The sequence below is a fragment of the Labrus bergylta genome, chromosome 3 (assembly GCF_963930695.1).
Source record: "Labrus bergylta chromosome 3, fLabBer1.1, whole genome shotgun sequence".
Taxonomy (NCBI): Eukaryota; Metazoa; Chordata; class Actinopteri; order Labriformes; family Labridae; genus Labrus; species Labrus bergylta.
In genome coordinates this window covers 17,696,149-17,950,274 of record NC_089197.1, presented here as the reverse complement: position 1 = coordinate 17,950,274, position 254,126 = coordinate 17,696,149, and the positions used below count along the sequence as shown (strand labels likewise).

At 39.7% G+C, this 254,126-nt stretch overlaps 23 protein-coding genes across 37 annotated transcripts in view; 10 read left to right on the top strand and 13 right to left on the bottom strand.

Annotated features, from left to right (window-relative positions):
- gpc5a (glypican 5a) overlaps positions 1 to 12,506 on the bottom strand; it is a 117,567-nt gene extending 105,061 nt beyond the window's left edge. The window contains exons 1-2 of the mRNA XM_020635921.3: positions 12,089 to 12,506; positions 7,132 to 7,293 (exon numbers count right to left, since the gene is read on the bottom strand). Coding sequence (XP_020491577.1) covers positions 7,132 to 7,293; positions 12,089 to 12,239 — 313 coding nt within the window. The 5' untranslated portion in view covers positions 12,240 to 12,506. The remainder of the gene's footprint in view (positions 1 to 7,131; positions 7,294 to 12,088) is intronic.
- An 8,887-nt stretch (positions 12,507 to 21,393) lies between these two features.
- On the bottom strand, positions 21,394 to 30,505 carry LOC109985535 (ephrin-B2a-like). Its single transcript, XM_020635903.3, has 5 exons — positions 30,165 to 30,505; positions 29,082 to 29,365; positions 27,738 to 27,830; positions 24,495 to 24,611; positions 21,394 to 23,810 (listed from the first exon to the last, which is right to left on the bottom strand). The coding sequence occupies exons 1-5, from the start codon at positions 30,311 to 30,313 to the stop codon at positions 23,431 to 23,433; spliced, it is 1,023 nt and encodes a 340-aa protein (XP_020491559.2). The 5' UTR covers positions 30,314 to 30,505; the 3' UTR covers positions 21,394 to 23,430.
- Positions 30,506 to 40,317: 9,812 nt separating this feature from the next.
- On the top strand, positions 40,318 to 44,577 carry LOC109985555 (prostaglandin D2 receptor 2). The gene is made up of 3 exons (XM_020635925.3): positions 40,318 to 40,466; positions 41,347 to 41,501; positions 42,354 to 44,577. Exons 2-3 carry the CDS (start codon positions 41,373 to 41,375, stop codon positions 43,308 to 43,310), a joined length of 1,086 nt encoding a protein of 361 aa, XP_020491581.1. The 5' UTR covers positions 40,318 to 40,466; positions 41,347 to 41,372; the 3' UTR covers positions 43,311 to 44,577.
- Positions 44,067 to 50,378, bottom strand: cenpq (centromere protein Q). Its single transcript, XM_020635926.3, has 9 exons — positions 50,315 to 50,378; positions 49,794 to 49,879; positions 49,623 to 49,677; positions 49,395 to 49,494; positions 48,641 to 48,709; positions 48,061 to 48,190; positions 47,356 to 47,475; positions 45,883 to 45,957; positions 44,067 to 45,480 (listed from the first exon to the last, which is right to left on the bottom strand). The coding sequence occupies exons 1-9, from the start codon at positions 50,361 to 50,363 to the stop codon at positions 45,427 to 45,429; spliced, it is 738 nt and encodes a 245-aa protein (XP_020491582.3). The 5' UTR covers positions 50,364 to 50,378; the 3' UTR covers positions 44,067 to 45,426.
- Positions 50,379 to 51,142: 764 nt separating this feature from the next.
- mrpl16 (mitochondrial ribosomal protein L16) lies at positions 51,143 to 54,239 on the bottom strand. Its single transcript, XM_020635906.3, has 5 exons — positions 54,014 to 54,239; positions 53,208 to 53,279; positions 52,900 to 53,048; positions 52,166 to 52,459; positions 51,143 to 51,691 (listed from the first exon to the last, which is right to left on the bottom strand). The coding sequence occupies exons 1-5, from the start codon at positions 54,078 to 54,080 to the stop codon at positions 51,500 to 51,502; spliced, it is 774 nt and encodes a 257-aa protein (XP_020491562.1). The 5' UTR covers positions 54,081 to 54,239; the 3' UTR covers positions 51,143 to 51,499.
- A 566-nt stretch (positions 54,240 to 54,805) lies between these two features.
- On the bottom strand, positions 54,806 to 57,392 carry txnl4b (thioredoxin-like 4B). The gene is made up of 3 exons (XM_020635912.3): positions 57,130 to 57,392; positions 56,884 to 57,035; positions 54,806 to 55,918 (listed from the first exon to the last, which is right to left on the bottom strand). Exons 1-3 carry the CDS (start codon positions 57,259 to 57,261, stop codon positions 55,753 to 55,755), a joined length of 450 nt encoding a protein of 149 aa, XP_020491568.1. The 5' UTR covers positions 57,262 to 57,392; the 3' UTR covers positions 54,806 to 55,752.
- A 165-nt stretch (positions 57,393 to 57,557) lies between these two features.
- Positions 57,558 to 59,333, top strand: trmt10c (tRNA methyltransferase 10C, mitochondrial RNase P subunit). The gene has a single exon (XM_020635871.3). It carries the CDS (start codon positions 57,715 to 57,717, stop codon positions 59,182 to 59,184), a length of 1,470 nt encoding a protein of 489 aa, XP_020491527.1. The 5' UTR covers positions 57,558 to 57,714; the 3' UTR covers positions 59,185 to 59,333.
- A 2-nt stretch (positions 59,334 to 59,335) lies between these two features.
- blzf1 (basic leucine zipper nuclear factor 1) lies at positions 59,336 to 63,588 on the bottom strand. The gene is made up of 7 exons (XM_020635872.3): positions 63,457 to 63,588; positions 63,044 to 63,119; positions 61,980 to 62,440; positions 61,449 to 61,648; positions 61,136 to 61,264; positions 60,798 to 61,029; positions 59,336 to 60,698 (listed from the first exon to the last, which is right to left on the bottom strand). The coding sequence occupies exons 2-7, from the start codon at positions 63,060 to 63,062 to the stop codon at positions 60,513 to 60,515; spliced, it is 1,227 nt and encodes a 408-aa protein (XP_020491528.1). The 5' UTR covers positions 63,063 to 63,119; positions 63,457 to 63,588; the 3' UTR covers positions 59,336 to 60,512.
- Positions 63,589 to 64,005: 417 nt separating this feature from the next.
- On the top strand, positions 64,006 to 72,573 carry ercc5 (excision repair cross-complementation group 5). The gene is made up of 15 exons (XM_065952855.1): positions 64,006 to 64,253; positions 64,369 to 64,544; positions 64,661 to 64,776; positions 64,897 to 64,998; positions 65,312 to 65,378; positions 65,708 to 65,851; positions 66,005 to 66,215; positions 66,401 to 67,315; positions 67,407 to 67,711; positions 68,505 to 68,624; positions 69,181 to 69,394; positions 69,772 to 69,916; positions 70,927 to 71,127; positions 71,219 to 71,303; positions 71,833 to 72,573. The coding sequence occupies exons 1-15, from the start codon at positions 64,166 to 64,168 to the stop codon at positions 72,391 to 72,393; spliced, it is 3,450 nt and encodes a 1,149-aa protein (XP_065808927.1). The 5' UTR covers positions 64,006 to 64,165; the 3' UTR covers positions 72,394 to 72,573.
- A 135-nt stretch (positions 72,574 to 72,708) lies between these two features.
- On the top strand, positions 72,709 to 76,162 carry mettl21e (methyltransferase like 21e). The gene is made up of 5 exons (XM_029277750.2): positions 72,709 to 73,136; positions 74,866 to 75,023; positions 75,131 to 75,248; positions 75,382 to 75,479; positions 75,630 to 76,162. The coding sequence occupies exons 1-5, from the start codon at positions 73,091 to 73,093 to the stop codon at positions 75,921 to 75,923; spliced, it is 714 nt and encodes a 237-aa protein (XP_029133583.2). The 5' UTR covers positions 72,709 to 73,090; the 3' UTR covers positions 75,924 to 76,162.
- Positions 76,163 to 79,584: 3,422 nt separating this feature from the next.
- Positions 79,585 to 85,281, top strand: LOC109985532 (uncharacterized). The gene is made up of 7 exons (XM_065952853.1): positions 79,585 to 79,713; positions 80,199 to 80,576; positions 80,762 to 80,879; positions 81,226 to 81,957; positions 83,409 to 83,569; positions 83,691 to 83,808; positions 84,620 to 85,281. Exons 1-7 carry the CDS (start codon positions 79,600 to 79,602, stop codon positions 85,003 to 85,005), a joined length of 2,007 nt encoding a protein of 668 aa, XP_065808925.1. The 5' UTR covers positions 79,585 to 79,599; the 3' UTR covers positions 85,006 to 85,281.
- A 710-nt stretch (positions 85,282 to 85,991) lies between these two features.
- On the bottom strand, positions 85,992 to 99,056 carry tgfbrap1 (transforming growth factor, beta receptor associated protein 1). 3 transcript variants are annotated; one of them, XM_065952851.1, is made up of 14 exons: positions 98,895 to 99,056; positions 97,048 to 97,758; positions 96,289 to 96,483; positions 94,467 to 94,621; positions 94,288 to 94,370; positions 93,245 to 93,425; positions 92,982 to 93,142; positions 92,052 to 92,109; positions 91,806 to 91,949; positions 91,234 to 91,377; positions 90,488 to 90,647; positions 89,771 to 90,222; positions 88,745 to 88,879; positions 85,992 to 86,609 (listed from the first exon to the last, which is right to left on the bottom strand). In XM_065952851.1, exons 2-14 carry the CDS (start codon positions 97,742 to 97,744, stop codon positions 86,550 to 86,552), a joined length of 2,625 nt encoding a protein of 874 aa, XP_065808923.1. In that variant the 5' UTR covers positions 97,745 to 97,758; positions 98,895 to 99,056; the 3' UTR covers positions 85,992 to 86,549. The 3 variants fall into 3 exon arrangements, with proteins under 3 accessions (XP_065808923.1, XP_065808922.1, XP_020491531.1); XM_065952850.1 differs by having other exon boundaries at positions 97,048 to 97,763; positions 98,895 to 99,055; XM_020635875.3 differs by lacking the exon at positions 85,992 to 86,609 and having other exon boundaries at positions 87,630 to 88,879; positions 97,048 to 97,763; positions 98,895 to 99,053.
- A 2,485-nt stretch (positions 99,057 to 101,541) lies between these two features.
- Positions 101,542 to 111,201, top strand: cul4a (cullin 4A). The gene is made up of 20 exons (XM_065952852.1): positions 101,542 to 102,249; positions 103,353 to 103,468; positions 103,812 to 103,916; positions 104,494 to 104,562; positions 104,665 to 104,738; positions 104,815 to 104,977; positions 105,069 to 105,158; positions 105,257 to 105,339; positions 105,883 to 105,950; positions 106,066 to 106,184; positions 106,309 to 106,501; positions 107,391 to 107,495; positions 107,612 to 107,722; positions 108,318 to 108,403; positions 108,516 to 108,623; positions 109,183 to 109,296; positions 109,381 to 109,486; positions 109,572 to 109,744; positions 110,001 to 110,153; positions 110,249 to 111,201. The coding sequence occupies exons 1-20, from the start codon at positions 102,108 to 102,110 to the stop codon at positions 110,342 to 110,344; spliced, it is 2,274 nt and encodes a 757-aa protein (XP_065808924.1). The 5' UTR covers positions 101,542 to 102,107; the 3' UTR covers positions 110,345 to 111,201.
- Positions 111,202 to 112,884: 1,683 nt separating this feature from the next.
- On the top strand, positions 112,885 to 119,595 carry lamp1a (lysosomal associated membrane protein 1a). The gene is made up of 9 exons (XM_020635885.3): positions 112,885 to 113,243; positions 115,966 to 116,072; positions 116,183 to 116,402; positions 116,644 to 116,805; positions 116,910 to 117,115; positions 117,215 to 117,340; positions 117,433 to 117,499; positions 117,589 to 117,756; positions 118,492 to 119,595. Exons 1-9 carry the CDS (start codon positions 113,189 to 113,191, stop codon positions 118,629 to 118,631), a joined length of 1,251 nt encoding a protein of 416 aa, XP_020491541.1. The 5' UTR covers positions 112,885 to 113,188; the 3' UTR covers positions 118,632 to 119,595.
- Positions 119,500 to 128,920, bottom strand: grtp1a (growth hormone regulated TBC protein 1a). Of its 2 annotated transcripts, none has more exons than XM_020635886.3 (8): positions 128,244 to 128,920; positions 126,356 to 126,507; positions 126,059 to 126,217; positions 124,633 to 124,757; positions 123,786 to 123,882; positions 123,307 to 123,479; positions 122,182 to 122,367; positions 119,500 to 120,411 (listed from the first exon to the last, which is right to left on the bottom strand). In XM_020635886.3, exons 1-8 carry the CDS (start codon positions 128,321 to 128,323, stop codon positions 120,319 to 120,321), a joined length of 1,065 nt encoding a protein of 354 aa, XP_020491542.2. In that variant the 5' UTR covers positions 128,324 to 128,920; the 3' UTR covers positions 119,500 to 120,318. The 2 variants fall into 2 exon arrangements, with proteins under 2 accessions (XP_020491542.2, XP_065808926.1); XM_065952854.1 differs by having other exon boundaries at positions 128,592 to 128,920.
- Positions 128,921 to 133,997: 5,077 nt separating this feature from the next.
- adprhl1 (ADP-ribosylhydrolase like 1) lies at positions 133,998 to 138,058 on the bottom strand. The gene is made up of 7 exons (XM_020635923.3): positions 137,322 to 138,058; positions 136,011 to 136,175; positions 135,801 to 135,926; positions 135,486 to 135,626; positions 135,217 to 135,344; positions 134,965 to 135,097; positions 133,998 to 134,873 (listed from the first exon to the last, which is right to left on the bottom strand). Exons 1-7 carry the CDS (start codon positions 137,533 to 137,535, stop codon positions 134,704 to 134,706), a joined length of 1,077 nt encoding a protein of 358 aa, XP_020491579.1. The 5' UTR covers positions 137,536 to 138,058; the 3' UTR covers positions 133,998 to 134,703.
- A 957-nt stretch (positions 138,059 to 139,015) lies between these two features.
- dcun1d2b (DCN1, defective in cullin neddylation 1, domain containing 2b) lies at positions 139,016 to 146,069 on the bottom strand. 5 transcript variants are annotated; one of them, XM_020635866.3, is made up of 7 exons: positions 145,686 to 146,069; positions 143,489 to 143,705; positions 143,230 to 143,398; positions 142,856 to 142,986; positions 142,638 to 142,720; positions 142,315 to 142,411; positions 139,016 to 141,729 (listed from the first exon to the last, which is right to left on the bottom strand). In XM_020635866.3, the coding sequence occupies exons 1-7, from the start codon at positions 146,052 to 146,054 to the stop codon at positions 141,650 to 141,652; spliced, it is 1,146 nt and encodes a 381-aa protein (XP_020491522.3). In that variant the 5' UTR covers positions 146,055 to 146,069; the 3' UTR covers positions 139,016 to 141,649. The 5 variants fall into 5 exon arrangements, with proteins under 5 accessions (XP_020491522.3, XP_020491521.1, XP_020491520.1 ...); XM_020635865.3 differs by having other exon boundaries at positions 145,682 to 145,822; XM_020635864.3 differs by lacking the exon at positions 145,686 to 146,069 and adding an exon at positions 144,843 to 144,921.
- Positions 144,586 to 155,377, top strand: tmco3 (transmembrane and coiled-coil domains 3). Of its 6 annotated transcripts, XM_065952848.1 has the most exons (17): positions 144,586 to 144,609; positions 145,674 to 145,785; positions 145,905 to 145,965; positions 146,804 to 146,871; positions 148,678 to 148,992; positions 149,596 to 149,763; positions 150,089 to 150,268; positions 150,357 to 150,554; positions 150,649 to 150,777; positions 150,881 to 150,973; positions 151,432 to 151,615; positions 152,213 to 152,330; positions 152,424 to 152,619; positions 152,709 to 152,859; positions 152,989 to 153,068; positions 153,166 to 153,315; positions 153,561 to 155,377. In XM_065952848.1, the coding sequence occupies exons 5-17, from the start codon at positions 148,735 to 148,737 to the stop codon at positions 153,672 to 153,674; spliced, it is 2,019 nt and encodes a 672-aa protein (XP_065808920.1). In that variant the 5' UTR covers positions 144,586 to 144,609; positions 145,674 to 145,785; positions 145,905 to 145,965; positions 146,804 to 146,871; positions 148,678 to 148,734; the 3' UTR covers positions 153,675 to 155,377. The 6 variants fall into 6 exon arrangements, with proteins under 6 accessions (XP_065808920.1, XP_029133579.2, XP_029133582.2 ...); XM_029277746.2 differs by lacking the exons at positions 144,586 to 144,609; positions 146,804 to 146,871 and having other exon boundaries at positions 145,672 to 145,785; XM_029277748.2 differs by lacking the exons at positions 144,586 to 144,609; positions 145,674 to 145,785 and having other exon boundaries at positions 145,832 to 145,965; positions 146,804 to 146,855.
- Positions 155,378 to 157,846: 2,469 nt separating this feature from the next.
- Positions 157,847 to 163,648, top strand: grk1a (G protein-coupled receptor kinase 1 a). The gene is made up of 7 exons (XM_020635913.3): positions 157,847 to 158,731; positions 159,510 to 159,637; positions 160,076 to 160,233; positions 160,701 to 160,784; positions 161,757 to 161,881; positions 162,392 to 162,593; positions 162,913 to 163,648. Exons 1-7 carry the CDS (start codon positions 158,030 to 158,032, stop codon positions 163,203 to 163,205), a joined length of 1,692 nt encoding a protein of 563 aa, XP_020491569.1. The 5' UTR covers positions 157,847 to 158,029; the 3' UTR covers positions 163,206 to 163,648.
- A 30-nt stretch (positions 163,649 to 163,678) lies between these two features.
- LOC109985554 (transmembrane protein 255B) lies at positions 163,679 to 181,227 on the top strand. 3 transcript variants are annotated; one of them, XM_065952846.1, is made up of 9 exons: positions 163,679 to 164,419; positions 164,914 to 165,056; positions 165,199 to 165,261; positions 174,071 to 174,160; positions 175,169 to 175,249; positions 176,275 to 176,360; positions 176,983 to 177,139; positions 177,808 to 177,954; positions 179,505 to 181,227. In XM_065952846.1, the coding sequence occupies exons 1-9, from the start codon at positions 164,356 to 164,358 to the stop codon at positions 179,739 to 179,741; spliced, it is 1,068 nt and encodes a 355-aa protein (XP_065808918.1). In that variant the 5' UTR covers positions 163,679 to 164,355; the 3' UTR covers positions 179,742 to 181,227. The 3 variants fall into 3 exon arrangements, with proteins under 3 accessions (XP_065808918.1, XP_029133577.2, XP_065808917.1); XM_029277744.2 differs by having other exon boundaries at positions 163,680 to 164,419; positions 176,980 to 177,139; positions 177,811 to 177,954; positions 179,505 to 181,225; XM_065952845.1 differs by having other exon boundaries at positions 163,681 to 164,419; positions 176,980 to 177,139; positions 179,505 to 181,120.
- An 8-nt stretch (positions 181,228 to 181,235) lies between these two features.
- Positions 181,236 to 195,832, bottom strand: gas6 (growth arrest-specific 6). The gene is made up of 15 exons (XM_020635896.3): positions 195,270 to 195,832; positions 194,857 to 195,017; positions 192,545 to 192,569; positions 192,371 to 192,433; positions 189,522 to 189,644; positions 188,401 to 188,520; positions 187,356 to 187,478; positions 186,184 to 186,305; positions 185,887 to 186,005; positions 185,087 to 185,276; positions 184,816 to 184,980; positions 184,566 to 184,734; positions 184,241 to 184,380; positions 183,965 to 184,166; positions 181,236 to 183,320 (listed from the first exon to the last, which is right to left on the bottom strand). Exons 1-15 carry the CDS (start codon positions 195,346 to 195,348, stop codon positions 183,169 to 183,171), a joined length of 1,953 nt encoding a protein of 650 aa, XP_020491552.2. The 5' UTR covers positions 195,349 to 195,832; the 3' UTR covers positions 181,236 to 183,168.
- Positions 195,833 to 197,463: 1,631 nt separating this feature from the next.
- On the bottom strand, positions 197,464 to 205,220 carry pros1 (protein S). Its single transcript, XM_020635922.3, has 14 exons — positions 205,000 to 205,220; positions 204,261 to 204,418; positions 204,050 to 204,074; positions 203,887 to 203,970; positions 203,613 to 203,735; positions 203,257 to 203,382; positions 202,257 to 202,385; positions 201,913 to 202,153; positions 200,895 to 201,081; positions 200,552 to 200,716; positions 200,214 to 200,382; positions 199,637 to 199,773; positions 199,312 to 199,540; positions 197,464 to 198,578 (listed from the first exon to the last, which is right to left on the bottom strand). Exons 1-14 carry the CDS (start codon positions 205,076 to 205,078, stop codon positions 198,391 to 198,393), a joined length of 2,040 nt encoding a protein of 679 aa, XP_020491578.1. The 5' UTR covers positions 205,079 to 205,220; the 3' UTR covers positions 197,464 to 198,390.
- A 2,376-nt stretch (positions 205,221 to 207,596) lies between these two features.
- On the bottom strand, positions 207,597 to 246,860 carry rasa3 (RAS p21 protein activator 3). The gene is made up of 24 exons (XM_020635895.3): positions 246,475 to 246,860; positions 232,332 to 232,449; positions 231,609 to 231,712; positions 230,512 to 230,606; positions 228,434 to 228,510; positions 223,919 to 223,999; positions 223,745 to 223,817; positions 221,997 to 222,070; positions 221,799 to 221,903; positions 220,216 to 220,372; positions 219,962 to 220,110; positions 218,796 to 218,910; positions 218,567 to 218,641; positions 218,357 to 218,480; positions 217,757 to 217,863; positions 216,875 to 216,952; positions 216,626 to 216,703; positions 216,280 to 216,353; positions 213,173 to 213,279; positions 212,027 to 212,109; positions 211,698 to 211,906; positions 211,509 to 211,612; positions 211,216 to 211,399; positions 207,597 to 210,837 (listed from the first exon to the last, which is right to left on the bottom strand). Exons 1-24 carry the CDS (start codon positions 246,527 to 246,529, stop codon positions 210,762 to 210,764), a joined length of 2,502 nt encoding a protein of 833 aa, XP_020491551.1. The 5' UTR covers positions 246,530 to 246,860; the 3' UTR covers positions 207,597 to 210,761.
- Between the last annotated feature and the right edge of the window lie 7,266 nt (positions 246,861 to 254,126).

Genomic DNA, 254,126 nt, shown 5'->3' with positions numbered 1-254,126 from the left:
TATATGGGGGGAGCTAGAAAACAAGGCAAAGTTGGCTGAAACATTTTTGTTCGTGTCCTTACTGAAATCAAGTTTTTGATTTAATGCGCAAATTGTAGTTTGAAATTCCCTTGATAGCCTACAGTGATTTGTAATTAACTATTCATAGTTTTCTAGTTTGTGTGAATATTGGTTTCTGTTTCCAATAGCCAACTAAACTAAATGGGAGAACATTCATTTAACAGCCTGATTATTCAAAGCTTAGTAAGAGATCCTTTGCCTCATGGGGAATGAACATTGAAACAGCTAAGAAAACCTGATATTTGAAGGAATATTAGTGTGTGCACCAGAGTGTAGGGTGAGACATAATGTTGTTCATTGCAAAGAAAATTCTCAAACCAAAATCGGGTTGATTAAATACTTATGTTAAAGCAACCCATTTAATAAACCTTCAAGTTCAAATGTGAATAGTGCCAGGCTGTTTTCTGAGCTTGTGAAAAGTTAACTATGTGTTCGAACGTAGTGTGACTCTATGTTGTGGTATAGGATGTTGTGGTTACAGGGATTGGGTGTTAGCTAACAAACTTTATGGTTGAATCTCTGTACTGCAATATAAACTTTGCTTTAAAAAGGTTAATCATGTAATTACTAGAAATCAAAACAGCTTTGCTTCTCCCTACTCAGACCTCCTTGTTTGGCACAGATTGTGCTGTCCTAATTTGACGGCTGATTACGGTCTCCACTGAATCAAGCTGTGGGGCCGCTGCCATTCAACTATGTTCCGTTTTCAATTCAAAGAGTCAAAGATGGGCAGTGGATCCTTCAAAAGCTGGTCAACAGAAACACAATTAGCATTTATGAGGGCAAATAGCAAATCCAGAGAACAACAGGCTAGCTTTCCACTTTAACGACAAGCAGCACTCAGTCCTGTCCGTTTGATCTTACATTCACCACAACCACTTGAGCTGCACACAAAGCAGAAGCTCACAATTAGAAGCAGTGCAAATAAAAACAGCAAAGACTGACTGACTATGTCTGCTGGATTCCTGTGTGTAATGTTAACAAGAACTTATTTTTCTTCCCAGGTTAGTCAACAAATAAGACATTGGCTGGAAGAAAGCCCAGAACCACAGAGGGTGAAGGACCACAACAGCTTCATGCTAAGAACATTCTGGTTACAGTAGCATTAAGTTTAATTAACAGCCGGATATGCCAATCAAGTGGTCAGTCAGTATTACTGAAGGCTTTAAGATAAAGTACGAGACATTTTGAAAATGTAAAAAAGGTACCTCCAAGGCATATCTCTCATTTTTGTTTGTTTTCCAAATGTATTCACTTTTTCTGATGAAAAACCAACCTGACCGTTCGCCTTTACGTTACCAAGACAGCATCATTGTGGACCTCAGCCATTGAAACCAGTGCTTTCAGACACCTGAAAAAGTTTCACAGCTGAAGAGCAAACCTATCTCTGCTTATCCGTCCTGCGAATAAATGCTGAGTGATGGAAAACACACCTGTAACTCTGTCTGCTTGTGGTTTTACTGGGAATGGTACAACCCAAAACCAGGTAGTGATAACACATATACAAGGACATTCAGAATGTAGAAATCAAGATTTTTGCTTCAAAAATAAAGACATAACAGATCCACAACTGATGATTAGATGAGATGATACTATCATTTTTCAGGCCAGCTGTATCTTTGTGTTTTCTATAAGCTAAAGGATAATCAGCTTCAGGATGTGACTCAATACTTCACAGACAATCTTTCCATTCTCTTTTTCACCAAAGTCTTTTTCAGAAAATATGACGATTCCTTTGAGTTTTAGATCTGCCAGTTGTTGATATTCTTACCCTTGTTTCCAGTCTTTATGCTAAGCTAAACTAATTGGCAACAGCCTTACACTTTCATAAGCCCATATTCACTAGGATTGTCAGAAACCAAAATCATCAAATATGCTTATTAGGGGGTGAACGATTATCGGCCTAGCTGATTATCAGGGGCCGATATTATCTGTATCGGCAATAAAATGATTTAATTTAACAGTGCGCTTCTATGGCTCTGCTGCAGGTGTGTCGATGATGATGTATCCCTCTGGGTCTGTTTTCACTAACCCCTCTGTCTCACCGCCAACAAGACTATCTAGCTAGATGTCACATGACTATTAGTTCATCCTGTATTAGCTTTGCCTGAAAGATTTTCCTTTTTACAGTAAAGGCATATCGATTCCAAATATGGGTTATCGGTCTCATGAACTACTAATAATCGGTATCACTAGCTTCCCTAAAAATCAATATCAGCCGTCCCCTAATGCTAATCCCTGTTCAGTTACTCCTGTGATGTAGCTGCTCATGCAAAAGCAAAGTTATTTACATTTTATCCCTACTTTATGTGTGCTAGAGCATGTTTTGTCTTTGAATTCAGTTTCAAAGTTTGGCAAGAAGATGGCAAGCTCTAAACAAATCCTCACTTCTTACTTCACATAATGAGAGGCAGATTTGATACTTCACATAAGCTTAAGTATATTGTTCAGTTTTGCAGTCAGTACAAGGTAATACACCGCTTTCCAAACACGTCTTTGAATCAAAGTTTGTACCATAGAAGGGCATTCCTTTGATCCTGTGATCTCAGACCTTTATGCAGTGATTTGAGCACTTCTCCCCAGACACTCTCTCAGGCATCTGAACAGCTGATTCAAAGTGGGCTCTGTTTCTCAGTTTTATTTGAGGTCTGCCCCACAGGGCGCACAGGTTGGTTGCCATGGATGTAAGACAAAACTGTGCAGGAGGAAAAAAAAAAAAATCTCCCCTGAAGCCCTGCTCAGCAGGCAGCATATTTGTGCATTGTGTGCACAATGCGCAGGAACCTCACAACCGGTGAATGAAAACATGCAATCCTGAGAGACTTACTGACAGACCGAGAGCAGGAGGGGAGAAAAGAAGATATGTGCTGTAGAGCTCAAAGGCCGTCTGCTTGACATTATGCCATCAACATAATCTTTATTCTCTCTATTTTTTCCCTACCTCAGTTGCCCAGTTATCTTTTTTTTCTGCTGTTAAATATTTGTAAAGCCAGTGGTTGGGTTCATTTAAGGTCCAGATACTGAAATAATGGAGCACAGTTATCTGACAAAATAAAAACAAATGTAGTAAACCATTACGACAGGAGAAGCCCTGTTTTGATGTTCTAATTATTATTAACACCTCAAGAATCTGTGTTGCTCATTATGTGAACGCATTGAGCTTTTTTTCTACACAAAACATGGCCGTGAAGATGTGTGAAGACCCATAACAAGCACAAAAACACAAGCATAAATTCCCCAGAGAATAACATTTTAGATCACATTTTATCCGTCGTTATTATTCTCAGTGTCTCCTGAGTGTTTCAGATTGTAATCCATCTACATTCCTCTAATTTCTCCATGCCCCCCTCTCCCTTCAGCTGCATCATATAAAGATACCTAATTGAAGGTTCTTTTGCGCAAAACAAATGACCACATCAGCTGGCCCCCTTTTAACTCATCCTTCTTCCTGTCTGTTTGCAATGCATTATACACTCAGCTTGTTCTCTGCTGTCTCTCAAATTACAGTGCAGGCTGTCAATCAGTCAGAGACTTGAAACAAATTGACTTGTTTTGGTGTAAAACTCGAACCCGCCAACCTCCTCTCTATTTTCCTGTTTATGATGAAGTAGACCAAAGTGCAGCCAGTGGATATATTTAATTTTCAACATGAGTCGTAAAGTTGTCAGCGCTCTTCACTTCCATTATCATCTGAATACACCCAAAACAAAACTCACAGTCTCACAAGACGAATAACAAACAATTCAGTCAAATTAATTCAGCGTCATTGAACGCTCCCTACATAGGAGGACGGATTAAATGCTCGACTTTGTGTTTCTTTTATGTCCGCACATGGACAGAAAAATCTCTCTCTTTTACACTCTTGTTAAGATCTGAGAAGCTGCCAGACATTTCTGTTACTCCGTGCTTCCCATACATATGGTGCCACAGAGTTTTTCTTCCATGTGACAAAGGCTCTTAAAACCTCTACAGCCGAATAGAACAATGCCACGTGGGTGGCTCTTGTGTGTGTGTGTGTGTGTGTGTGTGTGTGTGTGTGCGTGTCTGTGTGTTGATGTGTGTCTAAGTGTGCGTGCCAGTGGTTGTAAACAGATATCTCAGACTGTGAGTCAAAAAGTCTGCATCAACATTTGAACAAGTATTAGCGTGTGATCAGCACAGATTTACTTAACAGAAAGACAAACAATTTAAAGCAGATGCGGAGGAACCGTTTGGTTTTGTAGGCGGCTGCACTTTTTTTTTTCATGTGTGATTTAAAGATGCAAATTGGACTTTTGTCATGATGATAAAAGATTTGATCCCACCAATTACTCACAGATAAAGATATGTTTGAATTGCTGCTTAAACGATTAGTGAACAAGGATGGGAGCCACTCGTCCTTGGGTTAAAACAGAAAAAAACATATTGCAAACGTTAAAAAGGTTCAACAAAAATGTGTTAGACACATCATTTTGTTTTAGTGTTTATTGGGTTTTAATATTCTATTTTAAAAGGTGTCCTCCTTGGTACTTCAATGATTTTGGTTGAGAACTTGTTGCATATATTTCTACCTCGAAACATTACAGATCTTTATACTGCACCTGATCCAGGCTGGTATTGATCTTAGCGACACAAAGTAGTCTCCCTGGTATTATGTTTAACTCTCCATAAAATCTTTGTGAGTGCTTCCTTTAGTGTGCTGTGGACTATAAAAGATATTCTCCAGAAGCTTATTTACTCATCCTCTTGTGTGAGATTATATTTAACCACTAAAATGAACCCATGGAAAGAAAGTTTGGGGTAAAGAAGTTTCACTGAAAGGAAAAGAAAGAGGAGTTGAACGTTGACCTGTTCTGATAGAATGAATATAAGAAGTGAGCGTACACACACCATGGGATTTGGTGACACTTGTTAATATGAATTTATTTTGCCAGGAAATATCCACAGTGCCCCTTTGATTGTCTTTCAAAACAAGTAATTGGTCAAATTTGGCAAGAAAATGCCCCAAAAAAATGGTATTTAGATCTTGTTCCAATTTCTTCAATGTTGTTGTCAGGGGAGTTATGTGTACGGTTTGTTGGACTGCACAAGTAATCTGAATATGTCATCTTGAGCTTTGGGACATCGTGACGCACAACATTTATTCAATAATTAATTATCACATTAATCAATAATGCAATAATAGTAAGATGCAGCTTTAGCTTTGACTGCAAATACATGCATCACACAATCACCTCAGGAACACGACGTAATGACTTAAGAAATGTAATATTCAGAGCAGTTATGCGGCCGCTGTGACTCCAATATGAGACGTAAATTGCTGAGCGTCTGTTGCCACTTGAATTACGCAGACTGGAAGTTGGAAGCAGCCGCCGCCAGTGTTTGTTGACTGATGTGAGCCGATGTTGACAGGGAACTCTGTTTGGTTTGGCAGGAGCGCACACAGGCTGCCATTCCTTAGATGAAACCATGTGAGCGCCGTTCATTTTGTGCTGCCGCTTTTTTGACTGTCCCTGTGTGAACAAAACCAGCCAGCCCTCAAAGAAAACTCTGAGGAGAAGGAAGATAAATAAACCTTCAGAAATGTAAAGGGGGGGGGGCTGAATAAATATCAAATAGACACGGTTGGAAATGTCATTTTCTTCAGTCAGAAAAATAATTACAATTATTAGACCAAAATCAACAAATTATGAACGCTTCAAACACGTGTTGTCTGTGTAGCCAACTCCAGATTGAGCTTCCATGCTTTAGACAGCCACATAAGTGTTCCACTTTATTTCATTCTCTGGCATGTTTCTACATTTGAATCAAATCCACATTATCCTTCCAACTATTGTCAACACTCTCTAGAGCACTATATGTAAATTATTCCACAGTTAAATCTATGTCACAACAAATACGATATCAAATAGATTTGATCTTTTTACAAAGCTTCTACAAACACTTTTAGGTAGAAAAAATATATTTGTGACCAATTTAAAGACTTACCACTTTAGTATGGGGCTAAATTCCACAGACGATGAAAGGACAGTATTTAAATATACACACAAAAACATCTCATCCTTCAAAAAGAAACCCTGAACGCCAACATTTTTCATAAAGCTGTTTTCAACTTTGTTATAAGTTAACCATATCTAAGTGGTAACATAAACATTACAAACTTTATTTTAAAAGGCAGAATGTTAGTTCACCTTCAGACACGTCACACATTGAATGACTTCAACCAGGCACTGCCCCTGCAAACCTCCACTAAATCACTGTGATCATGCAAGTGTCTCCCTATAAATCATTTGCGTTTGGGTGGAGGATAACAGCACGTCTTAAAAACTGAGAGACATCATTAAAGTGAATTGGTTTAATGATACGTCTGCACATTCAAGTCATAAGCTTCTGTATTTGTAGCCCACTCATTTCAGACGTCATATGACAGCTATCAGCTAAAGTAGGAGAAACATCCCACACCAGGCAGGGAGTGAGCGCAGACTGAGGCAAGTTGTTGCCTGTGAGTCGACTGTCAGTCATTGCCGGGGTGAGAGGATGGAGAGGTATGGAAAACAGAACGAGACAGAGGTTGAGAAAAAAGTGGGGAAAGGAGGCTGTCGGTGAATAATGAGTCAATGATGGGTTAAATGCGTTCCTGAAAACTAGAAAAAAAGAGGATTTGATTTTCTCATTAGGGCATACAGAGGAGCATGACAGGAAGGGAAGTGATTAGAAAAAGCCTCTGTTTGTATACCTGACAGATATTCACCTTTACAGACAGCCTCCAGAAAATCTATCTAATCCCAAAAGTTTTGTGGAGCTGCAGATCTGGAGGGAGGAAAGACCCTGCTCTGTCTGCTCTGAAGTGGAGGCACGCTGCATACACACACACACAAAACACACAATCTGACTCATCCAGTGTTTTTCACAGCACCCACACAGACCCAAACTCCTAAATGCATACCCTGACTGCCTGGGAAATACACACAAACATCTACACACATGTAATTATCCGTGTAAACATTTGCGGTCTCAACTCAGCACAAAGTTGATGAAGATAAACCTTTACAACAGTGAAGACTAAACACACCAAGCCGTTCGGACTCTTACCTTGAAAAGTGGCGACATTACGTGAGATAAGGAACTTGAGGCTGGAGCTGGACGTCTGGAGGAGGTTCTGGATGTCTCTCCGGGCCGCCACTTGGTACTTCTCCTCCATCTTCTTGGTGCAGCAGCTCAGGTTCTTGGACATGCACACCTGAAGGTCTGAACCTAAGAGTCATCGAGATTGCAGTCATTATTACACAACATGAGATTGTAACAGCGTTGCAGTTCTAGAGTCTCTTTCAGTCCTTATCCATTTCTGTAAATGATTTCTTCCTCTGCCATCACTAATACATTAGAATTCCCATCAATTTATGAAACCCAGAAGGACTTCTAGATGAATTTGTCCATCTTGTTTCAATCAAGCAGACATCATAATAGACCATCAAGAATCACACTGGTTTTGAATCTTGGGAAATGGGTTGAATACTTTTTTTTTTTTTTTTTTAATGTGAGCAAAATTAAATATTTCTCACTATGATATAAAGTCTTTTGGGTTATGGTAAAGCCCATGTTGCAGGATGCTGAAGTGGGTTTTCCTTTTACCAACATCACTAAGTGTTTATTTTTCAGAGACAGGAATGCTTACCCCTGTGACTTGAGTGAAATGCTTCTACATGACAGGCATAAACTGGGGCAGAGGATTTGCTCGTTCTCTTCAGGCTGCTCCACTTTTCTTTACACATTCCAAAGATATCCAAGTCAGGTGGATCTGACACCCAAAACTCCCTGGAGGTATGAACAAGTGAGCGTCTCTAACTATCCTCTATATCATCTGTATGACAAACAGGGAACTGTCCAGAAATGACAAGCAGCTTTCCTTCCTGTAGCAGCATTCATCAGAGAGGGAACATGCTAGTTATGTCAGACTGGATGAGGCACGGCAATGATTTGAGCCTTACACTACCAACACACTCATTACATTGTTATCATGCGAATGTAAAGCAGGTTTATTAGTTCACGTTTACTAACTTAGTATCACAACAGCACTTAAGTGTTAGCAAACACAAGTTAACATGTAAAAAATTGAATTGAAAAACTCAATTTGTCAGTAAAAATCTGACCTACAGCAGAGGCACTGGATTAAAGTGCTTTGGGCCTAATGCTAACAAAAGCATGCTAACACACTCATGAGATCTGGGCAATATGTGACCCTAAATACTCAGGAAGATGTTCTAGGGTGGATTGATAAACAGCATTCATTTCTATTAGGCAAGTTCAGTGTCCGTCGAAAAGGTAAAACTCTGAAGTCAGGACTTCTGAGCACTTTTACACTGAAAGGTGCGCAGAGTAGACAGTGTCATGACATTTTAAATTTGAGGTAATTTATATATTTTGTATTTTGATTTCTTATTGTTGCTTAATGCCATATTTCTTTATGTCTTTTGGAGCTTCATTTTTTGCATATCTTTATATTTAACCTTCTCTGATTTAAATGTTTTCTTATAAACGTCTCTGTTCCCCTTAAGTCTAAATAAACTTGATATCATGTAAACATGGTTGTTATAATTGTGAGCATGTAAATCATCTTAGTCTAGTATGTTGCCATACCAATTTCTAGTTATCAAATAAGTAAGTTATATTAAAGGTGCACTGTGTAGTTTTGGGAGAGAAATGTGAAAGTTGGAGAAATGTACAGATTTTGTGTTATATGTTCATAACTCTATACACAAACTATCCTCAAGAGGAAAATGTGGTCCCTGGGACACTGAAGATAAAATGATTCACAAGAAGTTATGGTAGGTGGTCCGCAAAGGTGAAACCGTAACTCTCCTGGTAGCTTTTTAGCTCCAGGGATCCATTTTTTTTTTCTTTGAGTAAAGTTTGTGTATTAAGTTCAGAAAATAGAGCACAGAATTGTTTCACTTGTCCAACTTTCAAATTTCACTACCAAATCTACATAATGCACCTTTAAAGCTAATGTGAAAGTCAGCATTTTGTTAACAAAGGTTCAACCGTAAAATACAAGTACAAGATCAATACGATTCACCATCAGAGGAACATGAAAGTGAGCAACGAATTTCGCAGCAATCCACCTTGTAGTGTAGAGAAATGAACACACACACACACACAAAAACACAAAAGCCAACTTGTTGGGAAGGGGAAAGAGGGGGTAAGAAAATCAGCACAGTTGGTTTGAAGGCCATGTTATTACAATGACGTATTTGGACACAGTGGTGGACTGATTAATCTCTAGTTACAGATTATGTGTATAAGTGACACACGGCATATAAAGAACAGTCTGTGTGGAGAGCAAAAGGGGCTGAACAAATCCGGACTACTGCTTCCCTGAACACATCAATCATTTAAAAACAATTCAGCTTCTATTCATTTCTCTAGATCTTTCAACTCCATTCTCACTTCTCTAGACAGACTGAAAATAAGGACAACATATGGAAAAGGTGGTCTTGGCCTGAAGTCCTTTATGGCTTACAACTGGCTAATACGGATGCCCTAAAAAAGTTGAGGTTTAGCCAGAGGGTTCCCAGATTGTGGAGTAGCTAATGCCAGGATCAAACTTTCCAACCTAGAGACACACATCTTGCATAAGTACACCTCGGATGAGGGGCTAGAGGAGCACACGATGGCACATGAATGAGTAATAAACCTATTTTATAAAATATGTACTTTGATCATGAAATCCTCATATCTGTATAATATACTGGCAGTCTATTCTTGCTATCACTGCTATCTAGCAGTGCAAAAGTTAGAGGGCTTTACTTGAGCAAGAAAAAAACAAAACTACTTGGACCTGATAGAAGATCTGCGTCAAAGCATTATCACTTCATCAGGTCACGTCTCAGGTTTGCCTCTGTGAACAAATGGAAGCAATCTGCACACATACGGGACAATCAAAACATCTTAAAAGCGACCCAAAACTCTACAGCAGCGTCTCCGACATGCCTAGGCAGAGCTCACAGATGTTGCCAGAGACGCTATCAGCACCCTGCGAGGTTCAGGAACGAGGAGGTAACAGAGGGGGCAGCATGGCACATGTGGAGGAATTCAAACTCTCCAAGATAAGACAACTTGAAAGTACCCCAGGTCCTGCTTTTTTTAAAATGCTTACAAGAACTATTTCCACTTTGAACACAGCTGAAAACAGCTTAGATTGGCTGAGGTGATGAACTTCTAGAAGTTCTGACCTAAACTAAGGGATGTGTGGCACTTTTAGAGAGTCACATGGAGACAGCTTGCTCCCGATGATTCCTGGGAATTTCTGGAGGTAATGTCTTCTCTCCAAACACAGGATCAACTAAAGATAACATCAAAAATCGTAAGATCAACTATATCACACATTATCTCCTGTTTCCCTATCTGATGTATTTTCAGTGCATTCATCTGAATCCATCAAGGAAACAATATGTCCAATGCCAAGATGCATTGTGGTCCTGGAGGATGTTTGTACTATGTAAGGCCACCGGGGATGCAGAAATAAAACTGTAGCTACTGAAAAAAGAAGCTTTAAGGGGAAGAAAGAGACACTATGTTCAGGTTTCAGAAGAGCTACAGTTATTCATGGATTAATTTTCATTTATTGAAATTAATAAATGAATAAGTCATCGATAAACAAGACTGAGTATGTTTTAAAAACAAGTCACTGACTGTTTTCTTGTTTCTTGACTTTTAATGATCAAATCTAATCTCTTATGGTTGTAGACTTAAAATGACATTTTAAGACATCATTTCGGTTTTAGAAAACACTTCTCCTCATCTACCTCCAAACTTGTTGGTAGGTTTAACATTTCCAAGACATTAATCTACAATGAAAATGAGGTTTACTTGGACAAAAATGCAACTCAGTAAAATAAGCGCCACAGCACTTTAAATCCATACAGCCACATGGGTGCAATTTATGGGGCAGGAGTGTTGATGGCATTAAACAGGTTATTTAGAGGTTTAGGGGGCGTTTGAGGGTTTTCTGTCAATTGCGTTGGTTTCCTCTCAGCAGCAGAGGAAAGGGTTGGTGAAGTTTATGGGGAGCAGTTTGTGGCAGGATGGCAGTCAACACCATTAAGATTTACTTCTCTGAGAAAGCACAGAGAGCAGCAGCAAGAAGTCAAGTCAGTGACAGCCAAAATGAAAGATTGTGACTGGTAATTGTTGAGTTACACTGTGTACATAACTTTACACAAAATAATTCCTGTTTATCCCTGAAAGCCACTTAACCGCCTTGGACGGCCCAAAGGAGCAGAATTTGGTTTATTTGGTTTCTGTCACGACCAAAAAGTAATCTCAGCAGCTTTAGTTTCCTTGTTTCATGGGATTATCACAGCACATGTTATATTAGCTCATGCACTGCTAATCATACTGAGAGGTAAACAAAAAGTGACAGCTTTGACTGGCTGTTTGGTTGTACAAACACAAATCTCCAAACAAAATCCTGAAATAGATGGAATCAACACTTGTTTTGTATTTGTATAGTTCAACTCCAATTATTACTCTTAAACAGTGCTGAAATACATCACAGGAGGTTATGTGTTCAACAACTGTAGCCACAGAGAGATGGACTTCTGTAAACCCAGATTTTGCAGTAATTTGAGACTCTTAAAAACTTGTTTTAAAAAGTCACACAAAAGATGCCATTTAGCTGAAAGCTCTGCTGTGTGCCTGCCTGTGTATATCATTATCATAACTGCACACACGCCTCTCAAATGGGTTTTAAAAGGTGTGTTTTGTAACTGTAGACTTCTAGAAAGAAGCAAATGACAGGTTAAAAGCTGGGTTTACGAGTTCTACAGGGAGGTCATGTTGGATTGGATAACTTCTGGAGTGCATCATTTTCATTCATTGGTATTTTGATGCTCAGGTTGCCATGTAAGTAGAAATGAAGAAAATGTAAAAAATGTTGACTAAGAAATGTGACATAGCCTATCTGCATTGCTGGCTGAATAATTTATGAAAAGGAAGCTGGGAAAAATCTACAATAATGTCTTAATCTATAAGATGAACTCCAACATACCTGGTCGAGGACTTTGAGGCAATAATTGACTCGGTCCAATTTGCAGGAGTTGGAAAACTTTTCGCACTTCGTCGCATTTGTTGGTGCTTCCAAACACTAATCCAAAACAACACGCCGGGAAGAAGATGTAGCTCATCCACAGCACACCCATTTTTGATCCAATCCTGTGATAAATACCCCGCAAGAAAACAAGCCTGTCTGAAAGTTGTATTTCCTCTATAAACCTGCAGTCCCCTCAGGTGAGTCCCGTCCACATGTCAAGGTTCAGGATTCAGCGTCGACCATGAGGAGTCCGGGTTCGTCCCGTACTGACGCTCCGGACAATCATTGAAAAACTCCTCACAGGGAAAGTTACTGAGGGTAGACTGCCCTGTTTGAAGGCGGCATGTTGTCCGACTTGGTTGGACCGACAGTAGAGGCGGAACCATAACGTTACCTGCACTCCGCCACTGGATGTGCAGCTGACCTGTGGCCCGAGAGCGCCACCAAGTGGACATGCGTCAAATTAAATTGATTCACGATTCATATTTATGGCCAGCTTAAAAAAAAAAAAAAAGAAAAAAAACGCAGGCTACAGAGCTGAAGTTAATTTGAAAAGGCCACAGTAAACAGTATTTCTTATTTCATGTTTTTTTCAATAAAAAGTGTTTTGAATTAATAACCCCATGCCCCTGTAAACACACTCTCCAAATCGCACAAAATGTATAGATGTTTATGCGGTTATGAGTTTTCAAGAAGGACTTTCGAGTAATTTTTAAGATTCTTTGCATCGGGGAATAACATTTATTTCTAACACAAATACAATGCATCAGGCTCCGTGCTTAATATCGACAGGTGATATAACGACAAAGGCCGCCTTTTTAGCATCTCATTGATTATGCATTTCCAAATCAAAATAAATGTAGGCCTACATATGTACTACTTTATTGTTTTACCCCTCAACTATGGCTTCTGTTTAATTCAGAAATAACACTTTGTGATGTGATGCAATTTTGGTAGCTCTTTGATTCATGGTAGGCACAACACTGCTGGAGAGGGTTCATGGTGCCACGTGACTAGCTGATTGACCTCATTTAATGCATCACATTATCGGCAATCAAAAATATTTGACAGCTTAATTTCACTATAAATGCACCCATTAACTTAGAAATCGAAGGTCAACTCTGACAGTAACAAATAATTTTCTGCAGCTAAAGCATGTAGAAAGAGTCTTAACAAAAGCATCCAACAAAATATTCAGAGAAAAATGTTTCAAATTTGTTTTATTTATTTCAAGCAACATTACAGTTAAGCAGTGTATACTCATCCACATCATGAATTAAATGCATTTTCAAAACTGACCAATCTGGTCAAAACATCACAAGGACACTGCTTGGTTCACAACTTTTCTTGGGTGATTATTCGGGACAGGGCTCCATCTCCTCAATCCCACACAGGCCGGGACAAGTGCAATACCTCAAATTACACAGCATTGCTACCAATCCCCACCTGCACAGGACGGGACGTCTGCATGTTTAGTATGTGCACATGACAAAGAGGTAAATCAATATTGTTGTGAAGCATTTCCACTCGTTGGAACATAGTTCATCAACCTAGTCAGTTTTGCATGGATTTGCACAGCAAACACGAGTTAAAGCTGAATGCAAACCAGCAAAACTGACCAAGTGACGATCAACACATGAGCGAGAATTTCTTAACGAGATCTTCAGCAAGATGCGGTTAGTTAGAAGTACTTTAAGTGCTCACATTGCAGTAGATAGGAGAAAACACTACCTGCACTATAAGCACTTTAGTACTGCTGAAACTGTGTCGCTGGGTGTGAACCGAAAATGTCCTCGTTTTTTTTTTTTTAAACACAATATTGCATGTGTACAATTCAAGCAGATTGAGTTTGATGTGTCACCCCCACAACCAAAATCTGAACAAAAACAGGTGGAGAGCAAGCAGGCCACCATCAGTTTTGCATAGATTTGCACAACTCATCTATTCTTGTAGTGCAACTATGCAAAACTAGCAGAGAACTGCGAGATATTGAGCCCAATCAGAAATTAAGAATGGTCTGGTGGCGCATATCACAGCCCCTTATGCCAGAAGGAGCACTTAGGGCAGTAGGTGCTAGTCTATTTCACTATCTGCACTAGATGCACCTTAGCACAAAGACAGTACTTCAACATGACATTCAACAGCACAGAACATGCACAACAGTGTCTGGGTATTGCTGTAAGTGCCTCCACTGCAGTAGGTATTACATAGAACTACCTGCACTGTAAGCACTTTGACAATACACAGACTTAACAGCCTGACTGCCCTCCCAGTACCATGGGAGAGATGGGCAAACGGCTTCATGGTGAACATAGTTTGGAGTCCTTCACGTCACAGTGGATCTGTAAATAAAAAATAAAAAATATTAAAGCTTATTAAGAATAGTAAAGCACGTGTAAGCTACTTCAGTTGAGCTCCCATTCCCTTGATAAATGTTTATAGTCCCTGATTAGTCGATAATTACATAGGTTTGTTGTGGCATGTTATGATTTATCACAGCAGCACGAGGTCACTGAAAACATGAATGAGTAGCAAGAGCCTGCGGCCCGCGTTCCCTGCGCCACTGAGGCGCATGCGCAAAGAACCATGTTGATCACCCCTCCCCCACCGTCTTTTAACATGGCGCCTCGAAGTGCGCCAACCTTAGCTGAAATGGCTTTTAAAATCCACCAACAAGAGTACGATAAAAAGAGTATAACACGCTGAAATTGATGGCTGCGTTGTTGTTTTGTTATTTGACAGGAGAGGTTGTAGTGTAGTTTGCCAAAACGGACTTCCATGAAACAAAAAGAAAGGTGATGGCCAGGTGTAGGAACAGAGACCAGCAGCAAGGTAGCTTAGCCGCTGCAAGCTGGTGTTAGCTCTATGAAAACATCGATATAAACGATATAACAAGAAGCCTAGAAACCGCCACAAGAGCAGCCAGTGGGGTGGGGGGGTTACAGTAAAAGCAGCTAGCTCATGTCTACAAATAGCCCGCACGATAATAAAATAGTAATTGAGTTTGACGATGCATGTTTAGCTACAAACAACAAAACGAGCACACCAACATGCAGACGGAACACCACATCACGTCGTGTTGGTGTAGTCAGCTTATATTGTCTGCATATTAATTTGAGTGAGCACGTTTATAATGCATTGCTTGTTGTGTTTTTCTTGTTGTTTTTTTAACCCCATAACACGGCTGTATAATATAAGTTTATCCAGCTAGGCTAGGCTAGCTGAGCTACAAAAAAAAAAAAACCCGCGCGGCCTACAGCTGCCCCCATGTGCTGCTGCTTTGTTCTGGGGGGCACTTTAACTCACACACCACTGCACTGCAAGAACAAGCCAAGAATCAAGTCAAAATAACATCAACTTACTTCGTCAAACATCGGGATTGTGAGTGTTTTAAAAAAAATAACGAGGAGGGAGGTTTAACACGAGGCGAGGTGATTTTTTTTTTTTTTTTTTTATTCCAACTAGTTGCGAAAAGCGCAGCATGGAGAAAAAAAAAAAAAGCTCCGGACAAGCTTTTTCAAATCTCCCTCATTCCCTCAAATGGTGGAGCAAAGAGGGGGCTGCCATGCGCCCTCACGTTACACTGTTTTCATCGCCCCCCAACATAGCATTTTTATGTGTTACCACCAACCACCACATAATATTTAGAAAGCGAGCATAAAGCATCACCTTAAGGATAGAGGGGGGAGGTTGTTCACTCAATACAGAGATTTAAAAATAATAATAATAATAACCCAAAAACCCGACTTCCTTGCCGATAAACATGCGCTCGGTAGACACTCACCCAGCCGAAATCCACCATCTTCGCTCACTTGCTTGGGGCTCGCCGTGTTAGTCTCTCGCCGACAAAAGAGAGACATAAATACGTAACTGATCCGAAAACTTTTCTACCGGTGAACAAGAGCGAAGTCTGGAGTGTGATCCGAGTCAATCTGGAGGCAATTTATAGCCCAGATACGCTGTTTTAAAAATGATTGCTTGGTTAGGAAAGTGGCGCGAAGGCGACCAGTTGGTAACCATGTGGGTGAATGAAGGGCGGCTCCCACTGAACGTAAATATCTAGCTACAACCCCCAACTCTCCCCCATTAGCATACATAAACTACGGTACTTCCGACCCCACATCTCCAACCAAACAGCCTCCACCTCTCCAAGGGGAGGCGAGGGGGGAAAGAAGACAGGGAATCACTGCGGCTTTTTCTACCACCTTTTATGTATTAACATTGTAACGCATGCATAGCGGGGGGAAAACAGCCGGCTGAGTCATGGAGTTAAAAGCACATCTAAGTTTGCGGTAAAACAAGGAGTAGGCTTGCAGAATTACCCGAAACCTCGACTATAATAAACAATAAGTAAAACTACATACATTTAAATCCGTGGATTATTTCGATCTATTGTCCTGTATGTTCGTTTATCAAAAATATAAAACGACTAATTAACCTGTTGCTGCTCCACAATATATGATTTTTTTTAATTTTTTTTTTGCATGTAGGTTTATTGATGTTTATGCTCATTTGAATTGATTCGTTAAATTTATTCTCTCCTCGATTAAAGACAAAAAAAAAGTTGACCTTCGAAAACACATGTTATGTTTAGCAAAAAACAGTGAAACACTATGAGTAAGCCTTGTCATTTTAAACTTTGAATTTGCTGCAGAAATGTGTGTGATAGACAGTGTGATACTTAAAAAAACAATTATTTCAACAGTTACTTTTTAACTATCCTTAATAAAGTCAGCTATGAAAAGTAGAAAAACTAAACTTCTAAAAAATATATATTAAAGGTTTTCTATTCTTCAGTCTGGAGTAAGTTGGTCTTCGTGTTTAAAATCATTATATCCTTAAAACCAGTGACTTCCAGTTGGGAATCTGGTATTGAAATGTTTTTCTTTTTTTTATCCAATAGTGGTTTATCTTAATTAGCCTATCAGTTCCATCTGGACAGTTTATTTTTTTTAAAAACAACATTTTATTTTTGATTATTACTCTGACAAAAAGTCTACAAACATTTGAAATAGCCTATAAATGTTGAAATGATTTTCCAAAAATAATCAAAACCAACAAAGTCAAGATAACCCTTTTTTCATTTAATAAAAATGACAAGGACACTATCAGTGAAAAACAAAGATGAAACAGATCAGAAGTTTTTATAGCTAACTAAACAATTATTAAGAATATTTTAGAGTAAGTGAATACACTTTAATAATTAGAATTTAGTCAGATTAGGGGTGGGTTTTTTTTGTTTGAACTGTGAATATGGTTACAAAAAATACTTCTAACATTTCAAGAGAGCTCACAGTATGCCCCTGATTCTCTGGTTTAGCTTTCTTCTCAGATAAAACAAAACAGCTCAACCAAAAACAATCTCCATCAAACCAAAGCAGCAAAATATGAGTTCTGCAGTTTAATGCAGGGGCCCCCCGACAGGATGTAGGGCCCAGAATCAAAACTCCAAACGTTTTCTGCATCTAATAAAGAGTTAAACTCTCAGAGCTTTTTTCCGACACAATCTTTTTTTGCTGTGTGACATCAAAGAATTATAAACATTTAATCTATCAAATAAAACATACCGCCTTCAAATGTATGAAGGAGATTTGTCTGCACAACAAAGGACTGTTTTTATTGACATGACAATGGCTTGTGCACGGTGACAACTTTGTTGAATATGCTGAAATAATTGTATCAAACCTCTGTTTCATTGTTTTCTACAAATTTGCATTTCGATAGAAAAAAAAAAATCATGTGCATCATTTTTAAAGTTGACATGATTTGGGTGCATTTACTTAAGAATGATTTATGCCACATTTCTCACAATTACACGTATCCTCTTGTGTTACTTTAAACTTCGACTTGTCTTCATTAAAAAGGGAAATGTTTCACTTTTTTAAACTATCTCACAGCTGTTTACCTTGAGACAAAGTTCTCCGTTGCACTAAAGAATAATTTCCCCCTTTGAATGTCTTACAAGGTTTCATAGATTATTGTTTTACTTTAACGAACAAAAAAGTTGTATCAGTAATTTAACTTAAATAAGAGTTTTATGTCTTGGCTGCGACTCTCACATATTAACGTTTCTGGTAGTAGTTCCCTCTACTGCTTTTAAAAACGTAAAAAACATTAACTGTGAGGTTTCTTTTCACAACATAAAGATTTGGGAACAGTTGAATAAAGTACTCTCACTCTCAGTACTTTTTTTATTGGAGTTGAACAACAAAGAGAAAAGGATGATCAACATATTACCACCATTCTGCACATTCATTTTAAATCTTTATGAGCGTTTGATGAAATTCAGAAATGGCTGCTCACCTTTTAATAAACAGTACTGTAGAAAAAAGACTAGTAATAAGTTGAGACACAAAACAACTTTGAGTCGCTCAAAGCCAAATGATATCCATAAAATGTATTGTTTTCTCCAGATGAAATGTGTTCAATCCTGTACATTTTCACCAACAGATGAGTGTGGTACAGTATGGTAGCTGGCCAGCAGAGGGAACTAGCTAACTGTATACTGTAAATCCATAAAGATGCGATTACTGTTCAACTGTAAGAGGAAGCACAGACCACAACTTCCCCATCACTGGAGTTTCTGTTGTTTAAAAAAAAAAAATCAGCTTTATGTAACAAAGGGAGTTTCAGAGAGGAATAAAACTATGTTCTCCTGCTGCTGATCAAAAGTTTTATTCATCTCAATTATTTAAAACTGTAAAAAAAAACATCTCTCTTTTCTTCATGTTGATATTGTAAAATGTATCTGAACCGTCCTCAGAAAGAGATGGTCTTTCCAAAACGTCTATCTGACTTGATCTTTTTAATTCTCCATCCAACCATTGATAAAAAAAAAAAAACTTTTCAAACCTAAAAGCACATTATCTGTTTGTCTCCACTTCTCTGAGCACACTGTGGGAGTGGGAGCGCTCAGTCATGACCCCCAACCCCCAACACAAAACCAGCGGTGGGGCTAGTTCCTCTGCATATGGAAGTGAAGTGGGGGGGGGGGGTGGGGGGTGGGTGGGAGGTTGTCGACTTCACATCGTCTCATGGGGTCAGATAAAAGCTTACGGCTCTCCTTGTTGGACCCCCTGCCCCATCCCCTCTTTCCTCTTCAAGCTCTGTGTCTCTGCACAAATGATAGTTTAAGATCATGATATCAGAGCAGGTGTCAGCTGCAAAAAAAAAATAATAATCACATTTATTTGGTTGCATTTTCCCAAATGATAAGTTATTTGGATGAAGATAAAGAAAGAGAAGTTTGTAAACAACATGTGCAGGTTTAAAATCCCTGAAAAGGTGAGCAGATCACAGATTGATCAGATAAAATGTGCAGCTGAAACAATGTGCACTTCTAACATTTAAACCTGTACTTACGATCAACAATGTCCCCCCCCCCCCCATATATGCAGCATCCCATCTCCTCTTTCTCTATAAAATGGCCTACCATATCTAAGACCCTCCCACCACAAGAGGCCAGGAGCCTGGGGGTCTCTGTGTTGTTCTTCCTATAAAAGCCCGGCCACCATTGTCTCCGGGTGACCCCAAGGTCAACTGAACTCACCTCGCCTGACCACAGCCCATTCAGCTGTGAAGCCTCACATAGGACAAAACATCTCACCAGAGCAGGGATAACTTCAAGCGAGGGGTTGGGAAAACACACACACACACACACACACAAAGATACTGAATGCTCTTTGCTGTCTCAGAGTCATACACTCATTTAAGATATTGTTTTTTCACAATGTTGAAATACACTATTCATGTTCAAAGTGATCAGAAATCACATTTCTGTGAATGAAATGATGTGAGGTTTATCCGACTGTAGCTCACTGCATGGTCAGGATAGTAGAGGTTTAAATGACTGAGACAAGTTGGTCTATTACAGAAATCATTTTTGGAAAGTGGCAGCAAAGTTATCTGTTAGTAATTATCGAATTCATCCTCTATTATAGCTTTTTCTTTGCAATGGGGACAATCCCACATCATTTTCACTACTGTATTGAAAAAGTAGTTCAGTGTGGAAAATACAAGTTATTCATTACAATGTTTTGAAATGCCATCAGTTTTACCTTCTTTTGTATATAGCACCTTAATCATTTTCCCTGCTTGTTGCACACATGGAGCACATGTCCTGAAAATCCTCCAGTCTGCCCCCCCCCCGCTCTCAGACGCTGCCGTGTCCCTGGTGGAGAAGAAGCTCATGGAGGCTGACAGGTTGAAAATGTGCGGCATGATGTGGCTGAAGGAGCATGAAACATGTTCACCCATGGATGCCATGCACAGTGCCCACAGGAGAGAATGGTGAGACAGTTAAATGTTGAGTATTTTCATTATTGTCTCTACAGATGTCAAACGTGTTTTCTCGTTGTTTGATACCTTTGCAGAGGATTTGATGGCGCAAAGGCCGGTTATGCAAACGTGATGACCTGCAAGAATGACACTGTAGATGAACAACATGTTCTTTAATGAGCGGTGCAGAGAAATTTGTATATTTGAGATTTTAAAGAAGGGCTTTATGCATCTGTTGTCCTATTGGGTACACGATTATGGCTGTAAATACTCTTATATGGGCAGGTTCCAAAATATAATCCAGAGTTTTCCACAAATTCAAACAGCATTTATGCGTTATAAAAATATTTTTTTGTGCTTTTGACCTAACATGACATGGTGAAAACTCATCATGGTGCTGTTCACTGCAGACTGACAGACACTCTCCCATGAGCATCATTAAGTAATGAGGAGACATGCTCCTCTGAGCAGTGGCTCATTGAAGCATCTACCCATCCAAAATCACTGAGGATATATTTTGTATTTTTGAAGATGGTTTCAAATCCACCACAGCTTTAATCGAAACTAACAAAAACTTCTTAAAGTCCTGTAATCACTGGTTATAATCACTGCTGAAGGCCATGTTAGTCTTAAAGATTAAAGTCTCTGGTATTTATAAACCTGCGCCCTTTCTGCATATTTTAGGGTCTTAACGACTTTAAGTAACAAAACATTTTTCCCTTCCTTAGTCTCAGGCAGATGGCCTCAACCAGCAGACAATAAGCAAGCTGATTTGGCTGCAAGTAAACTTCAGATACTGTTAATGCTTGATTTTTCAAATCAATATAGAAAGATGTAACATATTCACACTTGCTGTTCATCAACACAAGAAACTTCTGCTCAAAGCTCTAACTCACATCTTCCTGCATCACCTCACCCTTCACTGCGAGATCTCAGAGAGACACTTCATCTGAGAGTTTATATCCTTTATAAAAATGTCTATCTCTGTAAGTATCCCTTCCACATTATTGTTAGACACTTAGACAATCAACCCAACCCTGTAGGTAGAAAAAGATAGAAACTTAAGGGGCTAACCTACATTGGGTGCAGTTTCCCTGAATTACATTGCAGCCATTTCAGCCTGATTCTTGGCTGCTGGTTGAGACGTTCTGCATGAAACATTTTGTACAAACGAAAAGTCAGATTGAAAATACCTTTAACAAAGCTGTATGTAAATAGTGATGCAGCTTACTGTTGTTTGAAGTCATCATGCATTGCTGAGTCATTTTGTAAGTCATCTGAAAGCTGAGAGAGGGTGCTGTGATTTCTCTCTCTAACTTTCATTTCTTTATTTTCTTCTTTTTTTCATGCTCTCTCTGTGTCTTTACCTTTCACAGTGGTTGTAGTTAGTTTTGGTGAAGAGCGGAAAACAGACAAGACAACAATGCTGACACATTAAAAACAATAGCAACAACCTCTCCATGATGAAGTAATGACATTTCTTGAAGCTCGACGTCCTGGTCGAATACTGAGGAATATTTAGAAATAATCTTTAAGAGAGCAACAATTTAAAATGTTTAAATATGGCTGCCATGGTCAGAGAGAAAGAGTGTCAAAATCTCTTCAAATTGTTTAGCTTTAATAAAAGTTAAAAAAAATTGTGATTTTCATTTCTCTTAACATTATTTCAGACAAAGCGTACACAATTAGGTTTTGAAAAAAAAAACATCCCAATGTAATATGTAGAAGTACACAGTCAATGTTTGGAGATTTATCAATAAATTAAATACACAAGTACTTCAATAATAAATAAAGCTGCAGTGATAAATGTAGTTTTTCTGGAAAACAACAACATGAACAAATAAGCATTTGATTTGATTGTTTCCTTCAGTTAAAGTCTTGCAAAAGTTCTTCATTACAACAAAGTCCTGCTTTCACAATGTTTTGAGTGATAGTATGTAAGCATATAAAGTATGAAAATAAATCATTGAAGGAGCTCAAAGTTGAGCGGGACAAGAGTGAACATGAGTGTTTTTATTATGGATTAATCGGCTAGTTTAATGTCAACTTCGAGCCATTTATTGTTGTCTTTGTTTGATAGAAAACCTCAGGGGATGCATTGAAATTACCCGGAGCTATAAGTGACATATAACTCAAATGTCGTTTTTTTTTTACTACTAGGCAACAATTGTAATTAAATAAATCAAAGAGTATTTTAGTTTGATATTTAAAGTTGGTCAAATCTAAACTACTTCCATCAAGGAGGTTGTGTTTGCATTACTTTCTTGTTGCCTGTGTGTCAGCAGGATTACGGAAACACTGACTGCCCATTCATTTGAATGAAACGTATTAAGCATGCGCTAAAGGAACACCTATTGAATCCTGGACCAGAGCAGGATCGTACCTACGTATTTCTTTACTGTTGGCATACCGTTTTTGTTTGTGATAATGGTTGGTGTTGTTTTCTGTTTTGTTTTGTTAAACGGTATTATTTATTACAACACTTTTTCCACTGTCGTATTAAATTAAAAATGCAATAGTAAGATGAAGATGCTGCAGATGAGCACAATAATGTTTTTAAATACTTGTTGCATTTGCTTGATAGTTCCAAACATAAGAAGTAGTTGCAGATTTTCATAGAGGACAGGACGGCGGGCCTTCTCAGAGTTCTGCGCTCTGAAACAGTCCTTCTACTCTGTAAAGTCACTTGTAATGATGAATGATGCAAAGTAAAAAGTGTCATGTATGAAATTGCTTAAATAATGTACAGATAGCTCTAAACTGTAGTCAAGTGTAGAACATGAAAAAGAAAAAGTTTCTCGTGAACACAAGGAGGCGTTAAGACGTTAACTTCCTGTCTGATTGTCTTTTCAATATGTTAGCAAAACAAAATGTGTACGTCCTCATGGGACAGCGTCACACAAAGATTAGATTCATTCTGTCTTTTTCTTCATGCCTTCCATAACAACTCTGTGTCACTGACAGCAGCTTCAGTGTGTTGTTGATAGTTTCTCAGCAGAAGTTTGGCTCCAGAGCAGCAGCCATTAGACTTTGTAGTAGATGTTGGTGGGAGTCTGCGGCGTTATCTCCTGAACTATGTACACAGGAGGCCCGTAGTCAGAGCTTACACGTTCGTAATGACGACAGATCATACTGTCGGAAGCCCGGAGAGGAAAAACAACATCGCTGCGGTCCGAGCCATTGTTGTCGCTGCTGATGCTGTCCCGCTTCGGCACGGCCAGAGTGTTGAGGGACACTGCATCGGACTGCTGGCTGACTGGGACGCCCTGATGGCGACGGTACCGCCACAGAACCACCACCACAATTATGATAACCACCAGGAGGATCACACCGCCACACACAATCCACATGAACAGTCCTGGCTCAAAGAAAGGGACGCCATGTGGGGTTGTCTGTCCTTTTTCTAAAGATGGAGGAGTAAATGAGGACAGATTAAGAGGAGTATGTGTTAACATGAACAGCTGGACATGCGAGACAAAGCTCTAATCTTTAGGATCCTACAAGTCAAAAGTCCGGAGCCCTTCTGTACTGAAAGGGTTTCAGAAGTGATTATCAGGGAAGATTAAAGTAGAAGTCCCGCAACCTAATACATACCGTACTTGTATTTGATGAGGTAGAATAGCAATTTAGTCTTTTAACATTTAGTTAACAAAGAACCTACTGGAAATTAAAAGTAAGGGAAACATAAATGGTCGCTCAACCATCAACTTCTAAAGCTTCTGCCAAAAGTACATATTATCCTAAAGTTTTTAGTTTGTTGGTTGTTAGTTGATTATGGTTTATTTGGTGCTGTCTCACTATTATTGGCATGCAGTCTGAATGTTTCTGTCATTTGCTCCCCTTTATCCATATGAGCTGCAATATGGGAGACTTGTGTCTGATTTTTTTTTGTCTCTTCCATTGTGAACACATTTTTCCTGAAACTCACTTAACATCTTAGCCTTCAGTATTGATCATTTCTGAATTGTTCAAATGTAGATTTGTGAGCATGCTATCAAAAATATAATATAAGTCCCCAAATGAAACAGTAATTGTCAAATCTGCAAATTGTATTCTCATTGTAACATTTTTAGCCATGTTATCATACCAGTTGTGCTTTTTGTATCCTCTTCTTTCACGGAGGGATCTTTGGCCTTGGACTTGGGCTTTGTTGGTGGGAATCTGGTGGGGGACTCCTGGAGCGTTGTAGGTGGATCTGAAGAGCCTGAAAGAAAAGGATAACTTACGTTAAGTCACAACATACACCACACATCTCCTTATTTGAACTGTATGGAGGTGCTTTGGGTTATGTCATGTCAAAGTATCCCCATAGCTGCTATAATGTCTGAATCATTTTCAGTCAGTCATTCAGGTAAAAATGCATCACTAGGAGTAAAAGAAGAGAAACATAAATTAGACCACAAAAAGTCCTGTTCTGCGTTGTGATTGGGACTCTCTCTTTCGCTGTTCTCAGAAAACTCTGTATTGATGCTTTCGCTTTCTCTACATTTACCTTCATAACTCAATGAAGCCGATGTTACTTCTTACCTATAACTGAAAATATGAGCAGGTCGCTCTTGTGGAAGATAAATTATTTCAGGACAAGTCATGGGTTAATAAAAGTTCAATCAAAAATGACAAACAGAAACCCTTCATTGAAGAGATTGTGGAGTTTGAGTGTATGCCATTACAGGGGTTAGATATTCCTTTCTGCGAGAGGCTCTTCTCAACAGTAAGTGGGCATGTCTGAAAGCATACTGCATTTGACTCTAAATGCAGTATTAAAAAACAGACATCCTGCTGCATAGGAGAAGGCTTACACATGAATACATTGAGCATAAGTGTTTCCTGAGATAATAAATCAGTTGACAGGCAGAGTCATTTTCTCATCAGCTTCCATAGAGCAAACTTCTGAAGCAGCCAGTGGAGATGCCCCCTGCTGGCCACTAGAAAGAATGCAGTTTTAAGGCTCCTACAAATTGGCCTTACTTTTTTGACCGGTTAGCAATTTGCACCTTTTTTTTTGACACGGTCAGTGGCATGCACATAACTACATCAACTTATTTGCTTATGGTTTATTGCATAGGGAAAGATAAATGCACAGTTTTCGCAACCATATCTTAAAATTATTTTAATAAAACAAGAGCTATAGTATATGGTTATCTATTTCTTGAGGAGGTTATGTCAGGATTCTTTAACCTCTGTGATTGTTTGTCTTTATCTGTTGACCTCAAACACTGGGACAGAAAAGTAACTTTGACAGGTTCGTTTCCACATTCAGATTCATCATAGAGAAAAACATGACAGACGAATGACACATTTTGAAAGAGTAAATCTACAGCCTCCACCCTTTTTTTCGCCTGTGATCCATAGTAACAAAAAACAAAAACAAATCTATGTCTTAGTCAGATTAAAGATCTCAGAGGTGTTGACCTACAACCAAAGCCACATTTCCCCTCCGAGCACCTCGCATGGTTTCACTAGAAGAACTGTTCAAGGCTCAAAGATATTTGGAATTTTTTTTTTTTTATCTTTGCTTTCCCATGAAGTCTCTTTGATCTTTCTAATTTATCTAATGACACTTTGGAGGGGACAGACCCTAAAGATGAAACCACAAGACTAAACTACAATTGAACACACTGAACAGTTTAAACTAGATTGAAATGGACCAGCTACACGTTTAGTATTCTGTTTTCACATTTCAGACAGTCTGCTAAAAAGATTTATCTCCTAAACCAGATATTTAATGCAAAACTTATAATAAAATATTTCCTAAAAGTGTTGATATTATTGATATTATTATCATATGGTTATTTTTGATCAGATCATTATCATTCCACTGCTTGTTGAGTTCCTCACACAGCAATCGGCTTTATGAAAGACAAATAAAGAGATGCAATTATTAAAGAATAACTGCAACAATTCATCAAATCAAGTAAATGTACCTCATTGAACTTATAGGCCTTTGTGTAAACAATTAACAAATATATGTCACAGAGTTTTCATGAAGTCATTTCATGTGTTGCTTTATGAGACATCACATACTAATAATGATATGTAACAGGGAATGCTGGCCAGTCTACTGGAATTAACGTCTTTTCTGTTTTAGTTTTGACTCAGTGTATTAGCATCAGTCACCACATGAAGCATGAATGTACAAAAGTAACTTTGACAAGATTTCCAGTTTTAAAGGCATAATCCATAAAAAACAAATCTAAACGGGGGGGGGGGGGGGGGGGGGCTGACAAACTGCAATTTAATGTAAAATATGTGGAGTTTAATGAGAGACTACAACTAAATTTGAATTATTCATGTTTCCTGTTGCTGTTAAAAGGTTTGTTTACATCAGCAGTGTTTGTAAACACGGCAGGATAAACAGCTCCATATTTTCACTTCTGATCAGTTGACAAACACACACGATGCAGTTTTTTTTTCTAACCCTAACCCTTCGCTTACTCAAACTGTTGAATAATTCAGATGAATAATACTTCACATTTTGTGGGCAATAAATTACATATCTGGGGCTTCAGATGATTTCACTTTAGAAGTTAAAAATAAACACAACATGTGTTTCATTTCCATGAGTCTGTGCAGCTCAGGAGCACAACGGAGAGCCCACTGCTTAGTTATTGTTTCGTCAAGGTAACCTACCTAATTACAAGACAAATAACACAGATATGATATTATTAATAGTTGAAAGAATTCAATTTAAAAGAGCCAATATGTCTTTGCAAGAACACTGTATAATACAGTCATTCATCCTCAGGAAATGTAAAGAAACGGTGTTGAATACGCTCAGAATGTGCTTTATTAAACTTTAATGCACACAATGAGCGCTCAGAATGGAAGAAAAAAAAAGGAACCATTGGCTATTCTGATGATAATACAGTAAAAGATTATTGACTGCTGTTGCCAGTCCCAATGATCGCATGCAGGATAATACTGACAGCATTAAGCTGCCAGCGGTTTGGATTCAGGATTTGAGATAATTCATGAGGCAAGCTCTCTTCAAGAGAAAGAACAGATGATCAGGATTATCTGACCACTTAGCATTTCCAGTCTGGAGGTGATATTATTGCATTATAGTGACCAGGAGGAGACACAGTAGTTCTTCCAAGTATTTGATGCCACTCTCCCCTTCAATCACAAACACAGAATACTTACAGCAATTCAATATTCAACGATGTATAGATCAACTTTTTCAGACAGGAGAAGCGTTTCTGTTTAGTTTAGTTTTGGTCTGTCTATTTGTTTCTTTGGTTTGTTGGTCAATTCAGCTTTTTGTACAAAATGTTTTTATATGATGGTGCTAAAATCTGAATAAAAATACCATAGCAGATCGTATACTCACTTTGGCCAACTCTCAGCACCAGCTTCATGGATTTGGTTTTACACACCCCTCCGTTAGTGTTGTCCAGACCTTGCAGGGAGCCTGAAGAGGTGGCTGACACACACACAGAGAGAGAGAGAGAAGAGCAACATGACAGTTGACCTTTTTTTTTTTTTTTAAGGTTTATGTATTTCTTTTATATTCATTATAATACAGGGTGGTCGAGCGATGCATCTTTCCATTATGAGTTCTTTGCAGGCTGTTTAAATGGTTGCTGAATATTGCATCACAAAGGCAAGAAAATACAGTAATAAACAAGACAAAATGTAATGTTTCATAGAGTATGTGGATAAGCAAACACTTACGATCATCAAAAAAACCAATAAGGTCGCTTTCAGGTTCTTGCACTAAATAAGATGTTGTAAATCAGTGAGGGGGAAAAAGCCCCTGGGCTACAAGAACACATATTGTGATCTCTGTGTTGCTTGTTTTATCTCAGACAAAAATCCAGAGATATTTGATTTCTGTCACATAAATACTGCAAATCTTCATAATTAAGAAGCTTAAACCAGATAGATGTTTTAAAAATCTGTATGAAAAACAACCTAAAGTATTTATAGAGTCATCATTCCAGCTTTGGCGGCAAAATAAGTAGTGAGGAAATTTTTAAAACAAGTTTATATATTTAACTATCACAGCAATTACTTAAACACACCCATATATCTACACAAACACACACACTGAGGAGGAACTATGGTTCAACCCTGTGCCGACACACACACACACACACACACACACACACACACACACACACGCACACACACATCACTACCATTACCACCACCACATACACACACACAGACTTGTTAGCAGCATTTAGGTCAGATAACAACATCTCACAGGCCACAAGCCACGTTGCCATGAAAGCTCCTTTCAAATCTGCCTGATGCTGTAAAAGCCTTGTGTGATTTGGGGCATGTAAGCCCTTGGAATCACAGTGGCCTGCCAGAGAGAAGTGTGCTGTCAGAGCGCGGCGAGGTGGATGAGGCTACATGGTCAGACTTGCTCTCCATCTCATGCATCACTTGCCACTAAGATGCCGGTTCAACCGACAGCGGCCCGATAACGAGGCCACATTTTTGTGATTCTCACGCAAACTGACAAATTGAGAGGGAGGCGAGGACGCTGAAGTCCTCAGAGGAGGAAAAGGGAACAGAATTGATTCAAACGATGCTCCACCTGTAGGAACCTTCAGCTCCTTCCTCTGGCTTTTTTTTTTTTTTTTTTACTGATTTGTGTTGAACATCATACAGCACTTATGGACACATAGGTTTCATTTCTAGGAGGTTATACACAGTGACTCACAGGTGATGTAATAGTCCCTCCCCTTGAGGAACTCCAGACCCCACAGGTTAGGGCTGAACTCCTGGAACTTGAAGGTGAACTTTACATCCTGGTTGGGTTTGTCACAGTTCAGCAGAGGTGTGTCGGTCTTGTGGATGGTGCAGCTCTCCATCTGACTGCGGGAGACCAGGTACACCCGATAGACCTCCTCCTTCACCCCTGGGGAGGCAGCAGCTCGGGGACACACAATGTCCATCTTGTCCCCAATCTGGGGATACAGGACGAGACCCTTACCTGGACTAAACCTGAGAGATAGAGGCATGAAATATAATAAATAGTAATACAATTATTTAGGTTCACTGGGAAGGGAATTTGCAAACTAATGAATAAATATGCTGTTTAGCCAACAGGATTTTTTTTTGTCCTCAGTAAGGTCTATGAGCTATACAAAAAAAAACAAAGCAAAGAAAGAAACACAAAAACAAATCGGTATGTAGTTTAAAGACAGGCCACACAGAAACCAGACAAACTGTGAAAAAGGCCATTCACATCAAAATGAACAGTTTTGTTAAAGGAGCGGGTCAAAACCTGAAGATATTCAATATTGAAGCTGAAACATTAGATTCATTGATTTTTTTTTCTGTCAGAAAATAATCTGCATCAATTAAGACTTCTCTAGTAATTAAAAAGAAAGACAAATTCCAATCCATTTCATTCAATATTCTCGAGTTTTTTTCTGCTTCTTTTTGTCTTTTTTCCATTTTGAACATTTAATGTTCACATGTAATTTGTGACAAAATAACAGATTGATAAGAAAAGAGTAAGCAGATTTACCAATAATGAATTCATTATTTGTTGTTTGTATTTAGTAGGCTATATAATGACACAAACCTCCTGTACAAGCTGGAACCAGGGGGCATTATGTTCACCAAACGACTTAAAAACTATGAATCAATAATTACTGTCGATTTGTTAAATAGTTGTTCTAGCAGCTATGAGCTATGCAACTTGTGGTGCCATTCTCTTTCTTAAATATTCTCAATTTAACTCAGCTAATGAGTAAAAGGACATAGCAGCAGCGTGAAAAGTGGTCCATGCACTCACTTTGTGTTGGAGCTGCTCCAGTGGATGGACTCCAGAGTGATGGCACGACATGAGCTAATGATGGCCAGGAGGATCACGGCACCGCAGCTCCATGTGATTCTCCCCATCACAGGAATAAATGTCAGGTTTCGGCGGCGGCTCGGTATCATAAACCAGAGTGAAAAGAGGCAGAAACGTGTCGGCCCTGCATGTCTCCAGCGGCGCCAGGTGCGCGCACAGGACGCATCCCTCCTGAGTGAAATCCCAACAAGTTACGAGTCTCCCCCCTGCAGTTGTTCAGTGAAATTCTCCACATTGTGAGTAATTGGCTAGAAAATCATTCGTGTGACGAAATACGTGTATTGAGGACAGAGACTGTGTGGGGTATTTGAGTGATCAGCTGACTGGCCGGTCCGCCCATACACAGGCTCATGCGTAGAGGGGAGAGAGGGGCTGGTTGGCACATTTGTATCCCTCCCTCATGAAAATGTCTTCCCATTGAGATACTGAGATCGAAATCAAGACCAGTGCTGGAAATGGTAGAGGTTGCTCCCCCCGCCCCACAACACTTTAAAACACAGCTATTAGAAAAGGGGAAAACTCAACTCAATTCACCCAAATGCACACAAATGTACTAAATCAACATCAATGAGCTGTTAGTCACCATATCATCATAAAGTGTCTTTCTAAAATGATGGGGAGTTCCTCCTCATGATTAGGGAAAGTTTGTAGGGAAAGTCACATCAATGATTGGGATTTAAAGAGAAAGGATTTAATTTGCCTAACAGCTTATAAATGTTCACTTAGCAGATTCTTTCATCCAAAGGGACGCACATCAGAGAGGAAGTACAACACAGGCAAGGATCTAGAAAGGAGGAAACAACGTCTTTTGTTTTTTTAGGGAAGTGGGCATAGATTTCACCTTTAAAGACATGGGTGAAAGCTGAATGTCAGTGATCCCTTTAAATAAACTTGCTCTGCACAGTAAACAGGGCCTTTACAGGTATGTTAAAAATATCCCGCTCTACTAAACATTGATGTGTTGAGAAATCTTTGAATAGGCCTATATGATATGGATGTGTTAGCTGTTTGATTTTAAATGTTGACATCAATCAGCATTGGAAACCAGCACTGGACAAATGGGTGGATTTTCTTTAAACTCCTGTATATTCTGCATTTAAGGAGCCTAGACTGTAATCGGCTCATTTTCAGGGAATCTGAACTAATGACAAAGTGGTTTAAAAGATTACACAGGGGCTTCTGTCACAAGACTAAAGCAGCACAAAGTGACAGTAGAGATGTCTGGGCTGTTTGTGTTCAAAGTGTGGGAAACATATTTTCATAATTTATTAATCATTAAAACCTCAAGTTTGGAGACATCAACTTCACAGAGAGAGAGAGAGAGAGAGAGAGAGAGAGGGAGGGAGAGAGGGAGAGAGAGAGAGAGGGAGAGAGATAGGGGAGAGAGAGAGAGAGAGAGGGGGAGAGAGGGGGAGAGAGAGAGAGGGGAGAGAGAGAGAAAGGGAGAGAGAGAGAGGGAGAGAGAGGGGAGAGAGAGAGAGAGAGAGGGGGGAGAGAGAGAGAGGGGAGAGAGAGAGAAAGGGAGAGAGAGAGGGAGAGATAGGGGAGAGAGAGAGAGAGGGGGGGAGAGAGAGAGAGGGGAGAGAGAGAGAAAGGGAGAGAGAGAGGGAGAGAGAGGGGAGAGAGAGAGAGAGAGGAGAGAGAGAGAGAGAGAGAGAGGGGGAGAGAGAGAAAAAAAAGAGAGAGAGAGAGAAAAAAGAGAGCGAGAAAGAGAGAGAGAGAGAGAGAGAGAGAGAGAGTGAAAAAGAGCTATGTAGAGAAAATCAAGCCCACATTATAGAAGTCTGACTTTTGGTTTTTGCTGGAGAAAACTTCATATATCCAATAATCTGATTTTTATAATTGATTTTCTTGTCAGCTGCCAGAGGACATTTTAAACTCAAATTCATGTTTCAGTGGAATAATATGAATCATGCTTTTGACTGAAATGTTCTTTATGACCACGTAACCAAACACAGTGACACATGAGTACAGATAATCATATACATAATATAAAACTAAGTGGCTTTAACCATGAACACATCTCTGCATGTTCTTGGTATAATAATAAAATTCCTGGTTTGTCTGATGGTGAACTGGCCGGAAGATTTTTCAATACTGGGATTCAGATTTTGTTGTTTTCTATAAGTTTGTTTCCTTCTGGCCATCTGTGTCTGTCTCTGCTGCAACGTCACAAAAAGAATTATAATATTATGACTTGTTCTCATAAAAATCCTTTCTAAATCAAAATGCAATACATGTTCAATATAAACAAACCAGGGGAGTTCTCCACTTTAGTTTTTCATTAATTAATTTATTTAATTGATTTGAACAGAGCCTGTGAATTAACATATACAAATACACAAGATTAAAATGCTGAACTTAACAAGAATGCTTATTCACATATTTAGTCACTAAATTATAACAAAGCACAACAACTGACAATATACTGAAATAATTCAACACATTAAAGAAACATTACATTGTGCAACATTGATCACAAAGTGATCACAGTTCAGATTTGTATTAAGACATTCTTCAAGATGAATGCTGAATTATCTGTGTGACAATGAATGTATTTCCATGTGATTGTCAATGGATTATTCATCCTATGAAGTGTGAGAAATTTTCTGTCACTCAATTTTTCAGTGTTTCTAAAATGTTCAAAAATCACCAACGGCAACTGAAATTCTCTCTCCCTTTATGGATAATCTGCAAACATGATCTCAACAAAATACCTTAGGCCTACTTTTTTATTTTATAACCAGAGTGATCCTTTGAATATGTGATACATATAATTAATTTTCAAAGTCAGATAGCTGTTTGTTCATACTGGGTGATGTTCAGCAGAGCTCTGCTGAACGCCTAGATCATTAAAGAAGAGGTCTAATAGACAAACTGATTTAATTATATGTGGGTCACATTATAAATCATGTTGTCTTTAACATGGGTTGTCAAAGGTTCAAACTTAAACACATGTTCTCCCAAAAAAGAATGAAACAAATACTAAGAAGTAGAAATGGTATGCAGCAGGATGATGTCTCACAGCAGTGACACGGTGTTAGTCCATTTTTACCTTTGCGTCTGATTATGCCTCGTATTCCTGCCGGTGCATGAGGACTTCAGTGTTGGACGAATCCCTCGTGGCCTTGTTCAGATCATTTTTGTGAGATTCCCCAAAGTGAAACTAATGCTAACATGTTAGGCGTCTTATATTTGACAACCCCTATCACGATTAGCATTAACCTCATCATGGGGCTGGACAGAAAGGCTCATCCGCCACATGCTCACCTTACTTCTGCTGTTCAGACTCTGAAGGCAACCTGCAGAGGTCGACAGAGATCAAGCATACATTTGAATAGTAGTGTTTCTATTAACAAGCAATCACTTCAAAAGCAGAGAAATGAAACTTGTTGTAACTCTGTGGTGACCTAGATGAAAATATTTGACAGCAAAGATTTCTGAGAATTTATGACAAGAAAATTTAACTCATTAATTCCTAAAGTTTGTCAGTTTGCAAAAAAAAAAAAAAAGCAAATCTGCCATGATTAGGCTGTATTTATGAATGCCATAACTATGTAAAATCGTATCTAGGTAACACAATTGCCTTATTCAGAAAGAATAATGCTCTACACACACTTAAACTCATGTTTATATTTGACAATAAGTGTAGCTCTTATGCTTTCACACTATCCCCTGTAATGAAACCTGATGCTTCACATAGCTATTCGTTAGAAACCTCAAATACATTTCTGTGGGCTAGAGGCATGTTTGAGGTCCTCTAAAGCGTCTTCAGGATGAGCTCAGGTGTTTAACTGACTGAAAAAGTCCAGCTGGAGTTTGACAGTAAAGCTCTGTGTCTATTACCTCTACCCAGAAACAGGATGTAACAGGTGCTGCCACAAGTCTACTCAAGACGCTAAACTAATCTGAAATGTTGCCAGGAAGTAAGTGTGTGTTTGTTTTGGTGGTAGTTAGGTAGTTACTGACCTGGCTTTTTTGAAGAGCAGCAACACTTCCTCTTTAAGTAACTGGTCTCTCTTTCGCTCTCTCCCGTCTGTCTTCTCCTCGAACCTCTGCATGCGTTTCACACTCACTCCACATTGAACAGTAAAATAAGCTACGGGTTAACATGTCTTTTATACCCTTGCATGAGTCATGTGAAATCCCCTTCCTAACAGAATGACTATTAAATAGAAAAAGAAAATCATTGCAACAAATTTGCAGTAAGATGCCTTTTTATCTGGTATGTAAATGCAGCCTACAGAAGAGATCATATTCATATCTGGAATTTAAAAAAAAAATGTTTTTGCCAGTTGTGTCAAACTGTGATGGTTGATATGAGGACGAGGGCACTTGGAGACCATGAATTTGAATTTGGCGATATGTTAAAATATGTCAAAAGAATGTGTCAGAGATTTCACAGGAAAATAGATTAAATATAGGTCTGTCTCTGAGCAGCAGGTGCAAGATCAGAGCCCTCTCCTCTTCAAACACATATTAAAGGACTTTTAATGTGATATTCAGAGGGATTTATTAAAGCAGAAGATCACAAAAGACAAAAATGGATATTAGCCACAGCCATTGTACTTAGTGAATAAGGGGAATTTTTATGATAACTCTAAATTTGATACCTTTTGATGGCTTGGTATGACGTCTTTCACAGCTTTCCTTTTATTTTATGAATAATGAAAAGGTGACCTCAACACACTTTCCTCACTTTACCTTTACAAGATTGAAGCAGTGTCCTCAGTCCATATAAGGCCACCTTCCTACTCCTATACATCATATACATACTTATCATCACAATGCATTGTTTAAGTATTAAATCAAAAATGATCTATAGGAAATAACATGACAACTGTCATGCAGAAACTTTTTAAGGCTTTTTATTAGAGACAGGGCAGTTGATAAAATCAGAAACCAGGAGAGAGAGCGTGGGGAATGACAGGTCGGATTCAAACCTGGGCCGCCCGCTTGGAGGACCCATGCCTCCGTTCACTGGAGCCCCCATACAGCAGCTTTTGAGTATATCTGTATGATAATCTTCACAAATATGATTGACATTCCCAAAGTTCAATATTTATCTCCTTTTTAAAATATCTTTTATGAACTATCGCCACTAACAACCATCTATTTTAGCTTTTATCAGCCCCTCTGTTTCATTTATACATTGTGGGAAAATGGTATCCATCAGCAGATGATCCCAAAATGTTAAAGTTCAGCCCACATACTATCTGGCTTGAGAATTCGTTACCCATTCACTTCTACTGCATCTAGTGTGAATTTGGTGGTGTTTCATAAAAGTCAAAATCATGTTTGCAGCTCTTTGAGGCTAAACTTAAAACTCACAGCTGTTTGAGCTAATTGCTAACAGCAGTGTGCACATATGCTGATGTTTAACAGGGGGAAGGCTTGTCATTTTCTCTGTTTTAATTTTGCTCTTAGCATGCTAACATAAGCACTGATCACAAAATTGAACTACGAATAGATGGGGACATAGTTGTTTTAATTAAACTCCAACAAGAGAAAGCATCATCTTTGTTTTATACAGTATATATAAGACTTATAAGACATGTTGGATGGTATTCCTTTGTGCACTGATTACATCATCATTACATTACAGCCTGATAAGGTAAATTGCCTGTGATCTTGGAAAAAGACATTTTGACTCGACCCACAATGATGAACCCCAAGTGTACATTTTCAGAACATTCCTAAAGTTGGGATTCATCGTTGTGGACAAAGCACATGTGTGCATACCAAATTTACCGAAAATCTATGACAGAAAAAGATGTCAACCATAATCAGTTTTTTTTGTTTTTGGAGCAGATACAATTTGTCTTTGGATCAGGCTTTTACCACAAAGTGTTGAGACCTTTGACATACATTTTATTGGAGTTTACTGTATATCTCTGATAATTAAAATGAAGTCACCTTGTTGTTGAAAGTATATACTTTTTAATTTTCCTTTTGATAACTTTACTCTTTTTTTTTTACATCAAGCCACCTGTGAAACCACTGAGCAGTATGACTGTGCAGGGTTATGAAATGAATGGATTTCTGTTTGACAGTTAAGGGAGTGTCACCTGTGGGGATTTTACAACAGACCCCTTTCCCCTAAATGACTGAGATCCAGAAATCTATCCCCGTTAGCCTGGCCTAGAATGTTGCTGCACGCGATGTGTGCTTGTGGTGAGGCGATAGCTAAGTCATAGTCATTTGTTTCTGAGAAGACAAGGTGCCTCCCCATTCATTCTCATTGCCTTTCCCAATACCCCCTCCCTCCTCCCCCTTGACTCTTTACTCCGTCACTGAGGATGGCACTGTCAAAGCACACTGGCTCTGCCAAACCCTTTTCTAATACACATTCAGTGTACCGGTGCTAAGTACATTGCATTCTTGTAAATGTGTTCAAGAAGAAACTCATTGAAACAAGTCTGTAGTTAAAGGGAAAAGGTTGAAAGTACATGAGGAGGCGGGGGAAGAAGCAGAGACGCAGCAGGGACCTCCCCCCCCCCCCCCCCCTGCTCTCATGAACTGGAAATCCACAATGTGTGACATGCCAGCTGAAAGACAAACCTCCCTTCAGTCTGTCTGTCTTACTGCCTGTCGCAGATTACTCATTGAGTAAGCTGCTCTCAAAAGTTTCCCTTTCTCATTTTACAACAGAAAAAGAAAAACTTAACATCATGTGAAAATATTTGTGTCTAATGAGAGGGAAAGTGTGTGGCTGTAACCCCAGAAAGAAACTGACCTCATATTTCAGTGTTAAGAGGAAACCAAATCATTATCTTTTTCAACTGGAGAGATGAAATATAAAGAATTGGTTGAGAAGAGCTTTACCATTATCACCTCCGCTCATAACATCACTACTTTCATTTCTTTTATGACCGACTGCCAGGGAGAAAACCAGAAATGCCAGCCAGTCTGAAAGTTTGTTCATGAGAACAAAATGATCCTATGAGTTGTATTTGTCCTGCAAAAGAGAAAACAAACATACTTTCTTTTTCTGTCTGTCTGTTTGCACTGCACAGAGATCTGTTACAATGTTTCCATGTGGGCAACCTGCTGTCACACTTCCTGTCATATGTGGGGTATGCATGAGAGGCCCGACAGATAAACAGCTGATATCATCTGAAGACATTTCCACCAACCTGTCACCCTGAGGTCTCTGAGTTCTCACAGTGTGGAACACATAGTATTTTAACTCTTTATAAGACATATAGATTATTTGCATGCCATCACCAATTCATTACCATTACTGCTTATGGTTATTTCTTTACATAGGCAAGTGTTGTTTGATCAAAAATAAGTATTATATAATCTGTAAGTAGATCTAAAAAGGAGTTCACAAAAGGGCAAAAAAAGCCAAAAAGTTGTGGTTCATTCCAGCTCTTTGACATATGAGAGGTTGATTTCCCCGATCAAAACCTCTGCATCTAAAATTAGCAGCTTTAAAAGGAAGTGTGGGTGAGCATCAGAGGTGGAAAGACCAACACTGGTTATGATTCAATTCCAAAAACTACTTTGAATAGATGCACGCCTCTCAATAAAGCTTTTCTAGTCCATCCATAAAAAGTCATGTTATTGACGTTAGATTTATATGAACTCAATTTCCCCCACTGTCTCTCAAAAGGAAACTCAAAAGGAGTCTTTGTTTCTATTTTAATTTTGTCTTTGTTGAATGTAGGTTTGAAATCACACAAAACTCTCCCAAACACCTCAATCTGAGAAGATCTGTCTCCAGAAAGAATTCACAAAGCTCTACAAACAATAATAACATTTTAAATACCCTCAATATTAAGGACAAATGATTGATAGGTCAATCAAAATATGAATAGGTTAAAAAAGTAGATAAATAATGTAAGTCTTTAAATTATCATGGCACTAAGTTTGACTCTTTGTTGACTCATAATAATCATGTGGTTCATCAAAATAGATTTTTGGCAGTTTATTTTACTGTCCAAGAGCTTTTAAGTTTTGCTTTTTTATTTCTAAAAGCCCAGTTTTAATTGGTTACATTGACAGGGTGCTCTTCATCCATTCAACTGATGTAGAATGATTATTAGACAAATAAAAGTTCATTTGAAGTGACAATCGACATTAAAATGTTAAGAATTTTATTTTATTTTGTTTTAACATAAGATTATTTAAAGAATATTAATATTAATAAAGAAATTGTGGTGAAGTAGTCCTATATTTTTTGCTGCTCTTTTGTAAACAAAGAGTAAGGTCTTTTACCTGCTTTTTGTAAACTGTCTTGAGATAACATGTGAATTGCTGCTATACAAGATTGAGATTGATATATGTCGTGATAATGATCCCATTTGTATTTATATCAAGTTTTTATTTATTTGTAAAAATGGAATCCCCTGAGTTCACTTAAGCAATAAATCCTTCAAAGCTGCTCATGTTTGAAATCACATTAAGTAAATAAATAACAAATTAGATTTCATCCTTCTCACCAAATGAGCAGCACTGCACTCTACTGGTGGTGATTAGATATTACATCATCAGGTCGTCATTATTAAAAAGCCTATGAATGGAGAGGCTCTAAATCATTACACAAGAGTCAGCTGTCATAAAAGCAAACTCTGCAACTTAAGTTTACGTTTTATTAATTGTTTCAATGTTGCAGAATGAATCTGATGCTTTCAAGTCATTTCTAATACCACAGAAATGTGATCATCTGCTCATTGTTGAGGCCACATATGTTTATTCCTCTGTATACACAGCTTGCCCTTGTTATCAAACACTAATAATGCATCATTAAGGCTCATTGTTACACTGGGTGACACGTTCCTTCATTCAAAAAAACATGGACACTGTAGTTTATTTAAAGTCAGTACCAAATCAACAAACTAAATCTTAAAAACTTAATAGCTTGTAATTTTTCTTCTTTCAGCCAATGAAATATTTTCTCTGTTTTGTGTCTCAGCTGTTGAAAACTTAAGAGCAATGAAAATATTCATTGTGACCAGTATATATTTGGGCAACTGTGGAACAGCGGGTTGTCTGTCAATCATAGGTTCAAAGGTTGGCAGTTTGATCAAAGTGTCCTTGGGCAAGAAACTGAACTCCAAGCTCCTGAAGGCATAGCCATCAGTGTCAATGTTTGTACAGAGGCACTTTGCATGGCATCCTCTGCCATAAGTGTCTGAATATTTGTGTGAAAGGATGAATGTGACATGTGGTGTTACAGAGCTTTGAATGGTTAGAAGACAAGAAAAGTGCTATATAAGTACACATATACTATTCATCTCTTAAAAGTACTGTGAGGAGTTCATGCTGCCACCAGGACAAAAGACAAAGATCCTGCGGACCGGAGATGCCTGTTTCCTGAGTTACAGTAAGTGAAGAGTTTAATAGTTAAAGGAAGTTGGAGGACATTTTTTGTATCACATATAGAGGACAGGATCAGGAAAGAGAGAGAGGACCCCAGAGTCCACAGGGCTTGCAAATTTCAAAGCAAACTGAAAGTTTCTCATAGGAGCAGTTGAGATGAAGGGGCCACTGAGAGATGGACACTTGTGGTCATAATTTAATGTATTTTGAGGGTTTAATGTATGTACTGTATGTATGTATGTAAGTATGTATGCATGTATGTAAGTATGTATGTATATATGTATGCATGTACTGTATATATGTATGTATGTATGCATGTATATATGTATGTATGCATGTACTGTATATATGTATGTATGTATGTATGCATGTACTGTATATATGTATGTATATATGTATGCATGTACTGTATATATGTATGTATGTATGCATGTATATATGTATGCATGTACTGTATATATGTATGTATATATGTATGCATGTACTGTATATATGTATGCAAGTATGTATGCATGTATATATATATGTATGCATGTACTGTATATATGTATGTATGTATATATGTATGTATGTACTGTATATATGTATGTATGTACTGTATATATGTATGTATGTATGTATGTATGTGTCAGATAAGGGAACATCTTTATCACTTTGATCTCACTATATTAACTCATACAGTGAAATCAATAAAAGCTATTTGATATCAGAGGAAATGGCATCTCATTGGTTGAAATATGATTGAACTTCAAACTTTGTCTCTGTGGTTCATAGATAGGCTTATAAAAAGGAGTGTCGAAATCTAACACAGGAAAGAGAGCGAGAGAGAGAGAGAGAGTCTTATAACAGCCAGTAGGCACTCCTTTAAGCTTCATCTCCTGCTCCCAATTTCTCCCACACACAAGGCATATCAAGGTGAGAAACTCTTCTAAATTAGCATCTAAATCAGCATTAAGTATTTTTTTAAACTAGCTTTTTAGAAACAGATTCAGAACCTGTTACTTCTAAGTAACTATATTGAGATTAGAGGTCTGTACTAAATGTGCTTTTTTATCATTAAACTACACGTGCTATCAGTAACTTTGCCAGAGGTTAGCGCTGCTACTGTGTGGAGACCAAATGAGGTGTGTTCATTAACACAGATGTCCTTGCATGCATGCTGTTCTCATTCCAGCTGCACACTAACAGGCCCGGTCTGCAAGTTCTTTCAGGCCCTTAGGCAGCAGTGGATGTAGGAAAATAGATCAGATTCCTTTCTATGTAATCATCACTGCTAATAACACAATAATTATGTGTGTGTGTGTGTGTGTGTATCATTTAGTTGAGATAAGACAAAAACAATTGTAACATTGTGGGGACTTAACTGACATTTTAGGTCAAGAAGCATATTTTTGTTTTTTGTTTCTTTTGTTGGGGGGGGAGTATCAAGGAAGTAACTGTTAGTCAATTCATTGTCTTCCTTATTGGTGAGGAGTTGAGGTGAGATGACACTGCAGTGCTAAACTTGACTTAGATGTAGAAAATAATAAATATTTCCCTTTTCAAAACCTAACAAATGTAAAAAAAAAAGGAAGTAGCCTATGTGTTGTCAAGTTGGGGTATGATGTGGACATCTGTTTTTCTGAGTTTTAAGAAACTGATGTAAAATCCATATTCATATGCAACCATGCATGCATATTGCACATATTTCAACTTTGTCCATTGCAAAACTAATTCCTCTTTTGTGGCCTTTTTCTATAAATCCAGCAACATCATCCACAAAATGTACACACCCGTTGTAATCCCCATGTTACAGGTCACAATTGGTTGGATGTCTTCTCAATGGCTGAAATCAATGGAACACAGCTGGCTGTCCATTCAGGAAACCGGCCGATGACTGGCACCAACAGCTCTTGGCAAGATGAGGCAGTGAGGGGGATACAAATAACAGCTACTCTGATCATCTTCCTGGTGAGAATTCCTCAAGATATCATACACTACCATTGCAAATAAGAGTACAAAACAATTATCAAGAGGCTGCATCTTGAGGAGTTGGGGTCATCTGCTAATTATGTGGTTGTGGGACAACAAACAGGACACACTACTTAAGTAACTTTATATTTAGAAATGTTTTAGAAAGGTATGTTCTTAACAATTGTAGAAGGGATTTTCACACATTTTAAATAGAATTCATATTTTTTAGGTAAGTGTTAGAAGAGAAGATTAATACCACTCTCTTGTCTGTATGGAAATATTTAAGTAGAGCCTGCAGATGATTAGCTTAACTATGCATAAAGACTTAACACACAGCCTCTTCTCTATGTTCTCTTCACTATCACTAACCAACAAGGTCTCTTTTCTTTTTATCATAAAGTGCTGTTAAGATTTTAAATCCAAGTTTTTCATGGCTCTCTGTCCTGACACGATCAATATAATGTTTTTCCGATTGTTTTCTCTGCATTTCCACTTGAATCTCTGTAAATACTCAATTAAAACTTCAAATCGGAAATAGTCCCCCTTAAAAAAAATGTAATCTCAATGTTATACTTTGGCTTCAGTATTTAAAAAAAAAGATAACATAGGCTATTAATAAATCACTTTTACCGGTTACATTTGGGCAGATGCTCTTGCCTTTATGCTAAGCTAAGCTAATAAGCGGCTATCTAAAACTTGGAAGGTTTTCAGTAGACATATAAGTGGTAGCCGTCTCCACATTTAACTTCCTGCATTAAAGCAAAGGAACACATTTCACCAAATATCAGACTGGATCTTTAAAAGTTCTTCATACTGCACATAATTGACTTGTCCCCCTGGTTCCTTCAGGTGGGCGTGCCTCTGAATGGGCTAGTGGTTTGGGTCCTTGGACTGCGTAGTCGTCGCCACCTGCTCCGCAGAGGCAGCAATGAGGAGACTCGAGCTGCCAGCAGTTTCCGACTTTACGTGATTAACCTGGCCCTTGCTGACCTTGTGCTACTGCTGCGTACCCCGCTCATGGTGGGCTTTTTGGCCAACAACAACAGCTGGCCTTTCAATCGTGGTTTCTGCCAACTGATCATATTCCTGCGAGGCCTGGGGTTATACGCCTCCGCTTTCCTCCTCTGTGCTGTGGCCATGGAACGATGCCTGTGTCTGCTGAGGCCTGTGTGGGCTCGACTGCGTCGCCCTTACTGGGCTGTTCCTCTGGCATGTGCCATCTTGTGGGCGATAGCCACAGTCTTGTCTGCCCCTTACTTCTACAGTGCCAACTTGCGGGAAATCAACGGGACATATCTATGCGTGGAGAGTTTAAAATTTGATATGGGGCTGTTTGTCGTAGAAACAGTAGCCGGTTTCATCTTGCCCTTTTTGGTGTTCTTGGGAAGTAACCTGGCGGTTTTAGTCACAGTTCGCCAGACAATGCCATCAACACCCACTTCTTCACACCCCTCAACAGCCCGCAGGATGACCAGGATGTACCATATTATGTTCATCACTATGCTCCTCTTCATCACCTGCTGGGTGCCCTATTTTGTTTGTCGGTTCCTGAAGGCTTTGGCCAAGGGACATTCTGACCGACTTGTGCTGTACGAAAAAGCAAATTTTGGCACATACATATCTCTGTACCTGGTGTACCTCAAGAGTGCTCTTAACCCCGTGCTGTATGTGTTCGCTGCCCGAGGCTTAGGCAGTGCCATCAAAGCTTCGCTTATTTCCACTATTGAACGACTTTTCAACGACGACTCCATGGAGTCCATACGACGAAAGTCCTTGAAGAACTCACTTAAGAATTCACAGATGTAGGCAAGAGGTTGGCAGGGTTTCAATGTTGAAATGTTTTTGATCTTTTTAAATGTGACCGAGAATATTTCAACCTTTATCTCATGAGAAAGTTGCTTGGGAGATAAAAAGGTGAAAGAAAAACCCCCACATACTATCTTACTTGCTCTAATATATTCAGTGGCAACAGTCTATTCTGAAGCTTCAGGAGTCGGTTTTGATGATAGTCCAGCACTGAATTGTTGCAAATATATCCATTGGACTGTGTTAAATTTGTTTTATGTTTTTAAAACGTGTCAAACATTTGTTTCCATTTTTGCAATTTCTTGCTCTGTGAATTTCATATACAGCAGTTTCTATATGTGGTGATGCAATCTGTGTTTGATTTGAACTTAAAAGTCATAGCAGTTTAATTTTAGGAAAAACTTTTGTAATTTCCCCCCTGAAACAAAAACATTTTGCCAGGAGAAAAATATTTGTTGGCTTAAAAGGTTTTTTTTTTAAGAGAAGAATTTAAGGAGCTAGAAACATTTGTTTGAGCGCATCAGGGAATGACAAGTGAATACCCAGAATAAATCAGGCAAACCAAAACAGCCTAGCAGTGACAATAGAAACAAACTAATCAAACATTGATGCAGCTGTGGTTTCTCTACAGTCAGCCAAGAACAAGATACGTGGACACAAGTGTCATCAGTGAAAGTAGATGACTGTAGATTCCAAATATGCTGATACTGTTCCGGCACGTTAAAGGCCTGGTCATAAAAAAAAAAAAATCATGAATCATCTCGTCTGTTTATTAGAGGGCGTGAGGAAACACCATTATGATTAAAAAAAATAAAAAAACAAGCCAAAGTCAACAACACGGCATCATTTCATTACCACGACTTCCTGACCTGCAAGTGCGGTCTCAGTAAGGTACAATGTGCTAATGAGATCAAACTATCAATATCCACAGTGGCTCAAATGCATGCCTTTGTTTAACTCGTGAGATGTCCCCACTTCAACATGTATTGACTTACAGATCTGGTACTAGATGTGCTCATAAATCTTTTGAATGTAAGTGTGCCTGGAGGCTCTCAGAGGACTGAAGCAGCAACATGCTGAACAGGAAATATGTTGCAAGATCATTATATAGTACTGGATGTGTGATAAGCTAGCTTTAATATTGTTTGTTGTTCATAATAGCAAACCCCATTCTGTCATTGTTGACCTAAGGAATGTAACTGTAACCAATTGTTGCACATTAAAACTTATTTTCTGTATTAAAAAGTACAATAAATAATAAGAACCATTCTGTAAATGGGGTCTGTAAACTGCATGTGACCAAACATCAACTGCTATCAGTCGTCTAAAACTGAACTCAATACACCTGGAAAGAAGCAGCAGTTAGTGTTTTGTTTGCAGGTTTCCAGGTCTTCTTCTGGTGTGCACTCTGACTGACCAGTTGGAAATCTGAAACATTTTTTTTTCCTCCTTTCAGCCACATGTTCTTATTATATCATATTTCTTGCAGAAAACTGCGATAGGTTCCAACTCGGGAGTCAAACTATGAATGTGCATAGCACATCACCACAATGTCTGTAGTTAGATTCTGCATGCAGACTTGCTTAATGCCATGCCAGTCCCCTGTCCCAATTCCTGTAGTCCCCGTTTCCATCTATACCAAAAATGATCTTTCAAAAAGGACAACAAAATGGAAGAACGTACAAATCCAATGTTACACAAACTTCATGGTTTAAGCTTTTGCAATATTTGCGGCTCAGAGTTCTGCCTGTTTTCGTTTTGTTTTGATCTGTCTGTCGAAATATTCTTTCTTATGCAATAAATAGTGGCTTCTCTTTTGTGTTTACCAGAAAAAAGGAAGACTAGCGGTTATGCATTAAACACGAAAGTGGAACTCAAGTATACTGACAAATATATTCCCATATACCAAAACCCCAAACTGTGTGTAAACACCTCTTACATATGTAGATTTTATTTTTTTAAATCTATATGAGGAGTGATTTGGCAAGGCTCCAGTCCAAACCAGGTATAGTAATATTTCAACAGCCTGATCAACTGATCAGCTTGTTTGTGTGTCTGTAGCTGCAGAACCTCGGCATCCTGGATGGCGGTTGATTTCTGAAGGATTTTCTCAAAGTTACTGTTCAGTGGTCTCAGGCTCGCCCTCTGGGATCATTTTTCTCCTCCAAGCCTGAGGAAAAACAAAAATATTAAGAACTGCTGTGTGTTTTTATGGGCTTCCAATAAATGGGAGGTGTTGTGACTGTTTTTTTACAATGTTCAGCGAGAGAGAGAGAAAAACATTAAACAAAGATAATCCTGTAGCTGTTAAGATCGGCTCTACAGCACAGCACCACACAACCTTTCATAAGAGGACAGATTTTGTCACAATCTTTCAAAGAGTTGCATGTTTTTACTTTTCCTGTTTCATCGTGCAGGAAATGTCAACTCAGGCTTTTCGCCCACATCTTATTCACAAGAAAAAAAGTGACGTAACAAAGTGAACCTTTAATGGTGGCATATTGTGCAAAAGGGAAGAAGTCAAGCACAGACAAGATGTTGTGAAGGTGCTTTGTGCAACCCTCATTCTTACCTCGACTGCTTTTTCCTCTTTCTGCATGGGAAGACGGGGGAGGTTGAGAACTGTTTGTTCAGTTATCTGTAAAATCTATGAAGAAGGGTTTGAACATAAGAGTGTTAGTGTATCTTTATACCTTCAACTAAGTTGCGGTTCAGTAATAAAGAAAAAAATCTTAATCTACAAATCTCTGCATTGATAATGTGAAGTGTATTATTCTGAGTTAAGACTGACATTTCCTGTACCTACTGATAAGCCGTTTCTTGAAGAAACCAACATCCTCTATGTAAGAAAAGAACGTTTTTGCTGTCCAACTTCATCAACCAGAAGCGTGCAAATTCATTTAATGTCAAACAGGTTGAGACATGTGTGAAGAACTGCTGTCTACCTCGGTTCTGGTGTCCACTCTGATGAAACAACCTTTTTGTTGTGTTATAGTTTAAAAAACACTTTTTGTCAAAGTTAATTCTGGAACTTAGAATTATATGAAATTATATAATTTCATTCTAAGCCTTATGACAATTAAAATGTCTACCAGATTGTTTGGCAACTGTTACACTATGTAAATAATTTACTCATAGGGGCTGCATTATGTTTTCTGTTTGACAGTATGTTGTTCTCCACTCTTTTGTTGATGTTGTCATTCCGTTGAACTAACACTGATACGTAACATTGATATAAAGGCAAATATTGTCATCATAGTATCGTAAAGAGGACCCTGTTGCTTCCCCCCCGTCTGACAGGGATAGTCTCCCGCTGTGAGGTGCATATGTGAACAGCCAGGTCAGGAGAATGTCCTGAGCAGTCCTCCTGAAATTATCTAGATATTTTCAGGAGTGTATATGGCAAAACGGCTTCAGATAGATAATGGGGTTTTTTTTGGTGATAATTTCACTTGATAACAAATTCAAAACCATACAAAGTTAAACATGATTGAGAGATTTTGTTGTCTAAAAAGGGATGTCATTTGCAAATCTTATATCTTACATAGTTATCTGTTCATGTTTTGTGGTAGCTGTGTGATGGATACATGCAGAATACCAGGAAAAAAAAAACTGAAAGTACTTCTACATCAGTTACTATGAAGCAGTTTGCAAGCCAGCAGGCTTAAGTCAGTAAATCTGACATACTATACTACTATAGGGACATACTGAATCCTTATCTAGTACGCTAAATAGTATGTATTTATATTTACTGGAACATAGCCCTTCATAGGATGACTGAAAACGGATATAGAAACTAGTCAACCAAATCTAAATGTTTAAGACTGACCATGTGGCAAAAAAAAGGTCAAAAGTATCTTTAATGTCGCCACAGGGAAATAAGTTTGCTGCCAGAAAAATACAAAACATAAACAACACCAATAGACATTTACTACATAAATACATGAGATCATCCAGCATTCAGTGAGAAGTGCACTAGATGCCGGACGATCCATCACCTCATATTTGACTTAAATAGCATGTGATAGTGTCAGTGGTTTATCACCTCTTTTGCTTTCTCCTCCTCCTCCTCCACCTGGTCTCTCAGCATGCTGCATGTGTGCTCTAAAGAGACTGTCTGCTCTTCTTTCCTCTCCAGAGCGCTGACCACAGCCTTCAAGTCTTCCTACAAGAAAGAGTCAACACAACCTGTTATGTAGCATAGTGTGAACGATAAAATACAAACAATAGAGGAGTGCCAGATTAGCTCAGTGGCTAGTGCGCCAACCCCATATACAGAAGCTGTAGTTCTCGTCGCAGAGGCCGAGGGTTCAATTCCAATACCTCAGCCTTTTGCAGCATGCAGCAAGAATAAAGGCTAAATGTGCCGAACAGGACTTAACAATATATATATATATATAAACTTTTTGAAATTAAACATGATAGAAACATGCTCTTCATAATAGGAATATACACACACACACACACACACACACACACACACACACACACACACACACACACACTTAGGGCTGCAGCTAGAGATCATTTTTACTGAAATTAATAAATCTTTTACTCCTTTATTGTCAACATCATGACAAATGCCCACTGCATGCTCCAATTTAATAAAACCTACTTTTTTTGTTTTACATAAGACTTGAATGATAAATGGGTTGTCAAGAGAGGTTGCAAGTTTGTCATCAACATATTCATTGGTTCATAATGTAATTGCTTCATACTTGCAGTCATCTAAGAAAAATAAGTTTCACACCTCCAGGCTGCTTAGAGTCTGCTTTCCAACCACAGACTTCTTTGACTCCTCCTGGTGTCGATGATATGGACGCTCAAAACCTTTTTGTTTGTTCACTGGAACTTTGAGCTGTGCACACTGTGCAAGGAACCTAAAACAATTTTGCAGCGAAGAAGAGGATTTAGTCTTAAACATTACAATATTGATCTCAAATCGTTGTATATTTTAGTTTTAATCCTCATTCATTTCATTTGTGGTTTTTTTCCATGTTGTTGAACATGCACTGTGGTATTTCTGTTTGTTGTGACTATGGGCAGTGGGGAAAATGTGTTCATATCAACAGGGTGGATAATGGACAAATATCAGAGTTTCTTAGTTTGATATTTGAAAGGTAGAGTCTCACAATCCATCCATTACTACATTAAAAACTTGTTCTTGTAGAAGTATGCAAGAATACTCGACACAAAAAAAACACACCTGCTTTGCCGTGCAACATCCATAACTTGCACTTATTTGTTAAATGATACACTGCCCATATCTAGTAATTACTAGGCAGGTTCATGACATTTCTTTACGTCCACATTAATATGTTACTGCTCACCTGCTTTTCATCGTGTTCAGATGTTCCTGGCTCTCTGTCTTTTCCGTCCTCTTCAAGGCAAGCGTTGCGCTGTAAAAAAGAAAAGAAAAGGAGTGTCCTCACATAGTTGATTTTGACCGTTCTTAAATTATATCAAGTGCCTCTATTGTAACAATGGGATTGCATTGTGTGCCGATGATGGATTACTGTTTGGTCTTAAAATATAACAAAGAGTAAGGTCTTTAACATGCTCTTTTGTTAAGTGTCTTCAGGTAACATTTGTCATGAATTGGCGCTATACAAATACAGATTGATTGATATTGTACTGGACAGTAGCCAGAGAGTTTTTTTTTTAGAAAGACTCTTTAATATTGCTTCAAAGTGGCGGCCCGAGCCTTTTGGGGCCCCTCTTCCAACTCAATGCAGCTCAGGAGTCAATTAAAAAAGATTAATAAACTGTAAACTTGAAGAAAAGATGACAAAAGCTGCCATAAAGTATTACAACCTGAGTTGCTAAAACAAAACCAAGCACAAAGACCAAATGCATTAGAACAGGAAAATTGAAATGCTCTACAATGCTCTTAAATTTGTGGTATATGATTTGTTCTTTGCAAGAACCTACTAGATATAATTGGCTCTGAAACCTTTTTTATGAACCATCACTAAAAACACACTTAATACTTAAAAAGCAACCAAAGTTGCATTAAAGAGTAACAACAAGAGCAGATCAAGAGTTGAAATGAAAGTGTTGAGCAGTAAATCAGGTCAAACTTACAGGATTGATAAATCCAACATGTTCTCCAGAGTAGAGATGGAGGACCCTGTCATCAGCTTCCACTTGTCCTGACCTTTGTATCTGTTTAGAGGCTGTTCAACTAACGTAGAAATAAAAATAAAAACACGAAACGACAACAATGCAGTTGGTTAGCTTTGTTATGTAGTGCATCATTATGCCTGCGTGATCAAATATTTAATAATCCACAATTTAGGAGAGCGTGCAAACCTTTCCTCGTCTTTGCCTGCTTTGGGTTAACCCTCTTTCCAAAGGGCTCTGGGTCCTGCAAGTAAAACTCAAGCACGTAAACGTCAGCTAGGTAACGACTTTACCTGACTATTTCAGGCTATTTTAAATAAGACATTATGAGTCAACATTAGCTAGAAAGTATCTTCTTACCTGGCGCTCGGTTGCTTGTTTCGTCTTGTTTTTTATGTTACGTGTTTTTGATACAGCTCGAGTAGAGCCTCGTACGGGCTTCATGTCTGTAAAAAAAGTAATATCCAGTAATATTCAAATGTATCGCGAATGAGACGCGGTGTAATAACGTTTTGGTTAGGCGACCGTAAATAAACCAGCACGTGTAATATTAAACATGAAATTGCTGATTAAAACCATGGTACGATTTGTCAAATGTTTCTTCTCTTGGTTGTTTTTCAGAGTGGAGAAGCTTTTCGCGCGGCTGATTTCGAACACAGAGTACAACACGCATGCGCTGATATTGTTAAATTTATCCCAGCGATTTGCTTTCCAGGCAGCATTTCTATCAGGCTAAAAAAAATACAATGTTAAAACAAACACCCGATACAGGGACAACGGAAGTATACAAAGCAAATGGATGGAGTAAGTTACATTTTGGAATTCATCGCTGATTTAAACAGAAGCAAAAACAAACCCCATAATTTCGACGAGAACCCTACCTGAGAGATTAAACCCAGGGTAAGAACGACTCTCAGCAGTCAGAGTCATGAGTCCTAAAACCCGGAAGTAAATAGCATTTGAGCGCCATGGGGTCTAACGTGTAAAAGTCAATGGGGATTTTGAATGGGTTTGTGGTTAACACAAGCTTAAGAGATGTTGGCGTTTTGTTAGACCACATAAACTACATTAGATAATACCCCTACTTGTGAATTTTGAAGTTTTTACGCGTCTCTAAAACGGCGGTTGCTAACAAGTGGCTAAATGTGACTACAGTGTTTGTCGGGGACATTAAACGTCATCACGCCGCACAGGCCGGGAACTCTCTCACAAGTCCGATATGTCTCATGTTATGGTCTCATGTAGGTTTAATCTTTAGGTTAAGGCAAATATTATGTTAGTAAAACATTTATTTAAGATTAACCTGCTGGACAAAAAACACCTACGCTTCAGAAAAGTTCCTTTTTTTGTCCAGAGAAACATTTCCCCCGATGTTTTCATCACATATATTGTATTCATTTAATTGCTATAAATTCTATTTATGCATGCACTAGTAAGATTACGAACTACCAAATGGCATTTCTTTCTAAAACTATAATTAAGTCAAAAAAGTGTTATTTCCATTCAACCTATTATACAACTTGCAATAAAAAGGATTTTGCAAAATCTTCACCTCTAAAAAAAAAATTAGATTATTTTCTTTTTTTTTCAATAAAAAATGTAAATTACAAAATGGAATTGCCAAAGTATGATATCGTTGTGGTTTTCAATCACAATTTATACACAGAATACAATCTTAACTTCACAAAAGCCAACTTTTATAGTATACATGGTGTGCAATTGTAAAACTTTATTTTATTTTTGTGGAGCATATTTGTGTTTAACCTGTTCTCAGCTAAATGAAAACTGTTGAACTTGTAAAGTCACAATTCTTATGCCATGAAATCAACGATGAAAACACAATATATATTGAGTAGTTTTTTTTAAGCAGAAAGAGAAAAATCTTCCCTTTAACATATTTCAAATTTACTCATGTTTTATGTGAAAAAAAAAAAAAACAAACAAACATGGAAAACATTTCCAATTATGGCTGAGAGTTAGAACCAGATTATGGTGGTTTATTTAACAGTGTGGCCTGGATGGTGTCACAGTATGACATGGAAATTGTTTCAGTCCGTTCCGCATGGTTACACCCTCCCCGGGAGGTGAAATTTGCCTGTGAAGCGTCCATGATTGCGCAGGTCAAAGGGGCTGAGCACCTTTCTACTACCCAGCATGTTGCCTTGCACTATCTGCTTGAAGGTCCACGGGTTCTGGTTGTTGTGCTCCATATCAGCCTGCTTCTTGTGCATCACTTCTAGGCTCTCTCTGCTCATGACCTGAAATAAATCAAATATGATTATTTGAATTGATACATGTTTGTTAGCAAAGGATACTTTTATTTCTATTATATTTATCATGTCATTTAAATTGTGTTACCTGCTTTTGTGTATACAATTAGGTGAACTATTTACTGAGTTGCATACTTTTTGCCCAGAGGCTCAATCAGAGCTTTCTATGAGAAGTCATCAAATTGTCCCACATGGCTCTGTCCCCGGTCAGCTATCTTTAGTTTGTATACATTATCAGCTTTTAGATTATGGGGAAGACCCAGCTAATAAAACAACCATTTAAACAATCGCGCCATCACAAAGGTTAAACATTTTTGATGAAAGTGTTGTAGAGATGCAAAAGTGGGAACAAAAATTTACCAAAAAGGGCCATTCAATAGTCATCACTTCAGAAATAAGACTTTTGGTAACAAACCCTCTCAGAATATAAATTAAAAACATGTACTGAATCAATGCTCTCACCTTGGCAGGGAAAGGAAGCTTCTTTGCTATTTCAATCAAGATGTGCTCAACCTCCCCCAGCTCCACCTTCCCTCCGACCTCCAAGATCAGACGGCCGTAGCGGACAGGTGTCACATAGTGGTCAATGGCTCCTTTGCCCCCACCCATGCGCTGACCCAGACCTTTACGCGTGATCGGCTTATATGGGCCATTGATTCGCCAACGGGCAAATGTTGTACGTGGATCCATTTTGCGGTTGACAGTGAGACGCATCATCTCAATGTGTCCCCAATGAAGGTAACCACCTCCCAAGGCCTGAGCAGCACAGAGTGATATAAAGAAAACAGGAGAGTCACTATTTGGGATTCTGTTGTGGAAATAATGTCTAAGCATTTTCTTTTAGCTTCAATTAAGGACTAAATATAAACGTTGGCATTATGAGTTTGGTAGTACATAGCCAAAGAAAAGGTATTTTTTCAGAATCAGCTTTATTGGCCATGTATGCTTACACACACAAGTCATTTGTCTTCTGTGTTCTCAGTGTACAAAAAGTACAACATTAAATATAAACAAAATATAAGAAAAAAGTCTAACATATACAAGGCTTAATAAGATAATTGTGCAGTGTTAAGTAGTGCAAAAATGCTTAACATGTAAATACATATGTAATTATATAATAGATGATTCATTTACATCTTGTAATATAATCTTCAACCGTTGGTGTCCTATACAGTACAGAAAATTAACTAACTCACCACAATAGCATACTGTCCTGTCGTGAAGGTATTAGCTGCCCTAGCTGGCCCTTGGATATCACGTAGCTTCTTCATCTCTTTCTTTGCCTTTTTTAAGTTTGGCACTTTGTTCACAAACTTCAGTTTTGGTTTCTCCGGCAAAACCACATCTGCAAGAGTTTAAAACAAATATATAAAAAATTGTGAGTAACACCAAAAACATGACGCATCTTGCAAACATTTCAACTTGAACTAAGAATCAAAGGGACAGCTGGTGAAAGGTTTTAGAGCATGTTTAAAAACTGTTAAGAATGATAAGAACATTTTACCGCTGAAGTCAGGAGGTATGTCGTACGTCTTCAGTCCAGCAGTGAGGACTTTCAAATGGTTGTTCAAAGAACCTGTTAAACAAACAACAAGTAAGATTTCTTGGCCTTGTTGGCAAAATCAAATCCCAAAAGCCGAACTTCCATGAGTTACTGTTGGTAAAGTACATTTCAGATTTAAAAAAGTATCTTAAAGCAAACAGCAGTAGTAGAAAGCTCATAGTGATTTAATTCAGGTCTTATTTAGCTCAGATTTTGAAGTCTGAAAAATTCAAATCGATTTTTATGGTGGCAAAGAAAAACTGATAACGTGTGGATACAGTCGCATGAAGTTGTGTCTTTCTTGTAGGTCTGAAATCCTGCTCAACTTCTCAGATCAAGAAACGTGGTAAACTAATCTCAGGGTGCTGGCTCCTTGCAAACATCAGTCTCTCTTTAAAAGCCTTCAACAAGTATGTCTCTGTCTTCTGCCTTACATGTCACAGGAATTTAAGTTTGTACTTTTGAGAGGAATTGTTGTTATTTTCTTGTGGCCCTGGAAGTAGGTTATGTTAATGATGTCTTGACATCTTGAACCTGCATAATTAAAAGTATTATATCGATGTGTATTTTTTTTAATTATCCGACACCTGCTTTAGTGTCAGAAGAAGAAAAACATTCATGAATCTCTGACATTGAGGGCGTTATGCTTTTAAGTATTAAAATGTAGATATGCACAAGTCACACAGCCAGACAGTCTCAACATGATCAGCTCTTGTAAGGTATTAATGCTCATCTTAATGTGACGTTAACATTATCTCACTTGTTACCTTGGTGACCGTGGGCTCTACAGATGCCGGTGAATCCTCCGACGGCCGCCTTGATGAATGAGAGCATGATGTTCGTGTTACTCTTGACACTATAAATGCCAAACTTTACCTCCGTGCGCTCTGTAAACGTGCATTTTAAGCAGGTAACTAATTACAGTTTTAGGAAAGGCATGCTGTGTACAAGGTCGCTGCCATTGCTGCGTCGCTACCCTCACTTCCGTAAGAAGAAGAAGGAACACATCCGGTACAAGTGTTTTTCAAAATAAAAGCATACACGCAGGGTTTGCCCGCAGATGTCCCACGTGCTTCCTAAAAGCTTTGTCCCATTAAAGCTGGTCATCCCTAAACCATGTCAGCATTTTGAAAACCTCACATCATATGTAGATGTTAGGGGCGCAAATGTTAATGTGAAAGACAGGAATAAAACAGCATTTAGAATTTATAGAAAGTCTTTTTTTTTTTTTTTGAAGTGGTGATAAAACATCCAATTTCAATGGCTTTGTTAGTGTGTAAGACAGACCTGTAAAGTTTTGCTTCAGTTAAAATAGTTTGGAGAGATTTTCCCATTCTATGTTTATTGTAATTATGCAGGTAAGGTAATGTTTCTAATATTCAGCTACAGTTAAACACTATGTAATACACTGCTTTATGCTTTAATCCTTTTTCTTTACATAATCCAGACACAGCCTGCTACTCATTAAATACAGGATTGATCTGTAAACATAATACAGATAATACAGATACACATTAATACAAATAGAACAATATACATACAGTGAGGACAAATAAGCATATAGTTTTATAATCAAGTTTATTGTACAAACAAAGCACAGACATTGGATAAATAAAGTGTATCTCTCTGCTGACATGCAGCTCTTTTCCATGGGAAACATCATAATGACACAGCCTTTTCAAAAGAAACAAATAGAACGAAATAAAACATGTTTTTCAATAATCAGACCTTCCATATCAAATTGTATAGTTCAAAACAGTAAGAAAATAAAAAAGGGAAAAAATAATGGGTTAGGGTTAAATCAAACTGATTTTGGTCTTTTATTTATTTAAATGTCAGTCTGTTCCACATTTAAAACTCTTACATGATCAAAGGGGCAGGTATAATAAGTTTTCTTCTTCCTGTTATCATGAGAAAATATTTCATGTTTTGTGTTGTATTTGTGGGAACCAAACACTGAAATGAGCAACTCAATCACATATGAATTTGATGCATTTCACAGATGTTTGGGTAAACAGTGTTCTTGTGTGGACATTTTCTTTACCTGTTCCCTGTGCAGTTTACTTGTAAACAAAATGTGAGTTTACTTTTACTGATGAAAAGATTGGGTGTATACTTGAGGGATTACCGACAATTACTTCAGCAGTAAACATTTGCAAAACCAGTCTTAAACCAATATTCTTTCAAACTATGTTAACAAGTTAGCAATTTATTTGTTTACCGTCACCTTATCCTCAAATATTTGTGTTGACCGAAGGAAAAGTCTCTAAATAAAGGCCCAGTAAAAAGTAAATAAATAAAGGCTTTCAAGTTCTTTATTCGCAATCTAAAAAACTAACAATTATTTTATATTGAGAATTTTTTAGAGTGTGTCAAAACAAAAAAGAGCTATCTTTAGTCGAGTCGTTAACCAGCATTTTATTAAATGATGGTGGAAGAGGTTGATGCCAACAGCAATAAGTCCTTATAAACATAAGGCCACACTGTGTAGGTGGGAACTCTAACTCTAAATACCATGGTAGAGGAGATCATATTTTGGAATATTTTGAGGATCTATTGGACTCTGAACAATCATCTTCCCACGCATGGCTCCTCTGTAAATGACTTCGATAAGATCCATGAAATCTTGCTTGGTCTTGAAGCTGCCGACAAATTTGGTGTGATCTGGAGAGCTGTAAGAGAAAAAAAGGTAAACATGTTTTAGCCAAATAAAGTAAATCTGGTTTACACTGTGTGCCACAGGGTTTATCTTATAGCTTTGTGTGTATGTGTTGCTGCTGGTTAGTTTACTCCTTCAAAGTAGAAGCGGTCGGTTGATTGATGAATGAAAGACACAGAAAATAATCACCTTACATTTTGTATTATATTTTAACCGAATCATACAAAATCAGCTTCTCAGATGTAAAATAGTTGAGGCATGATTGCATAGTTCTTAGGCAGGGATGGGCAACTTCGGTCACAGCAAGGGGCCACATTCATTTAATTCTCACTGCCAGAGGGGCCAAATTGTAGCGTACAAAAACGATTACAGTCAATTATGTCTCAAATTTATCGCAACATATACCAGTGATCAAATATTATTTTGGAGATATTTCTGGTTTTTTCTATTTCATGGCAGATTTTGTCATGTTTTTCTTCATGTTTCCAATTAATTGATGTGTCAAAATTGACCTGAGGGCCACGCTGAGGGTTGATGGGGGCCGCCAGTTGCCCACCCCTGTTCTTATAGGTATGTTGATTATTGGTCAAATAAAAAGGGAGAGACACCAAAGATGTCAGTATTGGCTGAAGAGAATGTGTTTACATCTTTTTTTTAATTAGTTCAACATTTTATCAACTGGGCCAACATTATTATTTGATTAAATTTAGGACACCATCAATTGTTGTTGTTTTTTTAAATTAATTTATTAATGTTGATTGAATATCATCATGATCTTCCATTGTTTTAAGAAAAACAAGTTTGAATCTACAATTCACTTTTATCCAAAGGGACGTTTTCTTTCACGATTAAAAGACGTCGGGGATAATATGCAGATTCATTTAATGCGACCTTCTGTCTACTTTTAGAGCATGACGACATGAAGAGTCTTGTAATAAAACTATCAGACATACACACCGGGTAAACATATTCACTTACCCATAATCCACTTTCATGTGCTGTCCATTGAAAAAGAAAACAGTGGAGGGGATGTAGCTGATGTCAAAGTATCTGGTGTAGATTGGAGCTTTATCCACATCAATAATGTATATTGAGGCCATGTTGCTCAGGTCATGAGCTGTTTTTGACAGCTGAAAAGGACAGACATGAACACTGAGTGAACAAGTAGTGACACAAGCATCTTTACAACACTTTAGACATGTTAGTATTAACTATCCTGCTTACAATCTCATCCAGATGGAGACAAACCGAGTCTTCGTCTCTGCCGAATCTCAAGACTAACACCTTCTCCGCGACGCCTTTAATGACTTCATCTATGTCTTTTTTGCAAGTCAATTTGGGCAAAAACAAACTCATTTTTGGAGGCAAACAAGTCGGCACCCCCTTTGTTTTGTATGCAGCAGGAGGAAATACGGCGTTACTCCTGTACGACTGAACAACAACCCGTCTAGAAACAACGTGAAAGCAACACGAATGTTTTCCACGCCCACAACAAAGTCGTACTTTTTTTATTTATGTATTATAAATTAATTCTTATTCTATCAACTGAAGCCGTTTTTAAGGGTTGTCTACGTGACGATATAAACAAACAGAGCCGCTCAACGCAGGCTCATGCAAATTAGTTCAGCACGACACGTTATAGTGTGACACCGTGTTACAACGTGACCTTCCCCCGGCAGTGCTTGACGAGCATGGACGCAGCGAGAATGGGAACACAACTTGTGGGAATATGAGTTACAGTGACGAGCTTTTTTAATACTCTTCAGAAAGCTGCTGTTTTAAAAAAATATATATATATATATTTGTACGATGTTGCGTCTTCTTGCAACCCAGGGTTTGTACGACCTCTGTAAGTGTAGTCATCTTGTGGCGTCATGTGTGATGAAGAGGAAAGCCACACGTCTTCACCGACCACACGTACTGGGCAGAACCTTCAACACTGGGAGCCCAGTGTGGAAAGATGCTCCCCAGCCTCAGATAGATAAACCAGGGGAACTGGACACAACATATCTGGATAAATGGAAATCTGTCATGAGGTCTAATGTTGCACCAGTAGAGAAAGTCAGTGAAGGAGAGGAGGCGAATGAGGACGATGAAAACATTGAACCTGAAGACACTCTAAAGTGCAGCTCTCCACTGGAGGCCACTCGGGAAATGGTGGCGATGTGGCGCGAAGCTGGGAAGTTTGTACCTGAGGAGTTGACGGATGAACAGGTTAGGATTCTGGCGGAGCTCACCACCAAGTCCGCCAGGAAGAAGTACCTGAAGTTTCTGGCTATCAAAGAGGGCCACAGAAGGACACATAAAGAGAAGCAGCAGCAAAGGGTGGCGGAGAAGGAAGCAATGAAGGAGCAGAAAGGCGGACAGGACGGTGGAGCCGAGGAACCGAAAAATACATTTGTGCGCAAGTTCTGGAGCCGCTCCCTGGACCAACTCCTGGCCTGGAGGAGCGCCCAGGCTATGCTGTTTGACCAGCCACTGGTGATTGATATGAGCTACGACTCCAAAATGTCCAGGAGAGAGTTGGATAACACGGTGTCCCAGCTGATGGAGGTGGAAGGGTGGAACCGGCGTGCCGTTGAGCCCTTCCACCTTCACTTCTGCAACCTGCAGGAAGACGGCGCGTACATGCAGGAGCTGCTCAAACGATATGGAGCGGAGACATGGGACCGCCTGCTCATCACCAGCAGCCACCGCCAGCATGTCGATATGTTTCCCCGTGAGCAGCTTGTATACCTCACTGCAGACTCGCCCAACGTTCTCCGCAAGTTTGACCACTCCAAAGTCTACATCATTGGGGCTCTGGTGGACCGCTCAATCCAGTCTGGGTTGTCTTTAGCCAACGCCAAGCGTCTGAAGCTGGCCACAGCCCGGTTACCTCTGGATGAGTTTCTCCACTGGGAGATTGGGGCCAAAAACCTGACCCTGGACCAGATGATCCGCATCATGCTCACGATCAAGGAGACTGGGAAATGGAAGGAGGCGCTGAAGTTTGTGCCTCAGAGGAAGCACGATGGATTCCACCAACATAAGACTGAGAGAGTGATGAACAATAACAGAGTCATTGGTGCAACAAACCATGGACCAAGGCTGAATGTTGACAGGACATTAAGATCCAGAGAAGAGACATTTAAACGTGAGGGTCCGAGTTTTCACGGGTCCCATAAGGAGTCAGGGTTAAGCAAAGCAGCTGGGACAAAAGTACAGACATCATTTAAGAGCAACATCGAGGGAAGGAAAGGTGCAGGCAAAAACAAAACGTGGTGGGACAAAGAGTGAAGTAATAAAATGATCTAGTGATAATAAGGATATTTCTGTTTAGGGTCACCACCTGGGACATTCGGTTAATAAAATGGTTGTTATTGGTGTACTTTGGTGCCTTTTGTACTGCGTTCTGATTCAGGGTAATAAACAAGACATTTAACGAACGTAGAAACTACTTTGGTCTTTATTATATTCTGTAATGTAAAAAACAAAAACAAAAAAGCAGTATGAACCACTTTCTGATGGTTTTTCACTACAAATTATATTTTCAAAATCAAAGAGGTAAAACAAACCAAAAATATTTTACAGTGTATTTTAAGAGAATTGCAAACAGGTCTGTGTCATTTAGAACTCCTCAGATCTCTTTTATCGTTGTGGCAGCAAAAATATTTCTCCTATTATGTCTAAAACCTCATGTTTTTAAATAGTGTTACATGAGAACATCACCTGGATGAACATAACCTCATTTAATAAAAAGGTATTACACATAACTTAAAATACTTTTGGAACATGCTCGAAATCATTGGACATGTGCTTGAGAGCGGTCTTTGAACAACTCTGCTTTTAATTGATAACATTGTAACTTAAAGTCTAAATACTGAACGTATATGACGTCTTTGCATCATATAGTCAATACATGAACACCGTGTTTTTAAAATACCATAGCACCATTGTACAAAGAAACTGGAGTCAATTCTGTATAAGAGGCATCCTCACTTACATCATTAGTTTACTTACTGTTTCAGTGCACAAGTGCAAACAAGCGATCATCATCTCAAGCCTCGGGCTAACACTCTCACGTCACAGTGTGTTTGTTCTGTTCTTAGCACATTCTTATTGCACAATTGTTGGAGTTAGAAAACACTAGCCTAATATTCAAGTTTGAAAAATCAGACACCCTCACAGTATCTGTTCAGTAACAATAACACACCTTGACCTTCCATCAAAACAATACAAATCACTTTTCATGGTTTAAACCAAACTGCACTGGTTCTGAAATGCATTCTGCTTTCATCACTCTGACATCATGATTCTTACCAAACCACTCTTTTGTTAACTTTGTTTCCATATTCATGAGAGCAAAATAAAGAGCAGGTCAATGGAACTTGTGAACCGCTATCTGAAAAGTGGAAATTAAATAATCACCACTTCAACACACTCAATTTGGTAGCAAAGGTTCAAACTGATACAGAAAATATCTGATTGAACAGCTAACGTTTGATTTTTACTGAAGAGGTCACTTAACACTGAGCAGAAATATCCCCCCCAGACTGCTCTCCTTTTCAGCAACCAGTCATTTGAAATAAGCTCTGATGCCGTTTTGATGTCAGGTTCTTTGACCTCTACAGCACCAGGATGTCTCCAGAGCAGCGCTCGCAGCAGTTAAAGGTAATGTTCTCATAGCGGGTGTACGGATGAAATCTGCCGATGCTCTTCTTGTTGCTGAGGAAGTTTGAGGTAGGGGAGTCACTGAGTGGAAGATCTGCTTTGATTTCTGAACAGGAAATTGGATCTAAAATCTTCAGCACCTTAAAAAAAAAAAAAAAAAATAGAAACATTTGTAAACCTGTGGATTTTAGAAAAAATATAAGAAAAATTGTCATGTTTGTATAATTACAACTTCAAACCTTTTCAGCCATTTTCTCTGCAGGTGTGCTGCAGAACTGCTCGGCTGCGGCACTGTTGCTCTTCAACACACTGCTCGTGCTGCTGCTGGTGTTGCCCAGCAGGTGGGAGTTGATGGCATCTGCTAGCTTGTGATTAGCTGCTGCCAGCTCTCCTGTGCTGAGGGGCTGTGCACTGGGGTAGTAGGTCTGCTGTCTGCCCCACTGCAGAGAGACCAGCAGCTGCTCCAGAGATCTGATCAGAGAAAACAAGCAAGTTAAGTGCACAGCCTCTGTCACCATAAAAAAAAAAAGACTACGTTTATTATATTGGATCAGAGATTGTGCCGTGGTTATGTTACCTGTGAGTGATCACCATGTCTCTGGAGAACTCTTCTCTCTCTACAAGAAGGTCCTGAATTGCTCCTTGTGCCTCTCTGGTCTGTCTCTGCAGAGCTGCTCTGGCATTCGTCAGCTCCTCAGCCATGACTCTGAAGAGACAAAACGCATTAAGATGAATTCACAGTCATGAAGCCATCGGTCATATGATCACAACAGGTGGATTCACAACAGATGTTTGCTAGCACATTTTAAAACTGAGAATGATAAGAGCATTAACCCCCGTAGCCCTGAATTAGACCTCCCATAGATTTATTTTATTTCTGTGTGTCATACCTGCTGGCCAGGAACTTGCTCCTCCAAACATCACACTGGATACTCATCCGCTCCAGCTGCTCTGCTGTGTGTGACAGACTGCGGCCAAGAGCCTCGTTCTCCAGAATCAGCTGGTTCTTCTCCCGCGAGAGACGCTCAAAGTGGTACTGAAGGTCATCCCCAACTGACGCCACCAGCAGTTTCTTTAGCTCACGGTTCACCTGGCACAAGGGGGGGGGGGGTTTAGAGGGGGGCATAAACACCAAACTTTGTTTCCTTTATATGCGCTTAAAAGCACTTCATCATTAAAAAGATCAACAAAAATATGGTTCAGTCTTTGCAAACTTCAATAAATAATTCAATATGAAGCATGATTTAATCATATTGACAAGTGGGACTGAGTAAAAAATGTTTAACTAATTGACAATGTAACACATTTCTGTGCTATTACCATACCAATACATTCTTCATGACTTCATACGTTTAAGAGCAACACACCTGATCTAACATACATCGTTTCTTTGTTGAAATGTATCTTCTTCTTCTTCTTACCTCTGTCTGCACACGAATCTGATTGGTAAGGCCTTCCTTGTCCTGCAGGAGCCTGCGTTCAGAGTTCTGCAGCTTCTCCAGCTGTACTCTCCAGTCCTCCACCAGAGGCAGCGGGGGTGATCCCTGCTCCTCAGCCTGTTGCCCTGCCTCCCCTTTCCCCTCAGCAGGTCCTGTGCGGCTGCTCCGGCTAATAGCCGCACGAGGGACAACAATCCTGACGGCCTCCACCTCCATGCAGGCCTCCCGACTCACTTTGCCCAGGTGGAGTACGCCGAGTGGATGCGGCGTAACAGGAAGAGCGGGGTGATTCGATTTGGGGCTGTGTTTTGGACTTGCCACCTTCAGCAGGGGAACTGAGACTGGACCTGGTGGCAGCGTGTCTGTCTTAACCTCCAAGACAGCCGGCGGTTTTTCAGTTTCCATGCCATCGCCTGCCACTCGAATGGGCACTCTGGCCGAGACTGAAAGAAATAAACAAGGTCACACTTAAATGTATCCTGAGTAAGCACTTAATGAGTAGAGAACTCTAAATGCACTTCTACATTTATTTATTTTTTTACCAAACTGAGAATCAAATGAGATTCAAATATTAGGTTTTTAAAAACCTGATGTATGACGGTGTGTGAGCTTCTAGTCAGCTTTATAATGTAAACCATACAACTGATTTGATAACTTTAAGGTATCAGGATACAGCCACCGTGATCCCTCTTTGTATACAGTATTTTGATATTTAAAAAGTGTTGCTGGAAAAAACTGTAACTGAGGTATCTGCAAAAAAAAAAAACTCAATTGAGGGGGTTGAAGCAGCAAATAAACTCAGTCATACCTCAGTTAAGACTTTGGAGGTGTAATGAAACGCAGTCTTGATTGAGTATTCATTGACAAAACAAAAGCAACACATTTCCCTGTATTGTTACTCTTACAAGGGGATTCATAATTAGATAAATACACAGGCACGAAAAGGTGTTGTTTAACAGCACTTCTTGATCGACTGCTAATCAATGTGTTTCAATAGGCTGAACAGGTAATGTTAACAATTGATAAATAGAGAGAACAAAGCATACCTCTGGCAGCAGCCGTCATGTTGTTAGTTGTTTGTGAAGTCTGTCGTGTTAAATGAGACTCATGTGACTCTTCCTCCTGTGACAACAAACAAACAGAAAACACACTATGTTGTGATTTTTAGCGTTCACTTTTTTTTGCCACAGCAGTTCGATAAAGCCGACAGTCAAAGGTCATGGTTAACAGCTGATATATAATGTTTACAGTCTACAGACACAGATAACGTAACGCGGTAGCGGGAGCTAGCTGCTACGCTAACGTTAGCTCTTTGAATGGTGTTGCTGTAAAGGAGCAGCTAACGAGAGTTTAACAACTAAAGTTACAGCTGTATTCACACTAGCAGGCTAAAGGGAGATAGTACATCAATGTATATATTCGTATTTCAGTGATTCAGACGAGCTGTTAAATGACTTACCGATCAGACCTCCTGGATTTATTCACTGAAAGAAGAATCTGTTTATTTTGTAACCGGACACAGTTGGCATCTGGCGGAAGTTGGCGTAATTTTTGCCCTGAGTTTTATCCTTTAGGCAAGGCTCCCCGTCAGCCGCGTGTGTAAATACTAATGTAAACGATAGTCACGGGATACTTTGTACATATCAGTTAACCGAAGTGTGTTTCCAACATTTACACTGACCATTCGCATGTGTTACAATAACATGTTCATCACTGCTAAGTAGCCAAGTTACCCAAGTAAACCTGGCAGTACTCGCTGAGGGTAAAAGTACCTTAAAGCCTTTCCATTTCCGTCCCGTCCCCTCTACAGAAAAAAAAAAAAAATCCGAATAGTTTACTTGAAATATTCCCCAATAAAACAAAACCGATGAATTAATCAGACTATTTTACATTTTAAAGTAGATAAGAAAATGGACACTGTGTGAAGTTGTTGATGTTAGTATTTATCATTATTATTATTATTTATTATTAACTTGACGCGGAACCTTTTTGCGCCAACATTATTTTCCCTACGGGCAAAAAAATAGTGTTGCGACAACACCTCATCTCCAGTTTCCAATCTGGAGGAAAGAAAAAATGTTCTCAATACTGAAGCACAGTTAACCTGTTTTGGGTTTTAAATTTCTGATATTCACGAAATCTCCGCTGGGAGTTTCTGAGTAGTGGTCATGGGGGTGCACGGACTCTGGAGGCTGCTTGAGAGCACCGGGAAACCCATCAACCCCGAGACCCTGGAAGGGAAGATCCTTGCTGTTGGTATCCTGACTCTGTGGTGATCAATGTTCTCAGCTTAATCTTTGTGTCTGACGAATTGATGCTACTGCCTGTGTTCTGTAAAGCCACAGCATTACCCTTAACCCGCCTCCTCCAGACATCAGTATATGGCTGAACCAGGCAGTGAAGGGAGTGAGAGACCGGGATGGAAACAGCGTGCAGAACGCCCACCTCCTCACTCTCTTCCACCGGGTCTGCAAGCTGCTGTTCTTCCGCATCAGGCCGGTGTTTGTGTTTGATGGGGACGCCCCGCTGCTGAAGAAGCAGACTCTTGTATGTCTTGTGCTTCAAAGAAGAAGAAAAAAAAAACCCACCTATCCCAAAACCACGTCAACTGAGTTCCTGTTGTGTCATTTAGCAAGTTTCTTTTATCTGTGGCTTTTCTGCAGGCTCTGAGGAGGCAGAGGAAAGAGGAGTTGAGTCGGGAGTCCAAACAGACCAATGAGAAACTCCTCAAGACATTCTTGAAGAGACAAGCTATTAAAGCTGCACTTGGAGACCACAGGTAGAGGAGACATGGAGGCATTGAGTAGAAAAACACATCACAAGACCTCAGAACAGTAGCTTTAGAAACATGTTCTGCGTCATCCTCCTCCCATCTCCTCTGCTCTTTTCACCTCCACAGTAAGGACCCTCTCCCCAGCCTCTCCAGTGTGAGGCGAGATGAGGTGGACGACATGTACATTCTGCCGGCGCTGCCAGAGGCAGATGAAAAGGACAAAAGCAGGTCTGAGTACAACCCCCACCTGAGTTTTCAATCCATTCCCTTTTAAAACTGTTATGTAGACTGGTACATGTCTCAACCTTAATAGTCAGGCCAAGATGACCAAACAGGTACATTTACATAATTGTCTTTTATTGCGCTGTAAATTTAACTTGAAACTGTATTTAAAAAAAAGGAAAAATTTTGCATTTACTGATTTTAATAGAAACCAGCTCCTTAATTTCTATTACAAGGGAGAAGTTTATATGAACCCTTTTTGTTTTTATATTTCACCAATGACACTTATAATCATTTTATTGTAAATTTATTCTTATAGTTCAGAAGAGGAGGAAGAAGAGGAGAAAGAGTCGGGGGAGCCAGAAGATAACTTTCAAATGTATCAGGTAAATATAAAGTTCCCAAGAGCATCAAATTATAATGTACCGTTATCATTTACCTTCAATAGTTAAAACACTGGTAACAAAGTAATAATTGTGTATTAATAATCTTTGGTGTCAATCACATTTTCTGCTAACCCTTTATACTGTCAAGTCTTCCTTTTGACCATCATTTCTTCTTGTTAAGTATTTTTTTTCCAAAAAGAAAATACCACTATCATCACATTATTACGTGGGTGTCTTATGTTATTTGTCCTTTTCACCTGGCCTTTTGTTTGTATGAATCCACTGTTGAATTATTGACATGTAAAGCCAGGCTGCTCACTGTGTCTCAGGGAGAATTGTATCAAGATCCCAACTCGGTGGATATCAACTCTGAGGAGTTTTCCTGCCTGCCTCCTGAAATGAAACACGAGATACTCAAAGAGATGAAAGAGTTTTCCAAGAGACGCCGGACCATGTACCACAAACCTCCTGAGGTACTGATCGCTCTCTCTCTCTCTCGCTCTCTCTCTCACAGTCATACACACACACACACACACACACACACACACACACACACACACACACACACACACACACAACAATCTACCAATCTTCTCCTCCTTAAATGGGTTCTACTTCACTCTTAGCGTTCTGGAGACTTCTCGCAGTACCAGCTTGCAGGCCTGCTGCAGAGGAATAAGCTAAACCAGCGTCTGGTTGGAGTGGAGAAAGAGATGAGACAGCAGAGTGCTGGCAGTGCTCCACAGCTCTACAATGAGGACGGGGACACACAAAGTCACAACGTAGAGTCTCAGAGACTGGTCTCTGAAGACCATTCCCATTACATCCTTATTAAAGGTGAGTGCAATTATTTTATGTTTTTTTTTTTTTTTTTACAGGTTTTGTACGTTACAGGATAATCGTCCGATATCAGTTGTTAGATTTCTTGAATGCATTAAAAATAAAGTACTTCCTTAATAGTCACTGCTGTGTCATAAGGAATTAGTCTCAAATGAAAACAAATGACATTTTTTCCCATAAAGGCTCTAAAAAGAATGAGACCGTCCCTGAGAGCCGACCTGCAGCTGACCCCTGGTCTGGGAGCTCTCTGTCAGGCTGGAAAAGACCAGTAGTGGGCAGACCAGAGCCTCTGTGGCGTCCTGCTGGTGAGGAAGAGGGGAAAGTCCAAGTTCCCTCCTCAACGGAGGTCAAACCCTCTGTCTCAAAACCTTCTGAGGAGGACACGTCACCACCCTCACCTCGCACGCTGGAGGCTATCCAGTCTGCGATCTACACTAGCTCAGATGAGGAGAAGACGGAGCGGGATAAAGGGGACGCAAATTTGTCTCCACGTACCCTGCTGGCCATCCAAGAAGCTCTATCTGAGGATGATGCTCCTACCAAACACAGGACTCTAATCAGCAGTGCGTCCACCAAGCGGCAGGTAGAGCTTAAAGTTCCTGTGGTCATCAGCAGCTCAGACGAAGAGATGGAACAAGACAAAGTGAAGTCTCCATCTCTAGAAACATCGGATTATGTAGGGAGCACAGCAGGCCAAAGTTCACATGTGCAGGATAGTTTGTTTGTGGGCAGTTATGAAGATGAGATTGAGGAAGTGATTGGTCAGAGAAATAAAGCACTCCGCGGTGCAGTGCTGCAACAACCAAAGGAGAAGGCAGGAGAGGATGCAAAGAAAGGAGAGTTGACAGAGGATACAAGGACAGGAAGTAGAGGAGAGACAGAGAAGAAAGAAGAAGAGCTGGAGAGAAGAGAATCAGAGCATGCATTGATCAGACAGAACAGAGATTTGCTTCGACCACAGGCTGCTGCTACATCAAATCAGAAAAAATTACCCATCAGTCCCTCTGCTCAGATAAGGGAAAAGCCTTGTGTTACAGAGACTATGATACCTCCTGATGATGTAAAACCAGAGGCCGGTGAGGAGAGTGAGTCAGAAGGTACACTAAGTCTATTAAATCACACTTTTTCATACTTTTTTTTTAAACCAGTAGATGATAAAAAAAACAAAACACTTTTTTTTTCCCCCAGAGAGCTTCATCGTGGTGTCAGAGGAAGAAGAGGATGAAGATGATTCCCCTGTGATGATTAGAGAAAAAGGATCTCCAGATAAAGCCAAGGCAGTTGTGACAAAGACAGAAGACAAACTGGTGGAATGTTTGACGGAGGCTCAAAGTGAACCGAACGCTGCTGTGACATCAGAAGAAGAAGAAGAAGAAGAAGAAGAGGAGGAGGAGGAGGAGGAGAGTCGGGCTGAAGAGGAAGAGCTGAAGGATGAAAAAGAGACAGAGTCGAACTCAACTCCAGCCGTCAATGAGTGGGAACATTTCGATGTGGTGAGTGATGTCAGAAAAAGTAAAAGCTTAGTTTTTAATGTTAACTAGGGCCCGACCGATATCAGATTTTCAGGGCCAGTACCGATATCGATATTAGGGAGAGAAAAAATCTGATACCGATATATTGGCCGATATCTTTCTTAGATCTATCTTTGATCTGTAGGTATAGATGGATATATACTGTATATAGATATACACATTTATTGTGTTGATCCCTAAAATGCAGTAATGAAACACTTCGAGAAGTAACTGCGCATGTACGTGCATCACCGCTTGACACACTGAGAGTGATTATGCTTGTTGTGATCCATAAAGAACACCCAGCTGGTGAAAGAGAACTTGTAGTTTAACACTAGATACTCAAATGAAACGCTATTTGACTGGTGACTAAATCCTGTAATATCGGCACATATCTGCATAAAGTTAGCCGATATACTGTAGATAGTCATTTGATATGCTAATATCGGTCTATATTATAGGCTGGCCGATGAATTGGTCAGCCTCAACTATTTTAAAGAGTCCATTGACCTAAATTCCATATCATTTACTTTAAAAATAAGTTTTAGTTTGTAGCTTGCTGCGCACAAGTCCTATATTATTTCAGGTATTTATTTATTCTTTGTTATTCTTGCAAAAATACGAATGTTACTTTGTTACTTTAGCCTGGGGGGGTTAGTCATTCGATTTCTGGGGCAGATACGGATACTTAAAGGTTAAAATATCTGACAACATATCATCTTGTTTCCCCCTGTGGTCAGCTTTTTAATATGTAATGTGTGTGTGCGTGCTGTAGGCTGAGCTGGAGGCAATGGAGAGCTCTCTGGAGGTGGAGCAGAACAACCTGAGGGAGCGGAAACAGCAGCAGGAGAGGATGGCTAACACTGTCACTGGACAGATGTACCTGGAGAGTCAGGTGACCTTCAAACATTAGAAGTCTTATAAACATTACAGACACATGTAAAACACGGAGGAATTCCACCCTCATATCTATCATGAAGAGCATTGTTGACCTTACAGACCTTAGTTACAGAATAATGATTGTTTTATAACAATCAAAATATGAGTACCTGTTTATACACCCAATATGACAATCCAGAGAGGGTGTTGGACAGACAGGAGGGATAATATGTATTTTTGATACTTCTGCCAAACTGTCCAAGAGCTCCTAGAAACTGTTTCTCCTTCATAAAATCACCACTTAGTAGAAACCTGTGAAGTCCCTCATCTTTTTGACTGTTTTAGATAAAAGTGATAAGTGCCAACCTATTCCTCAGTCTACGACAGAAACCTGCCCGCTCAGATAAAAGGGTGACAGTTTTAAAATCCCGGTCCTTAAATTCTTGTCAATGTCTTCAAGCCATCAGAAGAAACAACTGGACATACTGATGGTATTCTGCTGTGTGCAGATTAGCTTTGGTATGTAGGGTGGTGTTGTGAGAGTAATGGCCGCTCCTCCTGCTTGATCCCAGGAGCTGCTGCGGCTGTTCGGCATCCCGTTCCTGGTGGCTCCGATGGAGGCGGAGGCTCAGTGTGCCGCGCTCGACCGCGCCGACCACACAAACGGCACCATCACAGACGACTCTGATGTGTGGCTGTTTGGAGGACGACACGTCTACAAGAACTTCTTCAGCCAGAACAAATATGTCGAACACTTCCAATTCAGCGACATGCAGAACCAGCTGGGTCAGTGCCGGGTTCCTCCCTGTGTGTGTGTGTGTGTGTGTGTGTGTCTGTCTGTTTTTGTGTGTGCATATCTGTGTGTATTTATGTGTCAGCAGATCAAGAAAAGGTTTTGTGGCAGTTAATATTTGTTTGTGAAGTAGTATATATTCTGGTCCTGTTTATTAAGACTCTTACTTTTCTCTGATTTTTTTAAATTTGTCTTAAATTCAATTTAGATAGAAAAAATCAAGTAAAAGAAAATATGACATGATGAGTGTTTTGATCCTGAACTGACTGATGGGCAGTTAGTAGACTGACCACACACATGGCCACACAATCCTCTACATCTCTCCCTCTCTCTCTTTTTAATTTTTTTCCCATCTTTATTTCTTGCTCAGGTCTGGACAGAACTAAACTGATCAACTTGGCTTATCTGCTGGGGAGTGACTACACCGAGGGCATTCCTGGTGTGGGATATGTGACCGGCATGGAGATACTAAATGAGTTTCCTGGGCCCGGCCTTGAGCCGCTCATACAGTTCAGGTTTGTGTCGCTTGAACATTTACATTTTCTGAGTTTTTGTTCATCTTTTAGCTACTCACACATATATTCTACATTTTCATTTATGTTTTAGGCTTTAACATCTTTTACACTCACTTTCTACAATCTTGATGGCAGCACATTTATATTTATATTTATGTATTTTGGGATATCTGTAGTTTATTGTGTTATAACTTAGTTGATCAATATCAACTTCTATTTAATAGAATAGAATTACTTTATTGATCCCAAACTGGGAAATTGTGGTGTTACAGCAGCAGGTTATCCAAACACACAATATAAGTAAAAAACACAATGTTAGCAAATCTAAGCACAATATAATATTAAATACAAAGTAAATAAGTACTAAAAATATCAAAACTAAGAATGTGAATATATACAACTAGGATTTAACTAAGCACAGCTGAGTACAGCTGATGGCAGTATTAAATGTCCTAAAGTAACTAACATGACCAAATCCTGACCTCATACAGAATTGTATTTTCTATTTCCTTATTCTAAACAATAAACAGAACTTAAGTGATAGATGTTTACTAAAAAATGTGAACTAATGTGAGTACAGAGCACATTGATCATTGATTCTTTGTTTGATCCTATCTTAAGCTATGCCCACCTGAGGGTTGCTACACCATCTATACAATAGCCATTTTATTTCTACACCACACGAGTCACCTAACGAACAAACACCGAAAAGTAAAAAAGCATGAAATAAAAACTTGGCAAACATAGCCACGCATACAGCCAACCACACAAGTGATTACATGTACACACACATACATGGTAACTTTTCACAGTTAATCAGACCTGTTCACATTGCCATGGCTTGGACAGTTACAGGAGGCTTTGAGTGCCCTCATGTCCTGAAGTGTAGAGTTTAGATGTAGAGTTTAGGATGTTTAAACCTGCAATTTCCAAAATACATACACATTTAGTTTCATAACATATTGCACTTTTTAATGTCAGTGATTTTGTTTATTGGTGGTTGTTATTAGTAACTGGTGGTCCGAGGCTCAGGAGAAAAAGCGTCTGGTTTCTAATCCTCGGGACACGAAGGTTAAGAAGAAGTTGAGAGCTCTCAAACTGCAGACGGGGTTTCCCAGCCCTGCAGTGGCTCAGGCTTACCTTCAGCCTGCTGTGGACCAGTCAGACAGCTCCTTCAGCTGGGGACGCCCACAACTCGACATGATCAAAGAATATCCTTTCAAAGTTTTTCTCTGTGTGTGCGTGTGTGAACACATGTATTTTGTGTGTTAGTGTGTGCAGTTTCCTTAACCTCTCTTTTAAGTTCTGTCTGAGTCGTTTTGGTTGGAGCAGTCGAAAGACCGAGGAGACTCTTCAGCCTGTAATCAAGCAGCTCCAGAGCCAGCAGGTAACCGAGAGAATTCTCAACCAGAACTCCCAGCCAGGGCTTCATTTGGTCCTAAGGGATAGATGTGCACTTAATTGTTAATAATTAAAAAAGAGAAAATTCAATAAATAAATGTTAAATAAATAATAAAATAAATATTTTTGTGGAAAATTATAAATTGTTGTCTTGTAGATTTTCCTTTATATTTATAATGATAAAGCTGTGTTGCTTAAGTGTTGTGTATGACAAGACGTAAAATCTAGCTAAATGACAATATGAAATACCACAATATTTATTATTTTTCATTCATATTTAAGCGAACAGTTGATTAAAAGCATTTAAAATAACTACATTTTCTAAAACTCTAAACAGTCACAGTCCACGTCTGCAACACTTTAACATCATCCGTTCAGTAAACACACTATCAGGGATACCTGGAAACTCCCTTGATTTTTCCCTTTTGATAATATGAGTTTGAAAAAGTGAGCTGAATAAAACCAGATTAAAGTTTGACATTGTCTATTCCGTATCTCTCACTGTTTTGGATCAGACTCAGTTGCGGATCGACTCATTCTTCCGCATGGAGCAACAGGAGAAGCAGACGATCCGCAGTCAGCGTCTCCGTCGAGCCGTCACCTGCATGAAGAGGAAGAAGAAAGAAGGAGGGGAGGAGGACGAGGAGGACAGTGAGGAGGAAACGCTTTCACCATCCAAATCCAAGAAGGGAAGGACAGCAAGTGAGAGTCCGATGAAAGGAGCAGGAGTAGAGAGGGGTGAGGAGAAGAGGCCTGCAGCAGCAGCAGGAGGAGGATTTCTGGGGTCAGAAGTACGTGTTGAACCTTCTGTTACATCTCAGAAGGAAGTAAGCTGCAGCATCCAGGAGTCCCTCTCAGTCAAAGCCCCTCAGTCTAGTAAGACTCCAACACAGAGGGCCAGTAGGAGGAGCAGCAGCTCCAGCGAGGACAGCGATGATGGCGGTGATGAAGTTGCTATGGTTACAGCCCGGTCGGTGTTCGACGGCAGCAGACGAGGCCGAGGGGGAAAAAATACAAGGGGAAGGGGAAATATGAGAGGAAAAGGCAGGGGGAGGAAGACAAAAGAAAAAAACTGAACTTCACACTGTCATACAAAAAGTTCTTTGATATTTCATTTGATATGTAAATGTCAATATGTCAATGAATCATGAGGTCATTTGTACTGATGAATTGAGCTTTTCTATTAATGTGACTGATGATATTTGGACAAAGACTGAAGATATTTTGCATTAAATGTGTCCCGCTGTGACATTGAACTATGTCCTCAGTAGATCATTTATCACATCTCAAGGTTTGAACTCTGCATGACACATAAACAATCATAGAGGCTTTGGTATGTGAAAAAAACAATATCTCAGAATGAACAGCTGAGGTTTCTATCACTCTATAACACCTACATAGGTCTATTTTAAGTTGTTGGTTAAATTCAGGAAATGCATCTCCTCAGCTTCACTCCCCAGCTCCAGTTCAGCAGAGAGACGGAGCACCTGTTGCTGTTTGTCACTTTGTAACTGCATGGGAGAGAGGAGTCCAAGCATGCCCAGCGAGAGTAAGACGTGCAGGGTGGAGTTGAGGTTCGTGGAGTTGGAGGGGTGTTGGGACAAGAAGTTTGGAAACATTGTATTTGTGTGTAATTTAAGAGCAGAGAAGGTGACCACTAGAGTCCTGCAGGAGATCCTGACCTAAATCCAAGAAAGCAGGAACAGCATTAGACTGCTTAAGATTGGTTTCCTTGTTGGGCGTTTTTGCCCTCCTACTTGGACTCCTTCAGACATGGAGTCTTCACAGGCCAAGGCAACTAAGGACACCAAAGAGGAAGGTGAGAATTTAGAGTGAAGCTTTTTTTATTTCTGCTGCAATAATTATTCATTGCCTTCACGCAAAAAAAAATCCCAACAGGCTTAAGTTTTTGGCAAATATTTGTGGGAAGGTATGCAGATGTAAAACCCTGCAGACCATTTAGTGTGACACTGAAGTCACCGCTTGCATAAAATTATTCTCAACAAACATTTGTATCTCTGCCTGTTAACGTTACAAAGATATTTATACACACAAAAGCAATAAATCAAGCTCTCCTTGGCCTGCCTCAAACTTTGGCATTATGGCTCTGTGGGCTCCCCTGACCTCGCTTCTAAAGCAGCCTTACATAACTGAAGTTATGTGTCGACCCTGATGCATAGCTGGGGACAGAAAACACTCTGGCACAGTGTAACAAACAGATTAGATGTGCTTTATGAGCCTTAATATGTTTCATTTATAGAGCGGAGAATCCAAAGCTGCCTGTCATGTCAGATTGAGGGAAACACAGCATGAATACTCATCAATTTGATTGAATTCTTTTTTTTCAATGATGAGGTTTAGGTGTTCTGCAGAGGCGACCAAAATGAATACAAAACAACAATTGCTATGGCACTGGAGCCCTGCGGTCTTATTATGCTGTTGTTTACAGACTTTCTTTCATTTTTTTTTGAGACTGCAGCTCCTAGGGTTAGTAGATAATCAAACTACTTTTAGAGCATTTAGACAAACACATTTTCTTGTATTCATAATTCATTCATAATTCATAAGATTGCTTCAATGATCTTAATGCTTTCACTCCTCTGCAATCAACCATTTCAGTTGGTTCCAATGTCCCTGTTATTTAAGTCCACCTAAAGTCTTCGATGTGAACTATTTCCTATGCATTTTTGCTTTAACTAATTAAACTAATAAGAAATGAAGTGTGTTTCAGTCAACTCTTTTGTGTTTGGACTGGTTCTATTTGGGACCACTGTTTCCCCTTGCGGGAGAATGGTGCATGATCCACTTGTATAGTCCGGTCACTAAATCAAATAATTTGTATTGTCAGTGTCAGGCAAAATAGCAACTTCTGAGCGTGATTTGTGTTGTATATGATAGCAAATCTATGATGAGAGCGTTTCAGTTTGAATGGATGTAATTGTTAGTTGCATACTCTGTCATGTAACACAAGTGGAGGTAAAACAAATATTTAAGGTTGGATGTGCATTTTTTGTTGAAGTTACACTACCAAAGAATCTGTACCATACGGTTCAATACGATAAGGTACGATACGGTAAGATTCAGTACGATACGATACGGTACAGTACGGCACTTTATGGTACGATACCGTACGTGTAGTAAGATGAGATGTCTCGGCAGTAGTACAAAATAAATAAAAATAATTATAACAAATATATCATATGTAAACAGCAAATCACATACCAATGAAAACCACAAATGAAAGAGATTAAACATTACCCGTATTGCAAAGGACTGACATAAAAAAACACAACAAAAAAAGAGAAAGACATCGAGATCAATGACCCTAATGGACAACCAATCGAGGTGGACACGGAAGAGATTTTAAAACAGTTCATTTAGCTTTTCAATCTGAAGCTGTTTGAGAATTTTTAGGATTAGAAAAGTTGCAATTTATTACATTAATTAAAGATACATGTCATCTAATTACGCAATATCAACCTTTTAAGCTCTGTATTAATATGTTGTTTTTTTTACAATAACCATATCTCCAGTGGTTGTCATTGCAGGTGCTGCTGTAGATGCAGAACTATCCAAAGCCATAATGGCTCGATGTTTCCACCCCTCTCTGATCGCCGCGGAGGCCTGGGAGGGATACATGTTTAATGATCAGCAGATCAGGATCAAAGAGTCCACAGACCTTTACGGTGCTGTGCTCTGGCCCTCGGTACACCCAACAGTTGTGCATTATCACAACATTTTTATGTTTTCATTCCCAGTCCTTGTTTTCAGCGCTGCCAGTGAACTAAAATCTAAAGTCTTCTCTTCTAACAGGCGATGGTGCTGTGTCATTTCTTAGAGACCAACCGAGACAATTACAACCTAACAGACAAGAACGTGATTGAACTGGGAGCTGGAACTGGGCTGGTCACCATCGTAGCCAGCCTGTTAGGTATGGAAATGCGACAATCATGAATTGTTTTTTATATTTTGGACCTATTTTCTGTTATTTTGAATCCCTTTTTGTTTCTGTTGCTGTTTGTATGTCATACCTTCCAATACTTTCCTGCACTGTCTCTCTGCAGGTGCTAAGGTTACCTCCACTGACCTTCCTGATGTGTTGGGGAACCTCCAGTACAATGTCTTGCGCAACACCAAGGGTAGATGCAAATACATCCCACTGGTAAGTTTGTTCAGATATAAACAACTGAAGTATTTACCCAGCGAGAGTGTGCATAAGTGGACTTTTCCTTTACTAAAAAAACTTAGAAATAATTTATGAAAATGATTGGTTTGATACTGTGTGAATTAATCCTAAATCATCTGTTTCCAGGTCACTGAGCTGATCTGGGGTCAGGAGGTGGAGCAGCGTTTACCTCATGCCACACACTCTTTCGACTACATCCTGGCAGCTGACGTGGTGTATGCTCATCCGTTCCTGGATGAGCTGATGGACACCTTTGACCACCTGTGTCAGGATAACACACAGATCCTGTGGGCCATGCGCTTTCGCCTGGACCCAGAGAACAGTTTTGTGGATCGCTTTCAGCAACGCTTCCACCTGGAGATGCTGTACGACCTTCCGAGTCTGAGTATCAAACTGTACCGAGCCTGGAGGAAGGGCTGAGGACAAAGGACCAAAGAGAGGCTGCAGGCTGAACTGTTTCACTTGCTTGTGTGTGTGTGTGTGTGTGTGTGTGTGTGTATGTGTGTTTGTTTGTTTGTTTGTTTGTTTGTTTGTCATGTCTGATACCTGATGGAGTTTATTTATTTATTCTGAAATATGTTTTCATGGACCTCATGTACAAATTCTACCTTGAAGCTTTATGAAAGACATTAAAATATGAGTGTGTTTTGACTTTGAAATGTTTTACATGTTTTTTTTATACCAGTAATTATTCAGTGTCAAAACAATTCATTCATTCAAAATCTTTTCACAGCACACATAACTTCCTAAATTAAAATGGAATTTAACCTTTCAAATGTTAGCAAAAGCTGTGAAGCCAGATTGAAGTCAGAACTTTTGCTTTTGATGCCGTTTAATACTTCAATAAAGTGCAACAGTGGAATATATGGAAACACTGCGTGTGTTTAGTAAGTGAGAATTATGTATTTATGGAAAGGTTTTTGCCGATTTGGGTCACATAGGTAAAGAATATCTTGAGATGATCACTTTCAGTCCCTTAAGTTACTCAAGTTTTTGTGACTGTGTTTTTTGGGTCCAGCTCAAAGCAATGATGATACTGGCAAACATATCTCTGCATTTTTCCAGATGACATCTGAGATGTTTTGGTTTTACATCAGGAGGTGTACTGCTGTGTGACCCAACATGGATGGACAATATGACCTGTTTTTTAACTGCTAAGTGCCTCTTTCCACAACGACAGGAGAAGCAAATTCTATATTTGTTTTAGTATCTCAAACATTATTGAAAGGATGCCTCAAATGTAGGCAGCATCGCTAAGTGTTATTTTTAGAGCTACGCCTGGCAGCAAGGGTTGAAATGTCCTTAAAGAGTTCATGCCTGACACTTGAAAATAGTGAAACGTGAAAGATGTAGAGATGAACCTGGAGTGAGGACCACTCAGAGAGTCAAGCTGCCATGAAAGCTCCATAGCCCAGTCTTCCACTTCATGTAGATATGATGGAACCACTTTCATTTGTTACACGCTATATTCAAGTTCCAGGAAAAGCTGGCCAGTGGTCTTTTCTAGCTGACAAACAAACAGCTCAATAAGCATGACCTTCTTCGTAGGCTATCACTCAAACTTTGTGTTACATTCAATCAGCTCATCACCTACAGCTTTACGGTTGCAAGTTTGTTATTAAGATTAAGATTAAGATTTACTTTTATTGATCCCGCGAGGGGAAATTCTGTTTTTACACTCTGTAGTCATGCAACACATAAATAGGCTGAAATACACACACATGCACAAACAGGATGTTGCACTAATGGAGGGATGTCAGGGTGACGGAGCCACCCCTAGTAGGTGCTGCTGAGCTGGTGGTGGCCCTCGCTCAAGGGCACCTCGGCAGTGCTCAGGAGGCGATCTGGCACCTCTCCAGCTACCAGACCAACTTCTACTACTAGAACCATGTACTATTATTAAGGAGTGAAAAGAGAGTGAACAATGGACCCAAATTAAGGAGGAGGATTAAACATATCTCAAAATATGATTATAAGGGCACTGGATAATGTTTAAACTGTCCCTGTGTGGACACAGAAAAACATTTGAACAACTTGTACATTACATCCTTTGCATCGCCAGGATAAACTTCTATTATTGTTTTCAGTGACATTTGTTTTAAGAAGCCTAAAAATGAAAAGTCTCATCTTTATTACTGGTAATTACATTTACTTGTGAACATAATAAAAGCACAACATTGTTAATTTGTAATTTTATAAGAATATTTAATTACTTTTTAATATTATGACTTTTTTAATCACCCTTGCATGATGGGACAAACAGATGACGCTGAATAACACAAATATAATGGAACATCCGTTTTGATCATATCATATAAACCAATAGTACAGCAGAAAATGATTGGTCTCAATCAAGTCCATCCCCATCCCATCTGCTATGAACAAAGCATTTTGACTTTACATTTAAAAATTGTCATAAAGATCAGCACTACAAAATACAACAAATTAATTAGTTTTTGCAGCAAACATTTTTTATTTTAATAGAAATCCCTAGGACATGTTCAGCCTTTGAAACCCCTTAAGATGGTCAAATTAATGACAACATTTATATTGGGCTGTTTTTACTGATTGAGTGACATGAACACCAATGTGTCAAACAAATTTAGAATGTTTTGGAAACCCACCAGTTAACTTTAATATGTTGGAAAGCCTGATTGAGAGAGGCCATCTATCACTAAGACCTATTCAATCTGATATCTAAGATATGATTCCAGATTTCTGTCCTTATTTTATAAAGGTCATGTGCCGCTTGGCTTCGTCAAGATAAACACATGCTCAACAACTGTGTGGCCTTAGATAAATAAATGGTTTATCTTTCAACAGTATCTTATAACAAACTTACTGACTGACAGGAACTGCTTGTCATCAAGCTTTTAAACTCTCTCCAAACAGAGCTCCACATCAACACAGTAGGACGATGACCTCATGCTAGAATATAATAGAATAGATGTTTATTGCCATTTGCACAGGTACAGGACAGTACAGGTACATTGGAATTCTTGTGCGTTTCTCCCTGAGTCAGCTTCTACAAAAAAAGTTAAAATTATATATAAAATAGAACAGCATTATAAGAAAAAAAAAGAGTCGAAAAGTACAAAAAAGTAAAAGTAAAAATAAATAAGTTGTAGATTTACACTACACTCTCCCTGTGAACTCTTGAAACCGTGCCAAGGTGTTGGATGGATTTCAACTGTTGGGATGTTAAGTGGATTTAAATTGACGCCACTGAAAACTTGATGGTGATACTGCATGGTCTTAGGTTGTAAAAGGTAACCAAGGGAGGTCTTATTGAGGTTAATGCGACGGACACCCAGTTCTCCTCTCATGGCGATGATGCATTTGGATTGCAATCCAGCCTGATCCTGTAACGTCTCTGCTGAAGCAATTGAGGCCACTGCAGGAAATGCAAGCAAGCAAGCAAGACATGGACACATTCCAGACTATGTGTGTGAGAAATAAACATAGACCTTTGCATGATAAACAAAATCCTTGGTTATCGATATTGTCTGACAAATATTGCAGCAGAAGTGACAGCAAAAGTTATTCTCATTTATTCAACATCATTAAATAAATGAGAATAACTTTTGCAGGATTTGAAATTTTAAACTCAGATGCTTCAGAGACAAACACAAACATGTATTGGTCTGGTTTTCATCAGAGTTTGCGTCCCTTCTGTGTGTGTCTCTGTTGCTATTTGTAGACTGAGTGAAGCCAATGCATTGCCAGCCTGGTGTGCAATCTCTGGGCTGATTTGAACCAAAAATCCCAAAAATAAAAACAACTATTTCATCACAGAAGAACGAATAACTCAGTGGAGTTATTGCACAAATGATTGAGTATTGACATACAATTATACTAAATAAATTATGAGGATACAGACCGTGGAAGCTTTGGGAAAGTCTTTTCAGGACATTGGAGGCAAGGATATGTTTGTATCAATACATTCCCGTCATTCTCCTTTTCCTTTTGGCTCACCCACTGAGTCATCTTCGTCAGTGTCGGGTTGCGTCCATACATGCGTGCACCCCTGCTCTCGTATCTTACTTGTGTTTATTTCTCCTGGGCATGGCTCTAAAAATACCCTCATGACCTTGTGATGGTGATGGGTGTGTCCTGCAGGATGCTGTGTCTCTATAACCTAGCTCTCAGGTCTCCAGATGCATGTGCAATCGCCTCTCAGGTCTTTTACTGCAGATCAACGCAGCAGCAGGTAGGTCAATAGTTACATTTAAGTTATTTAGATGTGTGGTTTCCATTGGTTCTGAAAAACGTGTGGTATAACTACATTTTGATAGAAGTCTTTAAACAAAAATAAGATTACTTTACATGTCTTCCATGTTAGATACTCTTTTTAAAATAAGAAAACTGTTAATTAAGTCTGTTTGTAAAGATCATACTGGAGGGGTTTGTTTCCCCTAGTTTTGTTTTGACTTGACAGCTGTGAGAATTACAAGAAATTGAATATTATGATTAAGATTCTGATATAAACATGGCAAAATTAGACTAAAAAAGACAAAAAACAGATAATTTGATAATCTTGCCAATACGGTTGTATACCCTCTCATCTATTTCAAATGAACTTTTTTTCAATATTGTTCTATGTATTATATCAAAAACATGAAAAACATATATATAATTACATTAAAAAAAAGTTTAATTTAAGCTCTGTACAAATAAATATCTATCTCTTCCCAGAACAAAGGGATTTATATGGCTACTTTGTCCTCATACAATGTGGAGGAAATCAGTTCTGTTAGAATCAAAGAGGAATGTGAGGAGGAGGAGGAGGAGGAGGAGGAGGAATGTGAAGAGGTAGAAGAGGACATAGAAGACAAGGATGAAGAAGATAAAGAAGAGGAAAAGGGTAAGATGCCATTAAAAACAAAAGGTGAGGGACCTAATGTTAATTCAGACCACAGTGATCTAGATGAATCAGCCATCCAGAAGCATCAGAAACCCGCCTGGGCTCCGTGTTTCTACTGCAAAGTGGGTAGAGAGGTGTACTCTTATGTCGGGCAGAAGATCGTCATTGAAGAGGGTCTTGACTCCTTCGCAGGCATGATATGGCCAGCTGTAAGTAATGGCTTTTATTGAGTTTTCTAATATGATATGCAGTACCTTTGTGCAGCATCAAACAAGTCATACTTATTCTATATGATTAATGATGCAATCACAAGTCACAGTGTGGTTCTGAGCCAAGAAGCCTGATTATTAATTTGCAATCTTACTTATATTTCTGTGTTATTTATTCCCCTCAGGCTCTGACTCTCTGTCACTACTTGGACACTAATCGTGAACAGATCAGCCTCACTGACAAGGCAGTCCTGGAAATTGGGGCGGGAACCGGCCTTGTGTCAATTGTAGCAACACTTCTAGGTAAGAGGTGAAAATACAACTTCATTTCCCTCTTAGGACGTTACAGGGGATGAGTCAAACAAGAGACGAAGCAGCACCTACCTCAAGAGTACACATCTATTTTAAGAGGACCGAAAATAAATGGAGAGAAATATAACTTAGACAACATGGGACAGTTTGTGCAGGTTTCATAAGCTTGCTACAGGGTCAGCATTATCTGGTGGCATGGTTTAAATGTATTGACTGTTTGCTTTTCGGTAGCTTTTGGATAGGCTGTTGATGTAGAAAATCTTTCTGTAGCCTGAAAGAGGGGGGGGGGGACTCTTAAAAAGACTTGAAAGGTTTAGTGATTTCTTTTGTTGTCAAGGTGCCTGGGTGACAGCCACAGACCTTCCAGAGGTCCTGAACAATTTGAGAGTGAACCTGAACAGGAACACCAGGGGCTACTGCAGACACACTCCCCAGGTGGCAGCTCTTTCCTGGGGCTACGACCTGATGCACACCTACCCTTCATCTGTGTATCACTATGACTACGTGCTGGCAGCTGACGTGGTTTACCACCACGACTTCCTGGACGAGCTCCTGGTCACCATGAAGCATTTCTGCAGACCAGGAACAACTTTGATCTGGTCCAACAAGGTCAGGTTTGAGACTGATCTGACCTTCACTGAGAACTTTAAAAAGGCCTTTAACACAACACTGCTGGCCGAGGACGGAGAGATGAAGATATTCATGGCAACATGTAGAGGAGAAGGCGGTGTTGGGATAGAAACCCAAGATCTGCTTAGTGAGACAGAGGAAGTAAAGAGAGGGGAGGCTGAGGATGATGCAGAGCCACGCAATGGAAATACAGAGAAATGTAAAGGACAAGAACTTCATTTTTCACGGCCTAAAGGAGGGGACAATAATGAGGAAAACAAGCATGAGTCTGGTGAAAAAGAAGAAGAAAAAGAAGAAGAAAAAGAAGAGGAAGAAGAAGATGATGAAGGGATAAAGGAGATAACGGTCCTCAAAGATGACAGCTTTATAGAGCATGACAAGGATCAACCAGAAATCAATGGTACAAGTTCTTACTCAGCCAGAGATGAAGACGGACCTGGTGAGTCATCTCTACAACCTTTGAAAAATACACACATGTGAAAGTATTTACTCATCACAGGAGTGAGACATCACTATCATTTCATTTCCTTCTGTTTAATTGATACAACTGCAGATAAATTACATTTATGCAACTTTTGTCACCTCAATATCAGTATCAAAAAGTTTTAATGCTGAAATATGTTTTGATGGCAGCATCACAAAGCGGTTCAAATTTGTTGCTCTGTCTCAACTAAAATTGTCATAAAAGGATGTAAAGACATTCATATCCCCCTGAAAGAACTGCAATCACTTGGTTTATTCTGTTAGCATGATCACTGTGACGAACGTTAGCATCCTGGTGTTAGCTTGTAGGCCTAGGTGAAAGCGCAACTGCTATGTAGCTTCATTTAGTCTATAGCATTTCTGTCAACCAGTGACATGTAACATGTAATCACTGTTACCGCCACTAAAATCCACGCATCCAGATTCACATAAAAAGATGACAGGTATCTCAACCGGCCCAGATTAAACAAAAACTAACTGGATTGTCTGGCACCACTATAGTTGCATTTCCATTAAAAGTATCAGAAACTTTTAGTCCCAGGAACTTCTTTTAAAAGGAGCTTTAACATCTACTTTCCAATCAAGACCAGCAAAGATTAGGGAAAGCTGTTTGCTGATTTATAGAAAAGGGATGAAAGTTTTTCCTGGTCATTTTTGGTGCAACCTGAAGACATATTAAAATGAAATGCAATGAACAATGAGAACCCCAAATCAGCAACTTACTATTATGTCCCCAGAACTGAATCAGTACCCTGATCCCTGCAGTGGAAATTCACACAAGTACTCCAAATGCTCCTAGTCTGAGGGGGAAAGTTCCTGGGGTAGAAAGGCTGAAAGTTACCTGCTGAAGAAGTATATTTGGGGAATTCAAAACTTTAATATGCAACATGTTTTCATGCCTTATGTGTTAAAGAAACCATACATAAACATGCAAATGGTAAGAGCTCATGTTTTTTTTACGTCTTTTTTTTTTTTTTATGCCATTAGTCTCACATCTAGAGTACACGTGTTTTAGCAGCTCACTCTAAAATGGAAAAGCATCTTTGGGTCTTTCATGTCTGGCAAGCCGAGAGGCAAGAATTACTTTTGTTATGTGACCCACATGCGATGAAGCCAAATGTGGAGAGGCCAAAAATTATGAGCTGCTCTCAGTGAAACCAGGTGGCTAATTTAATCATCTTCTGGTGTAGAGTGTCTGAACTTATTAGGATGCAGTGCAGCTACTCATTCTCTTCCCCCATCAGAGTAGGATAAGCTGGTTGACATACACAATGATGTTACATCCTGTGCTTGTCAGATTGCTTTTGAACTCATGTTTAATGTCTATGTTGTGGCTTTAAGTGTGCAGTGTATATGTCTGTCTTTGATGCTCCCCTGTTAAAGGTTTGATCCATGCTCTCTCTACAGGACATGCAAACATAAAAACAACAGCTCTGCAGCAGGCAACACCACTATCCTGGATCCCCAGCATAAACTACAGACTTAATAAAGATATCTACCATTATGTCGGGCAGGACATTTTCATTCAGGAGTCCATCGACTCTTATGGAGCAGTGATGTGGCCAGCAGTGAGTACCTCTGAAGATTTTCAATGAAACAAATCAGCTGGTTACAAACACTTCACTTGGTTCAAACTTTGACAGAGAAAAAAGACACAGGAAGAGGTCATTATGACATCTTTGTCCATAGGCGTTGGCTCTGTGCTCCTTCCTGGACAACCAGAGAGAGCTGGTGAACCTGAAGGGAAAGGAAGTGCTAGAGCTGGGAGCAGGAACAGGACTGGTAACCATTGTGGCCAGTCTGCTGGGTGAGCAGTTTCCACTTCAATTTAGTCAACATATTAACATGAATACAATACTTTGATACACACACGGTGACACAGAGAACAAAGTACATAATGGTAACTCTTTATAGAGTGTAGAGAAGCTGAGATGATCTGGTAATGTTACACAGTGTATAAATTCAGGAAACTGTCTTTGAATTTTTCACTTGCTTTTGGTTCATAACAACAAAGGAATTTGTCTCAGAAAAGAAATCTTCAAATTCAATAGTATTTCATGGTATACCTTATAAGTATTTTAGCTATTGTTATAGTTACATCATACTTTTATTGTATTCAATTAAATTCAAAAAACTTCATTTGTCCCCAGGGGCAATTCAAATTGTATGCTGTAGATGACTTTTAACATTTATTTATGCAATTATTTAAATCTTGTGATCCATTCTTAACTTTTTAATAACTTTTGTTTTTAGCTTGAGACAAAACACATTTAAATGAATTATGTACACATTTTTTCAACCCTTTACACTTTAGCATAGCAAATTTGTCTTAGATTCAGTAACAAGTACTCCAGCATGTGAAAGGGGTAAGAAAGAGCTGACTGGGGGTTTAGGGACAGGGCGTAACAAAGGAGATGGATCAGGAGACTGGAGGAGGAACCAGAGGAGAGGCCTGAAGGTACAGGCCACATGTCAATGAGCTTCAACATCAACATCCTCCTGTAGTTCTGTATAGAGAAGAGAGGTGTTACAGACAGTGTGATGGTTTGGTAGTAGTGTAGGAGTTGGTCAGAACTGTGGCTATGGCGACGACATAAATCATTTTTCTGCACCCTTAGGAGCTTCAGTCACAGCTTCAGACTTACCTGATGTGTTGGGCAACCTCCAGGCTAATGTGATAAGGAACACCAGGGGGCGCTGCAGACATATGCCCCAGGTTGATGTTCTGTCCTGGGGCTACGACCTGGACCGTACCCACCCTTCATCTGTGTATCACTATGACTACGTGCTGGCGGCTGACGTGGTCTACCATCACGACTTCCTGGACGAGCTCCTGGTCACCATGAAGCATTTCTGCAGACCAGGAACGACTTTGATCTGGGCCAACAAGGTCAGGTTTGAGACTGATCTGACCTTCACTGAGAACTTTAAAAAGGCTTTTTACACAACACTGCTGGCCGAGGACGGAGAGATGAAAATATTCATGGCAACATGTAGAGCGTGAGAGACAGGTAAAGGTGAGTAGACTGAAAGGCCCTGCTTAGTTTAGAAGACTGGTTTAGTTATCCTTTTATTAACACTGATCATCTCATTGTTTTATGAAGTTGTCTTTATGTCTCTTTATATATTAGTATTCTCTTTAGGTCTTGCCATTTGGACACTGATTCTATGTTTTCCAGAAACTTGCTGTTTGGTAAAAGTGCTGTTAATTGTTCTGCTCCCTTATCCTCTTATTTCATGAGCACGGGGAATAATAAAAACAGGATTAAGTTACGATTGACCAGTGAATGCATGTCCTCTGTATAATAATGTGAAACCTTTTTAAGTTGTTGTCTTTTTAGATATGTTGTATGTCAATGGGAATTCTCTGGGTTGTATTTGAAGAAAAAAAAAACAATCCCTCTTATTTTAATCTTGAATAAAATGACACCACTTGTTAAAATGTAACAGAAGATTTTGTGGTAAAACAATTGTCATGTCAAAGCACACTTGTGAATTAGTTTCAGGTGTGAATGTGAAACCGAGACTGAATTAAATTACAGTTTTATGTTTATTAAAATGGGACGGATTCACAGTTTGTACACCCCATCCACATCGCATTGATTTAGAAAGCCACAAACAAGTACAAATGCAGTATATACATTTAAGTGTACATCTCCTTTTTATCAAATACAATAGCAAGTTTTCACACAACAGTAGTGTATTTTTGAAATAATATAAGTCATGTTTAGGAGGCCTTTTTTTCAGCAAGCAACACTTCAAACAGTTCAGACTGAAAGATGCTGTGCAGAAGCTGTGCATTTACGTCATGGAAAGTGAGCCAAGCCGACAGCGTCTTAAAGCTATTTTGATCCACGTTAGAAAAATAGTCCTGTGTTTGCAGAGTTCCCTTTAGAAAGGGGTTTTAATTAAAGAAGGCAAAGCGTCAACAGCACAGGCACCAGAGAAGCAAATAAAACTCACAACAGTGATGAGTCTAAGAAGGTCGAATACTTGTCAATACGTTTAATACATCTCCTCTGCTATAACTCTTCAAAAAAGAAAACAGAGAAACATAGAGGCACACATCTATGACCAAGTGTAAATGTTAAACACGTTTTTAAAAACAGGGGAACAAAAAGATTAAACTTTCTGAAGAGTGAAATTTGTGTTTGAGTTTTTGTCAGGGTCTTCTCTCATTCTCCTGTCATAAAACAACTGGTTCAATGCAACTTTAGGAGAAAATATGGTTTTCAAAGTGGAGTGAAGATTGACTAAATTACTTTTTTAGCAAAAAGTAGTTTAGCTCCAGAGTATTTAAGAAAACGCTCCTTTCTTGAACTGTTCACTCAAACATGTCATTACGTCTTATTATATGACAATCTTACATGAAGTCTAAGATGCATTTATTGTTATACAATAACAATTTCCATTAAAGTATCTATTTATCTATATCTATCTATGCAACACACACCATGTTTGCAAAGCAACAGAGGGATGAAGCAGCACTCTGAGATGGCATGCCTGTAATGAATTTTAGGGCTTCATCATCATCAACTTCAGCCAACTTCAACTTCTTTCAGGTGAGGGGCGCCAGGATGAAAAGGTCAAAGATACACCTCCAGCTCTCTGAGGGGAGAGAGTTGTGAAAAGCACAAAGTTTATCTGACCACACACCATCCTAAGTCCAAACATAAAAACTAGTTTAGGGCTTATGTGTAGTTCACGGTCATACATTGAGACACATCCATTCATTTTTCCACGAGTAATGTTGTAAAAATGACCTCTCGTCAGCAACATCCATTCAGTGTAGAGGTTTCACACCAATACTGCTCAACGTCACATTATTTCTCATGTTATGAAGTCGGAGCAATAGCGTTTTCATTTTCACGATTTCAACAGAAACATTTGAATTGCACGTGTCACTGCTTGCCACTGAAGTCAGACCAGAGTATGCAGTGATGGACTTTGGTGTGGTAAAGGAAACATGAGATAAAGAAAGACTGACTAAATTGGCACACTTTTGGGGGTTTTGATCCAAACTTCTAAATATACATGTCAATTGTTTTAAGGAAAGGTATTTACAATATAACCGTTGGCCTCTCATGAAGGTTCATGAGAACAAATACATCGATTCATTTGCTTATTTTTTTCATAGCATTTTTGTATTTAAATTATCATTTATTTTCATCATATATGTTTATATACTAATTATTTTAAAGGCATATTCAGGGTGTTTCGTGGAATAATGGTTACAAAAACAAGTAATTTCCTTAAAGTCGCAGCTGTGGTTCAATCATTAGTCTATGGGTTCATTCCACTTTTTAAAACATTTTACTCGTTACTTCCATCTAGTGGTCAAACATATTTTTGCAGCCTAAATAAAACATTTGTTGAATCACAGAAATAATCAAGTATAGTCATAACTGAGAGAATAATAGTTATCAACATTTTCATGTAAATGTCTAAAGGAAATGTAAGATGTTTATTTACATGTTGGGAACATTTCACCTCCTTACACTGGTTGAAGAGAAAAAGGTTATGCTGCATGCACATTTTGAGACGGTCTTATATTTGTGTTTTTAAACGAGGTTGATCTTTATCGATCTATTCACGCCAAACAAACAGAATGGATATATGACGGCAGGCTGGCAGTGAAGATTCTTGTTAATTTATTGTCATTTGTTTCTCAAAACCAGACAAAATGTATGAAACTTGATTTCACATGATCCAATGATACTTTACATATCTGCCACTGATATTAGAGCTATAACATTTGTGGTACTGTTTCACAATTATTCCACTGGCATATTATCAACAGGAATGAATGATTTGTTTTGAAAGGTCAATCTGAATCATCCTCGATGCAGGTGAAGTATTTAATATCCAATTACTCTTACTGATGATGACTGGAAAATAGGTTTTAAAACAGTTGCTAACACTGAAACGAAGACTCGTACTTAAAGAAAAAACATGAGTCTAAATGAGTTTGGATAAAATTGTTTCTGGCAAAGTCATAAAATGATTTTTTTGTGAATCCAACATTGCATGGCAGAGGTGAGAAATTAAGCAACAGGGTAAAAGACAGACAGAAAAGACTCCCTTTCCATAACTACTCTGATGACACTTTGGAGTATTTCAAAATTAAAAACCTACATGGAAAAGTTGCAAGTTGTATAGTTACAACAGCGATGTGAGGTGATTAGTGTGACGGGAAGTGGTGAGAGTGGTAATATTGTGCATGCTTCAGAATAATTTGCAACAGGATCAAATATTGTTTTCTGCAGTTAAAGAAGTTCTCATGTTCATGTCTGAAAGTGTTCAAGCAAAGACGATTAGCGGTGCAGCACTGAGCCCACAGATGAAGCACAGGGACCTGTTTTTGATTCTCTCAGTTCAGATCAATTAAAGGGCCGTTTTAGTTTTTTTATTTTTATTTAATAAAATCTTGCAGCCTGAAAGTCCGGTATAACTGCAGCACAGAAAGAAAAGAAAAAAAACATGATGTCACCTGTTTCTTCCTCATACACATTCCCACTTTTACAGCCTTCTTTTTGTTTCTTAATAACTTCAAGGTGTTGGACTATCGCGACATTTGCTCTGTGCTTATTGTTACTGCCAAGGTCCTCAGCCATCCAAACCCTCTGCAGGTGCTGCCTTAGTTTGGTGCCTCTGATCACACATCAAGTGGTATTGTGGAGGGCAGACTTTCACGTGTAGTTACTGCTATTAGTTAACTGTCTCTTTGTGGGAGAGTCTCTTACTCTCTGGGCGACACAGTGCTTGTGGACAGGCACTCCACCCGGCAGACACACCACGTCTGGCTCGCTGAAGGTGTTGTGGCAAAGGTGGCATCCCTTCTTTGTGGACACAAAGATTGGCTTCTTCCGCTCTTTCAGCTGTGAAGGAAACAGAAGATGTGTTCATGCTGAGTAAAAGTGCTCTGCACAGTTTAAAAGGCCTTTAGGGTATTGCATTTTTACTGGTTGAAAAATAACGTGCACAAGATTTATGACAAAGAATTTCAGATAGACATTTAAAAAAATCTTCAATTAGATGAGATTTTAAAGTGCAATTAGCCGTTTAAAAATAGGTAAAATTATTCACCACTGACATGAATACAATTTTATTAAACAACTCTATAAAAGAGACACTAAAAGACTCTAGCTCATCAGTTTACAGTAATGTTTACATTTTGGAAAACTTCCTAGAATTCATTTTAGAGGAGGTCATGAAGATTCAATGTAGGGATGCAACTACTAATATTATAATTATCAGTTTATGTATCATTTATGTCTTAAATAAGTCGGCAGAAATCCCAAAGTCAAGATTAGCAAATAGGCATGTCTGGCCCTATAGTTTAGAAGTAAAAAATTATGTTACCTAAAAATAATACATCTGCAGATCAATCTAGTGTAGATAATTAAAACCTGACTGTTAACAAAAAGAACTCTCCGGGAAAGTCTCCATCTCATTTGTCCCCCAAAATAGCTTTTGTCAGGTAAAAAAAGTTTTTCCCAGGAGAATATTTAGTTTCTTTTTCATGTCTTCTTTTGGTTAGTCGTATAAAAACATTGTAAAGTGGTGCACTTTAATGGTGGTACATAGAGTAGAGTAGTTAAACCTTACAAAATGATCTACAAAATAAATTTTTCAACTGCTAAAGTTTTTTTTAACCCACCAAAACGATGTCATCTTGTAAATTCTGTGCTCAGGATTTGAAAACAAACATAATAAAACACTTGTGTGAATTATTTTGAAGTATTTGTAAAGTGCTGTGTGGTTCTCACCCTGTCATGCAGCAGTTGAAGGTTTTCAGAGTAGGACAGTCCCAGTGCGATCTGGGAGGTGTGGCAGGCATGCATGCTGGCCCTGACAGCTCGCCCCAGAAAGGGCCGCAGCAGCTGCAGAGACCAGCCCTCAGGGAGCATGCGCAGGACCTGAACTGCATCGAACACCTCGCCGTGCCGATTAAGGAGGTCCACGGCGGCCATCTCCAGATCTCCATTGCTACCTCCGGCCTCTTTCTGGTTCCCCTTTAGATAAACCTCCAAGAGCAGGTGAAACAGCTGCTGTCTGTAAGCAGAATCGCGAGAAGAAGAGGCCCATATACAGAAGGCCTCTGCAGACGGGAAGTCTCTGAGCTTGTGAACCAATATGTGAAGTGCTTTATCATGCTCGTCCAGTTTTCCATGTAGTGTTGCACGCTCTAGCAGCAGCTGTTCACAGTTCTCCAGCTTTCCTAAAAAATAACAAAGAAATGAAACATGAAGGAACAAAACCCGTGCAGTGGATCATTCTAAATTCTAATTGCAACAAAGACTAAACCACACCACCAAGATGACGCCATTACTTACAGACTATTATCATCACAACTAATGAACTTCTTTATAAAATATTTATAGAGCTGGTTAGAAAGCACAAGCTTTTGTAAACAGCCAAAACAAAATATATATCACAAAACTAAAACAGTCAAGTGCAGTGACATCTTAAGCTACGCGTCTCACCTAAAAGAACCTGCACATTGTACAGGTGTGACTCCCTGAGCAGGGCCTGGAGCCTCTCTCTGGCTCTGGTTATCTGCTCTTCATCTTTCGGTGACTCTGACATCAAACACAAAACCTTCTCCAAATGCAACACCGCCAGATGTGTGTGGAATTTCTCTTTCTGCATTTAAAAAACAGGAAAGCAAACAACCTTAATGCATGAAGTAATCATTATTCAGCTGTGTGTCTCTCATGGGTTGTTAGAAATCCTCAAAACTCACACTTTAAAAACATAAAGGGGAAGAGAAACAGTGTTTCAAGTCGGATACAAAAAGGAAATGGTGACTACAGTCTAATGGAAAGGGGACGTTTCTGGACCGACCTTAAAGTTCTACCAACATACCCATGACGAAGCATTTTTCCACAACTAGTGGATTGTCTCTGTAATCATTGATTCAGACTGTGGGTGCACTCTTGCAAAGGTGAACATATATTGACGTTTTTAGCCATTTCTTTTCATATTCATGTCTACATTTTGGTAGAAATCACTGTAGACGCCAGCTAGAGACAGAGGGTGCGTAAAACCCTTAAAAACAACCTATGATGAAGTTAAGTAACATGGCTTACCACTGAGCCACCATTTAGAAACTGATCAATAGTTAAGACTGCTGCAGTCCATGTACATGTATCTATTGTAATCTTGCGGTCCAGTGCTGCAGAGAAGTAGTGTTAGAGCCTCTAGAAAAGCTTCCGTCCTGTCGTTGTACCTGTGTCTTTCTCTCCAGCACCAGGTGTTCCAGGTAGAGAAGCAGCGCCTGGTTGTGTTTTTCCAGGTAAGTGATGACATCATCAGGGTTCAATTCTGACAGGTGTTTACTGTTAGGCCTCTTAGTAAAGATGTGGACACCTGTCTGTAGATAGGAAAAACAAAGTTTACGCAAAGAGTCATTCAGATAACATGGTATGTTAGTGAGCAAGTGTGTGGCTACAGAACTAAGAAGTTACACATCAAGATATCTACATCCAAACTGTCTGTATTTCTTTTTAATCGTTCAATATTCAATGTTGACTTAAGGGAACTGTTTATTTTACTATAGTGTACAGTCTTTAGTTCATTCTATAATCAGAGCAGGGACTGCTGAGCCCTGTTGGCCTGAGCCTGGCCTGTTTGCAGTTTATTTCCCTTTTACACAATAAACACTTTTTTATAATAAAAACTGAATGAATCATTAAGATTTAGAAAGAAAGAAAAATGCAGCAAGTTTTAACATGTTGTTCATGTTGTTCAACATTTTACGTCCGATACAATTTTGAAATCATTTAGCGTCTGGTAACCTACGGTGGGATTCTTGCGCAGGGCCCAGTCTGCATACTTCCAGATGATGTCCAGATCTGAGCTGGAGCAGAGGAAGTCCACAATGTACTCATAAAGGCCAGATCTTGTAGAGTCTTGCAGTTCCCCATCTACCACCCGAATCCACATCTGTCCAAAAAGAAATAACAAATGCAATCAACGTCACAGCATATGATGATGCGACTGATTCTACATGAGAGCCAATAATTCACACGTTGTAAGCGTACATACCTGAAGTGCTGCTGAATCCTGACCGTTATAATGATAGAGCAGCCCAAGAGCAAAATATCTACGAGAGGGGAGAAAAAAGGACCGAATGAAGCAAGGCTCCCTCCCTCCAAACACTTTATAACTCATCAAAGTACTAAAACTTTACCAAGGTGGTTATTAACCGCTAAGGGCAAATCAACATATTTACCCAACAAACCACAATCTCAGCCTGCAGACATTCACAGATTACTCTGATTCCCACAGTGTGAGCATTAGTGTTGACTTCCAACTAGCACAGTTTTAAAGAAAGAAATGATTTTTATCAAACAAAGAATCCCAATTTACAATAATCCTCCTTTATCAAGCTGTGAAACAAAAGACACTTTAGAAGTCAAGAGCACGACCACAGTTTCAAAATGTTAGGAAGTGTTTGTTTTAAGAACATTTACGACCTTTTTTGGTGGGATGACATGATGAATTCAAAGATCATGAATAAACTGAGGTATGGAAATGGACAAACTTGCTGACACTAAACTGTTTAACATATTTTAAAGAAAGTATTTTTTGCCTTGTGTGGGCAACATCAACAACTATTCAATGTATTTACTGTACAAATCTGGACAATAAGGAAAGTGAGGGGAAACAAAGACGATAACGAGTACCTTTCTTCATTTTCTATGAACCAAAACAGCAGCAACGTCAAAAGAAGGCTCCATGGTCTTATATTCGCAAATTGTAAAATGTTCAAAAATTAAAAACAACAACACTCAAGTGTTCAGTTTTGGAGTAATTAACACAACGCATAACCCTTGGACTGATTTCAAATCATAGCAAGTGCCTTAAGACTAACAAAAGTCTGTGTATTCAAAGGCTCCAAGTGTTTTTTTAAATGTGAAAGAGCAAGTTTTTGTTTTTAAAGCAACAGCAAACCAAAAATGAGAGCATGAATACTTGTGATATTTCTCCAGCCATGGCACACTGTCTGCTAGCAGGCAGGAGTTGTCTGAAGCTAGCAGGTCCAGAAGGCTCTCGTGATCCTGCTCAGCGTAAAGCTTTAACAGCGCTGTGTCCACGTCTTCCCGACATCCATTAGCCACCTCTGTGCTCCGTACCTGTGTGTGCAGATTAAAAACAAACACAATGTAAAACATGAAAAGTATTTAGACAACCTTTAAGAAGATCCACTTTTTTGTGTGGAAATCAATCACATTTACCTCTCCCAAATAACTGATGAGGAATCTTTTGCATCGCAGGACTTTTTCCTGGTCCCCCTGAGCGAGGTGATTCAGATCTGCAAACTCGTGGAGAGGAGGGTGGCAGCGAGTGAATGAAGAGGAAGCCGGCAGCAGCAATGGGTAGAGCGATATCAGCTCCCGCACATCCAGCTGTCCCTTCCTGCAGATATGAAATGTTAGGGCACAAACTGTTTTCTAATGAGGGAGGTACTTCATAACTAAAGCCATAAACTAGAGGCAAAACGTCAACTTCATGGCTGCACATTTAGAGCATTTATCATATAAATCATTTTCTTTCTTTTTTTTGTGTGCAAATGTACAGGGATGCCAGATACATATTACTTACTGGACAATGAAAATATGTTTGACAATTCCTACAGTGGACCAAAATTCACACCAGAAAAAATAACCTTAGCGATAGAAAACAGGAAAATAAAAAAAACTGAAAAGAATCCGTCCTGGTATAAGTGTCTGTTCAATTCTGAAGTTGTAAAGTTTGGGGCTAAGGGTTTCAATAAAGTGAAGTTAGTGCAGAGGCAGTCAACACTAAAGGAATAGCAACCAAAATCCAGTTAAGAAAGTTGGTGAGTTCTGTAAAGGGGCTTTGTTATGGAATTAATCTTAAGCAATAATAAATTACCAGGCTATGATAGCACAGAAAGATGGGAAATTAAAAAAACATATGCAATGATCCGATAGGATTATGTGAATACTGTTCAAGATTCAAAGTATAAAATCAAACAGTGATTTGATTGAACTCTTCAAAAAGCCCCAGCTCTATAGGTTATGGTATTTGAGGGTCAAAAGCAGCTAAGAAAAAGGAGTAAAGTGGAAAAGTTATGACTCCACTCTGACATGAATTCCTCAAATTTGTAATGTGTGCATGACGGGTTTTTCTGGAAATACTTTGAGCCAGAACGATATCTACAAGACTCACATCACGGTTGGTTTAATCCAAAAACAACAACAGAGAAATTAAACAAAAGCTGGAAAAAGTCTCAGACACTGACTCAGGCTCTTACCTGAAGTGCTCTTTTGCTTCAAGGAACTGCAGCTGGCCGAACTGTATGAAACCTGCCTGCTGAAGGATTCTTTTGTGCAAAATCTGCAAAAAAAAAAAAAAAGACATTGATATTAAACTAATCTGAGACCAGGTAAATGATGCATGGTAGTATAAAACATCAAAACACAGTCTGTGTACCTGGAACTTGTCTTTGGGAATATTTCTCTGAGCCCCCTCTGTGAGGATGAGCGCCTCCTCCACTCTGTGACTGGCCAGTAAGTCCTGGATCTGCCTCTCCAGAGGCAGGGGGACCAGGACGTATACGGCCTTACTGGACGCCAGGATGACCTTTCCTAAAACACAAATCACTCAAATGTCAGAACTTCAACAATATCACACAGCCACAAAAACTTAAAAATAACTTGTTAATAAAACAACAAACTATCTTAGTTTTACTCCTAGGATAGGATAGGATAGGATAATACTTTATTGATCCCCAGAGGGGAAATTTGGGCGTTGCAGCAGCACAGACAAGGAAGCTCAAAATACACATTAAACAGAGTAGATAAGATAAATAATGTAATTTACAAGAAGCCTTCAGCTCTGAAAAGACACAGCATCATGAATACTATGAGTACCTATGACTTTCAAAAAATTGCAGGCAAACCATAAAACGTTAAATCCTTCAGTGAATGTTAGTCAGTTAGTTGTGAAAAAGAAACTGCTCTAAGTTTAAATTTTGGAGTCAGAAGAAAAATGTTCCAAAATTGTATTGTTAAATAAAAAAACAGGACACACCTTAAAACGAATGAGTTCACACACACACACACACACACACACACACACACACACACACACACACACACACACACACACACACACACACACACACACACACACACACACACACACACACACACACACACACACACACACACACACACACACACACACACAAAAAGTCGCCACCCAAAAAAAAAAGGCCACACACTCTAATATTTTGTTGGACCGCCTTTAGCATTGATTACGGCACGCATTCGCTGTGGCATTGTTTCGATAAGCTTCTGCAATGTCACAAGATTGATTTCCGTCCAGAGTTGCATTCATTTTCCACCAAGATCTTGTATTGATGATGGAAGAGTCGGTCCACTGCGCACAGTCTTCTCCAGCACATCCCAAAGATTCTCTATGGGGTTCAGGTCTGGACTATGATGGAATCCATTGATGGAATAACCTGGTCATTCAGTATATTCAGGTAGTCAGCTGACCTCATTCTTTGGGCACATAATGTTTCTGAACCTAGACCTGACCAACTGCAGCAAACCCCAGATCATAGCACTGCCCCCACAGGCTTGTACAGTAGGCACTAGGCATGATGGGTGCCTCTCTTCTTACCCTGATCACTCTGGAACAGGGTAAATCTTCCTTCTAGTTTTTAATAATGTGTTGGACAGTTCTTAACCCAATTTTAGTAGTTTCTGCAATTTCCTTTTTTTTGGACAGGCAGTGTGTGTGTGTGTGTGTGTGTGTGTGTGTGTGTGTGTGTGTGTGTGTGTGTGTGTGTGTGTGTGTGTGTGTGTGTGTATATATATATATATATATATGCTACATTCACAGCCAAATCTTCATACAGCACAAAACACCTGAATCACCGACCAAACTGTCAACAGTCAAATTGCATTTCAGTTCATGAATGCAAAAGGTTGTGTACAAAATATTTTATATCTAGCCTACTGCTTTCACAAAAAAAAAAAAAAATCCAACCCCTAAAAATGTAAGCAGAATAATACATTTACGATACTACCTTGGTAGAAGATAATTTTTTAGCTTGGGTTTATTCAATTTTATCATAAATGTTGTTATAATCGATACATGCTAATAAAATGTACAACATATGAGGCTCTGATGCACAGGTTATAACCAATCAATCCACCAGACGATCTCTCCTTCTTTTGCCGTTTTTGTGAACATTTGGTTTGATTAGGTAACACAGGTAGAAAATAAAAGGTGAAAAGAATACCTTCAAAGTCTTGCAGAATGTGTCCATCCCTGAATGAAAGGGTCTGTTTGAGCTGTTGGTCCAGCATGCTGTGGATGGTGATGAAGCTGTCATCCAAGGCCACCACGTAAGGAAAACACACAGCAGCACCGATAATGCTCTCTGACCAGTTCACTGGAGCCCGCTGAGACACGCCTTCTGCGTTTGCAAACATTCCTGTGGAGAAACGATGTTGAAGAGGGTTAACAGAAACACAACATACAGATTGACTTTTCATGTTTAAGACTGCCAATATCCAGAACAATGGAGTTTGATCTGTTGTTCAACAAAGAGTTTGTGAAAATTGCTGTAAACACAAGGCTCTAAAAACGAGTACATAATACAATTCAAGACAATTTAAATGTTTTTTTTTTTTGTTTTTTTTTAGGGTTCCAGCTGTAAAATTAAAAGTTTTTTTGTCTTTTATAATTAAATGAGTTTTCTTTCTACTTTAGTCCACAAAAGTGACCGAGCTTACAGTAGTATATCTCAGGGAGTCTATGCTGACTGAAATACTGGTGTAAAAAAACCCACTGTCCCCCTGGTTGCTCTTGTTGTTTATGGAAAAGAATCCTCCACCACCACCCCAACCAACCAAACACACACCACATACAGAAAGGGTAAAAGTCTAACAAACGTTACTCTCTTCCTATATACAAAAACACCTTTAATAACATCTAAGGCCTTCTTGAGGGACCTGGATTCAAAGACCTGCTGATACCCTGTTGTGTCCCGACTTACCCAGACCACCAGGTGCTGCTAAAAGGAACTCCTCCCTGCCGATCCTCTTTACAATGGGTCTCCTCTCCTCACTGCTGTAAGGGAAGAGGTCTTGGGAGGCTCCTGTGTTGTAGTTCAGAATCATGTACTGTGTAGCCAGGGCCAGGCACAAGAAGTAACCGTCGAGACTGACGGCACACGGCTGCTCAGGAGTATTCACCTCTTTGACCAGCTGCACTCTGTCCTCGTACACCATGTAAATCTGCACTGTTCGCCGTTTGGATGAGAGCACGCACATTTCCACACAGAACGGATCACCATTCACAGGGTTCTCATTGATGCAGAAAGCTGTCACACCTCTGATTTTAGCCCCGCCTCCTGCCGCCGAGGGCACGGTCTCCAGTGTCACCATGTCAACAAGGAACACGATGGCATCGCAGAGCACTATCAGACGCTCCAAAGCAGAGGCGGCATGCAGCTCAGCGACTGGTTTCTTAAGGCCCAAGTATTTGTGCAGCAGCTTTTGAGCAGAGTAGCTCAGCTTCCCCTTGGAGGAAGTGACTTCGTCGAGCAAGAAGTGATGGATAAAGCAGTCATTGGTCCCCAGGTACAAGTGCTTTCCACAGCACTCGATGCACTCGATGTTGATGCGAGCCTTGTCGCCCATGAGGAGATCTCTCTCCACAGCGGGGACGAGCTCAAAGGCCTTCACACTCATCTCAGCCAAGGCATCTACACTGGATTACACAAAACAAACTGGCGTCAACAAAACCGCAGATGAAATAAAACAATCGGCGCGTCAGTGAGTACACCGCAAAAATGTAACGTGGTACATCTTCATTCATTAAAATAAAAATGGTACATGGATGTGTTCATCATTTTTACAACAAACCTTAGATCTGAACAATTTAGACGGCCACTTGTTTCAGACTGATTAAGCTTCAATAATGAGTGTAAGTGAGTGTAAACCTTTAAAAAAAAGTTAAAATAAATATGTCACCATTTGTAAACACGTCACCTTGAGCTAGAAATTGTAACACTGTTGCTGTGATGTGATCTTGTAAGTTGAACTTCTCCTGAATATGTTTTGCTCTTCAGGACTCGGCTTACTGTTGACACATGAACCTGTTGTAAGCTTCATAAGTGATTACATTACACATGATGATAACAACTTAAGTGTGCTTTCTGTTTTGTTTTGTTCATGATTTATCACTGCTGTAATGGGCTGAACATTTTGAGTGTCACACATTTGAATAACATTTGTGTTTATGGCCTAGTCCTGTTGGTTATACTCATGGTCCATTTTCTCTGCAATTAATCTCACGGATGTCTTCTGTGCTTGTATGTTAACAACCTTTTCCAACACATGCCGTTTATTGAGTTGAAGGTAAGTCTTTCTAGGGTGCAGCATTTTTATAAAAACATGCAACACCTGTAAGTCTGTGAAGAGGTAATAGTTAGCAACATTAGCTCTAACTAGCTCACTAAACTTGTAGTGATTATCGGCGATAGAATAACAAAGTGAAAAAATAAAAAAACTTAACACAGGCGGTCTGAAGGTATAATATTTCGTGACTACGTAACGCAGACTGAATACAAGAGGAGGTCAGAGGACGTTTTCTCTTAAAATGAATTACGCTATGGGCCAGCTAGCTCTGCTAATGGTGGCTTCATCTGTTAACACTGGTAACCAACACTGAGCTAGTTGTGGCTACAGAGGAGCGTTAAGTGTCAAATAAGATGTATTTGTATGTTGGAAAAATGTAGATTTTAACCGGCTCGACTTCTTTTGGGGGGGGGGGGGATGCTCGGCAGCTCCCTCCCCAGTGTTTATTAGTGAAGCTGTTTGGTTAGCATGCTTTACTTACCGCTGCAGACAGCGCGCAGGGCAGCAGGGCCAGTCACCACAACAAGCAGCTCTACTTCTCCACAAACACACGACACGAAACTGATTTACTGTCAAACATCAGTAACGCCATGGTGCTCGGAACATATATATGAATGGTGGGGAGGGGGAGGGGGGGGGTTAAGGTCTTCTAGTGTAAAACACCGCCCATCTGCACTGAATACTCCTGCTGGCTGCAGGTGATACAAGAGGATGCGTTCAAGAGCGCCGAGCCCAGGGGTTGAATATTGTTGCAGACGATGTGTCAACACGTTTCAGACTCACTTCTCATGTTACACTTTACGCAAATTTGTTTGAACCGTTGCGAGTTGAATAATGAGTAGTTATGTTTGACAGTCGACATGTACACGTTTGCGCAGCAGACAATTCAGCACACAAAAAAGCAGGTAAAGTATGAATGGCTGCTTTCCACTTGTGATGTGCTGATTCACAGATTGTTATTGAGCCAAAAACTGTTATTTTGTTATTATTCCGGCCCGTGCTTTTGATGTGGCAATGTCTGCTGTTAGAGTTTATTTATTTTATGATATATTGTGGCATTTGTATTTACTTTAAAATGACCTGATGTCAGCTAAACTTGTTGTTTATTTACTTAGTGATACATTGGAGCAGGGTTTTGCAGCAGTGAAAGGTAGCTGTACTGAAAAGTATTATTTTCATTTTATCTTAAGACAATTTCGAGGAGCTTTAACGTCTTTGAAATATATGTTTACTTCTTCTCTGGTCAATTTCAGAGTCAGCTCTACTTTTATATGTCACAACATTTATGTCACAACCATAGACTGTAAATATGTCACAACTAAATCACCATTATTTTTCAAATTGTAAGTTTTAATGAAAAATATACAATTGATGATGTATTATTATACATTTACATTTTTAACAAGTCATTCACCAGCTGAAGTACTTAATTGTAATCATTTTTTAACATTTACCTGCTGTATCATTGAGAAGACTAACACGTTTTATAATCAAATTATTGTCAATATACTGAAAATGGCACATTCTACAAATTAAGCACTTAAATAAAACGATGAATTCATGACTTAAAGGTGCACTATGTAGATTTGGTAGTGAAACAATTATATGCTTTATTTTCTACTAAATACAAAAACTGTATTCAAAGGGGAAAAAAAGGGTCCCTGGAGCACTGAAGCACTGAAGCTATCTGGAGAGTGACGGTTTCACTGTTGCGGGCGACCACTATAACTTCTCGCGTAGCATTTTATCTTCAAACAGTGTTATTTTCCCCTGAGGACAGTTTTTATGAACATATATCAAAGAATCTGTAAATATCTCCAACCTTCAGATTTTCTATCAAAACTCCATAGTGCACCTTTAAGGAACAACAGTATTTTAAACTGTTTGTGCTGCTGCCATTCTTGATTATAAGTAAAAAACCTGAATATACGGAAGAGGATTAGGGTCAGTCATAAAATCATGATAGTAGGAAGATTTATTTTTCCCAATATGCACTTTGAGAAAAAAGTCTAAATGTAGAGAATAAAGTTGAAATACAATTTCTTGAGATTTAAACTATTTTTATCGACATTTATCATTTTTTCTTGACATTTCGACTTTATTCTCGGCTTTTCTACTTTTTTCTCTGAAGAGCTTTCGCATACGTCTTCATCTCATTATTTTTTTTATGTTTTTGAATAATATAGTAACAAAGTATCATTTTAAGTCCATTTATGGCTCAAATTATGACATAGTGACTAGGGCTGGGCAATATATCGAGTTTTTAAGATATATCGATATATTTTCAAACAAGATATGGGGTAAGACAATATCGTTAATATGGATATAGTTTATGTTGCATTAAAATAACATCATAGAGGTGTCAGGTCACCTTTTTTCTCATCTCACAGATGATGACTGACTGTCTGTCCCTCTTAACCCTGCTCCTCCTCTCTCTCTCTCTTTTATTGTATTTAAGGAAGATTTTTATTTTATAATATTACTTTTTAAATTCACAAACAGGTAGTTCATTTTTCCATGTGTTTTCACTGTTAATCAAATACATATCGATATATATATTGAGTATCGCCATTCAGCTAACAAATATCGAGATATGAGTTTTGGTCCATATCGCCCAGCCCTAATAGTGACTCACTTTTTTGGGGCGAGTGTCTGTTTGCCTGTTTGTTTTTTTAAAACAAAGTCACCATCCAAAATGTTCTGTATTTGTCTCAATTAATAATATGCTGTCTAATAGCTGTCACACAAATCCACTTGATTAATCAGTGTACAAAATAAGATTAAAACAAGAGTAACGACTTCTGCAAAATGAATTGCTTTGCACTAAAAAGTAAAATAAATATATTTTTACCGACTGCAATTGCGCTTTATAACAACTCCCCTTTAAGTAAGCACAGAAGACATTTAAATAACTTTTAAACTTTAGCCTGAGTTGCATATATCATATATCAAACTGTATTGTGGGCTCATGGGTGGGATATGTATGTATATTATGTGTTGTGTTGTGTGTTTGTATGTATGCTGGCTGCTGGAACACCTAAATTGAATAAAGTATATCTTATTTTATCTTAATCTTATATAAGCCGACAGTCTAAAACCGACAATAAAAAGTACAAACTGTCCCTGAACGCAACTCGGCCGCTTTTCACCCAAGATGCACCTGTCCAACTGCACAGTCTGAGAAAAAGCCATTTTGTTGTGCTAGCTAGCTATGTGGGTAAAGAAAGCTACTAATAATATGGGTCTGTTACATCAACGCTAACTATGCCGCTTTTACATGTTTGTTCACTACCGCAAACTGCAATAATTTAAACAATTGTTCAGATCTGCATGCGAGCGTGGACCGGCGCGGAGTCGCCTTACAAGAGCGACAGCTAACTAAAAGTGTTGTGGTGAATAATGGTAGCTGAAGTGTGCTGCAGTTTTTGTTAGCTAAGCTATCTGTTTAGTCAGCTGGCGGTAGTTATGTTTTTCTGATTAATCAACCTTAGGTTACAGCTGTGAGTTTGTAAATGTGTGTTAAAGACTTCGCGATTGTCCGTGCTGTCAACCAAAGACACCTGGTTGAAGAAAGAGGCTGTGTAGCTGACAGTAAATAAACAAGGCGACTGAAGCAATCCAACACTAACTTAGAGAAATAAAAAAAAAACCCCACTTGAACCATACAGCGTTAAGCCAAAGCGCTAATCTGATAATGGCAGAGGACACCCGACAGGACAAGAGAGCCAACTTCTCTGTTATAACGGAGCACAACACCAACGGGATGGCCCGGACCTCCGCTGTGGCCTCCAGCAAATCTGGTGCCTCCAAGAAACTAGTGATCAAAAACTTCAAAGGTACTGTCACATGTCTTTAAAAACATCTGTCACACTTTACTGAGGGGGCGACTGAGTGTCAAAGTTTTAGATCCTTCTGTAAAAAAGTTATCAATTTACTGTGTTTTTTTAAAATTTTGGGACAGAAAATCAGCTTCACACGTGAGATTGAAATACACGGTGTGTTGTTTTAGTAATCAAGACATGCTGTCATTGTCTTCCTGTTATTGTCCTACATATCCAGATGTTTTTGTGTTGATTTGATGGGGTGCCTTTCCTCACTCTGAGACATTTTTTTTTTATACCAAGTCACCAAAAAAAATAAATGTGATCATGAGTGTGATTGGTAATGAATGTGATCAGTAAAGCTGCAGACAAAGCTTGTGTCCTTAGTTAAAACATACAGGAACTTTCAATTGTTTTTTTTTTTTTTGCTACATATATCAGAGATGTAATTATCTGTGAGTCTTTCAAAAGATATTCATATGATGTACATCAGGGATGGGCAACTTTGGTCACGGCAAGGGGCCACATTCAATTAATTCTCCCTGCCAAAGGGCCAAAATTGTAGTGTACCAAAACAATCAATTTTGAATCAATTGTAAAAATAAAAAAAAATCTATTATGTCTCAAATTTAACTCAACATATGCATAAACATAAAACATTTCTGGTTTTCATGATTTCATGGCAAATTTAGTCATGTTTTCTTCATGTTTCCAATTCATTGATATGTAAAACTTGACCTGAGGGCCACATCGAGGGTTGATGGGGGGCCGCCAGTTGCGCACCCCTGATATACATGTATCAGTGTTTTTCTGACCAACAAATTACCAACCTATGTTCCAGTAAAAGAAGCCAGAAATCTGTATTTAGTAGCTCATCTGTGGGTAGGCAACTGATCATGAAAACCTCTATTACTCTGTTATGTATGCATTTTTAACAACCACATCTACATATATCCCGTACTCCGTAGAGCAGATTGTAGAAAGATGTTATTCCTCTCCACAGTTATAAGAGGCCTTTGTAAAAAAGACACTGAATGGACTGATGTGCAGATGTCATTTTTGTGCTTGATGTGGTGTTTAAACTTACACTGTAATTGTTTCTTGTCATTGTTAAACAGACAGGCCAAAACTAGCCGAGAACTACACTGAGGACACATGGCTGAAGCTACGAGACGCGGTGGGAGCCATCCAGAACAGCACCTCCATCAAATACAATCTGGAAGAGCTCTATCAGGTTGGTGACCTATCTGTTAATTGCTTTCATAACATGTTATCTCTGAGCAGACCTTGATCGGGACAGGTCAATTAGCCAATTGTTATTTCTTAGTGTTGTAAAAAAAACAACTTGTGAACTTATTAACGGACTTTAATGTGCATTTGATTGGAAATATCTTCATTTCTATATGTTCAAGAAGTTTTTATATATGTGTTCCTGTTGCTAATCAAATAGATTGTTTCCTTGGTTCAATTTTCATTGAGTTGAGTTGTAAAACAATCTCTTGTCTCTTTTCCTTGTCTGTGGCCCCCCCCCCCTCTCTCTCTCTCTCTCTCTCTCTCTTTCTCTCTCTTTGTTAAAGGCGGTGGAGAACCTCTGCTCTTATAAAGTCTCCCCCACGCTGTACAAGCAGCTCCGGCAGGTCTGTGAAGATCATGTGCAGGCCCAGATCCACCAGTTTAGAGAATATCCTTTTTTTTGTTCCAAGCGAATCTAGTAAAGAAGGATTTTTTTTTTTGCAGAGTCAATCATGTTAAAAGGATTTATCATTTGAATTCAGGATCTATTGTTAGTGTTGATGGACGGTGGCACCAGGAAACTCAACTCAGAGAAAACTTGGCTCTGTCACTGTTGCAGGTGTTGTTCCAGTCTCTCCTCACAAGGGGTCAACATACAACTAGTTTGAAGGTTTTACTTACTAATAGGGCTTTAACTAGCAATGGCTATGACCGGCAGATGGAGAATAGCTGCTTGACATATTTTAAAATAAAACAGCTGCTTTATAATAACCCAGAGCAGCACCAATTTACATATTCACTAACTATAGATGAACATATAATTGGAATTTAGATTTTTAAGCTGCTTCATAGACTTTGTGCAGGCAGGCAGGCAGGCTGGTTTTGATGAAGACACTTAGAATATAGATTTTAAAGTCATACCAGGCTGTTTTTACATGCTTCCTACACTGTGAAGTCAGGTCCTTTTATAATTGAACTTTTATGATGTTTGTGAGTTGAAGATTTTTACTTAACACCGAGCTCACAGAGTCTCTGGACAACCTTTCCTTCCTGAAGAGGATGAATCGCTGCTGGCAGGACCACTGCAGGCAAACTGTAAGTCAGAGAGCTTTTGACAAGTTTATCATACATGGAAACTGTTGGGCTAATAGTAAAGTGGGCTTTGAGGACTTAAAGCCTGTGTTTTTCTTTTGATAGATAATGATCCGAAGTATCTTTCTCTTCCTGGATCGTACCTACGTGCTTCAGAACTCTCTACTCCCCTCCATCTGGTAAAATGACACCTTATCTTAACCAATCTGTGTGTTCAGGTGTACTTGGGTGTCTGATGCTATGTACATGTTGCAGGGACACTGGGTTGGAGCTGTTTCGTACCCATATTGTGAGTGACGGCGCTGTTCAGAAGCGCACTGTGGATGGCATTTTGGAGCAGATTGAGCTCGAGAGAAATGGAGAGACAATAGACCGCAGTCTGCTCAGGAGTCTACTGGGCATGCTGTCAGACCTACAGGTGCCTGATCACCTGTTCAGTATAACTAACCAGTACACGAGCTGAATGGATGTCGTTGTTTTATCTTCCTTACTGTCCTACTTTTAATCAGGTTTACAAAGATTCCTTTGAGGAGAGATTTCTGATCGAGACCAATCGCCTGTACGCCGCAGAGGGACAGCGGCTGATGCAAGAACGAGATGTGAGTGAAACTATAGTAGGATCCATGATTGAACTTTGTCATATGGTCACAATGTTCACGTGCAATCTGCTCTGCTTGTGTGTTTGTGTTGTGTCCAGGTGCCTGAATACCTGCACCACGTGGCTCGTCGGTTGGAGGAGGAGAATGATCGCATCTTGAGCTACCTCGACCAGAGCACTCAGTAATTTTACTTTTAATTTAAATGAGGTTATCATTACAAATCACTGAAAAACAATATGACACAAATACAAAACATTAAAGAAAGGCAATAATCTAAAAAAGAGAGCAATGAAACTACATATTTTGATATAAAAAAACTACAGTGTAAAAAAACAAAAACAAAAAATACTAGCATACAAAAATGAATAAAATTCAGTATACTGTATGTCGTTGACAAGTGTTTGTTTTACATTTTATCACTCACAATTCTTTAACATTAATAGTTTTTACTGTGTTTCTTCTTCTAACTGTCTTGAATTTCTCATTATTTAATTCTAATAAATGTAACTTTCCCCCCAAAACAGTTGCAAAAAGTCATTTTTAAACACTAGAGTCCCAGAGCTAAAGGTGAACTTTAGTTTCAATAATTAATTGATTGACAGAAATAATTACAACTGGAAGGTCTAAGGGATCGTGAATGGATATTATAAAATGAAAGGTATGACGCATCTCTTATGGCTTGTCTACTTTTTTAACTTGTGTTTTTTTTCTGCATGTTTTACAGGAAACCCCTCATTAGTTGTGTTGAAAAACAACTTTTAGGAGAACACACGACTGCGATGCTGCAAAAAGGTACGCGCGAGTCCTAGCATCAGAGTCAGCATTTGTTTGTGGAAGCTTATAGCGTGTCTTTTTGATGGTATAAAATGCATCATGTACTTGCAAACATATGTATGTTCTGGTCCAGGTCTGAGCACCCTGCTGGATGGGAACCGTGGGACTGAGCTGGCCCTCCTGTACCAGCTCTTCAGTAAGGTGAAGGGAGGACTTCCCACACTGCTGCAGTTCTGGAGGGATTACATAAAGGTACACATGTAGCTCAAGCAACATTTATGCAGACATACCATGCATTGCAATACTACCAAAAAAAACCCTGTATTTTAATTTGTGCAGTATATTTACACATTGTTGAAACCTTCTGTGGTCTCAGTCCTTCGGTGGAGAGATAGTCTGTACTCCAGAGAAAGACAAGGATATGGTTCAAGAGCTGCTCGACTTTAAGGACAAGATGGACAACGTGGCACAGAACTGCTTCACACGAAATGAGGGATTCATCAACGCTATGAAGGAGGCCTTTGAGACCTTTATCAATAAGAGGCCCAACAAACCTGCTGAACTGATAGGTGGGTCAGACAAAAACACAGCAGCACACGGCAGTTCTTACTTGAGCCTTTTCACACGTGCCCTCCTGAACATTTCCAGTAACTTCAGGACAGACTGCCCCTAAAATCTCCCTGACTTGCCTGTTTTGCCTGTTCACACATGCACCTCGCAGTGAAAGACTCTCACTGTCAGATTGGGGGGGGGGATGGATTCAAGAGGAAGGCATGTTGTAAAAAAAGACAACAAGAAGCAGCTTCATTACGAGCACAGACACCAGTTCCCCTCAGGTCACAAGATATAGACGTCATCACCCCCTGTCTGCTTGCTTGCAGTGAATTTTTCTCAATACTTCCTGCTGCGTTGATCGGCTCTCTCCGACTTCATATCCGACGCGGATAAATTCCAGATAATGTCAGGGTGAACAATTGGTGTTTTTGCATTTTATTTGTATTTTATTTAATAACCATTGAGATTAAGAATACCATTTTTAAGCGTGTTCTAGCCAGGACAGGCAGCAGCATTTTTAGCAAGTTACAGTGAAATCACAGAAAAATTACAAACACACATCAACATATCCTGAGTCACAGAGCAGAACAGTCATTAATCAAAGCATCTGCAACCTGGCGCGTCTTCCTCCCATACAATTTATCTACTTTTGAAAAGATTTAACGAGACGAGCTCCCCCAGATCATCCTGCAAAAGGTTCCAGGCCATAGCAGTAATGTACAGGAAACTCCTTTTTCCCATTTCAATACACACTTCGGGAACAGAAAGCAATTCATTTTGTTCATGAGTGAAAACAGCTTTGGATACTTTTTCTCAGTTCATGTTAATCATTTTATACAGCACATTAGATTTTTTTTCCAGGCATGTGATAACAACCTTTCTTTGTTATTTCTTCCCATCCAGCTAAATATGTGGATTCAAAGTTGAGAGCAGGGAACAAAGAGGCTACAGAAGAGGAGCTGGAGCGAATCCTCGACAAGATAATGATAATCTTCAGATTCATTCACGGTCAGTTACTCGTCTGTTATTGTGTCTGTTTGCTTTCTTAGGGAAATGGGATTACTAACCACCATGACGCTTGTAACATTCTGATAGGTTTGATCTCTGTTGTTGTTTTCTTACAGGAAAAGATGTTTTTGAAGCTTTTTATAAGAAGGACTTGGCCAAACGTCTGCTGGTTGGCAAGAGTGCTTCTGTTGATGCTGAAAAGTCCATGCTCTCCAAGCTCAAACATGGTGAGTCCAGTGTCTTATTTTTTAAATCAGCAAGTTGGTAGATAGTCTGCTGAACTCTTAGATCCCTGGCCTTCAGTGCATTACTGCGGCATGTGCAATACACATCGATGTCATGGCACATAAACAGACTGAACCACTGTGACTATTAATTATCAAGATTCACTACTTATTTCATACTATTACTCAACTTTACAACACTTAATATTACAGTCAAACATTTTGAGTTTGTAGAGCTGAATGAGTTCAGGACCATATTTAATTTGAAGTGGGTTTTATATGTGACAGTATATGTGTTTAAATCTATATGCATATACACATTATGCTGCTATGCAGGTTGGACTGCTGCCAAACCAAATGTCATTGGATTTGATGTGCAGTGACAAAAAAAAAGTATATATCTATCCATTTCATTGGCCTGCCATCCACGGACACACACACACACATACACAAGCACACAAACACTCAGGAGTGACATGCCACAGCCAGCTCAATATATGATGATAATTGGTAAAAAAAAAAAAAAAAAAAGGTTAATAGTCAGTCAGAGTGGGGAGAAGAAGTCAGCTCTGATATTTGTGGTTTTCACTTTCTCCAGAATGCGGAGCAGCATTTACCAGCAAGCTAGAGGGGATGTTCAAGGACATGGAGCTGTCCAAAGACATAATGATCCAGTTCAAACAGGTTTGTGCAGTCTCTCACTTCAAACATGAAAGATGTTGATAACATGATTAACAGTATGTGCTTGTATCCCACTGTACTGTGTCAATGAATGCATATGTCATACATAATTCAGTATATCCAGAACCAGAGCGAGCCAAGCAACATAGAACTTACAGTCAACATCCTCACCATGGGCTACTGGCCTTCATACACGCCCATGGAGGTCCACCTTCCCCCAGAGGTAAGCTTTTTTTATGTGCACACTATTTGCACTAACAACAAAATAAACAGCTTTATGAGCATTAACTATCAGCGGTTAATGCACATAAAGCTGCCTAATGCTCGAGTTCAACATTTCTGTTGTGGATAAAGTAGAACTATAATCAGACTGTGTTTGTAAACGATATTCAATGAGAAATGTTCTTAGTCATTTATTCAATTGATCTTGGTTCGCTGTATTTTTCCCTGGTGTCGCTGAAGCTTTACTGATAAGTTGCCTAGAGGATTATTGGATTGACAAAAAAATTATTTTCTACAATTGTGATAATCTTTTAAGTATTTATTCACGCAAACATGGCAAACGCCTTTTCAGCCTCACAAACAGAGATTTCCTGGTAGTTAAACAATTAATAGATTCATCTAGAAACTTGGCAGAATATTTGATGATTACCGTAATATATTAATGAGTATCAGATCTAGAGGTCATTTTAATACTCCAAACCTAGCCGGGTCATCATCTGACCCTTCACAGACTGTGTTCAGGATCTTGGTATGAACTTCATCTCTTTATGTTATGTTAGATGGTTAAACTCCAGGAGGTGTTTAAGCTGTTCTACCTGGGGAAGCACAGCGGGAGGAAGCTGCAGTGGCAGCCCACACTGGGCCATGCTGTACTAAAGGCAGAGTTTAAAGAGGTAAGGATATGGTGGGTGCATCCTGACAAAATGGCCATAGAAAAACGTCTGAGCTGCAGTGACAATGCGTGCTTTCTCCTACAGGGCAAGAAGGAGCTGCAGGTCTCTCTGTTCCAGACGCTGGTGCTGCTGATGTTTACTGAGGGAGAAGACTTCAGCGTGGAGGAGATTCGCACCGCCACTGGCATAGGTTAACCATGTCTTTCAATATCAATCAAAAGTGTTCTGTTTTGGGAGAGTGTGGTATTATCGTTTTTTTTTTTCATCCTGCACAGAGGAAGGAGAGCTTAAGCGTACGCTGCAGTCTCTGGCTTGCGGGAAGGCCCGCGTACTCAACAAAAACCCTCGGGGCAAAGACGTGGAGGATGGAGACCGTTTCAATTTCAACAATGACTTTAAACACAAACTGTTTCGCATCAAGATCAACCAGATCCAAATGAAGGAAACGGTAAAAACATTTTTTTGTTGCATTTTCACACACAAGAAAGACTGTCTGTAAATTTAAATAATAACTGTGCAGTCTTTTAAAGTGTTGTATAAAGTCATTTTTTTTTCGTATTTTTGCTCTTCTAGTAGTCTTAGAAAATAGAAAATGTGTTTAACATTTTGTATTTTCGCTTATATTCTGTATTTTCCTTGCCACCCACATGTGTTGACTATGCTATTGTGGGGTTCTAATCTTTTTTTCAAACACATTCTTACAGGTAGAGGAGCAGGTGAGCACCACAGAGCGTGTGTTTCAAGACAGGCAGTATCAGATTGATGCCGCTGTGGTGCGCATCATGAAGATGAGGAAGACTCTTAGTCACAACCTTTTGGTGTCGGAGCTCTACAACCAGCTGAAGTTCCCTGTCAAGGTATCCTAACCATCTCACTTTCACTGTTCTGTCTCCCAGCACATACACACAAACACACAGAGCTCTCAACATCGACCTTGCTTTCCTCTCCACAGCCGGGCGATCTAAAGAAGCGCATCGAGTCGCTCATAGACAGAGACTACATGGAGCGTGACAAGGAGACTCCTAACCAGTACCACTATGTTGCCTGAAGGGGGGCCACTGTTACAGCCATGCTTTCCTCACAGCAAGCGTACAGGTGGCTCCCCCCCCCCCCCCCCCTCCCGAAAAAAAAACGGAAAAAAAAAAAAACAGCATCACCACTCTTTAGCACCCCCACTCTCCTCTGGTGCTCATCTTTCCCTCCATTCACGATCCTGGATGCAGCGTCCAGATCACACAGAGCTCCGGAGACGAGAGAGACTTGGCTGGACTGGTCCCACCCTGCGTTATCTTTGGTGGGATGGGGGCGTGAGGAATGACCCGGGTTTTTGATGTTTGGTTTCTGTGACTTACAAATCTGCTAATGCAAAACTTAACTGACAATAACTTGGCACTTTCCTCTAATCTGTTTTTTTTTTTTTTCTCTTTCCGGGATTGGGATTTATTTTTCTCCATCAAGTTGTTCTAAAATCACTTATTTTCTACAATAGTCGGTTTGTCTTGAGTTTTAAGTTTTTTTTCTTCTTTTTTTTTTTTTTTGTTTTATTTTAAGTTTTGATCAGGGTGTTTCCATATGAATGGCTTCTACAACTGCTAAGTGTAAACTGATTGGTTGGTGTCTTGGTTTGGCAGAGAAACTTCTATTGAAGACATATAAAGACTTGACAAGAGACTTGTGAGGGATGAAGAGGGGTTTTGGTCGGACTTGTTTGGGCCAGGGGGAGGGTTCATTGCTTGTAACACAGAAGCTGAATGACACGCAGGTAAGCCACTTGGGTATTTCTTTGGGTACCTTATATGTTTTGACCAAAATGTCCAATGTCATGTGCTGATGTTTTTTTGTAGATCAGATTGTATTCTATGTAAGAGTGAGAAAAGTGAACCTGAATAAATGGATATTTAATGATTCTCTGAATGATTTGTAAATATCCAGAAAGTGGTAGATGTTTTATATTCTAATGCATGTCTGCCCTGTTACCTCTCACAATTGGACTTGCTACACACTTTTAAGTAGAGGCTGGGTTGTATCAATCAAAACGAAATACTCTTACCAAGTAGGTGTGAAAGTGCCCCGATCAAACACTACTTTGCAGTCAGTCATTTTTGTACCACATTTCTGGAAAACAAAACATATTTGTGGGGTATTTGTTTGCAGTCATCTCAAGCATTTATCAATTGAATGTGATATGTGATTCTCCCACTATAGCAGCTACAACTCCCTGTGGTTTGGTGATGTCAAACACATCTTGAAACTGTGACCAATATCATTGCTTTAATGATTAACTATGATCAATGTAAAACAAATCAGAGAAAAAAAGGAGGTATGTTTGCAGCATTTTATGCAAGTGAATGCCTTTCACAACATATGTATAGAATGAAGTAGAAGGGTATCAAATGATGTACTCTATCGCTTTTTGTGTCACTTCAAAAGTAATCTTATTTGATACTGATACAACTTTTTAAACAATGCCCAACTTTACTGACAGCAAGTGAGTCCAATGAAAGACTTCTGTCTACCATGCAGCTGTGCTGTGTGCCATTTAAGGATCAAAATATGGACATCACAAACATGTCCCACAGTGTTTAGATTCCTTCTATGTGCTTGAGCTTGTTGAAAGCTCTCCTACTTTCAGCAAGAGCTAATCATCACCTGATAGAAATGTGTCCCTCTCAAGTTACTGGAAGATTTAACTGAAAATAAAAAGATGTTCTTGTTACTTTCAATATTACAGCAAGAAAGTACAGATTTTGTATGATTGAAAAAAGGGATGTTTTACAATATACTTTGATTTTAAGACAAAAATAATACATGCAGTTTGTAAAAGTCTGACTAAACTATGAAAGGGGAATGTGGTGGGGTCCTGATAAGTCCTCGACAGCAGCATTAAAGCAACCCCTGCGTTCCTTCTGGGGTTTTACACACCCTCGTGAATTGATGGAGGTGTCAGCTGACTACCAGTAACTCATGCACTTTCAGGCTGCACATCATTGTGTGTGTGTGCCCGCGTGCGTGTGCGCTTTCACATGCTGCCTTTCCTTTTACAGAAAACTGCTGGGCTCCAGATTCTGAATTTAAACATAACCATATAATGAATATGTTACAATGCTAGGCAGGCCTATTTAAAAAAAAAAAAAATAACTAATGCCACTAATAATAAAAGTTGTGTTCCAGTAACATTGGGGAACTTGTGAATTTAGAAGTGCAGTAGCCTACTTGACATTTAACATTAAAGGTAAAATATATTCCCCTGTCATCACAGCTGAGTAATTTTTCTAATTATAAGCCATGACATGTATCACAAGTGTGAGTTCTCTCATTGTAACTGAGTTCCTTGAAACGCCCTGTTTTTTCCTCTTAAGGGGTCCTCTTAACACCTACCCTAGATTATGTAGAGTTATGTAAGTCTGTATTAAGTCTTACTTATTAAAACGCATTTTCTTCCAAAACTCTTCCTCCACTGTGCATATGTATGACATTTTGTTTTCATTTCAGGGCAAAAACACCGATGATAAGTATTTGCCCTGAATGAAGCTCGTGGAAGAATGAAAGGGGGGGGCGGTCTCACGTGACTGGGAAGCTCTAAATGTTACCAGTTCACATGACGTGAGGAGACCAGGAGGAGACTGGTTTCTGCAGTCGGCTCTGTGCTCGACATCTGAACCGCGTTAAAACCGGTCGTTTCCAACGGGACTTGTCTTATGAACACTGAATTATTATTTCGTCTTAACACGGACAGAAGCTTAGCAGTGACGTCACGCCTCGCATTTTAGATAACAGTCCGCGAAGTCAAGTGCAATTCGCGGTGCGCTCGTGAAGGACCCACCTGCTGCCTGAAGCGGCTCCTCTTGTTGTTGTTGTTTTTTTTTTTTTTCTCTGCCCTCCGATCTGAGAGATGAAGCTGTTTCACGCTTTGGCCGTGCTCATCATCGCCTGGTGTGCGGTTATAGGTGAGTGTTTTGTTAAAGCACATCTTCATCACCTTGCTGGCTGGCTGGCTGGCTGGCTGGCACGACTGTTGTCTAGTTGTGATGTCAAAGTTGCCCGTACCACTTCTAGGCTACCTGTATGTCAGGTATTGAGATCTTGTGATGTTTAATTATGACACATTTAACAGCCTGCAGAATGATGTGTCCGCCCAAACAAAACTATTTGACGATGCCATGTTATGGCATTTCAGAGCTAGACAAGGAATGCACAGTTGAGAAATGAATCAGCATATTATTGAGCACCAAATAAAAACATGTTAATTGCAGATTATTACAAAGATTATTGCTTGCTGAATGTTTCTGTGTGCACTGTTTATTTTACTGCAGGATTCAGTAGCCTAGGTAGAATTGAGTTGTATCTCAGAATTGTATTTCTTTTGCAGATGTAGAGTAATCATGGCTAAATAATAATGTACAAATACTAGGTATCTAGGCCTATAGCTAAGTAGACGTATGCACCATGATCATATTAAACTTAAGCTTATTTAAACCAATCATATTTCATACTAGTAACCGGAGAAAACTAGGCATTTATGTCCTCCAAGTTCAACCAAAACTAGATCAGTGCTTAAGGAGCTACATGCTTTGAACATGGACTTTGAACATTTTGAAAAGCCAAAGGTTAGTCGTGTCAAAACAGACAGGCTTGACCTAAAAAACCCTTGGACCTGATTCTATTCCATTCTATTCGTTTCTATGCTAATGCCTAGGTTTTGTTAATGTTGTGGACCAGCAGATTGAAGCCATTGTTGTGTCATTTGAGAGCTTCACATGACTCGGGTGATGGCTTTTTGTTGGCACACAGGTCATTAGGGGCCTACTGACAGTGTGAGTTTATCAGCAGTTTAGTCACCCCTGGAACACACACTCACACACACTCACACACACACACACACACACACACACACACACACACACACACACACACACACACACACACACACACTCACACAGTCATGCTGACTGAGTACAAGATCCCATTTCAATTGTAGCTTGGTAGTTTAAATTTGATTTATTTTTCATCTTGATTCTTTCGTTATAATATGAATAAGAAAGCAATATGTTAGTGTTCAGTTTTGTTTCCTACTTTGGAACATGTTCAGTATCTTTTCAGACATCCAACATCAGCAACCCCCCCCCCCCCATCCAAGAGGCAGTATGGGATACTTTTCTGTTTTTTTAAATCTGTCCATACAGACTGTCTAATGCTGCTATCTTCAGCCCGATACTTTGCACACAGTGCCACTTTTACCTCATGATCAGATTGCAGTGTTGTGCAAACCGTCTGCTGTGTGTTTACATGGTGAACAGAGAGGTGACATCAGGGTCATGTTACAGGAAGGAAGGCAGCAAAGCACAAAAGTATAGTGCCTTTCCCTATGACATTAATAGATTATATTAAGGGTGAACATGATGTGAAAATGTGGCAGGGAGAGTGTTTAGTCAATTGGTTGTGTAATAAGTGAGTTGTACAAATTAGTAAGCATGTTGGACAAAAGCTAATTCAATCTGTCCCTAAGAAATACGAGCTGGTAATCAGCATTTATTTAGAATAGCTTTCAATTACAATAATCATCTTAGCAGGGGAATGCTGTTTGCTGCATTTGTACAAGATCAGAGATTTTATGTCTGTATTTAATTGTATTGTTTGGTAGATTAATGAAATCAACTTACAAATAAAACATGTGCATTTGTGGCCCGTGGAATAAATAAATAATGATACGTTTTTATTTTATTCTACATGCACAGTTGATAAGACCATTCTCATTGATGTTTGACAGATAGGAACAGAATCAAGAGGTAAAACACATACGTGCTGTTTCTCTGCTGCTGTTTAGTTAACCCCAAAAAGGAACAGTTGCAAAACCACAATTGAACCAAACTGTCTCCATCTTTGTAAAGGTATTCATTCTGGGAAGTGTGAAGCAAGCAGTTAAATCCCTGCATTGTGCTACCGTCCCATAAAAGTGATGAGATCCAGGATATTAGTTGTAGTGTTTGTAAGTGTATGTGTCCGGAAAAGCCACCTCAGCTTCCAAACAAACAAACAAACAGACAGTTCTCTTCACACACAGTCACATTGACAGTGTGGGTTGGGCAGTTTCCAAAGGCTTAAATGCACGTTTGAAAGTTGCCTCGCTGGTAAATGCTTCTCTGTAATTCAGTTCATATGAGCCCAAAGTTTGGCTCTACATCTGTCATACTTCTCGATTGAAACGACAGCAAACAACTCTGTCTGGAAAGAGACTGCAGCCCTCTGCTGGTGGCTGTGTGTACTGCTTAGTTGTGTATGTAGGACATGAAATCATGTGACCCTAGTGGTTATCTTATAATAATCCTCTGTTATCATTTATACTCATGGTGGAGCCTTTATCGAACCAGGCAAGTCATATAAAAAAGAAGACCCAGATAGATATGCTTTAGCAATATCCAAGTGTGCATTCTAATTTCAGTGAAGTTAAATATTGAAAACTTTATCGCTCAAGCAGTCTGCAGGTCATTTTGTGTATTCATAGGCTACGTATACATTATTTTAGTTTTCACGGTGCGATATGAGATGGCACAAAACACTCAAACCATGACATGTTTATGACACAGTTTGTCCATGTTATTATTACTGTAGATTGTTTTTCAGTGCCATTTTGATTTCGAGCACCCCTGCTCTTTGTGTTCTCTTCTTCAGGTCGCTCTCAGGCTGTTACTCTGGAGGTGAGGGCGGGGGACTCCACCTGCATTAAGGCTGAGCTTTCAGCGTCATTCTCCATCCCGTACAACACCTCCAGCAGCACGGTATGCCCAGTGACGACAACACGCACTCTCTGAAAGACCGCTCATCTTAATTGATCGTACCTCCTTGTTGTTAACTCCAGTCGACGTCGTGTCTTCTTTCTTTTCCTCAGAGAACAGCGCAGTTCTCTCTGCCCGACTCGGCCACAGCGGACACAGGCAGCAGCTCATGTGGCACAGACAGCAGCTCGCCCTGGCTGGTGGCTGTGTTTGGACCCGGCCACGCTCTGGGATTAAGCTTTTCAACCAACGGAAGTCTGTACAACGTGGCTAACCTGACGCTGCAGTACAACCTCAGCGACACTTCAGTCTTCCCCGGGGCAGACAGCTCCGGTGAGAGCTAATTTAAAAAAACAATGTTATCATGATCAGTGCAGATTGTGGCACTTTTAAGACCATCACAGTCGGACAGCTTCTTATATACAGTATCATCAAAAGAGAATGTTTCATGTTACATTAAAGCATTTTAGTCTGAAACAAATCAAGTGAACAAAGAAATAATGAACAAAGAACACGTGCCTTTATTTCACTGGTGTTTTGAGACTGATTTGTTGTATGTTTGATTTTGCCCTAGATGTCGTCACTGTTGTATCGTCTTCAGTTGGGATCTGGGCAACGGTCAACACCACCTACCGCTGTGAGAGTCCCACCACTTTCCGAGTTGGAGGATCAACTGTCACTTTTTCTGGCGCAAGACTCGAGGCGTACATGCCACAAAATGAACTCAGTCCAACAGGTACTGGTTGTCCAACGTGAATGTGTTAATTTCTAGATTGTTTGATTTTGTTTCTTTAAAGGTGATTATACATGTTTTTTGTTTTTTTTCCTTTCCTGCTTCAGAGAGTGTATGCATGGCAGATCAGGCTAGTACTACAGCTCCACCAACCACTGCCAGTACTACAACAACCCCAGCCCCAGCACCGACCCCTCCAGGAACTCCTGAACGGGGCACCTACTCTGTAAACAACAGAAACGGCACTGTGTGTCTCCTGGCCCGGATGGGACTGCAGCTCAATGTTTCCTATTTCTCTCTATCTCAGAACAAAGTAAAAGAGAGATTTACGACCCATTGTAAAATCATTTAGAAATGCCTGTCTTTTCTGCCTTGTGTAAAACAAATGAACCGCATTTGTCTTTGTTTCCAGACTGTGCAAGAATTAGTAAACCTGAGTCCCAATGAGACCAGTGTATCAGGATCATGTGAAGCCAGCAGTGCTTCCCTGGTTTTAACACAAGAGCAAATCACCACACTCAACCTCACCTTCACCCTGGTAAGATTGTCTTCCTCTTATGTGAATTTAGATCCTGTTTTGTTTTTCCTTGTGTAGTGTAGGTGTTAATTGAAACCCTCGCCTGTTCACAGAACTCCACAAGCAACAAGTACCGCCTGAGTGCGATAACGCTGCTGGCTAACTGGTCTGATATGAGGGGTATGTTACCATCAGAAGACTCAAACATTTTCATCCTGACTCTTCAGTTCTTAAAATCAAAGACGCATGTCACACATCTCTCTCCACAGGTCCTTTCCAGGCCAGTAACACCAGCCTGGATTACCTGCGGAGTACCCTCGGCCGCTCCTACATGTGCAACGCAGAGCAAACTCTGGCTGTAGTGCCCACTTTCTCTCTCAACACATTCAGAGTGCAGGTGCAGCCCTTTGAAGTCACCACAAACCAGTTTGCAACAGGTAACAAAGCTTTGTGTTATTCTCCCTGCTCAATTTATTTTCTTTTTTTTTTTTAACTCTGACTTCTACACAGAAGCTACCGCAGGTGGAAGTTTGCACATGGAAATGTGTCTCCATGAGATTACAAGATTGAGAATTCTTACCAGTATATCTGTTAAAACAAAAACAGAAATATCACAACCAGCTGTTTCACCCTTAATCAAAACATTCATCTCAGCTAAGCTAAGTTCTTTGCCTGCTGGCTATGGCTTTTATATTAATCAGAAAGACACCTGAGTGGTCCATACTTTTAAATTCATCCATGACAAGAAAGTGATTAAGTACACTTAATGAAATTCAAAGCTACTTTTGAAGAGCTATTTCTGTTATGACTTGAAATAAGTCACTTAGCTGCATCAAGCACAACAGTGTTGTGGCACTTATTTGTCACATTTTTCAGCTCTGGTAGGAAACATTTATTTTATTTCTTAAAAAGCATGTTTTTGTCCTGGATGTTTCAGCCATAATTGAGAACGTTTAAACGAATGAACTTTTCTTAGACAATCCTCAGACATTCTTGACTCAAAAGGTCATGAGTTAAGAATCAGTAATCCCTCTGTTCAACATTTTCAAAGGGGCTTTAAACCATGAACTGCAAAAAGTGGTCAGCCAGTAGAAATGCAGACTTGTGCATTTTCCAGATTAAAAACTCTACAAAATAATTTCTCATCTTCTCTTTTTCCTTCCCATAACCAGCCGAGGAGTGTCAGATAGACCAAACCCAGATGTTGATCCCCATCATCGTGGGAGCCGCTCTTGCCGGCTTGGTGCTAATCGTCCTCATTGCGTATCTAATAGGCAGGAAGAGGAGCCACGCTGGATACCAAACTATCTGAGTGGACCCTTTATTTCAAACTTAAACGTGGCAGACATAGATGGAGATGAACCTTAGTGTGTGAGTGAGCAGGTAATAAGACTAGACACAACATGAGTGAATGGAAGCAGTTGGTGCTCTGTGGTGAGTGCATGCTAGTTTTTGCATATCATGTGTGACCTCTGGATATTTTACTTTCACTTTCTCCGTGAGACGAGAAGCCAAAGACCTGCTAAGTTTAGTTTGTGTGATCATCTAGATGGAGTCGAAAAAGGATGGAGGCAGTCTGAATTTGCTGCAGCAATTTCCCCATCAGCTGTTGTATTCTTGTTTCATTATGTTCCATGAAATGTTTGAATTTGCTCAACCTGCTGTTTGTTGTTTATAACTCTAGAATTATTTAAAAATTATCTTTTTTGTATCCCATGCAGTTACAGAGGCAGAGAGTCAATAAACAGCACAGCAAGAATATTTATTCTAAAAAAAGAGGCCAACAGCTTGGCCCCTGTTCTTTCTTTTATTTCATTTTATTCTTAAGCCTACCTGTGTTCACGAGTAGTTTTAATAAACTTCCTGAGCATTGAGATGATCCCAGAGACTCCACGAAAAGGGAAATGAACTTGTATCTTTTCTCATCGCGTTCCTCCACAGCCAAAAGCCTGAGCTCTCCCAGGAGTGAAATCCAACATACAAAGCACAGTCTTATAATTCTGATAACAAGGTCGGTAACTATTTTGTGTAAACAGTGTGTAGTGGTCCGACCCCAAACGCACACAGTTTTGTAGCTCTGCATCACTACATGTTTTTATCATTATAAGTGAAACAGTGCATGGGTACATTTTTCTATCCATTGCTTTTCCCCACCTCTGGAAGGAAATGTTGACATGAAGTGTCGTGATTTGATCTTTTATTTTTTAAAGAAAATGGTTTGAACTCGTTTTCTAATATGCATCTCATTGAAACTTAATAAAAGTCTTTTAAGTTCAGTACTGTTTATTTTTCCTTGAGTATTTCATTTTAGCACTGTAGATTTTCCTGGAGTGAAATAAATACGAGCATTTGCTCTGAGCTGGTGTACATTACATGGAATACTCAGGGCTGGGACCAATGCCACGGTTATTTTTGTCCCGAGCAACAAAACCGGACATCACTACTCCCAACAGAACAAACTTGATACACCTTTGACACAAAAAGAGAGCGGCCCTTTCACTTCTGTTAAGGAAAAGGTCACAAACTATGACAAACACCTTATCAAAACACAATAACTACAAGAAGCAGATTTTGAAATGTCTCAGAAAAATGTCATGTCAGTATGATTCACATTCAGCTGGTTCCAGCATTGTGATTTGTCAGAATTTGTCAATGTGAATACAGTAGGCACAGCAGGCCTCATGGCTGTGTTTACAGTGTACAACACATCGTTAATATGACCTGACCTCAACTTTGTCTTTCACCTTTCATATTAAAGTGCAAAATACCACATTTAAGTTAGTCTCAAATGGAATCATCAGTTCATACAGCACATAGCTTAGATTAGTCTTCATCTTTGACCATATATTTACACTGAAGCTGTAAGATCATCTATTTAAGACACAAATTATACAGTATGTTGTCAGCATGACTGAAGTCAGTGAAAAAAGAGGTGCAAACTAGCTAGTGGGGACTCATCCCAGTGGAATGTATCTTAACGACAGGTAGTGCAGTTTGGTTCAAGATTCTTCTGCAATGATGCGAAATCGACAAGTCTCCCGCAGCTTCGTCAAGGTTGCCATGGAGAGACTTCCTGGTTCGGTGAATATTTTCTAGGACAGACAGAAAAACACCAGGGCCCATTTTAACAAACATTCTGAGAATAATCTCACAGAGCTCCTCACTTGGCTTTAAGAATCCCAGCAAGAGTCATTTTCATGTCAATCAATCAATCAATTTTTATTTGTATAGCGTCAACTCATAAGTATTATCTCGAGACACTTTACAAAAAGCAGGTAAAATACCTTACTCATTGTTATGTTACAAAAAGCAGGTAAAAAGACCTTACTTATTGCTATATTACAAAGATCATCATAAGCACTTTAGCAAAGCAGCAAAAGTTACAGTGGTAACTGGGAACAAAGTCCAAAATGGACCGAGTTGTCTGCATGAATTATTTTTGTATGTTCAGCCCTACTATGATTCAATAAGAATATTCTCAATCAAGGCTCCTGTCTGTACTGCTTTTGTCTTTCCTTGCTGTACTCTTATGTTTATCTACAATGACAAGTCATTTTTGTACTTTATCTAAATGATATTAATATGAGGCTGTGATGTAATTGATTGTGTGATCACCCATTCTCCATCTTTCTGCCATTTTCCTCTCAGCTTTAGACACTCTTAAGCCGCTTAAAAGTCGTCCTCACCACTCCTAACAGAATTTAACCTTAATAGATCTCTTTACCAGGATCTAGTCTTAACTTTAAGGGGAAGTTCTTAGAAAACGTCAGGATTGTACGAACTTTCTTAGAATTGTATCACTAGGAGCAACTCATTGTACTGAAGAGGCTTTTTGAATACGACTTAAGGGCCATCAAGCTTCATAGTACAATTCCAAACACATATTGTTGCCTAAGTAATTCCCCTTAAAGTTAAGACTGAATCCTAGTAAAGACAAAAGTTATTCACAAAGCATCTTAGCCCTCGTGAGAGCTCCTACGTGAAAAGCTGTTAGGAGTGAGGAGGACTTCTAAGAGGCTTAAGAGTTACTCAAGCGGAGGAGAAAATGGCAGAAAGATGGAGAAATGAGTGATCACATGAAAAAATGACATCTCTAAATGAATGAATGAACGCCACCTTCAACACAATCTTTCAAAGACTGAGCTCCTTGTCATCCTAGCCAGTTCCTCTATGCAACCACAGATCAATATCCAGCTTGGAACAACCAAACTCATGCCCACAAAGTCTGCCCGGAACCTGGGTGTCATGATTGATGACCAGCTAACTTTTAAGGATCAAGTAGCCTCGATTGCCCAGTCATGTCGATTTGCCCTGTACAACATCAGGAAGATCAGCTCTTACCTGTCAGAACACGCTACACAGCTCCTGGTACAGGCTCTTGTGATATCACACATCGACTATTGCAACTCTCTACTGGCAGGTCTTCTACATGCACTATCAAACCTCTGCAAATGATACAAAATGCAGCAGCACGACTGGTCTTCAACCTTCCTAAAAGAGCACATGTCACTCCGCTGTTCATCTCCTTACACTGGCTCCCAGTTACTGCTCGCATCAAATTTAAAACTCTGCTGCTCTCGCTTACAAAACAGCAACAAAAAAAACGGCTCCTCCTTACTTTAACTCTCTAATCCAGGTCTACACTCCCTCCCGCCCACTACGCTCTGCCAATGAAAGGCGTCTGATCCAACCTTCACAACAGGGTCCTAAGAAACTGACTAGACTCTCCTCCTCTGTTGCCCCCCCCGTGGTGGAATGAATTTCCAAACTCCATTCGAACTGCAGAGTCCCTCCGCACCTCTAAGAAAAAGCACATATTTGTGTTAGTCAATGAGGCCCAATACCTCTGTACTTTTTTTTACCTGCATGAAAGTGTGGCATTCATCCACAAATGGTCCATGGGTGATCTGCTTGAAGCTTTGGCAGACGTCTGGTAGAGACTGGGCCTGTTGGATCAGAGCCTCGTTGTGGTGGATGAGTGTCAGAGCTACACGGAACAGGATTTTAGAGCCCTCGTAAAACAGGCAATCCCAAATCCGCAGAACTGTCTGCAAGGCAACAGCAACAATGTATAAGTTATAGAAGACGTTTGAAAGACATCAATGTATCTATGACCAGTTGCTGTTTGTTGTTTATAGGTTTGTTGTTTATAGGCTGAACTGAGAGGTTGTTTTAGGTGAGAATCTATATTGCAGTATTTTGCCGGTGAAGATATTAAGCTGTATTAATTCAAACCAGAGCATCCTGTTAGACAAATGGGACGAGGCAATGCTAAGCTGCTGCTGCTCAGGGCAATGCATCTTGGTACATGTAGGCATGGCAAAAATGATTCTGTAAGCAGAGGAAATCTCATTCAGACTATTCTCATTCAGAATAGCATGCACTGATTGCACTCAGTTGGATTTGTGTCTTCAATTAAATTAATATCAGCACTAACAGGGCATCTACATAAAACAACACCAGTGAAGACTCTTAAAATTCCTATTTTGTTACATGTAACTCAGCTGCTGTTATCAAGTGAGGCGAAGGAACACCTCAGCTTCAGCAGTTACTCTGAATCAACCTCTGGATTGAATCATGGCCTGGTGGGAATAAAATGAACCTCTCCATGTGTTACACCCTCTTGGTGAAGCTCCATGTGTATTTGGTGAAAATACCACAGTAGTCCACAACCCTCCCTTAGCTATTTGAATTTGGAAAGAAAAAAAAACAAATCAAAAGGAGTTTAAAATAAAATTCTGAGATAAATAATTATTGATTTATTGATTGATAGAGTAGGCAAAAAGGAAACTGTGTTCTTTCATATGATTTAGATTTTGCACTTTGAAAGAGCTTTTATTCATTGAAGTATAAGACGCAAAGTTCATTATCACAGCATAAAAGTTAAGAATAACTTGGCTGCCTCATGTGTAGGTAAAGTCCTGAATGTTTTAATGGCAGGATTTCTTTCTTTTGTCACTATCAAACAAACACTGATAAACACTCACCTCTACTGGTAATACGTCTATGTAGAGGCAGATGAACCATCGGGAGACCACCAGGGTCCACATGACATTATGATCCAGCATGGTCTGCCACACTCTGGGAATTTTGACTTTGACAAGTTCCCCTAACACCTCCTGGTCTGTCTTAAGCCCCAGCATGGCTGGACTATAGTAGTCTGGAACCATACACACACACACACACAGACACACACACATCATTGTGAGTTATACTATAATATTGTTTACATGTTTGTAAATTAGCCTAACTTAATTACGTTATTTTTCCTGTTTGAGTGTGTACAAGATGCAAATGAAACCACACTGTAGGTCTTAAACGATAAACAGATACATATCATGTGACCTCCTACAGGATTATTTTTAGTTAAAACCAAGGGGACAATCCAGGCTACTACCCACCACTGTCAGGACAAAACTGTTTAATGTACACACAATCGTGTGCACACACACACACACATACATACCTGGTAAAATTCTACCAAGGAGTGCGTCCATCAGCCAGAATGATTTCTCTTCATCTTTTGTGATGATAAGTAGATACCCAGCTATGAAGTTCATCCCCTGGAGACAAAAGAGTCACACTCAGGTTACACAGGAATTTAGTGATCCTGCTTGAGCAGGTTTTAATACAGACTGTAGAGCTCTTTGCTATTAAAGCATTCAAGGAGGACCAAGAATTTTATTTTCAATTGAGAGGGCTTCACCTTTGAAGAACCATTTCTTTATTTCATGAGGGGGAGCTTATTACTAATATAAAAATATAAAATACATTCCATAAAACAAAACAACTTAGTACACTCACAGCTGTAAAAGAAACTACACAGTAGAAAACAGAACATACCGGTAATTACTGAAGCATAATTAAAAACAAGAGCAGGCGTCTTAAAGATTAGTTACATAATTTAATGAAAAGAGAGGATTATTGGATTTTTTCAATCTGTTGAAGTGTTACATTTTAAGGCACATTATACCAACAAAAGGGCACTTAGTATGCTTTCAGACTAAACAGTGATCAATATGTAATTTAAATATTTTAAGATTATGAAGGACCGTTTTAAGAGATACATCAAAGAATGAATTTCATCCAGAGAAAATATCCTCTGGGCGACACCAAAGCTCAGAAAGGTGGTCTGAGTGTGACCATAGATGGATGCTTCCTAGTTCTACCTCAAAAAGGATGTAACCATCAGCGCAGCTCTGCTCCCTGTTTGAATTGCAAATCAAGCCTCTCATGCTTTGGTGAATGACATTTTACTTTTAAATGTAGACGATCGTAGAATCCACCCACAAGTAGCTCTTCAGTGGTATTACCTGACAGTAGCCCACAGTCGGGTTGTGGTGGCCGTAAGCCAGCAGCACGTTGTACAGAGCTTTCTGTAGACATGGGTTTGATGTCTTGCGGAACTGGACGTTATCTGGAAATGTTCTGTTCAAGTCTGTAAACATAAATAAATAATAATACACTTAATATGTTTTGCTGCAAACTCAAAAGCAGCACCAGAGTCTGCGTAACAATTTAGATCATTACTTCAGTCTTGTGATCCGACAACATCTGAACAAAAAACCTCTACATAAAGTTTGTATGTTTATGTTAAGCTATTATATATACTCTGTGCAATGTATGTTTTTGGATAACTTACTATTTCCAAACAAAGACAGCTAACCTGAATATATAAAGTATCGCCTAAACTGAGAGGACCGAGGTGATGCTGAGGTTAAAATAACTGCTCACCAAGTAAAACACTTTTTGTAACTGAACAAAAATGTTCTACTAATAAGGTAAACTAATACACAATGCAAGCACAAACTTCTGGCTGATTATTTTACAACATGAGCTTCATACTTTTGAGGTCACAATTGTTTGAGATAGATCAAATGATTGCTGTAGTGAAGACTTTCCCAGGTCTTTAATGCTTTGTTAAATTGCAGTTTTTCTTCTCTGATACACCTTCACATTTATGGATCTATCACCGGCTATCCTGGATCCTTTCTCAGAAATCAGCACCCCCTTCAAACATTAACAGGGCAGCTGCTCTGGATGAAGAGGATTTCCATTTACTTCAAAGCAATGCATATGAGCCACTCAACACAGAAAACATATTCTGAGAAACAAAATACCAATCTGTCAGACACCCTTCTGTGTTGTTGCCTTCAGGGTTTGCATTCTGTCTGGCATCGTCGGCTGAACTCAGCAGAAACTATCAACTGGTAAACTAAATACTGGAAGCACAAAACAGTTCAACCACAGAGACAGTCCGTAAGCAATGACTAGTTTAAAAATAAAGTCTTTTATCGTACTTGTGTTTCTCTTCACCTCCCCACCACCACCACCACCACCACCACCACCACTAAAAATATTATCGTTTCACAAGCAAAAGACAAAATGTTCAATATGTCAAGGCTAAACAAAAACCTTTAGACTGCCACTTGAACATGTTTCTGTTGCTCTCTGTCATCCCTGACTGAGCAGAGGCCATCATGTCTCCAAAGCACTACTGCCAGTAAGTTTAACTTAAAAGTGTTAATGTTTTTTTTGTTTTTTTAATTTGCACAAGTAGGCGGAGTGAAGAAAATAACACTTTATCTTTAAGTAGAGCTTCAAATACAAGTCATAACAGAAAACAGACTTTGCACCTTTACTCTTTCAAAAACAACTTAGTTGGGGTTGGTGTGAGGTGTGTCACTTCTTTTCTCAGTCAGCATATGGACGAATCAGAAACTCTTTTGGCAGTCTGACCTGTGCAGATGGTCTCCACCAGTTTACGGTCATGCTGGGCTTCTATAAGGGACTGGTAATATCCTGGGTTCTTCTCTAGCTTTTCTTGGGCCCCGCTGGCTGCCATCCAGATCAGAGCCCTGTGCTCATTGGGAATCCCCTTACGTACATAACGTTTTACTGAAGGAGAGGGGGAAGATTTCAGTTAAGATGCACACACACACACACACACCACATCACACCACACCACACCACACCACACCACACCACATGCACACACACCACACACACCTGGCTTGTTGAAGTTTTCACACTTACATTTTACATTCTTCTGGACCTTGTTTTTCCCCTTCAGCAGTTTGGACCACTTGATGGATCGCCGTGTAAGCACAGCCAGATATTCGGACATGAGTTCCTCATATGACTCATAATCAAAGTCCTCTGAGCGCTCAAAGCCATACGGATCCACACTGGGGCAAAAAGTAAAAAAATAAATAAATAAATGTAAATACCTTGAATGAAACATTGTCATGCATTCAAATCATAATGTTTTAAGCTTAAAAACTCTATTACAACAGGTTTTAGTATACCTGTATGCATTATGTGCTTTAACCCGTTTACTATTATGTAACTGAATTTAGGATAAAATGAAAATAAAAATCATGCTAAATGTATATTTTTCTACTTTAAACTGCTGATGATTTTATTATGAGGGCCTTGTCCCTACATCCTTAGTGCCTTTGTTCAAGCGTAACTAGACAGGATAAAGCACAAAGGCAAGATTGAAGGCTTATTGGGTCAAACTTCTCTTTTCTTATGAAGCATTTGTATGCACAAGACCTAAATCTGGAATCAGACTCCAGATGAAAAAGTTGTGGGTGTAGGTGGCTCAACCTAATGCCTTAGGTAACAAGATTATCTCCCTGTAGCTTAACTCTTTCTCGAAAGCAGTCATCCCATAAGAAGAACATACAACCACAGAGCAGTACTGTGGGGGGGGGGGGGGGGGGGGGGGGGGGGGGGGGGGGGGGGGGGGGGGGGCACTACATCCGTTTGATCATGTTAAAAACACAACAGACTTCACAACTGCTAGCAGACTAGACACAGTATTAGCTTGAACTAGTGTGGCTCTGCAAACACTGGGTGAAGATAAAGGTGTCATCTTGCAAATGTGATGTTCCCCCATGTTGTTGCCCAAACAAGGGATGGGCACACATCAGATGTTTGAGTGTAAAGTTTGTGAATGTGTAACTTGTTGTCACACGCAACAGCTTCCCTTGTCATTTAAAAAAAAAATAGCTGGATGTAAGTATTGATTTGAAACAAACATCTACGAAAGGCCAAATGCTTTCAAGTCTATGTCCACATAACATGCACTCTGCACTATTTGAAGTTCTGTTGAACCAGAGTGTCCATTATATAGTCAGGAGCTAGTTTGTAAGGGACACTTTGATAAAACTATGGCAATGTACTACAAAAGCTTTCAATAAATCCTTCCCTCGTGAAAGTTAAAACAATTTGCTTTTGTTCAAATTGTTGAAGAGAGGTGTTTATTCAATGGTATGGATAATTTGGAGGTTGTTAAAAAAACAAAAAATAGCCTTCTCTCATGGTTGCAGACATTGTTATGAAACACCTCAAAATGCAATAACCCAATTAACTCAAACATCTATTAATCTGTCTGAAAATACTTCCCAAAAGGCTTTCACATAATAATCTTCAAAGAAGGTAGGATTTACTATGAGGCTTTTGGGTCACAATGTGTTGTTATTAGCAGGAGTAGAAATGCAAAACTTGTACAGAAGGTATATTTCTCCTTAAATTACATTACAGCTGAGTAACATCTAACCCAGGAGACATTAAATCAGAAAGACTTGTGTAGAATGAAGATTGCACATTATCTCTTTAGACTTTACATAGCTCTTGTAGTCTTAAAGCAAATAAATAAAAAAAACTACGAATAACTTCCAGCAATCATCGCGAGATGTTAGCAGTGGCGCTAACAACTTCAGTCACGGTTGTTTTTTTTGTTTTTTTTAAATGGTTTGTTAATGCTTTCAATTACCGAGAAATGAGGGATGAAGTAATTAGGTACTACTAAATTGACTTATCGGGTAAGTTACTTAACTACTCCTGGCTTCACAAAGTCACTGAGACGTTGTTTTTAAACGTTTAAAAAGCGCAGGGTAAATGGCAATAGGTTTACCTTTCCACTCTGCTTCTGGCTGTCCCGTTGACAGCGGAGGAGCTCTGACTGCTCGCCTTGTTCTTGTTCTTGTTCTCCATTGCCTCACTTTACCTCCACTGTTATCCCGAAAAGTCTGCGCAAGAGTCAAGACTCCGTAATCCACCAAGTTACGTTCCCGCGAAAAGGTGCCAAAAACATAGTCTTGTACATAAAAACGTGAATGTCGGAAGAAATCACAACAATGAGTGGAGGTAATTCAGCGTTGACTTTTAACCATGTTGGCGTGCGGAGCGACTAGACACTGCCTTTTTTTCCCCCTGGGATTAACATGCTATTCTCGAAGACGGAAAGCTTTGAAGACCTTACCGAGAAGTCAAATTATCCAAATGTTCGCCGATTATTAAAAACAAGCCGTGTTGAGAAAGCGGAGTTTTCCTCGAGTCTTATCGGCATCCACATGCACCTGCTGCTGCTGCTTCTGTCCCCCTCCTGGTCCTCCCCTGGTCCTCCCCTTGGAGAACAACCAGCCGGCATGAGGCGCTAAAAACTACATTTACATGAAGAATACTAAACACTGTCCAAGTTAGGTCCAAAAACAACAAGCCACCGAAAAATCCACTTAACTCGGTTGAAAATTTCCGACCGGTGACGTTTGTCCCAGGACGCACACGTCAATCAAAGCGAATGCTGCCTTCAGGTGAAGTAGTTCCTCGTAGCGATCGGAATGGTTAGTCATTTATTGGGCATTCAGGGAGCTGTGTTTGGACTTGCAGTGACATAACTTAAGGGGGAGATATGTGATAAGTTTAAAGTGATTCAATTATGGCTCAGCAAATACTGTTTTTTGAAGCGTTAGTTTGTTGCAGGTAACCACGTCAACAAGATCCATTGTTTTTAATGAAGGGTGAAGTCTGTTAAAGATTTAAGAACCTTTTTTTCTCTATGACCTGTTTATGATACACGTATGTATGACTTTTAGACGTATTTTTACTTCACCGCCCTTGTTTTGCAACAAGTAGGCTAACTGATGATCCTGCAACATTAACACATTGTAGAACATTTTGTCATAAAGCATGTTTTATCATCACGACTCTCGCTACAGACACGGCAACATTAAACATTAAACATTCACAGCTCCCTATGAGAAGTGGTTTGAATGTCCGATAACACGCAAAGGCAACTGGAATTGTAACAGGCCGCGCCCTCTTCGGTACAGTCCATAGACTACACAGCCACGTAGCACAGGTAGGTTAGTTAGTCATCTGTTGATGTCATGCGCCTCTGCAGAGCTTTAGTTGTCCAGTAAATACCTGGAACTACATTTCTGCTTCACAGGGGAATCAGTTTTCCCACCCCCTTAATTTCTGAGAAGGTTGCTAATAAGTTAATTCAATAGAAAAGATACTTAAGTCGGACCAGTGCTTAATGAAAGTAAATGGTTGACCTCAAAATAACTATTCCTTTTGTGAACCCAGAGTCATCACACCTCGTTCCTAGAGAAACATTTGGGAAATCGTATTATATTATCAGTAAACATGAATTTTAACAAAACAAAGATAAGAAGTATTTCACCCTCACCCAAGTAAAAGTAGAAAGCTCTTTCTGGAGAAGATGATGAGCATCAACATGACTCAGACTTCAACAGTCACCAGACTTAAATTTGATTATGTGCTAATGAGAGAATCTGGAGCAGAGCCCCAGATACTCACTGTCCCGGGATGACATTAAGGTTGTTCTGTTGGCTTTTTAGCCATCTTTGAACTCTATAGTTTCTTTTTATCCATAGCTGGAAAAGGAGAAAAATCACGTAGGGTTAGAAAAGTGTTACAGGGCAATTAAAAGAAAAACTTAACATAGCCTACTGTTTGCTGTGGTGCATCTCTGAATTGCTATAACCAGCCCCCCTTGTTGAAGAAATCACTATTCTTTTTAAGAAACAAAGAATCTGTATTATTTGTATTATTCAGTAGCCTATTTATACTTTTCCCTGCTCTGTATTCTGTATTCTGATGTTTATTATACTCCGATAGATAAGAACACCTATACTCCTACCAGCACAACCAGAATGGAGCATGGTGAGTCAGGATAAGCCTTGTCATGGACAGATGATGGCTCATGTTGGCCATGATCTTTTATCCTCTCATAATATACCAGAATAAGTCTAAATACTTGGGAGTGTAATCCTGCTGGTGGGCGGGGTCTGATTTGTCAACAGGATGAGCTTTCAGCTATGGACATATTTGGCACTGTTTCAAGGAGATAAGCATCTGTTGCAGTGCTCACTATTACATAGAGAGACATCAAAACTTGAAGTCTGACTTTATTATTCCTGTTTATAAGCTCATCTTTATTGCCTGAAAGATTCTCTATCATTAAAAAAATATTATCAGGTACTTCTGAACAGCTTTGACAACTTCATGTATGCAGCCATTTTTTTTTTTTCAATGAAATTTTACAAATATTAAAAGCTACCTACCCCACTTTATCAGTGATTTAAAAATAAGACAGGATTGACAGTGTGCTATTATAGTTTTTAAAAGTTTATTTAGAAATAAACAAACAATACTAAAACATCTCTAGTTTACAGTAAAAGTTAAACACCATGCCATACAAGTTGTAGAGAATTATGATGAAAGATTTACATGTTAGTTGTTAATTATTTGGCACACAGTAATATTTGAGCATCCTGCACCAGGCATGTCTTTGGTGTATTTGGGTTTCCCTCAAGAGAAGCTGGAAAATGGTCCTGGGAAGATATTCAGACTAGGCGGATAAATAGATTAAAAAAATATTCATATTTGATCAAATCAAAATAAAACTACAAAATGTAAAGCTGTTTTAATTTAAATAAGTCTTCATGTTGGCAACGCGAGTACACTACTTTGACAAACCTTGATTTAACTGATGTCACAATCATTTTAAAATCAGAAAAATATTAAGTTCTAGGATTGTATCATTTGTGTAAATGATACCAACCTAAAAAGTAAAGGTGTCAGTAAATCGTATAATTTTTGGTTTATATGTTTGTTTTACTGAAGGATCCCCATAGTTGACTGTCGTGTACTTTGGTTTCTGTTTTGGACTGTCTCGCTCAGGTTCAATTGTAGAAAATGGTACAGCACAAGTCTCACTGTCTTTGAATGCAGCCGCGTTGGCTGTGTGATCAGAAACCGTTAAACTCTGAAGCATGCCCATTTCTTTTGTGTCCAATTGTGTGACTTCTATGTCTTCCTCCATGTCTTTCTCTTTTCCATCCGTTGGATTCTTTTTCGTTTGTATATGATGGGTTGGTGCTTTCGTATTATTAGGAAGACATAGCTTGATATTTTGAAAAGTCACCAATCTAGAGTTAAAATCTGTCTCAAAAGTATCAGATTGTTGTGGTGGTATTGAAACCAAGGGAGCCACTGTTTCCAGTGCCGGTTGGGGGGAGGAATCAGTCAGATCATCGTCATCATCTTCACAGTAATCAAATCTGCAAACACATGGAATGGGGTACTTTGGCAGCCTTCGATGCGTGGTCTCAGCTTTGGTTGGATTCAGATTTTCCAGTCCTTCTTTCTCTGTTGGCTCCATAGATGTAGAAAGTTTCTCAGCTTTTGATCTTAAGAGACTTCTCCCTTCAGTCACTGAAGTGAAAGGTTCATCTGCATTCGATCCCATTGAAGGGTGTTGTTGGGCTCCTTGGGGAACTTCTGTCATCACGTTAAAAACCTCTGCAAAGGTTGAGCCTTCTGACGGTTTTGCAGAATAAGTTTTAGGAGAACAATCCACATATTTGGACCACACAGGTGAGCAGGTTATGATGGTTGCCAAATGCCTATTAACTTGGGTTTCTACCTGAGGAATTAGTCTGCACGGTTCTGGGAGTGTGTTCTCAGTGACATATGCTAAACAGAGAATCTGAAGATGTCCATGTTTTAACTTGCCAGTCATATTGTTTTCTTCTACTGTAGTCTCAGTATTACCATATTCCCCTGACACCCTGCCCTCAGCATTGTTAATATAAGCTTGATCCTTTATATTAGCTTTGAAAGAACAATGATCTTCATCTATTGGGTCTGAATCACCCATTAGCTTTCTTTGCTCTATGTTCTTTACTTTTAAATCATACATTCCTTTCAGATTGGAGGTAACTTTTCTTGAAACATCCACTTCGTGCTTAGATTTTTGTTCCTTGCCTTTTGTAGTTTTCTTTTCTTTTGACTGCTCTTCATCAGATTTACGTTTCATTCGCTTATGTTGGTTTTGTATTTGAACAGTTTGTTCAGCTGCATGTTGGTGGAGTCTTTCATGACAAGCTACCCTCTCTTTTACACTACTTGTTACCTGGACTCCACCAGAAGGTCTTTCTTTTGAACTCGTTAAGTCGCTTCCCTTACGCACAGTGGCCATGGTCTCAAACCTCTCCATCAAAGATGATAAAAGGATTCCTCTTCCAATAAGTCTTGGTTTGATTGGCTGTTTCTTCAGACTGTTCTGCCCCTTCTCCTTTTGTTCAACCATGGCAAACTTAGCTACAATATCTTTCACACCGCCTCCCCTTTTCAGTCCTTTTTCTCTTCCATTGCGAGCCTTTGTATGCATGTCATGCTCACTGTCTTGGCGGTTGTTCGTATGACCTCCCAGCCCTCTGCTTGGACAAAGAGTTCCCACCTCCCTTTGGTGGGTGAGGGGTGGTTTAGGTGTGGATCTTGTGAATTTGGATTGGAGTATCTGGAATGTGGTAAGGCGCCGGGATATTAAGTCTCCTGCTTTTTGATCTCCTCCACTCTCTTTTTGTGGATCTGACCAGCAGGGGGTCTTGGAACAGGTCTCAGCATTCTTTTCCAGGGTCATTTGAGGATCTGACTTGTGCTGAACAATAGTGCGACTTATCTGCAGTTGGCTGTCTGACCAATCTGTGTTTCTTTCCGCAACAATATCCAACCCTGCCGTCTCTGAGTTTGCGAGGGTCAGCTTTGGAAGATCCTGTGTTAGATAATGCAGGAGACTCTCCAGAATCCCTCGGAGAACAGGGCGACAGTTGCGATCTCTTACCAACTTCCTCAACATACCGGCATCAGGGCTGATACTGGTTTTCCGAGAATCTGGTCTATGGAGAGTGGAGAACATGCACAACTTAATCCCTGTAGCATCTGTGGCTAAGTGTTAGCACTGTGAATAATAAAACAAAGAGAGCGGTTAAGGCCTGCTCTCTTTGTAAAATGTCCTGAGATAGCATTTGTTATGAATTGGCAATAGACAAAAATAATACCTGACCAGTTAAAGATTTTGACTTCACATTCAAGATTTGAAGATAACTAAATAGGTTTGGATTATCCAAGCAAACAAGTTGTACATAAACTATGTAGTAGTTCTTGAGTCCCAGGCAGGGCTTAGCTGTCTGAATGGAACAATGATATCCCACCAATTTAACAGTTATGAAATGCAAAGCTATATTTGTGTTTTACACTTTGCATCAAAAGACTGGACATGGAGCAGTAAGTTAACTCTAAAGGGACTATTTTCTCTCTTTAACTCATTAACATTCTCCCCTGGATGACTTTACAGTCAATTGGCAGTACTTTACTTGAACTTCATATTCCAATAGTCAACTCCGATCTGCAGCAAAGGGGAGGAGATATAACGTTCAGACTTGAAGTGGAAAGCTCCAGCGTAGTGAACTTGTTACAGATTAGTTCAGGGCATTGTAGAGGAGGTTTGTGGAGCAAGAAGAGGATAATTGGTAGAAAATTAAGAAGAAAGACAAAGAGAAACAGGCACATCATGCATATTTATCTCAGTCCATTTTAATGTTTATTAATATTCACCATGTGATGGGGATTTTCATAATGAAGTACACTAAACCTGATAAGAGCATCACAGTGCAAATTATAATTGATTACAGTGTATAAGATAGAAGTATTACACCTTAGTAATGTAATGCATAAAAGTTAAAAATCATTCAAACAGTTCAGGACATACATGCATTAAAAAGATCACTCTAGTTCAAAAATATTTTAAGCTTTCTGCGACGAGAGATGTATCTTCAAAGCAGACAGGCTGTGTAAACTTACACATTGTTTTTCCATTACATCAGTTGTGCTTCATGTTAATACAAGTTAGTTTTAGAAAAGGATGTCAGAGAAGGAAATACATGTTGGTTGTTGAACATGAAGCCTATCTCTGTATATATCCTTCACATGATACTGTCAGACATTTGACACACAATTTGAGTCTGTCAGCGACAAAAACAAGCATTTGAGGGAGGACTTGAATCAAGCACACGTGCCCCAAGAAAATACTTGCAGTCATTGCTGCATGTTTTGCAGCTACCAGCTGAGGCAATTAAACTATGTCAGTTCATTACAGATCAGTGTATACAGTACTGTACTGTATATGACTAGAGAGTAATGTAAGATATAAGCAGGCAGTTTTAGAGGCATGTGCAGTTCCTTTGTGCAGCCAGAAGGGTTCAGGCCAGTGAAGAGAAGAATTACTTGTCTATGCACTTCTCTGCAGATGCTGCTTTGTAAAGCGCTTCTCCCAGTTCCTCCAGGCGCTCTCTTTTGTCCAGATTCTGGTACAGACTTTGGGGAATCTTGCCCAGGCCATGCATGAGGCCATAGAGACAGCCAGCGATCAGACCTGTGGCTTCACTCTCACCTATAAAAAGAGAATTTTTCACAGAAGTAGCATTCAGCAAGTTATTTTTTATTTAGCATGTATTTTAGGTGCAGCATTCTGTGGTACTCACCTCCATGGAACATGGCTCGTTTACACAGTTCGTCCCAGTCACTGCCGGCAGCTAGAAGGGCATCGTAGGCTATCATGGGAGCATCGTGACCTCTCCGGCCTGCACGACCCTCTGAGCTCCAGCGCTTGTATATCTGTAAATGGACATGGACAGAATACAGCAAGAAACTTCCTTTTAGGTTATTTCGTATAACCTGAAGACAAGTATATCTTGTGTTTATTTATCTGTTTGAGACAGAGAGGCAGGAAGTACCTTGTCCGTCTCCTCTGGGTCATACGAATCAGGGAATGCCGCTTTGTTCTGTCCCTCGTTCTCAATCTCTCTCTCTTCCAGGTAAAACTGCCACTTGGCCTCAAAGTAGAACCAGTTTTCCTGATATTCTGCTCAGGAGTGAAAAATCAGAAAGATTTCTGTTATCACCTTTCAGCATACAACCCCAATTAAGGAATTCTCTTTACTGACTAACACTATAGTTTTTTTTTAGGTTTTAACATCAATACAGAAAAAAAGCAGAAACTAACCTGACATGTGTCGTATAGTCTTCTTGCAGTACTCCTCAGCTCGAGGGATGACCTTCATGAGCTCACGGCCCCAAGTCACGACAGGTTTCCCCTGGATCGCATAGGATGCAAACAGTGCTGATGTCAGGGAGCCTAGGAAGCCTGAAGCCAAGAGGGACACAAATAGTCACTGCGTAATATCTTTCTACTGACATTTCTAATTCAAAACTTAACTATATATTAATACTAACAGGTGAGATGCAAATAAATACATGTAAAAGTTAATTATCAATGTTTAGATGTCACATTTGTTTGTATATATTTGAAAATGCTAACCTGTCGGATGGTTGTGGGTCATTCTGCCAATCTCTATGCTGACCTCCACCAGGTTGTCTAATCTCTCAGGCTGCCAATATCTCATACCCACACACATGGCTTTGGCAGCTGCCCCAAAACCGGACCCTGTACATACACATATGTGTCTGTATTAAAACACACATTTTATATCACATGTTTTTAATAACAGTATCATAAACCTCCACTAGCCTTTTTCATTAAACGGTGTGTGCCAGGCGAGCAGGAAGTTGTGTGGTTTGAGGTGAACACAGCCCTCCACAGTGGCAGGATCTGGAGCTTTGCCCTGGAGAGACACCATGGCTTCAACGTAGAGACGCACCAGCTCCCGGTACAGGTCTTCCAGACACCAGTAATCTGGACACATATACACAAACACAGACTGAAAGGCATTCATGATCGGCATGCAAGACGAGATGAGTGGTACTGCGGTGGGCTAAGTTTAGCGTCAGCCTGCCGCACCATAGATTAGAACCAGCATGCCTCAGAACAAGTGGAGTCACTTCCACACACCAAGGGGTCAACTGAGATCCTGGAGCAGATCCCACAGCCATCCTGCAACAATTTACTCGTGTGTGTATTTTATGTGTTTTGAAGAAAGAGCTGAAAGAGAAAGAGATGTTGACAGAGTATTATCACCTAGTATTTGGTGATCTTGGATGTTGATGATAGACAGCAACTTTCACCCTCTGGACCGGACTGTAGTTCAGGTCCTGTTACAGTGGATGAGGGAGGATAAATCTGGATGCGTTCCTTTAAATCCTTCAATGAACGTGTTCAAAGAGGAAGTGTTCCTTTTGGCTTAATTTAAGCTCTTTATTGTCTCTTTTAGATAAAAATGAATTATACTTTGATAAGCCCATTTAATGACGGATGAAGGCCTCATACAACATTATTCTTTTACTGTATGTTCTGACATTAATTTATTACAATGTGTGTATGTTCAATGTGTGTTCAGGCATTGTGTCTAAATTGGGCTTCCTAATCTCAAAAGATGTCATCACCATTTCACAGGACTGCTGTCACTGGCTTAGAACCGCATCTGCAGTCAAACATGATACGAGCAGATTATGGAGCAGCTATTGTTCAGTAAAGGGGAGCCGTGGATACTTTTCCAAAGTAGGCTATTTTGGACTTTTCTGTCCTGGCAACCCCTGCCCACCCTGCAGGGGGCTTGAAATGACTTTAGTGTGACGAAGGTTTTTTCTTTGATGGTCAGTCGCGAGGATGGATTATGGGTATGTCAACAGGGTTATTCATTCAGAGATGGTCTGCCAGTAAGTGATTAGCTGCTTCCATTGACTGTATAGAAGAAGCTATTCTTGTCTTTTACAATGTCGAAAGATCTAACACCTGGCTGGACAGGTCAGATGTTGTCCATATATTATTGAACAGATAAGAAGGGTTTTAGTACTATTTATGGCAATATAAAAAATAAGAGTAACAAAGATTAATATTAAACATATAACAATAAGAGAAAACCCTTGTGAATCTAAAACTTACCTGTTACAAGTGCTTCTGCTGTGGTCATGTGCATAAGTGTCGCATCACTCAGGGGCCAGTTATCAGGGTCTAACTTCTGGGCCCCCAGTCCTCCTAAAGATGCCAGTTCCTCTTGGATCTTCTTGCCTGAGGTGCAGCTCTCCCAATGACCCTTTCTGTAGCCCAAGGCATCCCCACTAGCACCCAGAACCATGGCTGCTTTGAATTTCTCCATAACACCAGGGTCCACTCACGTCGTCTTATCCAGCTAATCACAGGGAAAACAAGCTATTTTCTTGAATGAAGCCCCTACTCCTTCTCTTTGGATTAAGATGCAACCTTTTGTGAACAAATGTAAACTTTTTCACGCTGCAGTTGATCTTCACCACCTCAAAAGGCTCGCAGTCACAGAACAAAATGACAAAAATGTTGTCTGTTTTCCAAATACATCTTGAAAAATCCCAGTTTTTAAATCCGTTTGAAGTTTGAAGAACAGTCACCAGAGACCTCCTCGACACCTTTTCGCCCTCACAGCTCTTCTCGTATCTCATCAGCCGTTACACACTCTGTAGCATGAGCTCGGGGCGCACACAAGAAAGCATCATGTTATCAGCCACAGTTTCTTTGTGTGGGGCGTTGTAGAGTTCAGCTGTGATCAGGTGTCTCCTAAAAAGGCAATCCCCATGGCACTAAAGCCTGGAAGCTGGATAGCTAGTTGTGGACTGGTAATGGGGGGCTGGACACCCTGGGAGAGATGCTAATGTGCTGCTGGGTTGGACTGCGGACTTGTCAGCTGGTGCTGGACCTTGTTGACATCCCACCAGCCCCATGGGAGAAGGGTAAGAATGGAAAATCATCCCAACTGGTGCCTCCTGCTTCATCGAGGCTCAACTTTCTAATCCTAACCTCACTATTTTAAACTTTTTTTTTTATTAATCATCTCCTACTGTCACCAGCAACACTCCAGTGATATGCAATGCATCCAGGATTTACTTTTGACTTCATCTTAACCTTATTTGACCCCCTTTGTACAAACCAGCACTTTATACAACCCAATGTGTTCATTTATCTCATTGGTGGGTGAAGGCCTATGCTTAGCATTACCAGAAGAGCTGATGATGATGATGGTATGTGGCAGGAATGCAACCTCATAAGGGCCAAGCTGACATTTTATACACACTTTAGGTCCATAGTTTCTCATAAAAAGATGAAAAACAAATGATCTAATCCATCAAGTAGTACTTCTGTTTAGTTATCAGCTCTCTGAATCAGTCAGGGTTTGATTGGATTACCAAAACTTAGGTCTCCATTAGATACATACATACATAGAGCATGGCACAGATGGCCAAATGAATACAGTTTATTATTTTACAGATACATCATAAGAAGAGTTAGTTAGTTTTTTGAGGCACCAAGTTTGAAATAAAGATAATACAAATTAGTTGTAGCCCCCCCTCATTAACTAGTTCTGTTTTGTAAAATGCACAACACAGAACGGACTATCAAGTTGTATATTTAGCTGCAGTTTTTGTTGAAAATTTACCTAGTTATGTTTCATATTGATTTACTTTTGATTTAATTTTGGAGGCTTTAAGGACAACATATGCCTGCTTACCTGCATTCAATATCTTCAACCAACTGATTTATCCGAACAAACCTTTGATGTCACAACTAAATGCCTTACTTTAAAAGACAACGCACCGCTTACAAGGCCATCAAAAAGAACATGCTTTATTGAAAATTCTCTTGAAGAAAACAATGTAAGGTATGCTTCTGTGACAAAACATAACATTCTGTAAATACCTGTTTTCTTGCTGGCAAAAATAATACTGTTTTTTAAAAGATTGATCTGTATGACTAGAAACAGTTTGACCACACATCTGTCCAAATAAAACCCCAAAAAAACAACGTACCACATAATCTAACTGAACACTGAGAAATGTCTTGTTTTCTCGTTTGTAGAGCACAGATCATAAAGTCCACAACAGTCAACTAAGGAGAACATTTCCCACCATCTTGCAGGTGCAACAGACTCAGAAAAAAAAGTTTAGATTTAATTCTGAAAAGGCAAATGGCCTTGGTTGGAAAACCAATTCCAGTTGTCTTTTGGAACTTCAAACTGTCATAACTTGGACAATTGAGAACCTTCACAGACATGACTGAAAAACGTACATGGGATTTTTCATTGCACCATCACGTATCTAGCTTGCTTAGATGCACACACAGACATGACACATGGACCTGCTCCTGAAGTAGCTGTCTTACAATCACATGATGAGGCTGGTTTTCTGATCTCATATGCAGTCAATCCTTTCCATCATGATTTGCCGCAACTTCTGAAGCTTCATACACTCGGCCATAGTAAATGACTGACACCTGTTCACATACATATAAGTTCTTAAACATGTTTATCAGTTTAAGGGGGAAAAAAAAGGCAAACGATTCCCTGTGTAGTTCATAGATGTCAGGACAGTCTGATGCAGGAAACAGTCCACCATTATTTCAACACAAAAAAAATAATTCATGGCAACAACTTTTTTGCTAAACTAGACATTGTAGTTGGTGGCTATTGAGAACAAAGAGTTTGGGGATTACTTATGCATGTGCAGAAAGCTCCCCGTTGCTCACGGTGACCGGGAGAGGACGACTGGTACCTGAGCTCAACCTTCTGTCACGCTCTAAAGCCAGGAATAGGGACCAGATAAAAGAGCTGTATAGGTTTATAAATACACTTAGAGAGCGACACTTCAACTTTAACTTGGGTTAAAAGCTTCAAGTCCTGTGGCCACATCTGACATTACAGCTGGGTGTTCTCGCATACTTGTGCCCATATCCAGTTATGTAGCCATTCACTTTGAGAAGCGCTTTACTGCACACTCACCCCTCGATGGCGTCTAAAAGCAGTGTTCTTAAAGTAACATGTTTTCTCTGTAGTAATGTTGTGGTACTTTAACACATACGTGTTGCCCCTGCTGAAGTATCTTATTCAATGAAAAGCCTCAAACAGTGTAAACTAACAGTGTAACAATACCTCTGGCTGGGTTATAGATGTTCATTTTAAAATACTAGCATGTAAGTGTAAACTGAATGGGTATATAACTGTATACAGTGCTTTCTGATAAGAAAACCTACAACAGAAAAAGTGTAAAATCAGTGCAGTTTGCAGGTTTGGCAAGTCATCGTCACCTGGATTATAAAAAACAGTCAACGTGCCAGTCAGTTTCTCTTGTGTACAGCAGCTCACACACTGCAAAAACTAGTCAAAACAACAATGTAACGCAGAAGCATTTCAACAAAAATCCTAAATCCTAAATGCTAACTGTTTACTAATAAAGATTATCAACCTCACTGGTACCTGCCTTTTTCCCCCCATATATATATATATTTATTATTAAACGTAGTCTGAATCCTATGCGTACCCTATGGGCGTTTCACAACTGTAAGGATAGCAATTCTGCTGGTGCTGAGCTCAGAAGGGATGCTCCGATCCTGCGGTCTCCAATTTTCAGTGTGAATACAAAACTTTTCACTGTCAATCAGTGCAGGTGAATCATAAATTCCTGACTGCAAATTATAATTAAAATCTAATTAAAATCTTTCAAATTGTAAAAGAGGCAAAAATGTAACCCCCCTCCCCCTCCCCCACCAAAAAAAAAAAAAAAAACACACAAACACATTTACAAACTCACAAACATACTATGATCAGCAAGCACACTTTTCTCTGCTCTCGGTTTGATTGTTAGAGAGCTACACATTCACAATCTCAGCTAAAATAATGTAGATCACTTTTTGCATCCTCACAAATATCACATCAGCATCCGTCACTTTGCACCAGCTGACATACACATGCAGATTTGTAACACTCTGTGTCATTCACTAATGATAATGCATGAGGCCACATCCTACTGCATCTATAACTTAATCCTCGGCATGTGCTGAAAGTTCACCGTCACTGTCCCTCCTCATTGTGCCAAGGGTTCAGGTAAAAGTGAGTTGACAGCAGCAGTTGGAAGCCACACTCATCGGTGATTTGCACACGAGTGCTGAGTGTAAGGGTACCCATCATTTTCATATTGCAGTTACAAAGTCTTTTCTTGATAGCAGACGACAAAAACAACAACAAAAAAACAGAATCTCTCTTTCCGGTTGCTGCTGTCCTCTTTGAACTGGAGTTTCAGGTCGCTCCCCAGCCAAGGCATCTTATGCAGTTGGAAGAACGATCCTAACAACAAACTGCAGACTGTCTTTTTGAAAAGTAGGGTCTTTTTGGCTCATTGTATAAAAAATTCTCATTCAAACAAAAAGAAAATCAGGAGAATCTCCATCTGGTTGAAACTTTAGGGCAACTACTATGTCATGTTGCGCTTATTCCCCCTCACAATCGGTCGGGCAAACTCCACAAAGTCATCTATGAGGACTGGCCAAGCCCCTGAGGAGAGAGCAAAACACTGACTGTTAGTGACACCTTATTTGATCTGTTCAAGTGACTCAAGTCATTAGTACAATGAGTGATGATGTGGTGGTTTGGTCTCTCAATAGTCACAGGCGCCACCTGCTGGCCTGATAGAAATCCAACCAACAGTGATTTACCTTAATTTTGCTTTACAATTTATAATATCAGAAAAGGTTGAAAAAACTGAACAAAAAAATAATTCACAGTATGCAGACTGCCCCTTTAAAAGGTTAAATTCAATATGACAGTGCTTGAATAAATAACTTCAGTGCCTATCATTTTTTGTGTTTAGTTACTCAGATATATGCTATACAATTAAATCTATCATAAGTTTTTTTTTTTTTAAATGATGCCTTTCACATCATACACATCTTAAAGCAATGTACAACCACATTTTTAAATACTAATATTTGATGCAGTCTGAGCTCATAAGGATGACTGACTGAATTACAAGCATGCAACTGTGAGTGTTCATCTTTCATCAGGGAATTAACAGCTGAAATGTTCACACTTGGACAGTGTAATGAATAGCTTTCATCAACAAGTCTTTCATATCTTCACCTTCCTCATCATAGTTCGACATGTCGTCTTCAATCATATTTCCGAAGTCCAGGAGGAGGTTCCACGTGTCCTTAGGAATTGAGCGCTTATGATGCTCCTGAATGCAACACAGGAACATTTATTAACAGTATGTCACAGATGTGGAGGGGATTTTTTTCTAGGCTGTTGTTTGTGGCTTTAGTTGTGTTTGACTTTCCTCTGATGTTTCTTAAGGTGGTAATACGCCATACACAGCCCGGATGCAAAGTTTCTACTAATTAATTTTGGTTTTGTTTTATTAAAATATATGGATGACACAGAACACTAAATGCATCCTCTCTCACCAGCAGGAAGCGGTTCCAGAGATCCAAGAACTTGAAGCGATCTGTGAGAACTAGATTCCAGTAAGCGACGGCCATCTCTAGGTCTAGGAAACAAAATAAGTGAGATATCATTTTAAATGAATCAAAACCGGATCTTACAAAAAAAAAAACTGTTAAACCTCAGGGTATTTTTTGAAACATGGGACCAGTTCCCCTTTTCTATATATTCTCATACTTACCTAAACCTTTCTGGCCGGGGTTCTTGGCAAAATTGAAGGTAAACTGGTAAAAGTCTTTGAACTTCCCCGTGTCTTTCAGCTCCTGCTCCAGTCTGGGGAGCATTGACTTAAGTTTTTCTGGACTGTCACAGCTAGAGGTAAAATAACAGAGAGAGAAAAATGATCAGACCTCTAAAATTCCTGTTATCACAAGTGGCAGTGACAGCATACACAAGCTGAAACAATGTGAAGACACAAACTCGCTTGTTAAATTCATGTTTTACACAAAATACAGTTAGATCAATTTTTATACATGCAACCTCTATTTATTTGCAGTCAACCTTAATAAACCAATCCATGTAACAGCAGCATGTTTCAGTCCCAGTAATGCTCACCCAAGCTCAGCCATGCCGTCCACAAACTCTTTCTTGCTGAACTCGCACTGCGTGGCCGCTCTGAACTTCCATGCCACCACAAGTATGCTCATGCTAGCTGGGTCCAGGGTCAGGTCATCGCAGAACTGCTGGATCCCATCAATGCCTATTTTATTCTCATCCTGGGGGTCTGCAAACACAGTAGAGAAAAGTGAGCAGGGCCGTCAGACAGGACAGGCAGACTGAGCAGCCTTTAACATGAAACTAAACTGACGCTTGCCTTTGTATCTGTTGTAGAGCTGTTCCAGCTTCTTGCGATCCACTGAGGTTTTCATGGATTCTTTGTAGTAGAGGTCTGGATTCTGGAAGTAGTTGTCCGTGGCAAATTCTAGTTTCCAGTCATTCTGCGTCAGGCAGTACACGGCTGTCCTCTCCCCAGCCTGCGTGAAGGACATGAACTGCCGAACCTTGTCCTTCTGCGATGACTTCAACTTGTGCTGTGAGACAAGCGGGCGCACAGGTAAATCCAAGGATGGAATTAAATCCCCCCCCAACCCATTTAAACAAACATTGGTATTTCAATCTTTCCTAATAAGATAGCCTCTAATATATGTGATCAGTGTGTATACTATAATTATCTGAAAAAGAATATGCACAACTTAGGCATATCATCAGGTGACACATTACATTTATTAATGGCCAACTTTAGACAGGCCTTCCAGATTATAATTAAACACAGAAGTCTTTATTAGTTCAGTTTTGTTGTGCTGTAGAGATGCACACAGGGCCTCATGTACACTTGGAGCTCTAGATACCTGGGGCAAGTTTCCAGTGTGCACAGAAAGAAAATCCGCCATGGGCTTAGACATCATCATTCACACATACAACACACAAACCAGTCTAAACTTTGCGAAACATTTGAATTAAGAGATCTGATTTACATTTTTGTACTTTACATGAATGCAAAAATAGTTGGGTGTGCGTTTACTTATGGACACATTGTAAGATGTGGCACACAGATAAGAAAAAAAGTAAGACTCACACCATGCATGCACCAATAATATGTTGTATAAACCCTGTCACTCTTACATGCATGGTCGCAAGGTTCCGTTATTGTGTTAAAAAAAAAAAAAAAAAAAATACCTCCCGGAGTGAATTTCATCTACACGCTCATTTGGGAGGCACGTCTTTTGCAAAACAAAAAAAAAACAACAAAAAAAAAAAACTGCGGACCTGACCCACCCGATGATCACACAGCAAATTCGCCGTGACAGGCCAGTGTTTTGCGACCCAGTTTTTTTTTTTTTTCTGGGGAGGGGACGTGTGATCCTGCAGGCTCTCTCTCCTGACCCGGGGCAGCGGCAGCAACGGGAGCACAGACGAGTTACCAAAAAGGGAAAGGTACGTGCAGCGAGAAGTGCGGGTGTCCGATCTCAAAATACCAACAACTGACCTTCCATTTCCCTCATATTCGCGACTCATATCACCCTGACAATGCGACACTTGGTTAAGGACGAGCCCGATCCCAAATATCTGAGTGATCCCTTTACATCAATGACCGCCGTTCTCGGTTTCTGCACTTGCTTCAAGGAGCTAAAGATTCTCTCCAGTTTCTCATATTTAATCTTACCTACCATTTTATCACACGCTGTTTTGGCCCACTTGATATCCAATTACCCCTCGTGCGCATGCGCGAAACAAACTGCGCTACCGAAGGGCGATTGATTCATGGGAAATGTAGTTCTGCGGGACTGTAACCCAAACAGGCCACGGTGTTATGAACACCCGAAATGTAACAGCTGTCTGTACAACTGACACCTTTTAAGGGATAAAAACAAAATATTATTGTTCTCTAAGTGCTTGTAATGAAACATATTTGCATGAAAACTTGAAGTCGTAACGTTGTAACTAATCTGTCTAATGTAAATAGACGTTTTAGAGTAAGAGAGCCGACAGAACTGAGTTTTGAACTTATTGAACAGGCGTTGTTGTTGTTGTTGTTTAGTGTGTCATGACAGCCATTTGATATGATACGTTCAAATAGTTTGACCAGTTATAGCAATTTGAGGGCAAAAAAAAAAAAACATGTGAAAACTACAACTCCCATATCAAAGCTGATAAAGATGTTTCGGAAGTAATCTTCAAGTGGATCAAAGTTATATCAGCGTGACAGCGCTCAGAAAACAATGCGCTAGTTGTTTGGTTAGTCAACGTTATATTCCAACTTTTCATTACGTCGTGATGACCCTTTTCTCTCTCCCACCCCCCCAGAAAAAACATTTAATATAAACTTAAATGACAGCTACTTAGCCGTGTTAGCTCGTGTGTTGACTCAGCTGCCTGTCTGACAGCTCCGAGGAGTTTTGAGAGCTAACTAAGCTCAACTTGCTGCTCAAGAATAGAAAACAGGTTGAACTTTATACACACTTTTAACTAATCCTTCTTTGATTTGTTGAATTTAACAGCGACGTACCTACCTGGGCGAAGTTGCGTGCACATCCCCTTAAGCCCTCGCGACAGTCCTTCAGCTGCGGGTGGAGCAGGTCGAGGTAAACATGGAGCTGGTGGAGTAAAGAGGTGAACGCCTGTCCGCCTGCATGGACGCTGGCTTCAGCTGCTATGTGGCAGGGGGAGGAGGAGGGGTGTCGGTGCGGTACAACAGCGTGATTGTTCCCCTTCTTCTTCTTCTTCTTCAGCTTCTCCTTCAGTCGTGGAGTTGGGTGGAGAGCCAGCACTGTGCAAACAAATATTTCGCAGGTATCGCTTTCCTTACTTTTAATGGTTATTTCTGTTTCTATTCGTGTGTTCGGTGAGGCGTGTTGAGTTGATAAGTGTTTGGAGTTCATGCTTTCATTGCCTGTGCTGTCTCCTGGTTTGTCTGAACGTCATTCATTTTCGTGGGTGGTGTGTTTTCAGCGTTGTGTGTGATTTTTTTTTTTTTTTTTTTTAATGAATCCTTGCAGGAATCATGTTTTTTTCAGTGTAGCCTACACATGTTTTTTTTTTTTTTTTTTTTTTTTTTCACTTTGTAAAATTGTAGAATAACCACTCGGTATTGGGTATGCAAATGTTGCCAGCCTGTCAAAAGTAAAGTGCATCAATGGTGGAAAGTTAATTAACCCTGACACTGATATTTTACAAAACTTTAAGAATAATTGGCAATTAATGTAATAGTTGGAATATTCTAAACCAAGAATAATCAATACATCTTTTTACTAATTATCAATGAACTGTTTTCAGTAATACTATTCCAGTTAATCCAGTTTCCAGTCAAATTCATTTCTCTACAACAACAACAACAACAAAAAAACACAGAAATTAAGTAGTATGAGGCATCATGTTGGCCTTTTGGAAATACCAGTAGACATTTCCCACAAGTTTCTGTCCTTAAAAAGACCTGACAATGTAAGTTAAAGGAGTAAAAGGCAGTATTTAAGTTGCAGCCTTGTATGAGGAAGAAACTTTGTACTTTCTTTTTACACCTTTACAGCGTAACTTTTCAGAGTAACATACAGTGATCGTCTCGTGAATTTAACCCACTATTGTACACTAAATAAATCATGCATGCTTTTGTTCTTTTGATCTCTATCAACAGTTGCTAATGGCTACAGCCCAGTTGTAGGAAGGACAGAGGAGGAGCTCGAAAAGTAAATGCTCATAAAGGTGCGGCCCAGCTTGGGTGTGAGTCAAATTCACTCTGTCGCAGTGTTGATGTTGTAAAGTATTAATGCTGCGGGCAATTTTCCATTATGTGAGGGTGGAGAGAGTGAATATGTCAGTTTCTTAAATTATCACAGCTCTTTTGTACTTCAATTTTTGATAGACACAAAGCGTGACATCAGGTTTAGGCAGAATAGCAAGTGCTGCTGGATTGTATTCATGTGACGTGCTCATACAAGTCATCTGCACTAAACCCTGCACAGCAATGTGTTATTAACAGCCCAAAGCAACCAGTGAGAGAGGCCACAGGTGTGTACACACAGCTGTTGCTTCAGCTTTTATCTGTGACCTAGAGATTAAACCATCTCTTGAGATCACACTAAGGAGCACAAAAGCAGAGTTTGAACATAACAGGGGATAATCTACTGTATATCAAATTTGAGGACAAATGCTACTGTCTGTGCTGTAAACGGCATGAATGAGGGTTGTTGTGTTCTATAATTGTGGTATAATCAATAAATTCCATTAAAAGACCAAAATAAGCATGTTGGTTTATCTTTCAGTGCTTTACCAATTCCACAGCATACTGAAGAAGTAGAACTTTGAAATTGGTCACAACTAATACTTAAATCAGGCAAAAATGTTATAATCATTCCTGAAACACATGGAAACTGTTGTATTTAGTAAAATAGTAAAAATGTTCTCCAAAAGAAAATAACAGTGAACTTGTTAGCGACTGTTTCGATCTGCAGAGTCCCTCTGCACCTAAAAAAGTTAAAGACCCAGCTCTTTCATGAACACCTACTAACTTAATGATGATGGTCTCGATATTACTGATGATGATGATGGTTGTGACTATGTTTTTTGTTTGATAACGACGACTTTTAAGATGGTTTCTATACTGATTAGAGCTCTCAAGAACTGCCCTCAATGTTGCGCTTTGCCTCTGGTCACTTCCTGTCAGCACCTGTGTGTCCAATCGGACTCAAAGCTGATCGTTTGCTCTTACTGACATTGTTCCCCCTTTTTTTTCTATCCTTGCTTGTGTTGTACTTACTCTCTGATGTACGTCGCTTTGGATAAAAGCGTCTGCTAAGTGAATTGTAGAATTGAATTTTCTATTCTGATTCCAAAGAGCTAGTGAGGTTTTATTTATTATATTTTAATTTGACTTTTCCAGGAAGTCCCATTACGATCAAAATGTAGGGGGGTTTTTTTGCAGTGAGTAATCTGGCGAGGTTGCAAACATACCAATTCAGAATGTCTAAAAATGCTAAATACATACATGATATGCGAAAATCTGAATAAAATCACCAATAAAGTCAGCTGTTCAAGCACAGGTGTCAAATCTACAGCGTGGCATTATTTCTTTATGAAGCTCCTGGGTTCATCTATTGAACTCAAAGTTTGTTTTGTTGCTCTCACAGCAAAATGTCTATCTAGAGTGCATAGCAGGAAAATACAGTTTGTATCAGTCCAAACCTGGGCTACAATTTGAAGGCTTTTACGGCTAGAAAGGCAACATATGTTAAGTCCATGCACATGCACCACTAATAAAGAAACAAATTAGTGTCAATCAATTTGAGTTCTTTTGTTATGGGTTTTGTTGACAGTAAGAAAAAAACACCACATATTATCTTACATTCATTTAATTCTCTTGACATTTACAACTTTAAACTCATACCTATCAGAGTATTCATCTCCTTGATTTTTCTGCCTCACCCTCTGGCTCTCTCTCTCTCTCTCTCTCTATCTCTCTCTCTCTCTCTCTCTCTCTCTCTCTCTCTCTCTCTCTCTCTCTGTTACCAGGCTCATTTCTCTTCATCATTCTCCACCCTTGGGTGAAGACAGACCGTCGAGGTTTGGATGCAGGTCGTGTGTTGGCTGCTGTGCCTCAGCACAGTCGGGGCACTAGTTGTGCTACCAAAAAAACAGGTGGCCCAGCAAGCCATCAAGCTTTATCGAGGCAAAGGGGCCCCACAAGGCTACAGCTGGGTGGCAGGCAACTGTAAACAGCTGGCGGGCCTCCTGCGTCAGAAAAATGTGGTGGTCAAGAAGCTGGCGGCCGCGGCTGCTGCTGTTGGAAAAGACCAGTCCCTTTCAGAACCCGAGAGGCACTTCCAGGTACCAAACTGAGGAAAAAAAAGATTGAGCTGTCTTATTATTGAATGATTTTGAAGCCTAGTTTAGACTCTGATGGCAGCACAAGGTGTGTGAGACGTAACACCTGCAGCTTTTCAGCGGTGTTTCTTTAAGTCTTTGTCTCTACGCAAAATGGTTCCACAGTGACACGTGTTCATCTGTCATACTCAGGTTTCACTTATAGAGAGAAGATGCCCTGGTTTAATTATTGCTGTAACCAACAGTTATTTTCATCATGTATTTCAGTGAATGATGATGTTTTAAAAAATGTCAAAAGAGATTTAAGACTTTCAATGACCAATGTAGCTTATCAAAGTTTAGCTCATTTATATAACTAAATTAATAACTCATTAATTGACTCATTGTTTGAACTCCAGATAGGAAATGGCCAAACACATGATTGGATTATTTTCTTTAAAGTAATTAATCAGCGTTATCAGAAACAAATTCTATTTTTGATATTTTCTCTGATTGAAAACATAGCAGCTGCTCTCTTCAAAACAAATAACCAGGCTTCCATTAAAAACAGGACGCCAGATATATAATGCGTTAATGACCGAGTGGTGTCTCCCTGTCGGCATTCAGGTTCACACTCTGGAGGTCTTCCAGAAGGAGCTGAATGAGACTGGGAACCTGGTGTTTCAGGCGGTGCAGAGCCTGCAGAGGGCACTGCAGGGAGACTACAAGGATGTAGTCAACATGAAGGAGAGTAGCAGACAGCGGCTGGAGGCCCTCAGGGAGGCGGCCATAAAGGTGAGGGGCATGGTGGTCAGCAGGGTTTCATGGTGTGCCTACTTCAGAGAGTCAGGAGAGAGAGAGAGAGAGAGAGAGAGGTGAATTCACGATGTATTCTGTCAGTGTGGAAACAGAATATATTTGTGATTCTGTCATGCCCCTCATTGATAATCAAAATGTTTGTTTATAATCTATAGATCGATGGTTGGAATGATTACTTCATCACATGTTATCATTTTGACAGAGTGAAATTAGTACTGTACTTCACTAAAACAAAGTGCAATAAGTCACTGACCCCTATAAGTGTACTTCTGTCGTTTGACTTTGACTCTCCCCCGTTCAGGAGGAGCAGGAGTATGTGGAGCTGGTGGCTGCAGAGAAGCATCAGCAGGAAGCTGTGAAGAGCGCTTTAGCCCAGAATAAGACTTTATCCATGCTGGATGAGATCCTAGAGGACGTCAGGAAGGCCGCAGACCGGCTCGAAGAGGAGATCGAGGAGCACGCCTTTGACAACAACAAACAGGTCAGCCAGCAGGGCATGTGCTAGGCTAATAACGTATATACCTTCGAGATTACACCTGCGCCTCATTTCAGTTCCCTCTGTTGTGTAGATGAGAGGTGTAAATGTTGAGGCGGTGTTGAGAGTGGAGGATGAGGAGAAGAGTGGGAAGAGGAAGAACAAGTCCCAGCAGAAGGAAGTGGAGGATGACCTCGGACTAAGCATGCTCATTGACTCGCAGAACAACCAGTACGTGCTGACCAAACCCCGAGACTCCACCATGCCTAGAGCAGACCACCACTTCATCAAGGTCAGTGTATTCCTCACACTCAGGACCCACGCTAAGGCTTCCACGTTTTAAATATTTGAAACAATAATTTAGTTCTTTACACCGTCTGCTGCAGGACTTGGTGTCGGTGGTGATGTTGTCCCTGCCCTGTGGCTGGATTTGTTCACTAGTCGGTCTTCCTCCCATGTTTGGATACATCGTCTGTGGGGTGCTCCTCGGTCCCTCTTGCCTGAACAGCATCAAGGTGTGTGTGTCTGTGTGTTGCTGTAGCTTTAAAGAACATTAACTAGTCTTACTGTGTATGTGATAGTGTGTTTATGGTCAGAGTCTGTCTCTGTGTCCTACAGTCGATGGTCCAGGTGGAGACTCTGGGGGAGCTGGGTGTGTTCTTCACACTCTTTGTCGTAGGATTGGAGTTCTCACCTGAGCGCGTTCGAAAGGTAAGCAAGAGGGGCGACAAAAGAGGAGTCACTCTTTTGTCTAACCACAAATGAACAATATGTACAAATGTCTGTGAATATGTGTGATTGCAAATACAATTAAAAAAATAAAAAATTCAGTAAGACATTTTTTTACACAACAAAAAGGCGACTTGCACTATTGTCATGGTTTTTATTAGACGAGATAAGATATCTTTATTGTCACTATACAAGTACAACAAAATACTGTTTGAACAAGCATGTAAAGGACCTGATTAATGACCTGACCTGACTGACACTCAATCAGGTCATTAGGGAATAATGATTACTTAAATACAGTTTTATAAATTAAGATTTATGGTCCTTAAGGTAATGAAGCCGTTTTAAGTGACTATAAAGTTGTAAAGATAGTTGGTTACTTACTTCCTTGAGGGCTTTAACAGTTCATTTATGCAGTGTGTGAATGTGTCTGTGTGTAGGTATGGAAGACGTCCGTTCAGGGCTCGTGTTACCTGAGTTTACTGATGGTCGGGGCCGGTTTGGTGTGGGGACAAGTCCTGCGTATTAGACCCACCCAGACTGTCTTCATTTCCACTTGTCTCTCCCTGTCAAGCACTCCGCTAGTGTCCCGCTTCCTTGCGGGGAGCCGAGGGGACAAAGAAGGTATGGGGGGGGGAGAATGTCTGTTTACATGAATTAACACATTTACAGTGTTTTAATGTATTTTTGCATGATAGTTTTTAAATATAACAAGTTTAACTTCAGGTCAAGACTTATTCTGTTTTATTTGCATTGTTGCATCGACATCAGGTTGCCAGGGTTTTTTCAATTCAACATGTTCACAAGTGTTAGGTTATGATGTGGAAAAACATGGATTCTAAAAAGATGATGTGTGGTATTTTAGTACTTAAAGCATTTATTTTCAATTCAATTCAATTCCAAAAACTTTATTTGTACCCGGGGGGCAATTCAAAGAATTTGCCAGTTTTAGTGATTTTGTTGATATTGAAGTTTTGTCCCAGATGTGCTACTTTACCCATACACTCCCCAAAAAATAATGAAATCTAGTTGTTCAAGGCTTTTTATCTTCAAGGTCTACACCACAAAGTAGACCTTGCATTGAACCTTTTGCGTGTTTGTTTGTTGTTGTAATTTCCACACTGTCTTTTTCAGTTATTTCCTCAGGTTAATCTGTTAAGACTCGAGGGTTAATAATAATATGTGCGATTGTGTGTCTTTGTGTACGCGTGTTTGAAACAGGTGATCTGGACTACAGCAGCGTACTCCTCGGGATGTTAGTGATGCAAGATGTTCAACTCGGTCTCTTCATCGCCGTCATGCCAACTTTGATCCAGGCTCAGAGTGGCGACTTGGACAGGTGAATTATCTCTTTTTTTTTTTCTTATATCCACTCAAACACTGAAACACACAGAGCTTGTTTAAATCTTCTGTTCCTCTTTATGAAAAACAGCTTCCTTTTTGGCAGTCTCCGTGTGTTGTACCTGCTGGCTCAGGTACTGGGCTCTCTGGCTGTTGTGCTGCTCCTCTGTCTTTTATTCAAGTCCGCCCTGATTGGCCCGTACTACAAGAAGCTGCATGCTGAGAGCAAAGGCAACAAGGAGATCCTGGTGCTGGGCATGGCAGCGTTTGTCTTTTTCATGCTGACGGTACGCAAGTTAACCGTTTGGGCTTTTATAAATCAGTTTTTGAGGAGGCTGTTCGTGTTCATATTTTCTTATTCTGACTGATTCTACAGGTGACAGATTTTCTCGATGTGTCGATGGAGCTGGGCTGTTTCCTGGCTGGAGCTTTGCTGTCCACACAGGGTCACATGGTCACTACTGAGGTCATGGGATGCATTGAGCCAATCAGAGATTTCCTCGCTATCATCTTCTTTGCCTCTATTGGTCAGTTCCAATGTAACAATTCCAAAAAGATTTTAGCTTATTATAATCATGTTGTACTTTTTCTTTTTTTTTTTTTACAATCAGCAGTCAAACTTTACTGATCTTGTGTTTGTTTCTCCGATGCTGCAGGTCTTCACGTTTTCCCAACATTTGTGCTGTACGAGCTCACCATCCTGCTGGTTCTGACACTCACACTTGTCATTATGAAGGTACAGCACTCAACTCTCAGCGATCATTTTCCTTCTCCAGCTCTCCTGTAATTACCACTTTCTCAGTCTCTCCTTCTGTCTCCTCTGTTCCTCCTAGTTCGTGATGGCAGTACTGGTGCTGTCAGTGATCCTGCCTCCAGGCTCTCAACACATACGCTGGGTGGTCTCAGCTGGTCTGGCTCAGGTCAGCGAGTTCTCCTTCGTCCTGGGTAGCCGAGCGCGTCGGGCTGGCATCATATCTAGAGAGGTCAGTGATGTAGTGATGTAGAAGTGTTGTATTTTTTTTAACTTACTGCCTATTCTGACTCACTTTTTTTTTATGAATCTGTCAGTTATTCTTCAGTCAGTTGATTATAATGATACACATTTGAAGTGGGCTTTTGTCAAAGACATGCAAACATAACCCAAAGAAATTGATAAAATAATTACAACTAGAAATGACTTTTTGTCAGATTTGTTTTTTTTTTTATCTGTCACTCTCTCTGACCTCAGGTGTACCTGCTGGTTCTCAGTGTCACCACACTCAGTTTGCTGCTGGCACCAGTGCTGTGGAGAGTCACCACGCAGAGATTCGTTCCCCGGGCTGAACGCAAAATGGTCACATGACAAGAGCATGACCGGCTCTGGGTAAACAGTTCCCATTTGAACACTTCTAAAAAAAAAAAAGACTCCTTTTCTAGTATGTATTTGCTTGTACCAGTACACAATACTTTATGAGGTGTTATATGTTAAAGGAAACTGAAACCCTTCTCTCTGTTGGCGAAACTCAAACCGTCTTAAAGGCTAGATCGAGTCCTTGATAGAAACACCACGGTTTGACAGCTACATAGAATAGCACAAGGACTCAAAATCATTCCATTTGTTTATGCTTTGAATGCACTATTTCATGCACCATGAAAAAACTATCTCTGAATTTTTTGTTTTCCATTAAGTGTGCCTGCACTTTGAACCCCAGGTTTTTCTTTCTGTTAAGAATCACAGAGACCAAATGTGAGTCAACTTATTACTTTGTGTCTTTCTCATTTTTGAGGAAAATGTGTGGATTTTGTTAACAAGGAACATCTCTGTTTGATTTAGATTGTCTTCATGTCTCAAATATTTCATCACATTATGTCACGTTTCTCTGACTACAGATTTTGTGCTGTATCTGGAAGCTGGTATCTTGAAGCTTATTGTAATAGTAGTCTACTATGAATTTAGCTGTGATTACACTTACACTAAATACTACAATAGTTCCTTGTATAGAGACTTGAATGAGATGTCTTTAAGTGCTCTCCATTCTTGTAAGAGTTTTAGATCGTCTCTAGTGTTGCACACATTAGTATAATGTAGAAAATGAAGAAACTGAAATATTTAATATTTTTTTGGGAGGGGGGGGTTTTTAGTCTTTATTTGATAGGAGAGAGGATAGAGTGGGACATCGGGAGAGAGCGGGGAAAGGAGCCAAAGGTCGGACTTGAACCCGGGCCTCCCGCTTGAAAGACTACAGCCTTCGTACATTAGGGCGTGTTCGAGCGGCAATGTCTGGTGTTGAAAAATGAAGTGTAAAATTCTGCAGTTCACTGGCTACAAAAAAGCCGTTTTTTACAGCAGAAATGAACATGTTTACAGCGTGGTTCAAAAAACCAAATTGGTCTGATTAGTCACGACCGTCACACACTGTACAGGGGGAACATTTTTGATAAATCTTCTGTTTTGATTTAATGAAGGATAAGCGTTATTCACAATGAGGCGTGCAGCTGACATGATTGACAGGCAGGCGTGGTGTAGGTGTTGGTCAGGAAGTTTAAGACCCGCCTCCGCTCCAGCTCTTAGCCTGCTGTTAAACTGACTGAAAGTTAGGGTGAGGCAGGATTTCCAGCATGGTGACCGCCATCAATGGGCTTCCAAAGCCCCCTGCAGTAACAGGTGGGTGATGGGCGGGACCACCAGGTCATCTGCGCCCCAAATCACACTTTTACTGAAATTCATGCACTACCTACCATTGAATGTTAAACTGAAGTGCCTGCTCTGCACTAAAGCAAGACTCTGAGGAGTGTGAGAGAGCTTCTCATGTCTTTGTCTTTTCTTTCATAATGTGCTATGTATGTATGTAGCTACATTTGTTTAATTTTTTCATACTTCATATTTTTCCTGCAGTTTGTCAACACTGAGGGATATTTTTTATTTACTTTCTGTAGTGGATGAGTTTACATACTTCCTGTTGGTGGCCATGACTGAGGCCTCCATGCACAAAGAAACACTGTTTCCATCACAATGTTCATTTGTTTTTTGAAATGTCCTTATTAAAAATACACTGACACATTCAAGTCTTCCTGGTTTTCCTCAGTTCTTAAAAGACCATTTGTTTGGTCATTAAAAAAAATGGATTAATTGAAGTAAACTAAACGGTAAAATCGTAGTAACAATCTGATACTACTTATGAAAACCTTATTTCCTCTTACATATGGACAGTTGTTCCCTTTACTTGAACGCTGCACACATTCAAGTTTATCTGTTTTCAAAGTAGATTTAATTAACAACAAAATCAATTAACAAAAGAAACAACATGTCAACAAAGTGGCACACACGGATAATACAGTATTGCAACATGAAGTTATTGCACACCTCTCATAGCCTCAAGAAACCCAATTTATACTTTTCATTGAGCTAGGCTTCTGTCCCGTCCGTGTATCATGAATATCACTGAACTCTCACTGACAGTTTCTTGGCTTCCCTCTGTCAGCTTAAACTTTTTATCAGTTTTCTCCAGCCTTTCCTTCACATGTGCCCGGCCCTCCCTCTTAACTCCACTTAAATCATGGACAACTAAAGAAGGACTTTCAAACAAAGGTTCCCTAAGGGTTTAAAAGCTCCGAGTGGGTGAGGTATTCAGGATTTAACGAACCAAAAAAGTTGTCAAAATTTAAATTTGAATAAAATCATATAGTGACCACTTCTTGATACTGCCACTAAAGACATCTGACCTTTGATCAATGGTATCGTGAAGGTTTGTCAGGATTCACATTCATCTTGAAACAAAGACAGGCTGATGAATGGACAGGTCCGTTGAAGGGAATCAAAGTGATAAACATACGTAAAAGCTTTTATTTTCAGCACAATCGTCTTTTTTTTTTTTATACAGACTTCAGGTGAGGCGGACACATGTCTGTGTGTGAGTATGCTTCTGAGTTCACCTGGACCGTGTAAGCTGATAACACACAACCTCTGCTGTCAGCACATTTGTCAGAGACTTCATCCTATTAGTGTTTGGTAGACAATAACCAGGCAGGTACGCATCCTATAGACTGTACCTTCATATATATGTTAGCAGTTTACTGCTTTTAAAGATGCTTTACAGTTGATTTTGTGGCTGTTATTATAAATGGATTATAGCACAACCTTAAGATGAAAACATCCACAAGAGTTGAGACCAAAGATAAATAAGAATTATTTTTTTCTTCAAATGATGTATATGTCTGAAATGCATTTTCTAGATATTAATTAAAGTCATAATTAAGCCTATAAATCTAATGACATAATCACATCAGCAAACTTTTACAAATGATGTTTATTTACAAGATAAACTCTTCTGTTAGGTTGATATAAATATGGTGGTTTAAAATATGTTCACTGATGATCTACAGACAAATAGCTGCTCATTGATCCCTACAGGTGAGTTGAAAGTTACCACAATGTATTATATGTTGATTGTTTTTTTATATACATATATTTTCCTAGGACATGTTGATAAGACTTACAAACAAAAAACAAATAATGCTAAGTCACACAGTTTCTGGTCGTCCTCAGACACAATAATGACCCACCAAGACTTTCAACAGGGAAACCGCTAACCTGGCTCCTTCAAATACAACATTCTCCTGCTAGCATCTTTAAATTTCACAAACTTACACTTCGTCTTTTGTGTTATAAAACTACAAAAATAAAGCAACAACTTGTAGTTCTATAGGAAGTAATGTGTCGTATAATCAGAGAAAGGCAGGGGAGACTGATGAAAGTCACTGCAAAAGTCTTTTGTTCAAGTTTTTATTGCATAATAAATTTAATGAGTAAGTTTAAGAGGTGTATTAAAACAGACTGTTGTACCTTTGGATGGAGCAGCACAAGTTGTTTGAACTTCTTTCATCATGCTAAGCTAAGCCAACTTGGTTGCAATAAAGTTAAGGACTCAATGTTGGCCACAGTGGTTGAAAAGTTTCCTCGCCCAGACTATCACTCAGCCTGTGAAAACTGTTGTTCTGTGTTGAGAAAAGTCCAAGAGAATAACCTTGTGACATGGAGACTTCAGATTTATAACGAGTATTTAAACGCAGTAAAATGTTACCTTATGACAAGACTACCAGAGCGGTTCTCTTTAAGAAACCCAATTTATCTATATCCATCTATGTTGTTGGAATGATTGTTGTTTTTTTAGCCAGAATTTGTGTTTATTTCTCGGCCTGAAGAGAAACAAATCTGCAGATATGATGTTTTTTTTTCACTGTGCAAACTTCCATCTCTCGTTTCTCTCTGTGACAGTAGATCACTCTGCTTCCCTGCATTCCTGTCACTACCAGCCTGCTGCATGCATACACTTTTCCAGAGTCTTTGCTTCACCCTGTGGACTCCCTTCTCTTTTACTGCTGCGGGTCAGCATAGGATAAAGCATTACAGAGTTAGCCTACATACTGGACAAATCCCTTTGAGGAAAGGTGATGAGTCAGGTAGACTATGAGAAGGAGAGATGGGACTCTAAGGTGATCGATGGAAACACTGTCATTGTCGGTCAGATATTTTAATAACTTTGCTACTGAAGAACCAGAGGAGGAAGAAATTCTCATCACCTAGAATCTACTTCTTTGCAACTTTCCTTTCGCAATCTGGTCTTCTCTGCACACATTTCAGGCATTTACTTCCCTGTATATCCTTCTTTTTCTACCTATTTCTCCCTCCCTTCCTCCTCACTTATCGATTGTCTCTTCATGGATATTGGTGGCCTCACAACAGTGGTAGCCAACTCTACCTACATCTCGGCCCGTGGGAGCTTTGATGGCACTGCCAACCCTGCAGCCAACCGAGACAAGAAGTACCACTCCCTCCTGAAGCTTCCTCACATCACAGCGTGCGAAGGCCTGATGGAGACTTTAGACCTCGGCTTCAGGGCGGTCTGCGTGAAGCAGCCAATTGGAAAACGTCTCTTCCAGGAGTTTCTGGACTCCAACAATGAGTATAAAGGCACCTGCCGCCTGTGGAAGGATATTGAGGAATACACCACGGCTGAGGACGAGGATCGAGTCAAAAGAGCCAGCAAGATCTTGTCCAGGTACATGGAGCCTGGGGCAAAGTATTTCTGTTGCTTTCTGCCTGAAAACAGCGTCACAAAGGTCAAAGAGAAGTACCAAGAAGCTGGGGACCACCTTTTCTGTGAGACCATGGACAGTGTTATGGACTTTCTGCAGGAAGTGCCCTTCACTTTCTTCCTGGAGAGTATGTATCTGAAAAGGTTTCTGCAGTGGAAGTGGCTGGAGATGCAGCCCATAGGAGAGGACTGGTTTATGGAATTTCGTGTACTGGGGAAAGGCGGTTTTGGGGAAGTTTCGGCCTGTCAAATGAAGGCCACTGGGAAACTATACGCCTGCAAAAAGCTCAACAAGAAGAGGCTGAAGAAGAGGAAAGGCTACGAGGTGAGGAATCCAATCATTATTCCTTTATTCTGAACTACAGTCAGAGTCTAGACAAAGCTTTGCAGACAATTTTCCGTTTGACTTATATGATCGGTGCCCTCATTACAACATTATGATCTCTTTATATAGTGCACATCTTACCATGTTTATGAATACAGCTGCTATAGAGGGGATTTCCTAATCTTCTGCTTATTTCTCACAATCAACTAGAAAGACACCGAAGCCTAGACAGCAAGTTTTGCAAATTCGCTCAATGATATGGCTTGTCCGTGAGGCAGATCAGTTATTATCAAATATGTTTTTAACCTGGCTCCCGATTCTACAATCCTACATTTCATTTAGCAGATCCTTTTATCAAATGTGACAAACATCAGAGAGTAAGTACAACACAAGAAGAAGTCTAGAAAGGAGGAAACAAAATCAGTTAGTGCAAACAAACAGCTTTAAGTCCAATCGACAGGTGTTGACAGGCAGAGCAGTTAATATATTGTCATCAACAACAACATCAACAGCTGTCCTTTGGGGGTCTAACCAGCATTCTCTGCACAATGCAATGGGTTTGTCTTTGGCCCATTCTGAACCCTTCTACAAATTTGCAAACAAAATTGGGCAAGTAGTGTTTATGTTATCCCAGTGACAAACAGAAAGAGCGGCAAAACTACCTCGGAGGATGTCATGACTTTACTATGAAGGGGGCCTTAATGCTTTTAAAAATGTCACTGAACATATCCACTTTTTATTAGTGCCCTGCATTAAAGAATAATCCTGTCTCCTTCAGGGGGCAATGGTGGAGAAGAGGGTCCTGGCTCGAGTCCACAGCAGGTTCATTGTCTCTTTGGCCTACGCCTTCCAGTCAAAAACAGAGCTGTGTCTGGTCATGACCATTATGAACGGAGGAGACCTGAGGTCAGATCTCACTCTCTAAAATTCCTGATCAGAGTAGTCCTCATCTCTCCCTTTCATCCCTCATGTAAAGGAAGGGTGTGGATATTTTTGCAGTAACCTATTTGTCTACAAGTTGGAGTAAAAGATACTGTATAATGGACCTACTCAAGTAAATATAAAGTACCATGACTTATTGATATTATGTATTTCATGACAATACAGCGCTGTATGAAGCATTAAATAAAGGATCAGTGAGTTATGGTGCCAGATGCGATCATACTAGAATTACCCACAATGTCTTTAATATTCAAGATTCCATTTATTTACATACATAAAAAAGACTAAATGCTTGTTTCCCAGCCCAGTGTGACAGAGAGAAAAATGTAACATATAGACACAGAAATATACCTTTAGATAATAAATGTCGATAACAGACTTGCTTCACTGTTCTTCCACCAGGTATCACATTTATAATGTGGACGAGGACAATCCAGGATTTCATGAGCCCCGGTCCTGCTTCTATGCCGCTCAGATCATCCAGGGTCTGGAGCACCTCCACCAGAAGAGGATCATCTACAGAGACCTCAAACCAGAGAACGTGCTGCTGGATAATCAAGGTACAAAACAAACACAAGGCACTAGAAGAAGTTCTTTCGTGAGGGAATGGTTAGCTCGCTGTGTCATGATTGTTTTTTCTGAGCAGAAATAAGGTTCAGGTGAAGTTATTGTTTTTCTTGATCACAGACTGTTCTAAAACAGCTGAATGTCCCCTGTCCACTGTTTCATATTTACAGAACACATGAGAGTGCTGTTGTTGTCTAAACCTAAGTAAGCCAGATGCCAAACCAAAGACTTTGTTATTGACTCTAAAAATGTGTCTGATTATTTCCCTCTTGAGCTTAAACATACAAACACACACACACACACACACACACCACCTGCTTTGTTCCACATCTACAGTGTGTGTTACCTCTAACTCGAGAACGTCTCCGTCTGCCACACATCATCGACGCAATCTGCAAGTCATTGTTTGTATCCCTGACAAGCGCAGCTCCTGACATCACCCTGCTGTTTGTTCTCACAGGTAACGTGCGTATCTCCGACCTGGGTCTGGCTGTGGAGCTGGCTGACGATCAGATGAAAACAAAGGGCTACGCCGGGACTCCAGGTAGAGTCAAGCCTGGGTCATTTACTCTCTCTTACAACAGGATCTGTGAACCCACACCCTCAAAACTCACAGCACCACAGTGTTTGACTTTGTCATTATCTGACTATTATATGACATTTACTTCACACATGCTGCATTGTACAAATACAGTAAGCTACTGTTACCTTTATCCTAAGAGTGTAACCTGAAGGACTACACTGAAACACTACAACCACCGCAAAGATAGAATCCAACATTAACAGACAGTACTGACATAATCTGGTCTGTTGTTTTATCACCAATTTACTTAAAGAAACAACATATTGTTAGTTGAGAAATCTGTGGATGAAAAGTTTCGAAGATTAAATATACAGATGTGTTTTTTTTAAATAAAAATAAAAAAACGAGTTGATAATATGTGAAATTAAGATACTCTTCAGAGTTTGGTAAGCATCTAGAGTCAAACACTTTGCATGAGGGAATTTTGACTAAATATGAGTACTTGTAAAATGAACCTGTGCTCTAGTATACAAGTGCCACATATAACTAACTAAAGTGTAGTTTAATGTTTAGTTATTCTTCCTTTCTCTAAGTTTAATTTGTTCAACACATCATTCACCAGTTGTGACACTTTCAGTCCGTTTATATGAGTAAGAAAAAGCATAACATTTCTGTTTGAAATGCAGGGTAATGTTTGCACAAAAAAACATTTTAAAAACTCAAATGATAGCTACAGAGTTATTTCAATTTCACATAGTGTTGTTATTTTGTAGTCCTATTGTTATATTCAAAAACACTCTGTGGCTTGACATGATTTCAGAATTTTGGCTTCAAGAGGTCCATCGTTTTTTTTTTACAGAATTACTAATATAATAAAGTTATGTCATTTCAGAATAGTGCTGCTAACATTTTAAAATTCCTACTACTTTCTTTTCTCATCCAAATGTCAATTCTTAAACTGAAAGGTCAGAACCTGTTTTCTGTCACTTGCAGGTTTCATGGCTCCAGAGCTGCTAAGGGGAGAGGAGTACGACTTCTCTGTAGATTATTTCACTCTTGGGGTCACTCTGTATGAGTTTATGGCTGCTAAGGGACCCTTCAGGACCAGAGGGGAGAAGGTAAAACACATACCTTTGACCTTTGCCCTTTTCTTATTTTCAGGCTCCATTTACTTGGGATACATTAACATGTACAAAATATTTTTGATAGTCTTGTAACAGTTTTTTTTATTTCGATTTTACTACTCAAGATTGCCCTCTTGTGGCCTCTTCTGATACTGCTGTGAAATATGAGACCCACATTTAAAATAGTAGTAAAGAAGTACTCATGTTGTTTACCTAAGATGTCCCAGCACTTACTGAAATGTTTTACATGAACAAGATTTGACTTTAGAAAAATGTAAATGAAATGTACTAACACAATAAGTGTCAAATGTTAAATTGGGGTGAGTCCTTTTATTTGGAATGCTTAAGGTTAATTAATGTAAACATATTGTGTAGCTGGTAAAATTGTAACACTTATTTAAAGTATATGTACTTCTGAGAAGTTATTCAGTAAATGTACTTTATGTAAAGTGTGCAGGTTTTGGACTAGTGCGACTTGTATCTCTTTCTGATCTCTGTGCTAAGGTGGAGAACAAAGTGGTGAAAAAGAGGACCCTGAATGATCCAGTATTTTTTCCAGAGAAGTTCAGTGAAAGCGCTCGATCCATCTGTGAGGGTCTGCTGTTTAAAGACGTGGACAAGAGGCTCGGGTTCAAGAACGGATCATGTGATGAGCTCAGAGAGCATCCCTTCTTCATCGAGATCAACTGGAGGAAACTAAGTTCAGGTCTGTTCAAAGCTGAATTTTTTTTTTTACTTTGTTGATGTCTAAATGTTTATATTTTGTGAAACTGTTTCATGATGGTCTAATTATCTTATTAGAGTTGGAGGAGTGAAAACAAGCCTTATGGTGTGTTCTTTGTTTAAAAATTCTGATGAAACACCTCTAAAACCTCCAGGAAGTACGTTTTAGTTTGATTTAAACACAAACATTTCCCATGCTGATAAGAGATGCTGTTTGGGGACATCCTGGAGGCTCAGTTGTCTGAGGCTCATATCCTTTAAATCTAAACATACCATTTTGAAAATCTGCACCTTCCTTCCAGGGATCCTTACTCCGCCTTTCGTGCCAGACTCCAAGACAGTTTATGCCAAGAACATCGACAATGTGGGGGCCTTCTCCACAGTTAAAGGTGTGCAACTTGAAGACAAAGACAGCAAGTTTTTTAACGAGTTCGCCTCGGGGAACATCTCCATCCCCTGGCAGGAGGAGATGATCGAGATGGGGATCTACAGTGAGCTCAACATCTGGGGACCCGGTGGGACTTTGCCCAACGACCTGCGGCGTGAATCCATCCTGGAACAGAAAGCCAAGTCCTCTACCTGCACTCTGTCCTGAGGGACTGGCAGCAGTGCATGACAGTATTTACTTGTTCAGATGATGGAAGGCCAATGAACTATACGTAATAAATCAAAACTGCCTGTTTTTGAACTTTGTGTAAATATTTCAGTTCATGCTGGTATTGTTTTTGCAATCCAATGAACATTTTTTATAATGTTAATAATAACATCAAGCTTTTATTTTTCAATGAAGCTCTAATAATAGACTTGCAGTATTTAGCAAGTTTTGTGTTGTTATTTAATACAATGCTAGCCAAGGTTTCACAGTTCAGTATTTCTAAACTTTCCAACAAAAGCTTTAACAGTAAGCCGTGTTGAATGTTGGAGCACACATGATTTCATCAAGTTCTTTTTCTACATTTTCACATTTTTGTCCAACATGTTTAGATGTTTTGCTTGTGTAAATAGTTTTCACAATTAACCTTAGTACACACTTGGTGTTTTTTTTTTTTTTTTTTATCGTTGCGTATCTCATAAATGTAAATGCAATTCTGTTATCTTTTACTGAAAGAAAGCAAAATGAGTAAATGGCCCATTATGCATTTGCTGGCCGGTAGGGGGTGCTGTAAACTCATGATGAACAGCATCATGACGAGAGAGGGATGCAGCATGTAGATGATGAAAACCTCAAAAACTCAGTTTACTCATAATTGTGTTAAGTATCTATTTAAACCACTTACTGTAAGAATTATTTTTTTAATGAATCATACGCCCAGAATAACCGCATTAATAGATCATTAAAGTTATATAAAATAAATAATGTAATCATTTATCACTGAGGGGGAACACGGGAGCTGGTTGGCTCTCTCTCTCTCTCTCTCTCTCTCTCTCTCTCACTCTCGCTCTCTCTCTCTCTCTCTCTCTCTCTCTCTCTCTCTCCCTCTCTTTCTGTCTCACAGGAGCTTTGAAAAAAGTTGAACCTGTCTGTTTTCAGAGTCAGCTGCTGTGGAAACAAAAAACCGAACTCTTATTTATCATATATATATTAGACACATCTGACTAAAGCTCGTTGTCGGTGGACTCTTGGCGGAGGATGAACTCAGTTTTGAATCAACAGGGATAAAAACCAGCTGCATTACAAAACTTAACGGCGTCGCTTGAGTTTGCCTGATCTCCAGTATCGTAGTATCTGTCCGGATTGAGTGAAAATGCAGCAGCCTGAACCCCAGCAGGCAACTCAGCAAACAGCAACTGAAATACTGGATCCAGCAGGTAGGCAACATTAAGGCAATGTCCCTCCTATGGGCTCATCTATTATGATACTTGTTTATTTTGCATTAGAAACACGTTGCTGTAGATTTAAATACAATGCATTGTAAACTTGCATTTAGGCTTATATATTTGAACAAGAAGCCTCTCCAGAGTAAGGGGACTCTTTAGATTATCATATTAGAAATGTATCCTTTATAAAACTATAGCCAGCATCAACTTGAAATGCTGCCTTTATGTTTATGATGTGATGATGATAGAGGACACAAAAACAGTGAACACTACTTTTACTGACTTTTCTTTTTACTATACTTCAGTGCAGTTTGTAGATAATTATAGAAGCATAAATGTTTGTGCAAAGAATAGTTAAAGAGCAGTTTTACAATATTATACTGGAATACTGTGCTTGCCGTCTTAATTAAAAAGGATGTAATGAATGCAATGAATGTAAAAATGGACTTCACGTCACCCTGCTTCTTTTTCTTGGTTGTCCTCAGATAGGTACCTGCGTCGGAGGAAATCGGCTCTGTGGATGACCGTATCCCTGCTGGCTCTGTCTCTGGTGGTGCTGACTGTGGGTCTGGTCTCTGCAACTCGCACAGACAATGTGCCTGTTGCTGGTTATTACCCCGGGATCACTGTGAGTCACAGTCAAATCTCTGCCAATTTGCTCCCCTGAAGAAAAAACTTCTTGGATTATTTGTTCATTATTACCGACTCCTTCCTTCCTGCGTCTAATGATCCTTCTTGTGTCTTCCACTTTGACCTCTTTATACCTCCAGCTCAGTTTTGGAGCGTTTCTGGGTATTGTTGGCATACACCTGGTGGAAAACCGCCGACCCATGGTGAGTCTGTTCCTTCACTTTTATGCTGTTGTTGGAACAAATTTAGAATCACAAGATATATAATTTAATGTTCCTATCATCCATTAAAGGCCTGGTTTTCTGAGTTTTATGTAGAACCAATTCAGCGGCTGTATGTGGGCTATTTTTATTTTCCTAAAAAACAAAGAAGATAATGTAATACAAAAAAATCCAAACCTTTACCTTTCTAATGACAGCTGGTTGAATTTATACAGCATAGATGTCTTAAGCGAAGAAATTCATATTTGCTGAGGGTATTTCTATCTTGGCTCTACATTTTTTTTTTACTGTTGCTTACTAGGTGTGCACATCTTCAACTCCATGTACCGACAAATATATCCAGATGTCCAGTAGGCTGTTACACATAACTAGAAGCAACCTCATCAATCCATAGACTGTATATTAGAGTTGGATGCAGGCTCAGTGACTGAAACGTGAAGCCAATGTGGTAGTGCCTTCAACCTGTGTTCTTTCTAAGGGCCAGTATCTAAAATTAATTATCTTATGATAAAAGGTAGCCGAATTGAATTTGAGCTTGTAGCGCTTTTCTAGTCTTCTGACCGCTCAAAGCGCTTTTACACCAAAAGGAGCAAAAGGGAGAGATAATGATGACATAATAAGCTTAGACACAAGTCCATATTAAGAGTAATTGCTGGATTTGTTAAATCTGGGCTGTTGTTTGCCATCAAGTTGCTCACACCTGCTTTTTTAAGGCAACTATATATAGATTTAGTATTGTGGTTATAGTTTGCACTTCTTGCACAGCCAAGTAGAAAAAAGTATTTAAAAATATTGAATGACACAACAACAAACACATTCAACATTTTAGCCTCCTGTTTGATTTCGCTCAAGGTAACTTCTGTCAATGTATATTCTATAATTTATGTTCATCTTCCCCAAATGACACACTGTTCCTGGAAACAGTACGTATGTGCCATAAGTTAAAGGATTATGTTACCGACTTTGCAAATCCACTAAACCATTTAATGGGAAATTGCTCTATTATGAGCAAGAATCAAATCTGATTACCCAGTGGCAGTGTAATGTGTTCTTGGTCCTTGTACCGAGGTCAGTGTACTCAAATGGATTCTGTGGTCTGGAGCAGTGAATGTGATTGGCTCTGGACTTCAGTGACATGAGGGGAAATTGCATTAGTATTGGTCAGTTTCTGACAGGGCTCCTTTATGTCATACTGTACAGGGACACAGGTATCATTTCATCAGAGTGCCGCTCTGTATAACTTTGGGATTTTTCAACTTAAAGTGAATAAAGTGACAACAACAAAATTAGAAACTCCAGTTTGAGAGCTTCAGAGTCATACTTAAAGAGATAAAACATAATAAAAGTGTATTACCTCCAATCACCATACCTTGTTACAACAGTTGACAAGTGTTTCACGTTTCAGACAATTGCACATTAAGGGCAATTGGCAACCAGAAGTCTACTCTGTGTCATTTAAGTAATGAAGACAGTATCACATTCACAATGAGACCTGTGTGAAGTTCCTGCAAAGACAAGAGGACACCAGTGACACAAAAAAATCTATCCAACCTTGAGTTGTAGCATTTGATTTGTCAATAAGAATACTTTTTCTGCTTGTTTATCATACTGGAATTTACTAAACTGCAATATAAATACATACTTTTCATCTATGACATATGTGAATAATATTAACAAGGGAGTATGGAGCTCAAGCATATTATCATGTGGACTGTACACCTCGGATTGTAGCTATATCAACATAAAATGTAGAGTTTGTTGGACCAGCTTTTACAGAAACACTCACATGACATTTATAATATTCGTTTTTGAAAGGTGTCAGTTGTGAAAAACAAAATTCAGCAATTTAACCAAAGCAGCAAATGTTTTCATGTAGCTGTAAATAAATCCTATTAGCAGTAGAGGTAATTGTAAGATCACTAAGGTAACTTTCACTATAAGAAACTGTCTTTTTTTTCCTCTGAGTGAAATCAGGGATTTACATTGTTATACATTTAGCGCTATATAAGTTAGTTAGAATTTTTGATAGTAAAACTGAAGTTTAATAATTGTCGTCTGAAGTGTTGCCATTCAGTCATGATGGCCTGACAGCTGTAGAAGTAAAGATGTGGCTAACGAGTAATAAACACATTCAGACAGTAAAATGTTCTCTGTTCATTTTTTGGAGTGTGAGCGCTAAACTAACTACCTCTCTCCAGATTATAATTTTTCCTCGAATTAATTTACAAAAACAAAATGTTTTACAGGCTTTTTGCAGTTCAGTGATTCCCAACCTTTTTGACTTGGAGCCCTACCTATTTGTATCTAAGAAAAGCCGGGACCCCGGAAAATGAACATCAATTTGAGTAGTTTTCATTGATAAAATTCACACTGATTAGATTAACTACACACACTTGTTCTTCTGAAAAAAACTTTGTATCCAGTAAGGGTCCTATCATAATTTCAGTTGGTATGTGCAAATGTAACTTTGACGACCTCAGAGCAGACAAAGCCTCGCACCCCACCTGAGATCTTTTGTGCCCACCCTGGTGGGCCAGGACTTCAGGCTGGGAACCAATGATTTAGAGAATAGAAGAAATGTGTTAGGTGTACATGCTCCCTCTGCTTGTCACTGCGGTATATCAGTTTGTCTTGTCTTGTGAATGTTTTGCTGATTGTGTTGTTGTTTTACGTTGCCTCTACCACAGCATGGTAATCTAATCTGGTCCACGCAGATACCCATCTTAAAGCTGTTCATACATGTGAAAAGCCTCTCTCTATAAAGTATCACATATAGAAGAATGTTTTATCATTAAAAAAGTTAAATATTTTCTGTAGGCTCTCACCCCTTGTTTAAATGAGTGACCACAGAGCAGAAAACAACATGAAATACATTGACATCCTGATTTATTTATCTCCCAGTCCAATGCTTTAAACTTTAACGCTGGGGTGGCTGGTCTTCGGTGTCTCCTATGAGGCCAGTGTGGCTCAATGTTCCCCTCACGCAGGTGTCTTCTTTCCTCCTGTGTCTGAAACAAGAGAGCCTGCAGATGGTCGAGGGAGGCTGCTCATTAAAGAACAACTAACTTTATCACAATACCACGGACACCTGAGTGCTCTGAAGCTTCTTGTACTTCCTGGATGTCACAAGCTCTGTTTGCTGCTCTGCCTCTGAACATGAAAAGTAGCTGACGAGTTGTTTGATGTCCATTTAGCTGTGAAGACAGACACGTTTTTCAACTTGTGTTTATTTGAATCCTTGTTTGGGAAATCTTACAGCCTTTTTTTTCTGCCTTTTGGCAAAGTAGAAAACACATTAATCAAACAAATGAAATGAGGGTCTTCAGCCCCATACAGCTGAAAAAGCGTCATTGTGACAGACAGAATAATAAGACTCATTCTGAAGTAGGAAGCCAAACATAATACATCTAAATCAATGCAGAGCAAATCTTTAGTTAGAAATGAGGAATAATAGTTTTCCACCTTTCAGATCTGTATTAAATTGCCTTCTTACGAGTTGCCTTGTGGAACACTTTATATCTCTAGATTTTATTGTTTAGATTAATTCTGCTCGCCCAGAATGTGATAGGACCTGCCCTTTTTTTATGAATGGGTGGATGATTTTTCTTCAACTAAAGCTTTAAAAAATGTTAATGACTCGTGTAATTCAGTTTTTCATTTTTTTTCTAATCTTGTCCTCCAAAAATCTTTAAAAGGATTTGGGAGCATGAAAGCCTTTAAAAGATGAAATAAAAATACAAACTCCCTTCATATTCTCACCTCACTGACACTCAGATTTTTTATGGCTCAACCTTTCATGCGGCTCATGTTCTTTTCTCGAGGCGCCTTTAGTTACTGTCTGTATCTCACAGACTGTCGCCCTTTTGGTCACCTTGAAGCTCAGGACAGCAGAACAGTGAACCTTTAAAGGGTCGTATTTTACCCAACAAGTTCCCATTAGCAGTGTGTCCAGCTGTGGTCATGATTGGTCACTGGACCGCTGAGCAGGAGAAAAAGACCTTGCACCAGTCAGCGACTTTACTTACATAACCTGATAGGTATCTTTACTGACTCCTATAAAACTCCTCTTTGTGTCTTTATCTCCTCATCTGGATCTGATGGATCTTCTCTAAAACTCTCCTCATGTGTGTCTCTTGGCATCGGTTAGCATTGGTCTTTTTTTTAAATAATTCAAGTGGCTATTATAATTAATTCTGTTTAAAAAAGTCTGTCAGATCACATTAACAATTATTATGGAAGTAGTTGGTCATTGTCATGAATCTGCAGGTTACTAACACCTGAATATGCAGCTTCCCTTTCCCACCAGGGGCGTGTACACGGGTACACGGGTTACATTGCCCCCTTCTTAAACCATGTAGATTGGCCACCCCAGGTACCTTTATATTTAACGTAGAATGATGATCTCCCTGCACGGGACTGAAGTTCAAACCAAATGTCAGTGCAAAGTTACAAGAGGCTTTTATATAATTTCCATGAAGCAGGTTTTCTTTGTTGATACTTAATACTGTTACTTTTGGAAACAAATCTTCTTTTCTAGTCTTAACGAAGTAACTCATTGGTTACCATCTGACAACAATACAGCAGCTGGGAGTGTCAGACAACTTTTCATGGAATTCGGATGTAACCAGCGATAAGCAATACAGAACCTGCAACCAATACTTCCTTGCCTCTGCATTGCAATGCGTAGGAACCGACTAGAAACTTAAGAAGCGAGACTGAAGGTGGTATTGAGAAAATACATTTAATAGCGGATTGTTAGCTGCACTTGCACAGAGGTGTATTTTCATAAACATTATTTAAAATCAAGTCGCTATCAGGTGAATGCCAATGGGTTCTAGGATTGCATTACAGCAGTCGTCTTCTGCCGCTTTTACTATTTACACAGACTGTTTTTATGAACATTTCCGATACCAAAATCTGGTCGCGCATCGACCGGTAGGATACTGTATTTTTGTGCAGAATCTCGATTAGGCCTACCCAGTCACAAAAGTCTGCGCATGCCCCTGTTTCACTCTTAAACCTTCTTATGACAGGTTTCAGCTCTGTTTAGTTGTGAGGCTATGCGATCTTGGTTGACTCGCACCGCTCTCGTAGCATTAGCAGGCAGTTATCAACTAGCTGGTGAACATAGTGTGACCCTTGGAGATGATGGAGACCAAAGAGTCAAAAGAACATCTACAGATATATTATGAAGTCTGCCTGTGGCTGATAGATGTTTTTAACTGTTTTCCGGATCATCTTGTTAATTTATAGGTCTGTTTCTGATGCCCCCAAGTGGCCAAAATCCATTAAAATTAAAGAACTTGAATTCATACTCATAGTTAGCTGTCACTTAAATATACATTATAAAAACACAAATTGTCTACCTGAAATGTAGGAGTGTAACATTTTATCGTAGAGTTAAATAGAAGTCATTTTACTTAGACTTCTTTTTAAAATATTCTTACATCCAACACTTCTTTCTTATTGATATTTCCTCCCGGACTCGTCTCCAGTGAGCAGAAAACTGTCTACAGTGGGTCTGTGTTTCTTCATCTTTTACAGTATTTGGATTTTTCTCTCTGCTTCAGTGGCATTAGGGAAGATTGGGGGGGGGTTTGGGATATTGAGTGTGTGTTGAGGTGTTTTATGTGCTGGCAGCTGGTGCTAAGGTAATGTGAAGTAATGCAGTTGTCAGGCTCTATTGTCTCTGCCGCTGGCTTCATCTCCCACTTACAGCCCATAAAAGCAGAGTCATTTAAACGGCTAATGAAGTGGAGAGTCTGGGCTGGTGGCAGATAAAACCTGCAGAGGAAAAAAAAAGTCTTTCTCAGCTCTCCTTTTGTTTGACTTTTTGAGGGAAATTCATTTTTAAAATCTCTTGTAATATTTGTTCCACAAATCATGTGTTATTCTCACATGTACAGATCAATATTTCACATGTAAATAAGGAGGAACTTTAACAAATCCGACCTGTGAAACAAAAAGAGAACGAGACTGACAGATGCTCCTTGAGCTTGTTCAGTATTGCTCTCACACGTTCAAGCTTTGCTTCCCTAGTTAAATAGACAACTCACACCTTTATTATAAGGTGAGCACTAAAACCAAAGACTTAACAAGTGGGCAAAGTGGGTAACTGACCCCAGTTTCAGGAACTGCTGGCATTCAAATCTACTTCAATGTTTTTATACATATACAAGGGCACCCTAGCAGCAATAATAATTTTTATGCCTTAATCTTAAGATTGATAGAATTGTTTTTGTGTACAGAGAAAAGTAGCTTTGTAAGCTTGAGATAGAAGGTTAAAAAAAAAAAAATGCTATAAAAAGGAAACAAAAGGTAACTGACTAACTGACTTACTAAATAACTCTTAACTAACAAAAACGGATAGCAGATAGAGTTTGTCTACGGCTTAATTTTGGCTGTTACACTAAAAAAGTGTCTGCTTCAATGACATAACTAATGCAAAGGAACTGACTACCTGTTCAGTAATTTAACCCCCAAACAGGATTCCATCTTGAATCCCCCCCTCACCCCATAGACATGACAGTGAGCTTTAAATTGGAATCAGATTTTGTTTTCCTTGAGATGACAAGATACATTTCATAACACTTCAGTTGTTTGTCTCTTGGCAACCTAAAGAAACAGCTGTACGTACTGCTGTATACACATTTGTTATTGAAAAGGTGCAGGGGGTCAATTTTAGAGTCTCATAGCAGATACCCCCATCCCCCCCGCCCAAAGGGTTTAATAGGACCATGAACTCTCAAGGCAACTACATTGCAGGATACTAGACACATATTTATAGTATTGGCTGAATGCGAATTAAATACAAAATCTGTCTGGCAACACAAGGTTTAAAGACATGAAATGTGTATTTAAGTTCTCCAGTATATGTTTATGTTTGATTATAACATGATGGAAGTTTTTCTTTTGACCTGTTGCCTGATGTAGGAGGCTGCAGGTTTCTCTCTTGTTGCTGCAATTGATCGTTCATCTCATAAATAAATCTAGTGTATCTCATGTTTAAGTTTATGTTTAATTAATTCTCTTACGTAATAGACAGCTTCATCTAATTAGACAAGATAAATGAAAGCAAGTGCCAAGGTCCTTTAAGAATTAATCCTGCTTACATAACATTGGTCAAACTAAACACACAGCAAATTAATATTTATTTCACACAAAATGCTGCAAGTGTTGTAACTTTTCAATTCTATATTTCATTGAACTGCCAACATTTTGAGTTCTCGGTGTAGAAAAAGCACAGGTTTCTCAACTATGCAGCCTAATGGAATTCAGCCATTGTTAATTTTTATAACACACCTGTGATTTTCTTACTGTGACATGTCAAAGTGTCATTTATGAAAAAGGCTCATTGACTCCCACTACGAGACTTTCTAGTGTCTTGGTTGCAAATTTAAAATTTGTTTTGTTCTGGTATAAAATGAAGAGTAAATGGTTAATTAAAAAAAGAAAAGAATGAAAACAGAAAATCAACAAATAGTTCATCATTTTTAGTTTAATTAAAATCTGAAAAAAATCCTCAAAGCATCTTTGGAACAAGGGAAATCAAAACACAAATTAGGAAAAGCTGTAAACTTGTTTGCGGTTGTCAGAATACTTCAGAGGATAATCTACTTCTACATAAAGTAATTGAAGATCTAACTTAGTTACTCATCATGTAAATACAGGATCAGAATACTATATATTTATTAAATATATGCACTACGACTAATTGTTTTATACCAGCTTCCCCCTGGGACAGATAGATACAGTGTATAGAAAAAAGTGTGTTTAATTTGCTGCCTCAGTACAGCAGGTTCGGTCCGGGAGGAGCGATTGAACAGACAGTAAACGATGCTCAGTGATAAAGTTCCCGATCAGACATCTGTGATCAGCCAGCTGGGTCTACTCCCTGTGTGTGTGTGTGTGTGTGTGTGTGTGTGTGTGTGTGTGTGTGTGTGTGTGTGTGTGTGTGTGTGTGTGTGTGTGTGTGTGTGTGTGTGTGTGTGTGTGTGTGTGTGTGTGTGTGTGTGTGTGTGTGTGTGTGTATAAACTATTGAGAGACTGTCTTACAAAATAAGCGCTACATGGCAGAACATGTGTGTGTCTTCATTTTCAAATGGAAATTTAGAATGATTTGATCAGTGATCAGATTCTTGCACATGATTTACTAACTCTTAGAGATAAGCAATACCGTGTGTGTGTGTGTGTGTGTGTGTGTGTGTGTGTGTGTGTGTGTGTGTGTGTGTGTGTGTGTGTGTGTGTGTGTGTGTGTGTGTGTGTGTGTGTGTGTGTGTGTGTGTGTGTGATCGAGAGAATGAGATTGACCTTGCTGGTAAAGAAGGTTATCTTCGTCTCCTGTTCTTTGCCTCTTTGCCTATAATTTACCCACAAAGCACCTCTGTGTTGGCAGAGCGAGAAGCCATACATTTTCTTTATCGTCCTTCAGCCCAGACGCTGCAGAGGACCAATCAGGACACACATGAGCAGAAACACTGAGCTAACATAACCAGTGTGTGTGTGTGTGTGTGTGTGTGTGTGTGTGTGTGTGTGTGTGTATGAATAGCCTAATAACACTTTGCCTTTATATAATAAAAACTGGTTTATCAGTTGAGGGAGACGTTTAAAATGATGAAGTAACTAAAATGCCTCTGTAGTTGATATAGTTGTGAATAAATAACACAAGCTGATAATTGTAAATAAACTGGATTGATTCTGAGGATACGAACTGCAACATTTACTTTTTAAGAAAATATTCCTCGTGACTTTAACACTTTTTTCTCTCCCTCTTCGTTCTTCTGTCTTTCAGCTCACAGCAGCAATCATATTCATCAGCATCGGAGTCATTGCGTCTTTTTTCTGTGCCATAGTGGATGGGATCATCGCTTCAGAATTTATCGTAAGTATGAAATGTGTTTACATGCCTGAGTTTAGCAGACAAAAAAAAAAAAACCCAAGGGTTTTGCAGGAATGCAGGTCAAGACTGGCACAGAAACCTTGTTGAGATCAGAAACTTTGCGGATGTAATCAGACCGAGCTGTCAGCTTGGACATGTGGATCAGACAAACTAATCTCAGCAGCCGACCTGCAGAGAGCCGAGGAAAACATTCAGCACAGAAGGGCTGATTAAATGTGTCCAGAAGTTCAGAAAAACACGACAAAACTTTTGTTTTACCCGGAAACACATATAAAAAATAATCATAATGAAACATGTAAGCATGGATAGACTTTTGAAGAACACTATTTCAAATTAGACAATATTTACAAGGACTTGTTGTCTGTTTTATTTAATAACTATTTTTATTTTGCGAAATTAGTACAAATATCTGAATATGTTTGTGTGAGAATCAGGAGAAAAAAGCAGGTCAAATAAGGTGGATTTTTTCTTAAATCTATGGTGTGTGTTATGTGGGTGCCTCAGTCGGTCACATCAGCCTCATGAATTTAAATGAGCGTCTTAATGAGTGTGGACCAGAGAGTGTTTAAAAAGCTGGACCTCTCAGCACCTGGCACAGAGTCACTGATATTGATCATCAGTGCCATCAGAGCCTCAGCACATATTTTCATTTTGTGCACACGGGACAGTAAAAGTCATATTTATTGCACCTTCAAGCTTTGCAATCACATTATATAAAGTCCACTGTGGCTCATCACTGTGGGTTTTATAGTGCGGTGCGTTGGAGGCTTTAGATCAGGCACGAACCGTAACCTCGGGAGGATGCACAGATTCACACAAGCCACACACACATGTGCAGTTATCTATGATTCACAAAAACAACAAATGCATCAATGAAATGCTCTGGAGTTTTTTTTTACCCCCTCGAAAGAAAGATTTTTGTATCTAAAACATCATTTACTACATCTGTGGTCAAAACGCCAGATAAGGTTTTGTTTGTGACACTCACAGGACTCGAGGCTCTTGCTTGAGGACATGTGTGACTTCTACACCAGTGGATCGGGCTACGCCTACGACAACTACTACACTGAGGTGATTCATTCATACATATGATCCACACACACTTAAAGGCATGATATGCATCCTGTTCACATTGAGATGTCCCCCAACCACACTACACATGCTGTTACTTATATTTCAGAGATGTGTATAACAGTTGTTTCCTACTATTTTTGGGCATCAGGACTTTAGTAGATAAAACTTGCAGAGGGATTTTAATAAAGTTTTTTAACAAGCTATGGCTCACTAGCCTTTCTGTTGTTTACTACTGTTTTTATAGATCACTTGTTATGGGGCAAGATTGTTAGTTTCACAGTTTATACCAGTGAAGACAACAACCCCCACAATCCCATACTATTTCATGACATCATAAACAGCATCTGTTGTTGTTGTTTTGATCAAGAGACACAGAGTTACAGAAATGGCATGCTGTTTCTTTAATACATCAACTACTTCTGTCTGTGTTGAGTGGCATACGATTCATCACAGCCGTTTAGACTCATGAAGTAAATGTAGCCTTGGCTTGTCTACGGTTTCAATCAAATTCATTTATCACCATTTACCTCTCCTCTTACACACTTCTTTATGTCTCTGAAGTTTTCCTTTATAAGGTGTAAATAATGCTTCAAATGCACTTTTTGTTAATATAGACAAAATCCAGAGGTGGATATTGGGGTGTTCTCTGTCTTTGCAGCCTCTGGGTGCCTGAATGAAAGTGTATACTGACATCTATTGGTCAAATAATGACAGTTCACATCTTATTCAGATTTCATCAAAATAAAATTACAAGCACACAGAAGTTCCAGAGTTGTTGTGTTGACATGCTGATGCTTTTCTTCACCGAAACTGTTTCCCTGTCTCCTGATTATCTTGCTGTTCTTTATGCTTTTAAATGGATGGTATTAAGTTGATTCTCTTGTTAAATAATGTTGAGAAGTGTATAGTTTAGTCCTTCTCTTTGTGTCTCTATCAGATAACTTGGTTTAGATTTGGCATTTTGTAAATAAAGATGGATGATATATTGATGACTATTTATTAAAGTACCTCTGACATAACAGGTAACGTGCCGTGCGTCTGAAAAAGCGTGCAAGCTAAGACTGCGGAGCAACTCCTGCTACTGCTGCTACCTGTACAACTGTCAGAGGTGAAGCTCAACACACTCTTCAGATCCAATACATGTCACATTTATGTGTTTACATGTTATAGATAAGTACTGGGCTTAACAAGAGTTTGCACATTTGTATGTACTTTATACATAACTGCAGAGTTTTTGCATGATTTAAGATTGACCTTGTATCTTCCAGGTATTCCTAATTAGCATGATTAGCAGAAAATGATGTAACAACATCCTAACCTACCTTAGGCTCTGCTGTTGATCACTTTTAAACAACACACAAATTAACAAGGTTCATCTGTTCTTTTTTAATCTTTCTCCCATTATAAATTACCTTTCCGACAACCCACTTTTAAAACCCTGGTGTGGGAGTTATTTGTTAAAAAAGAATAGCTGTAAGGCTCCCTCTGCTTGCAGCTATGTTTGCAATTCTGAAAGTTTGTAAAAGTAATAAATTCTTTGTTTTTTTCCTCACTGCCAGGAAGGTTTGAAATAAAGAAAAAACACTGATTTGTAAAGTGGTTTGCCTTTTTGTTATGGCAGACATTTTGACACGTTTTAGCATAAAGTCCACAGGTTACATTGCTGTTATAGCCCTTTAAGTAATACTGACCCCCATGCCCTCTCTCTCTCTCTCTCACTCCTCCAGCAGCGAGCACCACACAAAGTACTACGAGTATACCGGGGTCAACAGCTGCTGGGACGTGATTCACCTGCACCGTCTGCTCTGGGCCTCAGTGGTGCTCAACGTGATCGGCCTGTTCCTCGGCATCATTACTGCAGCCATACTCGGAGCCTACAAGGATATGGTGAGCTCTAAAGAGAGTGAAGTATCTGAGTGCGTTTCTACTTAAAAGGTCTAGCTTCCTGATTTGTCTAAGTAACCACAAGCCCAAAGTGACGCCTTTACAATGCTGGTTTGTCAAACCAAGAGTACACATTTAGAAATGATTACTACTTAATGAAGAGTATTGAAACAGACTGTTTTGTCTATGAATACAATCATTAATTCAGCAGTACTAGTATGAACTGTTATGTAGGTTAATGTATTACAAATGATAAAAACACTATCTGTTCATTAAGAAGGGACTTAAGTTACCAGATAATAATAGCAGACTTAAAAGCATGAAAACAAATAGTAATAGGCCTACAGTATTGATTTGTTAACATGTCTTTTTTTTTCAATGTCTCATCATCACACGTCATGCTTAAATGTGATAACACTGAACACTCAGTAACAATGAATATCTCCAGAATAAAATAAGCACTGTTAATCTCTCTCAAAGACTAGATTGGTCCCTGGTTGTAGTTTGGTTGGCCTGAATGGTCCTTATCTTATGTTATGTCTTTACCTCTGATATACTGTAAATAAAGTGTGAGTTTCATGCATAACTGGGGCACACTCACTCACATCTACCTGTGAGGTTCGGTCATCTTTATACTTTTGCATTTTTTACTGTCTCTCTCTCTCTCTCAGCAGAAGCCGACTCCTCCGATGGCTCCCAGTCCTTCACCATCACCACACATCCTGTACAACCCCACCCAGCACATGTTCCCCTACAGCGGCTTCTGCCCTTCAGGACAGACTCTGCCCGCCTACCCCAATTATCCAATACCAATGCAGGTGAGGAGCCATGGCTTAAGAAAAGAAGAGTAGCAGCCTTTTCACGCGAGACAAAAACCTGTTACACAGAGGATCTGAGTAAAAAAAAAGAAAGAAAATGAATTAGGAAGAAATCATTCGGCTGCTCCAGTTTCACTGTCCTGGTAGGGTTCATGCTGGTTCATTGTGATTCTACTGGGACACAGGAATGGAACAGAGCCGTCATTTATTATAAAGTATGACATGTGCCTCTCACTAAGGCTAGGAAAAAATGCTTTCAGTGAATAAAGTTCTTCCTCCCTCGCATTGTTTGAGTATGGCAGCCACATGAGCAGCAGACATAAAATATGTTTTCACAGCACCAGCACAGCTGTTTTACTCCGACATCAAAGCACTGGAACAAAAACACATTCACCTGCTCTGCTGCAGATTTGTAACGTTCAAACATCAAACCATTTTTTATTTGTCTTACGAATTAAATATCTGCTGAACAATAAAAGACAACTTTCTTGTTCCATGAAGACAATTTCTGAGCCTTAAGTGGCACAGATCGAAGCAATGAGTCTGTGGACGGATTCAGTTTAGACTGAAATATAGCAAAGTCCAGAAGATAAACCCAACCAGCTTTAATGATTGGCAGAGTTTTTCTTTTGCTCCAAGGTGAAGTCTATTTTTTTGTTTGAATTATAACAACAACCTTTGAGATGATTGTCATGAAATTTGGTCAAAACATAGATGGTAAAGATTGAGGATGGATTTTAATTTTAATGTAGCACTACCACCAAGGTAGAATGTGTTCAATTACTTGGTTAATTTCTAAATCCTTGCAAAAATAATGACATCATCATCATCATCATCATCATAGTTATGGCTGTATGTGTGTATTCTCCTATTTGTCATTCTGATCAGTTTGTGGGATGGAGAATGCCTTTGTCTTGAACTGCATAAACTGCGATGTAATTCCTAAACAAACCACTCATCTTACTTTGAATCTCTAGATACATCAGCAGTGTTTTTTTAAAGATCCAGTGAGGGACTTTTGGTTTGCGTCATGTTTGGCGCCCCTGTTAAGAAAATGGCATGACTTAGCTCTTCACTGATCTTGCCCTGTAAAGAAATTCTATTCTTCTGACATATCCAATCCTGCTTTCTTTTGACAGTCAAATGTATCAATCGCTGTCAGTCTTAGTTGTGGAAAATGTAAATTTAGGCTGTTTTAGCAACTGCCTCATCTTTATCATGGTAGCAGCTGTTAGAGTAACTCTATAAGAAATAATCAATCTAGTCAGTGATGGTCTTGTTTACTTTTGAAGGTCAAATAGAGACGTCAGTATACATTTGAGCTCTATTATTACTTGCTAAAAAAATCCTCACAGGATTTTCCATAAATATGTAATGTTTTCCACAGGTTTAAAAAAGTGATGACTGCTCATATTTTTGCTGATATTTCTGTGGCAACTCCCAGAGAACGGCTCATTCCACATAAAAATGTCTGAAATGATTTCAGATATCTTGGCTCTACTTCCACATACCTCTCTGCAGCCTACCACTCCCTGTCTCTTCTCCCACAGCATAACGGCAGCTTTCAGCAACCTTCTACTCCCCAGATGATCTCTAACGGAGGCCTTGCTTCCAACTCTGGCCTCTCCGAAGAGAACCAGAGCCAGCAGCCCTCTCAGGCTCCCAGCCAGCCACAGCCTCAGGGAGCCATCCAAGAACCGGGGGGCTACATGCTGACACCAAACGCTCCTGTCCTCTACGGATCAGCCTACAGCCCCTTTGAAAAACCTCCGCCTTACGCCTGCTGAGCCCTCGTGCAGACAAGAGGGCATGTTGGAGAAAAAAAAAACCATCCTGCTTGATCAGACTGGATGTAGCACAAGACATTTTAACTGTGACCATGTAGACACCAAACACTCATTGAGCTTCACGACTGCTCTGTGCTGATGTTTCATGTGGTGGCACTGAGGAGAGACACATATTTAGAGCTTTGTAGTGTAATTATATAGACATGATTAAAGGAAAGAGTTTGGGAAATAGGAGACTCAAGACGTAAATATGAAGCTGCAGCTCTGTATGTTAATCTGTACTGAATTTTAAAACAACAAAAATGACCAAAAAAGCAGCGCGTTACGTGCAGAACTATTCATTGTTAGTAGTGCCAGATGACCCTGAAGAAACTGCTCACTCACATCTCAGCCCCAGATATTTCCCAAACTCTTTCCTTGAAGCCTTATCTGGCCGTCAGATGAATTCATGTTACAAACGTGTGGTAATACAGTGATCTGATAGCTGTGTCCGTTTTAACTTTGCTCGATTGGATCAGAGGTCTTCCTGTGTATTTTTCTCACCATACTGACTACTGTACAAGTAATTAAAAGGGCTTTCTTTGGATAGAGAAATGTAAAGGATGCTGATGTTGCGTGTCTGTGTGACTCGTTTAATGTGCACTTTAAGTCAATAAACTGTATTCATTATTGATAATGCATGTTAACTGCTGTGGGATGCAGTTCTGTAGCTGCTGCTGCTGTTGAATACATTATGTATTAAAGACACACCTATTAGAAATGCATTCATTCAGTGTTGTACACAAATTAATGTGGAGCAAGGGCTCCAGATGTAAAGATGTTTGAGTTAAAGGAAGAGTTCAACATTTTAGAGATTATAAAATAGTTATTAGCAGAGTGTTCAATGACACAATCAATACCAATCTAAAGTTGGATCAATTATGAAGCTACTGTCAGCCAGCTGTCAGCTTCACGTCACATGAAGACGGGGAGAATAATTACACATTTATCTCACTTGTTTAATGCGAATACAAACTATAATTTGTCATTTTAAAAGGGGAAGGCACAGAAAAGCTTTTTCTCCCCGTTTTTGGTCTTTATGCTACATTCAGTTAGCAACTTCTGGAGGGAGTGTTTTATTTAAAGCTTCCTCCTGATGCTAAACTTTTTACCACTTGGTAATACAGAGAATAAAAGCATCTCCAAAAATGTCAAACTTTCCCTTTAAATGATCACCTGTTCTAATGTATGACGAGGTGTTTCATTGTGTTTATTAAATGTAACATTTTGCTTAGCTCAATAGCCACAGTTGTGACTGTCCTCTACGTGTACTACTGTTTAACATACTTACATACTATAAAAGTTACACTAAAGGACTGAAGGATTTTTCTTAACAGTGATCAGAAAATGGAGCTAGCTCAGTCTTCATCTAGTGAGAGTCGTGTGCCTGAGTGTGAACCTGTTGTGAAAAAAAAGTGAACTACTGGTGAGGTAAGGAAATGAACATGGCACACATTGAGCAACACATAAAAAGTTTATCTTGAACATAAGCACACAGCATACAAAAGCATTCCTTTTGAAAATACAATTTGACCCTATGATGTTCATACAACTGCTTTTATTTTTAAATAGGATTTTTCACTGTTGGGAGAAGTTGAAACTGAAAGGCAGACTTCTCTCAGCATTGTACACACACTGGCAGTAAAAGTGAAAAATAAAAACTAAAGTTCAATATACACAACACAAGATAAAAACAAACATTAACTCGTCAAGCTCTTATAATCTGGCATTCATTCATCAGTAAAACTAGAAATGATACATTACAGAGGAAAAGGAAAGAAACACCGGAGCCCTTTGGCATTCAATCACAACGCTCCTCTGACATTCTTTGTTTTTTTTTTTTTTTTTATTGTGTTTTGATTTGCTAGCACCTATAAAATCAAATAGTCAATTAAAAACGTCATTAAAACTCCATGATACTTTGATACCCAGGAATGGCTCGCACAGTCTCCTAATTTCCATTTCAATGAAACGATCTTTGTTTTTGATCTTTTCTAGAGTAAGCAGATGAAGTAGAGACTCATGTTACCGTTTGACTTTGGGTAAACTCAAATATGCAGAAAAAAACCTTGATGAGCATAAAGGTAGTGTTCGTTTCATGTCTTCTATAAAGCATTGTACAGTCACGTTATTTACAGATTCAGTATATTACAGCGCACTCTTTTTTTTACTTTCAGTAGCTTGTTTGGTGCGTTTCGATGCAGTGCTCACTGTCTCTCCTTCTTGGAGAGGGCCCCCTCCCTGTGTCCCTGTGCTTCTGTGACTTATTTATTTTCCTTAAATCGGTTTATGGCAGGTTTTTTGTTTTTCACTGTGAGTGGGTGATTCTGGGGGAAGAAGGGGGCCTTTGTGACGAGAATAGTGATTGAAGATTATTCAGAATCAGGGTGTCAGCAAGATGTTTACAAGACTCCACCGATGAATGCATAGCGTACTTTCTGCAGCGAGTACAACGTTTACCTCTTGTTTGTTACAGTACTGCACCATTGTGAAATGATTCACCCGTTTGAAGGGAAGCTGTTATAAGTTTGGGTTTGTTGTTCTTTGGAGGCACATGGTTGATTTTTAAGGCTGCAGGCAGACATGGAGTGCTGCTTTAAGTCAAAATGGCTTTATGAAGTCCATTTCTGCCTGCAACACTGTGCAAGGTTTCTCTTTTTCTTTTTTTACAGAACACAAAGTAATGCCTGATACCACGCCTCCCTGCAGGGGGACAACAGGGGATTCAACTTGTTAGGGAAAGATAATATTGCTTAAGCCCCCAATCAACCTCTAAGTCGCAGATTCCAACAATTTCTGCGTGTACGATAGCTCATGTTGGACTACTGTCTGTCATTTTATTGTCAAATGTCAAACAAGCGTTCGCTTACTTCAAGCTTTTTGAGCATGGACCTTAATGTTGGTGATGTTGGATGTAAGCAATGTGAACGCAGCTTTGCCAACACAAGTCCATTTTGATCTACATTTAAGCACAGGATACCGGGTGTTTAATAGGCCGACTAAAGACCAACCATTTGACACTGATTAAGATAAGGCCCTGTGTGTTCTTAAGGGCTAACAAGGCTGTGATACATGGGCAGTTTTTGAGGCAATGTTGAGCAGCATTTATTCCCATATCTGCTACCTAGTAGAGGTTGTTGGCCATCGGCTGATTTACAGCACCATAAAATTCCCTGCTCATGCCTTTAGGCAGCAGGTTCATCCCAGATAAAAGACAGGGTCCTGGGCTAAGGCTTGAGCTGCATCATGATATCAGGTCCAGCTTTATTTTTTTTCATTCCAAACTAAAACATCACCCCACTGTTCAAAGCGTTTATAAATATGTTGGAAATGATCCCCATTGCCTCAATGAACTACTAATGGATCAGTTTTGGCAGACTGATTGCTGTCACTGGAGGGAGTCCAGCAGGGGGCAGGAGTGTGAGCGGATGTCATTGTGTTTGTGGATGGCCTGGTCCAAGTCCAGGGGCCGTCCGTTAACACTGACCTCCATACAGCCACTGTAGGGTGCCGACACCAGCGTGGACACCAGAGGGACATCTAAGGGAGGGAAATGATAACATAGCAATTAACCAAGATGGTCTTTGTGGGCGCTTAGTAAAACAATGACTGTGAAGGCACTTTGTGTTTGCTGACAGACTGAAGTCAATTAACATGAATACATGACAACTGTTATCAAAGTGTTTACTTTAGTGAAAACGAAAATGAAATCCTTTAATGTGTTTGCTTTTCAGTTCTGGGAAATTGAGGGCTGTTGTTCCTTATTCGGATTCATCTCCCAGTCGCTGCAGACATCACAATTATAAGTCAATGTTATGGTTTGATATAAAAGTATTTGAGCTACTCATAAATGTTAAGACTTAATCGTCTATTCTCATCAGACACTAGGTTAGATCATTTTTAATTGACTGGAGGAACAAAAAACTTTGGCTGAGATTGTTAATAGTTAGAGATATTTTGGTTATTCACTTGATCAGCACATCTTTTGTGGTTTTAAAGTCTATATACAGTATAAATAAGAAAAAAATCATGTTTTTTGTCCTCTGTATACTTTTTGTTTTCCACCAAAATTGTGTCGACTAAAGTAAAATGCTTTAATATCCCACAACAATGTGCATAGCATGGCCATATACACTTTTTCTGCATACTGTGTTAAATGTTTGTATACATGTCTCAGTCCTCACCAGGTATGCCTCCTATAAAGGTGCTCGACTGTGACAGGATTTCAACAGGTACTTCGGTGCCTTCACTACGTCCAGGGTGCCCGTCGACCAGCAGCAGGGTTTGGTTGCTTGAGATAGTCACCTGGATTTCATGACTATCGCCGTCACACAGGGGCGCAGGAGAGCTGGCAATGATGACATCATCCACAGATACTAGGATGAACTGAAGACACACAGAAGGTCAGCGCGGAGATCACATATACAGTGATAGCAACAGACTACGCTTTAAGTACTCACATCTCGCCATTCTTCAGTGAGGGGATTATAGTTTGCTAGAGAGATGGAGAGAGGGACTCTGTCCTGATAAACAAGTGCAAACAGCACTCCCATTGCAGAGGTTGGACGCAGGATCAACCGGACACTCAAGTTCTGTGATTCTGAAGAGACGGAACAGCCGGTCATGAACTTTTTGAAGAGGCAAATTGTTGACAAAAGAGTAAGAAATGATGGAGGCGGACTAACTGTAAACCCAAACATTGACTAATGACTACAGGAGGAAACAAGTAGGGTCAGTTAAATTACCCCAAGCTCCTAACACACATCAACACACACAAACACAAACCATAGCTGATGTTGAAGAGAGCGAAGCCTGTGCCGGGGTAATACGCTCCAGGATCCTCGGTGCTGAAACACTGCATGTTGTCGTTGGACCGAACAGTTTCCTGTATGGATGTATCTTCACCAGTCAACCACCTCCACTCCTTCATACAGCCGTCTAGACGTGGGTTCACCTAGGCCATGTACATGACAGTTGAACATCTTGTTTTGGGACACACTTTGGAAAACACACAAGCACGTATAAATAAACATACCTGGTTGACGAGGCCGTCTTCTCTAAAAGGGACTCCTCCCACGGTGAGGTTAAGCTCATGCATGCCTTTCTTTAGTGTAAACAGATCACCGTTTACTGCTATCTTCATGACGGCCTCTCTGTCGATCTTAATCACCAGACTCCGGCCCTGCTCCTCCACCGAGATCTGAGACAAAAACAAAGCATTTAAAGAGTTTTCAATGTGCTGATGAAGCTCTGAGTACACAGAGTTATTTTTCTTTTTTAAATGGTGCATGACAAAAACTTCCAACCTTTCTCCACTGGCCATCATTGACAACAGGCCCGCTGCTGGTGACCCTGCTGACTGAACCGTACTTCAACTGTAGCTCCAGCTTCCCATGATGCATTGCCAGAACGATCCAGGAGCTGTTAAGGTGACCTCCGGCAAAGAAGATCACTCCCTCAGGGTCGTAGGTGCGCAAGTCAAACTCAGCTGAAAAGCTAAAAAAAGACAGAAAGAAAGAAAAAATAAGGATATCATAGCAGCAGAAAAAACGTCGAGACACAACTTCTTTCAAAACTATTTTATCTGTTCTCCCTTTGGCAGGCAAACAAAACTGAAATGACTTTTCCCAACAGATGTATTATTTTTAGAACTAACTTGTACAACCTCACAGAGTGACTACTTCTGGTAAAAAAAACACTTTTGCCTTCCACTCTTTCATTCTCAATGGGGTTTACATTGCAAACATGGTAACGCACTGGAACTACAGACGTGGAATGGTACACTTTTCACGAGCATTTTGAAAGTGGAAAACAAAAAGTAACTCCTGGTTTGTAATTATCATTTTCAGCTCATTGATAAATATGTTGTTTTTTTAAAAGGTTTTGATTCCAACGCAATAGCTCAGGTGGTACTAGGAGATGTTGCTGGCACTTGACTGACAGATTGAATGATGTTCCAGAAGAAAAGGAAAATTGCACATACATTTACTGCTGTGCTCATTGTTTGAAAATAAAGCAGTTCTACCGGTACCAAACAGAACGTAAGGCTGTAATTAAGAAACAAAAGCTTGGATCGCTGATGATCTAAAGTTACCAATTCTCTCACCCAGTTTGAATCTTTCGGCGGAAACGCAGCCTCACCACTGGAACGCCACTAAACATGCGACCCAGGTAGAGGGAGCGCGTGTTCTTTTTCAGAGACGGCAACATACAAGGAGTCAGGGGCTGAAAAACACAGACAGAAAACAAACAGGAGATGAAGTTTGCATCTCCTTCAACCAGTTGTGTGTTAAAGAGTAATTAATTTATATAACTACATCACACATCAATAAGGCAGTTTCAATCATTTATAAACCAAAGTGAAAGCTAAACTTAGAAGAGAGCCACAGTTTACGTGTTTCACCTTACAGCTCCTGAGGTCCTGGCCCAGCTTCATGCCCTGACGACCATCGCAGAAGCAGCGGAAACTCCCTGGAGTGTTCAGACACTCCTCTGCACACACACCTGTCTCACACTCATCCACATCTGATGGGCGACAAGTAGGTAGGAGAGGAGAAGCAGGAGGAGAAACGAAAGTTATAAGTGAGGTAGAAAGAGTTTCAGAGAATTGCAGAGTTCATCAAATGTTTGCTCAGCTGAGCAATTAGGCCAAACATTAACTTACAGGGTTTTTAAAAAAAAACATCAGTTTCACAAGCATGCAAGAAGATATCGGACGTCCTTCTTGTCAACATATCAAGGAATGCAAACAACACTTGAGTCGAGTGGTGTTTGACGTTGCCTGGGTGGTATCTACAAGCTCTGTATACGACCCTACAAGGCCATGAGAGGGTTAGCTATAATAAACTTTAATTCTCAGAGGAGGAACACAGAGGTTATGAAAAGTCTGGTTTCCACAGCAGAGAAAAACAGTTCAAATGACTGAATTATGTTATCTTATTAAATACCAAGACAGCATTCTGCTTCGACTTTGCTGATTATAAAAGTGCATGTTGTTGAATGTATATTAAACCATTTCTCTTGCTATGACTTCAGTGGAAAATATAGGATTACATGCATGTTTGTAAATCTTTAGTGTCTATATATTTCAAGGTCCAAATGTTCTTAATCATTTCTCCTGGTTATAGTGTTGTGGTTGTACTAATATTAAGCATGGTGTTTCCAAACCACTGCATGTTAAAAGCAACGCAAGGTTTGCTTTAGGTGAATATGAAAAGTGAGACATATAATCCTTGTTTGTGAATTGTGAGTGCTGCATTTTAGATTGTCTTCATCTGTCAGCGATTTCTACCCAGAACAAGTTGTACATCAAAAATAACACTAAAACAGTAACAATAACATTTATTAACAAATTAAAGGTGCATCACAAGGTCAGTCTGTGTATTTTACTCCTGAACTTTGTCCAAAGGCATAGAGACCCTGACCTGTCACCTACTTATACAGAATCGCTCCGAATGTCTTTGCATTCCTTTCCTGACCCCACAACACAGCTGCATCCAGTCCTGCTGAGGCTGAAGCTGCTCTTCAGTCAGTTCTCATGATCTGATGTGTGTTTTTGTGTGCATACACACTTACCAACACAGCTCTTGGTTTCATTGTCGTAGGCATAGCCGACATTGCACAAACAGTCATAGCTGCCCTCGTTATTTTCACAGCGAGCTGTTCCACACACAACGGGGTCCTCACACTCGTCCACGTCTGAAAAAAAAGACAATCATGTTTTTCAGCAGGGAAGGTCACAATCTGGTGGAAATTTGAAAGTACCAAGAAGAGTAAAATCAACGCTTTAGCTGTTTTTTGTTTCTTTGCTCATTAGTGTTATTATATTGACTGTGCAATCAAACCCGTAAAACAACATAAACCATATCATACAAGTTCAATATGAATCCTATATTTGACTTCTTGTACACTGTAAGTTACACACAACATACAACTTTTTTTTCAGCACTGAAATGCCAATATGTCTTTAGTGAGATTGTGTTTACATTTCTCTGTGGTGTTTTTATGTTAGATGATTTGTAAGACTGCACTCACACTAGGCAATCCGTACCGTGCCCGAGCATGTTTCACCCCAGATCCGTTTGAGTAGTGTGAGTGCTTCGTTCCACTTCCTTGGCCCTGGCACGGTTGTGAAGTGGTGGGCTTTGGCACGGTATAGTTGCTCATGCACAAGCGCAGGTACACAACATGTACAAGAGGTATAATCGATAGACTCAACTGGGATTCCCTTTTTATTTTGAGTCCTTCTGTCTTGTAAACTAAAAATCGCTTTATCACGTGAAAGCCATGCATGTGTTGTATTACCATGTTATGTACAAGACGTAACCGTGCTCAGGTCTGGTTAGTCCTGGAGCAGTGTGACTGCAGGCCAGCGGGGGAACTTTGCCTATTGTGAGTGCGTCCTTCAACACAATATTTATTCTTACAATTATTAATATGTCCCAAGACAGAAACCCACCGACACTGGATCACCACAATGAACACAAACCATGAAGACTTTGATAGTCTAAAGTGATTTCCTAATAGTTCAACTCGAGACTTAGTCAAACGCAGTGGGTTTTATATCAAACTATTGTGGTTTAAGTTGTTAGAAGACGACCATCTATAGTTTGTGGCTTACCATGACACATGTGGCGTCCCACCAGCATGTAGCCTTGGCGACAGGAGCAGCGGTAACTGCCCATGGTGTTGTTGCACCCGTGGTCACACCCTCCGTTTCTCTTGCTGCACTCGTCGACATCTGCAATTAGGAGGGTGGTGCGGTCAACGTGAGCACAGGGAAAATCATCATCATGGGCAGTGAACAGCATTATGTTGTTTGGCTGGTGTTGAGATTTCCACCAGAAGTTGAGGATCACATTTTAAAAAGTCTGTGTGGAGCTTAAAGATGAATACTGTTCCAAATGTTCTCCTCAATGTTATATGAATTATTTTAGTACTTTGCTGAATGAATCACAAATAACTGACACTTTATGTCACTGCAGCTGAGTGTTCGGAGGAGTGTGGACTTCCAACGGAAAAGACTCGGTCCAGGTCAAACTGAATCTCTTTTGGTTTCCTCTCACAGTCAGGTGGCAAGATGAGTCACAGTGGAAATGTGTGGAATGGTAGCTGTGCCATAAATCAGAGAAATATGTTTCCCTCTCTCCCTCACAGTGCTTGTGTATATATGATGTGTGCTTTCCAGTTCCTATGTAAAAAAAACCTAATATTTGTTGCATTTCATTTCTTAAAAAAAAAAACTTGGTCTCTAACTTAAGATAAGTAAGCATTTCCTCACATCAATAACCAGCAACAAGCTTTGACCTCTACAAGAGACACACACATTCCTGTACGTGCAGTTCATATTGACCTGCCACTCCATTAACACATCGTTAACAACTGCAGCAGCAGCAGTTAGATATTAAATAGACATACTAAAAATGGACTTGTAACTGTAGGATCAAACTGAAACAGAAACACAAGAAGTAGAGGTTCAAGGACAAAAACAACATGAACAAAAAACACAATTATATGACTAATGGCAGTGATGGGAAGTTAAACCTGTCTATCAGTGGCTGGGATGGGACTTGGCTGAGAGAAGCAAGGTCAGAGAGACTATAAAAATCTATCCACCGATGCTGGGAATGACACTGAGTGACGGTGCAAAAAAAAGAGTCAACCTCTGCTGAGCTCTATAGCAGCAGCTATAGAGCTCAGCAGCTTTATTTCCTCTCAGTCTTTCCATAGTGATGACAGTACCTTGCTCGCAAGTGGCTCCGGTCCAGCCTGTAAAACAATGACATAGGAAGTCGCCCTTTTTGTCCTCGCAGCGCACCGTACCTCTGGGATTACAGGGAGAAGGAGAGCACTGGTCTGGAATATCTTGTAGTGTGAGAAAGAAATGAAGACAGAAAGACAAAGTAGAGTTATTATTGCTTGAAAAACTGAGTCTGTCTGGCTGATGAATACAGCAAGTGTACGGTAACTGTACACCGATAGGAGACGGCGGAAGGGCATTTCCTGTGTTCTGTATATCAGGAGTTCAATATAGATAGACGAACGCTGGCTCAGCTTTTCTGTCAGAGATGCCCTAATTCCATCCATGCCAGTCTACCTGTCCTCTAGCTCACAGGAAAACAAGATCAAATGGAAATTGAACTCTCTGTTCACAGTTGTTCAGCCAATCTCTCTCTTTAAAAAAAAAAAAAAAACCCATGAACTTTCACTTGCAGGCTTGTGTAAGTGAGCACATGTGAAAATCTTTTCTCTCCCCACAAAGTTTCCTTTTCCTAGCAGACAAGTCTGGACATGTTAGCTGGAGCAGAGAGAGGGAGAGAAAAGGACAGTGTCAGGAGAAAAATGAGGGGAACAGGAGAGAGATAAGCTTACATGTGAAACAAAGAGCCATCTGGTTTGTACTGTGGATTTGAATTGCTAAATTTAGAGGGGTTTTTTTCCCCACAGATATTTAAATTTTTCCCATCATCACTTAAAGCTTTGGCATATCTACACTGACAACATTCTCACACTTGTCGATACATTTGAACAACCCAAGGGAAATAAATAGTATCATCAATTACGTTTTAGAGACAATTTCCAATAGCTAGTGAACACTTACAAGAAGCAATATATGGAACCATCGAAAAGAAACAGTTTCCAACCAAGTGCTGATACCAGATTTGCAAAAGAGATTCATCAAGTTTGAGTGAACAAATTCATATTAAATTAATGTACGTTTAAAGGAAGAATGGGTGACATGTTACACATAAATAGAGCAGAAATCAAGTACGGTATATCCTCTGTAAATGTCTCTTAAAGTCATGACTGTCAACAATGAGTGAGAAGCCTGAGTCTCGCCAGCTGTATTGTTGTCAGAGCCGTGTTTACGTCATGTTTACATGGACGGCCTTGCATATAAAGCTGTTTTAGTCAAGGACTAGAGAAATGAAGATAGAACATATCCTACTCACTGTTTATTTGGATGTCACGTAAGTGCAATATGAAGCTATGAGTTAGCCAAAGTTTGCTAACATTAGCCTGCTAACGCAACAATGGAGGCCACAGGCAATCTCAAGCAAATGACTATTTTTTCCACCGCTTGCCAATAACGGTGCTTGAATTATGGTGCGTTCTAATTGGTAACTCCTTAGTGCGAACGCGAGTGGAGAGGGGTTGGAGGTGTCGCCAAACAGAAGTTTGTTTTGGTTAAATGCTGCAGCTCGAGGGGCGACACCTACTGGATCGAAAAGTATAAAGACAAATATAAGACAAACATCTGTAATAGCACTGAAATAAATGTGAATGATTCCTTTTTCACAGCAACATCAAGTCCTTTTTATTCATTTAAGCTAATAGTTGAACAGCGTCAGTTGTTCTCAACATGTGAAAAAATGCTTTTCATCCCTTTTGGTGATAACATATAAGTGCAAACTGTGTAAAGGACAAGCCCAATACTTTGAAAATAAAGTAATGAGGATCAAGTTGCCCAAAGATCCTTGCTCATATAGAAGGGACTATGGACAAGCTGGCAAACAGCAACAGCCTCACTTTTTTTTCCCTCAGCCTAAATTTTAGAGGTCCTTTAACAGCACATCAAATTTTAATTTCATTTAATAAATCACACCTTGCGGGCTACAGCAAAGACGATTTGGATAGGGTCTCTTAGGTTTAGAGAGCAGCAACTACTTTTGTCGTATATATGCTAGAGAATGGGTGAATGTGTTTATAATGGCTCTATTTTTAGTTAAATGCAGAATAAAGAACAGAAACAGTCAGGAGGGAAAAGAATAAAACACAGCCTGCTTAGCTCACAACAAAGTCAGATTTTGGTATGTGCAAATATGAAGATAATATCCTCCTGAACATCTCTTGCTTCTAATAGGGCATGCAAGTAAGGTCTGACGAATGGAATTTGTGGTATTTCATGATCTGCATTAAAAGCAGTACAGGAGACAGATGGGCAGAGATTCGAGCGAGAGATAAAAGGAGAGAGCTGGTGAGACAGATAGTGTGTGCTGACAGATGAAAAGTGGTTAAAAAAAAGAAAAGAAAAGAGCTGTCGTGCCACGATGCTGCAGCTGAGTCATGGAAACCCCCCCTTGAGGTTTCTCGGCCAATAGCAGCGAAGCCGGGTCGCTCCTTGTATCCTGATGCAGCAGAATTCCTGTGCTCCACTCACGTCAAACTATTCTGCCACGTCATGAAGGAGCTGGTGCAGTCACCCAGTGAGAGTGCCTGTGAGCTAGTATGTGACGACTGAAGGGGTGTGTCACTCATTCACCAATGTGCAGCATCACTTGAGCAGAGTGCTGCATTGTTACTCATAGATTCCTGGGCTAACGCACACATCTACTACACTTACTCTACTTCAAAGTCACAGGTTAGGTGCGTCACGCTGCAAAATCTGACTTGGAGGAGCCAAAGATCTTCACCACCTGCTCATCATCTTTCCTCTCTACCTTTTTGTGAAGCAGAGCAGTGATACTGCAGTGCAGTCCTGCCTGCACTACAACCCTCTGCCTCTCTCTTGATGTAACAACAGTTCGATTTTCAAATGCAATGAACACATCTTGAAATGAGCCACCATGAAAATTATAAAGTATTCTTACTGTGGACACATGTAATCAGATCCTGCTTCTTCTTTTCAGCATCTCCAAACCTTTCCACACAGGCTACATTGAGGTAGAAAAAAGACATTCAATGTAAGATCATGTAAAAATGTAATCTGTCGTCTGGCTGTTTTGAGTACAGGTGAAGAGTTTAAGACAGAAATGATAACTTACCTAAATACTTGGGATAGAAGTAGTCCTAAATGAGGGAGATAGATGAAAACAGACAGGGATAAAGTTAAACAGTCATCCAAACAGAGCAAGATCATTTAAATAAATATACATATATATATCAATGGTTCCATTAATACTTGACAAAATCAAGGATATGCTTTTATTTTATAGATAAGGGCGTTAAATACAACTCAAACAATCATTAATTTTGCCTTGGACGTTTAATGTGTGTGTGTAAACTAGTGCCCAGAGAGAGATTACAATATGATTACTCTAATCTCTGTGTTTGTGTTTTCTGTAATGGGTGTCGCCCCTTTGCCAAAGGCTTCCTGGGAATTCTCTGCATTCCTGGTAGTAGTAGCATCCCTCCCACCAAAACAGCAGCAGTAATCGTCTACATTTGGGTCAAAATTTGGGGAGTTTTGGCTCCTGAGGCACAGACAATGCAGTAGAAGCCACAAGCAGCAGGATGAGCTGAAATAACTAGTTTGGGGCTATTGAGCAACATAGCCTTGACTTAACAGCCAGCTATGAAACAGTTTTATCAGCTATCTGCCTCACTTGAGAGGTTACCTAACAAGTGAGTGTGACCCAAAAGTTTGTGTGATTGCGTGCGTTTCAGAGGATTATCACAAGTATCCAGGGACACCCCACTCTTCCTCTCTCTGCAGAGCCAGGAAGCCGCAGCAGGAGGAAATGCAGAGTCAGAGACGAGCCCTTTTAGAATGAATAATGCAGCCATGAATGAGACTGCAGCTTTGTGGCACGGCATGAAATAAAAATATATACAGCCTCACAAACTCAACGCTGCTTGTGGTGTGCATCCAGCTGATTCAAACCCAACTGGAAGGGACATCACCTGACACCACCTTTTTCCTCTGAAGTCTGAACCCAGCTCAACTTCACTTAATCCTCCCTCCCACAGCTGTCATGATGTCTCTTCATTTGGCTAATCTTACAAGTAATCACTGAGTCATTGACTGCCTCATCCACTCCGTCTCTACAACGATTTAAAACACTACAGCTTCTAGAGTGACAGAAATTGCCAAAGATAAAATTACAGAAAAACTGACAACAAACACAATTAATTGGTTAATTGAGTCAAATGTCATTTTAAATAAAGCGGCATAAATGACTATATGGAAAATAAAAACGTACAATGTCAGGGTGCACTTGTTGCTGATATATCTAGCCAGCTAACTTCTTAAAAAAGGTGCCGAGCAAGACTCAACAGTCTCCACATACAAGTCTACTGACAGACTTACAAGTCTACACTCTCAGGCAATGAATGAATACACTCTTGACCACATGTTGCACGTTTTCTGACACATTACATTATTTACACCTCTCAGTTTTTTTTTTGCATACTCAGCACATGTAGTGCGTTTGCAATAGGCTTATGTATTGACATGGATGCAAAGGTTAATCTGCACGTTCATAAATGCAGACTGCATAAGCGCTAAATATTCCCAAGCAGACACACACACACACAAAGTGTTTCAGTTTGTTTGTTGGTAATCACCAAATAAAAAAAAAGGTAGGCGGGAGCATGAATGCAGATTAGTGACGTTATGTGCACTGCTGCGTTTAAGGAAACATGTAACTTACCACATGTTCATTCTCTTAACGGGAAACTGCAAATGACCTCCCAAAGAGTCCAATCAGATCACACGTATAAGAGTACACACTTACAGCAATACGGGTGTCCAATATAGAGATGGAGAGAAGATATCGATATCTTTGAAAGGAAAACTAAGTCAAGCAGCGGTTCAGCTGTCAGAACAAAACTACAACTGCTGGAACCTATTGAAGCCAAAAGGAACACAACCTCTTTGCACATTTTGTCTCATTAAAAAGGAAGAGTGTCTTTACTTCAAGTGAATTTCATTAACTTAAGCTTAGTCATGATGACTCAAGTCTATCTCAGAAACAAAAAAAATTAAGCAGGCCAAGTCTTTGACATGAGAGTATTGCTGAATGTCACCGACAGCTATCAACACGCTGGACTTATTGGAGCATGAATACTCAGCAGGCCAGATAGTGAATCATTAGTCTACTGTTACATTACAGTCATCAATCTGCAGTCAATATGAGCATGATGTAAACAACGGACCTTGCAGCTTTGACAAAATTCAGTGTAAAGTGGAATTATTTTGATCATTACACCAACTTTGTAGTAGCCTACTGCAGTATCTTAAAGTAGATGATGCCAGATGAAGGTGTGGTGGCGTAGTGTTGTTTAAAAAAAAAATGGAGAAACCTGCACACAACCTTTTAGTTTGATTTGGTGCCACAACATCCAATATACTCACCGTCTCCGGGTCGTTTTCGAACACTTCTCTGGCCTCCTCTTTGGTGCACTTTTCTTCAACACACTCCCTCTCCAAGTGCCCTTGCTTCGTCTCCTCGAAAACTTGATTTGCTCTCCGGTGTCTGCTCAGAAACTGGTGTGCCTCTTGGGGAGACAGTGAAACTAAAATATAAACAAACAAAAAAAATAAACAAAAAAAATACATGAATTAACACACAAGAGCAAGGGAAGGTCAAACAAAACTCAGTGTTAGGCAACATCTGAGGTCCTGGAAAACAAAAACATTTCAGCACGGTTGCGAAACATGAATGACGCTGTGGCATGCATCATCAACCAACCTAAACACAAATGTCAAAAAAAAAAGGGGGACTTAGCGAGCTAGCTAGCCACCTAGCATGGTAAGTGTTTACTTACTGCTGTCGGACCAGCGGACCACCAGCAGGATTAGCAGGGCTGCTGCTGATGAAAGGGACTTTGTCGGGGTCAACCGCATTGTTTGACCGCTGTGTCTTGCACCAAGCTTCAGAAACTTTCTCCTTTTACCCCCCTCTCCGTCTCCCCCCCCCAAAAAAAATCCTTCAATGTCACTTGCTGCTTGCACCAAGTCGAGGCTAACGACACAGCGAAACACTGCAGGTATTTTCTCAGGTACTCCCGAAAAGGCTGATCTGAAATCACTGCGGTGCACCGTCGTGTCCTAAACTGTCTTGTTCACCACTCCGGGCATATGAAGCTTTTTCCTTATCCTTTTTGTTTTTTTTTGTTGGTTTTTTTTTTCTCCCGCGATTCAGCTCGTCCCCATTGCGGTGTGCACTTTATTTGTGACCCCTCTCGCTTGTGTCTCTGTCCCGGACTGTAGTCTCCACTCTGCGGAGAGGAAGACTTCACGCCTTCAGCTGCTTCAGGAGGGGGAGTAGCCCTGAAAAGTGCAGGCAGGAGTTTGTAGCGATGCAGTCCTCAGACACCTCTCCTTCATCCCTTCCCTCCTCTTATGTGCGTGCGTGTGCGTGTGCGTGTGTGTGTGTGTGTGTGTGTGTGTGTGTGTGTGTGTGTGTGTGTGTGTGTGTGTGTGTGTGTGCGTGCAGCAAGTAACACACCGAGGGTGAAAGCTTAAATTAAAGCTCAGTACGCAATGGGCTTTATTCATCACAGTACTGTTTGCGGTATTTTTCTCCAGCCTGCGTGGTAAACCAACTAACTACTACTTTTACCCCGAGTACAATACTGTATAGGGTACAAGTAGCCTAATAATACCCTGAACTCTCCGATTCAAGTTTATTTTCTACGGAAGACGATTAGGGCCCCTGGAAAAAAAATTATTTCTCAGAATTCTAAATAAAAAGTCAGTTCTGAACCCACTCCTTTTTTTTTCTCCCACCAGTGGCCCTAATCCTCTTCCATAAATGTCCTGCATTCACAATCGTAATATTTATATCTTGAATGTAGGCCTACTGGAATAGAAGTGTAAGGTAGTGAGAGAATGACGATGTTCAAGTAAAGTACAAGAAGCCTACCTCAAACTTTGTATAAAAACTTGTGTGAGTAACTCCTCTAATTTTGAGATAGACCTATATGTATTCATGAATTTATTGTCTTTCCCACAGTAACCCACAAAAATACAATTTAGTGTAGGCTATAAAATAAACTTGGAATGTTACATGTTTAATGGCCTACCTGTGCTCTTAGTTGTCAACAATATTATAGTGATAATGATGAATTTTTAGTGTACCAATGACTAAAACAGTAGGCTGTCTCAGTCAAAACGCATTCCTTACAGCAACTCTTTATGTGTTTAAAAAAAAATGCATTACCATATTTCTGAGTTCTGAGATTAGTTTTTGTAGAGGTATTAAGTATTATTATTTCAATTCTGACTGTTCTGCTTTATATTGTCAATATAAAGTTCTGCCTTTGATGATTCAAAGTGCAGCATGCTACAGTTAATGACATAAACTGCAGATAAACAAATTCTTAGGAACAGAGCTTCATACTCAACATTGGTGGTGAAATCAGAGCTTACTGAAATTACAAAATCTCCTTCCAAGTAGTTTTTCTTTCTGTTTTGTTTGTCATGATCTTGTTTGACCTAACATCTGTTTTAAGAGTTTCAAATGCTATTTGGGTTCCACTTGTGTTTCCTCTGTATTCCCTTTTGAGTTTCTAGGCCAGTATGCTAAATTTTATCACATGTTTAAATATTCTATTTGTTTATGAGACAAAATGGAAGGCCCAGCTGATAACATTTAGGGAATCTTGAATTATTATTGATAATAGATATTGTAAAGATTCTGAAAGTTTAAATCATGTCTGTCTCGTTAAATATTAGATGTTGTAAATGCTTAACAGTTAAAAAATATTGGAAAAATATGTTTACATATTGGAACATGGTGGTGTCCCACTGCTATCCATTGCTACTAAAACCTCTAAATGACTGAGAAATACCGTGATATTAGAGGCAAACACACCTATTGTTTTGTACATTTTTGCTTAGCCTGATTGTTGTATGATCAAGGTCTTAGGACACAAGCAGCAACAAGCAGAAACCTTATTTTTGAATACCTCAAGGGAGAAATGTTGGCAGATTAATGATGACATGTAACCCTATCCATTAAGGATGCTTTGACAATTTTTATTAAAACAAACATAGAACAAAGACAACAGTGAACAACTACATTTAAGTTATATATTAAAGATGGCTTATATACAAGATGCATTCTGAACATGGGACAAGAAGGAGATCCTTGCTGACGAGGACAAACACTGAAGTTTGATGCAAGGTGTATTCATCTTTTGACAAGAATAATGGGTTCTAGGACCAAAAAACGATACACCAGGTTTTTAAAATGTTTCTTAGATGATGCGATACCCGAGGCAGACTGACCTTGAATAATATATCAAGTTACAAACAATAAAATAAACAGATCTGGATCCTGCGCCTTAGCTTTCTTGCCAATCAACCAACAACCACAGCAAACAGGATTTAGAGATAGTCCCACGATTCAGCAACAGTCATAAAGATGCAGGTGGTCCCAGAGCCTGGTCAACAGTGACCATTTGTTTACTTTTTTCTACACAAATAAAATCATCTCTCGCCCAAAACAGGGAATGTGTGCTACAGAGCTCAGCTCCTTTTAAGAGTTTCCTACAAAGCAATTGTTTCACTGCAACAAAGTGCTACAACTACGTCATTGAACCATTCAGCTTTTTGACTAGCTCACTGGCAAGTCAGCTTTCGTTGTGCTTCACTAATGAAAGAAAAAAACCTGCTCCCAGGACAGGAACAATAATACTGTATGGATAAAAAGATAAACAGAAATTGAACCATCACAGAGAGTCGACAAAAACGACTGTAACAATCTAGCTCTATCACTTCTTCTTGTCACTTCCCTCTCATCCCCATCCTGCTTCTTGTCTTCTCGCAACCTCTATATCTCTCTTTCCAAAATTATCTAAGAAGTGGCCGCTGTGGGATGCTGCCTCCTGTGACGTCTTTTTTTTTTTTTTTTTTTTTTTTTTGATAGCTTGTTAATTAGGGTCACTTTCTGTGAGGATTTGCAGCCTCAGGGTTGCTCTCAGGAGCAGAAACAGGAGGACAGGAATGGGACTTAATGCTGTTATGTTTGCTGAGAGCCTCGTCGAAGTCCAGCTGCTTGCCGCTGATAGTGATGTCCATGCAGCCGTGGTAAAACGCTGACACGGGGGTGGCAGGTAACGGGACATTGTCTGTAGAGTGAGCCAGAGAGAGAAAGAGAGAGAGATTATGGTTACTTTAGCATTTGTAATACCAAGGCTACTAGAGGCAACACAAAGAAAACACACTTACATTTGAAACATAAGTAGAACACAAAAGTTCAAGACTTTTGTGAAGTTTACGATCACAGCGAGATGTTGTCTATAGGCTTTTGGGGAAGTATTTCTCCAACTTTTGTATGGATTGCCTGAAATTGAGTTTAGAATCTGTGTCCTCCATAGGATGAATTGTCAAGCCCTCAAGCTTTCATCTAGCGCCATCATCTGGTCAAAAATATAAATTGTAGGGTCACTGGTTTAGATCAGTTGGTAGAGTAGGTGCCCAATTTACACGGGCTGAGTCCACGATGAAGCAGCCCGGGGTTTGACTTTCTTTGGAACTAGTCCTCCAAGCAGGAGGACCGGGTTTGAGTGCGACCTGTGGCTATTTTTGTGCATGTCATTCCCAATGCTCTGTTCCTGATGTCCTATTTTAACCACTTTTCAAATAAAGGCTAAACCCCCTCCAAAAAAAACTACTATTTGTAATACAATATTGTACTTGGGTAAAAGTTTCACTACAATGAAGAGGATATTCCATTTTTATTTGGTTGGAGCTTCTAATCATCATTCAGCATTGAAACCCTGCCAGCTAGATCATGACTGTTTGGTGATCGTGTTGAAATGAGATAAATCATCTTGAAGTCATCATGCTGCGGTTACTGACCTGGTACTCCTCCTATATATGTACTGATGGGGTTCTGCATGGTGCTGTTGAGACGCTCCAGCGCCATCTGCAGGCTCTCAGGCATCACGAAGGCGATGCGGGACGAGTTGGCCAAGAGCTGGATTTCTGTCGGAGTCACATTCAGCTGCACTGTCAGCCGATCAGGGTAACACAGCATGAATGAGTCCAATGTGGCAACCAGTTCGCCATCTAGGAACACTTGCAGGTTCTGGAGCAGAGACGTCAACAACATCACATCCTTTAATTGTGCATGTTTGTGCTTAAATGTGTGTACAGTAAAGACATGCAACGTGAAAAAACGTACAGCTTCTTCTTCTCCCTGCGTTACGACAGCCACAGACAGGGGGACTGTGTTGTTTTGGACCAGAGCGAAGAGGACGCCTGTGCTGCTGGATGGGCGTATGTTCATCTTTACATCCACATTCCAGCTCCCAGAATCCCCTGATTACAAAACAAATACACGAACACAAATACATACAGAAGGTCTTTGCCATATTTCAAATGTAAACCTAAATGGAGGTGGCTTTAGGTGTACTCAACTCTTGCAAATATCCTTGAATTTTGCCTAAATGACTTCCAAAGAAACATTCCTTTATACTGCACTTGTGCTGGTCTTCAGTAAAACATAAAATAGTTCTCTATTGAAAACCCACCAGAGCCAACTGGGGCCTTCCTTTTTGGAATTTGACATTCCTTTGTGTATCCTCTAGGTGATAACAGCAATGCAGTAAAAGCCTGCTGCTGCATTTAAAACATGCTCAGAACTGCATTTGGTCTCGCAGCACTGTTACTATAGCTGCTCAATGCTCATAAAATGAGGGAGGAATTTAATGCAGAAGCGATGTTTCCCCGTACGTATGTATTAAGTATAACTTACTCACTGTAGTCATTGTTGAACTGTGCCAGTCCTTCCCCAGAAAAGAAAGAGCCTCGCTCCACATACACAAAGCAGTGTTTACTCTTCCTCTCCTGGATGACCTCTTTTACCCCAGATGCCCCCTGGTTCATTAAGTTCCAGCCCCGGATGCAGCCATCGAGGCGGGGGTTGATCTAATGAATGGATGGAGACAAAACACTGGATTGGAGCTGGTCTAATGCTAACCCCTATTTATCAGTTTAACTTGTAATGTTCATGTTATGATTCTCATTCATCTGCTACATGTGGTCACAGGGACAGAAAATCCTTGTTTGATTGGATTACTTGAGTGTGCATGCTTACAGGTTTGACGAGGTTATCTGTGCGGTTTGGCAGACCAGCGATGTACACCTTGGTTTCTAGTTTGCCATTCACTGAAGTAAAGAGACTCTCAGGGCTGTTGATGCTCATCACGGCTTCCTTGCTGATCTTCACGCTGATGCTGCTCTCCAGTTCATCCACAGAGATCTGAATGCATGTCACACAAACAGTATTAACCTTAGTGTAACTCAACATTAGAGACAGTCATCATCACAACACAATCCACGCTCCATCAGTCCAGTTTATCGATTAGCTTTCCAGTTAGTTATAGATAAACAAGCTGTGTGTGTCTGTAGGAAAATATTGGACTCATGCTTCTTCTTACCACATGCCACTGTCCATCATTGATGAATTTCCCTCCGCTGGTCACTTTGAATGTGTGCTGGTTTTTGAACTGGACTTCAATTCGACCTCCTCTCAGTCCAAGCATGAACCACGAGTCCTGGGATGACTCTGCGTACAAGATAACTCCCTCTGGGTCGAACGTGCGAAAGTCAAACTCTGCTGCAAACCTGAGAGCCAGAAACAAAATGACAGCTGTTGAATATTAAATGTTATGCGCTGCATTGACAACATAATATCATCATCTCTATTTGTACCTCACTAAATGCAATAGGATTAATAAAACTGTTGGATTTTTGCTGACATTAAGAACTGTAGGCAACAAAAGTCCAATACTTGAACACATTTCTGTTCAGAATGATTATCATCACGTACAAAGAACACTTTTAAAGATTTTTGAGAAATGAATGCAAACTAAAGCTTTAATTAAGATTGTACCACAAAACATTAAAATCTCATAAGTTTGTTCGAAGCAGAGATCTCATTACGAGAACTGACCTTTTACCCGGTCAAAAAAAAGGAACTAGATTTTAATGGATGAAATCAGACAGGCAAAGTGCTGACTCATTTCTTTGTTCAAGGACATTTTTCTGCAGAACTCTACTGCGTTGTCTGTATGTTTAGTGAAAAACAAAACATAACTCACAGACTTCTCATCGACTTACAGTCACTAACATGGATTGTACCACTTCTTCATTTATGGATGCGTTTGATTCTATAAGTTGAGAACTTGCAGACAGAAGTGAAAAACATGACTGAGTTTGTCAATGTGAAAATGTATGTTCAGTGGTTTTGCGACAATCGCTGAGAGTAAATCATTTTTGAAAGAGAAAGAAGAAGCTGCAGTAAGATTTTCATTTATTTCCCCTTTATTCTAAACTAATGTTTTAAAGGTCAAGAATAACTTTTTATTTGATTATTCTTGTGATGGTATAATGCAGTGCACGTTGTATCTGTGTAAGATGGGATACAACACGTGTGTGCGTGTGACAGACTCTCACTTTGTGTTCTCTGGTAGACGGAAGCGCAGATAGATGACAGGAAGGCCAGCGAACTGTTCCCCCAGGTAGAGCATCTCAGGGTGTTTGTAGTCGTACAACTCCACACACACAGGGATATTTTCACAGTATCGCTTATCCTCTCCCAAACGCAGACCTACGCGACCATCGCAGTGGCACGCATAGCTGCCCACGGTGTTGAAGCATGTCCCATCGCACACATTAACCTCGCACTCGTCTACATCTGCAACAACAGGGAAAACATATTGATGCAGTCAGTCAAGATACATCGTCTAAGTGAGTGATATAATTATTATAACATGTTTTCCATCAATCAGAAGTCTCACCGTTGCAGGTCTTGGAAGTGAAGTTATATTTGAACCCTGAGGGACACCGGCACTCATACATGCCCGGTGTGTTGACGCATTTAGCAGGTTGTGCACAGATACTCGAGTACAAGAGGCATTCATTGATATCTGAAAAAAAAAACAGTCAATGGAAGTTGGAAAAGGTTCAATTGTCTAGTGAGATTATTGATATGAGCTGTGTCGGTCCTCAATAATGAAACAACAAAGGAATTTCAACTACATAGGGTAAAACTGAAAATGCAATTAAAATGATTAAAAGGGAAAAAAAGGGGTCAAGTCACGAGATCTGGGTCCCTTTAAAGAGCTCTATCGCTGCCAAAGAACATTTCAAAAAGGATGAGCAAATGGACTGTGCTGACTCATTCTGATGTTTGTCAAGACTTTGTCCTCAACAAACTTGTAGATAAACACTGATAGAACTGCCCACACAGAATTTGACAGATCCAAGCATCTACTCGCTATGAGCAGGTTCAATCAGCACTGTCATATGAGAGACACGAGACTGGTGGTCTGTCAACAGCATAAAGAGATGGACGGTCTTTTCATGCAGTAAAATCTTTTCACATTCTGTTTCACACGAGTTCACCTCAGGTCAGCTTTAGAAATAACAAATGCTTCAGCCCCTGAGGACACCAGCTGGGTTTTAAAGTGCATGGGGTTCCTTTCGTCCATATGGATAAATATAAAGGAAGCTACAACAAAGAATAATGCACTGTATAGAAATGTGTTTACTCAGCTGCCTTGGCCCTTTTCTATTGGGACATGATGTCTTCACATAATGTGGGATGTTAGCCATTACTTCACATGCACACCAAGAGAGAAGATATAACCGTCCCTTTCTGTCTTCCAGTGGTACTCAAATGCACTGAAAGTTCAATTATATGAAGCAGTAAAGACTGTGAAGCCTTTAACAATAACATCAGAGTCTTACCCACACAGTTCATCAGAGTCTTACCCACACAGTTCATCAGAGTCTTACCCACACAGTTGATCTTGTCAGTGATGTAGTAGCCCTCTTCACACATACAGTGGAAACTGCCGGGGAAATTTTTACACTTTTGGTTACATCCGGCTGGAAATTCAGGATCTGAACACTCGTCGATGTCTGCCCAGAAATGAAAACATATCAGCAGGCAGGTCAGCCATATAAGAGGGTTACATTTATTAGTTGTTTGGTTGAATTAATTTAAAAAAAAATCAAAATGTATACAGGATGTAAGGCATAAGCCATTATGTTTTAACCTTTTTTAATTAATTTTGAATCCCAGTTGATGTGTGAGAGTACCTTTTTTGATTTCACTTTTAACATTTCCCACTTGACGTGTCAGAACTCACCATCTTCACAGCGTGGCCCTTTCCAGCCAGGCTTACACACACATGTGAAGGAGGCCTGACCATCCACGCAGCGCTCTGAGCCCTCCTTATAGCATGGATACGGCGTGCACTGGTTACTAATTTCTGCACATACACACACACACAACATCAATTGATAGAATCTGGAAATCAATCAATGGATTAAAGCATAACAACATGAGTAGCTAACCTTTATACACCTTTAAAAAAAAGTACATAAATTGCAGACTTTTTTTTCACCAAAAAGCCCCCTCACCTTTCACACATGTGCGCAGGTCTGATGGGATGGCAGAATCTGAGTTCTGACTTGGTATGCCCACACGGTGTGAACCCAGACATGCTGCAACAACAGAAAAGTTAGAAAAAGAAAAGTAATACTACAACATAAGAACAAGCATAACTAAAACCTGCAAACTTACCAACATATTTGGGGTAGAAGTACTCCTAAATGAAACACCAAACAGATGAAAGAACAGGCTTTATTCATGTTTGACATTAAGAACAAGAGGGTACAACCAGATGAGATCGTGCAACAAGGGAAATTACAGCCAGCTGTTTTTGGAAAAAATGGTAACGCCAGTAAAACATCTGGATATATCCAGATGTTATTCAGAGATCAGCTATTCTTACCGTCTCGGGCTGGTTCTCAAAGATCTCCCTGGCCTCCTCCTTGTTGCACAGCTCCTCGATGCACTCCCTCTCCAGGTTGCCCTTCTTGCTCTCCTCAAACAGCGAGTTTGCTCTCTTGTGCCGGCTCAGGAACTGGGAGGCTGTGGTCTGGCTCAGGACTAGAACAGACACAGATGCAGACATATGCATAAATCACACACTCGTCCAAATGCATTATGTACACTTCCATTGTGAGTGAGGTTTGCTTGCAACTGCAACAACCAGAGGCCTCTTGTTAATATGCAGTTTACTATCTTAGTGTTTCTCTCACACATGTGGTTAGGATACGCAGGCATAGGCAGCTACAATATAATAACACATGACAGATCCCAGCAGGAATGCCAGTGGCTGATGAAGCTGCTGCATGCATGGGCAAAGTGGACAATTACTATGAGTTGGCCTGAAAAAAAAGGTCATTGCGAAATCGTTATTTCCCAGAAATGACCCCTTCTGGTCGCAACAAGCAGCTCGTATGAACCACGGTGTACAAAGGAGTCGTGACCCCTCTCACTATCGGCTCCCTGTGCGCTGCTGCTGTCACGTCAACGCTGTTTTTTAAAGTCCTGGCTGTTCACATTCACGTTGAGAGCTGCTCTAAATCTGGGGTAGCCTACTGACAACAAATAGTTTGTAACAGGCCATTCCGTGAATTACTTCACTACGTAGGGTTCAAAGTGTAAAACCACACTTGCATACTTACATCGATAAGCATCGACGAGCGTCACAAGAAACACGAGACAAGCCAAGGATTCCCCAAGTGCCCGCTTCTTTCTCCACATAGTCGAGCTGTTTCTTCCTGCTAGGCCAAGGTTCTGGCTCTGAGTAACGCCTGGCTGGCTGCGTACGAGTCCGTTAGAGGGGGAGAAAAACTTTATTCTTCCCGAAAGTGTTTTCGTCGGGAGGGGAGGAGTGGCGGGGGCCGCCAGGAGAGCAGATCCAGAGGGGGATGAGGGGGAGGCAGCTAGGGAGCGCTGCTTACACGCTGAGCGACACTTCTATTGTTTACTTACACGCCAACTTGTTGATGCTCTGGCTGAACTGATGCAGAAAATGGGTTTTTCTGAATACAATACACGACAAGAAGGCCCGGAGCACAAAGGATATGGAGTTAGATCAGTCTCAAATATTCACAAATGCACACAGAAGGATTCACAAATGTATTTCAATGCACACACAAATATATTTCATTCTATATAAATGTAAAACAAATCCAGAAATAATTAAAAAAAAAGATTCACAAATGTATTTCAATGCAAACACACACATATATTTCATTTTATATAAATGTAAAACAAATCCACAAATAAAAAAAAACAAGATTCACAAATGTATTTCTGGTTCACACACAAATATTTATAGTTTTGTATATATGTAATAGAAATCCACAAATATATAAACTGTTCAGTCTGCATTTACAAACTGTGTCTTTTTGTGAACCTCATTGCATTTGTGTGTGGGATTTTTGAGACTCCCCTGCACATGAAATATATTTGTGAATCCTTCTGTGTGCATTTGTGAATACTGAGACTGATCTAACTCCATAAAAGGATGTCTGGGAGTGTCAGACACACACAGACACACATGCACTCACACACACACATAAAATAAATCAAAGTGATGAACAAGAAATGCCAATGTTTCAAACTGACAGGTGGGCTATGACGTTCAGCCAGTATTTTCAATAATAAACTGACCTTCAAAGTTAATACTTTTATTTCTAGAGAGGGAGAGTTGTCTTAGCATCACTTCTGCTGAAGGTTGTTAAAGTTGTGCTGATATTCAGTAGGACAGCATGACCTCTGCTGCAATATTTCCTGCACAGCGGTCAGAAAACAGACAACAGACCAATAAGGCTTAAAGTAAATGTATAGCCAATCAGTTTGCTTCATTTTTTAAGATTATGTTTTAGAAAAGAAAATGAAGGACAAAATAGGGATGGCCTGCATTTGGGGGTGGTCATAGGGATTGGACAGATTCGATCCAATATCTGTATCGGGTCGATATTGATGTGATTTAAATGGACTATATATATTGGACTGACGGCACCTATCCACATCACAGATTAAGAGAGATCGTTGGGCATTTTTTTCAGCTTGCACCGTCTCGCTTTAAAGACATTCAGACTGAACTGCAAGTGCCCACGAATCGTCTTCATCAAGACGTTCAGACAAGATGATACGATGGAACAGCTCCCTATTTTCAACTGAAGTGCAAGAACTGTAGCTGGTTACAATTCTTTGCGCTTGAATAAGAAATGTTTACTACAGCTCTGTGTATCCATACACTTAACATAATACCAACAATAACAATATTAATATGTTAAGAAAAATGATCGGAATCAGTATTGGTATCGATACATATTTATCGTGATCAGATCAGAACTGAAAAAAAGTGTATCGCGCATCCCTAGTCATATCAATTATTGTCAATGCGCTGTTATAGCCTACTTAATATCAGAAGCCTACTCTTGGAAGGTCTTTTGTAAAAACAGATGACTTAGTTGGAAATATTTGTTTTTTTAATATTATATTATTATTAATATAACTGTAAACTACCAAGCATACAGTCAGTCATCCTCCTTACCATCTCCACGGCCTTGCCCCGCCCCCCACTCCTCCGTCCAACACTGGTCTGCTCTCCATGCACCACGCCAATGTGCGGCTTTCGGGCGCAGAGCCTTCAGTGTGGCAGCCCCCACCCTTTGGAACTCTCTCCTGGGAGATATCCGCAATGCTACATCCTTGGACATGTTCCCAAAACCCACCTGTTCTACTCAGCTGATGGACTTTGGACTTTTGGACTGGTCTTTGTGTTCTGATGTGAAGTGTCCTTGTGTCCATTAGGTTAAGAAATGTAGATTGCATGAATTCAATGATTTTCATTCTAAGTTTTTAAGGAGAAACAACAGATTCATCCCTTTTATGATAAAAGACAAATGAAAAAAAAAAAACTAGGGGATGCATGATGTAAAGGCATTTGTCTGAAATCTACCGTAATTGCCATGATCCCTTTCTTCCTCAGTAGGGTATAGCCAGGGAGTGCAAATTAATTTGGGATCAATACATTTTCTGAGGCTTGTACAAACATAAACATTTGTTTGCCTGTTTGTTTTATATCTCTATATATCTATCTGTACCACTAGAGCAAAGAAAATACATATTTTAATAAAGCATATTTTCTGGTAGATCTATTTTCACAAAAAGTCCCATTGACACCAAATTAACCGTACGATGTTATTGTGTGCAGTGGAGGGTGAAGGCAGAATGAACTGTTCAACATATGACATGGACACCAGCATTTGCATTAATATCGGTTTCATTTAGTTATCCAGGAAAAAAAAACACATCACGTTTTCACCATTCATTCAACATTTGTATGTACACATATAACAGGCTTATTTGAATACTTTTAAAATATTTGTACAAAATACACTGTTCTCCCTTTATAATATGCGTTTATCTGAAGAGGCATTTTGCTGAAGATGTGCGTTGTTTTTTCGATCATTTGATGGGCTTATTGAGGGGGGGTTGTTCATTATTGCATGCTGAAACATCATTATTGCATAATTCATTCCTTTGTGGGTTTCCTGGTGAAGGATTTCACCATTACTGTCAATGTCATGACCCCACCAGCTTAACAGATAGTTCTGGGAAGGTTTAACCGAAAATGATTATAAATACGATTATCAAGTTAGAGATGAGAGACGGAACCGTTTGGTGATTGGTTTTGGCAACAACAACAAAAAGCTGCTGAGTTTCATAAACCCTGAGGGGAGTTAGTAACTGGTGGAAACAAATACTCACCAAAGTTCAGATGTTAAAGCAATGCTGTTTTTGTTCTTGTTTCAATGTTATTACAGTGTTAGATACATAAAAATGTTTCGGGAGATTATATTGGCAAAGGTTCCTTAAACAAGGAACAGTGGTTCTATACAAGAGGGGAAAGGAGAGACACTAGATCAGGTGAGAGAATAAAGGAACTGTTTCAGTCCTTTTAGTCCTTAGTACAACTACAGGCAGTGATTTTCTCTTTCTTTTTTTTAAAGTGGGACTCTTCCTTTCCTTACCCGTAACACTGGGTTTACTCAGTTGGCAATACAACCCGTCATTTCAATCACTCCTGCACATACCGACAAACGCACACTCACAAAAACGCACAAAACTCAGTCATTCAGTTCAGATACACAGCGAGATATCTGTATGACAAGACAAAGATAGAAAACAGAGTCGATCTGTTGAGAAACGTCCTCATAGAGCAACATATTTGATAAAGAAAAAATGTGACATTGAAATAAATTGCTTGTGTGTTTTTGTTGTTTTTTTTTTAAACAGTGTTGAGATATAAAAGAAGATCTTAACAATGACTTTTTTTTTGTTTGTTTTTCATAAAGAGAATTTTATAAAAGTGATGACTGGCACTGTTCAGGGTCCTGTGAACACCCATGAGGCTACATAACCATTTCGTTTTGAAGATACAAACAAAAACAAAAAAAAAGGTGGTGGTTTGTAGTCACACAGTTGCACAGAAGTGACCGTGGAGGCTGTCATTGCGACTACAACTAGATTTCACATGCACTGGTTTGGCGAGAGTTAATGCTGATTGATATGTACGTTAAAATGAAAAATGTTGAAACGCATTAAATCCTGTACCTTCAACAGATTCTGTCAGGGTAAAAATTCACAGCAGGTAGTTTCTCAGAGGAATGCATTATGAAAAGGTTAGAAACTACAGGGGGGGCAGCTCGTTAAAGTAAGACAGAGCTAAACTCACAGAACAGAGGAACTGTATCATTTGGCAGCCAACAGGGCAACACAACCAGTGACATGCTATCCATTTGATTTTTCTAACTGGAGAGAAGAATGGTTAAAATGTTAGTATATAGATTCAAGTTAAAATACAAGATTAAGTTGAGCTAAAAACTATCCTTGTGAATGAGCTGTGCTAAAACATAGACTGCTGTGTGAGCTGAAGGGATAGTTTGGATTGAATTATTTTTCTACTTCCAAAGAGAAACAAACATGTCTGCGTGTATCACCACCTCCTTAAAGAAGCAGATTAAGTTACTTTTGATGAATGTGGACCTTCAAAAGTCAGGATACGGCTAAAGCTAATTAAAAGTGGATGTTTGTGATTGTTTGGTCAGGGGTACTAATACGTGGCTTCTGATTGGATATTTTAACAACTGAGTTATAGAAATTGTGGTTAAACACAGAATCCAACTGAATACATGTATGATCATTCACTTTTCTTTTACTTCATAGAATATGGGAGTCAACGTGGATTTCCAGCATGTAAGCCTTGGTGAGTCAGTCTGGTTCTGATTCATACAGAAATTTGTTCTGGGGTTCAAATCATTCTAATTTCTTTGGTCATAAATGGGGAATACGATGAAGTTCATCTAATCTGCCATCAAGCGTGTGATGTCTTAGTTTAAAGAGAAAGCGTCAACTTGATGTCCTTAAACTCAGCCACGCAAAGAGATAAATCAAATGAAGATCCAGAAACTGGCATCCATGTTTGTCTGACTCAGTGTAAGTAGAACAAAAGAGAAATCTTTCTTCTTACCCTGGTGCTGGTCTCATAGGGGTACAATATCAAACTACAGCCGAGCAACTCTTTAAATAACATGCCCAAGTCCTGAACTTAACATTGAGATTGGTGATGAGCTTTGAAAATTGCAGATACAATTGTCTGTGGTGTGATTTTTTTTTGATTGCTAACATCGAACTTCTCTTGGCTGTCCTTGGTCCCAACAATTCCTTTCTTGTGTGCCCTCGACCTTCACAGCCTTCCTGAGGAGGTCAGGGACAATAAAAAAAACGAGAAGAAAAAAACAGGTTCATGGGTATAACAACGCCTGAGAAGGGAAAAAATAGTTGGCCTTCCTTCCTTCTTTCTAGAATGAAATACAACAGAAGATTTCAACGAACATTAAAATACACAAATACAAATCAAACAGATAAAATAAGCTTTTTTGAAAGTGTGCTGCGAGGCTTGTTCATCCATAGATTTGGAGGCGATTAAAGTGCGTGTTTGTCACTGTCAAAACTGTCCAGTGAAAATTCTTGCTTGTTCTCTCGTCGTCTGAAAAAGATGGATGTTGTGATTATCTCTTCGTTCACATCCTTCCTTTCATACAGAACTGTTCCGTTTTCCTTGTTGATCTGAGGTCTGCTCTCCAAAGATGGAGTGATGCACCTTAAGCGACTGCAGAGGAAAAGTCCATCTAGTCCATCAGCTCAGCTTCAGTCTGGTGTGTGTCGAAAAAACTCTTCAAACAAGCAACTCTTAAGAGACTTGTTTCCTCACCACGATCACCAGCTTCCAAAGTCCTCCACTTTCAGGGAGAATAGAGATTTCAATCTCAACACAAGACACGGAGCATTGATATGATGGATTTCTTTGCAGCAGAGTAAGATATGCTGGTTCTAGGCATCATAGAAATAGTTCACAGGGCCGCTGCTAGATGGAGTAGGTGGAGCTCTCCGACTGCTGGCGGATGTAGCACTGGAAACTCTTGTCTCCAATTGGATGCTCCCTGAGAAAACAGAGATAAGGAGGGTATTATAGGTTACAGAGCGGTCTCTAAAGGAAAGAAAGATAGCATAAAAAAACAAATGTTTTCAGTCAAGATGATTAAGTTACGAGCTAAACTAGAGGCCCAATTACAAAAAGGTCCAAACCAAACTGTGATTTGAACTGCAAGATGGGAGAATTCATTTTGAATGTTCAAAGTGTAACATTTAATCTCCAGCATTGTTTTGTTCATGTTAAATAAATAATAGCCACCTGTGGATTGTGTGTCTACACCACCTATTGGCCCTAATTGGAAGTTCCTATGTTTGGAACACACTTTTTTAATCAACATCATCATCTAAGATAAAAGCCTAAATAAACAAACAAAAAAAGGACTTACTGGCTGCCTATTTTTGTCTTCTTGAACTTGTCCCGTTTGTACTTGGTGTGCTGCTGCTCCAGAGTCTGCACAGCTGAAACGATCAACTTCAGGGTCTTGTAGGTCTCTTGGGGGTCATCAATTACAAAGGTGGAGTACTCCTCCTGCTCAGGCCCATCGTACACAGATTTACTGCCGCAGGCCTCTGCAAGGGAAGACCAACAGAAGTAGAAGGAAGGAATAGAGTCAATGTGGGAAATAAACACAAAAATACAGATAGACGCTTCATACTCCTAAAATGACTTTTGTCTGACCTTGCATTTTGATCAGTTTGGTCATGTAAGTGCTGAACAGGGAGTAGATCCTCTCCGTCTCTCTGTCTCCATCTACATCAAGCTGGATGTTTGCAGGGAGGCCGCTGAAAACAGACACACATGAGGATAAGAGTGCAGACATAAAGAAAAGTAACCTTACAATAAGTGGACTTGGACAACCTTACATACCCAGTGCAGGGCGAGCACCCAGGAGCTGTGTCTGCAGAGAGCTTGCAGCAGAGCCAGTGGCCGTTGAGGTAGGCTGAAGGGTGGTAGGTGCTAAGACGTTTGCGATTACACTGGCTGACTTTGGTCAGAATGTCGATCCAGTCACGGGCCTCCACACAGTTGTTAGCCTGGATGTAGAGCGCCCGCTCGGGCTGAATCACCTGGAACATCTGGAGGAAGGATACAGAGGACAAAAAGTGAGGGAGGAATCTAAATGATAGAGCTAATCTGAACAGATTTCGACAAACAGCCAGTGACTTTATAAGGGGTTGATGTGTTGGGTTCCTTACATTTTTCATCTTAAAAGACTCCTCCTCTAACCGCTCCACAGCCAGAATGTTCTCTATGGGAATGCTGCAGAGAGCGCCCTCGCCTGGAGGTACAAGGAAACACAGCAGATATTAAAAACTACAAATAGGTAGAGAATGGAGGAAAGGGTCGAACTTTAAGGAATCAATATGAGTTTATGAAATGTGTGCCATGTCCATAGAGTCATTAGAGCACAAACTGTATTCTAGTTATTATACTGAATTTTTATTCCATAACACATAATAATAATCTGAAGCAGAGAGTTTCAAAGTCTGAAACTGGTTCCCTAAATCCCAGTCACCCCAAAAATTTAGTTTTTAACTCAATTGTTCTAATTTATGTCTTTATGGCCACATGTAGTAATTACACAGTATCTTTTTGACATACAAGGACAAGGGGAGTGTTACTTTTCCCAAGATGCACCACTGGCACAACAGGCTTCTACCTCACCCACACACTTGCTTTTATATTCAAATTGTTTCATGGCCAAGACAGGCGGCAGCACAGTTATCAAAGTTTCCTACATATTTGTATGAAATAAACTAATACAAATAAACAATCAAATATGTACATAAACCAGGTCTATGATATGGGACATTCTGAGCCAAAGTACAGTACATATTTAAGTACACAGTTTATGCAGTCTCTTTACAAAATAACATTTTTAAGAACAAAAAAGTGAATATTTGATCAAAGATGAAAATGTTTATGCCATTTAATTGAACTGTTTTAGCAGCTCTGAGCATCTTATCCCTTTTACTTTGTGCATTGATTTAACAGCTTTAACAGTGTGAGAACAGTGTTCATCAACAAAACAACACACTTAAAAATGTAAACCTTTTAGTTTGCATACTGAGTTATCTTAGTACTCTCTTCTTCATCCTGGTATGTAGTCTGGAATACAAACTGCCTATGTGTATGATTTGGCCTCAGCTCGTTTGGATGCAGCACAAATGTTTCTCCTGCTCATGAACATAATCTCCACCACATGTGTTGAACACACATTGTGTTCAGACTAAATGTACATTCAGCAGATTCTCTCCCTCCTGCTGATTCGTGCAGAAGTTCACACGATAACATAAACCGAGAAGGAAACAATGCATCCCAAAGAGGATTCTGGTCCTCACCTTTGGTTTTGTGGTAGGTGAACTCGTGATTGGTGAGGCGAAACCATCTCTTCTTGAAGTTCTTCATTCCAAAACGGTTTCTTCCTTGAGCTCTCTTGATCATAAATCTGAGGGAAAAGCAGTGAGAGAAATACCACTGAAAATCTTCACGGAGGAGCTCATGTTTCACACAGATTGTTAAATGCGTCACTATGCTTTTATGCTTTTATTCTTTTGCACAATGCATTCTTTAATCTCACCACTGTAAATGTATAATATTGCATAAAAACTATCCTTTCCTTCTGTTAAAAAAAATAAACATCCTTTGAATTTGTCGCTTCTCTTTCCATTCACATGCTTGCAGCTCCTCGTGTTAAACGCTGCTGCACATGTTCAGCTCTCATACATTTAAAATTCTATGAGTCAGGAGATCAAAGGTATCCATGTTTTACCCCTTACTTCATGTATAAATCACAGATACAGACTTATGCCAAATCAAAACACAAAATTAAAGTCAGATTTCATTCCACTGGTTTGATTGTTTTTAAATTATTTCTTAAAAATAAAGTTAGAAGACATAAAAGCTAGTTCTAGTTAGTCCATCACACCAACAATTAATGACATCTTTATGTCACAGCAGGTAATAATCATATGTCACATATGTGTGTCGTTCACAGGGGGAATATTCAGTTAACACCTCTTGATGCTGTGTTAATGGATGACCTGATTCTGCTGAGCAACAATCCCTTTTAAGTGTAAGAAACAAGAGCTGTCACAAGTTGATTTTTTATTAATTAATTGTTTGTTTGTTTTTAATTATATTTTGGCCATTTTTTTCTTTCATGGATAGGACAGCTGGAGAGGCAGGAAACAGTGGGAGGAGAGAGTGGGGGATGACACGCAGCAACGGGATGAGGTCAGATTCGAACTCACGGCCGCTGCGATGAAGAGCACAGCCTCTGTACATGGGGCGTGCCGTCATAACCACTAGGCCATCCAGCACCCGAATTAATTGTTTTTCTAAACGCAAAGAGAAACTGACCAAAGTTTTAATTTTTTGTAGCTAAAAAACCTTTTATAATCTTATATCATTTTATCATCATATCACAGTTTTGTGCCAGTTTTGGGCTTTTGAACCTTTAAGTTTGGAAAAGTTTCACCTTTATAACATTTCTGGATATTTAAGATGGACATTTGTCACTTTTTCTGTCTTACTATTGATCAAATGATGAATTTATTTATCTGGAGAATTAATCTATTAACGTAACTGTGACGAAGGATGTTTCTATTTGTCTGTTGTTTTTTTCATAGGTATGATTTTCTGCTGATGAATGAGGTTTTTTTTTAAGGACTAATTCCTAATTTACCTGTAAATAAACAATTAAATAAATAAAAGCACAAATCCTCCATGATAATTTAGCTATTCTAAGGTTTTTTTTCCAAGCTAGTTTAGCTTTCACAGTGTAACTAAATAAATGAGATCTGTGGATTTCTGTCCCCTGTAATCAATCTTATAAAGATATAGTTGTACACTCTGGGTTGTCAATGGGATAAAACATGTTAAACCACTACTATGGACCATTGAGGGAGAATAAACAGGATGTGTTTGATGAAGAGTTCTAGGGCCAAAGGACACACTGAATATGGGGCACAGGGGTTACAAACAGCACACGTTCTACTCTCCCACGATCACATCTGTACTATTAAGCCAAAAACCTGCTGCTTTCACATGTGGAGTAACGCCTGGAGCTGTGCTGGAAACCCTTATGTTGCGTTAGTGACTCGGTCACACAGTGGTCAAAGGGTGTAAAGGAGCAGAGTGCAGGCAGAAACATGTTTCTATAGTAACCAATGTTTGTACAGTAACCCTTGCTGTCACTGTCACACCAAGCATGTCTGACATGGCGAGAAGAGCACTAGTGACGTCTTCTTCATAAGCAGGCTTTAAAGTAACCACTTTACTTTATACCATACAGTCCCTGAAGGCATCATACTTGTGCCTTGTGAATGTAAAAAGACTAAACCACCATCACATATAGTGACAGATTATTTGACAGGTTGCTCAAATCTGGGCTGATATAAAGTAAAGTGCAGCAGCATCTACGGTAGCGCATATCGGGAGACAAAATGGCCAGCTACGATTGGATAGGTCACAGTGCACACACAGGGGGTCACAAGGGCAAAGCCTTTATATAGAGTAAGCTCTTACCTGCCCTTGGTGCCTTTTGACCCCTTCCCATCAACCCTCTTTATAGTGAGTCTTACACTCCTACGCCAAGGTAGCAGAAACAAAAGAGGGTGGGGATGTTGATGAGCGAGGCGTTGACACAACTACTGTCAACCCTTCTCCGTTTTACAGCCTCAGCAGAAATATCATCAAACAACGGCCCGTGTGTTGCGGGAAAGCACCCTGATTACAACTTCAGGTAATCTTTGATTTTACTATTTATCGCTACACAAGAGTCAAACGTGTTAAAGCTCCCGTTAGCTGGTGACGAAACAAAATAAATACAATTATTCCTTTTCTAGTAGAGAATTGGATGGGACAATTAATGTAACTCTTGTGTCATTAAGATAAATATAAAGCCCCGGCCATGTAGCTTAGTTTAGCTTAAAAATACAAAATCATACACCTAGTGTGGCTCAGTTCAGCTGTAGAAAAACAAACTATCTGTCTGCCAGTTGCTGTAAAGCTTACAGGGAAAGCTTATGTTGCCGAGCTTGTAGCTAGCTATTTCTCATAACTTCCTGTTTTTCTGACCAGCAGCTCATAGAAACATCATATCAACCACGCAGGCGTGTGAGAGTGTTTCCCAAAATATCTCAGCCTGGGCAAAAAGCCTTAATAGTCAAACCATTTACTGCATTTAAAGAAGCTAGAAACAGGACGACCTTCATAAAGTAGTAAGATGACAAAAATGAAGCTGCTTCATTAGAGGTGAAAAAGGCATGAGACACTTGGGTGACGCTAGAAAAGTAGCTTCATCAGAACAGTGTTAATACAATAACAACACTTTAAATGATTTATCTCAATTATCCCTCAAATGACGGCAATTTAACCTCTTATCAATTTTTACTTCTTAGCCGCCATTGTTACTTAATATCAGTTTGATGAAAAGTTTCCCTACCCCTCTTTGAGCATGATTGGTGTTTCGATACTCTTCTGGTCCCACTTTCCAGAGGTGGAGATCAGGTCCAGGAACTATGGAGCGAAGAAAATAACACAATATATATCAACATTTTTATCTCTTCTGTCCAATCAAACCAAAACTCTAACGTGTCCATTCCACTTCATTCTTTTCAGTTTGTCTCAACCCTCGTCCAGGAATGAATTTTATTAGCCATTCATCTCAGGTGTATCTTTATCAAACGAACATAATAAAAAAAACAATATTTGATCGTGTGTCTATGCATTGGAAGAGATATATATATATTTTTTTTAAAGTGCAACAAGAAAAGGAACCGAACACTCACATTCTTCACAGCATCGGCATATTTCTGCTCATTGAAGTAGTCATAAAACGCAGCCATGTAAGACTCTTTGAAATTGGCCTGGAAAAAGAACAAAGCATGGAAAGAAATGACAGACAGAGAGAGAAAGATCAGAACGATGTGTTAAATTTAGCTCTTCAGAGTAAAAAAACAAACAAAAAAACAAAAGAAGCCTGGATCGGTCCCTGGAATAGAAACTGAGAAATGTACTTGAATCCCACAGATACTCACTGATTTAGACTTGGCAAGACTTCCCAGGGTCTGGATGGTCTTGGAGATGAGGGTGAGGGTTCGAGAGGTGGCGGGGTCCTAAGACAACAAAAAAAACAAAACAACAAATTTAAAAATAAACTAAATCCAGAGAAATCAGCAATCCTGCTTGACCACTTTGTAAAAGCACTGTTTGGATAACTACGACCTGCTCAGGCCAAATTAATGAAGAACATCTAGGACGACTCTGACTTTATATAAACAGGCATGAGAGATCCTCAATGTGAAATGAAGTAGAAATATTTATTTTGGAACATAATGTACTAAAGCTACTTTTTCCACTGTTTCCTATGAAATTAGTATCCTTGTATCCTTGCAGCACCTGTATTCAGAGTTAAGTGTGAAAGTGTTTATCATGGCTTTGCAATAAGGTGAGATATCATGTGATGATAGAAAAAAGGTCTTTAGTGTTTTATAAGAATGTCAGTTTTTTGGGAAATATTTTCCTTTATATTAAAATTTGAATGAAGGCGACACAAACATACATTGAGGACAGGGTGAAATTGAATCAGACTGGGTTATCTCAGAACATGAGAAGGACTCATAACAACCAATACAAAACCAAGAGCTTGTATCCATAAGGGGCTTTTTAAAAATAATAATTATAATAATAATTTATTCTTTATTAATCCAGTGAGGGGAAATTCAGTTTTACACTCTGTCTAATGAACATGCTACACAAACATAGGCTGGAAATACACACTAATTTTTAAACTCTTCCTCACAGCTGGCTTGATTGGTTCATTGAATTGATTGACTTATGGTCATTCAAATTATTGACTGATGGTCATATCCCATATTCCCTTATGTTGGTTGTGTGACAGTTTTAAACATCAGACTCACTGGATGGTGCGGCCTTAAATGGAACAAGTTGGGGGAGAGGATGGCTGGAGCGAAGAAACGCAGGAAGATGAAACTGCTTACTGCCGTGTACCGGACATCTTGGTCAACTGGGGAGCAAAAAATACATTTTCTTTTATACAGACATAATAAATGTAATCTGAAAACACACCATGTACTGCTGATCTGGAAGGAGAAACGCACGTTGTTTAACATATTCTATAATTTCTAATACAGAAAATACTTCCAAATGTATTTTTTTACAGGGAACTGGGCAATTATGTTATATACTTGAGATAAAATGTGGGCTTGTAGCAGCTCTTTTATTTCTTCGGGTTTCCTCCTTGTGTGCCCGCAGTACCATTTGACAGTCAACAGGGGGCAGCACAGTACATCCCATTTCTAGAACATTATGCACACATAATCATAATGTGTGTTTAATTGTTCACAGGCTTGACACAAAAAGCAGCGTAGCAAGAGAAGAAAGTGTCCTTGGACATTTTGTACATCCTGTTCTTTATTTTGTGTTTCCTGTTTCTTATTAGCAGCACGCTCTCTCTTTTTTCCCCTCTCAGTTCAGCCATTCAACTTGAGGTGAGTTACCTTGGAAACGGGTGGCAGCAGACTCTCTTAACGAGAAGAAGATATCACACATGACGGTGGGACAGCGAACGCCAGAGGTGGTGATGACGTTGAAGATCCGGTCTACATAATGACGAAGGTTTTCCTGAAGAAGGGGCAGGATAGAGATGTAAGGTGATACAGTGATGAACACACAAAAACAGGAAACACACAACACAGTCGTTTTCTTACCCTGTTTGTGTCCAGGTTCTCCGACTCTTTGAGCTTCACCGGGTCGATTTCACAAGGTTTGTGTTCTGTGCAAATCTATGAAGATTTATAAAAGGATTGAAAAATTCACTCATACATGATTTAGCAAGGTTTTTTCAGACATGTGATACAAATTAGATGGAGAATAAAGTCTGTGTAACGTCTGGTAAATAAAGAAACAACTACTCTTAATAAAGGAATAAACATATACCTCATCTATGATGGGTTTGAGCGTGACTTGTAGATAGTGCATCCCTGCCAGCTTCATGGTCTCATCAATGCACTTAGAGGTCAGCGAGTTTCCTCTGAAAATGGTGTTAGGATCCCTACAAATAGAGAAAGGCAAAGGGGGAGGTTTGAGTACAGTTAAAACAGCAACTTAATAAATAACATGATTTATACAAGCCATTTAATTAATTGCATTGCTCTGGCTCACTGTATTTGCGTAGTGAAATTCGTGTGCTTAGCTAGCAGATATTGTACTCAATATGATGACCTCATTTCTACAGTCGCTTTCTTCAATACATTTGAAATGCATCTGAGCCTGATTTAGTGTTGAAATTCATTACAAATCACAAATATTCTACTTTCAGCTGGTTTTTATTGAATCATGAACTCTACTCATCAAGAAAAAAAAGAAAAGCCACAGTTATAGGAGAGTTTTTAAACGATTCATTTTTTAAATCACTATATAAATCGCTGAAATTCAACAGTTGATCTCGATTAATTACATTTTAGTACATACAAGTTAAGTTATTTTTTTGGGCCTTTTGTATTTATTAGATGAGATAAAGAGAGACAGGGAATGCTGGGAGGAGAGAGTGGGAGACAACAAGCTGAGGTTGGATTCAAACCAAAGACTGCTGCAACGAGGACTGAAAGCCTCCGTACACAGGGCAACATGACTGCTAGGCAATCCGGGGCCCAAAGATTAATTGCATTTTTTACTACATTTTAGAAATTCCGTTATTTTGCATTTCAAAGAAAGTGTTCCTTTTATTTTGTAGTTCTGTTCTGTCTAAAGTTAAGGGTACTTTACATCCTGTTTGAATACAAAGCTGCTTTTATTTTGAAAGAAGATACGCTACCTGTGGTAAACCAAAGGTTATGATTTAAACTTAAACACGGAAAAAGGGAATTTTTTACATATCGAATAGACTAATTGAAAACTTATGTAATAAATTAATTTTGGACCTTAGCCCTAGTATTTTTTGAAGATATTTTTTTGGTATTTAAAGTCACTAACATATGAAACAACATCAAGCCACCCCTTTGTAGAATTTCTACAAAAAGGTAGTTGACATACACAATGGAATAACTGACTTGGGACGTGTTCATTCTTTATACAAATCGTAAAAGGTTTGATGACACACTCACTGTGTGCGGTTGACTTCAGCATGTGCTATGGCGCTGATAAAAGGCACAATCTTGCCGTAGTGCAGAAACAGTCGCACAAGGGGAATGGCTGCTTCTTGTTTCTCTCGACACACCTCCCCCAGAATATGAGCCGTGGACGCAGAAACAGGCTGAACAAAGAAAAATGAACAAACAGTATTCAGACAGTGAAGTGCACACCAGATCAGAGAACAAGATGCTGCAGGAGGCCTTATGTGTATAAGACGTTCACGTACCCCTACGTTGGCAGAGTGCAGCAGTAGATCTCTGAGGGGGGTGTAGTGTTCGGAGGGGAAGACATGGTCCTCCGTGTAAACGATGTTAAGACGCAGAGAGCCGAGCTCTTCTACCTTCACTGACTTCCCTCCGTTCTCCCTCGGCTGGAGATAGTACCTGAGGAAGAAGAATTTAAGATCTCTCATCAGACAAATCTGAAATCTCTCACTGATTCCATTTTGGGAAAACTTACAGGGAATGACGTTTGAACATTTTTAAAACAAGGTTACACACAGATATTCATTTTTATGGCAATAATGACGATTATGACAATTCTTTTCAAGGTGTTACTGACGGTGACAAACCAACAGAGAAATCCCACACACCTATGCAGTTAATTTCACTTCTACAGAGGTTTTCAGCATCTTATGATTCTTTAATGGTTCACTAACTGCACTTATCAATCTCATTTCAAGTTCATGATTCAGTGGAAAAACGTACTAATAAAAAAAAGCTCTGACTGCTAGCTGACCGGCACCAACAAGACACAGCTAGCAACTTGTATGGGAACATAGCAGAGTATTTTGCAGCTGAAGCACATAGGTATTTCGACAGGAGTTGGTAGAGACCAAAAATTAGACAAAAACAGGAAAACTGGATTAAAACATCCTTTAAGGGCCAAAGAGGCAAATATTTCCTAAAACATTTGACATATATGTCATCAGCACTCAATGCTGTCAATTAATGAAAGTTTAACTGACTGTATAATCATATTGAGAAACTTTCATCCATCCATCCACGGAGTCAATCCGAGCTGTCATTGGGTGAGAGGCGGGGTACGACCTGGACTGGTCAACAGCCAATCACAGGGCTGACATACAGTGACAGACAACCAACTACGTCACACTTACACCTAAGGGCAATTTAGAGTCACCAATAAACCTGACAAACATTTAGACTGTAGGAGGAAGCTGGAGCACAAGGAGAGAACCACAGCATGCATGAGGAGAACATGCAAACTCCATACAGAAAAGTCCAAGTCAACAACGATGATTCAAACCAGGAACTCTCCTGCTGTGAGGCAAGGGCGCTAACCGCTGCAAAGATGTGCAGCCCATTGAGAAGCTTAAGATACAGAATATAATTTCATGAAATATAAGGGGATTCTTATTTAACTCTATAGAGGACTTAACAGATGTCCAAAATATTTTCTTTTAGTTCATGTTTCCACAGAAGAGCTCCGATCATTCATGGAGGGAAGTGTTCAGAGTTTACAAAAAAAAAACATTAAGCCTGAGGCAAAATACAAGAGGCTCTGCTGTTGGAAATGATAATTCAAGCTTCCCTAATTAAAGCCCTTTAATTAATTCCCTTTAAAGCGGGTCTGTTGTCACTGTTGATACTTGTTGCTATCGCTCTGCCGTTTCTACTGCAACACATACTCAGAATGGCAATGACAATGACATCACACCCCGCCAGCAGCAGCAGGGCACAGAACAGTGCTTCTTCAGTGGGAAAACCCATAAAACAAGAAGGGAAGTGAGTGACAAACCAAGAAGGGAGTGTGAAAGGAGACAGTGTGGTGTTTATCTGAGTCGCTCACCATGCATCGTGGACCCCTGCCTGACCCAAGACACGCAGAGGAACACGAACACCTCCGAGAAACTCGTCCCCGAACTTCAGGTTGCTGGCGTTCCACAGATCCACCCTGAATGCAAAAAAACAAGATTTAGTTCATAACATGGGACATGTTTAAAATACGCCAAGACACCTTAACCTCAAGAAAACCGCGCTGTCTCACCTCAATGCTAGCTTATCAACGTCTTCTTCTTCAACATCGAACTGCCGCTTCGTGTAGCTTAATGGCCGTGTCACCTAGACAGAGAGACAAGAGTTAACATGTAGAATTGTGTGTTAGTGGAAGCTGTTACAAAGTGTGTGAAGCAGAGATGGAACTATTAGCTGGTCGATCGCTTCAGCCATGGTTTCAAGCTTCTTAAATATCAATTTCTAATCTTTTTCTTGATCACTTGATGCTTCATTTGAATTTGTAAGCTTAGGCTTGGAGAGACAATCTTTTCCATTTCTCACTACTAAACAAAAAAATAACCAAAGTCAAAGTCAATAATTTGAATACACTTCAAAGTTATCAATAAAGTCATTTATTGTAAAAGTCTCCCACAAAAGAAGAAGTTGTTTTGTGTAAAATTAGGCCGACAGAAACTTAAATCCTAATTGAAACTCTAAGCTCAATATCTGGGAGACTTGAGCTTGAGTTGGAACTGTCTGTGGTCAGGATGTCTCAGAGTCCACGTGAGATTGGAGGATTAACCTCATAAAATTTGAAAGAATGAAGAGGAACAATCACATGACACATTTATGCTTGATGGATGGCCTGTGTTTGCGTGTGGATGTGAACCTCCGTGTGTGAATCAGAGAGGGGGGGGGGGGGGGGGGGGGGGATTAGGGGGGGGACTGCAGGCAGGGTCCCGCTCATGTGCTGGTGGGGAATAAATGAGACGGTCTTGTCAGATAAAATCAATGGGCCAGATTGTTTGGTGGTTTGTCCGAATCAATCATACTCTTGTCCTGCTGTCTTTTGGTGCTGCAGCAGCGCAGACGCCAGAGGGAGGGGCGACACAAAAATGTCAGAGCTGCTGCAGAGCGAGGGTTAACGGGGGCAGCATGAAAGGGAGTTTGTGTGTGTGTGTGTGTGTGTGTGTGTGTGTGTGTGTGTGTGTGAGAAAAAAACTTGTAAATATTAACTCATGAATACAAATAAAGTGAACTGTGGTGTTTTTATAAAATATTTATAGAATAAACTTTTATGTACATTTTTCTGAAGTTTTGGTCTGCCATAGCAGTAATGGAATGCAAGGTTTGTGTATAATAAGATGTAAAAAAAAATATGTTTAGATAAATAATAAAATATCACATTGTTCAAAGACGTTCTAACATGGTAAAATATAGAGCAACACCTGAGAATCTGTATGTACACTTTAAACTGTCTACAAAGTTTCCAGGGCTCCTTCTATATATTTGTTTTAAACCTCAAACACAAATTTGGTGTGTTACAAAAAACTGCAACATCTTCTGACTTCAGCAAAGATATTTAAACATGTCAAGGTGACAGTGAGTCCATTTTACCATGCTGAATCGGTCAAATCTCCCCATCAACAAAAGTGACTCTGCTGGACAGCTAGCTTGCTGACAAGCTCACATGCTAACGTTAGATTTTTTAGCTAAATGTCACATTAATTAAAGCAACTCTAAGTTACTGTAACTATCGTAAAAAAGAAAACGGACTCAAAATTCAAGAAGAATGAGATGAAATTTCTTTAGCTAGCAAGTTGATAAACAATTTAGAAGCAACACATCATGACGCTAACTGGTGTGTGCGTGCAAAGCTAAGGGTAATTACTTCATTACACTGTCACACTGTTTAGGCACAAAGTATAAATAAATATTGGTCTTTACTTATAGCCAAATACCCTTGTGCTATATGGCTATCTGACAAAGTGAATGTAAAACAAACACAGACATATTTACCTCAAAATAGAAAACCTCCTCAAACTGGGGGTTGTTGGTTTTCCTCTTCACTTTGGTCTTCTTTGCTTCTGACCTGAAAGACGCAGACAGGCAGAGGATGTAAACCCTCATGTTCATAAGCTTCAACATGCAATGGAAATAGTTGTGTGTGGGGAATGATGTGTTAGATCTGACCTTGAAGGTCCTAGTAAGGAGACAGCAGCGTAGGGATCACATTGGCCGTTGACGATAGGAAGGCCTTGGCACTCCAAAACTCTGAAAAGAGGCACACACACCATTAATGAATACGGACACAGCACAGACTTGTTCACACACACATGTAACACTAATGTGGTGCTTCTTTTAACGCCGCATTAGCACAATCAGATCTAGTCCCCTGCTTTACTCTGACTGCCTGGCATTGATAAATTATCAGGGCTTAAGATAAAAAAGAAAAAAAATGCAGAAAAATGCAAAAAAAACCTAATGCAAGAAGTGCTGGCTTTACAAACGCAAAAATGGCAGCCCAAGAGGAGAAACAGAAATAGAAACAGGACAATGTGAAAGGTTGGCACGACGTCATCAGAATCAACACCATCCATCGGCCAACACAAACAGCCGTCAATGTACTCCTCAGGCCTCCTCTACAGTGTAACACAACAGGAAACTGGTTTAAATAAAGAAGAGATAAGTTGCAGCTACAGAAGGCTGGTACAGTTCCGCGGGTAGTTAAGGAGGAGGGCACACTGGAAACACGGGTGGGAAACACCGCGGGAAACACTGGATAAGATAGGACTACGTCAGAAACGATGCGATATGATATGTCACACTTTATTGCCCATGCAAAATGGATCTTGGACTCACATATACCATGTAAAGCGTCCTTGGGTCCTTTAAAAGGCACTACATAAATTAAAATTATAATCATCATCATCAGTATTATTATTATCATTATTTCTGCAGCTTTTTTGTGAGACTTTTGAAAATATTGTTTAAAAGAAGAAGAAAAAAGCAACACTTTTAACTGAAACATGAATGCAAATTGTTTAATGTTCTTCAGAGTTTTAGTTTAAAACACTCATGTGATCATAAGCTACATGTCTGTCCTTCTTCTGACAGATACAAAACATCTGGCCCATTCATACCGCAGTGCACTCCTACGCTGGGAGTCTTTGCTTCTACGTTTTGGGCCGAGTTAAGAGCTCTCTGATATTTTCCCACTGTGTTAGAATTGGCCCTTGTGTTGATGTTAGGTGTGTCTGTACGTAAGAAGTGCAGAAACGGAGAGCATGACAGATGAAAAGAGATGGAGGGAAGTAATTCCATTTGAGCCGTTGGCTGAGCGCTGTGCCAGTTTTAAATCCTGTGTGATCAAGCAAACTACAAACACTGAACAAAAAGCACCGTGGAGACTAAAAAAAAAATCAAGAAGCAGAAGAGTCCATGTATTATTCAGGAAAATGGACAGAATCCTGAAAAAAAGACAGTTACAGATCAGAATGCAGGGAGGGTTATCTAGAACAAGGTTTTATATCTTAACACTCAAATGTTAGTCCAGAGAAGAACTCTTGCATCTCAGAGCCTTAAAAGAGGAAAAAAAAAAAAAGCAGAAGTGAAAGAAAACCTTTCATCGTGTTTTTTGTTTTTTTAATCACTTTAATTTATGAATTTAAAATGTATACACAGCCATAAAGGAAGAAAATCAGTAAAGAAATAAAATCAATAAAATATATGTTAAAACTGTCAATGCAATCATAATACTTTATATTCAATTAATCTTGGCCTTATATGATGGGGCGGGACAAATTATCAATACTGCAATATAACATTGTCCTGGGTCAGATGATACCATTATGGATCACAGGTGCCAAATTTATACACATTTAATGAAGGGCTTTAAACAAATTTCCCCTTTAATTTGACTCACTGCGACACTTTATTGTGTATGAACATGAACAGAAGTTTAAAGGCAGATGAAAAAATAAACAGCGGGTATGAAAAAAGAAGTAGAAGACAGCAGGATGATGTCTTTCCAAGACAGTGTGACCTGCTCAAATACTTAAAAGAAGTGAATACTATTTTAAACACTATTTAATACAATAATCTAAAGCTATCTATCTACAGTATCTATCTACAGTGTATCTATGTATGTTCTTGTTTCATGGTTGTGTGATGACATCATGCTGTAAGGGGATTAGCACCCAAACAGGACACAACACCCAGCGGGACGAATCACTTCCTGCGTGTCATGGTGATGCACAACTACTCACACCACATGGTGAATTACACTGCAAATCACAGCACTGCCCACAACTGTACTGACACACACACACATGCACACACACACACACATGCACACACACACACACATGCACACACACACGCACACACACATGCACACACACACACATGCATGCACACACACACACACACACACACACACACACAGGTTTTCTATTAAGGAATAAGGAGTGGGTTGGGTTAAGCATCACTAATACCAGAGTGCTTCCTGTCCAATAAGCTTGTTTATATAACCCCTGCTTGGCCTACTATCCTGCCTATTCTCTCTCTCTATCCCTCTCTCTCTCTCTCTCTCTGTCTCCCTCTCACTCATCACTGCTGTGGGCGCAGACATGCCAGACAGCGGTGGTGAGGCAGACTTATTTGTTTTAGTCGACATTACTCATATTAGGTTAATGGGTTGCTTCATTTTCTGCGCCCACGTCTCCTGTCAAAAACAATCTCACTCAAACAAGAAGGGAAACAAATTGCCATCACGGTGCCAAAATCACACACGAGAAGCAGACGTGATTATGAGTCGCTGTCGTTGTGAAAATACTCCAAAGGTAATTGTGTTATTTTGTATGAAATGGGTAACATTTTCTGTCTGACAGCATTTGTTGAGGTTGAGGAAATTATTTCAATAATTGACCTGATGGAAAAGAAAAACATTGTTTCTCAACAACAAGTCAAATACTTACATCAAATCATCTTAGTGTTAACTCCACTGATTTTTACACACGCAATGTCTGTGTGACTGCAGAGTCAGCTGTGGGAAATCTGATAGACTGACTCAAGTGTTGTCACTTGAGTCATTTAAGTGATGTCACTTGAGTCAGCCCCAATGGATCTGAAGACAACAAGCTTGAAAATGAAAAAAGATGGCGGTGAAAAGGGAGTCCTCTGTAGCCCCACTTCTATAGATAAGCCAACACCTTGAAGCCACATTATCCACGACTAGAATAACACACCCAAAACGCACAACTTAACTTTGGGTTGGCAAGTTGCATTGTGGGTGGTGTAGGAGCCTGCTTTGTGTTTGTTTTTCCTCATTCATTTATGTAGAAGAATGTGAAGATTTGAATTTCTCTCAGCTGGTTTGTTTGATCTGTAAAGCTGAATGGACTCAGCCTCCGTCTCCCGCGTACGCATGTCTTCCTAGAGAAATCTGACGAGATGACCTCCTACTCTAAGCTCCTTACCCACAATGGGAATGAAGCCACGCTGGCTCATCATCTGACTTTACTGCTGCATGTCACAGAAGAAGAGCTCGGGAGCAAACAAGCACACACAAATGTACACACAGAATAATCCAGCCTTAATCATATCATTGATCCTCTCCAAACACTAAGTTCACACACACACCTCATGCAAGGTTTACCTCATTTTACACACACCTCAACCCAAACAGAGACAATTTAGAAGGGCAGATTTATGAAACATATACCACAACATACTGATTCAAACATTCAGAAACATAGTCATTGTTTAAAAAACTCTGTAACCTTCAAGTAGCCCTGTACCAGTCAAAGCTGTTGCTGGGAAACAAGCTATGCAACTTGGCGCAATTGTGAAGCATGTCACATACCAAACAGTGCTCTGACAAAATCCCTCAATTGAACCAAAGGACCAGTAAAAACCTACAAAGTGATGATACAAACATAATAATAGAGTCTCTAAAATGGAAATACCCTGTAAGTGTTGATTACATTGGATGTTATATATGAGCAAAGATCAGAGTGATTTCTACAAACAACACAAAGTTTGCTCCTGAGCATTACATTAACCAGCAGCGACATGTATCAGAAAAAGAAAACAACACAAGTGATGCGTGTTCACGGCTGGATGGAGGGTTTACAGGAACAACAGTTCATCCAGCCCGTCACATGTAGCATCAGACTATCCTCAATGTTGTTGTTTCTTTACATTTGTGAGGTTTGCATTAGAAGTGACGCTCTACACGGCACTGTTCAAATTTAAGAAGGTATGATTTTCAAAATGTTTTGCCATCTTAGTCCAGTGTTTGAGCATGCTAATTTCCTCACTGTCACTTAACACAAAGTGTAGCTGCGGCTGATGTCCGTTTTTTCGCAGCTTTTTGGTCTTTGGCAAGGAAAGTTTTGAGCTGATAGTGCTGCAACACTGACAGCCTCTGTGACAGGTTGGCTATAACTGATTTTAAGTATGTTGTACGTCAGATAAATCGGTGAAATCCTAGTTCGTAGAAAATTGTTTTATTTTTAGAAAGATAATCATTTTGTAACAACAGGATGTGGTCAGGAAAGTATGTTTTTCTACGCACATGAAATTGTCACAAAAGATTGTGAGGTGTAGAATTGTATGAGTAACTTAATGAATGCAAAGGCATGTGTGTGTGTGTGTGTGTGTGTGTGTGTGTGTGTGTGTGTGTGTGTGTGTGCTCAGTCTCACCGTGTGGCCAGTTTGTGGTTGATGGCTCCGCTGTCTGTGATGACCTCACTTAGACGCAGCTCCAGGTGCACTTTTCCCTGCAGAAAACAAACATATAAATCAATAGACATTTCTTATGTATACCACACAAGCAGTAAAACATATATTGGTAGTAGAGGTGGTGATATTATATATCGATTCATGGCCAGCCTGAAGACATGCTGGAGTTATTTAGCCTGGAAGTGATTGGATTAATGACATAATGACAGTGTAGTGGTGCAGCTGTCTAGAAAAGCTCCATTAATTAACAGCATCAGTATGCAAACTCACAGGCGTTTCTCTTTCTGGCCGATTCAAGCATGGGGAACAAACACACACACTTACACATGTGCACACAGGCCAAACAATGCGTCCTCTATTGAAAAGAGAAGAGAGACACTCTATCTTCCTACTTCATTTGATCCATCTCCCTCGCTTTCTCTCTTTACTCTCGTTCTCTCACACATCCTTCCTCTCCCCGGCTCCTCGGATGAATGTGTCTCTGTTTCAGATCCCTGCTCCAGGGCTACACACACCCATCTGTCTGCAGATGTTACTGTTCGCTGTGGATCTGACTGTCTGTCACTGTGTGAGCGTGTGTGTGTGTGTGTGTGTGTGTGTGTGTGTGTGTGTGTGTGTGCGCACATGACACTATGAACTGGGTATGTGTGTTTCTCTCTGTGACTGCATGTGTGTGTGTAACCTTGTGTGTGGGTGAGTGAGACTGTTGAATACTGAATGGAAGAAAAATAATCACATGAGCATGGAACAGCTCCAAGCCTGATAACTAGACATTTTTGTAATTCATAGACAAATAGCTTGCAGTAAAAACACAATAAAAATAAAGCTTTTTTTCTACCTTTCTGAGATTTTATATTGTCAGTTAAGAAATTCACGTGTCCATCCTTTAATATTTTAACTTGTTTATAAGTTGCTGGGGAAACCCAAAGGGGGTGCTATGGCATTGCATTTGGTGGAAAAATCATTTGTTATAAAAGAAAACTCTCTAAAGTCACTCAAATCAAAGCAAAATGCCACAATGAGTTGTGCAAATATGCTTTCTTCCGATTTCACCATTTGATAAAGATCCAAGAATTAGGCACAAGTATGTGAAGTCGAGAAGACAATCACAATGTTTAAAAAAAAAAAACTGCCAGGCTGATATCTTTTTTTTAAGGAAAGTTGAATAAAAAGGTAGAATAGACATTTAACAATAACCCCAGGGGAGTATACTCAATATTTCCAACCACAAGAAGAATGTTTTTAAAATAAAATTAAAGCCACATTCTGCAAAACTAACAACGCATGTGGTGAACAAAAGTCCTATTCACATGCACAAAACTCCTGAAAACGTCCTGAAATTTTCGAGAGGAGCTGCATGTGTGAACGCAAAAAGCAACATTTTTCACTCCAACTCTAACCAGAATTTTTCTGCCAGTCCGACAGGGATATAATAGATAGACTCCCACTGCGAGGTGCATATGTTAACAGGCAAATCAAGGAATTTTAGGGGCAGGCTGTCAAAATGTTCCGGAAATTTTCAGAATTGCATGTGTTAAAATGGCTATGGTGATTTTAATCAAAGCTTTGGCTTGTCTCTATAACCCAGGATCTACAGCATGTACAGGGAAAGCCGGCCGGTGACTTTGACCCCGCAGCTCATTTGTTTCAGGTGCACACATGCTGTGTTTGTTTGGGTTCTGCCCTGGTGGAAGCATGACCATGCAGAACACCATCAAACATCAATACACTTAAAGGCTGAGCTGTGTGTAAAGGTTTTTGAGATTAAAACATTTAAACATTTGATATATTTAAATTTCTTTATTTGCAGGAGAAATTCTAATCCGAGGAAGGGTTCAATGACAGATTTGAATATCAACAAGACACATTCTGGTCAACACCTGAAGATGGGTCTTTAATTTCAGGTGGTTTTGGTGGAATAGCTGAGGAATGAAAAACTAGAGAGTCTGCAGAAAAAGAAGCGAGTGCTTTGTTTAAAATTTGTGACAAAGTGTGTGTGTGTTTGTGTGTGTGTGTGTGTGTTTTCCCTGTGTACTGACCTGCACCTCTGAGTCAGCGCTGACAGGTTGAAGCTGAAACCAGGTGTCTTTGCCGTGATATTTCTGCAGGTCCTCTTTCTTCACTGCAACCTTGCCTTTACACAAACAATAGCACAGAAAGACAAATGAGCTCAAAACTTCCCGAAGAGCCTACGTGTTAGGAGGCGTTTCATACTAAAAAAAAAAAACCCAGAAATTCATCAATCTCTCTTCTTGCATGCAGGCACCAGGTGCAGAAAAACTCCCTGAGTGGCCTGAAATTGAACCAGCCATTTCTATACTGAAACCATACATTCAACATTTACCACACCCAGCCCCACACACACACCCACACACACGCACACACAAATTTAAATCACACTTTTCAGTTTGTTGTCAGTGCTCAGTGCAGTGCTGCTTCTCAGAAGGGCCAATTTAGACATTTGAAAACTGACACTCCCAATAACACTGATAAAAACATCCGGCCACTAACAGACACTCACCCTTTATGATAGAAGTTTAGCTGAATGATATATAGGGCAGAGATATCATTCAATACTTGGAGAAATATGGTTATGACCTTGTTTCCTAAAGTTAGACAAGAACACTGACACCGCTTTGTGTCTGACAGTTAAACATGAGGCTACAGCCATAAAGGCGGGCACAATGTGGAAATGTGTGGTAAAGCCTTCTGGATAGCTAATATTAATTATCACATGATGACTGTTGTTTACATCTCATCTGCTATCTTAAAAAGTAACTTATAAACATCATTTTCAAGATCCCAACTAAACAGCAGAATTCCCACACATGTCAAATATGGGGCATAAATACTGTCCATGTAACAGTATTGATTCCACGTCACCCAGACGTTACACTGAACACAAATTAAACAAAAGAAGAGACAAAAGTCTCTTTTGTAACTAGAACAAGAAAGATCACCGTTATGTTTTATTAAGCAGGAGTCTGAAGTGCTGCTTTAGCTGGTTAAAACATCACAGTACGGCAGTACGTTTTTTTTAACTTTTCAAACACTCACGACTTGATGCAGTGAAGCAGCTTCTTTAAGGTGACTGCGTTAATGTGTAGTGTGACAGATGATGGAGCTGCAAACTCACCGATACTGGAGTCCCTCCTGAAGACGTCCCTGTCAAAGATGTAGAAAGAGAGATGTCTGAAGCTACGTGGGATCTCGCAGTAGAAGTCCTCTCCATAAAACGGACTGAAGAGAGAGGGGACAAAAAGGTAAAGTGGGGTTAGAGACTCCTCTTGTCTGATCGAAAGTTGGTATTTTATTTAAGATGTCAAAAGACAATAAGAATGAATGTTATGAGGAAAGGTGTTTTAGGTAAGACGAATACAATTTCCTTTAAATAATATGGTGACTGAATGTCTTAGATAAGAAATAAAGTCTGTATGGACATTTCTGTAACATTTGTTACAGAGCAGGAAAAGTCAAAGCATCACACAGATATGAAATGTCCAGCGAATTGAAAAATGTGACCAACAATAATAAATCCATAGATCCCCCTAATCCTTTGAACCTCTCTTCTTAAATTGGGATTGATGTATGTGATATTTCCATTATTTCTAAGTGAATTTTGCTTTACTTTGAACCACATACATTGACAAAAACTCCTATGTGCCCAAAAAATGTACGTAACGGGAAAAGATTTAAAATACTCTGAGGAAAGACGAAGTCATGTCTGTGAAAGTCTTTAATCTAAAAAGGCAGCTGATGATGTTTTTAAACCAAATGAGCCTGGCAGTTTGAAGTCTGAGTAAGTCAAATTTTATTTTGTGTTTCCTGATTGAGTGGAGATGAGGGGCCTTGAACGTACCAAAGTGACTTCTCGATGATCTTGGTCCTGAAGACTTCTTCCTGGTCCAGGTTGACGGTGCAGTAGCAGTCCCTCATCCTGTTTGGCCCCGGGTACGGAGGGATGTTTTTTGCCTCTCCTGCGCACAATAAAAGTAGGAAAGTCAGCCGAAAGTAGAGAAAGTGAGTGTTTATTATTTGTATTCAGCAACAGGCCTGCAAGGTCTTACTTCATTAAGGACACTTGAACGCAGCTTAAAGCTGAGTTTAAATGAAAAAAGGATTATGTAACTTTACACCTGTAGTACAGTGGATAACCTGACAGCATGTGTAAAGAGATTAGGTCAGCAAGGTGACATAAATACTAAGCTGATTTTTCAGAAACAAACACTAATTATACCTTAACCTTCAAAACAGCATGTGGACACGGCTTCCTTCAGTGTGTGTGTGTGTGTGTGTGTGTGTGTGTGTGTGTGTGTGTGTGTGTGTGTGTGTGTGTGTGTGTGTGTGTGTGTGTGTGTGTGTGTGTGTGTGTGTGGCTGACCATGTTGTCAGATCTGAGAATGAAAGAATCTGCGTGGGACATTTCCTGAATCCTGCTGAAGCTCAATGTGTTCATCAAACATGTGTGACGGATAGCACTCCCTTTCACAGGAATGTGGCCCAACCACCCACCGAGACATTAACACACAAACAAACACAAACACACACACACACACACACACACACACGCACGCACACACGCACGCACACACGCACACACGCACGCACACACGCACACACACACACAGACACAGGTGGTGCTACAGTCCTCCCTCAGGAGCAATACATCCTCCTTTATGAAGCCAATGAGCCATGCTAGTCAAGTCTCTGTTTCTTATTGTCTCTTTTCTTCACCCTAGGGACCCTGAGGACTATGTGGTCTATGGTTACACGTGTCATGGTCACAGCGCTCCATTATCTGCACACACACACACACACACACGCACACACACACACACACACACACACACACGCACACGCACACGCACGCACACACACACACACACACACACACACACACACACACACAAAGCCACAAATTTAAATCACACTTTTCAGCTTGTTGTCAGTGCCCACATTCTCAGAATGACCAATCTGGACACTCCCAATGACACTGATAAAAACATCCGGCCACTAACAGACACCCATACCCATACCTTTATGATAGAAGTTTAGCTGAATGCTATATAGGGCAGAGATATCATTCAATACTTGGAGAAATATGGTTATGACCTTGTTTCTTCAAGAATCAGATGCTGCTGCTCAGCCGACAAGCGGAGAAATAGCAAATCTGGATTTCTGGCTTGAAATGATTGAGTGCTTCACTTAATCTTTGGCTTTACTTTTTGCCTTTGACCCAATTAAACTAAGATATATTCAATATGTTGACTTCTTGCAGTAAATTGTTTCGATTTGAGACTTCATGTTGGTATCACTGCAGTAAGAACTGACTGAAATGCAGTTATAAGCTATGAGGCGAAGCCCTTTTGGTTTGTAATGCTTAAAAATAACTTTTAAAAAAAAACAGTTGATCATCATTTCTCCAGCCTCTTAAAAGAACAAAAGCTTCTCCTGCAGCACAAGGAAAAAGTTTAAATAGATGCAGCAGGAGTCTTGAGCAGAACACACAGCTTTTTAAACACACTGCAGTGCTTACAAACCGGAGTAGAGGAAGAGGAGAGTGTTGACATTTGGAGAAACACAAAACAGATATCCACCTTCTCTGAAAATCTTTTGTTTTTTTCCTGCTGCCTCAAATTAACACCTCCAGAATTCAAACACTGAGAGGGATATACTTAAGGAGAAAGAGGCTGGTGTTGCAAAAACTGAAAATATATGATGTGGCAACACTGACAGGAGGTGAGTAATCATATTAATCATGTAGCCTTCACTTACATGCAGTTACACTGTTTATAAAAAAACCCTGTGATTTACCTCTGCATTACTATGTTTGTCTCATAGACTGTAAATAAACACGGATAAAGCCTGACGGACGTCACCCATTGGTTTCCGAAGGGCTCTTATAGAATCCCAGTTACCATATTGGAAATGCTAACTCTGCCAAACTTTCAGTCAACCTAACGACAAGCAGAGAACTGAGTCCCGCCTGAGGCCTCCTGACAAATCGCTACAACCAAGCTGCTTGTAGTCAGATCAGTCACACCCATCATTATACATAAGTCATGTCTTTCATAAATCAAAACAGGTTCACCTGAGGTTTCTGCTTGGTGTATGTACACGTCTGTATATGCTAATTTTGTGCATTAAAGCTATGCGCAATTATACTCACACTTTACATAAAAGTGCTTTGGGGCCAATGTGCATTTTACACCAGCTCTTTCTAATGATGTGAAATACATCAGCACTTTGCCTTCCGCCTCCTTATGCAACATCTTATCTTCTCTGACGATCACTACAGTCTTATTCCTGGTTGTTTAAATGCAAAATAGTATAGCCACCTTTTGTATTGTTATATGTTTGTCTAGGTCGACTTCTGAACAGTTTATGTTGTTGTTTTCTTTCTGCTTGTTGCTGTGCTTCCTGTGTTTTGTGAGGTATACATTCGTATACAGATGGAAATAAGATTTGGCTAATCTGGCATATTCACATGTTTATGTTCATTAATGAACTCTTTGAATTTCAGATCAATAAATCCATACATTTACACACAGGCAGCTTTGACCAGTAAGTGAAGAAAAAAATAGCACTGAAATGTCAGTTTTTAAAGGAATGATTATCTTTATTTTTCTACATACAACAAGCATCATATAACCTCCACAACTAAAGGTTTGCTCCTACTGTCCAGAATGTTTTATGTCCCCCCCCCCCCCCCCCCCCGACCATGTTGGAAATGAAAAGTATTTATAGTTGTTCCAGATGGATTCACTGGAACATTGGAGTAAAAAGGCGGAAGTGATTAATGTTTAAATACAGGGCTGACCCTGCACATTTTTAGACTCTCCTGGAAGGAAATAATAGTGTTTCCCTCTGCCACCCAGCCTGTGACACAAAGTAAAACATTGTTGTCGCTTAAACATATTTGAGTTTTGACATCTGAAAGGATGAAAAAATATATATTCTGAGAGATTCCTCTGCTCTGGTTTGTTTTGTTGTTACTTGAGATTCTGTCATTTCTTTTGAATACGTGCAAAGAAAGGCATCACGTAGACAAATATCTGAACCTTTAGTCCATAATTCCCTCTGCAGGATAAATATAAAACCATGCTGAGACAAACAGACGATTAAGTGCCCTCTGTGGGGTTTGTAATGCAACACGCTGTTATGACGGCTCCTCTGGAGGCTTATTCATCTAGCGTGTAGGTCATTAGACCAACAGCTCACCATAACAAAATTCATTCACAAGTTAAAAAGACACGTGAGCTCTGAAAGATGAGACACGATATGCTGGTTAAATGTGTTGTTAGAGATTCCAGCTCGGTCTGTGTTTATGTGTCGAGCAGAGTGATGACGTAAGCCTCTCTTATCTTTGTCTTTATCCCCTTTACTTCCCACTGTTATTAGATCCTCCTCCTGTCTCCTCTTCACCTCACCTTCTCTCTCATTTATTCTCCTCCTGCATTTATTTTTCTCCTGCACTCGTCCTCATTCACCCCTCGCTCCCAAGTTCACCTCAGTCCAGTCCCTCTCTAATTCATCATCTTTAAGGACCAATGATTGGATTGAACCATCCGGCTCATCCGAGTAATAAAAGATATCATAGGATTAGCACGGCTTTCTCAGGTGTGTTGCATGTGTTTGTTTAATGACTTAACACGCAACGTACATACAAAAACTGTGTGCCAAAATCAGCCACTGTAGAGCTCAAAACATCTACAAAAAAAGGCATGTTTACTCATAAATACTGTATTTCTTTTTTTTTTGCATTACCTCCAACCTCTCTTCAAACCTTCTTGGATTGATGAGTGCATTTTTTCAGCAACTGGAGGTTTCAACTGACGTCAATACAGCATGAAAATCAACTTGCAGAGACTTGAAACATGCACGAGATAAGTCACCCTTCACGGTGAACTTCTCATCCTCTTCACTTCTTTATTTCTGTAATTGATGTGTCGTAAGTAATGCAGGTGAAAAGCTCTCTGTGAAGGTGAATCATAGTGCAAATGAGAAACTTTAACACCTCGAGTTGTTGGTGCCATCTCAGGTGAGTGATGAGTCAACAAAACATCAAATGTCTAGGGGCAGTAATGGAATTAGTGACTCAATCTTTTTTTACAAATGCACACCTCACTGAGTGTGCACATTATCACAAATGAACTCTGTGCCATGAGCACCTGAACGCATCACTTGGGTAGTCCTCGGAAAAATGGTTGCTTCCAACTATTAAGTATTGTACTAAGACAATAACTTTTTATTTCAAACATTATTAATGCATTGATTTTTGATCAATTCCAAATATGCAAATAACATTTTTCATGAGCTAATGTTTACTCCTGCACAGTTTGAACACACCGTAGTGCTATGACGTTGAATGGTAAAGGGATGCAGATCTCATTGCTGTGACTGCATGAAAAAATAAAATGTTTCAATTACATTTATATATGATGGCTTTCTATGTATAACTAGTGTTTTACTAAAATGTGATAAAAGCACGTATTGTATTGCTTACAATAAATTAGTAACTAGTAATTAGTAACATTATACTGAACTGTTTTCGATGTTTTTGGGATATATATGCTAATGCTAACTAATAACCAAAACATATAGAGCTATTCTGACTGCCTTACCATTCAAATATAACTGTGTCAATTCTCATAGTGAATAATGACTGTGTGTTAAGCAGCATTGACCACATCGTTAGCATAGCGATACACACTCCTGAGAGTTTCTCAGGGGAAGTTTAGGATAGCAGTGAGGGCGGAGAAGACAAGTTTCACTTTTGAAAATGTGTTACCTTGTTTGTTGTGCATAGCCTTATTTTGTCTGTGTGCTTCGTTATTGTAAAAGTGTTTATGCTGCTCTCTATACCTGCTTGTTAAACAAGTAATAAACAACGTGTGATGTGTGTGTATACATTGTGTATGTTTGATGGAGACAAAAAGAAAGCCTTAGCCTCTCCAGTAACCTCCAATTCAACACATAAGGATTAAAGACTTTATTATAAAACCACAGTCTGTAATCCTCTGTCTCAGCCTGCCTATCATTCTCTCTGACTTTACGGTCCATGAGGTTTCTCTTTAGCTCTTTGTCTGAACACCACCTTTTTTTCTCTGTCATCCGTGTAGGGCTTCTATGGATTTCGATTTCTCATTAAAAATGTGCTTCAACCCCATTCTACTTTCCTCTTCTTTTTTTTTTGTTCATTTCCCCCTTTTTTCATTCAAGAAAAAAACAAACACCCCTTTACTTTCTCCACTCCAGAGGGGTGCATTTTCCCTTTTTGAGATTTAAAAAAAGGCAAGAAGTATAAACAACAACAACAACAACAACAACAACAACAGCAGCTCTCTCTTTTCATTGTGCACCGCTGCAGCTGCCCGTGGAGAATATCTTGCTTTAGTATCACGGGAAAACACACAGTGAAAAGACACACACTCTTGCACGTGTGTGTGTGTGTGTGTGTGTGTGTGTGTGTGTGTGTGTGTGAGAGAGTGCTGTGGGTCGGAACGCAAAACATGGGGGCGTTCAGCAGACTTGCAGGGATATAATGGTGACAGGAACACAGCACAGAGGTCAAAGTGAATACAAACTGATAGACAAATCCAAAAAGGTTGAACTCCGCCTCATACCCGCAGAGGAAAGTGACAAGAAGGAGGAAGAAATTAGGAAGCCCAAGCGTTTGAAATAGCGTAATGGAGTCAGTGAATGTGTAGCTTTGTTCCTCTTTCTCCCATGTTGGCTGGTTTCAGTTGGCCACACTCGTGCGTACAGTTACAGAGGCACCGCTGCTCTCGTTTTTCTAATAGTCTCTGACATGAAAACACTCGAGGATACACAGGCGTGAATGCTTTCAGTGGCTGTTTGGCCTGTCGGAGGGGGCCACTGAGAAAAACACAAGCAGTGTACTCAATCAAGGGAGAGAGAGAGACAGAGAGAGAGAGAGAGAGAGAAGTCAGTCAGATAGAAAACTGGAGAGTGGTTCACTCTGGAGGAGAAAGCTACAACAGGAAATGAGATGAGGAGAAAGGAATTTCAACTGGATCCAAGATGTAGTTTAAAAGCAGCGAACAACCCAGTTACCCCTGAGTGCTGAGTGTGTGTGTCTGTGGGAGTGTGTAAGACAGATAGAGAGAGAGAGAGAGAGAGAGAGAGAGAGAGAGAGAGAGAGAGAGAGATGGTCGTGAGAATGAAAAGAAGAAAAATGAAACTTGTACGATGGCAATTTATTATCCCACAGATAATACTCAGTTCCTGTTATACTCTCATGTAAAGAGTAAAAAGTGAACCAAAACTGTAAGTCATTGGTGTCCCTCTGAAGATGACTAAACATTAACACACACACACACGCACACACACACACGCACACACAGCGGCTTTGATCCCACATTAAGCATTCCTTGATGACTGAAACTAGGGCTTAAATTTGATCACGATGGCTTTCTCTACAAACGTTTTAACTCTTTTAAAAAAGCGAGAATTAAAAACACACAACATTTTTTGTTCAGAAGTCAAGTCCTTTCGTCAAGGGTCAAGGGTTTCTTCATAATTATAAGGCACTGGTGAGAGAAATCCATCAAAGCAACACTGGATAATAAGCAGCACACACACACAACAAGACATACTGACTCTATAACTAGTGCCAACTATGGGCCAAACTCCAAAACCCTGAATTCCAAACTTCACCCTCAACTACTTACACGCCAGTCAAACATGAGCTGATTTTACATTGAGATTCCCCTGCAGCGGCATAATAGAGCCATCACTCTGCATTTTGTACCTCCACTACCTCTTCACTGTAAATATCAGACGCATCACACAGCGTTGTTCTGTCTCTGATATTTACAGTGATGCCATTCTGTCAACATTAAGACTTTGATGCCTTCTCAGCAATTGTATGACTTCGCCCCATCAGTCTGCCTTTCACGACATTTACATTCATGGTGAGGAGTAACAGACGAGATGTCTCGTCTTGAATGGGCGGAGGAGACACTGCCCTATGGACAAATACTAAAACAAAATACTTTCATACAATGGGGGGAAAAAAAACAGAAAACGTGAATATGAAACCTTTTTTAAGTCCTGCATGGGTTCATGGAAATACGACTGTCTGGATAATCAAAAGAAGCCAGATATCAGATGAGGACTCAAAGACCTGCATCAGGGCTTTTACTGTTAACAACACCATGTGGCAAGGGACTGTATGGACCAAGACACACACAGAAGTGCACATTCCTGTTGGTTTACTTTGTAATGCGAAACACCGTATTTCTAATGTTTTCTACAGCGGGAATGTTGAAGCAGATGTCAAATCTAGTCTGGAGGGTTTTTGTATCAGATAATTCTTAAACTCAGGCCTGAAAACAATTTTCAGGATAAACCTCACAATTATCTGCTTTAACATAATACCCACTAATGACAACAACTGGGTTGAACTGTCTTCAGTTGCAAAAGACAACACCGATAACAGCACTCGGGTTACCTGATGTTTATGTGTAAAAAGTGTTGGAACGCCCCTTTAAAGTCGATGATAACAATCAATATAACTTAAGATGATTGGCCCTTGTACAAGGCAATAGTCAGCCAATTAACATGACAACACTGAACTGAATACCATGATCTAATCACTATCTTTGAAGTGAACATGCAGAATGTCAGTTACACTTTTATGTAAGACAGTGACATTGTTTCCCAACTGCAGTGCAGTCCCCTCCTGCACTGACCACATGCACGTCACCGAAGACACAGTTTCAGGAGCTGTAAGCGGAGAACGATGGGTGATGAAAACAAACATCAAACATTTAACAGCATAAATCCTCTAAATGTTTGATAGAACAGACCAAGTTTGGGTTGAGCGATGTCATCTAAGCAAGCTGAAGATTTTTTATTTTTTTTTAAATGTTTACCCTATTTGACAACATGCCACACACACACTGAGTCTGCTTTTTTCTTGCTCGACTAAAGTGACATACTCTGTCTTGATGCTGAGCGACACATTCAAGGAGGTTTTTTAACATCAAGTGGTAGTGTAGTATGTGCAGCATGTTATCATCGCTCAAAAACTGACTTAAAATCTTTAAATAACAATTTAAATAAATGTTTCAATTATGAGTCAGCTTTCAGTACGTGTATTATTTATTGACTGCTAAATGATTCAGCACAATCCAAACCAGTTCAAATATGAAAGATGAAACACTGGACCCTCCTCAGATGACTCTAAACACGTAATTATCCCGTGTAAATGACGAACACGCTCAATTTATCGTCCAATTTAACTTTTTAAATGCAACGCAGCTTGTCTCAAATTGCCCCCCCCCCCCCCCCCATTATACATGTACCCACACTGAAACCAGCTGAGCTGTTCACATGAGCTGAGCTGTTTCCACACGACCACAACAGTAGATGGAGCAGCATGAGGTCAATCATCATGGGGGAATAAAAACAAGAGTTTACCGTTAAGGGTTTTTTTTTTTTTTTCCCTTCTCTGTTTTGCACACCACAGTCTGTTTGATAAACCAACATTCAGTTACTCATCAAACTCTCTGCATATCTAGAGTGAGCCTGCCTGCAGCTAATGTTCAAACACATTGGTTAGTCTCAATGGAAAAGTTGAGTAAAAACACAAATACATAACCACAAACATGCACACAAAAAGGGGTGTGTTGCAGTACAGTTATTCAAAAATACACGCTCGAAAACCAGCTCTCGTTAGAAATGCTCATTCAGGATGTGAATGAAGAGGACGGTGTTATAAACCTCAACCCTTCCTTCAGCTTACATGTTAATACACACAGTTCACAAAATACTCTGTTTTATTACTTCTACGTGAACAATAATTATTTTAATTTAATAATTATTATTATACATAATTAGATGTATGAATGTAAAATGAGGACAACTCCCTCCTTCATGCATATACTCTGCCATCTTTGTGTTCACTGGTGGTGAGAAGATACACTGTCTGTTGCAAGCACAGGAAGGGAGAAGTTCGGTGTACTGTGTGTGTGGCAAGGTGACATTGTCTGTGTTACCAGACGAGAGTAACACTGTTTCGAAATCTGATTTAATCAGTGTGTGCGTGAACGCCTTGTGACTATTTCCTGTGGAAGTCTTTTTCACAAGAATTTAAACAATATTCACACTGAAGCCATTTCCCTGTGATGTCACGCAGGGGGTGGGGGAGTGGTGTACAGCTGGGTGCCTCACAGTTTAACATCAAATATCATTTCAAGCTTCTCAATGTATCGGCTGCTGAAGGTCCAGCAGGAAAAAAAAAAAAAGACATTTTTGATCACCTTTAAGCTACTGTGAGGACAAAGCTGACGCTAGCATTCAACCACTGCAGGGCCAATATAAATTCAGCATTTTATAAGCTAGCAGGTACATTTCTAGCTGACAATACATTGGCTATAGGTAGCTTTGCTGTTCCTGTTGTCTCCTGTGACTTTACCAAACAGCAGTATTAGCCACTTCAATACTTAAATTATCACAAGTCGGAGCATAAAGATCTTAGTGGCTAAATGCTACTGATAGCCGTTCTCTGACTGTAGCCTGACTGTGTTCGCTAAAATGTTGTTTTAGTTTGAAATATGGGCCCGTGTTCCTCTTCTGTAGATTATCAGATTTCCTTTGCGGTTGCTGATAAATGAAGAAGCAGTGAGATTTGATGTGTAAGATAGACTAAATGTGTAAAGTTACAGCCTGGAGCAAAGGACCACGACAAACAACACTTGAGCTTTCCACGCCTGAGCATGACGTCTGATGAAAAATTGCCGCTGTGATAACAAGTGCAGCTGTAACCGATCCCGGCACTGCTTTCTTTTTTTTTCCCGTTTCTGGTGAATGTGTTCACACTATTGTCAGCCAGTTGGGTTATCCAAGCGAGGAGTCCACACTCATTGGCACAGGGGTGGCATTTGAAGGACATCCTGAAGGAGTGGCACTCTCCGTTCATTTACCAAGCATGCTGACCCTGCATGCTGGCCTTCCCCGCAATTCCTAGTACTGTGTTCTCCATTAGTGAGGGCTAAGTGAAGCTGCTGCACCCTGCCCGGATTATTCCACCTGCCTGAAGTTGCCTTGACCGAAACACTCTCTGAGTCTAAACAGACAACACACGTGTTTACAGCAAACTACACTTCCCCGAAAGCCGCCTTCTAGGACAAAATGAAGACACAGGCTAATATACTGTACATGCCTTGAGTGTACACATTAGTGGTGACGTCGAAGCTTCTTAACCCACACACGTCTTAAGAACATCGTGTTATCGTAGCCTCATGAGGATTGTTATTCTTCTCAACAAATTAAATGGATCCTGAGCCCTTTACCCAAAGACAACACAAGCTGGAGTGCTCGACACACACGTGTTCCTGCCCTCATTCTCTTCATCATTCCACGTCTCCTGTTCAGTCTGGACAGGAGGAAGTTTGGGAACCTCTGTTGGCCAGCTGTCAAGGCGTGGGGGGGGGGGGGGAGCTTTGTCGCTACAAGGAGCATTTCCTGACCAGGCCCGAGTCACCATAGCCTGAGCTGCCTGAATTTCCTCGACCTCCAACACTTCAGCTCCTCGACACAATTTGTATTATCTGCAGTTTTTTTTTTTTCACTGTGGCCCATTCAGTCAATTCTTTTTTTTATACATCCATAGTCACTCTCGTATTGCTGCGATCTAATCACATTTTTTGGTTGTTGTTGTTGTTGTTTGGGTTCTGATGCTTTGTTGTTATGAATGCTTCTGCACGTGTCAAAGCAAGCACTAATAAAAGTATTATTATATTAATATTTGTATTAATAAATATCAACACAGTGCTCCTGGGACACTTGAAATCCGCAGCCGTGCAGGATGAGAAGCTTGTGAGGATAACTTAGGATCAAAAGACTGTGTGTAATGGAGAGAGGTCTATGGAGCTTATAAGCTCCTGTAAGCTTGTTGTTTAGGTTTCAAGCTCCTTATCATCACTTTTTTTTTTTTTTAATTCAGTGTCAATGTGATTCAATGTCCAAAACGATTGTTGATATCTCAGGGCTGATTTATTCAAGTATTTCACCAACATCCAGTCTAACCATTTCAACTGTTTGAAGCTTAAAGTGTCAACATGTAAAATGTTGTTGAATGCATTTTTGTCCTTAAGAGACACTTTTTTTTTTTTTATCAACGCTTGCTAGCTTGAAGAATCTCCATGACTTCCTTTGTGGGTACATAGTTAGGTTTTGTGAGGCATGAACGCCCATAACTCTTGTTCATGCTGCTAGTGGTCATAAGCTGCTCTGGATACTTTTACATTTTGTGGATTTGAGCAAAGATAGGTTCCACAATAGCTTGTATCACAGTAGGAATTTAGATGTTAAAGTAAGTGGTGATTCATATTTCTTTGAAGGATAGTACAGTAATATAAACAATTTTGATATGGTTAAATGCATTTGTCATACTCGCAGTGGCAGAGCAGTCAAATGCACATATGTTGTTGTTAATTAGAGCAAAATCCCGACTCCAGCTGTGCCGCTGAGAGTTCCTCGTCTTTCTGAGCGCTGACAGGGACATAGTTGGTGACAGATGAAGCACAGCCCGCTGCTGTATGTGAGACACCACCTCTGTCCCCTCGCTCTGCGACGCACCACATCTGCTTTGCATTAGCTTGTTGCCATGCAGGAAAAAACACAATCCTTTTTGTAGTCTATTCCAACCAATCAGGAAGTGAATTGGGGGTAGTTTCCTGTTTCCTGTGTTCCTCTTACAGCACAAACTCAGGCCCAGTAGCCCTGTTCGGTTTCCGAAATTCATGTGTTCCTCCAGGAAACCGAGAGGAGTCATAACCAAAACAATCATAAGTCCCCCCTCTCTCTCTCTATATTCTCTTTGCTCGACAAATATGTGGCCGATTTTCAGCTCTGAGTCACAAGCCAGCCGCGGTCGCTTGCCAAAGGACAAGACTTTGATGAAAACAATGTGATGCAAGTGTTACACCGGCATTACCAAGAGAAGAGCTCCGTGGGGAGCAGACTGACAGCGAGTGTGGCTGCTGCGAGGTAACGACGCAGTTTGAACTCTACTGCTGTCACTGTGCAAGAAGAATAGGAAGGCTGAGGAGTCAACGCTGGGCAGTGATGACGTCATAAACGTTCTTCATGAACATCAGTTACCAGTAATTACCAAGTCAGGACAATCATAAAGCTATAATTGTTTTCACAACGTCATTAAGCCAATGGAGGAATCTGTAGTAAGCTACACAATAATGCGTCATCGGCACCTTTCATTAAGTACATTTTGTTCATAAAACTATAGCATTTTTATATGTAAAGAGAGTAAATGCAAAAGTGTGGTATTGCTATTTTTTTTACTTTTGTAAAGGATGTGAATACTCCCTGAAGTCGATTCTTTGACACATCAAAGAATCAGTAGGGCTTGTATCAAGAGGAAAGACGTCCGTCATGCAGTCATTAAGTTTTCATAGACAGTCTCGACGCTGACTGATTGTTCATTCAGAAAGTGCCGCAAATCTGACGAGGTCTTCCTGATTCAACACCACAACTCTCTCCGGAGTTTCAGGTCTAAAAGCTGTTTCCTGGGGATGCTGCGGCCAATTTTATGGTAAGGAGGTAAGGAGCTCAAAAAAACACAGCTTAACATTTTACACCAGCTCAACTGGAAGAGGCTCCACTGGAGTGTTTTTGTGTGATGCCGGCTGGCATCATCAGACGGCCCCACAGCTTGTTTGTTTGTTTGTTGTGTCAAATATTTTGTTTTCCGCTGCTCATCCCTTCTGTCGCATGTTTGGAGTCAAAACAAACCAGACAGCACAGTCAGTCAGGATGGGTCGGGTGCGTGATGTCAGTAAAAACATCCACCACTGACCCTTTAGATAACAGCTATAGAGCAGGCAGACCAAGTCACTGCTGGCTTCAAATGATATGATATTACACGGGACTTTCCCCAACAAAATAACCACAGAAACCTTGACTGAAACAAACACATTTGACAAAAACATTCTAAAACAGATTTGCAGCTTCAACAGAATTTGGTATTGTCCAAAACATTTTCCTTCTTCACTGTTTATCATATAAAGCACATTATTTGAAGGGTTAGTCGGGATTGCACGGTAAACTTTCATCTGAAATTGTGTGCACAAATTGAATCAGTTACTCATAAAAGAAAACAATCTGGCCAGAGTGTCTGTCAATTTCTTCCCCTCAGTATTCTCATTATTATTATTCATTTATATGCATTAGATTAAAGTGGTTAGATAAACCACACTAGCCTATAACATAATTGCGACACTTCAACTCAAGATGTGGAAAATGCATTTCTTCCATTTCATTCTGATTAACTCCTGACAGTCATGCCATTTTCTGAATTGCATGAAACCACTGTCCTCCAATGCACGCTGCACTCAGCCTCCTCATGGCTCCATTCACAAGATATGCATGCACCACATGCCTGCTACAACCAAGAGTACCCACAGGGGACCAGCTAGATATCTAAATATAGAAATCTGGGCTAACAATCAATAGCTAGACAGTTAAGCATGAAGCTGTAAGAAGGGGAGGGGGGGTGGTATTGTGAGAAGGAAGAGGGGGATAACATTACATGAATCTGTGGTTCAGCTTAGGTGTAATAAAGGCTTCATATGATGTGAAGTAACTAGAAGAAAAAAAAAACATGTGCAGCTGTGAAGCCTTTATGTCGCACAGACTACTAAAAATCAGACAGTCTGTTCAGATCATGTAGGCTAGAGCTGGCTTCTTATGCCAGCTGCCAAATTCCCACAATTTCCCATAAGGCTTTGAATTACCCCTTCCCCCCCCTCCCCCTTACATTTTAAATCTAACAATTTTCAGCTCACACTCCATGCCCTGAAAGGAGGAAAAAAAAAAAAAGCGTGATTTGAATACCAATAACAGCAGGAACAAGACAGACCAGTCCTCCTCCAGTTTTCACTGACTGCTTGGCCCGTTAACATGGAGCCATCCATTGAGGCGCTCAGACTGGGGGTAGGGATTTTTCTCCTTACCTATTTTTATTTTAACGCTCTGGAAAACCCGCAGACCTTCCTCTTCTACCGCCATGCTTTCCCCGTGGCTCTTTTCCCTTTTTTTTTGACGACTAGATAAAGACAGTCCACCACGGTGCTCGGTTCTGGCCTCTCCAGCGCGCGGATAATCCAGAGGTTTTGCTCATCTATGCTCTCCGGACAGTTCTCATGCTCCAGTCCGACCAGTGCTGCTGCTGCTGCTGCTGCTTGCCGCTACTACTGCTGCTGCTGGCTGGTTGAAAACAGGCGAGCGGATTCCAGCTTCAGTCCCAGCAGCAGCAGCAAGAGCAGAGCAAGGGTGGGGGCGTGACTCCGAAGACAACCGTCCCCTAATTCTGTATGCAGGATGATACGTGCCACCGTGTGGAGGAAGTGGTGTCATTAAGAAAAACCGATGACTTGCCAGAGTCCTCCCCTCTGCCCCAGACATATAAGAGTATAATGAAGTTTAACATAATTCACTTAGTCTACATACCAAAAGTGCAAGTTTTAATTTAGTTAGGTTTACATCTCATAAATGCTCTGAGATTGAACGCCGCCTCAAGATCTTTGAATGGCTTTTATCTGTTGAAATGACTGAGGTCATAATGTTTGATCAGCCCAGTATGCTCAATTTATTTTTTTTATTGTCTAGCTGCACATATTGACCAGAACTTGTATATCAATGGGACCTTTTATAAAATAAAACATTAAAAAAAAGATTCTAGTACTGTTCCCTTGCACACAAATATCTATCTATCTCTATATCTATCTATCTAAATTACCACCATCACCCTGTCAAAAAGTCCAAAGTCTGAATGTGTTAAGCCTCTGTTCCAACTCGTGTTTCCATCCCCCAATCCTACATTACCCATTTTGATTATAATCAACCATTAACATTATTAGGGAAACTAACAACAAGGCCAGCGTTATGTGGACATCATGTTATCTTGAAAAACCAACATCACCTCCAAGAGCAAGACAGACTTTGTAATGTTACAATTTGACTGACGTAGTATATTTTCTGACCCTACTTTATTCTTTGCCTCCTTGTGAAACTGGAAATTAAACTGAGAAATATCTTATTATTATTATTATTATCCGCCTCCTCTGATACAAATATATGCACAGTACATTTTACCAATAAAGCTGATTCAACTCCATGCATTCACATTTCCTTTTAACACATACACTGTGATTACTGAAATAGCCATACTTATCTGGAGCCTCTCTGATAGAGAAAAGCCTCTTTTTTTCCAGGCACTTATCTCACTCACTGGTTGCAAAAATATTTTTATTTTCCTTTTTTTATATGATCATCACTTTTGAGTATATGACGAATATGCATGTACCCATTTCTCAATTAAATAAAAGTTTACAGAATGTATGTTAAATGCTAAGGGGTCATCAAAGTTACAGACACAAGTGACTCCTATCTCCTATCTTGTTGGCATGGCATCACATGTGGCCTCTACAATATTTGACTTAATTTATTGGGACGGTGGATAGATTAGGAGACCAGGGAGAGAGATTTGGGAATGATAGGCGGAGCCACAGGCCGAATTCGATACTTTTCGTCATTAATCACCCCTCATACATGGTGTTTTTCTTTAGGCATTTACAACCCCTCATAAAAGAGCTCAAACGTCATGAGGACGGCTAGACTGTGAATTGACAAGATCTAGTCTCACATTGTTGAATGATTTTAGAAATATAAGTCGTGGGAAAAGCTAGCTCAACATGCTCCTATTGATAAGCATTTTATTTGTTCCCTCCATCTGCATCACATGTGGCTGTCCACTGAGTTGAAATGTTTTTCCCCCTTAAAGGGCCCCTCATGCAGCAGCACCAGTCTGACTCTGGATCTCCCAAGATTGTTTCCCAAATCAAATATACTTAAGATGCAAAAAAGGAACAACACTGCTTTTACACTGTTATTTCTATGGATGATATATTTCTATTCCTTGCGAACTGAACTTTGCACACTGCAAACAATAGAGTTTAGCCTTACTCCCCTTTAAACCACCACATTGACATGGTTCTGAAGACATGGTGTACAGTAGTATGCTTTACAAAAATGACAAGGAATTTTAAGCTTTCACACAGAGAGACAGAAATCAGCCATGGCATGGATCCAAACAGTATTGACTGCTACATTTCACAAAGCAAGATGTACTCGGTGTTGAAACAAGTGGCAGGTTACCGAAAAATGAGTCCCAGTCTGCATAAACATAAACACTAACTTACCATTTTTGAATGTAGGTAAGTTAAACAGCTACTTTTTTTTGTTCTCTGCAAATAGTGTACGTCAAAATTACTGAGCAATAAATAGTTTTTTTTAAGTGTAAAGTCTATCAGATTTAAATAGATAAGATTCAACTTAAAAGGCTATTTTATGACCGCCACCTAAGTTTTGTCACACTAGCTTGGTAACAGGCAGAACAATAAAGAAGCTGAAGTAAACATAACCTCCAGGGCTGAGGTAAAAGAGTTTTTAAGGGCTGCAGAAAACAAGACAGCAATAACCTGATAAGAATAATTGGTCCCCATTTCCTTGTGGACTCTGAGACTTGGGCTATTTGTGACACATAGAAGAATAGATCAGGTGCTGGCCTGGCCTGTGAGGTTTGCTTGGACAGGATTAAGGATCCATTCAGGTGTTTCAGACACAGGGGTTATTAGCAGCCCACACAGTTGAACCCATCAAGCCACACCACTTACATCACGATGACCACATTCCTCTAAATAGACTGACTCTGGTTAGGGACACTCCACAAACCCAGCTGGCCGAGCCCAACCCTGCAGAGATGTGGGGCTAAAGAACAGTCTGTCTATCAGTAGTGACGGTTAACTGCAGGGATTCTGCTACCAGCCAAGGTGTTCAGATTAGCCGTGACTTCTTCAGAACAGCTCTAAATCTAATTAGACTGCATGTCTCGTCGCTAATGTTGGCTTATTTGAGCTTTATGAAAGGAGACTAAAGCCACCACAAAGCTGCAACAAGTGAAAGTTAAACAATCCACTAGAGTTTCTCAATAACTGCACTTGAACTTACATTTGAGTAAATTGTACTGGCAAGAGTTTTTCCACTGGGTTGTCCTTTAACAAATATAAAAACTATTAATTTAAGGAGGAAGGTTGCATTTTTTTCATGTTCTACATTTTTCCAACAGCTTTGGATTCTACTTTTCAGAATCAGACCATCTGTGCTGAAAGGTAACTCAATACCTTTCCTTTAGTACTTAACTTATTCCCATTGTCAATGCCCTTTTACTTTAGTTCAATCCTGTTTTCCCCAAACTTTATGGCTTTTGGGCAGCTTACCAAGAAGTTTCCAGTTGGTGCCTGATGTAAGATGTTTGTGTTGTTAGCAGTTCTACTAACCACACATTTCCCTCTCCCTCTCACATGGTTTCATTTAAATAGGTGTAGAGGTCTGCAGAACATGTTTTCTCTTCTTGCATATGCAGGGGGCTGTACCTGAATGTAAAGAAGTTCAAACCAGAAAATGTCAGTAAGCCTACTTACATTATACATCTTCTCCAGTTCCTCACACTTTTGTGCAGCTAGGGATTTGAATGCAGGACTTTTTTTTTTAAAGATTCATTTTTGAGCTTTTGTGCATCTATTGTAGAGACAGGACAGTGGATAGAGTTGGAAATAAGGGAGAGAGAGAGAGCGGGGAACGACACGCAGGAGGGGGCCACAGGTCGGATTCAAACTGGGCCGTCTGCTTGGAGGACCGCACTACCCACTGCGCCACCAGCGCCCCTGCAGGACTGTTTTTTGGTTGTTGGTCTGGTACTTTCACTTAAGTCAGGCTTTCCCAACCTTGGGGTCCCGACCTCAGGTGGGGTTGCATGTAATTCAAATATGTTCACCTGGAATCTTTATTTGTTGATCAATAAAAAATACACTGTATTTTAAAATATATTGAACACAGGCTACTGTGGGCCATAGCCAATGCCAAAACAAGAAACTTGCAGAGTCTGTTTGTCTGTAATCCTTTGTGAAGAAATGTCATCACATCCTTTCTTCCTCTGTCCACAATATGTTTATGAAAAATGTCACAGCCACTTTCATGATTCTTTTGGAAGTATAACACAATGTGTAGATTTTCTACATTTACATTTATGAATGGATGGACTGTAGTTGTATTTGACTGTTAAAGACTACTGACTGAAAGTGCGTCTATACTTCACATAATGCATACAGATACTGCTTTGCGTGTCTTTGACTATGACTTTGACTTTGAAAAACTGTGTGGGTATTTTCATAGATAACAACCATGGTATTACCCATGTTGAACAAATAATCGACCAAGTCAAGTTTCTTTTGGAGCAACACTTGGTCAGACCGAAGAGAAATACAATACTGGTCCATTATTTTAGGCCGCATCCTGTACTGTTGGTGCAGCAAGATGATAGATATGAGCTCTAACTTCATTTCAAGCTGGTTTAACCTAACAGGTAAATGAAGGGCTCTCCTCCTGACTGTAACTTTGCATGAACACATGTAACATCAGTCACCTGACTACGATGCAAGAGTCACAGGTTGACACTATCTTAACATACCAGCCAAATTAGTACCATATCTACAAGCTAAAGTGGAAGGAGGAGAAAGCCGTTTTGTGTAGCTGTATGCACTGTATTATAGGGGAAATTATGCTTCAAACACATTTATGACAGGCTTTTATTTCAGTTAAGCTACAGCGACTACGCCTTGTGGTAAACCACAAGCCTGTGTCGAACAGCGAAACACAGTAAAGCTCCCACACTCACTTTGAAGGTCAAATTTATCTTGAGACCAAAAAAAAGGTGAACAAGGACATACAAATTTGAGTGAAAGAATCAGCATGGCATCAAACTGTGTTTTTGTGCAGCATATGTTTGAATGCGTGAGAATGCGGGGCCACTGAAAGAAAGAGGAAGAGACGGCAGATGCTGATTCTAAGCAGATTAGTGAAAGGATGCTCACTGTTGTTTCATGACACACAAAGCAGCCACCAGTGCAGCGTTTGAGGGCGTTGGCACACTCAAAAATAACTGTTCATTTACGACTAACCCTCCTTACTGCAGCCTGCACTTTTTTTTTTGTACATGCACACACTGTAACATACAGTGCACATACTGTACTGTATGTGTATGGACTTATATGTGAGACAGACAGTGCTGAGTTGAACAGATGGTGAATGACGAGTGCAGAGTTAATCCTGGTATTATGGGGGTGAAAAAAATGAGTAAAAATCTCTCTATGGATGGCGCATGAATGAAATGTCAGAGGAATGCATGATTCGGTCAGTGGAAAGAACAGCGATGCAACTTTAATTTTTATCTATAGGTGAAAACATAGCTTATGGTTTAGCCAATTCACATAAGCAGGAAACAAAAAACAGAAAATAAAAACAAATCGTGCTGGTAGTGTGGTTAAAGACAAATGAATAGTCATCACATACAGATATAGGCTTATACTTCCTTATATCTTTCAAACATCGAGTCAGATTCATCTTCTTTTTTAATGCAGGACAGTGGTCATTGGAAACCTGTTATGTAAATAATAATAAAAGCTAATCCCAGACTACATAAACAGCAGAAGTACAGCTGACCTGAAAAGTGAGTTTACAGACTGTTTACATCCAGCAGATAAAGTCCCAAACCATCAAATCACACATGTAACTGAAGTGTGTAAACCATGTTGACACGAAGAAAACTCTCTCGCTTATGTTTCTTTGCTTTATTGTTCCTACAGAGTTTGGAATCTAAGAGACTTTTAATCTCTTGAGGCAGCAGGTAACCATTTAAACCACCTAAGCATGAACAACAACACCAAACAGAAAGATACAAGATTTTACTCCAAAGGATATAAGGCCAGGTGGAATAAATGCATTTTCCCCTCATACAGCAAGGACCTGAAGATGTTTGCATGAGGATTTATTTGTTTTAGTTAACTCTGAACATCGGTGTCCTCTATGTTTATTTTGCCCCTGATTAGGGTACAAAATGAATATATTTTCAGTTGTAGATCAGTTTACTTAACTTGGCTATAGGAGCCAGAGAACAGAGCACAAAATCTCACACAACTTTTAGTACTATAGCACCACCTGGTGTGCAAATATCAGCCAGTGAACGTACTATAATTAAATGGATGGGGGTAAACTAGCACTCCAGTTTTGCATGGTAAAAATGTAGTTTAACGGTCTCACATAAAGAATTAATTATTATATGCCTAGAAATAGGCATTGTGGCATTATAGGAGCTTCCAAACTTGCAGATTTGATCAGTGTTTGTTAACCATTGTGGTTAAGATAAGGGTCTGATTAAGGAGAAAAGCCATTATCAATAGTTCTACCCCAATTTAAATGTCAGACTATGTGTTGTAAATGTGGTATTACACAAGCTTCTGTACAACAAAGTCTTTAAAACCTCTTTGCCGTCCTACCGTTCACTTTTCTTCCAGGTGGTGTAAGCTAACTTCTTTAATCCGAATAGCTGTTGTTTTATTGCTTTTATGCAACCTGCAACATGTCAGCAGGTGGAAGTGAGAGGCTTATCTTGAGATAAGATAGGATGAAGTAAGGTAACATAGGATTCCTAAATTTAGTTGGGATTTATGTCTGTAAAGCCAATTTGGGGAAAATCCTGCTGGAGACTTTTCCTATCAGACTTCAGATTTGTGACAAGCAGTTTTATAAAATGACCCGGTCATGACCCCATGCCCCTGTGTAAGAAAAAGAGCTATTTCCTTTTGAAGAAGCAGTAAGTGCTGTTTGCAGGTAAACATTTTTTTTTGGAGGAATCATGGCAATACACTCTGCTCAGCTTTGTGTATTTCAACAGATTTTTTTTTTTAAGTTACAGCCTTGGCTTCAAGAACTTGAAGGGGCTTTGTCATTCCAGACCATGCTGGTACCTGGTACATGAAAGGGTACAAAATTATGTCGGCATACTCAGATCCTGGTTAATAGGAGAACTGTAATGTCAAAACGCAACAATAAGACAGAATACAACTCATAGTAAACGTACATGTTCGTAGTCAATGTCCTTATTAAGTATTTTCCCCAGAAGGTAAAGCAATGACAAATAAAGCAAACATTGACCTCCATAGCTCTTCATTTCATAAAAAGAAGATTAGAAATGGAAAAATGGGTTTTGCATCTCCTGATGATTCTCAAGACTTTTTGATATTTTCTTTTTTCTTCTTAGAGTTAAGAGACAGCAAAAAGCTCAAATCATGATTATTGATGAAACAGCCCATATATTGACAGACTAAATCTGGCCCAAAAGCCCCAAAAGTCAAACTAATTGTGGCTTCTATTAAATGTCTTCAAACATCACTTATTGCGACATGTTCTCAAACTTTAATCATATTGTCTATATGCCTATGTATACTATAGAAGCCCATTTCCGCCAGTAAAAAAAAAAAAAATTAAAATAATAAAGTATCATACTTTTGACTTTATATCTCATAATTTTGACTTTTATCTCATTATTTTGACTGATCTCATTATTATGACTTTTTATCTCAGAATTTTGACTTTTTATCTCACAATTTTGACTTATCTCATTATTATGACTTTTTATCTCATAATTTTGACTTTTTATCTCATTGTTTTGACTTTTTATCTCATTATTATGACTTTATATCTCATAATT

Bases quoted from the DNA above. Each gene is read 5' to 3' on its own strand.
- LOC109985535 (XM_020635903.3), bottom strand. From the start codon at position 30,313: ATGATACCGAGCCGCCGCCGAAACCTGACATTTATTCCTGTGATGGGG. The intron at 29,366-30,164 runs GTGAGTGCATGG...TCTATCTCTCAG, and splicing joins TGGAGCAGCTCCAACACAAA to GTTTAGTCCAGGTAAGGGTC. The intron at 23,811-24,494 runs GTATGATAACAT...CTCCATCTTTAG, and splicing joins GGATACAAAAAGCACAACTG to AAAAAGGACAGACAACCCCA.
- LOC109985555 (XM_020635925.3), top strand. From the start codon at position 41,373: ATGGCTGAAATCAATGGAACACAGCTGGCTGTCCATTCAGGAAACCGG. The intron at 41,502-42,353 runs GTGAGAATTCCT...TGGTTCCTTCAG, and splicing joins CTACTCTGATCATCTTCCTG to GTGGGCGTGCCTCTGAATGG.
- cenpq (XM_020635926.3), bottom strand. From the start codon at position 50,363: ATGACTCTGACTGCTGAGAGTCGTTCTTACCCTGGGTTTAATCTCTCA. The intron at 48,191-48,640 runs GTGAGCAGTAAC...AAATTGTTTTAG, and splicing joins CTGAACACGATGAAAAGCAG to GTTCCTTGCACAGTGTGCAC. The intron at 45,958-47,355 runs GTGATAAACCAC...CCTTCTTCATAG, and splicing joins AGGAGGAGAAAGCAAAAGAG to ATTTTACAGATAACTGAACA.
- mrpl16 (XM_020635906.3), bottom strand. From the start codon at position 54,080: ATGCTCTCATTCATCAAGGCGGCCGTCGGAGGATTCACCGGCATCTGT. The intron at 52,460-52,899 runs GTGAGTTAGTTA...TGTGCTGCTCAG, and splicing joins CAGGACAGTATGCTATTGTG to GCCTTGGGAGGTGGTTACCT. The intron at 51,692-52,165 runs GTGAGAGCATTG...GATTTATTTCAG, and splicing joins AGCTTCCTTTCCCTGCCAAG to GTCATGAGCAGAGAGAGCCT.
- txnl4b (XM_020635912.3), bottom strand. From the start codon at position 57,261: ATGAGTTTGTTTTTGCCCAAATTGACTTGCAAAAAAGACATAGATGAA. The intron at 57,036-57,129 runs GTAAGCAGGATA...TGTCCTTTTCAG, and splicing joins GTCTCCATCTGGATGAGATT to CTGTCAAAAACAGCTCATGA. The intron at 55,919-56,883 runs GTAAGTGAATAT...TTTCTCTTACAG, and splicing joins CACATGAAAGTGGATTATGG to CTCTCCAGATCACACCAAAT.
- trmt10c (XM_020635871.3), top strand. From the start codon at position 57,715: ATGTTGCGTCTTCTTGCAACCCAGGGTTTGTACGACCTCTGTAAGTGT.
- blzf1 (XM_020635872.3), bottom strand. The intron at 61,265-61,448 runs GTATGACACACA...TTGTCTCTTCAG, and splicing joins AGCAAGTTCCTGGCCAGCAG to AGTCATGGCTGAGGAGCTGA. The intron at 61,030-61,135 runs GTAACATAACCA...TTCTCTGATCAG, and splicing joins GACATGGTGATCACTCACAG to ATCTCTGGAGCAGCTGCTGG.
- ercc5 (XM_065952855.1), top strand. From the start codon at position 64,166: ATGGGGGTGCACGGACTCTGGAGGCTGCTTGAGAGCACCGGGAAACCC. The intron at 64,999-65,311 runs GTCTGAGTACAA...TTATTCTTATAG, and splicing joins GATGAAAAGGACAAAAGCAG to TTCAGAAGAGGAGGAAGAAG. The intron at 66,216-66,400 runs GTGAGTGCAATT...TTTCCCATAAAG, and splicing joins CCATTACATCCTTATTAAAG to GCTCTAAAAAGAATGAGACC.
- mettl21e (XM_029277750.2), top strand. From the start codon at position 73,091: ATGGAGTCTTCACAGGCCAAGGCAACTAAGGACACCAAAGAGGAAG. The intron at 75,024-75,130 runs GTACACCCAACA...CTCTTCTAACAG, and splicing joins GTGCTGTGCTCTGGCCCTCG to GCGATGGTGCTGTGTCATTT. The intron at 75,480-75,629 runs GTAAGTTTGTTC...ATCTGTTTCCAG, and splicing joins GATGCAAATACATCCCACTG to GTCACTGAGCTGATCTGGGG.
- LOC109985532 (XM_065952853.1), top strand. From the start codon at position 79,600: ATGGTGATGGGTGTGTCCTGCAGGATGCTGTGTCTCTATAACCTAGCT. The intron at 81,958-83,408 runs GTGAGTCATCTC...CTCTCTCTACAG, and splicing joins CAGAGATGAAGACGGACCTG to GACATGCAAACATAAAAACA. The intron at 83,570-83,690 runs GTGAGTACCTCT...CTTTGTCCATAG, and splicing joins GAGCAGTGATGTGGCCAGCA to GCGTTGGCTCTGTGCTCCTT.
- tgfbrap1 (XM_065952851.1), bottom strand. From the start codon at position 97,744: ATGAGTGTGAAGGCCTTTGAGCTCGTCCCCGCTGTGGAGAGAGATCTC. The intron at 91,950-92,051 runs GTATGTACGCTT...CTTTTTGGACAG, and splicing joins AGGATTCAGCAGCACTTCAG to ATGTGGATTCGGGTGGTAGA. The intron at 88,880-89,770 runs GTGAGAACCACA...TTTCCTTCACAG, and splicing joins TTCAACTGCTGCATGACAGG to CTGAAAGAGCGGAAGAAGCC.
- cul4a (XM_065952852.1), top strand. From the start codon at position 102,108: ATGGCAGAGGACACCCGACAGGACAAGAGAGCCAACTTCTCTGTTATA. The intron at 103,917-104,493 runs TATCCTTTTTTT...ACCGAGCTCACA, and splicing joins AGATCCACCAGTTTAGAGAA to GAGTCTCTGGACAACCTTTC. The intron at 106,502-107,390 runs GTGGGTCAGACA...CTTCCCATCCAG, and splicing joins CAAACCTGCTGAACTGATAG to CTAAATATGTGGATTCAAAG.
- lamp1a (XM_020635885.3), top strand. From the start codon at position 113,189: ATGAAGCTGTTTCACGCTTTGGCCGTGCTCATCATCGCCTGGTGTGCG. The intron at 116,073-116,182 runs GTATGCCCAGTG...TCTTTTCCTCAG, and splicing joins ACAACACCTCCAGCAGCACG to AGAACAGCGCAGTTCTCTCT. The intron at 116,806-116,909 runs GTACTGGTTGTC...TTCCTGCTTCAG, and splicing joins AAATGAACTCAGTCCAACAG to AGAGTGTATGCATGGCAGAT.
- grtp1a (XM_020635886.3), bottom strand. From the start codon at position 128,323: ATGGAGAACAAGAACAAGAACAAGGCGAGCAGTCAGAGCTCCTCCGCT. The intron at 126,508-128,243 runs GTAAACCTATTG...TTTTTGCCCCAG, and splicing joins GCCAGAAGCAGAGTGGAAAG to TGTGGATCCGTATGGCTTTG. The intron at 124,758-126,058 runs GTCAGACTGCCA...TTATGTTTACAG, and splicing joins GGTGGAGACCATCTGCACAG to ACTTGAACAGAACATTTCCA.
- adprhl1 (XM_020635923.3), bottom strand. From the start codon at position 137,535: ATGGAGAAATTCAAAGCAGCCATGGTTCTGGGTGCTAGTGGGGATGCC. The intron at 136,176-137,321 runs GTAAGTTTTAGA...ATATGTGTCCAG, and splicing joins AGCAGAAGCACTTGTAACAG to ATTACTGGTGTCTGGAAGAC. The intron at 135,098-135,216 runs GTACTTCCTGCC...GTCCATTTACAG, and splicing joins ACCCAGAGGAGACGGACAAG to ATATACAAGCGCTGGAGCTC.
- dcun1d2b (XM_020635866.3), bottom strand. From the start codon at position 146,054: ATGAACTCCAAACACTTATCAACTCAACACGCCTCACCGAACACACGA. The intron at 142,721-142,855 runs GTAAGTATGAGA...TTTGTTTCCTAG, and splicing joins CCCCGGCCAGAAAGGTTTAG to ACCTAGAGATGGCCGTCGCT. The intron at 142,412-142,637 runs GTGAGAGAGGAT...TGTTGCATTCAG, and splicing joins TCTGGAACCGCTTCCTGCTG to GAGCATCATAAGCGCTCAAT.
- tmco3 (XM_065952848.1), top strand. From the start codon at position 148,735: ATGCAGGTCGTGTGTTGGCTGCTGTGCCTCAGCACAGTCGGGGCACTA. The intron at 152,331-152,423 runs GTGAATTATCTC...TATGAAAAACAG, and splicing joins CAGAGTGGCGACTTGGACAG to CTTCCTTTTTGGCAGTCTCC. The intron at 152,620-152,708 runs GTACGCAAGTTA...CTGATTCTACAG, and splicing joins TTGTCTTTTTCATGCTGACG to GTGACAGATTTTCTCGATGT.
- grk1a (XM_020635913.3), top strand. From the start codon at position 158,030: ATGGATATTGGTGGCCTCACAACAGTGGTAGCCAACTCTACCTACATC. The intron at 161,882-162,391 runs GTAAAACACATA...CTCTGTGCTAAG, and splicing joins TCAGGACCAGAGGGGAGAAG to GTGGAGAACAAAGTGGTGAA. The intron at 162,594-162,912 runs GTCTGTTCAAAG...CCTTCCTTCCAG, and splicing joins CTGGAGGAAACTAAGTTCAG to GGATCCTTACTCCGCCTTTC.
- LOC109985554 (XM_065952845.1), top strand. From the start codon at position 164,356: ATGCAGCAGCCTGAACCCCAGCAGGCAACTCAGCAAACAGCAACTGAA. The intron at 164,420-164,913 runs GTAGGCAACATT...GGTTGTCCTCAG, and splicing joins TGAAATACTGGATCCAGCAG to ATAGGTACCTGCGTCGGAGG. The intron at 165,262-174,070 runs GTGAGTCTGTTC...TCTGTCTTTCAG, and splicing joins TGGAAAACCGCCGACCCATG to CTCACAGCAGCAATCATATT.
- gas6 (XM_020635896.3), bottom strand. From the start codon at position 195,348: ATGCGGTTGACCCCGACAAAGTCCCTTTCATCAGCAGCAGCCCTGCTA. The intron at 187,479-188,400 runs GTAAGCCACAAA...CTTTTTTTTCAG, and splicing joins GGGACGCCACATGTGTCATG to ACGTGGACGAGTGTGAGGAC. The intron at 186,006-186,183 runs GTGAAACACGTA...TGTGTTTTTCAG, and splicing joins AGGACCTCAGGAGCTGTAAG to CCCCTGACTCCTTGTATGTT.
- pros1 (XM_020635922.3), bottom strand. From the start codon at position 205,078: ATGTGGAGAAAGAAGCGGGCACTTGGGGAATCCTTGGCTTGTCTCGTG. The intron at 201,082-201,912 runs GTGAGAGTCTGT...TCTGGCTCTCAG, and splicing joins CGTCTACCAGAGAACACAAA to GTTTGCAGCAGAGTTTGACT. The intron at 198,579-199,311 runs GTCAGTAACCGC...CTCACTCTACAG, and splicing joins ATATATAGGAGGAGTACCAG to ACAATGTCCCGTTACCTGCC.
- rasa3 (XM_020635895.3), bottom strand. From the start codon at position 246,529: ATGGCGGTAGAAGAGGAAGGTCTGCGGGTTTTCCAGAGCGTTAAAATA. The intron at 222,071-223,744 runs GTAAATATGTCT...CTCTCTGTCTAG, and splicing joins AGGAGGTTTTCTATTTTGAG to GTGACACGGCCATTAAGCTA. The intron at 216,953-217,756 runs GTGAGTCTGATG...TTGTTGTCTTAG, and splicing joins ATTTAAGGCCGCACCATCCA to GACCCCGCCACCTCTCGAAC.